Below are 284,915 nucleotides of genomic sequence, written 5' to 3' on the forward strand. Positions count from 1 at the left end.
ATTGCCAGTAACAACAGAAGTGATGTATGTCGCCTCATTTTTAGCAATATGACACGTTCCTTGTGTGATATTTTGCCCCTATGATACAGTGAGTTAAATGTAAACAGATATAATCACACGGCGTGGTTGTTTGACACGTATAACCAGAACCTGATGGTGTAACCTTCTTTCCGTGGTCTTTCCTGAGACTCGTGAATTTGTAGGTTCTCATACTGAACTGCAACTGAAATGATTAATAATAATAATAATAATAATAATATTGCACTGGAAATGCACGTGCTATATAGTTAAAGGTTTTATTTTTTTTATTTTCTGACACTGTTATATCCACAGTCTAAACAATATGAAGAACTGGCTTTGTGAAAAATGCAGCGATGATACAGCTGGATAACCTCAAAGCTCGGGTTTAGGAGACAGACATTAGACACACACACACACTCACACTCACACACACACACTCACACACATTAATTTACCCGAAACATGAGCGTTTGCTTTCGTCACAGCACCACAGTTAATATTTAACGGTTCTTCTTGTGGTTTAGAGTTAGGGTTGTGTGCGGCTGGACTGCTCACAGACACAGAGCCCAGTTCTTTACCGGGCTCTTCCCATCCTTATTGGCCACCTTTTATACATAATCTTTCGCACTAATAGCCTTCCGAAACATTCGTGTGTTTCTTTCGCCACGTTTGCTAATACAGCTACGGGTTTTGCTCCGAGCGTAACCCGAACCCTTTTCTCCCTGCCAATACAGTATTTTCTGTGCACTTTTACCCGAAATTCCGTTATGTTTGCACGAACTACCACGGAACCAAGAGTCCCGCGTTTTTTTTACAGGGTACTCGGTAGTAAAGTGTTTAGGGACAAGGACTTGTAGCCCGAAGATCGTGGGTTCAGATCCCAGCAGAGGCCGTACTGTTGCACCCTTGAAGGGGCCTTCACGAGAATGACTGCGAGGAAACGAAAGAGGCTTCGGGTAAATACGTCGGCCGGACAACGAAGTAAGGAATCCTCACGAAACACGGAGCTGCTGTTGAGATCATCGGCGTCACCGCGGACCCGAGCGTATCTAATTATCCAGAGCGGGACGATTCGAGTCCCTTTGTCTTCTATCTCCCATTCCATCGATGTACCGTTTGCTGCGGTTAAGTCATCTGAAGCAGAGAGAAAACTGAAGGGCATTTTGAGTCTGTTTGATTTGCACACGGATCCCGACGAAGCCCATTTACCGTAAACCAAGAAGGGGCCGACTTCACAGCTGCCGGAGTCTGAACGATGAACTGTTCTGTCGCGCTGTATTCCTTCGAGGCTTTTGTTTTGCGAACCTATATAAAGCTGCTCAGAAGTTATGAAAATGTTCACGTTATTTTTTTGTACCTACATTTGATATCTGTAATTATTGCAAGTGAGTATTTTTTGTATAAGTGGAATATAATTGATCCTCTCGGTTAACGGCAACCGGTGGGGAAAACGTGGTGTCGGTGAGCATTCTGTAAGATGTGACAGTTGCTTTGGGTCAGTACCTTTGCTAAGCCACTTAAGATACTAATAAATACAAATGTTTTGTCATCCGCACGCCGCATGAGTCGGGTTTAAGTGACGCGCGTAAAGCGAGCAGCTGATATTTATACTTTTTTGGTTCCAGTGCAGTGATGTGACTTTCCATTCAATGTTTAACGTGGGTCTGAGATAGAATAATTTTCAAGCAACAGAAATGTTTAAGGAAATGCGACTGACATGAGGTGTCTCAGCGAGTAGTGCTGCAGCCTCACAGCATCTGGGATGTTTGGGGGGGGGCATAGGTTCGAATCTGGTTCAGTCTGTGTGGAGTTTGCATGATCTCCTTGTATCTCCGTGTGTTTCAAGTGGATTGCGACTCCAAGTCTACCAAAGTGCGCGTGGCTACGCATAACAATGGACTGGCATCCCTTCCAAGGTGTTCCTTCAGCAGCCTTGTATCCTGGGCTGCAGACCATCCTGACCCTGGAGCGGTAAGCAGTTACAGGTAGAGACTGACAGTAATATATCATTTCCCTCCAAATGTGAATCCCAACAGCGGACAGACTTAGCACAGAACTTCATGATGGCCAGCATGTCACCAAACCATCACCGCTACCCTGCAGCCCTGAGACACAGTGAAAACGGTACATTCTTACCATACAGCACATAGTGTCATATTAATCACACGCGACACAAATTAAATAATCACATACGAGAAAATTAGTCTGCATGAGACACTAACACATTACCACTTTCTGGGTAATGAGTGAGGCTGCAGCTCTTCCACATGAGCTCTGCATTGCATCGGCTTTGAGGAGCTGCCGAGTGTGTTGTTGAATATGTACAACCTGTTTACTGGTTTGTTTTTCTTCCCTTTGTCGACCTAAATAGCGAAACAATTGTGCAGCTCGCTTTTAATAGGCTTGACGGAATTAAGCAGAAATGGAACAACAGCCAGAAGTTCACGTTCAAATTTCATACATCTGCGTTTGTCAGAAAAACAGAAATAGTCCCAAGGAGCCAAATTTTTCCACTTCTGAAGGAAATAATATTTAGCTTCCACTGTAGTACCCTTGGCCAAGGTACTAACCCTAATTTTCGCCAGTAAAAATTACTCAGCTGTGTAAATGAGTAAATCGTTAAGTAGCTTAACATACAAACCCATCCATCCATCATCAACAACTGCTTGTCCTGAGCGGGGTCACGGCAGAAGAGGGAGGGGACACACGCAGGGACCCCGAACAGGGCTCGAACCCCAGACCTGTCGCACCACCACGCCCCCTAACATACAAACCTCATCATCCAAATTGCTTTGGATGAAAGCATGAGCTCAATGATAATAAATATAATGTCCCCATTTATTTAAATTGAATATGAATTTGATTGCATGTAATTAATACACATGTGCTACTTGAGAAGTACACCATTTATCCAGTGTAACTTTCTGAGTAGGAAGTGGAGGTCAGAGAACTATTAGCGAACTAGATGTGTAACTGATTTCATGCGATCTGGAAGGGAACCGGTAATAATCGGTGCAGCAAAGACCGCCAAGGATTTACTCAAAATTGTTGGGGGCAAAATGAGACTTTCGGAAAAATTCGAGTAACGTCGCTGGTGTGAAATACACGTATGCGCTTCACTCGCGGTCACAGTTAACAGGTTAACACAAAACAGACCCCAAGCGCAGAGTACAGGGCGAGTCTGGTTTGGTTGTGAACATGAGTTACTCTCCGGCAGAACATATTTGGCTTCATTCCCATGAGGGGGGCTGTGGGGGAGGGGTTGAGTCAGTCAGGCTATCTCATCGGACCGCAGCTCGTCCCTTCTAGGGGCATGTTAGGTTCCTGCAAGTTGCCAGTTTACTGATGTTGAGAGATGCCGTTTTCCCCACAGCTCTCCTGCACGATGCCATATGACTTGCCACGTGACAACTAGGCGCTGGGCCGACAGGAATGCGTCTGTGGAGCGCGCGATCTGTCCTCGCTGCGCTCGAGCACAGCCAAGCATGTGCTGCAGATGGCCAAGAACAAGACAAGTGGCACAGCCGTAGAGGGGTGATAACTGTGGCAACATAATACAAAATAACAAGCAAATGCACATGTATTTAAATTTAATATGAGCAATCGAATTGTTTCTTGTATATTACTTTGCAGAGGGGCCCATTGTTTCCTCACCCGATTTTAAGATTACTGGTTCTGATTACTGGTCTGAGTGAGTTACTGGTAACACCACCCACACTGCTCCCCCCTCATTCCTGCTTTGTCCTTGGAGAACTTTTCATCAAGTCCAGGGTTCAACAACTCACAAATGTATTTGAAAACTCAAGCACTCAAGCTGGCCACTGACCCCAACTCACGTGGCACCATGGAGAAGAGTGAGACCACATCTCTCACTGGTTTCCAACCTGCACCAGACTGACAGCCCTTGCCAGGTATCTAGGCGCTCCAGCACTGGCCAGGTGAGACACCCTTTTCCTGGGGAGAGCATGATGCTTGATGTTCTCTGCAGCACCATGGTTGCATCATTGCAACTGAGCACAGAATATACATTTCAAAAAACTTAGAGATCAGTGGACTCTACTGGAAAAGGTGACATGAAGTCTTGCAATCTTGCTACCTCAAAGCTGTTAAGAAATGCTGTGTGGCTCAGCATTTGCCAGTTTTAATGAATGGTATTTATATAAAAGGGAGGCTTCAGTCTTCTAGCCTGATGCAGGTAGAATCTTGGAATTATACAAGTACAGGTTCAGCCATTCATTTCTGCAACATGCTGAAAATAAAAGGTACCGTTTGGCTAAGCTATTGCTATAAAGTCTCTGATGAAAGCAAAGACTAGAACAAGTGACCAGTTCACGACTTGGCAAATACTACATAATGACCACACAGAATCAAGAATAAAGATGCTAATACCCTAAAGCTAAGACCCTAATACTCAAGGGCCTAAGATTATAGTATAATCTTTGACTCATTTTTAACATGTACATGCAACACAACAATTTTAGGCTGTTCAGATGGTCAAAGTAAGCAACTTTTTCCATCCTAATGTGGAGATAAAAATTAAGGAAGCCATGTGCATGTTTTTAAAGTAGGTCAACAGTGTAAGGTACAAGAAAATTTTCACAGAAAATCTGCCCTTAATTCCTATACAATATCACAAGTGCTACACAAAGTACAATTATGTTGAGCAAACAACACATTTCAGCCTTAACAGTTTAGCTAAATCAACCCCTAAACATTTTATCCACATGGAGAACACAGAATATTGATAAAATGTTACGTTATTAATTTGTTCTTTTTTTTTTTTGCAAATATAAGCCTTTGTATTCTGATACTCCAGTTTGTTTACATAAATAGGCCTCCTCATACTAGATAACACTAAGTCATACAATAAGTATCACTCTATTCCAGGTCAATTACATCGCTTACCAAGATGGGTACACAACCCCGCTCCACCCCCCTATTCCCTTTCTTTAAGGGAAGTTGCATGTCATTGCATATTTCATGCATTTTAAATTGTGTACTGAACTATGGATACATTAAATGTTTTTAGGTCAATACAACACAATACAACACAATACACAATGCCCTGGAAAATTCTAACTTTTAATGACTAGCCTCAGATAAAATACTCACATGAAATTAGGCTAAGAGACAAATTTTATTTTGAAGGCTTATGAAATATATCCTTATACAAACAGTTTGAATAAGGCGTTAGTTGGTACTTGCAATTTCAAATGGATGGTACTGGGGGTTCTGACAAAATTTCAAAAATGGTATAGGTGCATTTGTTTGCACTTTACTTCAGTTAAGGTGGTTGATGTTTTCAATTTGTCACAAGATACAAAGGAAAGTGCCTTTTTTTTTTTCTTACAAACAACAACTGCACAGTAAGTCTTAAGAGCCATTACTTTTTTCTTTTCATCATTTGCCAGTGTGTAATTTAAACGTTTTTGCTGTATAGCTAACTCTGAACATGCTCCAGTATATAGTCTCCTCTGTCTCTCGCAACAATTACAAAGTGTACCTTACTTGTAAGCACCACTGCACTGAGAGGGAAATGATGCCAATGCCAAGAATGCTTCTTTTTCCAGGGATTAATATTGCCATGGAACAATCTCACATTCATAGAAGCATGAAAAGTATGTGACTGTTTGGGCCCAAGAGGACTCTCTACAGGCAACAAAAAAAAAAAAAAAGCTTTTTTTAAAAAAAAAAAAAAAAAAAAACAAAAAAAAAACCCAAACCCTCAACTTCCTATAGATGCTTTCCAAAAATGAACATAATATGATCAGTGTGGGAGAAAACTCACTAAATGTAGCAGTGCTTTTTAGAACCAATATGGAGTTATGGCTGCTTTGATACTGTATGCAACAAATCAAATTAAAGGTTTTGAGCAGAAGTCACATCTGATCTAAATAACACATCTTCCCACTGAAGTGTAAGTGTTCAGTTTGTGATTCAGGGAAGCAGACAGTAAGCAGGGCCGAGGGGTGAGACCTGCAGAACCCCGTGAACTCTCACAGGAGAGGCAAGTGGTAGGGATTCTTCACATATTGGTGCTCATTCGTGTTTGGCTGTTGGCAGGTGTGAGTTCCCCTTGGCTACCTTCTCTTGGTGGAGACTATAAAAAAGAAAAAAGCAAAGCATTTTAAAATTTGTCCATACAAGTCACACTGTACAGAAAAGTGATCATACAAAGCACGCCATTCTGAAGCAAAAAAAAAAAATCAGGCTCAACAAAAGTAAAAGGCAACTGCGCTGCTGTTTTTAACCATGCAGGGCCATCATAATGATGCAACATTCTATGAAAGCACAGGTATTGTACAAAATTTAAATTTCACATTAGATTTGTCCTTAACCAATGTAAATTTCTTAATTACAGCATCTATAATAAGCAGGCAATCTAACAAAAAGAAAGCTATCTGGGAAATTACACCCTTGCCCCGTTTAGAAGATTTCCATTTAAAACAATGCAATTTGTACTTTGATACCTTAAAGTATGAGCTGCTCATTCCTCACCATCTCCTGCCTGGAGTACTCATGTAATGACGTCCAATTCTTCCCTAAACAAGAGACTAGCTGCGTATTCTATATTCTGTGTATTCTGTATTGTAAGCAGCTGATTTACGGAAAACACTCAATACTTTTGGTTTTGTTAATGGCTGTGGCGAAATTTCCTCACAAATCGTATTTGGGAAATAGTTCAATGTTAGGTTATAATCCAGATGAGGTACTTAAATTGAGAGAACTACCTTCTTAGTCGTGTTAGGACAACCAGTGCTAAGTGCTGAAACATGTTTTTCCTCATTTATATATCTAATGAAAATTTAGTATATCTGCATGAAAATTGATGTAATTTTTTTAGGCTCAAACCAAACTAAAATTTTCCATTCCTGTTTAATGGTAAATTAAGCCTTAATTCACATAAATTGAATTTATGAGCAGATGAAAGAAGTGCATTACGTTTATAAATTGGGGTAAGGGTGTACACTGACACAAAAACCGAGTCACAACAAAAGAAATTTAGAGGAAAGGGGCTATAAAATAAGATGTCTGTATGCGCAGGTCCAGCACCAATTCTCATACTGAAAACTACCATTGTCTGCATTATAGACAGAAAAACCTATTCTGGTTCCACACTTGCGCTTACAGACAACTTGTATCTACAGAGAAAGTGCAGGTGAGAACAAGGCACAGAGCAAAGCAAGTCAATCAGTGCAAAGAGACATTACCCTGAGGACCCGGTTACCTTGACGTGTATCTGGTTACGCAGCACGGCAGCCCTTAGAATCATAGCTTTTGCTCGTCGCTGGAACTCTTTGCCCATCTGCAGAGACTTTTCAAACGTTGTGCTCCTCTGGTCTACATCCCTGGCATAGAGGATCTACAGTAGAAAAGGCCACATATTAGTAAATGTTCAACCTCCCGATCTCAGATGGAAATGCACACACCACGCAACCACGCAGAAGGACAATGGGAAGGGCTGACGAAGAGGCCATGCCTTGCTGTGCGAGTCAATCCGGGCATTGATCAGTCCCTCGAGAATTAGCTGTGTCAGTTCGTCTTCCAGAGCTGCCACTGAGGTGTTAAAGGCCAGTGCCATCTTGTTCATATCTGCCGACACGTAAGGGCTGAAATACTAATGGCAGAAGGGAAAAAAGGGGATAAAAAGACAGATTGAAGAACAGAATAAAATGCTTTAAAACCTAAAATGTACAGACTCAAAAAAATAGCTTAGTATACTATTAGGCTAGCCAGCAGCAAAATAAGGTAGCCAGCTCCCAAGCCTCACAACCAGATGTACAGCTACAAAGAACAAGAGGGAAGAAAGCATATTGTACCTGTATGAGAGCTCTGTTCCTGATCTGCATGTACAGTGTCCTCACATGGGGGGCCAAATACATATCTAGTAGGAGATTATCCTGAAAAAGATCCAGTGATGCATTTACTTGAATTCTGTGGCTGAGGAAGAAGCATTACACACAACATGCACTGTTTCAACAACACTAACAGCAGCATCATGCTAACAGAAGTATAATGATTCGCAGTGTTATGAACAGCACATGAAACTCGAATGCACATAAACAGTACTAGAGTGTGGGTCTACCTTGAACAAGTTTATGTGATGAAGTTAGCAATAATTCGTCTCGAACAGGATTATGTGCAGATAAAGTATTTTTTATTAGTCATTTTAAACCTGTTTAATTTTAATGTAGTTCGACACAAAATGATTAAAATAAAAATTCTTACGGTATCTTTGTTATATGTACGATAGTCACGATTACCAAACCTAACCAACGGACATCAAGCTTTTAAGGAGAGTAATTCACTATGATTTTTCGTTAGAGTTTTCAGCAGACTGTGTCCCAATTGTGTTTATAAAGTAAGAAGCCAGCATAGTACGTACTGTCAAGCCCTTAAACATTTCACAACAATGATAATGTGTAAAAAAGGACAGAAATGCACTACATGGAAAAATAATGTAACTATATGTTCAAGACAGGCATTACCATACTGACAGCCGAATTTCTCTCAAATCCCTAAAAAAAGCTTACATATGTGCACACGCAAAGAACACAGGCCTAAATTTGAACAGAAAAGGAATCTCTCTTCACAACAGGTAGCAGAATAAGAAACGTTTTACGACAAACCCTGCAACATGATTTGCAGAATTGCAGGCACTGTTCTGAAGCCAACATAAGGAAGCTGAAGCAAGTGTAACAGACACTATGCAGCTTGTGCATTTGAGGGGGCAAAAATGATGCTTCATCCGCATTTGACAAAAAATGACACTTTGAAAGAACGCTGAAACAACAGGATCTTTGATCCAGTTGAAATTTGATAGGTTAATACAGGAGAAGTTACATCGCCACAGCAAGATGAGTCACCTTATGTCATTGACAGTATTGACAGGAAGGTTATGACATACACAAGCTTAAAGGTATAACATGTCATGTTTAGCGATGCCCTGCGTCCCAAAAGATCAAAGTCCAAAGTTTTTCAGTTCATTTGTCCAAACCGTTCACAAGGGGGAAAAAAGGAAAAAAAAAAAAAGAAATCAGGAAAAGAGGTGCGATATGTGACCAATGTCAAACAATAAGACGGCTGGCCATTTCGAACACAAAAGCTCAGGTTGAGTCTCGCAGACCGACAATTCTACGGTCATTGTAAGTTTCAGGAAAACAAGTGATGAAAAACATGAGGCTCAAATAATGTGTGCCAAAATGGTTTTACCTAATTGAAAACTAAGCCACTAATTTAAGAATTATTCATCTTGTTACTGTGGTTGCCTGAAAAAGTATAGCACAATAATCCAATCTCACAGAGAGGTGCAACAGCTTTAGGGATTGCATTCTTAATATTGAACAAAACAATAGCGACAAAATTGAGCAGAACAATTCCCGCCTCGTTTTCAACCACTTTTATAAAGCATCAAATAAATACGAGTTAAAAGCTCACACTCCTGAAATATAGCAGAGCAAACTAAAGAATAAGCAATAATGAGCTAGCCCTTCCACCCACCTTCATTTCATCCAGCATCTTGAGACAGGATGCGTACTTTGACTCGTAGAACTTAAAGATGATGTCGCGCACCTGAGGCTCCAGTTCTAGGAATAGTTTGAAGGAGCTGAGACAGACCAGGACATCAGAGGTTAACCGAGGGCAGGGTTCCCAGTCTGGATGTTTAATGTTCAGCTGCTACAAAGAACTGTGTCTGTAGTTTATGGCAGTGGACTGACCTGCTGGAGATGACATTCCTCTGCAGCTCCTGCCGGTCAAAAGCAGCCAATGCGCACATTCCACCATACACCGCTACGTTACTGGGCGAAAGGAGCTGCAAGGGATAACACCATTTTCATTAGGACCACAGAGAAGTGTGCATGCTACAGTGTGCAAGGTCAAACCTACTAATATTGTCCTGCCACTGTGAAAAACTGCATTTTGAGCATGGCTATTTACTCCACTCAGAAATGTCAACCAAGCAAATGAAAATTTAAAAAAAAAAAAAAAAAAAAAGTCTCTGATCTCCATAAAATCGACTATGTTTCTCACTTGCCAAAGTCTCTCAGAAAACACCTGTCCCAAGGAAGATGTAAAAAGAACAACAAGAAAGGAGTTTGGGTTGCATGGTGGGCCCCTCACCTCAGGGAAGTCACAGTGGTCAAATGAAGCTTGGAGGAAGCACTTTGCTGCCTGTTTGTACTTTCGAGAGGCAAGCTCAGCCAGTCCTGGATCAGGAGAGGTGGGAACGACAATCAGGAAGCTGCAAGGATGACCAACTACAACACCTGACAAACCTCTGCCAAAAGACCACTCTCAACAAAATCCATCGCTAAACTCCACCACCACACGCAAATAGACAACCCCATCCCATCCAGCTCGGTGGAAATTACCTGCAGCACATTTTAGTTTTGTGAGGACTGCTTGGTTTTGACTGTCTCTTTCTCCTCGTTGCTGAATTTAATGAAAAGAGGTTGTTAAGTGAATATTACCTATAACCATTACTGAAGAAAGTTAACTGAAACAAGCTATGCGACATGACCATACCTCTGCTATCTCTGGAGTGGATTCAGCCTTGTTGACATAACTAAGTACATGGGACCAGTTCTGGAGGTAAACGCTAACCTACACACACAAAAAAGTATTCAAACATACTTCAGGGTGTAGCATTACATCTAAAATTCAATCATAAGCCATAAATCAACAGTTAACAGCTTTTTAAAAGAGTGCTTATCCAAGAAACGGAAACTCTTAGGAAAATGGAATTTTAAAGTAACAGTGTGTTTAAATAATAAGAATTATTTTAAGCACAGCCACTTGTTTGTCATTATACATAAGTAATCTGTGCCACAAACTTAGCTAATTTAGTTACAGGGAATTTTAAAATATTTTAATTATACACAACTTAAGCAAAAATTCTAAAAAGCACCACAATGACATGGATAACTGCTTACCCATGCCTAAGATCAGCACAGCACGGCAAAAAGTTGGTGGAGGGTTTGTGACAGTACCTTGATTACATTAAGACACATGTTGATTACATGCTTGGCGCTAGTGCAGTAGTCTCTGGCACGGGAGTAACACTTCAAGGCATTGCTGAGGTCACCGCAGTCTAAGTAATGATCTCCAAGGTCATCGTGACCCCTCCTAAAGAAAATACAACAGCAATACTGTCAATTCCCAATTTATTCCATTCTCATATCACATAAAGGCTTACAAAATGAAAATTAAAGGTGTTCTCACTCTGTCAAGATAAAAACAGGTGCACCACAGAAGAAAATAATGTTCCACAAATCATAAGGGGCAGGCCAAATGAAGGCATAGCTGCCAGATGATCATACCCACACAACATCCATATGTCATCACTAATCAGTCACTGCCCCTCATTTGACTCTGCAACATAACGAAGAGCACAAACACACCCACATGTACCACACACCTGATGCTCTCCTTAATGGAGTTTCCCTTGTAGTTCTTCAGGTCTGTGTCCAGTTTCTCCAGTTTGAGGAGAGCTTTTTTCCTAGTCGACTCAGCCCATGCTGTGTCGAGGGCAGGTAACTCTGCCCCCCCCTCCGCAGCTGCGTCCGGCGCACCCTGGGCATCCCTGTGCATGGATTATGCAAGTCTGGTTAACAGCGTTACTGCCCAACAAGTTCAAAGTCAAACTCGACTCCAAATTCCAATTCAGCTAACTTCTCACGGACTGCTTCTAAAGTACAAATGATTAACAACTTGTGATTTACATTTAAACAACAGTGAGAACAGTGTTATGTGCTGCATGGTAAATAAAGACTGCAACAGGTCACACAACAGATCGCTTAGAGCTCAGATTCGGTACCTTGTAGCTTCTGTCAATTTACGGTGGATCTCCTCATAGACGTCAACATTGAAGGTTCTTTGGACAAAGGACAGGGCCATCTTGAGTGCTTCAATGCGGAGCTGGGGGCAGTGGTCTGCGATGAACTGCAGGCGCTCAATCCTCATCAGCCCACTGTAGCTGGAGGCATACTGTTCCAGATCCTGCAGCAGACAACATGTTCAACATGATAGCTCTCCAATACGCTCTTATGTTACCTTCAGCACATCTGTAGCATGGCCAGTTACATGTGCTTTGACTGCAATGAGAAAAAACTATTCTGGTTTCAATGGTGCAAGAAACTATTCTTATCAAGAACATTTTATCCAATGCCTAAATAAATACAGTAAACTGCCACAGTGCCTTTGCAGAATTTTTCCTTCTCTGTGACTATTTTTAGGAAATGTAAAATATTTTGTTTTTATTGTATATGAACATCCTGCACTGATAAGTGAGAAATTAAAATCCTACTGTGGCACAATTAAAATTGCTTGCCCTTTCGAACAATGAATATCAAATGTTATGAAGATGCTTTTAATTGTAAAAAATGAAACACCAGACCACCAAAGCTAATGGTGTTTTGCTTTCTGAATACTAAACTGAGATGAATCATTGGAGAATGTAAGCTAATAATATATACGGTATGAAAATATCTCTAAGTGCAACAGGCAACACAGTGACCTGGATTTGTAACCGTATTGTTCATTCAGCCCTGCTGTTGTGCCCTTGAGGAAGAGGGTTCTTACTCTGACTTAAGAAACATCTCCAACTCTACCCTTTAAATAAGTAAAAACTAAGAATGCAAGCTGTGCAAGTTCCACTGTATGCAAGTGTCTCCTATACATTTCTTCATAAAGTTGCTATTTAGCAAATTTTGGGAAGTCATTCAGATGCTTCTGAGCAGTTTACATGCAAAACTGCAACAGGTACTACATCCAGTCTGATCATAACAAACCTTATGATTATGTGATACATGATATACATAAGATACCGCATACCAATGTTGGATTTTCCACAACATAGTTGGTTTCGGGTGCATTCTGTTGATCTTCTTGAGGGTCTGCATCTATTTGCATAGGCTCTACAGCCCCCTTAAAAGAAAAAGCATGCATAGGTAAATGACAAAGTTCACGGCAAATAATTACTTTGTTGTATTAATTACTTTAATTATAATTAGAAATCACGACTACGAAATCAACTTGTAATGCATGAAAACACCCTGTTCTTATTTGAACCTCTATAAAATGCAGCTTTTGCTGTGCTTAATGCTTTACTTGAGCTCTATGGATAAGCAGAGGAATAGGTCAAAGCTACTGGTGTTAGCGAAGGCCTGTCCCTTAGGATGAAACTGAGAAGGATGCAAAGCACGAAGGATTTCTGTCATTTCTACCTCCTTCACCGCTGACAAATAGCTCTTTCGTAACAGGCAAGTGAGGCAGACAGGAACAACCAAACCGGTGAAAACTCGCGCCAGTCTCCCACGAGCGCTCTCTAAATGACTGTCCAACAAAATCGATGGGAAATCAGGCTTAGCGGAAGGCACCAATTTATCCAACATTTTATATGACAGCTGTGACAATATTGCATCTCAATACATAATACAAGCAATTCCCACCTACCACAAAACCAGTGTTCTTCCTTTGGCTGCTACACTCTGTGCCTCTTCTCTCTATAGACACTAAAATTTCATCTCTCAGTCTCTGTCATGGCTGAAAGGCTGTGAAGGACCTTCCACTCCACATGAGATCTGCTCCCAGTCCCTCAACCTTCCAGGGCCTCTTAACACACCTTGGAAACATTTATGGCCCTGTTCGTATAATGCATTAACATAACTGTAAGCTTAAGGCCAGATGTTGGTACGCGGTAAATTAAACAAATTCCCACATTCCGTGTGGGGAGGATTTAAAAAAAAAAAATACGCATCAATGGTAGTTTTAGTTTTAGGGACAGCTAGTGGCATAGTGTTTAGAGCCGCTGCCTTTGGAGCCAAAGGTCGCAGGTTCAAATCCCACCTCCAGTTGTAGTACCCTTGAGCAAGGTACTTACCCTCAGTTGCTCCATTAACAATTACCCAGGGTTAGGTAAGTAATTCTGGGTAGATTAACATTGTAAATCGCTTTGGAGAAAAGCATCAGTTAAATGAATAAATGTGAATATAAAAAGCTATGCTAGAAGACCTCACCATAAAGACTTATGAGAGCTTGTGTGTCAAAGTAGCATCCATGTGAAACAGTTATTTCAGTACTGAGACAAAACTGGTGTGTATATCTCCCATCTCAGTAAGGAATATTATTGTATATTGTTACACTCAGTTGAAATACTTCAAGTGCACTGGTCAAAAATGAGCAAAAAACAAGGTTTTGCGAATGTACACCATTCCAGTGGCTGCTACCACAGCTACATCATGACGGAAACCGTGTCTGTGGTACATTTTAGCACGTTTTCAGAGAGATGCACACAACTAACCAGACGCCATCCTCAAGAAGAATGCAACTACATGCTGGTTTACATATGTAGAGTATAAAAGTAAATGTTTATTTTTTTATAGCACAGCCACTGACTTGCTCAAGACTGTCACCCTTCCCTACGGTCCTACGGGTCACCTGCGCTCCATCGTCACCTGTCTCCTTTCCCCAAACACACAGAGGCATCGCCCAGCCTCTCCAAGCTCCCAAGCTGTGGAATGAATTTCCATCACCACCACCACCACCATCATCATCATCCTCCTCCTCCTCCAACATCATGTCCGCTATCAGACGCCTGGCCTTCCACCAGCTCCACTCTTCACTCATCATTTTGGAACTCCTGAAATCTCGGCTCTTCCTTCATACTCATCTTCTTCTCCACACATCATCACTGTGCTCTTAACCTCTGAAAATTAACAGTCTGACTGCAGTGAACACAATTTGTTGACTCCTTTCTTCGTTCTTTCTTCCAAATAACGGCCACAGCTGCGTGTCCACCTCAGCTGTACGTTACATGATTTGTGTTGCTGCAACTAATATTTCAGCCTGAATTTAATCACCTCTTTCAACTACTCTCTCGCGACCTTAGCACTCCTTTGCTTGACATGAACGTAAGATCATAACAGTCGCCTTGGACAAGGAGTCAAGTGAATAATAATAAAAGAAGCACGCGCCGCAGCTTACAAATGTTGCCCGACAACGTTCAGTAAACTAACAGAGAGAGAGATCAATTCCCCGCAGTGAGCGCTTCCGCTTCGCTTGCCCTCCACAACGGATGGCGGTAGTGACATTTATTTTGTCCAGCAGCTCAAACTGACACGGACACCCGCGGCACATCATCGGTGACACATCCCCCTCCGACGCCACTCCTGCAACTAGTAACAGGACAAACAAAAACCCCCTCGTCGTGTTTTCGGGACTCATTTTCGACACGCAACGGCCCAATGCAGCTAAAAAGGGCCCGCGAGGAAGGCGCTCGAGCTGCAACTCTGCCGAAAGTTGAAGAGCCGCTCCGCGTTTCTCTGCCGTCGGGGTACGCGCGGCCGACGGGGCTGCTGCTCTGCTCTCTCAACGCAACGGCGGCCCGGCAACTCCGCTCACACGGGGACAAAGCAGCACCGGGACTGCCTCCCTCCGACAAGTGTCTGCCGACGTACCTGTCACAAAGACGCGTTTTCTTTGTGTGGATTGTTAGTTTACCTGAAAGTTGAAGACCTGCACTGGCAGAGGCATCTCCTCCTTTCCGTCTGTGCAGAAACTGGGCTCCCGAACACATCCGGGGCACAGGGGCACGCACAGCTACGGGAGCGCGCACGTCTGTAGCAACGTGCGTCATGGCGCCGCTGCGGAATCCGCAGAGCGCCGCTAATATTGGCGTGTCGTTCCGCTGTGCATTTCTGTGACAGCGTTCAAATTCACGTTCTGTAAATTTTTCTCGATTTTGATGACAGTAAAATGATATACACATGCACTCAGATATCGAATAAGACTACAACGATAATGACATATTTTGTGGTTGTAGACTAGTAACGTATTTATTTCTAAACATTACTTTACCCAAATGAAAACCATATGATTAATGCAAACGTTTTAATAATGTATTAGAAAAAGGGTGAAGGGTGTGGTTGGGTAAAGGTTTTCCGATTAATTTGCAGTTTTTCACGCCAATTTCCTCTGCAGCTTTGTCCATTTTTTGTTAATTGGGTTAACGTGACATTAAAAAACGTAATTTATTCATATTCATATATTTCGGCACGCTGTGTGCGGATCTGTCAGGTGTAAGTGTTTTTTTATAACATCTACACACAGACAACGTTTTGAGTGACGTACTTTGCTAACGATGGGAGATATATACCAATACTCATTTTTCAGAAACAAAAAATGGCTCGAATACCAATTCAAATTGCGTGCCAAAGCATCACCCGCTTGCAACTGCGAACAGTAAGCGGTGGTTTAATTTGTTCCAAAAGAGTGGAGACGGTGTAAAAGAAGCAACGAGAAGGTGAACAAGCTGTACATGATGATCCCACACCTTCTACATCCACCAGTTGCGAGCCCTTCGCTGAAGTGCTGCCTCTTCATCACCCTCCACCTCCACTTCCACCTGTGACAGCTGATGCTCTGCTCTTTTCTACACTTAAACGTAGAAAAATACAACATATTGTCTTTAAACTTCTTTTAAGTGTGCTTATATTTCTCACTGCGATGATTGCATTGGGTATTAGTGAACTTTGTGTGATGTGGAGGGGGGGGGAGCTGCAAGTCATCAACACTCTAGCTCTGCGCTACACGGTTCAGACAGTTAGTCCAGTGCCACCATTTTCCCCTGTACACATTACACCATTAGCTGCATATAAAGCCCCATGCAAGCTCCACACCATATCTGACTGACGAAGCTGTCCAGTGAGGACCAAGACTCTTGATCCCAGTTAAGTTCCTATGTCAGAGAGCAAAGGTATTCTGCTTGCGCAGATATAAATTGACCAGAATGAACATACATTAATAAGAATATTGCGATACGGTCTAGTATTTCTATATCTACACCAGCCGAAACACAATGGAGTTGTGAATTGCATAGTGGCGAGAGAGCCCCCTAGCGGCCACAAGTGGCCGAGCAGTCAACATGGTATTGCGCTAAAATGCAGACATCGAGGTTTTCAGAACTGAGAATACACACACACACACACACACACACACACACACATTTTCGGAACCGCTTGTCCCATTCGGAGTCGCGGGGAACCGGAGCCTACCCGGCAACGCAGGGCGTAGGGCCGGAGGGGGAGGGGACACACCCAGGACGGGACGCCAGTCCGTCACAAGGCACCCCAAGCGGGACTCGAACCCCAGACCCACTGGAGAGCAGGACCCGGTCCAACCCACCGCGCCCCCCCATGAACTGAGAATAAAACAATTGAATTATGGAGAAACATAATACAGGCAGGCAACGCATTTACTAGCAATGCAAAGATAATTATATTTTGTGACGCAGCGATTTTAATAAGTATGTGTTAAAGTTTCTTGGGAATTGTAAATTGATGGTATTCTTTATGCACAGAGGCGGTTCATTGAACACAAACACAGACAGAACCTTATCTGACTAGTTACCACCACTGCGTAAACTGGTGCAGTTCAGACAACTTTTATTTCTAAATGAAATAACCGTACACTTGCTTGGCACAGAAAACAGTGAACTATTAGGTATCTTTCATTATGAGTGTACTTTTTAAGAAAGGTAATGTTTGGTTTATGATCATGTAATGCAGCATAATTCAGTATCGCTATCCCACTGTTATTTGTACCGTTTAGTCGCACGTTCAGTGTTCTAAATGTGATCACAACAGGAGAAAGAGGGGTTTACGGCCACTTACCAATTGGAACTAATGGGAACTAGCATTTATGTCATAAGTTGTCATAATAAGGATTGTTTCTGAATAATCAGAGTCATCCACTACACGACAGGTCGGTTCGGAGCTCCTCCTTTTTTAGTTTATCTCTCCCCGCCCCTTGCATTTATATTACAGATGCTTTTTTCAAAGCGACTTCCAATGATCTCTCTGTAGTGTTATCAGCTCACACACCTTATTCACCGCGGTGACTTACACTGCTAGATACGCTACTTACACTGGGTCACTCATCCATACACCAGTGGAACACACTCTCTGTCACTCACACACTTTTGGGGAACCTGAACAGCATGTCTTTAGTGTTGGAGGAAATCCACGCAGACACGGGGAGAACATGCAACCTCCACACAGACACGTCCACTCGCACCACCCAGCAGCGCTACTTGCTGTGCCACAGTGCCGCCCCTTTTTTCTTTTTTTTTAAAAAAATGATGTATTGTGTAGGTAGGGGGCGCGGTGGCGCAGTGGCGCAGCGGGTTTGGCCGGTCCTGCTTTCTGGCAGGGCTGGGGTTCGAGCCCTGCTTCGGGTTCCTTGTGGCGGACTGGCGTCGCAGCGTCCCGTCCTCGGTGTGTGTCCCCTGTACCCCATGTTGCCGGGCTAGGCTCCGGTCCGCCGCGACCCCGCTCGAGACGAGCGGTCTCAGCCAGTATGTGTTGTGTAATGACAGAGAGGTCGTCGTAGTTATATAGGATTAGAAGTGGGTAACCATTAAATTCGAGCAACGGTGAATTTAGCAGTGAAAACGTTTTCTAATTCAATAGAAAGCGACTGTCCGCAGTGCATGACGACATCTGATCTGTATGAGAGACATGTCCGTTTTAATGATACAGATATACAAATATTGCGTAATCACGCGTTAATCCGCTGTGTGACACCGAAGCGGGGCTCCGCCCTTCTCTTTCAGTTTCGCGTAGTGCGACCACACCTAGGCAGGCACGCGTATTTAGGGTTTTTTTTTTTCTTTTTTCTTTTAAAGATGATCAAACAAGTGCGAATGGATTGCAGTGCGCGGCAGCGCGGCAGGTAGAGGGCGCTGACTTTCAAAGCGCGCCGTTCTGCCGACGGACCACAAACACAGGGTTAACCGTACAAAGCCCGTGTGTGCGATCTGGAGAGCGGCGCAGGGGATGAGCGGAGACGCGGTGTGATCCGGTCGTCCTCCGCAGGAGCGCCCTGTCCTCATGCAGCCCTGCAGCGCGCCGTGACTCACAGGCTGCCACCGGCACTCGGCCATGACCGGGGTGCGAGCGCTGCTCTCCGATCAATGGACCCACAGCCACGCCGAGTACGAACAAAAGGAAAAGAAGGATGGCACTGGGATCACGACCGGTGAGCTCGGATCTTGAGTGGCGAGACAGATCCAGCCACCCCACGATCCGCAGTGAGATCCACGGCTGATCTCGCCCTCTCTCCTAGTCGCACTCAGTGTTTAGGCGATTTGAAGAGGCAATAAACGAACACGATCTTTTTTTTTCCCTTTTACCTGCAAAGTAGGCTTATCGTGATAGATGTGAGGTGATTTGCTGGTCGCCTTCGTGGATCGCGACGTGAAGCGTAGCTCTGGGGATCAATAAAAATCAGCTCAAACGTCACACTACTCGCGTTGCTGCCGCGATCGCGGCGGTAAAAGGGACTCGCTGTTGACTTGTGAGTACTGCGATTAAGATTTTACTGTAAAGTTTTCTGTTAGTGACGTCTACCGAGACAGTGAGTTCAGTCCTGACTTGTGTGCACTGATGCCAGGAGCCTCTGGAAGTCGGGGGGGGGGAGTGTGTGTGTGAGGATGAGCCGAGGAGACTCGTGTTTGAAAGGGAACCCACACACACGGCAGGGGTGGTGGAATAAACGCGTGAGATCCGCGCACCTTCTTCGCGCTCGTGGGTCCGTGTGTGTGAAGGTCGCACCGGCGTGTCCGCGCGCTTCCACACAGAGCTCGCGCTCTCACCGGTGCCTCTGTCTCTGTTGTTCCTCCAGCTGTTATCACCCGCAAAGCCATCCCGTTCCTTAACCCTTCGTTTGCGATGTCCTTTCTTTCTTATTCGTATCTGGCCATTTCACCGCGAAGGTGACTTCATTGTTAAGAAAAAGTTAAAGTAGTTTCTGACACTTTATTTTATTACGTGAAAGGTGCCTCAATGTTCACTGCGTTCACATTTTTTTTTTTCTGGAGCCTAATGGGGGAGAAAAAGAAATTAATTGTCCCTGTAACAAGGCGGAAAATGGCAAATATTATTTGAAAAAGCGGTTGTGTTTTCAGCCCAAATTACCAGCGTGCTGCAATCTTTCCGCGTACAGAGAAAACAAGAGGTTCTCAATAGATTGAAACGAAAATAATGTTTCCTGAAACTTCCAGGTTCACGAAAGCCGCTCTGTGACCATTACGCGGTTGAGGAAGCCGCGTTTTGAGCTGACATGTACATGCCATCTGTTACTGGTTTAAATATGGTCGCTATTCTGAAAATAGAAAGCAGGAAATTGCTCGCATATTGAAGGTTCAGTTCCTTATTAAGGGCGACATTCGAGCTCACTGGCAAAATTGTGGCGCGTTTGCACTAAGAAAACGGATTCGGTCCCCCGGAAATGAGAGGCGCAGCTATTGGGTTATTACGGTTTCAGAGCCGCTTGACCCCGTGGAAAATAACAATAACTGGCACTGATGTAGTTTGCGTGGAATCATATCTTCTGCCCCCATGAGTTAGTGTGAGAGGCTAAAAACTGTTCATTTTCATCTGTTTCAGATAGCAGTGTAAAGACTTGGTACATTGTGGGAATTAAAAAAAAAAAAAAAAAAAAAAAAAAATCCATAACTTCAGTTCAAACTGATATACTAGTGGTTCTGCATCCATCAACTAATTGGAAAGTAGTGGGATTATGCTATATGTTGTGAGTAATGCTTCACTGTTTTCAGTCGTTTACCCAATGCTTTCCTCCAAAGCTACTTAACAATTTACCTATTTATACAGCCGGGTCACAGCTGGGACTGTGTCACTTCAGGATAAGTAGTAAAGGACAGGGATTCAAACCCTGGTCCTTTGACTCTAACACTTTTATCTTTTTTTCCATGTTTATTTGTGCAGGACCCTCTGTGGTGTGAGGAGGATGGACTGCAGTGGGCGATATGAGGCAGGCCCTGGTGGAGGTAGAGGCTGTTAAGAAGAATGCACTTCTCCCGCATCGGCATCAGCAAGCTCTGCTTCCTGCTGTCCCTGGCCTTCTGTGCATTCCTGCTGCTGCTCATCCCTAGCTTGCAGCCAACTCGCTGGCGAAGCAAGCTCCCGCAGCCGCAGCCCCAGCCCCGCTCCCGGACAATTGGTGGGCGAGGAGGGGCATCTGGACGGCGGCAGTACCACTCGGTCGTTCTCCACCTTCCCCTCAGGAATCCAAGGATGGGGAACACCACTGGTGTGCTGGCTGATGGAACCCAGACTGCCAAGGGCGCAGCTGCCCCTGCCTCATCTTTAGCTGTTGGAGGTGCAGTTACCACTGGGAAACACAACACCCCTCTCCCCCTGAACATAGGAGCTCCTCAAGCAGGTTTGCCTGGGTCTCCTCCCAGGGAACAGCTGGAGTTGACAGACATTTTTATTGCAGTGAAAACCACAAAGAAATACCACAAGTCTCGGCTAGAGCTGCTCTTCCAGACCTGGATCTCCCAAGCAAAGGAGCAGGTAGGGACCCAGAAAAAAAACCTTTCTTTCAGCACCAGCCACCTTTTGTAACCAGTCAGCTGTGTTTATATACAGTAATATTTATGTTTGGCAGGGTATTTTTACTGGAGCAATTGACCTTAAGAGTCTTTGACAAGGGTGTTATGATGTGGCCTTTTGTAGGGATTTGTACCGGCAACCTATGTCTCTATTAATGACCCCTTACCACTGGGGCTAAAGTAAATTTGGACAACATTATTTAAATTGTGTAATGGTACATAAATTATTTTGGTGTAAAATATTGCATTATAGGGGGGTGCGGTGGCGCAGTGGGTTGGACCACAGTCCTCCTCTCCGGTGGGTCTGGGGTTCGAGTCCCGCTTGGGGTGCCTTGCGACGGTCTGGCGTCCCGTCCTGGGTGTGTCCCCTCCCCCTCCGGCCTTACGCCCTGTGTTACCGGGTTGGCTCCGGTTCCCTGTGACCCCGTATGGGACAAGCGGTTCTGAAAATGTGTGTGTGAGAGATATTGCATTATTTTCTGGCTTCCAGTTGTTCCAGCTGTGTCTTTGAATAAGCTGTGCTTTGAAAAAGTTTCTGCTGGACTGATGTGGCTCTGACATGCCGCTAACATCTGCTGACAATTGTTTGCCATGTAGCTGGTTTTCTAATTTGTGCGTTTTAAACATCTGCTGTTCAATGTTTCCTGCTGAGTAAATGTAATGGATAATAACACATGCGAAGACTGATTTACTGTTCAGTCATCATTTTCCACTGTTGAAAAAGGCCAAGTGTGGGTTGGAGTGCTCATTCTTTCTGTCATTCCAGCCAAGCACATGGTTTCCTGTGGCATGTAGTGTACTAAACTGCGTCAAAAGTGGTGGATTTGGAAATTCGTTTGGAACACATTGCAGCCATGGGATTTGCTAATTCTATGAATGCAAACAGTGCTTGCCCAGTTTTTTTGCGTGTATGGACAGTTTTGTAGAAATTCTTAAATTGTTGTTCTGCTGAACTTAATGTTGTGATGAATTTCCAGAATGAGGTTTAGTGATTCTTTTTTTTTTTTTTTCTTTTCTTTATAAAGTGTTGTCAACTCCTTTCAATTCTTATTGTGTGCAGTGTGTGAAAGATGAAATGGAAACCTGGTACCTCTCTTGCCTACTGAGTGGGTTGGGGTAGTGAGGCTGTTCCCCTGGGTGGCGTGGGGAAGTGTTTATAAAAGGAACTAGAAGTGGAAGTGCAGGGGCCGGACGCGTGGCAGCTGCTGGCTGAGTGAAGTGTCGCGGGGTCCAAACGTCTCTCAGGAGGAAGTTCTCTGCAACATGAGCCCTGGAGGCCCATGTGCTACTGAAATGAGTGAAGGCTCCTATTTGCCCAGTCTTTGTCTCCTTTGGGGCCATTGATCTGCTGGTGTGCAAAGAGCTTCATGATCTTTTTTCTATGTTTTCAAAGTTTGCACTGGAGCTTAAATGTATGTAAGGTTTATCATGGATAATAATATAGCCTCATCTAGGAGCAGCTTGCAGAACTTGTGTAGCATGTGAAAACCATAGGAGCTGTGGATGCTGTGCTATAATTTAGTAAGACTAATCCAGTGCATGGGCTTAGTTTTTGGTATCGCTTTTCTATTCTGGTTTTGGCTGGGACACCATGTTCATAGTCGGTTTTGAGAACTTGCAAGGCAAGAACTAAGTGGAAACAGCTTTTCACCTCTAACTGATGTGCAACTTTTATATATGTACACTGTGATTCCCCCTCCCCCCCCCATCTGCAAAATGACTCATTCTTATCAAGTACATTTGTTTTGAGAGACCTTGGCATGGGTAGGGGAGATCATTTGTTAATGGGAGGCCTATATTGTATGTCATCTGTACGTAGCCTTATTTCCAGATCGTATGAAGGCCTTCTGAGAAGGCAGAAGGTTAAATGCCTTAAAATTCAAGTCTGTGAAGCCTAGAGCAAGACTTTACCTCTGGGATATGACAAGGTGACATTTGCTGTGCTGCTACTGAGAGCCTTCTCCCAAAGTGAATAAAGTGTTGTCCCCGTAAAGGACAAACATGCCCTGAAAGAACTGAAAGCCTATGCTTGCTATACAGATTTCTTAAAAAATACAAATGCTATATATACATTTTCTTTTTCATCTGGGGATTGTACCTTTGGTTTGAGAAAATGCCAGTTAAAATAGCAAATACACATGGAACAGTAAAAAGACAGACATTTTCTTGTTTCATTTCAGCTGCAAAAAATGTTTTAAGAATTTGCCCATAATACTGCTATTGCCAATATAAAGAAGATTTTTTTTTTTTTTACATAAAATAGGAGGATAGGAACTGACTTGTTTCAGGCCATGCTACGCAAGAGTGGACCGGAGATAAATCTCTGAAGTGGTAATGACACACTGGCTTTTTTCCTAAACAGCCTTAAACAAAGGAACAAAACGCTCCCTAACGTAAGTTGCACGCGTCCACATTCCTCACGGAGGGTGTCTTGCCTGAAGGATTTATGCTTGCCTGGTGTCCTGAATGCCGCGGTTGTGTTTGATCTAGGAGTGGAGATCTTTGTCAGAAGCCTTTGATCGCCTCCTCCAGGCTGCTAGCACGTGGCCTGTTCTACTGTGCACTAAGAAGGCAGGGCAGACACCAAAATCAGGTTTTTTGACATAGGAGCGGTTACGGTTTTTACTTGTAAACTTCATCTGATGGAGGTATTTCATGGTAATTTTGGTCTTTGAAATCCACCAGTGGGGCAAAAGGTCTCATTGATACCCTTTGTGCCGTAAAGGAAGCCTACATCTTGCTGAGGCCAGAAATAATGTTAAAATCGTTACCCTACCGGAATCCTCCTGTCTTTAAATGAAAGCTAATGCCTAAGACTTGCTTGCTTTCCCCCCCTTCCTTCTCTAGACCTTCATATTCACAGATGGCGAAGACAAGGAATTGAGAAGAAAAGCAGGTATTTTGGCAGTCTGTACTACAGTAAAGAAAGTGGACTGTTTTAAATAATGGCTGTAAAATCTGGAGAAAATAAACTCTTTTCATGATTCACAATGAAATCTATGCTTGTACACTTATGTTTAAACTTCTTGGTTCTTGGATATACTGTTTCCCTCAACCTGGCTCCCTTTTTCCCTGTGGGCATAGGAGAAAACATGATCAACACCAACTGCTCAGCAACACACACTCGACAGGCACTATGCTGCAAGATGTCTGTGGAATATGACAAGTTCATCGAGTCTCAGAAAAAGTTGAGTGTAAAGGCTCCAGCAGGGTGGCGGCAGCTGTGTTACTGTGGTTCTTGGACAGAAGTGATGCGGGCAGACTTTTTACCCCCATGCAAAGTAGCAAAAGCAGCGAAGGGTTGTTAATTTAGATCCTTAGTTATGCATTTTCTAGTTATCCAATAAATCTCCTAGTCTTATTTTGAGTGGCTTTGTTGTTCTTTAGTTAACTTATCTTACTAAAAACTAAATCCATACCAATTACTATAGGGTGCAATTCAGGAGCTATCCTGAGTGTTTTGCTGACAAAACTTTGTCAAATGTCCAGGTTTTTGACCAGCTTACTATGCTGGCATTAGTGTCTGAACTTATTGATGGAGTTTTCGGCTCCGTGTTGGGATTCTGCTTCATACTCTGGCTGTGTCACAGGTGGTTCTGCCATATGGATGACGACAACTACGTGATCCTGCCCAGCTTGCTGAAGCTGCTGTCCTCCTACTCACACACACAGGATGTCTACCTGGGCCGGCCCAGCCTAGACCACCCCATTGAGGCAGCTGAGCGAGTAAAGGGTGATGGATCGGTGAGTCTCATGGACCATTCTGCCAATTCCTCTCTAAGTTCTTTTGCTCTGCCAATGACATGTCCTCTCCAACATGTTACTGAATGTATGCTTCCGTGTGTAAGTATGTGAAACTTCAGTTATATTTATAAGGTGAATTTCCACATTGCAAAGATTTAATTACCTTTATTGTCAAAGGTAAAAATATTAGTATTCCTGATGCACATTTTTACTGGAATATCACCAAATTCCATTAAAGTGGATACAGTTCATTCACTAGTTAACGTGAATATAATATGGCAGTTTCCCTTGACTAATTGACTGGTGATACTGGGTGGCTTTTTACCTGCACTCACTCATCTCTTTTGTCGCTATTGTGTACCACACACACATTGTCTGAAACTGCTTGTCCCAAGCGGGGTCGTGGTGAACCGGAGCCTAACCTGGAAACACAGGGCGTAAGACTGGAGGGGGAGGGGACACACCCAGGATGGGACGCCAGTCCGTTGCAAGGCACCCCAAGTGGGACTCAAACCCTAGACCCGCCTGAGAGCAAGACCCGGTTAAATCCGCTGCGCCATCACGCCCCCCCCCCCCCTTGATGAGTAGAATCAAACTTGTCTTGCTCAAAACAGAAACACTAACCAAAAAGCAAAAACATTGCTGTGCTTTAAAAATGTTTTCCAGTACAGTAGTGTAGATATAGGGGGTGCGGTGGCGCGGTGGGTTGGACCACGGTCCTGCTCTCCGGTGGGTCTGGGGTTCAAGTCCCGCTTGGGGTGCCTTGTGACGGACTGGCGTCCTGTTCTGGGTGTGTCCCCTCCCCCTCCGGCCTTACGCCCTGTGTTTACCGGGTAGGCTCCGGTTCTCTGTGACCCCGTATGGGACAAGCGGTTCTGAAAATGTATGTATGTATGTATAGTGTAGATATCTGAATGCAACACTCAATTTGAGATGTTTGCAGTAAGAGAAATTATTTAATGTTGAAACGCCAACTTTTCCTCCTACCACTAACTGAAATGCACGTGACTAAAATTTGGCTTTATAACTAATTTTATGCCACTATAAGAATTAGAGGTAGCATGAGATGTATCTCCTGATATGGACACTCACTGGTGTCTCTTGATTTGTCTGGCCTGTGTAGGTGTCTGTAAAGTTCTGGTTTGCCACTGGTGGGGCAGGGTTTTGCATCAGCCGAGGGCTAGCGCTGAAGATGAGTCCTTGGGCAAGGTGAGTTTGGGTCTGTTCTGTTAGGCGTTCACTCTAAAAGGTCCCCACTGCTCCATCATATATCAAATCTGTGCTGAACCTTACTGATATTTGCTGCATGCATCTTGAGCAATTTCATTCTTGATAAGTGGTTTAAAATGACAAACCACTGTGTTTTCAATTTGTTGCATTTGCTTTGTTGCAGCCTTGGAAATTTCATTAGTACAGCAGAGAAGATACGTCTGCCCGATGACTGCACCGTGGGATACATCATTGAGGCACTGCTCGAGGTCTCCATGACACACTCCCTACTATTCCATTCCCACCTGGAAAACCTACGAAGGCTCCCTAGTGACAGTGTGCTCAGACAGGTCAGTCACACTGAGGAAACACCCACGCTTTACCCTAAACACAAGCACCTAATTGTGCAACTTGGGTGATGCTGGAGAAAGCGATGAGGGAATGAGTCACATGAACTTCTAAGATACAATACTGGAAGCAAAACAAATATCCTGTCTTTAAATATGTACAGTTCCATTAGAGTATTAGTTCCTTAAGTTCTCATAACCAATGGCATGCAGTTATCACAAAGTAAATATCCTCATTCTATGACTTGAGTGGCAATCTTGAAAAAAGCAGCACTTCAGTCAGCGATTAGCATTTCCCCAGTATGATTTTTTTTTTTTTTTTTTCCTTTTCTATGTAATTCTGTGCTCTGTTTGCATTATTTTGTTGACATTTTTATTCAAAGCAACTGAGAAGTTTGGATAGTACATTTACTTTTTCATTTAGCTGATGCTTTTCTTCAAAGCAACGTACAGCATTAAGGTATTTACATTTATTTACCCATTTATACAGTTGCGTAATTTTTACTGGAACAATTGGGAGAAAGTATCTGCCTCAGGGGTACTACAAAAGGAGGTGAGATTTGAACTTGGAACGTTTAGATTTAAAAGGAGAAGCTGTGCTACTGTTACCTTGGAGCAATTCAGGTTAATACCTTGATTAAGAGTACTGCAGCAGAAATTGGGGTTTGAACCCAGGGCCTTAAGTTGCAAGGCAATTGCTCTAACCACTGTACTGCTTGCTGCCCATAACCAAGAAAGGGGGGGAAAAAAGACTATAGCTCTTGAAGCAGAAATCCACAACCAGTCCTCTTGAGTAGGATATGTTGAAGAATTTCTCATTGCTCTGTAGTCTCTTTTCCTCACTCTGAAAGTTACTTTCCTCACTAAAGTAACAGATGCTACACAAAGCTGGTTCTTCATGATGGACAGTGCATAGTATACACAAAGGTGCTAGGAGCACATCCTGATTAATGATGAGTGCTGGGGTAGCCTTTTGTCAGGTCTTAAGGGTTGAAAATCTGGGCAATGATATTTCAGATGTTCCCAACTTGACAAGAGTATTTTTCCTCCATACTTCTGCTACCCTAAGACAGCTATGTGTTGATCAAGGGGGAAAAAAAAAAAATCATAATATGATTAATGGTAGAAAATGGATTTGCAGCACAAATCAGTTTATTCTGAGGGAATTTGTTTAGTTCTAGAACACAGGTATATTCTGCATCAATCTTTAACCTTTGTGCCACCTGGACCTGAGCATTGCTCATTTCAGGTGAAGTGCAACGTAAACTTTAGACCTGTTCCATGATCTGGTTAATCTGGGAATGGTTAATAATTGTTATATAAATGCAGAAACATTCATTTCCTAGAAAAATTTGCTGCATATGTTTCAGTTGGAAATAGCCTTAAACCTTGAGGTACAATACTCAGTTGACAACTGGATGAAGTATACATCATAAGATTACACCCTTGAGTGTTAACAGGGTACATTCTCTGTCTTAGCCTACATCTGTTGAATTTTCGAAGAATTTTCTAGCTTGTAGAATATGGACAAAGTCATCAAATTTGTGGGTGTATTCAAGTCAGCCATGGAATGTCTTAATGGTGTGCCAACCTCAAATTAGAGGTTGTGTCAAAAAAATATGTCTGGAAAACTTTCTGCAAGGAGATATCAAGCATTTTCTGAGAAACCTTAGTTAGTGAACTATCTTAAAAATGCTTCATAGTGGTTTTGTGAAGGGATTATTAAATGCTAGTATTAGTTTACTTTAAACAATTATATGGGCAAACGGGAGGTTCTTGTTGAAGAAAGGATGCCTGATGGCATAAAAACTTGTTTGCTTTCTAGGTGACCCTCAGCTATGGTGGATATGAGAACGGGAGGAATGTGGTCAGTATTGGTGGGGCCTTTTCCCTGGCAGAGGACCCTTCTCGGTAAGCAGGCACACTTGCTCCAACCAGCTGGGAAATTGCAGCAGCTTAAAGGAGCTCTGCTTTGGTGTGTTCATGTGATCAGTAGGATGGACTCAAAACGGGGGGCGGGAGAGGTGCATATCAGTAAACCTGCATGTTGAAATTCTGGTTTGATTATTGTAGATGTTGGTTTGTTCCTTGAACACTTCTGTACTTTCTCCAGGTTTAAAACGGTCCACTGCCACCTGTATCCACAAACTGGCTGGTGCCCTGCCAAAAAACATCCCTGAATTCCACAGCAGAGCTCTAAACTGGGTCCTTTGAGTTGCACAACCTCCACTCTTATCCCTGGAAGCAGTGTTGGGGGTATTGCCTGCGAACAACCTTCTTCCCATTTCTGTGAGGGTGTTCTGCATTTGCTGTGACCCCTTTATTAGCCAGACTAATGGTGAACAAATTGTGTCCCACATGTCCCTGTTTTTAATGTACTATGTATTGTTTACATTTACATTTCTTCGTTTAGCAGATGCTTTTCTCCAAAGCGACATGCATCTCAGAGAAATACAATTTGTGTGAGTGTATTTAGAGCTTCTGCCAAGCAAAGTGACTGAGAAGAAAGAAGAGTGGAGAGGAAAGTGAGGTGGCTAGATGAGATGCAATATACCTAATATATTTTTTGAGTCGGTACTTTTAGTGGAATTTTCTGTTACTGAATTTCCATTAGGAGGAAGAAAGAATATTAGGTCTTTCTTTTCTGAACAGACTGAATATGACGTATGCAATTCATGCAGTATGCCGCCTTCAAAACGGTTTTCATTCTTCCATTTATTAGGCTGTTGTAGAAAATGTTATGAATAAGTGGCTTTCTACTTTACAGAAACTTTTGAAGAGGTTTTTAAAAAATAAAGTTCTGATAAATTATGCAGCAAGATATTAGAAATCAGGGGAATTTCAAACAAAAATGTAGTATGTGCACATAAGCTTTTCTATGAATTGCAAGCCATCATATGAAAGCAGGATGTATTCCTTTTCGTCAAAGTGAGTCAGAATATTCTTCTGAAAATTTTGTGTTGATCTTGACGCACCAAAAACCCACAGGTACTGGAATTTCACTGCAGGCCAGTGAAAGGAAGATTAATATCTTTAATTCAATATTGTCAGTGAATAAAGCATCTAGCAAAACCATGCCCTTGTTTCTTTAGTACAATTGTTGGATGAACTTTGGAGTTTGGGTGTTTCAAAAAGAAGTTGATTGGTTTGGAGTACTTAAACATTAATTTCACCTACTGCAGAATGATTTGGGGAGCTTAATGAATTTTCAGTTTTTTTTTTTTCCTGCTCAATAGGGTAAAACTGTTAAATGCAATGTGTGAGCTTCTCAAATTATTTTTCCTCACATAGCCCATGTGAGGAAACTTACATTACACAACTCTACCATACAGCACAATCTCACAGATCTTCCTTCATGGTAGTCTGTAGGTGTGTGTAATGGATTTTTTTTTTTTTTAAGTTATTAAAAAGTGATGTTTTTTTAAGGAATGCCTTTTCCTCAAGTTTGGACTACTGACATACAAAGTATGTTGGTATAAACTGTGCCTTGAATTTACACACACACACACACACACACACACACACACACACACTATGAAACCCCTTGTCCCAAGTGGGGTCACGGCGAACCGGAGCCTAACCCGGCAACACAGGGCATAAGGCTGGAGGGAAAGGGGACACACCCAGGACGGGACGCCAGTCCATCGCAAGGCACCCCAGCAGGACTCGACCCCAGACTCACCAGAGAGCAGGACCCAGCCAAACCCACCGCGCAGGTTGGCAAAAAATATCTAGATGTTACAATATTGTTTAAACATTTATTTAGCTGATGCAAGTAACGTGCAGTGTTAAGCCACTTAATTTAAGTTATTTACCTACTTATAAGTATTTCTAAGTACCTTTGAAGTGCACATGAACGCTACCTTTATTGGAGCAAGCAGGACATATAATTTTGAGTGCTTTTCGGTAATTTACATTTAAATAAATTCAGATGGATGATCTTTATGTGTTTAATTCCCACATTACACCTGTTTTGGTGTCGTGTCTGAAGCGAATATCTGCGTGTACAGAATTACGTCATTTTCTCAGGTCATGTAGCATTATTCGTAGCGTAGTTTTCTCTTTTTATGCTGTAAAATGTGTGCAGGTTCTCGACTCTCGTCTCGTGTGTGCCGAAGCAGTTTCCCCTGCATCGTGGTACCGGAGTCCCGTGTGTGCGTGTAAAAATAACCTCGTTTGGATTTGCGGTCTCATCGAAACCGCTTCTTGACGTGTCTAGTGTCTGTCCTGTCCTACGAACTGAAAGACAATGTGGTTTAAAAATGATATAAAACTTTACCGCGAAGAGCAGACGATGAAATATGGCGGCAACGCGGGGAAGTTTCTCGCGCAGAGTGTTGGACTTCGCCTCGTGACTCGTGACTCGCGTTTCGCGTCTCGCCATTTCCCACAGAGACACGACGTGAACTTCGTCTTCTCCAGTGGAAGCAGGACGAGCCGCGAACATTTACTGCTCCGCCTCACTGACTGACTCGTGTGACGCCATTACTGAAACGGTGGCGCTCAACGTCGTTCCCTTTGTTACTGAAAGGAAATATAAGGTCTCGCAGGTTTAATTTGGAGGCGTTGGCGGTGGAAGTAATGAATTAATAATTGTTCATGTCGTCTTGTGTTTTTGTTTGTTTTTAGCGGATATTCACGATGGAAATCGCGTTTTCGGGCCAACGAGCAGTGGTGACGGGCGCAGGAAAAGGTAAACAAAAAAAAAAAAAGAAAAGTATCACCGTAACACCGAGTGTCACAGAAACACGGTAACACCGAACGATACACAGGTTACGCTCACTATGACAAAAACACTGGAACACAGAGAGGTGCAGGAATGCAAAGGGACAGAAACACAAAGGCACAGAGACTCTGTGTAAGAGTAACACTGAGGCACAAGACACAAACTCAGAGGTATAGTAACAGAAGTACATTAACACAGAGAAGTATAAAAAAACACCAGTACAGTTTTTAAAGGTTTACTTCACTGTCATTCCGCACTTATACAGATGTACAAGGCAGAATGAGAAACCCCTGGTACTGAAACCCCTGGTATTGAGGTTCCCCCCTTGGCCACCACGGTACAACAATACACCCAGCAGACGGTGTGACATGGACAGGACAGCAGAACTGGAAGAGGTGATCAGTTAGCACACACAAACACATGGTCTGAAACCGCTTGTCCCAAGCTGGGTCGCGGCAGGCCAGAGCCTAACCCGGCAACACAGGGCGTAAGGTTGGAGGGGGAGGGGACACACCCAGGACAGGATGCCAGTCCATCACAAGGCACCCAAAACGCACGCGCGCGCACGCACACACATTTTCTGAAACAGCTTAAGCGGGGTCGTGGCGAACCGGAGCCCAACCCGGCAACACAGGGCGTAAGGCTGGAGGAGAAAAGGGCGTACGCACCCAGGACGGGACGCCAGTTTGTCGCAAGGCACTCCGAGCAGGACTCGATAATCAGTTAGCAGTTGGTGTAAAACAAGACTGAGGTACTATGGGTATATATACGTATAAGAATAGGGTCGCAATAGATAAATATATAAGTATTTAATAAATATACTGTATGGCTGTTTACACGAGATTGGGTAAAGATGGGCAAACAGGCATTATAATTATACAGTTCCAGGGTACAGGTTTAGTGGGCGTCTGAAGACAAGGGCCAACAGCAGTGCAGGACATATGCAGTGCAAACAGTTTAAATGCTAAAGGGTCATTACGAGACATCGGAAAGATGGTGTTATTAGTGCGGTTTTGGCTGAGTGTTCAGGCACTAGTGATACTTGTGTTGGAAAAGTTTCCTGGAGAAGCCGCTGAATTCTACCGTGCTGCCAAAGGCACGAAAAAGGCAAATGTACAGAAACTCAAGTGATGCAGAAACACAGAAGTACAGGAGCACAACAGCACACAGCTGCACTTCCCATAAACAGCATTAACACTGCAATTACAGCATCTGGTCTGAACATCCGCACAATATTTTCAAGTGTTCAGTATTTTTCACTTTTCCCAGAGTCCACTGTACAGCCATCAGAGAAACCGCAGTGTTTCCTGCTACTGCATGAAATCCCCTATATGGACACTTGTATGAGGATCAAAGGCAGCTCAAGAAGATCACTGTGTCTTGTTCAGAATTTCACAGTATAAGTAACACAAGTGCATGGTTTATTATAATCATCTTGACAGGTTATCTGTCCGACACCACAAATATACGTGTGGAGTGAACGAACGACATTGGTATGTTGTGTTGTTGTAGGGATCGGCAGGGCTACTGCGCTGGCACTAGCCCAGGGTGGAGCTGAGGTCATTGCTGTCACACGCACCCAGGCTGACCTAGACAGCCTCATCCTCGAGGTATTTAGCCAACAAGGCTGCCTTCTCTTCTGTGCACATTCTGGGTCTCCAAATTCCCTGTTTTGATACATGGGATCATAGCCCTATTGTAACTGTTGAGTGAGGCTCTGCTGCTGTTTTATGTCATGCCTTTTCTCCTATAATCCTCTGCCCTTTGCTGAAGAGAGACACTTGAATGCCATGAGCATGTTTCCTAGTGTCCCTCTATCAAGCCAGTGTGTGTGGACTTGTCGGACTGGGAAGCCACTGATGCGGCCCTGAAGGATGTTGGCCCAGTGGATCTGTTGGTAAACAACGCGGGTTTCGGAATGCTGCAGCCCTTCCTTGAAGTCACGTCTGACCATTTTGATAAGTAACCACTCATTCTTTTCTACTCCTTAGTTCTGTTATTGTGAGATATGTGCAGTTGAATGTTAAGCATATTAGAAAGGAATTTGTTTCCTTCTTAGTGTTTTAATTCAGTCGTTTCTGTCTGACAAGCAACAACACTGGTACCTTATTTTAGAAATTTTCAAAAAGAAATTTTTGCAGTTTATTTTTTCATCTTTAATTGGCATTACTTATCTGTTTCATATAATTTCTTTTGCATAGAGGAAGCAACAGTTTTTTTTTTTTTTTTCAACAAGCAGATGTAAAATGTATTAGGTATAAGGTATAAAGGAATGAATGCAATGAATTCAGAATTAGAATGGGTTTTTAGTGCTGTGGAGTTTAATTTAACTCGTGGTGAGTGCTTGTGTGCCCTTAATGGTAAGGGAGGGTTTCGAAGTGGTTTACCATTGCTGCCTTCTGCATATGTCTTTGGGACTGCCTTAATTCATCTCACTTTTTTGTGAGTTGTCTGGTAATCCTGAGTGCTGGTGATAACAAGATGGGGAATTCTGCACAATTTTATGATCATTTGGTCAACAGTCAGGACTGAAAATTAGTCTGTAGGGGCAACATTTTTATTTTCATTAATTTTTAAAAAATACTTTTAATCAGGGGGCGCGGTGGCGCAGTGGGCTGGACCGGGTCCTGCTCTCTGGTGGGTCTAGGGTTTGAGTCCTGCTTGGGGTGCCTTGCGGTGGACTGGCGTCCCGTCCTGGGTGTGTCCCCTCCCCCTCCGGCTTTACACCCTGTGTTGCCGGGTAGGCTCCGGTTCCCCGTGACCCCGTATGGAACATGCGGTTCAGAAAATGTGTGTGTGTGTGTGTGTGTGTGTGTACTTTTAATCACTTGAATTTAATACACACACACACACACACATTTTCAGAACCGCTTGTCCCATACGGGGTCACGGGGAACCGGAGCCTAACCCGGCAACTCAGGGCGTAAGGCCGGAGGGGGAGGGGACACACCCAGGACGGGACGCCAGTCCGTCGCAAGGCACCCCAAGCGGGACTCGAACCCCAGACCCACTGGAGAGCAGGACCGTGGTCCAACCCACTGCGCCACCGCACCCCCCTGAATTTAATACAAATATTAAAATTTTTGCACACCAATATGTTTTATTTTATAGCTATATCCAAAATTTTTACAGAACCCAACTTGTAAATTAAGCAAAAACTATATTATTAAGCTTTTATCAAGTGTGACTTTGTGATAAAAGGGAGTGGATTTACAAAAAAGAACAGACTTCTGGTCCCATTTGTTTTTGTAAGTGGTATTCTCTGGCATAATCTGACCTACAGCAGTTTGTCACAAGACATTTTCATAGTCATCTCCCGATCAGACACATCATTCCAAACTGTGAGATGAGAATATATATATATATATATATATATATATATATGTATATATTTATTATTTCCTTTGTCACTACTATGAAAATCAAATTCAGTGATAACATCTCATGTTACATGAGTGCATAGCTAGTGTTGTGGTTAGAGGTGCCACTTTCCACTCAACAGACACAGGTTTGAATCCTGCCTCCTGCTATATACTGTATTACCTTTGAGCAGTTCACTCACCCTGAATTGCAGCAGTGACACACATCAGTTCCTTTTGACATTATTTCAGGTGTTTCAGCATCAATGTGAAGGCAGCCCTCCATGTTGCTCAGGTAAAAACCATATAGGAAATTGTGCTTATTGTTTATGGATGGGAAACATAGAGCAAGCAACACTGTGCGGCTCCTTGTTTGATGGTATTGTAGATTGTGGCTCAGGGGATGAAGGCCCGAGGGACCGGTGGCTCCATTGTTAATGTCTCCAGCCAGGCCTCGCAGCGCGCGCTAAAGGACCATGCAGTTTACTGTGAGTGAATCGCTGTGGGCTGAACACAGGTGCACATCACAGAGCCTGAGCTATAGCCAGCAGAGGTGAATCACCAGTCATTGCTTTTTTGTGGTCATTTGACAGACCACATGAAATAACATACGTGAACCTGACCCAGAGTTATTGAAACCCATTCCGCAGTTTGTGCCATTGAAGCAGGCTGTTACCAGAACCTGGGTAGAGAACCACCAGCTTAACAATCATGTGTGTTTTCCATGAAGGTGCCAGCAAGGGAGCCCTAGACATGCTGACTAAAGTGATGGCCCTGGAACTTGCTCCCTATCAGGTGTGACACCAGTATTTTTTTTGGTGGATAAACTATGTGTGGAATGCAGCAGGCGGAAAACTTCTGACCAGTATACATATATGTACATGCAGTCTGTAGTGTGCTAAAGCCTAGAATATACTTACATTACTTGCATACTGCAGTACGTGCATGTACTTAGAACAGCTGTGTCCGACGTGATACAAAGTCTGACAGCTGCACCGTGTTCCTGCACCCAGATCCGGGTGAACTCCATCAATCCCACGGTGGTGATGACCAAAATGGGACGAATGGGCTGGAGTGATCCTGTGAAATCTAAGGAAATGATATCACATATACCGCTAGGAAAATTTGCAGGTTTGCATTTTTTAAAAAATAAATTGGTCTTAGACTTAATTGTGCAAGGAGTTGTTGGTTATGCTCATATGGTCAACTCCCTGCAATGTAGGGTGATCAAGAAAACGTGTTAAATACAGCTTACAGAATTACATTGTGCTCTACCTGTAAAGTATAATCTCAGTGTAAAACTTGTGCTTCACTTATTCTTAGAAATAACTATAATAATGAAGTCCTTTTACTAGGGTTAGTTTTTGTTAGTCAGCCAGCTAATGATGTTAAGCAAACTTGAACATTGCTAACTCTTGTAGATTAGCTAACTAAAGAAATAAATGGTTAAAACCATGCTCAGAGTTAACTGTAAACCCAGTTTGTGAATTTCTCTGCACTGATACCCCTGTAATGAATACAATTCTGTGAAGCTGTGCTCAGTATGTTGAGGTCCAGGGTGTGCTGGGAATGTTTTTGGGGTTGGAACACACAATCAGACTTTTTGAAGGACTTCTAAGGATCTGGTTTAGTAAGGGTTTAGTACTAAGGTTCAGTATGGGTTTGTCAATGATGTGCCACCTGTCCTGTTTTGCAGAGGTGGATGATGTGGTGAACTCTATCCTGTTCCTGCTCAGTGACAAGAGTGCCATGACTAATGGAGTTATTTTACCTGTGGATGGTGGGTTCCTGGCTTGCTGAGGCCAGCCTGGATATGAAGCAGTAGAGGCAATGGTTGACAACTAAACTATTAAATCACAGTTCTTTTTTCAATCATTAGTTGAAATCAGCCATTATGCAGCACTTACCATAGTTTAAGGCCCAGATCAAGTAAATATACAGTTGAGCCTTGAACAACATGAGTTTAAACTGTGTAAGTCCGCTTAAGACACAGATTTTTTTCCCCAATATTGTATTATGAATGACTAATACTGTATGCCATAAAAATTTTATAACAATTCATTCATTAGTGTATAGTCTGCTTCAAGGTAGCCTAATCATATATCGATTACACTAGGCTACAGTAAAGCAATCATTGCTGCTGCTTCTTCATTATCAATGCATAACTAGTTATATCTGTAAATATGAATTTCTTTTCACATTCTTTTTTGATGTCTAGTGTAATTCAAAACACTAGATGTTATATGTATCATATCAGACTATTGATGTAGTACTGACATCATATAACTAGACAATGTAAACTTACAGTAGATACAGTACTGTAAATGCATTTTCTATTTTTTCTCTCACTTTATTGTAAGAATACATATACAAAATGTGTTGACTGTTACTGGTAAGGCTTCCGGTCAATAGTAGCCTGTTTAAGTTTTTGGAGAGTCAAAAGTTATATGTGGATTTTTGACTGTGCAGGGGGTCGGCGTCCCAATCCCCACCTTGTTCAAGGGTCAACTGTACTTGTCCCCCCCAAAAAGCTAAATTTAGCAAACAAATGTAGAGAAACAGTATCTGTATACTTGCTCAGAGATGCTGAGGACTGTAAAAATGACAAAAACTTCACATTAGTTATAAGTTCATATTTACTATACAAAATGGAAATTTCTCACAATACTCTTTGACGGTAAAAGTAATACAAAATAAAGAAACATGGAGCACATTTTGAATGAAATACATCTCTCTTCAGAAACTGATAATTTCAGACAAACAATAGGTTCTATCAAGAGATTCCAAGCAGTACCCATGCATTTTTTTGAAGCATTAAGAGGAGACATGTCAGAGTCACTCCCTGACCATGCTCAAAAACACCTTTCACTACCTAGATGCAGTTGCCATGCCAACAGAGCCCACTATCCAGTGTTCTGACAAAGCTGCAATGTCATCCCAGTGCTCGCCAGCAGAGGGAGACCATTTCAATTCACTTCTAAAGATGACGGGTTCATCAGTCCAGATATGCATTTAGGTAGTATCTCACTAAATTAATGTACAACTTCATACAAAGCAAAGCTTGACAAGGCTTGAGTGTCCTCATTTTCATTTCAGTCTTCAAAATAAAGATACACCTTTAGAACAAAACTTTAATGCACACGTAGGTTAATGATTTTAATGAAGTAATTTCTTAAGCGTGTTTTTGCACATTTTTCCCCTCTGCCAAGTTATTTCCAAACTCATGAATTATGATGCAGTAATGTAAGGACCTTACAGTGGTTACTGAAACCCCCACATGCAGACACACATCCACACAACACGCACACAGAATCTAAGCAAAGATTTAAAGGAGGGAAATTTAGGTCTGGCAACTAATGCAAGATCCTAAAATGTCACATTATGCAGCTGAATTATGTTGTCTGTGACATGCTAGTCCCTCATAAAACTAAACTACAATAGTACAGTTCCAGCCAATTATATCTGACAGGTGATATCAAAAATCAGCTTAGCTAAGAGTTGACATCAGCAGAGTGCATGTCTTTCTAGCCTAAAGGGTAGTTTACAAGTTGTGGATTCAAGCATCTTGTTAAAGGCAATGGATGCATATCAACTGTGACACCAATTTACAACAAAGTCAGCAACTTAATGGAATCCTTACACTGTGGAGCACCACTTTAAACAAGTTACAAACTATGGAAACCAACAAAACAGGCTCAAGTACTCTGTGACCATTAAAGAATAATTGAGAATTCAGCTAAAACATTTGCATGAGCAAAGATGGCCTCTTCTTGCCTAGAAGGAACTGATGTGGGGGGGTCCCCTGTATACACAGGGCCTTGAGCTGTCTTGATGTATGAGTTAAGAAGCTTATTATGCCTGGAAAGATGGAAGAGCTTCAACACGCACGGTCAAGCGATCCAACTTAACTGAAAGACGTGTTCAAGCCCCATGGAAGCTTTTCATAACTGTACACTATCACATCTTTCAAACAATGTATAAAAATGAAAAGCTACAAGACAGGCATGTCCACACTGCAACAGTACCACTAAATGAACTCCAGAAACAGCTTGTCAAATTAAAGCAAATGAGGACTGCAAGGATTGAAAGGTTTTGTTCTTTTTACTTGTCTGCATCTGCTCCTCCCCTCAAAAGTATGACAAAGGCTTTCCTATGAAGGTAACTATATATATATACACACACACACCGAATAGTGATTTTTCTTTTATAGAACATCCAGGTTCTGCCAGTCTCCTCTCCTGTAACGGTGCCTTTCATTAATGTCTCAAAACAGTTAAGGCAAAATTCTTCAGTTCCTTGACGGTTCTCGAAACACGGTGGCTTACATTTACACCCAAATGCCCTTCCCTCCCTAGCACTCTAACCACATTCCAACCCTTTGCTTCGATGTATGAAGTAACCTTGTGAACAGAGTGGGATTTACCCTCAAAGAAAAACTGATTACTGTTATGTTGCAGTAACTGAAGTAGTAGCTGAAGTGTCCCCCACCCCTACGAGAAACACTGGCCCCTGCAGCTCCAGGGGCCCCTCAGAAAACGGTGCACTTCTTGCCACGCTTTTTGACGGGAGGAGGGCAGAGCACTGCGCGGATGGCCTCATCGAACACCGTCTTTAGGCCACGCTGGGTCAAGGCTGAGCACTCCAGGTACTTCACTGCCCCTAGGAGGATTACAAAAAGGTTGAAAAGATTACATCTGCTCCAATGGTAGATACATGTAGAAGTTTAAATGGTACTCTTGTTTAAACCGACAGGAGTTTAATACACTGTTGTGGACATCCTTCCTACACCCAAAAAAAGACCAATTATGATGAAGGGTAAAACTCGCAGGGACCCAAAGTACAACAACAGAAAAGGGAGGAGAAAAAAAAGGGCATTAAAAAGAAAAAAAAAAAAAAAAAAAATTTTAAATGTGACATCTACTTTACCACTACACTAGCACAATAGGGACCAGAGGTGTGTTTCTGAGTTCATCATTTCTTCATAAGTCCAGTCACTTTTACCACCAAGTCATCAGTAAAAGATGTCCCTCCTATTATTCACAGGTGAGGTTCTATATAAACCTCAGGTAAAGCCACAGTAAATACATACTAACACACATCTATCCATTCATTATCAGTATCTGCATGTCCGATGAAAGGCCACGGTGGTTCACTTCTTGGAAACACAGAAGATGAGGCAGGGTACATCCTGGATGGAATGCCAACCTACTGTAGCATAACACTGTTTCACTTTAGACTACATTAAAATTCATTTAAAGGTACTGAACAAATATATTACCCATGCAACCTCCTGTACAATAGAGAAAACAAACAAATTCAAACATGTTGGATGTTCTGGAACGTTCATCTTGTTGTTGAGCACTCAAAAACAGAAGCTGTAAACAAGGTGGAAGCGAGCTGAACTCAGGCGGTTCTACATAATCCTCTTCGGGTGTGTTTTACTGCCCACGAATGGCTGGGTAACTCCGAGTGAGAAGGTTCAGAAAACTAAAGGAAATACAACTATAAATCTTTGCATCTTGTAACTTAAATGTTACAAGTAACAAACATCCAGTGTGGTACTTTTTGTATTTTGCTTACTTATGAAAGTTTTGAATGAGTAATAGTCAACACATTATTTTGTTAAACAAGACAAAAAGTCAAATTACAACACACATCAGCTGGTGATCAGTCTACGCACTGAAATTCCAGCAGGCAGCACAGTGCTTAGTTGAAAGCCAATACAGTCCACCGGAAGGACCCAGGTTCGAATGCTACCTCCCGCCACACTTTGGAGAAAAGCATCAGCTAAATGAATGAACTACTGAATTAAAAAAAGCTTATTCTTAATTACATTTTTGTGTGCGTGTGTACGTACACACAGCTGTGCAAAAGTCTTAGGCACTTGTTGATGTTTCGCAAAGATATTTTACATGGTTATTTAATGTCTTCTGCGTTAGTGTCAATGGGAAAGAGCATATTTTAGATTTCCAAGCATTCCTTTTGCAAAAAGTTACAGTAAAGGTTTTGTATGTCGTTTAACACACACACACACACACACACACACACACACACACACACACACACACACACAGGATGTGGACACATTGACATGGCAAGCTGGAGTCTAACCCAGCAACACAGCGTGCAAGGCTGGACGGGAGGGGACACACCCCGGACGGGACGCCAGTCCATCGCAAGGCACCCCAAGCAGGACTCGAACACCAGACCCACCAGAGAGCGGGACCCACTTGGGACAAGCGGTTGTTGACGATGGATGGTTACTAAGCTTTGTAGGAAGTTTGTTAATTAAGAGCATTATTTTTGGAAGCATTCTCACTTTACTACTGTGAGTAACACACACACACACACACACACTATATAAAGTCATTTCACAAATTCCAGCAGCACACACACAATTATAACAACATTTAGGACTGTAAGATGAGGTACAGTTTTTCATAGGTATTGCACAGAAGAAGCTGGAAGAGCAGGGCCACCTTTACTCAGCTATTTACAATCCCAGAATGCATTGCCCAACGGTTGCTAAGGAAACCGGTGCCGGACTGCAAGCCTTTAGTCAGTCGACTTAAAAAGGCGAGGGGAGGCAGAAATGGCGCTGCGCAACAATGCAGGACGGTATCAAACACGCCAGAGTCACTTTAGCTCAGCAAAACGGCAACCGCCGGTTGCCAAACGTTTGCCGCGTCTGAAGCTTGCGGCTGCTCCGAAACGGCACTCGGCGTTTCACGCGCGGCGCACGCAGGCGCACGGAGCGGCGCACAAAGGCCCCTTTGACGCCAGCTGAGGGGTCACTCAATGGCTGTCCACTTTCTTCCCCTGACGTCTTTCACTGGCTCTGCTGGGCCCACCGCTGACGGGACCCCACAATGTCCCTCTGTCCCCCTCCCCCAACGGTACGACCGGGAGACGCCGAGGCCCGAGCACAGCTAACATTCTTACATGGTGGGACACAGAGGGCAGAGCAAAAAGGCTAATGGTGCCTTTTGTAGCCTTTCTGTCCACATCAGGTGTCCAGAGAATGACATACTGACAGTCCCCTCAATGCTCTCCCTTCCTGTGTTCACATTTATTCGGCAGATGCTTTTCTCCAAAGCAACTTCCAATGAACTCTATGCGGTGTTATGAGCCCACACACCTTATTCATCAAGGTGACTTACACTGCTGGATACACTACTTATACTGGGTCACTCATCCAAACATCAGTGAAACACACTCTCTCTGTCACTCACACATTGTGGGGAACCTGAACAGCATGTCTTTGGACTGCGGGAGGAAACCAGAGCACCCGGAGGAAATCCACGCAGACACAGGGAGAACATGCGAACATATCTCCCTCGCACTCAGCCATTCATTTTTGTCCACTCTGGAGGACGTACTGTACGTTTTTAAGTGCACCTGCCAAGCTGTACGTGCTATATTGGAGAATGTTAATACATGTCACAGAAGGACATGCCGTGCCTCTAAATGACACCGCGTTTAGGGTTCCGTACAATTTCCGAGAAAGTACAGAAATTTAAAAAAAAAAAAAAAAGTTGCACTGGGTCTCGGAATGATACGCACTTAATGCAGAATAATTAAGAGCGTCCAAAATTACAGTAACCAAAGCCACAGTCAGCTGTATGACGGGTGCGATCTGTAACGCTTCCACTTCCACAGACCCTCCCCTCACTCGCTCGCTCACCTATCTCCCGGGCCATGGCCAGACCCTGGGGGTACGTAATGGGGGCCAGCTTCTTGTCCCGGAGGCGCTCAATAGTGTCCTTGTCATCCCTCAGGTCCAGCTTGGTGCCCACCAGGATGATGGGGGTGTTGGGGCAATGGTGCCGTACCTCTGGGTACCACTGTATGGGGGGGGGGGTCACAGCCAGCGGTCAGCACAACCACAAACGTGAATGCTTCACCACTGTAACTTAAGACAAAAAAAAATAAATTGACAGGTTCACACCTCTGGACCTGCTGTTGGACCCTTCAGAAGGGCAATTTAATGGGATCGTGATCGATATCCGGCGGTAAGGTTTGGAAGGACCCAAGTATGAATAAACCCACTAAAGGAAGAGTAGGAAAGGCCAAAGAAAGGCCAACGCGGCTCACACTGACCTTTGCTCTGACGTTCTCGAAGGAAGCCGGACTCACCAGGGAGAAGCATATCAAGAACACATCCTGGGGGGGGGGGGGGGGGGTCACAGGAAAAGACGGTTAAAACGAAACCCAACGCAACCACCGGCGAAGAGAGACGACACAAAGGGTTCGCTGAGGATGCAGGGGGTCCCTGTGAGCTACGGCAGTCTACCCCCACCCCCCAGTCCCCACATTCTCCCTCGTTTCCCAGAGCCGTTTTAAGCAGGGGAGGGGGCCCAGTCAGGCACACGCGCTCCTCAACGGTACATCCGATTGAACCGGCGGCAAGAGCGAAAACCGAATACCCACCCGGACGACGGCGGAAACGTGGACCTTGGCATTTATTTACTCTGCGCCCTCGGCGAGGTCCATCGTCATCTCTTTCCGGCTAACGAAGCGAGCGCCCAAAATCAACGTCGGTGACTCAGCTACTACAGTAAAAGAACGACTCCCTAAAAACGTTACATTCATCAATAAATATTTTAGAGCTGTGCCAAAACAGGCTTTTCGCCCAAGTATTATTAGTACTTCTCTGATGCTGGGCCCCTTTGCTATGCGAAGAGTTGGCGGAGAGATTCCTGTGCCAGAGCTGAGGGAAAAGGCGCTGCTCAAATGCGCGCGTCATTGGTATGCGCGGCAGGTGAGCGAGGAGGGGGCGAGGGGCAGTACCCGGCACGGCGAACCCGCGAGCGGTCGACCCGACTAGAGCCGCCACTCACGGGACAATGGAGGCCCGGCGGAGCTTCCGCGACCGAACGAGAGAGAACGGGCTTCCGGCTCCGCGGCAAAAGAGGCACGCAGAGCCGTCCGCTTTTCCAGCCGGGCTGCTGCCGCCGACGTGCGGGAAAAGCGAAATGAACCGGGACCGCTCGCAGGGTCACGAAGGAGGCGTGCAGGAAAATGGTTTGTTGTGTGGCTGAGAGGTCGGGGGGTACCGTCTGTGGGTAGGAGAGGGGTCTGAGGCGGTCGTAGTCCTCCTGTCCCGCTGTGTCCCACAGCCCCAGGTTGACGGGTTTACCGTCCACCATCACGTTGGCCGAGTAGTTATCGAACCTGGAACACACAGTTTCCATGCACCCACACGGAAGAGATTGCATCACACACACACACGCACACAACCTGTACAAATGTACCTTTCAAGATCTTGCAGGAGAACTTGTACATCTTGGAAATGACAACTTATTTTACTCAAAGTTTCAGGCATCAGTATGACATCACTTGTGTGTGCGTGTTGCCTGGCGTCCCTCCGGAAGGGCCGGCTCCACGCAGCCAGTACTCACACGGTGGGGATGTACTCTCCGGGGAAGGCATTGGTGGTGTAGCTGATGAGCAAGCAGGTCTTACCCACAGCACTGGAAGACAGGGGAGGGACAGAGGGACAAAGGGAGAATTACCGCAGCGTACAGGGTGAATTACCACGGAGCAGAGCGCCAAGGGACCCGCTAACCACGGCAAGAAGCGGCAAACGGCTCAGTTGATTCTGCCAGCTGCCACGGATGTAGAAGTCTAAAGGGCACCTCGACGCCGCCTTATCCGTCAGGCGTCCTTTTACGGTCGCCACCGAGCACCCGGGTCTCCGGTCAGCTAAACCCTGGCGCTCCGTACGCGACGCAAACTGTGGCGAGTCGCGGCAGACCTGCCGCCGGACTATCGATGGGTATATCGGGAGCACCGTCGCTCCACAACGACCATTTTCCCCACTTTTATATAACGAAGCATGGACTCATCTAAACATCTTTCAGCACACGTCAACCGCAGTTGACCACACTAGATACCGTACATCCATCCATTATCTGCAACTGCTTTTCCAACACTGATCACTTACTGCCGGTCAGCGTGGCACTGGACTCCTGCTCGCGCCGCAGGCTGCGCGCTCTAAAAGTGTGCGTTCAAGACCCGCCTCTGTCTACTGCTGCACGGACCACCGGATGAGCAGAAACGGAGCACAGCAGATGGAAGAGTCGAACGAAGGAAGGAAGCGAAGAGACACCTTGGGCGCAACCGGTTTCTCACGCTGCGGGTCCCGTCCAGTAACGCGCACAGGTCAGCATCAGTTGCTTTGCTAAACGTCTCCCTGGCACCGCAGCGCAATAACAGCTGATGATGTTGGCATCCAAAGAGTCAAAAAGGTCTTCTTTGACAGTCACCATGGTCTGGAGCCTATCCTGAAAGCATAGTGAGAGACGGGGTACAAGCTGGACCTTGCGCCAGTCCATAACAAGGTGGTCTCAGTCAGTCTTTCTCACTCACACACACACACACACACGTCTGCATTTCACCTGAAACACGTCTTGGAAGTGCGACATCACAGTAAACAAAAGAACTAGAACACGTCCCAGGCAGGCCGTCATTTATTTACCACAGTAAACACAACGGATTCTACTTCCTTGTTTCTGCTCTTCACGGGCACCTCCGTTTTTCCCCAACTAGGTCTCGAAGTACAACTTTTCCCTCCGCCGTGAGGTCTTCTCGATTGCCACACCTCAGCACGGCGAAGGATGGAGATGGCAACGATTCCACCCTATTCAGCAGATCGCGGCGTGGCCGAGCCAACGGAGTGCATTTTGAGCAAAAATCGGACCTAGCGACACACATCCCTGTGGCTACTAACCGACTCAATCTAACACGCGACCGCTTGTCCGATTCAGGGTCGTAGTGGCCTGGAGCCTATCCCAGAAGCCTAGCGCACCGGCCTAGACAGGGTACACCTCGGACGGGATGCCGCACGCACTCGTTCGCGTCCATTCAAAACACACGTCTAGTCCAAGACTGGTCATCACAGCTTCAAACGACAAGACCGACGCCTACGAGCGAAGACCCAACCCTAACCCTGCCCTGCCCTACCCTTCACTGCTCGCACAAAGTACAGTCTAGAGGAAGCACGGTTTTTGTTTTTTTTTGGTCTCCTCCATTTACAGACCTTCTACACACCGCTCATTAAGACACCTGGGACTGTTCGTCCTCTGCTTGGTTGCGTCACTCTCAGCAATTGCCTAACGTATCTAATTACAAATATATTTATGCTGTGAACGATACCCAAACTGTGGAAAACACCTATGTACTGTGCACTGTAACAGGCCACGGACAAATGCATCAGATAAATAATAATAGTGGTAGTGAGCGATGACTGGTGGTCATTAAGGCTGAAACGACTTTGGGGGGGAGCAAACTTGCAAATTTGCTGAACCTGTAATTAATGCACCAGCTTTACAGAATTTAACTTGTGACCACAAGGGGACGGGTTGCGCACGCATGTTTTACACTGTATTACTTAATGCACTACCGTCCCTTAATGCGATCTAAACGTAGATGCTGAACGGAAGACCTTTAAGGAGAGCACGGGCTTTGAACACCAAGACCGACGGCTTTAACCAAGTGGCCATATGCACTTCAGTCCTTGCATGCGGTCGCAAGCTTCCCCTTCGTTCCCGGATCCAAGTCAGGGAGTATTTCCATACTCTGTCCCGCCGCTGCACGGAGGATGAGTCCACTGGGTGGACGACCGCGATAACTCTTCCCGGGCTCTGCCGTCCTCTGGTTTTTAGCAGTCTCAGCATGAAGAGATAAGCCAGCTTCATTTTTGTTGTTGCTAGAAAAGTAATTCCATCGCAGTGCGGTTGATTTACAGCCCTGGAGCTGTGACAGGGCCAGAGCTTTATCTGCAGGGAAACCCAAAAGTCGAAAGATAAAAAGGAGCAGCGGAAAAGACGGCGTCTGCAGAAGAGGAGACCAGGCTAGCAGCGCCCACCACTCTCTCCATTTACACCGTTTTACACCACTGATTCTCATTAAGCAATATGTGAAATTACTCATTTTTGCCCAGTGTTCTGCTTCAGCGAAGACCCCACAATAAGGCTCCTGGAGGCCCCGCATGGAGCGGCTCACTACGTACACTGAGGCTGGGAGACAAAAATCACAGCGCATCACTTGTGAAGCCCTACAAATTATGAATGAATTTAGTAGCGTTACACTGATTTTACTACATTTCACCGTGGTGCAAAGTCCTGCGCTGCCGACATCCGGTGTCTCCTCTGAGAACAAGCCCATACTGAGCCAGATGATTGGTTTCCCCTGTCTGGCTGGAGCCTGAGGACGCCTGTTTCTCTGCGCCCCTCTCCAAATGTGACAGTCACTGTCCTACATACACTTTGCTGGGGGCACATTCACCCCCCAGCATGTGCGCGCACACACACACACACACACACACACACACACACACACACACCTACCCCACCCCGCCATTACATGGTCCGATCTGTCGTGGCACGGGGAACTGGGTAATGTGAAGTGACAGGTCCATGAGAGGGGTGCGCAAATTCCCGCACCATCCCAGAGAGGGACAAGAGGTCAGTTGGAACGCACCCCCCCCTGCCCCCCATCCCATCTCCATGAGGGAGGAGAAGTCAGGCAGCCTCACTGGACTCAGCGCTTTATGAGGAGGTAAGAGAAGATCGTCAGCATCCTCATCCAGGCAGCGGGCTGTGAAAACTGGCTTTATGCTGAACACCCTTCACTGGGGAGGGCGGGGGTGGGGGAGGCCTCCACCAGTCATGTGATTAGAAGACACCTCAGCGGTTAACTCCTTGCAGCCCACACGTCTTCCTTCACGCCCACAACCATCTTCCCCGACAAAAATTTCGGCACATCGCAGGCCCACGGCAAAAGGCACGATTTTTGAAACTCGGAGCACGAAAGTTCAGACGCGGCCGCGCTTTAGTAACATTGACGGAAGCATAGAGATCCGACTCGAAGGCAATTCCAGGGACCGCATGCATCACGCAGCTATGTGTTGCTATAACAACTCCGGACGGCAACATTAGCCCCATAAATCAAACGCAAGCAAATGTGAAAAAAAGCGCTCAGCGTTTAACGTTCTTGGATATGGATGCAGTTTAACCATCTGATCTGATAAATGAGATCATTTCCCAGCCAAAGTCACAGGGAAGAGGGTTCTAAAGGCTCCCAACAGGAGCGGCCATCCGCAGCCCATGTGTAGCACCCCACATCTGGCACATCTGGGCATTCCTTTAAGATAACAGCACGCAGAGGTCAGGGCACGGGGAGAAAGCGGCAGCCAAACACGCCCCGAAAACGCGTTCGAGGTGCGAGATACATCTGTAGGAGTCCCAGCGCCGCACAGAAATAGAGTACACAATGTATGCAAGGCTGCAGCGCGCATTACGATGACATGTGGCATTTTTTTTTGCAACATTTCAAATTAACTGTGGAAGAGGACATGTCTAAAACAGGATGGCATTACAGCGCGGCATAAATGCAAAGGATGGATGAGGGGACAGATGCTGAAGGCGCTCACCAGCCATACAGGTGGAAGGGAGACACTGTCTGACCACAGAAACACCAGACTTCACACATGAGCGCCGCTTTCCCTGGACTTCACTGACAACCAACAGCAGATCTGAGGATTGAGGTTTATGGCTTCCTGAGATCAGCAAGGAGGAGGAGAAGGAGCCATGCATTAAAAAAGGCGAAACCCGGACGGTCTCCACCGGTGCAGGAGCCTGTTTATAATAAATCCTTATCAATTATGTAATATGGCTCAGAAATGGTGAGAGTGGAGCAACTCACACCCCAGCACCTCCGCTCTTCGAGCGCCGATGTTTTATTATTATTATTCCTATTAATAATAAATGTCTTATTCAATATCTTAACATCTTAGTAGCGCAGATGGACATTCACATTGTGATTGTCACATTTCCGACGTGGGGGAAAAACCAAATCGGCGGAGAACTCCTTTTTGCTGCTCCCAGTTACACCCAGTCAGTGCCGCCAATATGGGAGCAGAGACAAAATGTGATTTCAAAGCTCCGCGCTCGCCTTTTATCCTGCCGCTACACGCTATGAGCATCATAACGATCATGATGATGTGATGCTGAAGATGAGGGATCCGGAGCGCGCGCACCCGCACCCGCACCAGCGCTCACCAGCGGAGCGGCCGGCCGGCTCATGACATGACGGGTCATACTGGTGCCTTAACCACGACCACGACCACGAGACGCGCCCACCCCTGCGACGGCAAGCTGTTCACCGGAGCGATGCAGGGGGTTCGAGATCCTTTCACCACCAGGCATGTGGACCCATTGTTAGCGCACGCGCTGCCTCGGCGCCGCCGCAAACTAGAGAGAAACGCTGCTGTTCGGGAGCGACGACCGGACCGCAGAAGCCCCGATTCCCCCCCCCGCAGAGCCCCAGCCCTTCCCGCAACAATCGCGCTGGCCGGGGTCGCGAACGCCCCGCCGCGCGCCGCATCGCCCCGGGGAGACGGACGTCTCCGCTCCGCCGCCGCCGCCGCCGCCCATCATGCCGCGCTCTCTCTTACCCGTCGCCGACCACGACGCATTTAATGGCCTGCATTTGCGGAGGGTGGTTCTCTGGCAGCAGACGGAGCGCGGAGGACGCGGCTGGAAGGGAGAGCCGTGCGTTTCAGGGCTCTGTGTGTCTGTGTGTGAGAGCGGGGGGCGACGAGGAGGAGGAGATGGAGGAGAGGCTGTGCAGTCCGCGCTCACACCGCAGCGCAGGGATCGGAACCGCCGGAAAAGCACGAGCGCATTTAAAGGGCCAGGAGACCAAGGCACGAGACACGGGCGAGATGGGGATGAGGATGGGGGCGGGGATGGGGGCGGGGATGAGGGAGGTGGTTAAGGGTCAGAGCGGTAGGGCCACAGCCTTAGCCCTAACGGAACAAACTCACTTTCAGGCCTCATAGCAGCAGCACTGGCTCAACCGATCAAGAGCAGACAAAGCGACAAAACTTTTCACCTCCACAAAATTTATTCTTTCAAAACGTGATGAGAGTACAAAAGAGCACATCTTGCTGGTATGAAACAAAAATACGTGTTTAACACGACTTTGGCTGAAAAATGTCACATGAATTCATATTAAGTACCACTTCACAAATATATATGTATAAAAATACATTACAAAAGCCTTCCCAGAATGGTTTTTTGTCCACTGAAGAGTAAAGACTAAAATAGGGAAATCACACTTTGAACTCTTTAACCAACAGCTCTCAATGCTCCTGCTTCCAACACAGTCATGAGTTGTACAGCATCTGTACACTTTATTCAAGATTCAGATACCGGTCGACATTTACAAACACATTTTTACGTTTCACCACAGTAACATTTAGCACCTTCAGAAAAAACTGTTTGCTGAATAGTTTTTTTTTCTGCATGAAAACACAACAGCATTAAGACTGCATTTCATTTATGGAGAAGTGCTGCGCTGGCGTGTGCTTCTCGGTGTGTCGGCGTCTCTTGCTGGCGTGTGGACTCCGGCGATGGTGAACTGGGAGCCCGCTCTCCAACTTGCGAGAAGTTCCCTGTGTCTGCGTCACTTCTTGGGGCTGTAGTGGCCGATGGGGGAGCCCTGAACGTACGTGAGGATGGCATTCTGCAGAAAGCTGGCCCTCTGCGCCTCGTCCTCGCGCATCCGCTGCATCTCAGACTCGCGAAGGCGCAGCCTCTCCAGCAGGGAGGCAACCTCACTCTCCTTGTCCAGCATGGCCTCCCGGTGGTTACTGCTTAACGCTGTCGTGCCATTGGCCGCACAAGAGCAAACGAGTCCGTTACCTCATTCCACACTTTCAAAGCCTTAAGAAACACTATAGACTTTGCGCTGAAGACTGTGGTCAATGAAATGATAATAAAAACGTCAGACCTGTTGCATGGTGAGTTTATATTAAACATACCTCACACCAAGGTGTTTCATTCCACAACAGTATTTCCTAACACTTTCAAAACTTCCTTGTCTTGGAAATACAGTCGGTCCTCGTGTTAATGTATGAGTTACAAATTTTTCACTTTACAAGCAGTGAATTTTTTAATATTCATGGTTCCAGAGCAAACGTCACCTGTGTTTCCCCACCCGGTTGTCAGTTGACAGTTAAATGTACCCAAACAGAACAGGAGAGTGAGTCCAGATGAACTGATTTGTGAGTGCTGGTACATGGAGTGCTCCAGTAAATAAAAAATGAAGACTACTACTCAGCTGTATAGACAGACTTTCATTGTAAATTGCTCAGTACACAAGCCTTACATTGTAAGCTGCTTTGGAGACAAGCATCAGCTAGATGAATAAATGTAAATGTAATAAAAGAGCTGAAGAACATTAGCAATAAACCTGTGGACAGAGGATGTCTCACCTTTCATCTCTCTCTCCAGAGCAGCAATCTTTTCCTTCAAGCTCCCCTGGGCTGTCTTCTCTGCCTGAAGATGGCCAATCTGCTCCTGGAGCTCCACTCGCACACGGCTCACCTCGGCCACCTTTTCCTGCTCCTTCCCGATCACCTCCTAGACCCCATCGCAGCGTTCGACAACTGCTTGCTCATGCGTATCTACCATGTGGTATATACTCCATGACTGCAACAATGACGACAGCAACAGATACCTGCTGCAGCTCCTCAATCCTGCGCCGTAGTCCATCCATCTCCAGGCTCTGCTGGCTGTTCTTAGCCTGTAGCTCAGAGATGGTCTGCTTCTGCTGGCAGCAATGAGCCTGGGACTCGTCCCGCGACTGCCTGGCTGCCCGCAGTTTCTCCTCCAGGCTGCTCATGCGGTGCTGCTGTAGGGCCAGAACAGAGTCCAAATGAGGATCCAGGGCCCTGCACTGAGGGACCCTGTAGAAGAACCTACCTCAAGTCACCATCACAGCAATACTTCTGTATTACATCTCATTATACGGTTAAGGTATGCTTCCGAAACCCACATAATCAAAATAAACAAACAAACATACAACTAAAGGGAATTTCAAAACAACAGGCATCATTCAGCTCTGAAGTGGTCCAGGATTCTCATTCGGGCAGCTATGATATTTATGTGGTTGTCACACAAACTAACCCACTGTGGGTAGCAACACTTTACTGTGAAGTACTAGATATGTCAGCTTCCTGGTGGACTAAAATAAACACTGATATATGCCATGAAACCATACAGAGAGATGTGGTGCTACACTATCGTTGGCAAGCAGCTTCCTGTGTAAGATCACTGCAGCCTTCAACAAGGGTGAGATCAGCTCAGAGGCCATAAACTGTTCACAGACTGCTACATCCAGCTAATGCTGGACCTACCAGCCCTCACATTCTGCAGCGTATGTGCTCTCGAACCTGGGGTTCAGCATACCTCCTCCAGGCGCACCTGGGCGCGCACCTTTCCCAGCTCCTCCTCAGCCTGCGCTCTCTCTGCCACACCAGCAGCCTTCACCCGGCTCAGCTCCTGGAGGGACGGAATGCGCATGCGGCTCAAGGGTCCGTAACGGCACACAAGCATGCCTCTGATTACACGTTGTATAATATATACTGGGCTATTTTGACTGTGAGGGGGAAGGAAAGCAGACTGAGTAAATTACAAAGGCTGTACAAATGCAGATGGGAGCATCTGATAGGAATCAAGGCATGGCTTGTGTGTGCAAAGCAGAGCTCAAAGAGTCCCTCACATCCTCCAGCTGAATACGAAGCCCCTCCAGCTTGAGAATGCGCTCCTGCAGCGTTCGCTCCGTCTCCTCCAGGTGACGATTTACATGGTCCACCTAATATTGTGCCCGCATGACAGTGAAGGCAAAGACAACATCCATTGCAAGAATTATTTAAAGTCTCAACCAGTACTCCGCAGTGCTATGACTGCAATGTAACTATGCATCATCTCTAATAACATTGCTTGTATTAAATGGTTGGGGGGGATGCGGTGGCACAATGGGTTTGGCCTGTGCCTGTTCCATAGCGGGTCTGGGGTTCAAGTCCTGCTTGGGGTGCCTTGCAACGGATTGGCGTTCCGTTCTGGGTGTGTCCCTTCCCACTTTGACCTTGCTTCCTGTGTTGCCTGGTTAGGCTCTGGTTTGCCACGACCCCACTTGGAACAAGTGGTTTTGGCCAGTGTGTGTGTGTGTTAGATGGCATGTTATTATTCCTACTAAGAAGAGCAGCAATTTTATAATTTAGCTGACTTTTTTTTTCTCCAAAGTGCCTCACAATATGAGGTTTGTACACTAAGCTACTGAACAATAACTTATACTGATGGAAAATTTTTGGGGAGCACAGTGGCGCAGTGGGTTGGACCAGGTCCTGCTCTCCGGTGGATCTGGGATTCAAGTCCCACTTGGGGTGCCTTGCGACGGACTGGCGTCCCATCCTGGTTGCGTCCCCTCCCCCTCCAGCCTCATGCCCTGTGTTGCTGGACTAGGCTCCGGCTCCCCGTGACGCCGTATGGGACAAGCGGTGTGTGTGTGGAAAATTTTTACTATAAGTGCCTTGACCAAGGGTGTTATAGCAGGAGGTGAGATTCAAACCCAGGTCTTTTGATTGTAAGGCAAGGGCTCCAAAAACTAAACTATAGTACCTGTTGTACCCTTTAAATAACAATAATAGAACAGGAGTACCAGGCATCTGGGATCATGTTGGTGTGGTGAATATAATATGTGGGCGAGCTCAACATAGTATGTACAGCCTTCACTGGCGTCTAGCCACACTGTGCATCTCAAGTTTGGGCGTCCGACTGGTGTAAAAGCTGAGCTTTAACCTTGCACTTCCACTTGGATTGTGTTGCATTTTTTGTTATTGATTTTTGGGTTGAGGGCATGGAAGTACTTCTGGAGGACAGGAACAGGTGAAATAAATAGAACTGAAAAATTCTACAAGGATTTAAAGAAAAAAAGATTGAACTGGTATTAGCGAATCACGCAATACAGTAATTTACTGCAGTATATTATTTGACACTTGTTTTATCTCTGTTTAGCAAGGAGGCAATCATGATCTTGAATAATGTTTCACTGGGATGAAATTACAGAATATGGAACCAAAAATGGAAAAAAAATTTGTCATTCTACCCGAGCTGTGATTTTTTTTTCCCGAGAACATTTGATTATTAATCATTTTCTGTTTTTCTCACCTCCTTCTGACGCAGATTGTCCATGTCATCCAGAGCCTGTTTGGATCGCTTTTTCTCCATGTCCAAACGCTCTGGGGAGAGGAATGATGTTGAATACTAAAATTCAGTCTTTGTAAGAAGGAAAAACAAGAACATGGCATACCATAAAGTAGTACACAGAAACTTGAGATTTTTATGAACACAGAACGAACTGTACTTTTGCTTAAACAGAGAAGCACACACACACACAGTTTGAAATCACTTGTCCCATATGGGGCGGCAGGGAGCCAGAGCCTAACCTGACAACACAGGGCTAAGGAGTGGAAGGGGAGGGGACACACTCAGGATGGGACACCAGTCCATCGCAAGGCACCCCAAGCAGGACTCAAACCCCATACCCAGTGAAAAGCAGGACCCAGTCCAACCCACCGTGCCCCCCAAGCAGAGAAGCATTATAATAAATTTCACACCTGTAACGGTACTAATTCTTTTATTGTTTAGGACAAACACAGAATAGGCTACCCAGAAGAGCAACTATTAACTGTTTCATATACTAAAATTATACTAAAGGTACAACATATCAGCGTTGAATTTTTCTGTTGTAAAAAAGGTTAAATGATATTGCAAATATTCTATCCATGGACTGAAACTGTAAATATGGAAATTTATCATCAAAAAGCTTCGACAGACTTTTGTACATAATACTCCAAACACCTTACTACAGAATAACAACACCGCAAATTACATAATGAGTTTTAGTCGAACAAGCCTTGTGATCTTGGCAAACATTTATTAAGTGTCTTCTGCTGGCACAAACATCTGCATTAACCGATTTCTTCACAGACGTCTCCAAGCACCACATGGACCCAGTGTACATTAACACCACTAAGCAAATCCGAGATGCTTCCTAAGCCGCCGCAGTACTGAAAATTTCAACAAAAGACCACAAAAACTCTGGGCTTATGAGTGTTCTGCCAGAACAAGAGTCAGTACTGCTAAACAGTACTGTTTTCTAAAAAATCTATGTTTTTCCTTAGCAGTGACAATGTTTTAGACTGCCTAAGAGCAGCATCTTTCTCTTTTCATATATAACCTCCCTACAAACATTCTTACAAATATTTAGAAGACACAGGGAAGAAAAGAAAAATAAGTGTACCACTCTTTTTGAGAACCATTCTTATTCCACACATAATAGTGGTTCCTGAACCTTTGCCTTTGCTTACCGCAGTATACAGTATATGGTGCTTTTGCTGCAAGGAGCACAGAAGAGTTACAGCCCTTTCTTCACTGGAGTGAATGAAATGGCAAATTATTCTATAGAACTGCATTCAACAATCATGTGAAATTGTGAGGTAGATGATTGCAGTGTGACAGGAGAAAAAAGAGAGGAAGAAATGGGCTTTTCGTTCTGTGAAGGAAATTATCAAGTGAGCATGAAGCAGTAAGCTCTCATAGCACCTGCTCCAGCCTGCGTTGGTGACACCACACACTGCTATGCGAAAAGCAACAGGACTGGGAGGGCACACTGTTTTGCAGCAGCACCGAAACAGAGATATGACATCCAGTGGAAGGTGTTTTGTAGAGGGAAGCAGCCCTCCTAAAGGTGGGCAGAGGGTACACGGTTATACAGTAATAGCAGTACAAAGCCCATTTTGTCAGTAACTGTGCTTTAAAGAGATGATATCAAGTTGACTAAACAATTTAAATAAGTTTCAACTGAACATGTTTGCTATGGTGTTAGTATTACTCCATCCATCCATCCATCAATCCATCCATCCATCCATCCCCTCCTTGACATGTTACAGAGCTTATCAAAGACTTTTAATTTTCATAATTAAATTCTCAATCTTAAAATGAATGATACAGGGTTTCTCATTTCAGTTTAGATAGCTGCTACAACTCAACTCAGTCTTTCTTAGCCTTTCAGCAGCTGAGAGACTGATCAATTCAAATGAGGTTCAAAACCAGTTTTGCTTTTTTTTAAAAATTATTTTTCACCGCACTTTTGGGAAACCAAAAATAAATAAAACACCTGTATTTCTAAGAGTCCTCACAATTTCACATGATTTAAAACACGTACTGACACCTCTGCTAACTTTTTGGTTTTAATGTCATTGCAACTGCGAGATTCAGTCAATTAAAGGTTAAATGAACAAAAATTTTAAGCCCTTAGCAGCAACAAAACCCAGAAGACTCAAGGTTTACATGAAGATCAATCCTGAAAACCACTGCAATAGACATGTAGAGTCTGAAAGCCTGTGGTTTGTGCAATGGAAGCTAAAATGAATGAAACAGACACATATGTGTATACATCAAGAAGAGGACAAACACACTAACCCAATGTATGAATATGCCCAGAATAACCCATGCATCTTACATTTACCCATGTGACTTACAATGTTAAGGTACTCAGTTATTTACCCCTTTACACAGCTGGGTAATTATACTGGTGCACTTTCAGGATAAACACATTCCTCAAAGGTACTAGAGCTAGGATTCAAACCCATGACCTTTGGGTCCCATGGCAGTGGCTCTAACTGCTGTGCTACCAGCTGTCCATCTGTGTACCCCTCTGACAGCAGGAGGCTGCACTTATATACCCAGATGATCATCCTGCTGCAGAGATCAGTTGCCAGCCCTTCAACTTAATGTATTTTATAGACAAAATGTCTCATTAGAAAATTACCAGGGATTGCAAACATCTAGGAGACAATGTGAATAAAACAAAGATGTCAAAACTTGGTGATATTTATCTCTGCAGCAAGTTTCGAATAAAGCAACAATTAAGACATTTATTCTGGCAACAGAAACGCAGCAAGAGTTCAACTACTGTTTCAGTGATTAAATTTCGTAAACCAGTCCTCAGAATAGCCCTGAATAGTACCTCAGTGCTTCTGGACCTTGGTATGCAAAATTGGTATGCTGTGTGAACATGTCAAACTGTCTTACTGATGAGAATTGTGAGGAAAAAAAGTGAGTAAGAAAATGTTAAATAGCATAAAAAAACCAAGATATGAAATGTAATATGACATGGTTTTGTAAGTTGAGTTTGTATGAAGATTGAAAACTGAGCAATGGACCTGAAACTGCAGTGTGAACCATGACTGCACTGGAAATGACAGCCTTGTACTTCTCAGCGTGACTGCGTGTATCCCGGGCCATTTATGCATGCTCCATTTTCAACATGGACGGGGATGAGCACCCCCTTACCTTCCGCCTGTGACAAGCGCAGTTTGAGCTCTGCTGTCGTGTTGGTCAGCTCTTTCTTCAGCTCAAAGATCTGATCCTGCTGAGCCTTGCACCTCCGCTCTGCATCTTCAACCTGGGAGACACACAGAGAGATGACAACGGGTCGAGAAGGGGCGCACACACACACCAGACAGCAGCAGACATGAGCGGAACAGAGCAACAGCACAGCACATGGAGACAAGGGCAAATAAAAAAGAGAACAAGTCAGAAAGCTGGTAACCGTGAGATGGACAAATGATTTACTATGATAATATTTTGGTTGGGCATCACAGGGGATGGTAGCTGGTGTGGTGTGTACAGAACTACATAAAATATAGTACCAGCCAAAAGCTCGAGTACCGTCCAAATCGCTTGTCCCACACAGGGTCGCGGGGAGCCAGAGCCTAACCTGGCAACACAGGGCGTAAGGCCAGAGGGTGAGGGGACGCCAGTCCGTCGCAAGGCACCCCAAGCAGGACTCGAACCCCAAACCCACCGAAAAGCAGGACCAGGACCAACCCACTGCGCCACCGCACCCCCTTTTCAAAAGCTCCAGTACACTTGCTAGAAACTACTGTTTGGTGACAAGGGGGTGCGGTGGCGCAGTGGGTTGGACCACAGTCCTGCTCTCCGGTGGGTCTGGGGTTCGAGTCCCCCTTGGGGTGCCTTGCGACGGACTGGCGTCCCGTCCTGGGTGTGTCCCCTCCCCCTCCAGCCTTACGCCCTGAGTTGCCGGGTTAGGCTCCGGTTCCCCGTGACCCCGTATGGGACAAGCGGTTCTGAAAATGTGTGTGTGTGTGTGTGTGTGTGTGTGTGTGTGTGTGTGTGTGTGTGTGTGTGTGTGTGTGTGTGTGTGTGTGTGTGTGTGTGTGTGTGTGTGTGTGTGTGTACTGTTTGGTGATCGGTTAACAAGTTTAAGTAGGAAACCTGTTCTACGGCAATTCCCAGAGATATAAGACATTTGCAGATCGCTGACTAATTGGCCAGATGATTGGTCCTGTATGTAGTAAGAAAAATAAACAATGGAATAATCATTCTCATATTAATAATACCTTATTCTTCAATTGTAGGTTCTGTTCAGTCAAACTATTCACCTCCCTCAGCAGTTTGCCTTCCCTCATCACGCTCTCCTGCAAAACAGCCGTCTTATAAAATCGTGTTATTTTTCCGGTACCATTCAACAACCTCCACAAGCTGCTCTCGTACCTCCTGTTCTTTCGCTATTTCGCGGGCCTGGCGGTCCAGGAGCTCTGCTTTTTCCGCGTTGGCCTGGCTCAGGAGCTTGCCCAGGGAGTGCACCTTCTGCTCGGAGAGCGCCAGGGCAGCCTCCGTCATCTGCAGCCTGCCCAGGGAGAACACAGACCCACCACTTCACTCGCTATCGAGCAACTCTTTAAGCATCTCCTCCGTTACTCAACATCATGGTATTTCACTGTTCTTAACTCTTCTCTGTTTGTAATAGCATATCTTTCATTGAAGGTATCGCTCTCATCTTGTTTATCATGTTCTTCTGTTTAAAAATTGTGTAGTCAGAGTGCTGGGTTCATTTTTATAGCTGAAAACACAATGTTTCATCCTGGATTGTCATCATTTTATCGTGGTGCGGGTGCGGTGGCGCAGTGGGTTGGACCAGGTCCTGCTCTCCAGTGGGTCTGTTAAATGAATAAATGTAAGTTGCCTTGAACAAGAGCACAAGATAAGGAAGGAACAATAAAAAAGGGGCATCACTTATATCATGATGCTTTTTGCCTTTACTATGACATGAACCCAGTCTGTTCAAGCTGTTCAAAGTAACCCTTGTTATTCTGTCACTTAGCTGACACTTGTACCTGAAGGGCCACAATTTTACCCATTTATAGAGCTCAGTATTATACTGAATAAATCCGGGTAATTCAGCTGGACGTCTCCTGAGACTCTGGTCAACAAGCAGCACCCTCCATGGTATAAGTCTGTTGGATACATGCCGTTAAAGATTACCGAAAGTGTTGGTTTGGAGCCCAGGTTTCCAAGACTTGACTAACATATACAAGATAAATATTCAAGACAGAAAAGCACATCACCTTCTGTATGGTCTTAAAGCACAACCTTGTCTTGAATAAGCAGGTAGCCCAGTACTTCATGCTGCTGCCTTCCATTTAAAGGACCTGAGTTCAAATCCCATTTTCCAGGCTAGTACCCTTTGTGCAAACTTCTTAATTTAGATTATTCCAGTACAAATTTCTCAGCAATCTTTAACACTATGAGTCACGCAGAAGAAAATCGTAAGCTAAATAAATAAAAGTAAATGCAAGCTGGAGCCTGATTTGTCCTGAAAATGTCCTGAAAATTGACCCCAGGCCTGGAGTGGTGCACTAATTAGAACCTCTGTGCTGCACCAAACAGGTGGTGACTGGGGCAGGACCTCTATAAGCTCACACCTCCCAGGTGTGGGGAGCTGCTGGAGTCCTCGGCACCACAGTGCAACCCAATCCCTGTGAGGCATGACCTCCACACGTGCTCTGGAAGAATGAGGCTCTTTGTAAGGCCCCTATTAATATCCCTGGCCTGCACTGGCCTGTGTCCCGGGCCCCCTGCCTTCCATCCCAGTCTGGGCTGAGGGGTGGCGACAGCTGTCTCACTCACTACACAGCTGTGGAAATTACCCAAATGGTGGGGAAATAGTACAGCCGTCCTCCACTTTAGACACACACATCATTATAAACTGACCATGCAACAAGGAACTCAAACGTGATTGTGGACAACCAGGAACTGGTGGATTGGCCTGATTCACACGGCTGTTGCACGGACTCAGCACCACCACCAGATTGCCTTTATATAAGATACTTACTACTATTATTATTATTTTTATTTTTTATAGAGTGCTCTTCTCACGCAGTGACACAGAGCGCTTTAACACAGGGATACAGCAAGAAAAAACTAATACAAACAAAGAGGACAGACAATGGGAAAAACTATTCTGCAAAGCTACTCTAAGCACAAATAAGAACTGTTATTACTATTACCTTAGCGGAATTTCAACCAGATCTTGTCTTTTCTAAGGAACTGGAGGATAAGTCTCAAGACTCAGATTTAAATCCTGGAATATCTTCACTGCATAAAAGTCTCACTGACCAACAAGCTTTTATGAGCTCTCTCCAAGTGGTTCAGTGCATTTAATCTTCTACCAGGTAATAAATAAAATGCCCCCCCACACACACACACACACACACACACACACACACACACACACACACACACACACACAGAGTGAAACCACTTGCCCCAAACAGGGTTGCGGTGAGCCAGAGCCTAACCCGGCAATACAGGGCACAGGGCTGGAGGGGGAGGGGACACACCCAGGACAGGACACCAGTCCATGACAAGGCACCCCAAGTGAGATTCAAACCCCAGACCCACCAGAGAGAAGGCCCTGGCCAAACCCATTGCACCACCGCGCCCCCCGCATGCAAGAAATTAAAAAGAATACAAAACCTATTTTGAACAGAGGAGTAAGTAATTAGTAGTTTTCTATGACAAACACTTCTTCTCCCAAGTTGGCAGCCTAAGCAGCGGTTTGCAGCTGGCAGGGAGCGTGACAGCCTTCTGCCCACCACAGCCCTGACCTGCATTTTCCAAGACAAGGTTCCCTGGGGGGGTGAGTCCTGATTTACAGTGCTAATACCTGGGTATTATCAGCCAGAGCCTACAGAGACAAGCAGTGGCACAAAATGGGTCATGCAGGGTAAAAATAACTTCACTTTTTTAAAAAAAAAAAAAAAAAAAAAAAAAAAAAAAACTAACTTGCTTTCCTAGAACTTTAAACAAATGTATATTTTCTCCAGCTTTTAATGATTAATTTATTTAAATATTACTTCTCTTTCACATCTATAAAAATAAAAAATGGCAAATAGTGCTTTGTGAGGAATACCTCATTAACAAGTAATTTTATTAAAGGAAAATTGTACTTAGACATAAAACCCTACTCTGAAATCCTATTCCCAGTCATAACCCACATAACTAAAGTTATATTAAGTGTCGTGGGGGGCACAGGTGGCGCAGTGGGTTGGACCGGGTCCTGCTTTCCGGTGGGTCTGGGGTTCGAGTCCCGCTTGGGGTGCCTTGCAGCGGACTGGCGTCCCGTCCTTGGTGTGTCCCCTCCCCCTCCGGCCTTACGCCCTGTGTTGCCGGGTAGGCTCCGGTTCCCCGCAACCCCATATAGGACAAGCGGTTCAGAAAATGTGTGTGTGTATTAAGTGTCATAAAAAAATAGTGAATTTCTTTTGCTAGATAAAAAACTGAAGGCTTAGGTTATCCCCCAGCAGTTTTATCTAAAATGTTCAGAGACATAATTTTCAATTTTGAAAATGTGTAATTTTTGTGAAGTTCTTAATAATCTTTTAATATTTTTATTTTTGGGCTTCCATCACCCAAAGGTGAATCTGAAACATACTTACTTGGCTGTGAGAGAATTCACTGCCGATTTCCTCTCGTTCAGAGCTTCCTGAAGCTGCCCAACGCGTACAGAGGATGTCCTATGGACAGAGGGGAGGAATAACTCAAAAGAAACAAAAAAAACAGGATGACAAATGGCAACCAGAGTTCACTGAAAATACATATATATTTGTAAATATAACGCAAGACTGGTGCATAGAAAAACAGTACGAATGCAGCATTTATAAAATGTTGCATTACTTAGTTACTGAGTGGTTACGGAGTCTGTTATTTTTCGCCACAGTGGCCTTGAGTTACTGTCCAGAAGAGCTCTGAATGAACTGCACGTTTAGTTTTCACTCAGTCACACTGACCTGTTGCTTCTCCCCAACTCCTCCCTTTGCTTGTCAATGGTCTCCATCAGTGCCAAGAACTGTAAGGACGCATAAAACGAGAGCTAGACTCACAGGGACGTCCCAGCGCACTTGAGCGGACGCCACTGCCCACCTGCACAAACACAGCGCCGCTGCGTGATCGGCACTGCCCACCTGGCGGCCCTTCTCCTCCTTCAGGTTCTGGATCTCCTTGCTGAGCACCTGGCTTCGGCTGCGGCTCTCCCTCAGGGTGGACTGCCGGTCCATGTTGTGCTCCACGGCCTGCTCTGTCATCAGCAGAAAGAACGGCTATGTCAAGCCTCAGAAAATCCCCACGAATACAAGACGCGGAATAGACCTTGTGAACAAAATGCTGGCAGCTCAAACCCAGGATGCTCAGCTGTTGTACCCCTAAGTTACATTTTTACTCTGATTAGCTTCAGGGAAATATCTAGGAGTGTATTATAAGCTTCATGACTCACTCTGTATGAAAACCCCACTTTGTACGCAGGGAAGGAATAAAAGACAGTGGTATAATGGAGATTCCTCACAGCAGACTGATAGGGGACAGTGAGCGAGGGCTGTCCCCTAGCCTACCAAGGGCTTTGAGCGTGTCACTGGGGATGTTATTCCCGGTCATCTCCAGCTGCACCAGGGCATGGTTCTTCTGCAGTGCCTCCAAAATTGCACGGCCTCCCAGCAGTCCTATGTTGTTCCACCTCAAATCTGTCCCCCAAAAAGACATATGCACATGGAATATGGAATATAAAATATGCACACCCATGTCTCTTTTCTTCATTTGGTTTTTTGCAATGTTTTGGTGACATTATTTCAACTGATACAGTCTGCTGCCATGGATGTTTCCAACAACTATCTGAGCAATAACGTACTTATTACTGCACTTCATTCTTGATTACATCAAATTTCTTAAAGCATTTCTGTCTCCCTATTAATATTAACTGTAATCTAAAAGTAACGAATGCAAAACATAATTAATATTAATAAATGCTGAATGTTTAAATATCAGCATGGTTTATGTGGAAAACCTGCCGTAATGAAAGCGATCATATGAGACGAGATTAAAACTTATATTTGACGTTTCTAAATAAATCTTGAGATACTGCAGTAACGAGGAAGTCACACAGCGAAGACGAAAGAGGAAGAAAATAATAATCTGAAGTAGCACTGCATGAGTCTCTACTGATCTTGAGACACTCCCCAACTCCTCTGATATGACTGTGCGGTGGACACGCACACTAGTGACACACTGTGCGCAGACCCACCGAGCTCTTGCAGGGCGCTGTTCCTCTTCAAAGCCAGTGCAAGCTCCGTCGCCCCCTGATGGTTGATCTGGTTGTTGCGCAGGTCCAGCTGGGCGAGGCAGCTGTTGGAGGCCAGACCCTCGCAGAAAATGGAGAAAGCCTCATCCCACACGCCCAGGGCATTCCACTCTAGGGTCAGTCTGCAACGGTGCATCAGTCAGCACTGCGCAAGCCAGCTGGTAGCATAGTGGTGAGCACTGCTCCCTTTGGATCCAAAGGTCGAAGGTTTAATCCCCACCTTTGGCTGTTGTACCCTTGAGGAATGTACTTTCCCTAAACTGCTCCAGTGAAAATTACCCAGCTGTATAAATGGGTAAATAACTGTAGGTAGATTAACACTGTCATTTACTTTGGAGAAGAGTGTCAGCTAAATGAAGAACTGTAAAAGACTATAAATAATCCTCTTCTTGGACAGCTAGTAAAATTGACTGCACCACACCCAAGCACTGGTAGACTTGCAACAGGAGGTCTCCACTGTTGTAAATAAAAACATCTCACCGGCGCAAAGTCTTGTTATGCACTAACATCTTCCCCACTGCTTCGGCTCCAGTTCCTCTAATGTTGTTGCCCTTAACGAAAAATAAGGAAAGAATGCGTTCATTCGGAAAGTGAATCCAATCCCCCTCCCACTTAGCTGTACTCTGACAAGCTATTTCTCCGCACTTGTCAATCTTGCACTTACTTTAAGGTCAAGAATTTTAATGGTTGCGTTGGAACAGAGGCCGCTAAGCAGAAGTTTGGTACCTGCAGTGTGACAACGAAAGAGACAATGACATGGTGAGGTGCTGGAGAATGCAAAGAAACACAGCGTATATTTACCACCACGTTCATATAATGGAAAACCTCAGTACAGGAGCAGGGCAGCGCTGTGGTTATGGAAATGACCCCGTAACAAAATATGCTGGATCAAGTGCTAGAAAGTGGCCTGCTGTAGTGCCCTTGAACAATGGACTGCAATTTGCACCAGAAAACATCCAACTGAACAAATGCATAAAAAGGAGGTGTCAGATGAGTGACGACTTTGAGCGGTAGGTTTTCACCATGTGAGATCCACAGAGATTGCTGCAAAGGATCAAGAAAAACAGAGCTGCATGCTGGTCCACACACCTTCCTCACTGAGCATGCAGTCACTGAGGACCACCTCCGTGAAAAGCGTGTCCTTCTGTAGGACCCTGCCAAGCACCGCACATGTGTCCACGGAGAGGCTGTGCCCAGCCAGATCCAGTCGAGAGCCGCCCGCGGTGCCACGCATCTCCTGGAGCTGAGTCAGCACCGACTCCTGTGGCTCCACACCCACCTCCTTGCAGAAGCGCAGGTAGGTGCGTTTGAACTCGTCCATCTTCCCCTGGATTGCCCCTTCACTCCTCGCAGTCACTGCCTTGCAGGCCTGGGGTTCTACACAGGAAAGAGTGAACACTGTAAAAACAAGACAAAGAGGAATACAAGCTAGACATCACAACAAGAGTGAGAACCATTAGGAGCCACGATGATACCGAAGCAAGGAGCTGTGCAGGATCACAGAGAGTGCTCAACAGATGACACTGGAACCTCTGAAGGTGCTCTTTATCTTCCATAAATGCACCAATCAAGGGTCTTCCTCACAACCAGCTGCCCGTTCCGTGTCATCGGAAGATCAGCGCGGCGCAACTTTAAAGAGACGGGCCAATTGCCTTCTCTCAAATCACTGCTAAGGACCCCTGGAGGACTATAATTTACATTTGCTTTAATTTAATGAATTCATGAAAACAGTGATGTAAAGTGCGGGAATCATCCACCGTTTGCTGCTCAGAAAGATGGAAAAGGCAGTAAGCTAAATTTTATTCTTAGTAAGTTTCACAGGGAATAATGTCTAAGCAGTTTCAATGTTTTGGGTTAGACATTTCTGATGCAGAGCACACACACACACTTTCTGAACTGCTTGTCCCATATGGGATTATAGGGAACCGGAGTCAACCTGGCAACACAGGGCATAAGGCTGAAGGGACGGACACGGACACACGACTGGACGCCAGTCCATCACAAGGCACCCCAAGTGGGAATCGAACCCCAGACCCACTAGAGAACAGGACCCGGTCCAACCCACTGCACCACCCCACCCCCCTTGATGTAGAGTCCATTTATTCAAATGTGTAACAGGAAAGTGAAATATGTATGAGCTACTCTTCCGCTGATTACAAAAAAGAATAATAAACCCAACTTGGGTTTTGGAAAAATATGACCCACACCCAAGCTAACAGCACTCGACATTTATTAATTTAATTGATGCTTTTCTCCAAAGAAACTTACACCTGTTTATACAGCAGATAATTTTACTGGAGCAATTTAGAGTAAGTACCTTGCTCATGGTTTCTACAGTGAAGGTAGGATTTGAACCTACAACCTTTAGGTCCAAAGGTAGAAGCACTAACCACTGCACTACCAGCTGTCCTATTGTTTCCATACTAGTTTAGAAAAAAGTCCAAAAAAGTGCTGCCATAATTTATCATAATAATCTTCCATTACTAGGTGAAACACAGTCGATTACAATGCTTTCCACACACACACACACACACACACACACACACACACACACACACACACACTGCTCTCTCTTTGAAACCCCGTGCCTGAAAATTTAATCGGAAAAATTAAAGACTTCACGCCACTAGAAAGTGACATTAAAAATTAATGAATGAAGCAGCAGCCAGATGTGCATCGGAGCACAGCGAGTAAAACAGAGTTAGTTAAGGCAACCGAAAGAGTTTCCTGTGCAAAAAAGTTCACTAAATTTACTGGGCTCTGATTTGGAGCGGGGGTGCGGTGGCGCAGTGGCGCAGTGGGTTAGACCGCAGTCCTACTCTCCGGTGGGTCTGGGGTTCGAGTCCCGCTTGGGGTGCCTTGTGACGGACTGGCGTCCCGTCCTGGGTGCGTCCCCTTCCCTCTCCGGCCTTACGCCCTGTGTTACCGGGTAGGCTCCGGTTCCCTGTGACCCCGTATGGGACAAGCGGTTCTGAAAGTGTGTGTGTGTGTGTGTGTGTGTGTGTGTGTGTGTGTAATTTGGAGCGGCGGGATCGTTTACACTCAGACACGTACTGTGCTGTCCTGCGGAAAAGAAGAGAACAGAACCGATGAGTTACCACGCCACGGCTCAACTGCACAGACAAAAAATCGAGCTCTTCTTCTTTAAACCCCGATCATGCTAGAGCGATATGTGTGTAAGCATCAGGGCTAAGGGTCTCCACCGTCCGCGAGTGCGAGCGCGTGGCCCGGCGCGTGAGGCTCAGCGATCGAGCACCGCTCGAGTCCGTTCCTGCTGCAGCAGTGGCTGCGATCGAGGCACCCCGAACTCACACAGTAGTAAGGACATGCTGCACGAACTGAGTAAACTCACCGTAAAGCTGCGCGCTAATAATAACGATACAACACTGTTTCTGACAGATTTATCTCACACAAAAGCCATCGCATCGAGCTAAAACTGTCTCCCGTCGTCGATCATTCAAATCTGAGGCAGCGACCTAACTCGTTCCTACTCGCTAAGCTACAACGAAAGTTTAAAGAACAAACTTGGCCGCGTATGAGGGATAACAGTGCTGACAGAGACATACCCCCGCGTCACACATTTTTCCCAGGAAAGGAGCCACTGACACCCCCGCTAATTCGAAGAGGTCTATTGACAGCCGTTTCCCAAATAAACAGCCCGACCGTTTCTGCGAGGTAACCAGGAAGAGCAGTGGACGTCGGGATGGACGAAAAGGCTTTCGGGAAATGTAGTTCTCAAAACACTGCCGTTGTCATTTCTGGAGCGCTGTGCGAATACTGGTTGCATAGCTGCCGTTTAGATTAAACTGTAAATCTTGCATTACTATACAAAAAGTTGCTTGTTAAGCATTTTATCTGTGCTGGTTATTCTACTGCTGTTAATGTAATGTAAAAAAAACAGGATGCAGCACTGTGCAAAGACACGAAGTGCAAGGCACTGATTTATTTCACTGTTCACAGCTCAGTCCCGAGAGAAATTGGTCAGATTAAACGCTGTTCTTTCCATGAGAACTAGAGCGTCAAAGTGTACAGCAGTCACTACAACAAACAGCAACTCTGTGTCTGATAAAGTGTACAAAGAAAATCAAAAGAGGGGATGTGGTGGTGCAGCAGATTTGGTCTCTGCCTGCTCTCTGGTGAGTCTGGGATTTGAGTCCCGCTTGGGGTGCCATGTGATGGATTGGTGTTCCGTCCTGGGTGTGTCCCCTCCCCTTCTTTACACTGTCAATGTTTGGCTGATATTTGTTCTACCATTTTCATATACTGGAGAGCCTACACACTCATACATTCAGTTATTCAGCTGAAATTAGTTTAATATTTATTTGTATAGTGCATTCCCCAGCAGGTTGCCTTAGAGCACTTAACAAAGAATATTGTACATAGCATGGAGACACAAGACATGAGCAGCAAAATTAAGAAAAGATGATACTCAATATGGGACAAGCGGTTCAGAACATGTGTGTGTGTGTGTGTGTGATACTCAATACATTTTATATTTAGATTTTGGAGTTCACAGTACTTCTTTAAGATAAAGGGAAGTTATGTTTTGCAGCATGGGGGTGGGTGTGTGCAAACACTGAGAGGAACATGCAAATCCCACCCAGCCTGAGCAGGGGTCAAACCTCATACCCACCAAGAAGCTCAGGAGCTGTCATCAGGTTCACCAGAGGTTGTTTTACACAACAGTAAAATGACAAACTGCTTAAAAAACAGTGACCTTAACAGAGCACTGAAATTTAAGAGAAAATATATTTCGTTATTACATGGAGAAGACTGCCTTCAGTTGTTACTGAATTTAATCAAGGTGATTTTAATTATTTAAATTTATGAAAAAGAACGGGCTCACCAGAGTGTGTAAATGATTCATAAGATGAATGAACTCGTGTGTGTGTGTGTGTATGAAATCACTCGCTGACAGTGAATCATTTTGTCAGGGTACTTCTAAATTTTAAAATCAGCTGCTTGATAAATTTTGATTTTTGTAATCTTTGCATAGAGAAACCATAAATCTAAGTTCTGTGAATCTTTATTCGTCCTTGTATTAGCAACAACAGACAGGTACAACAAAGGTGGAAATACAAAAGTAAATTGTAACGACCCGCATTACCGTGAGTTTGGGCAGGAAAACAGGTCTATTCTAAGTACATAGTTGTATTGTGGGAAAATTGTGAATAAAGTGTTCAACCACTGGGGGCACTAACGGGCAAAATAATGGGGTGACTGTTTAATGGCAGGAGGCAAAAAAGCTCAGGGATGCTAAGCAGGCTGGGAAGGCTGACTTGATATGCAGGTCCTTGAGAAAACAGGGTCGTCAGAACAAGAGCATTATTTTGTGATGTTCTAATAAAACATTTACTATGAGTGTTGTGTGTGTCCTCCTTTGCCCCATCTGAACCCAGAGTACTGTGCCACAAAATTTTTTGCACTAACATATCCCACTACCATGGCTGCAGGTATCTCCTTAATATAATACACATAGTCCTGCAACTGTACCGAAAGAGCCTGACAAGACACTAAGCATACCAACGGTTAATGATAAAGTGACCTGAGGCTGTCCTCCACAACACAGCAAATGAGCCTCTCTGCCGTTAAACAATTCCAGATCCATCGTTGCTTGACTCCCAGGCTCTTCCATAATAGGCAGCTAGCAACAGCCAGAGGCAGACAGCGAGCGTTGGGGCAGCAGGTGGGTCAGAAGGAGCACTTTGATGGAGGTGAAGAATTTTTTGTGGAAACGGTTCAAAAATCCTACCTGAAGAAACCTGTTATGTTTCAAAAATCTGGTTGTTGACTGACAGTGCTACTCTTTATTTCAGTTTTCAGTATGCTGGGGTAAGAGCTTTATAAAATTTGCTTGCGTGAATAGTGCTTCATTTTTAGTCATATTGCACTATAGACAGATGTAATGATGAAACTGATAACTTGTCTTTCTTCTTAGATGTAATTGTTATAAAAACTGAGTTTTTCTGTCCTTTTTTCAAGCCAGTGACTTTGCCTTAGGACAAAAAAGCTTGGATTTGCAGATAAGTCATTGCAAACATTTACGGTGTGAGTATAGTCATGGTCATGGTGACAAGTGGGTGATTGATGTGCTGCCTGAGACCTGGACTTTCTTGTCACAGAACAAGAGCTCTGCTTAAAGAACACACATTTCTCAGAAACAAAGGACAACAAAGGCCTTATTTAAACCAGGGAACCAAAGGGAGAGGGAAGAGCAGTACTTTCAGCAGAGCTGTCTTCATGCTGTCAGCTGTTTAATGTTTAGCAGAAGCGGGTTGAAATCAGGAGCCTGCACTCAAAGAGAGCCTGGTTCAGCAACCAGAACCAGCCAATGGCCGTAGTGATTTTAAATCAAAACTGGTACCAACGGACGATTTAAGTTGTTCCACCTATTGGAGACTCAGGATAGTGGAGCAGGAGAGGAGAAGGGCACCAGTTTGCCAAATTTGAGCCAGCATGTGTGACGTGAGGAAATGCAAGGACAGCTCATGGAACGCTTATGAGAGGGAACCTCCTAGTTTCATCACACGGTGAGTCCTCCTGCAATATTACGTTCACTTATGAAGTATACTGTCACTTACATACATATCTTCACCTAATGCACATCATGTGTGCTGCTTTGGCTTTGTGATCTGCTTATGTCTGTGTAAAAGCCATAATGCTGGGACCAAACAATTTGTGTTACATTGTGCACATGCATCTTTTTATATGTTGTCAACATTAAATAGAATATTTTGCACCATGAACAACAATGAGAAAAATTCTAGTCATGATCTCTGAAGGCTCAGATAAATGCTAATTTAAGAAAAATGTAATAAACAAGAATGAGTGAAGGGAGATCTGTACCACACGACCAGGCAAATGTTACTCTCATCAGGAGCAGAATTTGGCATTCAGAAGACATTCCTTGGGTTCTTCTTTTGGCAAGCTGAGCTGCTTAAAGAGTAGCCCTGAAATGTTACTTCAAGGGTTATTTCTATTACAGCACTGGTAGTCAAGCTGAATGGATGGATTTCATTACACATATATGCAAATGACAAGTTGTATCTAAGAGAGACATTTGCATATAAAATAGCAGAGAGGTCACCTTTGCCATTAGTTGCCAACGGAAACACTAACAGTTTACAGCTCTTCGAGTGGAAAGAGGAAGCATTACAACTTGATTGTCCTCACGGCGATTAAACTGACTGCTCATCAACGCCTTGATGACCCAGAGACCGCAGCAAGGCTGCCGTGTGGGGTCTGGGTGGCTGGAGGATGGTTGTTCTGTGGTTACCCGGGGCAACAGAAACACACAAAGACATCTTCGCTGGAGTGCTGAGCTCTGCACTGGTTGACTGGGCAACAGCGCGGGCCTGTCATTCCGGCTGTGTTCCCGAAACTGGAAAAACTGAGAAATATGCCTTTGCCCATATTTTTTCAGTTTTACCTCTGTAAATCACAGTCATTCAGCTTTCAGCAGAAGGTCAACAGAAAACTTGCATGTATTTTGTGGCTATGCGTGCGTGTGTGTGTGTGTGGTTCCAACCCTCAGCTAACGCACAATAAATTCCTGACAGCTTAAAAATGCTGACATTGTTGCAAGTCCCACCACATGGGAGCACTGTGTTTCTGTCTGTCTTTTATGGAGAAAATGTGCGTGAGGTTACGCTGTAGTTAAACCTGAATCACCTCAAATATGTTCTCTAAGGCGTGCAGGAATGTTTCTCTTTTATTCTTAGCCCGTGACCTCTGCCTCGGATCTTGCTTTTTATAACTTCATATTGATTTCATCTTGCTGACAGTGCACTGCTGAAATTCTGAAATCACGGTTTACGCAACTGATATTAAAATAAGGCGGACAGTTGTGCTTCTTCTGTTTCTGGCCGTTTGGTTTGAGGTTTTGGAAGGGCCAGCAAGTCCACCTCTGTCTGTAATGTGAGGGAAGTGGATGAACATCCATACTAAAGCTTGGTCTGTGTCCAGTCACAATCAGGGGCAGAATGTCCACCTGGAGGATGAGCTGCATTTGGAACACCTTTTGCTGCTGCGGGAAGCCTTCGACAATCACGCGCCCTCAGCCGTGGCGTCCGGACCGGCGGGAGGGGTAGAAGAACTGGTCCGCAGAGTTCGGAGGCCTGGCAGGGGATTTACGAGACAGGAGGGCAGGATGAACTCGGAGGAGTTTCAGGCAGCCCTGAGGGCTCTGCTCGGCTCCGAGCGCTGGGACAGCCAGACGGAACAACTCTTCAACAAGGTAACTTCGGCGAAACATCTGGAAGGTGTCCTAGGCCTTGAGAGAAAAGCTGCTGAGTAACATGGAGCCAAGTTTCCATTTGACAGGTGGATGCATCATGCAATGGCTACGTGGACTGGGACAAGCTGTGCTCCTACTTGCTGCTGCAGCACAGGGAGAAAGAGTTCGCGGCCCGGCCCCGAGACTCGGTTCTGAGCTCCCAGCCGCTGGTCCGACACTGCGTTCACAACAAGGTTCTGCTCCCCTTTCACCACCCGGCCCTTGTCCAATCTCAGTGCGGATCTCTTTGCGTGTGTTCTTCAACCCACCTCCCGTTATGGTTACGTTCCCCATGTTGCCTAACAGCAAGAGACCACGACACGTGTCCTAGCAGTGACCCACCCTCTGCCCCTGCGCTTCTTCAGTGTTAGTAAGCAAGGCACAATGACCATCTGGGACAGCAACCTGGACATTCTCAGAACTCACGAGGTGACAGCACCGACACCGATTCCAGACTTTTTATCCGTCCTAACTAGTTTTGATGAATGAACCCCAAGTGCCGTGTCTTTTCGCCAAAGGTCCCAGGGGACTCCAGCGAGAGCCATGGAGACAGGAGGAAGTTCAGGAAGTGGACAACTGATGCTGTCTACATGCCCAATGTCCACAAGATTGCGGTTACCACAACCAGCAGGGACATCCACTTCTTTGATGTCTCAACATCCAAGTGCTTTGAGGAGTTCCACCTGTTTGGTACAAGCCAAATATCAGGAACATTTAATGTTTAAAGAAATTACGCTTTAATTGCAATCTTTCCACGTGTAACTTTTATTATGCTTACGATTTCTTGTGTTTTGTCACAGGGATAAAAAATGTGCCAACCTCACTTTGCTACTGGTATGACGATAAGGTAAAAGTACTTTTTCATCCTGCTGATGACAAAGAATGCTACTGGCTCACCCCCATGTTTAACGCTATTTTTCTCTAGCATGTTTCATAACGCAGAAAGGTACTGTGTATGGTTTTGTCTGCTTAGACAACCCTGTTGTAACTCAGTCTCCAGGACACCGTTCTGTGCTGCTATGGGGGGACGACAGTGGCGGTGTTAGCCTGTTGTGGTTCCTCCACCCTCAAAAAGGCATGTTTGAGACCACCTTCAGCAACAATAATCGTCCACAGAAAATCTTCATGCATGTGAGTCACAGACAGCCCTTCTCAGAGGTGTATAACTTAAATACACTGAAACCTTTCATAGTAACAGACTTGTCTGGTGATTTCTTTTTCCAAAGAAGACCAATAGTAAAATTGCCCTTTTGCTGATGTTTTGCTTTTTGGTTAATATGGTTGTGTTCTCTTTGGAATAGGATATTTGCAATCACAGTCGACTAGTTTCCTATCAGATGGCACATAGGATTCACGAGGATCCGGTCAACAGGGTTATCTGCGATCCCCAGGCTGACCTGCTCATTACTTCATCGACAAGTGCCACCACCTCGGTGGTCATTACGGACATATCCTTCAAGAAGAAATGCTATATCTGGAAAATCAACAAGGTAACATTGGTTGTTTTGTGTTCTTTAAATGCACACACACACTGTCTAAACCGCTTGTCCCATTTGAGGTCACAGGGAGCCAGAGCCTAACCTGGCAACACAGGGCATAGAGCTGAAGGGGGAGGGGACACACCCAGAACAAGACGCCAGTCTGTCGCAAGGCACCCCAAGCGGGACTTGAACCCCGGACCCACCAGAGAGCAGGACCCAGTCCAACCCACTGTACCACTGCACCCCCTGTTACTTGAATGTTTCATTAATATCATGCCTGTTGATTGCACTCAATCTGTATTACATTATGGTTCAAGCAATGGTTGCAATTTTAATGTCACTGTGCTTGCTGCTGGCACTATACACACCACTTGACTAATTGCCGATTTAGGCCTGTTTATTTGTTTATAGAGAGATTTGCACATACTAGCACACACTGATGGTTACAATTTGTCTATTTTTGACAACCTTAAAATAAGTAACAGGATTAGAACTATGATTACAGAAGAGTATTTTGAGATATCAAACTCAAACATACACAATCGGACTATGTATGTTTACACAGCATTCTAAATGAAAAGTCAGCAATAGGATCACAGTGAACTTGACCCAGGTCAATTTCAAGGTCGATGATGCAGTAATCAGGAGTTTCCTGAAATAGTAGAGTAAAATGAAGTTGATAAGGTGAGTAAGTGACTTCAGAATAGAGAACAGACCCCATGCAACAACGAAAACACCTTTCGTACACTTAGTAAATTGAAAAAGATCACTCAAAGTATACCTTATACCTTAATTAGGCCTTACACATTGAAAAAAGAAGTGCAATAAGAACTATTACTTTAATTATAATGTTATTATGCTGTGAGCAAAGGTAGGCCTAATAACTAGTTTTGTATGGAACGCACACTTTAACTTAGGGTTAGGAACACTTTTAGTGCTATTTTGGGTTTCTCTGTGGTTTCTGTGGCACATTCCTGGCTCCAGTTAAGCACTTTCAGATAAGTAATTGCAACTGTAAATTTTAGAAGAAAATAGCACTTCAGCAATCTTCAGATAGTAGAATGAATATTTAGACTTTTTTTAAAAAACAAGATTGAAAAAAGTAGTACTAACCCTATAATGCCAAAAAGAAATTTAGTATTAAAACTGTACTAAAATAATCATCTTATTTAGTACCTGTAGGGAAATTTATTAGGTGATAAAATTCTAACATGGGATGATCTGAAATGTGACTCATTTTACAGGTAAGCAACCTTCTATACATCCACAAAGAGACACAGTGACTTTTTTAGTGTTGGATATTTACTTGGCTGGCCCAGATAAATTCACTGTCATAACATTCCTTTGTTTTTCAAGAGGGAAATGCTGCTGGCAGACAGATAATTTCAAGGCAGAGAAATATTTCCAAGAAGAATAAATCAACCCCAAGTTACACGGGCTATTCAGAATATTCCCTACCATGACAATGATTTAGTTACCAGGCTCAACAGAGTCTGTCTGAGAATTAAAGAATCTGTGGAATCATGATACTGAAAGAATGATGGCCCAAAAAGTACCAGATGTGTGAGAACTGAATGTAAGTAGCTGAGGCTTCATCCTGGTTCATGCTAAGTACTAATTAGCCCACATTCCATAAATTTTTGAAAAAATGAGAGATGCAACAGTACAAAATGCCGCACAGTCATTGTAGAAATAATCATACCCCAATAAGAAATCCAAGACTGCTGACCATCTGAAACTACAGGAATGCATACACTTTCCTTACACTGTGTATAATGATCATTGACTGTAGCATTTTACCTTTAATCATTAGACTGCTAAAATACCTCTGGCTCCTTGTAGGAGGAATGGACAGATGTGTGGTGCATCCTGTCCACTGCATCAGGGTTGCCTGAAAGAAGGACACCTGATTGCCAGTATAATTCTAAAGCCCAAGTGAATGCTAGTATTACATGGGATATTGTATCAAGAGATTTGGCTAATGAACAAATATCCTCTCAAAACAGAATATTTATGGGTTCTAGCAACAAGGAAGCCTGGTAGCTTACACCCTTTTATTCCGGGAAGACACTTTTAGGTACAGTACTGTGCAAAAGTTTTAGGAACTTGGGGAAAAAAGCAGTAAAGTGAGAATGCTTCCAAAAATAATGCTCTTAATTAATAAACTTCCTCCAAAGTTTAGTAACTATCCATCATCAACAACTGCTTGTCCTGAGCAGGGTCGCAGCAGGCTTGGCTGGGTCCCGCTCTCTGGTGGGTCTGGGGTTCAAGTCCTGATTGGAGTGCCTTGCGATGGACTGGCGTCCTGTCCTGGGTGTGTCCCCTCCCCCTCCAGCCTTGCACCCTGTGTTGCTGGGTCCAACCCACTGCACCACCGCGCCCCCCTACAACCAGAGCTTTGAACCATTTAATGAAAACCTTTAGAATGATCTTTGGCATGCTTGACAAAATGACTCACAACAAATAAGAGTAGAATACACTGAAACAAACTTGAACCACTGCATAGTTTGTAATATGGGGCCTTTCCTCAAACCTGTGGAATCTACAAATTAGAACTGATGAAAGCTGATGAAAGCTCATCTGAACCACAAAGACAGCAGCTAAGAACTACTTGACGTTGGGCCCCTCACATTGCAACACCACATATGGAGAGTATAATCAGCTCTGCAAAAGCCCTGTGACCACTAACCCTCCTATTCTCCAAGTATGGTATCAACACCATAATGAGACTCCTAAACTCACAACCTCAAACATTCATCATTCTCTGGTCATTATCAAGCAATATCCTCTTCAGTGCCTGTATTTTTTATTGTATGGAAGCATATTTCTTGTGCAGATAAGAGATTCCAATTGACCTCATTTAAATGGGTTTTGCCCATATTCTCAACACCATACTGTTATGAAGATACCAATGAGACTACGTCAATCTTTCCTGTCCCTGGCTCTACATCCTCAGATGTGATGCTGGAAGGCTTTTCTCAAGAGCAGGTGTGTGAGTCACGCTGGCAGTTGCAGTTGTCAGAGTTTTCATATCAGCATACAAAAGGCTAATTTGTAATTTAGGACAGTCCTTGGGAATGGGTTCTGTTATGACAAGCACCCAGCTCAGCAACGGAGGAAACAACAAAAGGGAAAATCACCCAGATCCACACTGCTGTGCTCAGGGGAAGTTCAAGCATTCAAGTGGAATCAAGACAGCCAAGGACTGAGTCAAGGACAATGCTGCACTTGGGTGCGATGGCACAAGGTCTAGCTCACATGGAATGTGTCAAGGATAACCAGAAGAGTAACGTTATGTCAAGGTGTTGAAAAAACCTTTGGTTTCTATTGCAGTCAAATTTGCAGTCTTTGAGAGTATCCAGTTCTTGTTTCGGTGCAATAGAAATAGTACTTGAGCTTTGTGAACGAGACTATCAATGCTAGCTTTCAGATGAGAGATTTCTCTATTTTAAGACTTAAAAGGAGACAGGAGCGAATGTCAACCAGATCATTTGATTGGCTGCTGAAATTTTCAGAAATGCAAAAAACTGCTTTGCCATCATTATTGTACAACCAATGTTTCCTTATGTTTGGTTCTTGCCTAGGGTGTCACATGCTTTGACTTCTGCAAACCCCTGAATCTGTTAGTGACGGCAGGCATGGACCCAGCTGTGAGGCTGTGGAACCAATATGTGACCAGCCGCCCAATGGCGACCTTGCATGGACACTGTACCACAGTTCTGGATGTGGTCATCTACAAGGCAATGGGACAAATTTTCAGCTATTCAAAGGATGCTGTAAGTTGCTCTATAACTGTTGCTAAAATAAATTGTCAGCGTAGTAATACTAAAAAAATCACAGTAACAACAACAATAATTTGGTGCCCTGCTCTCTAGACCTTCAGGAATCTATAGACTTCTATCTTAAATTATTTAGTAGTGAGAAGAAACATTTCTGAGCCCCTCTAGCGGTGCCTGCCAAAGCAACAGAACAGATGTATTCAGTCCCTCGGACCAAGCGACCCGAAAAAGACAACCTAATTAATTACAGCAGTCTGTGGAAGCATTGTGCGACTGAAGCCGTGCCAGATTGCACCCTGACTCTTTGTGTGCCCACTTGGGCCAGAGGCTAGACAACTGTTTGGCACAAACTCTACCGAGATTTCCACAGGAAATCAAACCCAGAACAATCTGATTGCATTTAAATGAACGTTCTTAGCTTGCTAAATCGTCTTTCTGTGTTCGTGTCTGCGTTCATGCGTTCTCGTAATTATATGTGAGATTTACATTTACATTTATTTATTTAGCAGATGCTTTTCTCCGAAGCGCCTTCCAATGAGCTCTATATAGTGCTATGAGCCCACACACCTTAATCACCAAGGTGACTTACACTGCTAGATACACTACTTACAATGGGTAAAAAAAGATTTAAATCAGAGGGAGAGTGAAATTGTAATTGTAATTACACATCTAATCACACATGCTTACAATGTGTAAGGAGAACGAGACAGATCCCTGACGGTGGTGTGAGTTGTCTTTCCCGTGGCAGGTGCTGAAGGTGTGGGACGTCCCGTCGCAGAGCTGTCTAAGGAGCCTGCTGCTGAAGTTCCCCTGCGTGCAGGCAGGGCGCCCCCTGGAGCATGGCAACTTCCCCTTCCTGCTGCTTTCAGCTGTACCCCACATGCTGCTTGTGTCTTGTCGCGACTACCTGGGCTTACTGCACCTGGACCGTGGAGACTCTGGGAGGGCAGGCTGCCTGACTCACAGTGCCCCCATCTCCAGCGCGCTTTACAACCCCATTCTGAAGCAGGTGAGCGCTATCTGGTCCGCGAGCGTTCGCCAAGCCAGCCAGGGTTAAGCTGCCTATGTCTGTAACGTAACATATCAGTCCCTCTCATAGGTGGCAACGGGATGCGATGACTCCACAGTCTGTCTGTGGGATGTGGAGACAGGAGCCAAGTGTCTGCAGCTGAGCAACGTCCATGGGAAGGAGGAGATCACCTGCATGACCTTTGACTTGTCGTACCGCCGGCTCATCACTGGGGCACGCAATGGCACCATCAAGGCACAATAATGTTATATAATATCGCGTTTATTTGCAAAAGAATGATTAGTACCGCTGTTCTCTGAAAACATAGCTTGGAACACTGGCAAAGTAAGATGGAAATTGTAATTTAAGAGACGTATCCTCAATGTTTTCAAAACATTTTCATAAAGCAACGGCTCCACTGGACTTTGTTTTTGCAGGTGTGGAACGTTATAAATGGGCAGAATCTTCACAAGCTCGAGGCCATCGCTGAGGCCGAGGTCACTGGGGTCATCTGTCTCCCTGACAACAAACTGCTGGCGGTGGGCTGGAGCCAACAGATAACTCAGTATAATATCACAGACCCTAACGTGCGAATCCTTACATATTATTTATGACATTTACTGAAAAGTGCTGGAATGACTTTTTTTGCAGTAATACTTCTATTCGGTAAAAGCTAAAAACCTTTTAATACCAAAAAAACATTGAAGGCTTTAAAATTTCCATATTATCCTGTGAAAAAGGTACTTTTCACCTAATTCACTCCTGAAACTTTTACATTTCCTTTGCCATTAAAAGTTTTTTATAGTGAGGTGACAGCACTGCTCTTCCACAGCAGAGCACAAAGCAATAGTACCTTTTTAATACACACGGTCCCTGTTATATAGTGCCAGAAAAGTTGTTTTGCAGATACAACACTCCTTATTCAAGACACATCTTGCTATCAAACAGTTATTCCCACAAAGACATGGTAGGCCTGCAGAGGGATACATTTTAACTGAAACTGAAAGTTGCAGCAACATGGGTGTTTTCATATTTTCACTTACAAATTATAGCTTTTTATGATTATAGAATGTGTTTTTGAAACAATTCTTCTACTGACATACAAACTAGCGGATGTGATTCCCACCCACCGAGAGACGAGAGTCCCATTCAGAGTGGCAGTGCACCCTTAATATTGGTTGTACTCAAGTATAGAACAACTTCCAAATTATCCGCACCCACTTTCCAAAAACAGGGAAATTTGGTGGGGTGTTACACGTACTGCTCCTGTGTTCAGTTGCTGACGCTACAATACGTACAGCATCCAAAAAATTTTACCCAAATACAGTAAGTGATAGTTATTATGTGAGTAAAATAACAAAGGATGGAAAAAGATCAAATACATTAACGATTAGATAAGGAGGGTTATGAGATGTAGTCCATGAAGCATTTCTTACTGCCCACGGATCCTGCGTCGTCCACCTTCATGGAGCATCGGTTTGCTCTTTGTTACTAGTGTCTTGCTTTGTGTGTCAAATCATATTGCACAGCCTAGGTTTTTTATATTTCTTCCATTCGTTAATTCCAATTTAAACTAACAGAATCTAAGCCTAATCTAAACTGTAAAAGTTTAACAGGCACTTTAAAATTGTTTAATTAGATCAGCATTAATCATATTTCCTATTGTTTCTCACGGAGAAGATTATCCCTGCTATACATTGTTTACCTGCAAACTGCACTTTCTCAGTCTGTATTAGCATCATATAGCAGGGACCTCCTGTACCAGCATCAAAGTAAGACATGCCTGGGAGTGTCTAACTCTTCTGTTTGCCATTTAGGTTGTTTACATTCAGGCTGACCTGTCATGGAAATCCGGCCAGGTGCACAAGGAAGACATCCTGGCTGCGGATCTTTGCTCAGCCAGAGGCCTGCTGGCCACAGCCAGCTTTGATGGGGAGATCATTATCTGGACCTTGGAAACTCAGAGACCCCTACTTCACATACACAGAGCCTCTAACATCAGGTTTACATTTATTCATTTAGCTGACATTTTTCTCCCAAGCAACTTACGGTGCTGAGGTTACAATTATTTACCCATGTATACAGCTGGGTAATTTTACTGAAGCGATTTAGAGTAAGTACCTTTCTCAAGGGTACTACAGCTGGATGTGAGGCTCAGACCTGCAACCTTTGGATCCAAAGGCAGTAGCAGTAGCTCTAATCACTGCGCTACCAGCTGTCCCTATGGAGAAGAAGGTGGCTTTATATTCTCCAAGCTACTGGAGGCTTTTCTGATAGTTGCATGATATTCACAGAAAAAAGGCAATGCCTAGAAGTGTCAAGACTGAACAAGTTTTACTGAACCTGAGAAATACAAAATGTTCTTATAAAATCCTTTTCCTTGCTTATCTACTTGTACAACGACCCAGATGGATGACATTCTTACATTGCGACAGGTAATGCTTTCAGTTACAAAGCAGAATGAATGCCATGAGTTGCTGCCACTTAATTCTAACGTACATTACTATAATTATCTTATACTGCATGGAAATCTGTTTTGATAAATTCGCAGTTTGAAGCTACGTAGACGTTATGGCAACTTGGGCGTTGGAAATAACCCAGTGAAAGGACGTATGTGACGTGTCCTCTCAGGCCTGTTTCACTGAGACCGCACACGGGCCTGACAGACATTTGACTTGTGCAACATTTTGGCTTTTTAAATGCAGCCTGGAAAAATTAGTACAAAGTTGTTTACATGTTGCACAAGAAGGCTGATGGCCTAAGGAACGTCCAGATGGTGATACAGGGTTCGGTTACAGCTCTTTGGCTATGGTGTGTAGTTCAGGAAACTGGCTGAGTGCTTCCTCTATAGTAACAGTACCGTCTTTCTCACTTACAGGGCACGTTCTGGTCAGGTGAAAGGCACTGGCGGTGACATGGGGGCTAAATCAGCCTACTCCTGGCCTAATGCCTGGCATCGAAACAAGCGCTGCTCTGAGGAGGGGTAAGACAGTGTGGATGCAGGCCCTGATAAAGCTGCCTGCTGCATTGCTATGACAGTCCCCTGTGTGTTTCCAGGGTGCAGCCCCCAGTGGACAAGCTGCTGTTCCTGCAGCAAAGAGCGCGCGGGGGCCAGTGGAGGACAGGGGCGCTCCTTGTCAGCTCGGAGGCCGGCCACCTCTGCTGGTGGAGCATTGTTGGTCCCGAGCACAAGCATGGTAATCAACTGTCCAGCCTCTTTGCGGCTTCTCTGCCTCCACACAGTGCGTCTAAGCCAGTTGCAGGCGATGTGGGATTTCAGTGATTTATAGCTGGATGTGTCAAGCACTTAGAACCCTTGTTGCAAAACCGCAGCTGTGTTCAGGCTTGTGGCATTCTGTGGCACCATGGAAGTCAGAAGATGAAATCCCGACATGTCCACCGTAGAACTGATGTCTGACTCTTCTGATGCAGGATGCTTCTATGCCCCCCAGACGGCTGATGAATGTGTGCTGGGGCTGAACTCTGACCAGGACAATAGGCTATTGGTGTCTGGTGATACCGCAGGCTCCATCCAAGTGTGGGACATCTCGCAGTTCGGACTTGGGGCTGAGAAGCAGGTGAGCAAATGGTAATGGTTGGGTGAGGTAGGACTTCTGAGCAATTACCTTTAATAGTGATACCAGGATCTCCAAGTGCACCACTTTTCATATACATTTACACATGCAGGAAAAATGAAACTTAGCCAAGTATCACTTTCCCACTGGTGTCTGTGGCCAACCAGACAATGAAGCTTATGAAGCCTGCCGTTGGGTTTTCAGACTGTTGTTACATGCCAGGGTCATAGGAGGGGTTTGGACTTCCTTCAGTGCTCAGTTGCGCAAGACTGCCTTACTGACGTCAAAGGAAAGGCCTGCCCACTGTCACCCCAGTACATCTGGTATACAGAATCGTTTTGTTAACTGTTGCTGAAGTCCCGAAAATAGACCTTGATAACCCTAGGCTGGAGTAAAGCTGCAGCTCCGGAGGCTAACCCTGTGTATTTCCTCTGTTTCCTCAGCAGTCCTCTACAGACCAACCCCCGCTCTTGCACTGCTGGAGGGCTCACGACAGCACACTGGTCAGCGTGGAGCTCCTGACCTTCAATGACCAACTTTTCCTTTTAAGTGCCTCAACAGATCAGACAGCTCGTCTGTGGTGCTGGGATGGCCAATATGTGGGCTTCTTTGGGCAGGATCAGAAATGGAACCTCCACGATCCCACAACCTACCAGCTCTTGAGGTACCGTCTTCCACTGCACGAATTCTGGCCTTCAGGGAAAGATGACTTCTCTTACTTGTCTCTTTTATAACCAGAATACCTGTAGACGTCAAACTTTACTTGCAGTGTTGAGGCAATATTATAATATTTGTACATTGGCACTGTAATTTCTCTCTTATTTGTCCCACATACTTGTACATTCCAGCTTTAGACTATGTACTACATACTGCTGAATAATTTACTGGAGAAATTCAAGGATACAACAAGAGAGTTTCCTCTGGAATTTGAACCAGCAAACTTCAGGCCTGAAGGGCCAAATATTAAATGAACTGAAATACGACTTTAAGGTAGCACCACAACATTCAGATGCAAAGCATTTCGTTCATGGAGGACGCTGCATGTCATGTGCCAGAGTGAGCTCAAAGATCAATGAACAGGACTGGGCCATATTGGACCTCATACCATGGGCGTAACAGACATTGTCACTTGTTGTGTTGGGACTGCCTTATGGGTTGTTGAATCAAAGATGTGTGCAGTGTTGCTTGTGGTTCATCTTCTGCACTAATTGAGGATAAGTTAGACCAGATGGAGTAGGGATGTCGGTGGGGTTGCCCTTGCCAGCAGTGCTTGTCCTTGAAAGAATGTGTCCCACCCAACAGGAAGGCACTCCACAGCTATGACTCCTGCAAGCCATGCGTGTGTCCTCCTATTCTGTGAGCCCACTAAAGTGACCTTCAACACTAATACAAACTGTGTAGATGTGGGCATCTGTGCAAATTGCGCAGATGTGGTACCCTCTGCTGTGGCAGTGTTAACAACCATTTCCCGAATCATTTCTGGATATGCATTGTTCAAGTAGATTGAATGCAAAATTTTTATAGTTTTTTTTTACTTTGCAACCTGTGGTTGGGCAGTATGACATGGATTTAATAAGGGCGGTGCCATCAGAAAGTTGGTCCTTTTCCATTGCTGCTGATGTAATGGTTCAAGGCAGCAGTAATAACAAGGGTGCTGCCTTTAATAAAGGAATGCCCCTGAGCTCCACCCTCTGAAAGCTCAAGAATATGGAAGATAGTAACGAAGACCGTCTGTGCATGTGTTTGAACTGCCTTCCCTTCGTTTCTGTTGTACCCCTACAGAGACCCCTGGGGTAATTGTAAGGTTGCAGTGGAGGAGGTTGGGAGCGGAAGCAGGCAGTCGTACGGCTGTGAGGACCAGGGGCCAGGAAAGGCAGCCGCTACTGGGGAGAGTCATGGTGAGTGGGCTATTCCATGGTGCTTAGGTACAGTTCCACTTTACCAGCCCACTGACACCCTCACAGCACTGGGGAGTAGTGTGATTGACACAGAATGCCATACTGGCCCTTCCCCTGCATTGCTGACCCAGCTAGCTATACCGGGATACACTCCATTACACCTCACTGTCTCCAAGGCAAGGCTGCACAATTCAGTAATAACAAAGGGGTTACTCAAATTTCTCCTTTCTACAACAAAGGTTATACTATCCACTCCAGAGAAATTTCTGGAAACCAAAGAGCACTACATAGTTGTTTTACTCTAAAGTAACATAATACTTTACTTATTTATTTTTTAATTAAAAACAAACCATCAGCAAAGAGAATGAACAGGAATTAAAGGATCTCTGCGTTACTGTCCAAGCAACGAGGTCTATGACGATATGAAGAAACACAGGGCTGGCTGCCCCCATCCCATGCGTTGATTACAGCGCAGGAATGTTAGGTCAGTCCGAAATAAGGTAATAATAAAACCGTTTGGCTTCTTTTGGACAGGGACAATGGCGCTTTTGAAACACTCTGGCACAGCTCCTTAGCCAGGTTGACATTTTCTTTATTATTTTTCAAAAAACCCGACATCTGTGTGCAATAGAGACTGAACCAAACGGACTGCTGGAACGCAAGTCCAACTAAATGTCTCCATCAGCCTGGACTCAGTATGCCTGACAGCTGGGTGAGAGGGGTTGTGGGGTTGTGGGGCTGAGCTGGGAACCCCCTCCAGGCTGGTCCAAGACAGCTCCTGCTCACCGGCGCGCAGGCCAGCCAGTCTGCACTTCTGAGGACATGGCGGCCACTAGCTCTCCTGTTTGCGGGCCCTGCGCTCATTCGCGCTTCTTGTAAACCGTGCCGACGTGCTGGTGGCTCTGACTCAGACCTGCTGTTGGAGTGTGTTCATATATTTAGCATCAGTTCCTTTGTTCGTGTGGGTGCTGGGCAGGCTTTGCCAATAAATGATGTAATGAAAAATTAAAAACTAACTTTATGGCGCGCGGTTTCTTCAAGGAACATGTGCCAAACAGAAACAGAAAATTCTGGGGGATCGTAACTCTGCGCTTGCTTTTGGGCCAGTTCTCCCTTTGTTTACCGAAACACTTTTTAATGATATTTTATCTCGCTCGGTTACCTCAGGACAAAAAAAAAAAAAAAAACTATACATTTAAATGACAGCAACTAATGACACGGTTGACTGTAGGCTACGCTGCATTGCATCACAGCCTCTGACAGAAGTGATAAAACCACGAGCGCTGTAACAGAAAAGTGGATTATTATTCTAGTGGTTGAAGCCCGTGTGTGTGCGGCCCCCTTCACGGATGCCTGATTCGCCAACTGGGCCAAAACAAGCCATCGGCTGTGATTCCCTGGAAGCCTGCAGGTGCAGGGTTCCTCGTGCGGTCTAGATGCTGTGTGGAACGAATGTGATGTCTGCATGCGCTCGCTGCTCTACCTGTCCCTTGGCTCTCCTCAGATAAAAATGTCTGGCACATACAGTTTGTGCTCACAGGCTATGCTCCACATTCATCACATGACCAATATCCAAAGCTATGGCCATATTTTCAGACAGATTAAATACTTTTGGAGGAGACTTCCATGGTGGGATAACTCAATGCCCTTTCTTGGAATGTAAACCTACAGTTTTTTTGCAGTTCCTGAACCACCACACCACCAAATGGTCCACTTCTCACGTTGCAGGAAACTAAAACACTGGGATCTTCTCTTTACCTGTAGGTTCTAGAACACAAACGTCATCTCCACCGAAGCATGGGATGATTCTGGAAGGCTCCATCAACCCACAGGGTGATTCTCATCAGACAGCAAACAAAACGGTCTGGTCCTTAGAAGAGAAGTACACCGAGTTCTCATTTTCTCATCTCCACATGGTGGTCCATAGATATTCCGTACACACGAAAAGACATTGGATGAAGCCCGCTTTTTTCTTTGACTCACAGTCAGTTTTCTTTTCTCATGTTCATTATATATTTTCCAGGCTGCACTGAGGCCGCAGGTGTCACAGGACCTGCAGAAGAGGAGAGCTGCTCGGCAGGAGCGCCGCTTAGCTTTTCGGAGCATAGATGCTAGCAAGATGTCTCGTGTCAGTGGTGTCTGCACACCGTTCCAGGCCCTAGCCATGCAGGTGAGGCCATTTTACCTCCTGGTGAATTTCAGCCCGACCTTGGCCTCTTTCACCTCTGATTTGCTCTGTCTTGCTGTCCGTCAACTCACAGCTTAAATGTACTACTTACTGTACGTGGAAGAAGAGATGATGTAAACATCTCTCATCTTCATACCTCTTTCAGCAGAGGCATATTTGGCATTCTGAAGACACAGTATTTACTGTTTATTTCTGTTTATTACTTAACCAAACTCATAATTTGGCAACAGCTTAAAGCATGCATGCAATTAGCAATAGGTAGCGTTAAATGATGCTTAATTGTGATACTTCAAGTATCACTTGCTGTGACATTTTAGCAAAAACAATCCATAGAAATATGAAAAACACTAATTACTGTCATAGATGTGCAGTACATAATTAGGTGGAGTTTAATGTGCATAAATACACTCTATCCGTTAAATAAGTTAAAATGACTATGAACATAAAGTCACCTTAGAGGTCAATGGAATTATGATGGGATGCTTGTTGTGGATCTTAAAAACACCATTCATCCTGTAGATAAAAGATAAATCTGGAAAAGGGATAGATCTCAATGCTTGGGACTCCGAGGCAAGGATGAAGAAGTAGAAATGTTTCCAGTGAGTAAATCACTACAGGAATGGCTGTCAGAGATTTCAGAGGTGTTTACTCTGCCACTATCAGCCCCCAGCAGCTTTGATCATGAACTGAAAGACTCGGGCCTTCAGGAGAAACTGAGCATGGAGATGGTTATTGTCATCACAATATTTGTGTTGCATACCATGCCAGCTGTCAACACGGCCCACATGGTTAAAAAAAAATGGGCTAGGGTTGAAGTCATTTAAAAGCTCTATGGTGTATGTGAAAAGTAAGCGTATGTACCTGTGAGGGCACAGCCAGAGGGGGATCTGTGCTCAACTGCTGTAGCATGAAACCCTGAGGGTGACAGTAAAACACACAAGGAACACCCACATGCAGCCCCTGGAAAAACCCCTGGAGTCCCTGTTCGCCTGGTTGAGACTACAAGCTTGATTACTTTCATCTGATTTTTCCTAATTAGCTGTGAACATGCACAAATTCCTTCGTTCGTTCGTTCGTTCGGTCGTTCATTCATTCATTCTCAGTAACTGATTATACTAGTACAGGGTCACGGTGAGACAATGAGAAGTAGAATTAAAAACAATGTGGATTCTATTAATCTTGCCAAAGTATGGAAAAGCGATGGAAGGGTGGCTTGTTTTATGGTTGTTAAAATTAATTCATAAATGTCAGCGACAGCAGAATTGAAGAGCTAAATTTGACTGTAGCCCTTCATTTCCCACCAGGAGTGCAAAGAGTTTCAGCTGCCCAGGGATTTACCCATGAGCACCTGGATGCTGAGGCAGGGCTTGAGGAGCATCCTAGAAACAGGTCTGGGGTCTTCACCTCAGTCAACATGCAGCTCCAGCACTGAACGGGCAGAGGACGTGGTGTGAGCCCACGCACTGAGAACGACTAGCCTCCACCATCCCATATCCTCCCGGGGCACTGTAGCCTAACGGAAGGAACGTAGCACATCGGTGCGGACACACTAGTTGAGACAGTCCAGGAGTCCGGTTGACTGAACTTTCAGTTAAGCGGTCAGCTACTGGCAAGATATACAGTCATGTATCCCTTTCTGTTATTACGACTACTGCCATTACCGATTATTGTGCCATAAAAAATATTACTGTTTATTGTGCCATAAATATTCCCGTCATTCACCAAACAAGGTAACATACTAATTTTGACGGCAATTCAGGCTAAAACTCACAGGAGCAGATCAAACAAATTCAGCAATAAAGAGTACGAGTTACTTTCAGGAATAATAAACAAAATTAAATTTTTTACAGCTCTTCAGTGTCGGTTAAACTTTTTCTACTCCTCTTGAGTGTTAAACAAAAATAGAAAAGATTACTTATTTCCAGTGTCCAGGAACAGGTGTAATAACATGTTAAATTAAAGAAATACAACTTTGACATTTGTGTCTTTAACTGATGATATATAAGTTTTCAGTCGGAAGTGTAAATTTGTTAACCACTGCGCCATCTGCAGCTTTGTCTGCGCCTAAAAACAAACAAACAAAAAAAAAAATCCCAGACAGTGATGTCTGCAATGACCAGCTGCTTCCTACCCACACTACGCCGAAGCCTCCTCTGCCCGGGTCGCCCTGTGGGCTTCGGTGTCAACACATGCCAATTAAAAGTGTCTGATCTCACAGCCTGCCAGCTATTTAAAACAGGGGCCGCAGTTCGTCGTCGGCTGGGATAGCTCCGGAAACGACTGGGTGGCCTCACTGCGCTGAGAAAGTTCAAGTGAGCAAAGAACAGGTCAAATGGCTTGATGGAGTGATTCTCAAGCTTGTTCCAGATAGGATGGAAAACAAAAACTAGAATTGTTTTTAAAATCAACATTTTTGCATAACCAATTACATTTCTGTTTATATGTAATGTATAGTGTATGATGTGTATGCACATAGGGGGGTGCGGTGGTGCAACAGGTTTGACCCGATCCTGTTCTCTGGTGGGTCTGGGGTTCGAGTCCTGCTTGGGGTGCCCTGCGACGGACTGCTGGTCTGGGTGTGTCCCTCCCCCCTCCGGCCTTGAGCCCTGTATTGCTGGGTTAGGCTCTGGTTCACCGCGACCCTGCTTGGGACAAGCAGCTTCAGACAGTGTGTGTGTGTGTGTGTATATACATATATGATAATGATTGTGTACCATCTATCTAGTAGTACCAGTTCAATACTCTATGTGGAAGGCAGTGCAAGTATATGCAAAACCCTCCTCTGATACTGTTACCAGCTTGCCTATAATGGCCTTGGAAATGTAATGTTTCTCAAAATACAGCCATAAAATAAAAAAGTTGTATATTGCACTTAGCTCCTTTTTTACAAGCAGCGATTGCATGGAAAACATAAATGCTTCAACATTCTATCATATAAAAACTTTCATTTGAAGTGATCTTACTTTTTGGCTTTTTGTAGCACGGCTTTCGAAGGTGTCATGTATTTTTTGTAGGTGGAACTGTCAGACATTTCCCTCCGATAAACCAATTTCAAGGGAATCTCTCAGTTATACTGAATTTGGGAAATCCCTTAGAGCCCCTTAACACACGCTGTGATTTCTCCGAACTTGTTTCTCATGACATCATGCGATGAAAACAGATTTAAATTACGAAGGACACACCCAGAAAAAAAACTCTTCTTGGAGTGGCCCGAGAAGCACATTTCTGTGCGATTGTGAGTTCCGACCATTCATACCATTACAGCCGATATTGATAAGAGCTAAAATTTTTAAAGGGAAAACTTGATAGCTGCACACAGTTAGAATGGCAAGGATATATCTGATTGATTTTCTTGCTTTTCTCCTGCCTTTACTCTACCGCCTATTTTACAGAGAGCGCTGTTGTGGCTGTTCATTTTAAGACGTTATTACACTTTAAATAACTCAGTGGTTATGTGGAGCAGACAAAGGCCTTAAGAGGAACACTTAACACCAGAGTTAGGGTTTGTCAGGTTAACTGCAAAACAAGAGCGTCTTCTCACACCACAGAATTATTTATTTGCGAGATACGCCAGACACGCTCTGCACGGACAAGGATAATATCGTGTTTAAATTTGTTTTGTCTTTTTTTCTGAGAAGCACAGTGCTCTTCTAAAGGACTTGGAAAATCAACGACCTCTGGACTTAAACAAAGACAAACTCCGGCATTCAATTATTAATCTCAGTAACACCGAATGACTGCTCACTGGGAGTGAAAAATAAGATATTCCATGTTAGAAATTCTCACTGTGGGAAGGAAGCTTCTCATGACATTGTGTTATTTGGCGCGGATCCATATGAGCCTAAAACACCCAAAACTGCAGTGATGTTTCAGAAGAAAAAGTATCAGCCAGAAAATGCAACCGATGGAAACAGCCTGGGGGTAAAGTCCAGACACATAAACAGAGACCCAAATAAGGCAGAGTTAATACTTTTACCAGCAGCAGACATTAGACTGTAACCTCCCATTTTAACACGCTGTAATGTTAATGTTGAGTAAAATTAAGGCTTTTTATGTAACGTGGAGACACACTAAAAATAGCCATGATCCAGTTAGGCATTTCTGGAAAATTCAGTTCCTCTGCATTTAAGCCACCTTTCATGCACACCTTAAAGATGTCTTGGATTAACCACAAGCCTGGGAAGTCAAAGTCAAACCCCTGAAACAATAAGACCTCAACACATGCTTTTGTTCAGCACGCCCAAACAAAACGATAAACGTTCCAAAATACCATAGTAACACCACAGAGGGAGGCTGGGAAAAGCCTTGCCCATTTCTCATCTGCTGTCTAGAAACATTCACAACCCATTTACGTAGGGAGGGTTCACAACCCAAAAAAGACAAAAGGAAGCTGTAATGTACACCAGGAAATGAGAAGTGTGATATTTAAAAAAGAAGAAGAGCCTGCTCAGGGGTGAAAGTGCTGGTGGGCCGGCGCGCTCTCACTGGCTGCCTGCGTGTCTGGGGGCCGTGTCTACAGGGAAGTGGGAAGGTGCGTGTGGAGCGCTGCCTGGGAGTGGGGGGGCCTCGGTCTGCCGGCACAGCAGCGCCGTGCGCCAGAGCAGGAGGAATGTGAGCAGGGGAGAGGCGGCCGCACGGCACTCAGCCTCGACCATGTGGATGAGGAGGGACAGGCTGCTGGTGGCCGTCACCTTGACAGCTGTCTTCACCGCCGACGTTTACTTTGTGCTGCTGCCCAAGTTGCGGGAGAAGTACTCCGGGGAGGGTCAAGGGTGCCCTTGTTCTGAGTTGTGGGCTGGCAATGCCAGCCAGGGTGACTGGCGCGCATCCCCCTGGCTGTCCAACTCCTCCGCCGCAGCTACCGATACAGGGGAGGGACAGGGGGCCACGTCCACCCCCAGAAAGCCAGAGGGCAAGGAATGGGCGTCCAAGCTGCAATGGCTTTTTACCCATCCGCTCTACAACTTCCGCAACCCAGATCTGGGAGCAGAGGGGAACCTGCTCCAGCCAGACGAGCTGATGAGTTACTACCGGAGGAAAGTGTCCCGCTGGGAAAGGTAAGCACACTTCTTCCACAGCGTGCTCCTTCCACAGCACATCATGCCACATTTGTCACCACAACTTGCTGTGATGCTGCAAGCAGCTGCAAGAAACACAGGCTGCACATCCGTACCGAACGTGTCATAGAATCTCTGGCGCCTTTAAATAAAACTATTCTGATATTTTTGGACGATTGTTACAGTCAACTGAAACTGGCTAATCACATGTGTGGAGAATTATTTGATACTGGGAAACAAAGTTGAAAACTCTTACAAGATTCCCAGGCATCAGCGCTTCTGGAATTGATTGGTGAGTGTATTTTGCCAGTGTACACACACCTTGTTGTGGCCTGTGGCTGCGGTGGGCAGAGTCACTGGCACAAAGGATGTGGTTGCGAACTTCCATGGTCCACAGATTCGCATTGGCAAACACACTTCATCTTTCCTGTCGAAAAAACCAGAAATGGTCACTTATATGGAAGAATTCTGGAACTGTTTCTCATTCACTTTCAAATGGGGTTCATTTTATCCATATTATGTCATACATGTTGTTATGGAAAAAACAATCTAATGTGACTTTTAAAGCAGGTTTTTGAGGTAATGATAATTGTAGGAAGGATTACATGAAATTAATCGGTTGTGAAATGCATCTTTTTTTTTCCATTTCAATGGCACATATTGATCTGGAAACTTAATCAGGTACCTGTTTAAGAGGGAGCAAACAAATTACAGACTGCTCTGATCTGGCTATAAATCTCTATAAGCTATAAAAAGATTCTAGCTTTTTGTTGTGTCTCAAATGTGGGACTTTTTAACAGTGGTGGAAGAGTTACTATATAATCTACTATAGTTATGCCACTGAGTGTGTTTGGCATCCACAGATCCCTGGCCATAAGCGCACATCGCGGGAGCCCAGGGAGATTAAACTTTTACTGCTATAATAGAGAGAATTATATATTTTATACGTATTTATATATTTATTTTTTTCCACACGTATCTAAATTTGCACTTGTAATTGATGCCCCTGGGCAAGAGTGTTGCAGAATGTTGCAACAGCTTATTAAACTTAAAAAAAATATCAGGATTTGCAGGCTGAAAAGCTCCTCAAGCCTTGCTGCTGTCATAATCACGTAGAAGGTTTGCTCAAGCTGTGGAGATCATGTAAATATGCATTGTGTGTTGTTGGGACATCACTGTGGGAATGTTTGATGGGCATTCTTCAGATCCCACTACAGGCTACTCCTCTGGACCACTGAGATCCCCCTGCATGTCCATTCTCATCTAGTCTTGCCCACCAAGGACTACGTAAATTAGGCCACATTGCACAATGTACTTCTGGTCTGTGGCTTGTGGTAGAAAGCGCTGATTACCAGGCCTGGGTGATGATTAAGTACTGTGATGAGTGCTGAGGATCACCTCATGCAGACCTCCACCCTGCTAAACCAGCAGGGACAAGGGAAATGACAGCTGTGGCCCACTGGCAAATCAACAAACACTGGTTCACATGTGCTGATTTGGTTGTTTATGTAACATGGTGAAATGTCCCTACCCTGCTATAGAAGTGGTAGGATATCAAGGAAGAGAAAACAAAGCTTCCTCTGCAGTGTCCTGTGGATAAGGCTTCATGTTTTGATTTATACGTGGGCTTTCTGCTTGGAATGCTGCCATTCAAAATGTTTTCCTCCAAAAAAATACAAGTTTGTGTGAAAATGCTTTTTTATTTATTTGCTCATTCAAGCATACAAAACCGTATGTAGGAACATTTTGAGAAATGATCCTTGTTGGGCTGCAGTGGTAGTTTAAGCGTGGGGATATCTCTGAGACACAATGCTGCTGTCTTTGTGTTTCATGTGCACGTCTAGGACTCTGTGAATTGAGCCACTTCATAGGGAGCAGTGCAGAGTGCCTACTCATGCTGGAACACCCAGCTATTTGATGACTCACGTTCTTTAGAACATAGTTGGTTGTCTTGATGAGCTGGTTGCAGCATAAGTGCAGCTTTGTGGCTCAGACCCCTGTCTGTGGTATGACATACAGGTTATGCATGTTAGACTGCCTTGTGTTATTTGCACATCTGTTACATCTCTGTCATAAGTAATTTCACAATTTAGGCTGAACCAAGACCAAAAGGAATGACGCAGACCCAGGTGAAAGCTCTGAAACATTTCAAATGGGAAATCTTGAGTCTTGCGTCTCTGCTCATTCAGGCAACAGAAATACTACAATGAAGCTGCAGCGGCCGCCAATATCTCTTTACCTGATCGTGAGGGTACCTTCAACACTGAGGCCAGCTGGCTCAAGTTCCATCTGGGAATCAATCGGTTTGCTCTCTATGCCAGAGATGACCCCAGTATTGACCAGCTTCTCCAGGATATGAAGAACCAAAAGGTCATTAGTGCAGGTATGATCCCAGAGTAGTGGTAATAAAATCGGTGTGTACTTTCAATTCAATTCAATTCAATTCAATTCAATTCAATTTATTTTATAGAGCACTCTTCTCACACAGTGATTCATGAGTTGAAATAAATCAATAGGTCTAAGTCCAGCTGAGGTGCTGTGAATCATAGGAACATGCATCATTAGGTGATAAGAAAAGGTAAGTGATAACAAAACATGCAAATATACATGAGCAGGGTTTGCCAGGTGGAAACACATATACAATTATAAGAATTAAGAAAAAGGCTGGTAAAATGAAATGACAAAATGCAGGAGAAGGAAGCCAAGTAAAGGAGCACATGTGGAAATATGGAATCTTCAGCAATATGATGGTAATTTCCTCAGTGAAACTACAGTCATGACTTTAAAAATGCTGGATTGCTTCCAGCAGTCTAGAAGTTGTTTGCACATTTCTGAAAATCATGAAAATCACAACATAAGCCAGTATACAATTAACACTACAACAGAAGTGGACTCAAAACAGAGCCTTGGGGAACACCCCTAGAGAAAGTATTAGTCTCCATGAAACCTAACTGTATAAGAGTGCTGTTAGAACAAAGAACCTCAGAATTGGGACATCATATAATGGGAAGGATCAAGTAATTGTGAAAGATCTTTTAAACAATACCGAGGCAGTATGACAACTCACGAAAGTGTTTTCAAACAGAAATTGCAGTTAAGAAATATTAACTCTAGAAACTTGAGGGGTCAAGGTATGGTTTGTTTTCATATGGTGAGCTCAAGAGAGTAGCAAAATGATTCAGTAGAAAAAAACAAAAGAAGATAAAAAGAAAGGTAAGCATGCATAACATTTTAAAGACAGGTGATGAATGTGAACAGTTGGAAAGGTTCATGAATTAGGGATAATGAAAGGTAGAAATACAAAATCTGAACAGGTAAGCCAGTCAGAGTTGAAACGTGGTGGGAATCAAGATTACTATATTCAGAGAAAATATGGCACAAATTAATACTATAAAACCAGAGGCTTTAACAGATGGTGGAGACTGAGAGTAAGTGGACTGAAGGAACACTTTGTTGTCAAAATCCACCTTTCTCTTTGGATGAATATTTACATACATACTGTAGATATACATCTCGGTAACAATTAAATAAATATCTTCTCTACCATACAGACTACACACAAGATGAAAAAGCACTCAAAGGAACATGTGACTGCACACAAGGTGAGTTTGTTCTCTAAAACAAGAAGGTTACTACTAAATAGAAATACGAGTAAATAGATTTTGTTTATTTTAATGCGCTTTTAGCATCAGAAATTGTTTTAAATAGTTCTGCTTATTTCTCAGTCTTGGCAGCCTTGCTGAAATGCCCTGACCTTTTGGTGATATGGTTAAGATTGCTGCCTTTAGTACTACAGATCAGGGAAATCTGTTTCCTCTAGCGGCTCTTTGCCTGGAATTTTTTCTTGCTAGATCTTTGGCCAATGCAAGGACCAGAAGAGCTCTACAGGGCTGAGAAATGTTTCAGTGATCCTTAAATCTAACCATGAGGGCCTACTTCTGTTGACATTGGTTGTTTTTACTATGGGAGAGTACAGCTGAATTCCCCACACTAGTGTCCCCATGAGGTGTCAAAATATACAAGACATCAAGCACTTCATCAGCAACGTACAGCTGCTTGCAGTTGTTATCTGCTTCCAATCCCACCCACCCACACCCTCAGCAGGGTTGCAGTGAGCCAGAACCTAACCCAGCAATAGAGGGCGCAAGGCAGGAGGGGACACAACCAGGACGGGACACCAGTCCGTTGGAGGGCACCCCAAGCAGGGCTTGAACCCCAAACCCCCCAGAGAGCAGGCATAGGCTAAACCCACTGCACCACCATACCCCCAATCTCATTCATGGACAATTTAATTATTTCTTTTGAGGTTTCTTGTGTGTCATCATAAACTTACACCCTAAGTAAATGCAAATCACACATTAACTTTCAAAATGAAAAAAAACAGTGCAACAAGCATGTAGCTACACACTGTACTTTGTAACTTTTTTCATCTTTGTGGGCAGGAGAGTGGGTAATCCGCCCTGCTAACACATCCAGCTTCCTCTGGGACGCAATAACCTCTCTGTCGACCTAAAATACCAATAATACAGCACTCACAAGCCCCAATCAGACATAACCAAGTGTCCATGAACACGTTCCAGGATCTGAAGCTCCACCACCGCGTTTGCTCAAAACAAAGAGTGTGTTCCAAACCACAGCTACATTAAACGCTGCCAAGGTTTAAAAAACACTCACTTTTTTTCTCTCCTATTTCTTTTCAGTTTTGAGAATTCACACAAATCCAGACTTCCCCCAACATAACAAACAACATGCATTATGATTCCTGAGTTGTTTGTGTTTTCTATTGTATATTCCGTATTTGAAAGGCAGAGATTGTGATGCATTGATATGATAAACACGGCATGACCGACATAAAACACCCTGAAGGCAATGGTTATATAGTTAAAAGAATAGTTCTAGACAAAGTAAGACTGATACCAGCCACAGAATTAATTGCATTTTACCAAACTAGTTTTCTAAAGAAAAATCTCTGCAATTAAAGCTGTTTTTGAAGAGACTCAGAGAAGGGAAGAACATTAAACAAATTAAAGGATGGTGGAAATGGGACTGACAAAAGATAAGAGCCAAACTGGTGCTTCCATCTCAGTTTTTGGACGTATTTGCAGGGAAAACTTCTAACAAATAAGATGTAAATATAATCTCCTTGATGACTAAAAGTGCCTTTTATAAATGGACAGGGCTCATTTGACAGTGTAGATGTAATTAATTGTTTAATGGATTTTTTTCCTCCCCAAAGCAAGGAAAAAAAACATAATTATATTTCCTAATTTTCTCTAAGAAAACAAAATAAGTAAAAACACATAAAACCATTAGTTAAATGTGCATGGCTTTGGGTAGCATCTTCTACCTTACTCTTTAGTGGTGAAGCCCAGTGGACATCACCTGAAGCTTGCTTTGAAGCTGCAGGATTTTGGAAAAGCCATGTTCAAACCCATGAGGTGAGTCTTTCTTCTCAGGTAAAAACGTACTTGTTTCACAAGAGAACATTTCATAAATGACATTGAGTAAGAATTCATGTCAATGCCATTCATGACGTTGCTTTCTTTCTCAACCTTGTACCATCAGGCAAGCAAGAGACCAGGAAACTCCAGAGGACTGCTTTTACTTTGTCGATCTGCAAAGACACAATGCCGAAATAGCAGCTTTTCACTTGGATAGGTAAGCATTGTTGATTGTCTGGGATTGTCTTTACAGCGTACAGCATCACACCGTTGTTTTGACAAGCTTAGTCGAAAATATACTCTGTTGGGGTACAGAACAAGTTTTCCACATGTACCACTGCAGTTGGTTCTCCATGCTAGGACAGTGATGGAATCTGACCCAGTTCACATATGGTCAGTACCTCCTTGAATAACACACACAGTCTGAAGCGGCTTGCCCCAAGCAGGATCATGGCAAACCAGAGCCTAACCTGGCAACGCAGGGCACAAGGCTGGAGGGGACACACCCAGGACAGGACACCAGTCCATCACAAAGCACCCGAAGCAGGCCTCGAACCCCAGACCCACCGAGTGGGACCCAGTCAAACCCGTTGTACCACCACACCCTTGGATAACAGCTTTGGATAATTTATCTTCCAGACACATACAGCCAATGGAGAAGTGACAATGGGTGACCGTACCATCCAGTCCTGCTTTGAATAATAATTTTATAGTGCAAATATTCAACCTTCTTGCTCACTAAGACTCATTAAGAACAATATTAATAAAAAACATCTAAAGGGTATAATCTTATGAAACTGTCATTCAACCTTGTTAGTCTTACACTGTTTACTTAATAGGTTCTTGGAAAATGTAAAGTGGTTTGTGTGACAAACTCAGCTGTTTTTTGCTGTCAATCATCCTTATTGCACTTCTGTGAAGAAACACTGGATCTGAAAAAGTCATAATCTGTATTTCAGTATTCGACCTGTTGGATCGGGTGGGATTTGTTTAAGTCTGATCCGTAGTCTGTCGCAATTTAAACTAGACCAAGCATGTTGCAGATTTACCATAGTGCTGGTAAAAGGAAAACAATGAAAAGGCCCAAACACACAAAAATGCAGCCTTTTAAATTGCCCGCCATGACACGAAGGTAATTCAAAGTTTTATTGGAAACTTTTTTACAGGTTTAAAACACATTTAGAATGTCTTTTCTATAAATAGCAAGCCTGTTTTTCATTTTGAACCAAACCGGGAAAAGCGGTTAGATTTTGTGGACAGGCCTCAGTATCCTTACTGCTGACACTGAGCCGAATGTCTCTAAACCCAGAGGTTAGTAGAATCTACTCTAATTGCCAGGTGAGTTCTGCCAACATTCCAGCAACGTTCATTAAAGCCTCGTAAGATTATTGTTATTAAGACAGGCGTGCGGCTTGATAAGCCTGCAGCAGATGGAGTGCTGGCAGCATGCATGAGCTTGAAAACATGGCCTCAAGGGGCACGAGGGTACAAAGTAGTATAACACAGCAAAATAAACTGAGAGAGATGTTTTTTTGCCGTGCCTTTCTTTAACTTGAAGCAAAAATCCAGTACACTGCACACTGAGTCGGATACTGGCATGGTTCCATTGCCGAACATATTGGTGTAAGTTGTATTTATAGGTAGACCTTTCTGACCAAAGCTGTTGTTTCTAACCCAGCGAGATAATATAGGGAAGGGTGACTCCATCAGACTTCTGATAAGAGTGCGTTAAATTGTAGTCTGTATTAAGTATGAAATGCAGCGAATAAACGCTGAAGAATACGCTGCGTGTCTATCTGATACCTCCCTAAATTCTCGGTACGTTCTCAGTTAAGTGTCGAAATTCTTAGTAACCGTACGGCTGTTGACTCACCTGCGAAACCTCATTTGAGGTTTGTGCCTCAAAGTTGCAAAATGTTTTAGTTTGCATAGCTAAGACATGACAGGGCTGAATTTTGCAACTGATCGGCTCCACTTAAAAAACATGTCAGCGTCTGAAATGTGTTTGCGCGCAGTTCACAGTCAGGGGACAGTGGGCTACGGGGTCCTTTTTCTTTCCATGACAGAACAATGGGAAAGCTGCCAGGGAGGCCTAAAAGGTTTCCGCAATGACATTCGTGGTTGCAAAAATTATATCTGCGGGGAAAGACGGGTGTCATCCTCTTACCGAGTATGTAATTAACTGTGCTTAACAGAAGTCGTGGATAGAGGCGTCCGCCAAGCATATAATAAGGAAAAAAACAGGCCTTGCGATACAGCGCGGACAATTTGGACGGAAGGAAACGCTAGAGGAGCCGCGCAGCACTCGACGAGGCGCGAAATGACTGCGTTAGCTGCATGACTGCCGTTTAAAATGAGCCGTTCTAATAGAAACGTAACAGACATTTTCGGAGACATAACTGAGGAAATAAAGCAAGGGACCAACTTGAGTGCCTCAGATCTTGATGTATCCCACTGTGTCCCCGGTGCCTATGGAGGACACTGACACTGTGTACAAAATCCCCTCTGACAGGATACTAGACTTCCGCAGAGTCCCCCCTGTGGCTGGGAAGCTGGTCAATGTCACCGAGGAGATCCTATACACGACGCACAATGAAGAGCTGAGGAGTGTCTTCTTCACCTCTCCGGGTGAGAGTCTGCGCTGCAGCCCAGAGGCAGCAGGGGGGATGGAAACACACCTCAGTACACAGCTGACACGGGCACGCAGTATGCGCTTGCAGAAGTACAGAGAGTGGACACGAAGCAAGGTCCAAGCCGTGTGCAAAAATCCGATGCGGTCGGCTGAGCACGGCAGGAGCGACCATTGGTTTCCGAGGGAGAAATGCCGAACTGGCAGGTCACTTGACCATGAGCCTTGGTGCAATTTCAACAGAAGAGATCAGCACTCTTTAGACAAGGGCGACTGGAGAATGTGAAGCTGGGGAAAGAGGGTGAGGGTTGGGGAAAGTTCTACCTCACCAGACAGTGGTGCTTTAGAGAATAGAGAGACGGATATGAGTGCGATGTCATGACAGGTGGTACATGCCACGTGATGAACGGAAGATACGGCACGAAGTCTGTGCAACGCTAACAAGCCGCACTCATTTCTTCTTCGGCCTACAGCGGGCAACAGATGCTTCTTCGCCAAGTGCTTGTACGTGTGCAAGACGGAATATGCCGTGTGCGGGAACCCGGACACGCTAGAGGGCTCAATGTCGGCCTACCTACCCGGCCTGAGCATCGCTCCACGCATCTCCATCCCCAGCCCCTGGATCCGCTCGTATACCTTCGCCGGGAAGGAAGAGTAAGACGGCCGCTCACACTGACCACCAAATTACAGCGCGGCTCCAGCTGCAACACAGATGCCATTCAGACATGAGCCTTCTTTTGTATGTCTACACTTCTACATTCTCCAAGCATTCATGCCAGTTCTCTTTAGTCGTCTGTATTCATTTTAAGTGATGCACTCAGAATTTAAACATTTTTAAATGTTTGCGTTTGTCATCTGGATGAGCTACTTTCTTACCATAATGTAATAATCTCTTTTACAGATGGGAAGTTAATCCATTCTACTGTGACTCAATTAAGCAGCTTTATCCCTACAACTCAGGGAACAGACTGCTTAATATCATAGATATGGCCATATTTGACTTCCTCACAGGTAAACAAAATTCTAAAATCCTTCTTCACTAAATATGCAAAGAGAAAATTACACATCTTCCTACTTCTGAGAAATGCTTGGTATGCTGCTCATTCTTGCAAGTCGTATTGAGTACGATACTCACGATCATTCCCTGGAATACAGCAAATGCAAACCTAGTGCTACATTTCTTTTCCTTTCTCAGGAAATATGGACCGACACCACTATGAGATCTTCACCAAGTTTGGAGATGATGGCTTTCTTCTTCACCTTGACAATGCCAGAGGGTGTGTAGCTTACAGAGATACAATATTGTTATAGAAGCCTTTATTTCACCTATATACCCATCTACTAAGACCTTCTTTGATTTTGCCCTGTCTTGCAGGTTTGGAAGACACTCCCATGATGAGATGTCAATTCTGGCACCGTTGACACAATGCTGCATGTAAGTGGTGGACATGATCAATTCACGCTCAGTGCCTCAGTGGCTGCTGTCTCCTGCCTCCAACACAACACATGGCCACTTGGCCTAGACAACCAGAGGTATATGGTTTCACACAATTAGAGGTCTGCATAATAGTTTCAAAGAACTCTGCAATATCACTAATATTAACTGAAAATGAGAAGCTCAACTGGAACATTATGAAACTGGCAACAAAATCCACAGTAGAAGTCTGAGCAATTAGGATACACATTATAATTTTACATAAGCACGTGATGACACGTTAGATCTATTGGAATGCTCTTCAAAATACTGACAAAGTCCATAATATGTGTTTATATTTCATGCTGGGCCAGAATTAAGAAGTCTACCCTCCTGAGGCTCAAGCTGCTGTCCCAGGAGGACTACCAGCTGAGTGAAGTGATGAGAGAGTCCCTGAGGCATGACGCCTTGCATCCTGTGCTCACCGAACCCCACCTGCGTGCCCTAGACCGGCGGCTCCAGCATGTCTTGCGTGCCGTGCGCAGGTGTATCAGGAGGCTGGGAGAGGCACAGGTGGTAATGGTGGACTTTGTGGAGTCCCGCAGAGCGACAGCTCAGGCCAACACAACGAGGTAGCACTAGGACCTGGTGGGAAGAGCACAGGGAATGGCCTTGAGCATCTGGCAGCGGAAGAAGAGGACAAGCACTGGATAATTTAATAAGATGTTTACCCCTAACAACCCCTTAAGATGGCCCACAACACAGTCTAATGAGATGGTTACTTTTTATCTACATAACAATTAAAGAAATAAAAACACACTTTATATGTGTTGAGGTTTCTTTCAGCTTCTATACTAATGGTTGAGATGAATGTTTACAAAGTCTTATGATATCAGCAGAGAATTACCCATAAAAATAGCTGTTAAGGATAAAAATGCCTTTTTGCAAACTAAGGTAAAATATTGGGCCGCAGTCATTCGACAACAATTCCCTCTCCACCTTAACATGAATGTTGTTAAAATATAACTAAAACCAAAATATGAAAGAAAATATGAGACCAAAACTGAAGAATCTGAACAAACAACATGGTATATACTGTATAAGTCAATGGTATTTGTACCTTTTCTACATGAGCGCTGTTGATCAAGATATGATACCACACAGAAAAAAATTTAGTGAAGGCTGCTGCATCTCAGGGGGTGTGGTGGTGTAGCAGGTCTGGCTGGGTCCTGCACTCCAGTCGGTCTGGGGTTCGAGTCCTGCTTGGGGAGCCTTGCGATGGACTGGCATCCTGTCCTCGGTGCGTCCCCTCCCCCTCCAGCCTTGCACCCTGGTTTGCCGGGTTAGGCTCCGGCTGGCCGTGACCCTGCTTGGGTCAAGCGGTTTCAGACAGCATGTGCATGTGCTGCATCTCAGTGTTGTAAAATTTCTAAATTAAAACTGCTGGAGATGTTTGTGCACCTTAAATGAATGATTTGGTGACTAAAGTACTTCATGGTGATCACCTCTTTGGAGGCTGTGTGAGCCATTGACCATAATAGGCTCTAGTTTTCTCCTCATCCTCACTTCTGGCACTGCCTGCACAGAACAGTACAGTTGCCCCAGTGATTTCTACACAATTGCACCTATGTCTCAATTACTTCATTTAACAGATGCTTTTCTCCAAAGCAACCTCCAATGAACTCTATGTAGTGTTACTAGCGCACACACCTTATTCACCAAGGTGATTTACACTGCTAGATACACTACTTACACTGGGTCACTCATCCTTACATCAGTGGAACACACTCTCTCTCTCTGTCACTCACACTATGGGGGAATCTGAACAGCATGTCTTTGGACTGTGGGAGGAAACCAGAGCACCTGGAGGAAAGCCATGCAGGCACATGGAGAACATGCAAACTCCACACAGGCCGAGCTGGGACTGAACCCATGTCCTCTCGCACGAGGCAGGCGTGGTGAGACAGCAGTGCTACTCGGCTATTTATTTAATCTAGAATGAACCTACTTATGAGAGAGAGAGAGAGAAAGCGCTGTGTTGTTTTCGTTACTGAGCCCCACACAGTTCTGTTTCTGTTGTGACTTTCAGTGCATTCTGTCAAGTACTGCTGCTGAGACACACTGAGGTACAGTAAAGTACATGTTCCCAGAGTTCTGTGTCTCGAGTCTTTTTGTTAGTAACGCTGCTACAGCGTGCGCTGGAGGTGTGATGTGATGCCATCCATCCCAAGTGAACGACTGCTGATTTCCATGCTGTTCCGAGGCCCGGAAGGGCCCAGTCGCTCACTCCGAACGTAAATTAGCGCACAGGTGAATATGGCTTTAGTAACTCACAATAGCTACGAATAGCACTTTCCCATTCTGCTAGTCAATGTCTCTCTTATGATGTACAAAAGCGACCTGCAGCAGGTGCCATAAATCCCATTCGGCCTGCTGTACGAAGAGAGTTTATTAAAAAAAAAAAAAAAAAAAAATCAGGTTTTATGGCTTTGCCTTGCCTTGGCACATGTTTTCTCTTACTATTACGAAAACACAGCCAAATGGTTCTGAGGGACACGAGTCCTGGGGGGGGGGGGGTGGGAGGGGATTACCGAAAAAATTAAGATAAATAAGAAAATAAGAACAATACTGAACCTTTTAATTCCCAGCTCTTTGTATTAAGTAGTCTCAACGCTCAATTTTTAAGCCATCAAACTGAGCCATAAACAGGGCTGCCCATGTCACGTGTTTTATAATGTGTTTTCCATGTAATTCTGGTGACAAGATACTTTTTTTTTTTAAACTAAATACAAATAGTGATATAATTAAACCCAAGCTCATGCATATAAATCGCCAATAAAAGACTTAAATGCCCAGTAACTACTGCATATTAAAAGTTTTCCAGTGGTAACTTAAAGTCATATTATTTAAAGTCTCTGATATTTCATTAATGTCAAGCTTTTGTGCCGACAGCCGGCATCGTACTTCAAAGCACCAGGAAAGACATTGACACCCGTCGTTGTGCTTTACCATTGAACACACTGAGCTATACTGCCATCTAGTGCCCGGGGACTATTGCTACAGCGCTGCCTTCCTCGGTTGCTCGGTGACGTACATCCGGGATCTTGACCGGAGCGAGCAGTGCTCGAGGGGCTCACGAGAGCGCACGGGTCGTGACCCATGTAGCAAATACCTCACATTACCATCAAGCTTACCCGTTACCCGTAGCAGCCAGCAAGATGCTCAGAATATATAAACAACACACTTTCGAAGCAAATAAGTGTTTTCAACAAATTTACATTTATTCTAAAACATAAAACTTTTGACATAGTGAGTAAAAAGCACAACATGAAGACAAGTAAGGCCACAGCGCTCTAATTACCGTGTGGATATTTTAGCGGGAAATCCAAAATGGCCACATCATACACATTTAGCCCTTCAAAACAAACACACAAACACCGCAATGGGTAGATTTTTGAATCAAATTTCTTTATTGCTCGACCTGCCATTAGGACAATCTATACCAAAAGGATTTGTCTTTTTTTTTTTTTTTTTTTTGTTTTTTAAGCACATAACAGTAAATCAAACCTTACAGTAGTTTGATAACAACAGAAACAAAATGGTCCTCTGATGACTGACAGCTCTTACAACTGCAGGCTGCACACACCTGCTACGTTTGGGCTAACAGGAGCTTCTACACCCTGGTTATTTAAGCTAAGGCAAACTATGTCAAGTTACGTTTTTTTTTTTGTTGTTGTTTTTGTAAATACATACGTACGTACATACATACAGTACATCCATACATACACACTCTCCAGAAACTGATTTGACTGATAAAGCTATTAAGTGTGAGTCATGTTGGAAAAAGAAAGAAAGAAAGAAAGAAAGAAAGAAAGAAAGAAACTTACCGCCTCTTGATAATTTCTTTAAATGAAACAAAAACAGAGCAAAAAGCCAGCGATGAGAAAGAAAGGAAGTAATGTAGTCCTAAAACAAAACATTCATCGGAAAGCCAATTATTTGTGTTCTGTTCTTGACACATCAAATTTTGCTGGGATTCTGGGACAACCATTTTTGGAAATTTATCCAGCATAAAAGCTCCCTACTGTTTGCCACACTCTGGCCTGGCCTCCTCATATTTTGTTGTTACTAATACACATCTTGAACACAAAAACATTGGATGGTTTTGTCATCTAATGCACAGGCCACAATTAAGAATTTACCATGAGGCATTTCATAGATGGGCCTGAAGCTGCATTTGCATGTGGTATTAAGAGTACCATCTAATCTCAACTTCGCTCAGGTCAAACTTCCAAGCAATTTCATGGATTTTGACAAATGCTGGATTGAACATACTAACAAGCAACAAATTTAACCTTACCATTTAATAAATGTAGAAAATGGCAGTCAGCTTTTTAAAAATTTATTTCCTGGTAAGAAATAAATCAGTTTTATGCAAGAATAATGTAACATGCATGTAACAAATTCAAATTTAATTGACTTAACTATGAACTTTTATTTAAGGATTTTCTTCTCTAATTAGAATGAAAATAAACCACTTGATTCTTAATTCTAGGCACGTGTTGTGATGTTGCTTGAGAGAAAATATTCTGAACACCTTCCGGTTTAATAAATTTAATAAAATCAGTCAATCATGAATAAATATATATATAAAATATAATATTGACCCATGACACTTTTACATGATACAACTACATACTGTTATTTTGTTTGTTAACAACAGAACAAACATTGTTTAAGTCATGGCACTGGGCACCTAAAATAGACTTCATGGAAAAATAAGCATTTACAAAAAAAGTCTGAACTTTACACTACTGCTCAGAGCCTGCGCTCAATCCCAACTACGGTCCTAAACTAATTCACGCTATACATAATAATAATAATAATAATAATAATAATAAGAGTAAAGGATAGTCTATGATTACATATACGTTATAGAACAGTGGAATATGTCATTTGGTGCATACTGAGAAACGTAGCAAGTCGTAAATACTGAAATACACTTAAGACCCAATTAAGGATTCCTCTTTTCAGGTGTCAACGAGACAAAAATGAATAATGGTGTGACATGTTTCAAAGGTGGTTTGCGCTTCTATTTTGACAACGGTCAAACAGAACCAAGGCAAATGTTCAGCCAATTTTTTCTCAAAAAGTACAGATTTTAGAATAGATTTTAGAACAGTATGTTGAGACGTAAATTGCTCAGCTGTAGCTAGCCTTTATGTCACGAACAGAACATCTTCTGTAGGCTAGTAGACAAAGGTTTTAGTGCCCATTTCAAGAGTGAAATACACTGCGCCTTTCAGTCAGATCCTGGCTACGCTTTGAACCACCATAGTATTTGGCACTAGCTTGGTACTTGTGTTGATTATGACCATTATAGTCTACACTCAGTTAAAGGGATAAGTAACTCCCAAAAAAACAAGTTTCAAAACAGTGTTTAAAATTTACTTATTCATAAAAATAAATGAGGTGATGAATCTGAAACTGAGCACAGTACATTTAAATTAAGTTTCAATGAATTCATTGTCTTGCAAAGCCACCATTTTGAAGAAACCAGTCATAATTCTTTTCATCTCCAAAGAGTTTTGTAAGTATAATTTTCCTATAAGTAAATATTTTAAAAATCCAAGAAATAATCTCCAAAACCTTTATTTTGTTCAGAATTAAAAAACAGCCATACATTCTATAAATGTAATGCAGTGAGTCTTTACAAAATGGTGGCTGCACAGAAGAGGTAATAACTATAGAATAAACACAAAGCTTTTATATGATTTCAGTACAAACTGAAGCTAAAAAACAAATAATGTTGAGAACCCCATTCATCCGCTTTGGGGAATTGGCAGCAAAACAAGGTGACATGCTAGAGATAAAGACAAAAGATCACAATGAGGTGGAAGGGGATGTTTTAACATGCATTTTGTTTTCATGAGCAAAAACATTCGCCTTCCCAACATCAAAATATTAGATACTATGCAGTGATGAAATAAGTCCTTAGAAGTACTTTATACTGTATTTAAATGTAAATGGAAAGAATAAAAATGGGGCATTTAACAACTATCATTTGTGCAACATAAGGAAGGGGGGGGGGGGGGGGGGATCAAAACAGGTTGCCATGGTCAAAATAGCGCATTTAACTTCTAGTACCCCTGAAATGAACTAATTCAAAACAAACTATAGCAGCTGACTTTAAACATATGCCAAATTTCAAAATACTCAACAGCAATACAAATTTAATTTTTAAGGTTTTTTTTTTTTAGCCTAGACACACTGAACAAAATCTGTAAAATATTTGCTTTTCTCCTATTCCTAATAGTTCTAGTATAGCTTCATACAGTAATAAGAACCCTTCAAATATGAGAATGCGATGCAGCTTTTTCTGAAACATCGCATTGTTCTTTTCCATAAAGACAACTATTCATTCTGTCACATATAAAGCATATGGAGCAGACATATGTACTAGGCATCAAACCTTGCACTGGGCACACAGAGAAACAGACAGACAAAGCAGTTATGCTGGTGGATAGCTGGGTATCGAAAAACATGGACATTTAAAAAAAAGAACAAAAGAAAAAGCAAAAAAACCCACAAATGGTAACGTGAAGCCGATTGTATTGGTGGACCCTGCGTGAAGGGAAATGAGCTGGTATATCTTTCAGACAGAAAGTGACACAAAGCTGTTATACTGTTGTATGTTGCGCTTCAGAATATCTGAACAAGGGCCCAGGACACGCTCGAACCGAGGCCGGTCCAGCTTGACGCACTTCAAAGGGCCGCGAGCCACCACGGTGGCAGCACGAGGGCGGTTCATTAACAGGGCTATTTCACCTGTGGGCCCAAAAAAGGCAAACAAGCAGCAGACAAAGAGCATTTAGTGGTTTGTCAAATAACACCTATTTACACTTTCAAACGTGTAGTGCAAAATGTTTCACGTGCTTCATTATAGAAGCACATACTAATGTGAACAGAAATATTCAAATAGGAGAGGAAATCCTCACCAAAATAATCTGAGGGCCCCAATCGTCCAACTTCCACAAATTCCTCATTCTCTGACCTGCGCTGTAACACAGCTGCACAGCCCTGTGAAAACATGAAAAGCTTTCAGCCTCTCTCTAGATAACAAGAACCTGCTAAACTTCATGCACTGTATTTTATATGAAAGTATGTGAATATACAATTTTAGAATTTCAGCAGCAACCTTAAAAAATATTCTCCATCTAGATCAAGATCTTACTCAAAAACTCATTTGAAAATGTTTCTAGCCACTGTAAAATAAAGAAATTGATAAGCCTAGGTCCCAAGATTGTGTTTATATACAAATTATCCTGTGCATGTCTCTTTACATAAGCTACCAGAGCAGGAACCATTCAACTGTGCAAATGTGCCCATAAAATTGCTCTAACAAAAGTACCTCAAGGATGATGAAAAATTCATCTCCCGGCTCTCCCTGGACCACAATTTTTTGACCATCCTCAAACTGCACAGGTTCCAAGGCATCGGCCACAGTCAAACGTTCCCATTTGTCCAGGGACTCTGCAGATATAGCCCATTTAGCCACATTGATACATACAGCACATTTACATTAAACTGGTGAATTACACAAAAAAAAAAAATAATCCAAAAGTGAGACCATACTACAAGGAATTATTTTTAACTTGTGTGGATTTATATGCAAAAAAGCCACGCAGTCCAGTAATTAGTTCCACAAAAGGGGAAGAAAAATAAAACAGTTCTCATTGGTGATTTACAGCATGGACTTGTCACCTGAAAGTTGCCAATTCAGGTTTTAAAATGGGTACCATTTTAACATTTTGGTTAAAAAATTTGACATGAATCGCACTAATAAACCTCTGCAGTGGTATAACTTAGTTGTCTGAACAATTACACAACAACAAGAAGAATGGGCAATATAAATGGTCAAGGTACAATGAATGAGAATTGCAAAACAGTCCCTGGTTTTTATTATTTACTCTTTCCTCTTAAGTGACTTACAATGACATTTATAGAGCTGGGTAACTTTAGAGCAACTCATGGTAAGTACTTTGTTAAAAGATAATACAGCAGCAGTGGAAATACCACTTGGGTACTTCAAATAAAAGGCAAATTTTTAAATTTAAATTTAAAAAAAAAAGTGGCTTAGGAACACCTTACCTAAAATGGATACTTTGCTAAGAAATTCTTCATACATCTTCCTCTTTCTTAAAGTGCTTCCCTGGAACACAAATTAAGTGTTTATATGGAGTCCAAGAGACCTTACACATAGTCAGAGGCAAAAGTATGACTACTTCAAATCCTGAGTAATCCTCATATACTAAGGTTATATATTTTCAACCTGAAAGTAGAAATTTACAAGAACAAACAGTAATCACCATCAGTATTCTCCTGTAGCTGTCTCTGTCGATACCCCAGAGCTTCACATTGGTCTTTGCTCTCACAGTTGCTGCTCTTGGGGTGCCATAGATCAACGCCAGCTCTCCGAAGCTTCCTCCCTCTCCAATACTGGTCACCCACTCATTGTTCACATAGACCTTCCAGGAACAAACTCAAACATTAGTATCAAACTTACTTCAATTGCGTATACAACAAATCGGAAAAGCTACAGTTAAGATACCAAAAATGCACTGACGTGGTGACGATGTAACATGGCAACTGAAGGAGTGTAAGAGCTTTAATCAGAATTTAAAAAAATTTGAAAAAATAACTTACATCCATTTCACCTTGGTCAATAACATAGAAGTTATCACCCTCATCACCTGTGAAATAAAAACTTTGTAAAAATTCATGTTTTGCTTTGAAATTTTGTAGTAAACCTTGTGTTCTGGAATAAATTTTTCTAATAAAATGTATTCTAACCTTGCAGAATAACAGTCTCTCCCGCAATATAAGTTACAGGGAACATAGCATCGAAGATATCACTGTAAAACAATAACAACATGTTAATGCTGTTTGAATAATGATATGAAACACGATTAGAAGTAATTAAAAATGACAAATTACCTTCTCTCATTGTCATCAAGATGTGAAAACAGCACATTCTTTTCAATTGCTTTAGCCAGGGCAGCCATTGTTTTGTAGTCTTTAGGAATAACCTACAATGAAAAAGTACCTACATAAAATAGTATTGCTAGTAATCACATATTAATCATTCAAGTTCACTTTTTAAAACTAATTTCTTGCAACCTGGTTTTCAGTTGCATAAGCATTCACTGATGATTTTGACTCAAGATTAAGAAATATAATGCTTGTGTACAAAATTTTGTTGCAGAGCTAGATGCTCGTAATTGAGACAAAGACAGTAAAGGATAGAGAAAACAATGTTAGTGGTGATGACATTTTGAAAACGTTACAACATCTTTCAGTAAGCATCAAATTTTCTGTGTTTACAGTTCTGTGAGCTGTTTTCACAAAAGAGAAATGGCTAGAGATCAACATCCCAAAAATGCTAGGTAGGTTAAGTACAAAAAAAACAATAATCCCAGGAACAGCACACCTGACTGTACTATTAATTTTGTTGCACAAACCCATCATAATCGCATTAGAAGATATCAGCAGTTAGCCGCCAACAACAAAATACGTATACCAAATCGTGCATCTGTAACATTTCTGTGCCTAACTGCAGCATTAAGTGCTTGCTCAGTGGAGCGTATGATGACGCACGGCAATGACGTCAAAGCATACGCAGATGACGATTCACCTCTTGAATAGAGAAGTAGGCTGTGCAAAACATCTAGGAGGTTTCAGACAAACCTCATTTCTATGAATGTCGCTGCACAGTATCTGGTTCAAACAAGTCTACTGCCTCATCTGCTGGGGCAAATATGATGTATGGTGGTTTTAAAACATGACTGTAAATAAGGTTTTAGAGTTTTAACTTGCCAGCTTAACACTGATTACTATCTAGCTCTCTCTTTTTTATCTAAATTGAGAAACAAAAAAAAAAAAAAAAAAAAAAAAAAAAAAAGGTGACACAGGCTCTTTCCTTGTACAAGGAACTTCGGACCACAAAACAGAAAGGAATACAAATGTTACGTATGTCACTTCATTTAGCAGACACTTCCTTCCAAAGCGACTTCCAATGAAATGTAGTGTTATCAGCCAACACACTTATTCACCAAGCTGACTTACACCGCTAGATAACTACTTACAATGGGTCATTCATCCGTACGTCAGTGAAACACACACTCTGTGCCACTCACACCATGTATGACTTGTCACCAATCGACCAGAAGACCACATCTTTGGACTGATACCCTGAAAATTACATTTTACAGAAAATATAGTTTTGCAACGGGGGCGCGGTGGCGCAGTGGGTTGGACCGGGTCCTGCTCTCTGGTGGGTCTGGGGTTCGAGTCCCGCTTGGGGTGCCTTGCGGCGGATTGGCGTCCCGTCCTGGGTGTGTCCTCTCCCCCTCTGGCCTTACGCCCTGTGTTGCCGGGTAGGCTCCGGCTCCCCGTGACCCCGTATGGGACAAGCGGTTCAGAAAATGTGTGTGTGTGTGTGTGTGTGTAGTTTTGCATAGGACTGAACATAAAACGTCACATATATTAATTTTTCCATTTCACATTCCTTCTTGTCAACACTGAAGTTGGAATGAGTAAAACACTTTGGATTGCCAAAGTGAAATTCTGAATATTTCAGTAGTGTACTGTAAAAAACTACCAAATCCAATACATGCCTGCAAAACCTTTCAACACTCAGTGCTTCGCATTTCAGTTCTCACTGCTTTTTGTGGCGTGCGGCTCAGCAGAAAGCTCTGAGGAACAGTAGTGTGCGTGTGTCTGTTCCTCACCTTTCTAACGTAGGAGGCAGCGTCTTCTTCAGTGTAAACCTCTGCACTGATAGCCCCCCGTCGCCGTCTCCCCTTCACCACAGGGTTCATGGGAGGGGAGACCTCTTCTTCCCGGGAGTCTGAGCGAGAGCTTGACTTCTGCTGGTTAAGGATCTGTTTGGCCTCCTCCTGCCAGGAAAAGACCAACTAGTTCATTTATTTGGATTTCGTTGGAACTGGACAGCTGCATGGATGAATCTGGAAGCTAAAAGTAACATCAGCATGCATTTATCAACGAAGAATGAAAAATTTGCCAACTATCGAAGGAGAATAGTAAGCAATTTTTTTTTTTTTTTTTTCTTTTTTTAGTACTGTGGCATTGTTTAATGTTTGAAATACATGATACTGTTTAGTTTATAATCTGACCTTCTCAAGCCTTTCAAAGTACTCGCGCAGGAAGGCCATGGGTCGGTCAGGTCGCGAAGTGCACAGCTGCACGATGCAGTCCTTCAGCAGCTGCTGGATATTGTGCTTCTGCACATAGAGCTCACACTCCCGCAGGCTCCTCTCCTCCTCACTGCTCGTGCTACCGGACGCCATGGTAACCTGCTGATCAGACCTGGACCACAGGGAAAATGGTGACTTTTCAGATATGACAACATTTGTCCAAAAGCAGAAGGGAGGAAAAAGACAAGGGCAAATTACATGGAAAAATCCACAGAAAAACCTGTACACCTGCATGTTCTCTCTAGAGAATGGCAGTGAACACAAAATTATTGACCTGTAGTGTTTAGAAAAAAAAATGCTTCAAGGGAGGTTATTTCTTCATCTTCTAAAATAGAATGAAATACCTGTAATAGGAATGGTAAACTTGTGGTATTCAGCAACAAAATAATATTCCCAAAAATGTGATGTCACCACATAAAATTACCAAAAACTATAGATTTTACTTCTTGCAATCAACATTTCTGAATTATGCTCCCTCAGATAATTAACTGAACTGAGTAAGTCTAAATATCTAGGTTGTAAGGGACTTTTGGTCACTATACTTACGATTACTAACATAATTACACATGATAAAAAGTATTAAAATTTCTTGTAACAAATCAAACCTGTGGCAGAAACATGTGAAAGAGGATGTTTAACATTTATCATACAATATTAGGCCATACTGCATAAACCTAGACTTATGTATCTATTATAAAAATATTATCCATTATATAGCATGTTAATGTAGCTAATGCCTATACACTGAAACATTAAAAAGCAGAGTGCAGGAAACACCAAAAATAAAAGGCATAAACATTCAATTTTAGGAAAAAATTGATTTTCAAGTAAGTGTGTAATTAGTACTGAAAAGACAATGACTTTTTACTGAACTGACTACCAAATTTAATAACCTATTTTAATGACTTGTCTTTGTAAAATAGATGTCCACTTAAGACTGGCTATGTTTTTAATACTTTGAGTAGGAGCAAAAAAAAAAAAAAAAACAGCTGAAGAAAAAGAGTAAAGCTCTAGAAGCATTTAGGGTTAAATAAAATAATTCCACTTACTGAATATAACAAATCAGCCAGCAAAAGAACGAGTTAACACACACCTTTATTCTGACATTCAAATAATACAATCACCCTAACCATATCGCTTATCAGTTTCTCATGAATTCTTGACTATGTAAAAAATGTTCTACAGCACAGGAAAAAACTCGCTGGGAACGGAATATACTGGGAAATTACCACATACTTCTGTAGTGCATATTCCTGTATCAGTAACCATGAGGAAGCAGATGAAAAATAAATTTATCAGTTTTTCCTGTTGTAACATTTAACTGCATGAAGGTAATTGCTGTGATATGAACACTAGCATGACCCTGTCATTGTACCATAATACCGCTACAACATTGTCATTTAACAGTTCAAAAACAGTTAATTCAGCTTCCCATTCATAGAAGCAGGCAAAGAAATTTGTTCATGATAAGAATATAGGTGCATTGGAGGGACTCAGTTGTCTAAGTTTGACTGGAAGTGCAATCAGAAAAAGTGCAATGGGTTCCTATTATATTTTCAAAAAATAAAATTAGGTACGCACTATTATCTCTCTGTGTACCGTTATACTCTTAACTAATGCTAACTCGGTCATAGCTAATAAATGTTTCACAATAATTAATAATGAATTGTAAAATGTTTTCTTGCAATCAAATTTGGGAGACTGCATAATGCCACATTGCGTGTCACCAGTTGTAATATCTGACAGAGGATGCGCCCAGGTTTACAACCTGTTACCATGGAAACGTTTAATAAAACTTAAGCACAAGCTTTGTCCAGTTACACCATAAACAGCAAATATTTGACACAGCTTAGTTTACCTAGAATGGAAATGTAAGCAAATGCCACAAAAACACGTCACATACTTACACCCACTTTTAACAGGCTAACTTTATTGGCTCAGTTTTATTCAGTGAACCCAACTCACCAGACTTTAGGTCATTGTAACACTTGGATGCAGACAATCTAAGAACTATCAAAAGAGAAATTTCTCACACAAAAAAAAAAAAAAAAAAAAAAAAAAAAACAACTTCTTCAGAATACCTAAACAAACACAAAATAGAAAAAATTAAAAGTAACATCAAATTTCTGAAACGATCAGCACCTACACAAGGTTCAGCCCAATAGTCACAGACACAACGCATTCAAGTAATAAATGTTGTCAGTTACAAAATGACCAAAGCATGTGAAATACAGTGTATGAAGGAAACAGGCCAACAAGAGAGAACATCATCTAAACTGATGCTTTTATACTTAATAGGTAATACAGTATGACACTTAACATATGGAAGCATTTTTCCAAAGCTGATATTTATTCTTATATATTTAAATCAAGTCAAGAGTTAATATAATATCAGTTTTACCCAAAAACAAAATGCATAAACAAATACGCAAATAGGAACCTACATTATTAGGCCACAGTGCATTACTCTTTTAAACTGTATTGTTACAGTAAGCAGACACATTTCAAATGATTATTTGGAGTTATTTACATAACTCAATTCCTAATTTCAAAGCAAATTATAGCTAGAACGGTCTATCATTACTTTCAAGGTAAAACAATGCAAAAGCCAAATTTACTGAAAAAACAAAAACCATGAATATTACCAACCACTGCAATATTTTACCTTTAACACTTTTTTCCTAAACGCCCATAATAAACACAAAAAGGGGTTTTCCTACCTACATACTACTTGCATTTGACCAAATAGGATATTTTGCATGGGAGAAGAAACAGTACTTTTTAAAATGATAAACGGCGAAACTGTGCAAAATGGTCCAGATCAAATGAAACAAAGTGTACTCTGAAAGACAACTTTACATGCACAAGTGTGAAAACAAGGACAAAAATGTCCTGCGGGTTCGCACACGTTCATCACCACAAGTTATATCACCTTCGCATAGCAAAAAAAAAAAATCTGGATTACTGTCAGTATTATCCACTTCTATATGGAATCAGGTCAATACTAATCTGCACAAGGTGATCAGCTTAGACTGTTTAAATTTAATGTACGGTGCATTTATGCTCCAAAAACAAACAGATCTAGTAGTGTCTCTGCCAGTTCCACTAGTCTAACCAACCGACAACACCCCTCACTCGCACACACTGCCTGACTGAGAAAAATGGCCCCTTAAATTGACATGCGAGTTGAAAGGCACTAGTGCTGCGACACCTGACTGTTACATCCGCCTGCTGCTTTACGATTTCAGACAGACAGCGCGCGTGCTGCTGCATAGACGGAGGCTCGCGCTGCGGTTTCATAGACAAACAACTGACAGAAACGACATGATGATGATCCAACTGGCCAACTAACTAGCTAAACACGGTGACGTGCTTTACCGCCACTACTAAAAACAAAAACCGATTCGGCGCTTTGTCGAGTAAACCAAGGCAACAAATTAAAGATAAATGTAACGAAATAACACCGAAATAGATAGAATAAGATATGAACAACTTTCAGAGTCAAACAAACATATCAGGGCCGCAGAACCCTCTGTGACGCCATCTTGAAAACATATCACAACAAACGAAAGGTGTACGCTAATGTTAAACAGCAAGGGACGGGTGCACGATCCGCAAAATCCTTATTTTTAAGAAAAATGACTATTAATAAAAACACATTTCTTACCTTAGCGGCTCGAGCGCTGTTTGGATTATTTTAGTCTTCCTAACAATTTTCCTGTAGACACCAGTCAAACTCCGCGATTCTCTTTTTCCAGTCCTTGGATGGCTGCCCCACCGGAAATGAGTCGGGACCAATCAGAAGCAACCGTTGACGTCAACCTGCCTCGTTTTGACACGAGAGCTGCAACCCTTGACAACCTTAAAGGACAAGTTTGAGGGAAGTCGTGACGTCAAGAAAAAAGCCGATGCTTCGACGTACTGCTTCTCCACAGCCTGATACTCGTATCACAAACCAATAAAACATCCTTTGCCGAATGCAGTCACCCTTGAACTTCCCTTAACTCCACTGCCAATTTTTTAATCTTGTTGTTTTTACAATTTCACCCATATCTGGACAACTGTGGTGAGATATAATGTTAAAAATGATATAATTATATAAAGTGTTTAATACATCATTAAACATATACATAATTTATTTAGTATTTATTCAATATTTTATATAATTATATTTACATTTTTCAAAGTACAGTAAGATCATGAACATAGGCAGGCTGCTATTTTGAATATACAGGACAATTTTACATTTTTCAACTACTGTAGATTATAAAGGCAATGTAAAATATAAATTACATACATATCTTAAAAAGTCGCTTAAATTTTAAATATTAAATGAAACTATTCCATGAAACTGTGTTTTTTTTGGTGGTTCAGCAAGTAGTGCTGGCACCTCACAGTGCATGGGCTTTTTGGATTTGAATTGTAATCTAGCTGTCTGAGTGGAGTTTGCATGCTCTTCCTGTGTCTGTGTCATACTACAATCCAAACACATGCAATTCAGGTGTACTGGACACTAAATTTCCTGAAGAGTGTGACTGACTGACTGACTGACTGACTGACTGAAGGAACAAATCTGAACGCTATAATAGATTGGCATCCTGTCCACTGTGCACCCTTTTTAGCTTTGCACCCAGTGATTCCGGGATTGGCTCCAGACTGCCATGACCTTGACCAGGACCAACGATTAACAACAGTGAGTGAGTGAGTGAGATTTTTTTGGTATTACTGAAAAAACCTTGACTGCAGTTCTACACAACTTGTTGAAAACTTCCCTAAAAAAAGATTTCTTTCATCAGCAGCACACATGAAGTATTTATTGCACACATTTTGTGAGGCACCATCATCATCAGTGATATAACCTGGCATTACAGAGACTTTCATGTCTTTCAACATCATTGCCCAAGTGACTCAACTAGGGCTGATCAGACCACAACTTGCATCAAAATTGCACTACATTGAATCCATAGCTCACTTGATATCCATTCTGCAGCCCTATGGTCTTCCTTCTCCTGCTGCCTGTGATACCCATCATATTATAAGCCCTAAAGAAAAATTTCCTTGCAAACCACCTGTACTGTATGTCAGTGGAAACATACATTGCTCTCTAGCCTTTTGACTCACACTGCTTCACCAGTTATTCATATTTCCATCTTTTTTAAATCACTACCTTTCAAAAAAAAACTTTTGAAACATCAGGCTTTGACAGTTCTCCAATGTAGAGAACTAAATTAATATCAGTAATGATAACTTAATTTGCAGCTCCTTGTATATCTAAGATTCATGGCAGTAGCCCAGGCCACATTTCCCAACATGAGGCCACACCTGTGGAGAAAATCATTATGAGGAAAAGAGTACCAGGTGTGGCCACTGAAGCCCAGTTTAAAAGACAGTGAAAAAGCACACCAATGGAAAACAGTTTTTAAAGTCCTTTGGGCATCATTGGGGGGGGTATTGAAATCCCATTTTGACTATTTAATTAATGGGATGAGTTGAGATTCTTTTGTGTTATGGAGTTCTGGATTCCTAGACTCCCCATACTAGATATACTCATATGTGTTACACATGGCTTTTTCAAATTACAACATAGTATAACTGTTCAGGGGTCAGCTGAAAGCATAATGGTTAATGCTGCTGCCTTTGCATCTGAAGGTCACTGGTTTTAATCCCACCCCCTACTATAGTAACCTTGAGGTACTTACACTGAATGGCTCCAGTAAAATAAGAGAGTAAACAGGCCTAGCATGGCAAGTTACTTTGGAGAAAAGTGTCAGCTAAATGAGTAAATGTTAACAAATCCTGACTGGGATTTTGCAGGATGAAGAACAAAATGGACCATGTTTGTTATTCATTTCAATGTCACATACTATATGTACTCACAGATACTATAGATTGTATCTTAATGTATATAACTAAATGACTAAGCATGGTCCTTTTGCATACGTTGCATCCGCTGAAACTGGACTTTGCCATGATGACTATCACTTATCTTTTTAGTTCTGAACCTGCAAGATATTCAACAATACGCCGAAATGCAGAGAAACAGCAAAGAACTCGAAAGTTCAATTCGTTTGAGCACCATTTTAGACGATCGATTAAAATTAACCGGTCTCGCTCACGGACTTGAAGTAGCAGTGAGTCAGTTAGTTTCTGAAGTGATGATTTAAAAATTATGTGTTAAATCATGAGGCGTAAACTACAGGTGGCGAGACGCGGGTAAATGAACTTGGCCAAGAACTTGGATGGAAAAGCTCTGTGTGTGTGAAGCACTGAAGGGCGTGATACACGAATCCAAGTGTGAAGGACAGATAGGACCATTGCCCACAGTTACACTCATCATGCTTAATAAAATGTGTCCGGCGTTACAAACACCAGAAAAGATGTTTCTTTGTTAAAACAAAAAAATAAGAACAATTTCGGGGTCACACGCCTCGAACACCGCGAACCGTCCAGAGGTACCGGTCGCGTAACAGTTTACACGTAAATACTTCCAAGGCGTTGTTTGTTGACTGGACCTGCACGAAGGCTTCAACCAATCCGAAAAGGCCCTGCTGGAAAAGGCGGAGCCCTCTGAACTCATTTGTATGAACCAATCAGACGATACTTTCGCGCAGTGACCAATGGAGACCGTGTCGGACAACGGCAGCTGCACCCCCTAACAGCCAACCGGAACGGGGCGTCCGAATGACGCAACAACAAGTCAGCTGTTTTTTGTTTTGCTTCATCTTTTTCTTCACTGTGTAAGTTAGCCAGCTGGCAGTTGGCTGACTGTATTCCTGTTTTAGGGTGAAAAAGGAAAAAAAAAAGAAGAAAAAAAAAAAAAAACCATCCGGTACATTCTGGAGATAACCGATAGGTACGGATAAATGAAGGGGGTATGTACGAAAATAACTGTCTGACTTGCTGCTCAGTCACTGCTGTGTCTGGTAGGAACGCTCCCAGAATCGCTTGCTGCCGATCCCGGGCCTCGATCCGGCGCGGAGGAGCGGCGGTAGCTGGAGCCTTGGATGGAGACCAGAGACGGGAGAGACGGGAGAGACGGGAGGGACGGTCCCGGCGGACCGGATGGCTTGATCTGCGCCTCCTTCAACCAAGACACCACGTAAGCGTCCGGCCACAGCCTTGCGGACAGGAGCGATGTGACACTTCTCTTTGCAAATCGCACTCTCTCTGCATAACGCGGGGGGCGTGGGGAGGAACAATTAGAAATTATGATTTAACTTAAAAAAAAAAAAAAAAAAAAAAAGAGTAATTTTGTGTTGTTTTCTCATTTCTTTACACTAGCCTAGAATTAAAAATCACAAAGAGACATACCAAGTAAACCACAGTTTCTTGATTTTTTTTTTTTTTTTACATTCATTGCTCACAAGTTCCCGCAGCAGTAAGTTACACACAGTATTTATTAACGTGCCAGTGTGTTAAACGCGCTGCTCATGAAATCATAATCACGCAGTTGATTCAGGTCTTTATCAGGATTATACCTTCTCATTCACACTTTCAGCGCACAGCCTGCTGCCACAGTAAGTATTTGACAGTGTCGCGGCAAAATATTCTCAGGGATGTTGAAAGCGACTGTTGTTATTGTTCCTCGTGTGTGGTCCTTGTTACTGTAGCAAATCATGATCCCGATTGTTCTTTATCCGCAGCAGCCTGGTGTCAGGTTGACAGGCGGAGGTTCACTGCTGACCTAGTTCGCAGTTCTCACTCAAGGGTCTTTGTGCCTATTGGCAAAATTGTTTAAAAATAGTTTCTCAGTCTCAGATGCACTAATGCCTGGAAGTTTGTTTTGCGTGTTGAATTACCATCAATCTCCGCAGCGATTAGAGCCAAATGAAATGTCTCAAGTGCTAGGTGACACTTTGTTCTTTTGCGCATTGGGAATTATGATTAAACCTTATTTTATTTTATTTTTTCCCCCCAAGCATAGCTCTAATTTTATTCTCTCGCTTTACTTGTTCTGTTTATTATGGATGATTGTGAACAGAGTCTTCCTCACTAAAACAGCAAAAATCAGTTGAACTGGAGGAGGTTAAAAAAAAAAAAAATGTTAAACACCAACCACATTAATTACCTTTTACTCTGGCTGTTCCTGAATCTTAGTTTTTAAAGTAAGGAGTTAATCATCATTTACATTTATTTATTTAGCAGATGCTTTTCTCCAAAGCAACCTCCAGTGAACTCTATGTAGTGTTATGAGCCCACACACCTTATTCAACCAAGGTGACTTACACTGCTAGATACACTACTTACACTGGGTCACTCATCCTTACATCAGTGGAACACACACACACTCTCTGTCACTCACACTATGGGGGAATCTGAACAGCATGCCTTTGGAGTGCGGGAGGAAACCAGAGCACCCAGAGGAAACCCACACAGACACGGGGAGAACATGCAGACTCGACACAGACCGAGTGGGGATCAAGCCCATGTCTTGTCACACCACCTAGGCGCTGTGAGACAGAAGCGCTACTCACTGTGCCACCACGCTGCCCCACTTAATCACTTAAGAGTGATGTAAATGACTCAAAAACAAGGACTTGTAACCTGAAGGTCATTGGTTAAAGTCCCACTGTTAAGTATTGATTACAGAGTGAGTCAAAAGTCTAGAACTGCTAAAACATTTTTAAAATGCCTGATGTTGGATTGATCTAACTGTTATTAACCAACCCTGGCTGGCATAAAAAAAACCACCATTTAGTGGCTGAATTGTGTAGAAACACCAGTGGATTTTCCATACAGTATTTATCTTCAAAAATATTGGCACAGTGTCACACTGGGTAGCATGGGTGCCTCACAGATCCTGAGCTGTGGTGTTGGAACAGCATTCAAATTTGGCTGTGGGTATCGTGCCACGTGCAAGAAAGCAGTGGTAAAGGCCTTCTGTTCCATCCTCTACCTTGAAAACCACACAAGTGGTCGTGAAGAATTGACTTCAACTCGTTCAAGTCCCTACTGTGAACGTACAGTGTCTTCCCAAAGTTTTTGTAATGTTCAGCCTGTCAGAAAATATACACGATTTTACCCGGGTTCATGAATAATCACACTTGTAAACTCATGTTAGAATTGTCTGTGTTCATCGTGGGCTGTCTGTCAGAGAATAAGCATCTGTTCAACACCACTCTGCCACTGCACTTACGAGAAGGCAATGCAAAAAGCGCAGAATTTATTTTCTGGGTTCTCTTCCTGGGTGTGTCTCTCAGCAGCTGTCTGAGTCATAGACCATCCTTGTGGTCAAACAGATTTTTTTTTTTTTTTTCCAACAAATTATGTCACTCTAATGTAACATGACAATGTCCACCTGTTTTGCCCTCAGAGCCTTTTGTTTAAAGTATGATTTACTATGTTTTAAAAGATGCCATTGACTATTTGATGTGAAATGAAGACGATGCAGGTGATTGTCTCTGCTCTTACAGAACGAACCTGTTGTCTTGGATATAGAGAATTTTGACAGTTTTGGGCAGAAGGATTTGAGTCCTCCTACTGTGGTTCAGACTTAGCGCAGATTTCCTGTCTCAGGTCATTGGCCGTTGGAACCAAGACTGGATACAAACTCTTCTCTGTGACTTCCGTTGATCGGCTGGACTGCATCCATGAAAGCGGTGGGCATGTCCTCTTTTCTTTTGAGAAGTTCTGATTTCAGCCTCTTTTTCACATTGCATTTGTCACAGCGTGGTTAAGCCAATGTGTTCATGTCAACATGAAGCAAAAGGGCACAATGCAGAGAGGAAACACCAACGCCTACATGTTGGTGGCCTTCTTGATGCTGCTGCATGTTGCACTGATCCTGAGCTGAAGAACTGTAGCTGTTGGTGTCATAGAACCCAGCAGTGGGACTTGCGGCCCTGTCTATTGATTTGGCTTCTGCTGCAATCCCTAGGCCCCTGCTGTGTGGTATTCTGATATTTGATATCCCATGCATTTTGTATGCAAGTACACATTAAACAGCTCTTATTTGAGCCACCGTGGCTTGATAAGAGTACAGAACTATGAAAATAATTAACGGCCTCTGATTCAGATTCTCTTGCCTTTGCTGAATGTGTGGCGCGGCACCCCTCTGTGTTACTGTGATATAATTTGCGTCTGTATGGGGACCGCTTGGTCCCACTCCATTCGCCAAGGTCCCCATGCTCACAGCTTGCTGGTCTCCCACACTGGTCAGCAGAAACCCCTGACGTGTACATTGTGGAGCGCCTGTTCTCCAGCAGCCTGGTGGTGGTGGTCAGCCTGGCCCTTCCTCGCCGTATGAACGTCTACCATTTTAAAAAGGGAACAGAGATCTGCAACTACAGCTACTCCAACAACATCCTGGCTGTCCGTCTCAACCGCCAGGTAGGCGCTCAGTCTTGGCTCCCAGCTGGCACCGAGACTCGTGTGCTCAGATGACTCTCCGTTTGTTTTTACAAAAACTTTACGGGAAACTTCCTTTTCTACCTGTCACTGAAACATTGAGCGTAGACATTTGAGCCAAACATATACAAATTTCTTTATTTTTAATATATGTAATTATTCATTTAGATGTGATTTACATCATGAGAGAGTGTGTTCAGTAATTTATAGCTGTCCTTTATATGCTTTATGAATTCAGTTCCTATGTGAGAAACATCTGTTTCCTTGACCAGCATATGAAACACTGCATTGTGCTGTTTACTCATGTTGATATTCAAATACTTTGGTCACAAGTAAAGTAACACTCACTCTTGAGTTTATTTTTTTTTCTGTACCCAACTTTCCAGGACCATAACAACTTCAGCTTCGGGCAGCCTCTATCATATAATAGTGTATAACGCTGTTTTGCGCTATGAACTGCTCATCAAGATCATCTCTTCAATCAGGCTGACTCACAATAGGTGGCGTACTATAAATGAATGAACTTCATACTGTCCAGTATGTTTGGTTTTTACACTTTCTTCAAACAGGGTGGAATGTTACTAACTGTGCTTCGTAGCTCGTGGGCTGTGGGTTCGAATCTGGCTCGGCCCGTGTGGCGTTTGCATGTTCTCCCTGTGTTTACTTCGGTTTCCTCCCGCAGTGTAAAGACGTGCATTTCAGTTGAACCGAACACTCTAATTTGTCCTTTGTGTATATCTCTGAGTGAGTAGGTGTTTGTGGTTATCTTGTCTCGCACCTTGCGCTTTTGGGATGGTCTGCAGGCCACTGTGACCTTGCACTGAACAGTTACTGATAATGATAGATAAATGAACTTCATTTAAATATGCAGCAGGATGGCACACATCATCTGAAACCGCTTGTCCCATTCGGGGTCGCGGGGAGCCGGAGCCTAACCCGGCAACGCAGGGCGTAAGGCCGGAGGGGGAGGGGACACACCCGGGACGGGACGCCAGTCTGTCGCAAGGCACCCTTAGTGGGACTTGAACCCCAAACCCACCGGAGAGCAGAACCCGGTCCAACCCACTGCGCCACCGTGCCCCCCCTCCAGCAGGATAGCAGTATGTTTAAAATATCTAAGGAGGTAAAATTATAACTTTACCCAGAGTCGAATAAGAATACAATATCACAGTATTGGGCATCTTAATGGTGCATGTTTACAGTTTCTAAAGTTGTCTCGACATCACGCATGCAGGGCTCACTCTACGCTTGAGGGAAGCAGAGGCATGTTCCCAGGTTCTTAACTGATGATGTAGATGAAACAAGCAAGTTATCTAGTTTGATACGGAGTTCCTGAGGCGTGGATGGACCAGATGGGAGGTGAAGGATCTTGATTTCGGAGCAGTTGCGTTGTAGACAGAGATCAGTCGTCCGAGCGGAGGTGTCCAGGAGGCAGGGGACAAATGCAAAAGCTGGGTTTTTTTGGCAGTGAGTCTGAGAGGCGGTGACAGAGCCGAAGGAAGAGGTGTAGATGGAGAAGAGTAGGAGGCCCTGCGGAACACCAGTTGAGAGAGGCGGGGGGATACGTATGTGAACGGAGAATGGGCCGTGGAGCAACGGTTGGGGTGCGATGCGGACACGCGACTTTGCGGTTTTAAGCCGTTCGGCCGAATTTAGAACCTTATTGAGAATACCTCTGTCGCGCGACTTCCGCGCAAGCGATTCGCCTTCTTATGCCGTCGAGTGCGGTTAAGGAGGTGACTGTGAAGCAGAAGACCAGCCACCCAGTCCAGCCAGGTGCTAGTGTCTGGAATCAGCTCCTCCGAATCAACTCGCTGGTTTGGTGTTTCGCTGCAGAGGCTGATTGTTTGTCTGGAGGAATCCATTTACATACATAACATCAAGGACATGAAGCTGCTGAAGACTCTTCTCAACACACCTTCCAACCCCACAGGTAAAAGACCTGCTCCTCGAGCTGCAGCTCGTACCTGAGCTTGTCGCGCACGCACGTCCCCCCACCTTTGAAAACCACAGTCCTCTCACTACCGGCGCTGTCCCTCTGTTCCAGGCCTCTGCGCTCTCTCCAACAACCATTCCAACTCGTACTTAGCCTACCCCGGCAGCGCCACTATTGGGGAGATAATCGTGTATGACGCAAACAGCCCGGTGAGGGTCACGCCGACTGTTGAAAATGAGCATAGCATTTAATTTGTGGAAGTGGTCAAGATGTGTTGACTTTCTGCCGCACACAGAGCACCGTGACCACGATCCCTGCCCACGACAGCCCCTTGGCAGCAGTCACCTTCAACGCTTCGGGCACCAAGCTGGCCAGCGCCTCGGAGAGGGTAAGCTCGGCCCTCGATGTTCTCGCCGCGTGCCTGCGCCAGCATTCCAGGATTCCATTCCGTTGACCACATCGCATCACAGTCAGTGTCCCTCTGTGTCCAGAATTTTGCACGTTAGCCACTTGTCCACCCACTTGGGAGCGACTTGGATTAGCTGCCTGGTTCCGTCTCGCTCCCGGTCTGCGTATGCTGAGTGTGGTCTCCTCATCTCCAGGGCACCGTGATCAGAGTGTTCAGTATTCCGGAGGGAACGAGGCTATTCGAGTTCCGCCGGGGGATGAAAAGGTGAGACCCCACACTGATACGCTGCGATGCTAAAGCAGAGAGGAGGACAGAGAGCGAGGGAGAGAGGAATGGGCACAAGCATTTAGTCATCAGTAGGGAAACGCTGTGAGTCAGAAATGGACCTCGGAGGGCGTTACACTCCTGATGCGTTACCATCTGTTCCGATGTGCTGCCAACAACATGTTTCCTTTGAGGATCTAGAAGTTGGAAAATGAAATGCAGAATTTGATTCATAACTGACTGACCAGCTGCTATTTCAGCTCTGCTGACCTCTGACCTCCCTGCAGGTACGTCAGCATCAGCTCGCTGTCCTTCAGCGCTGATGCCCAGTTCCTCTGTGCCTCCAGCAACACGGAGACAGTGCACATATTCAAGCTCGAGCAGCACAGCCCCAGGTATGTCTCCACGCACCTGTACTCTGCACAGCACAGTTCTTTAGCATCCGCGCACAGAGCCGTCAATACGAGCATCCTTCTTGTAGGTCACCTGTAATATTCGTGATGATGGTTGGTTACACAGCCACAGGGGGGCAGCAGTCCCTTGAATTTTTGAACGTAAATGTATTTCAGCAGAGAACTGTTGGTCTAGCACAACGTAGCTGTTGTACCAACATTCAGAGTAATTGAGTAAATAGAAAATGCTGCTGCGAAATGCCTTGTGATTACAATTAGAGGTTGTTAAGGCTATAGACATTTTTCACTTCTTACTTCGCTCCGAACGCAAACAGGCCTTCCGCCCCAGTCCTCTCTTGTCCTCGCAAAGCCACGACCTTTTGTCTGCAGCTTTGTGTCGTCTGCTTGCAGTCAAGAAGAGGAGTCTCCCACCTGGTCCGCCTATGTGGGGAAGATGTTCTCGGCCGCTAGCAACTACCTCCCCGCGCAGGTGTCCGACATGATGAACCAGGACCGCGCCTTTGCCACAGTGCGGCTCAACATTTTCGGGTTGAAGAACGTCTGTGCCCTGGCCACGTGCGTACCGGAAGTCAGCCCTCACTGAGCCCTAGTAGCAGGACTTTAGCAGTCCCCAAACTGACTGCATAAGGGGATTGGTGCATACCATGCACCGTGGTAAAATGAGTAGGCCTGTGTTCTTTGTTAGCTAAAGATCAAAACTAAGAGCATAAGGTTTTTTTTTAAAAATTCTCCTTATTTGTTAAATATTTTAGGTGCATATAGGCACCAAATGAATGTGAACATGGACTCCTAAGTAAATGAAACGGCCTTGAAAAAAGGTCAGATGTGGGCTTCCTCTCCGCCTAGTCTAAAGGAGGTTTCTGCTTTGTCTCTTTCAGGATCCAGAAGTTGCCACGCCTCTTGGTGGCCTCCTCTGATGGGTATCTCTATATATACAATGTGGATCCCCAGGACGGGGGGGAATGTGTGCTGGTCAAAAAACACAGGTGGGGTTTTTGTTCACCACTGTCCTGGATTGTGTGGCTGCACCCCAATTCCAGCTCTAGCCTGCAGTTCCAACCCCCCCAAGCTTCAGCTCTTTCCACTCCAAGCTCTGTCTTGTCTTACCACCTGAAGCCTTCCCTCAACTCAGTTTATATTTGAGTTCTGTGGTTTTCCACCTGTTCACCCTGCGTGCTTCACCTCACCACATATCTTTGCCCATCCTCTTCTCCACCTGCAGGCTGTTTGATTCTAATGATGAGCTCAAGGAATCTGTGAATGAGTCGGAGAACAAAGAGGCTTCGCCACCTAGTCAGTCTTATGCTGCCACAGTAGCCATCCCCACGGTAGCGCCTTCCTCTACAGCCCTTACTGGTAAGGACTGGCCCATTCATTCCTAACAGGAAAAACTGCTGAAAAGCTCATGTAAACCAGATGGACATGCAAATGTGTGCTTTTTGGGAAAGGATCAAATATGTAGTGTAATTCATAACTGTCTGTAAGAGTTTCCATAGAGGTTAAAGGCATGAACATGTAACTTGATGGCTGTGGACCTGAGTCCCTGGAATGGGTCCTACTGTGGTACTCTTTGAGAAAGGTGTTTACATTCAATTTCTGCAGCGAAGTATCTAGCTGGATGAATAGGTACAATTGTATGTCGGTTTGGATAAAGTTGTGACTGAAGCATCACGTTATTGTACAATGGTTTAAGTCCAGCATGGTATTTTTATGTGTTTGTGTTCCTTTCACAACACCATCAACCCCACCACACAGGATACTCAGAAGATGGCGGCATGAGGAAGGGGGAGGTGATCCCAGAGCACGAATTTGCTGCAGGACCCGTGTGTCTGGATGATGAGAATGAGTTCCCTCCTGTGAGCATTCAGAATAATTGAATGAATATTTGAGTCTGTTTTGATCCAGTGGCAAGCCAAAAGCTCCCCCCCTTACACATGGCCTCTGACCCCCCCCAAGCAGACCAGTAATGCCCTGGGGCAAGCCAGGGGTCAGGTCTGTTTGGGGAAAAAATGTCGAAAGTTAATTGGACATTAATTATGAATAGATTTCAATGTAGAAAAGAAAAGCTCTTCACATTGCCATATGTCGCAATATCCCACATAGTTGTGATATACAAAAGCTAATAGTGGACGAGTGTGCAGTGTGTACAAAGAGATTAAAAAAAACCCACATCCAAGGTCTAGTGTATTATTATAAAGGTATAAGTGTCATACAGATTCCACAATCATGTAGTAACTGCATATGATGATTTTTCTGGCTTTACAAAAAGGCTAAGCTGTTTTTTTTTTTTTTTTTTTTTTTTTTTTTTTGGATCCATTCGGCATATTAAGCAGTAAAAGATTTTTCAGGCAAAAAAAAATGCTTTTTAATGTAGATTTTATACCAAAAGTCAGCAAAATCTCTTCTGTGGTATACAGAGACCAAAACAAATTAATTTTGCAAACTAATTAGTGCCATGGCAAATATAAAATTCTTTGTACTAGTAAAAATAGATACGTGGTTTAGGAAGGAACCTTTTTATTTTTTTGTCAGGATGTAGTAGTCAAACTTTAAGGGAAAACCCAAAAAAGTCTGACCTGGTTTTTTTTTCTTTTACACCCCTACATTTGCTTAAGTGTGTTGTGAAGGAACATTTCCTAGGGAAAGTTACAATAAGTATTTTCTAAATTAACTGAGTCAGTAGAGGTCAAATCTTACCAGGACTTTCTTTTGAAAAATGAGTTTAAGAAAGAAACATAAATGGAAAGGGAAAAACAACTTCCAAGTTACTGTTCACTTTGTGTAAACGTCTGACCATAAGCCCATGTGTCGTTTTGGAGGATATCCCACCTCGTTATTATGCAGTGCTGAAAAAAAATATTGGGGCATTTCAAAGTGTTTTAACGCTTCTATTGAAAATCATTTGTAGTATAATTCTTCCATTGTAATACATTTTAACCAGTTCTGTGTAAGAATGTTGACCACCACATTGACTTGGACATTTTACTTTGTAAAATATTTACAGTACATATATATATAAATTCCTTTGGAATAGTGAAAAGTCTGGCCATTTGTGCATATATATATACACGTAAGTAACCGATAATGTTGAGAAGGGATAGTGAATCCCTTTGACTTAAACTGACATTATGCTTATATCTGTCCTTCTCAATGAAGGAATTTGCCAAAAAAGGTGAGATTGGCCAGAACCCCAATGTGTTCTTTGTCAGTGTCACTAGTTTTATAACCAGTGCTCTGGATTTTTCTCCTTTTTTTAGTAATTCAGTCAAGTATATGTAAAAAAAAAAAAAAGCTGTTCATGTGAAATATTACAGTTAATAATTGTTAATAGTAATATTATAAACATTTCCATCAAAACACTATCATGGTGTTGTAACTATAGCTACAATTATGACCTGTGACCTCAATTGTTTTTCCCTTCAGCTCCACTAGGGGAGCTGTTGTCATTCATCGTTCCTGTCCCTGTTTGTATCAGACCTGCATTAATTAATTTTCTTGTGATTAACTTCTATATACATTTTTTGTGTGAATGGTAGGAGGGATTAGTAAACATTTAATAAGTCCTAAAAATCTTAACAGAATTCATGGAGTTTTCTCTTTGAAGGAATAACTTTACGCATGACTAGTTGATGTGTTTTAATGCAGATCCAGCAGTGATTTACATTGATGGGTATAAGCTATAAAACCGATATTTCTCTGTCATTATCTAGCTTGTGATCATAAGTGAATTGGGCTGATGATTGCTCCAGTGCTGCAGACTAACACAGAGATAGAGAGTAAGCCAGAAAGGTTACTGGAGAGTGTAGTGTTTGGTGGTGGTGGGTTTGGGTGTTTGGCTTTTTAACAGTCTGTGAGACATGAAGGACTGATCTGAACAACAATCACTGTACCGTGCCTGTAGTTACACTGTAAACATACACATTTGTCAAGAATGATTCGTATAGGCCTTTCATAAGCCCAAATTTAAAAATAAAGCATCTCGTCTTTCAGTTTTGTGAAAAAGTTACCAATAAAGTATCAAATTGTAAATATTACCACAAAAATAGGTTCCCCCCCCCCCCCCCCGCAAATCAACGTCACGGTGGTTCTGTTTAGAAAAGAAGGAATGAAAGCTCACTGCATCACTACTGCTCTTGCCACGTTTTTGCCAGGGTTTGTGGGAATTGGCAACAGTTCAAGCTGTTTGAAAAGCCTTTTGTCAGCTTTAGAAAGTACATGTATATAATAAAATGTATAATGTAGTTTGGGAACCAATGGCTCTCCCAGCATGAGGCTTTGATACACAGGAGATGTCGGGGCACGGGGCACCTCCATTGACGGTGTCCATCAGACGGTGTCCCTTTAGTGGTAGCTCAGCTCAGCTCGGCACTCTCTTGTCAAGGGCAGTATGGGAGGTGGTGGGCCTGCAGGTCCTGTCGGTACAGAAGCAGCAGCAGCAGCAGCAGCATGAAGCACGCGTTTGACCTGTACGCTCTGACGTGTTTATAACACACCCTCCCACTGGGACTTCAGGAGCAGTAAAGCTGTGTTTTGGTTTTGGTAGATAAATTGGTGCCGCGACGGGACTCGGAGCGGCAAAGGGAGACGGACGTGAGGTTAGAGCTCGGGTGGCGGCCCACGGGGAGGAGGCTATGGCTGAAGCTGGAGGCCAGCAGAAACAAACTCACTGTAGGGTGCTACACTTCTTCTGACTAACGCAGAAGCAGGAAAGAACAAAGGAAAAAAATCCTTCAGGGCCAGGACTGTGTTAGCAAATGCCTGAAGGGTGTGTTATATGAATGGGTGCATGACTGAACAGAAATATAACCATGTGTAATAGTTTACATGACCAATAAGATTATAATGAAATATTATGGTATTTAATCTTAATGAAGTGTAACCATTTTTATTATTTTTCTTTTTTTTTTTTTTTTTTATTTTGGATACATGTTTACGTATCACCCTCTGTGTACCATGTTGGTCAGGTTGTTTTGTATGTGCCTATAATATCATTTGTAACTGTGGAAAGAGTTTTGCCAGGTGCACTAAACTTTAAAAAAAAAAAAAAAAAAAAGGCAAATAAGTGGAATCACAATAGAAATAAAATTATGCAACTTGCCTGTTAGTCAAATGTTTTTTACTTTTTCAGACTGACCTGAGATTAACAGAATGAACAGATTTTTTTTCTTCTATAAGGTTATCCAAAGAATGTGGTCACAGGTCTTTACTTTGGACTAGAGCTTTCTTATAATTGCAGCTGGTAAAACCTCAAGTAAATGAAAAAGCTAAAACCTGTCCTCTGATATAATATGAAATCTCAGGACTAATCTCATTTCTACTGTTTATAAAAAAGAAAGGAAAAATCCACTGAAAATGTTTTCCACTCTCCCAGTGAGCTGTGACGTCTTATAATTCCTGTGTCTTTAAGCAGGAAGAAAACCCGCACCTGAGTGCCAAAACACTGCTTATTTTCACCCTGCCAAATAAACGTAGGAGGCCAGATGATTAAGATTAGTTTGGCATTGCACAAACACCATGCTTTGTTTTACATAGAATTACCCATGGGTAATGATTTTTATGCAAACAAAGAGAGCTCAATTTTCAACTAACACTGGGTCACTCATCCATACATCAGTGAAACACACTTGCTCTGTCACTCACACACTATGGGTGAACCTGAACACCATGTCTTTGGACTGTGGCAGACATGGGGAGAACATGCAAACCCCACAGAGACTGAACAGGGATTGAACCCATGTCTTGTTACACCACCCAGGCACTGTGAGACAGCAGAGCTCCTCGCTGTGCCACCATGCCGCCCATGTACAAGTCCATATACAAGAAGCTAGAGCTAAGAAATAAATGGGCTGTCCACTTGTAAGCTTTTCCAAAGGCAGCGAGCTTTTATTTCTGAAATAATAAAAGAGATCATGCGGCATGTGAATGTATCTTGTGTAGGTGTGAAATAATTGCACCTTGCCTGACATGGAGTGGTGACTTTTACCTTAATACAGAATGGCTTACTACAGGGAACAGACCCTGGTCCAAGCCTCGCTGCCAGGCCCCACTCGTACTTTACTACCGCCAAGCAGATCTCCCTGGCACTGCGTTCACGAGTCAGACGAGCCTCTCTATCACTGGTTTCTTTAATCAATCAGCTGAGATGGATGAATCTGCCTCAAGCTGCTGCAATTACAGCAAAAGCCCTGAAAACCCCTGGTTTGCTCTGGGTTTATTTTACACGTTCATTCTATTCTTTCAGGAAGGTAGTCAATTCTGAAAACTTCAACATAAAACAAGCAGCATGATTAAAGAAATTACTTAATAAAACAATTAACTGAGGTTTGAGGTGTACTTTTGTGAAATCATGCATGTTAACTCAGTCCCAGCTTATAAAAACTGAACCATATATGGACCTGCTTGGTAACTCCAGCAAACAGCAGTCTTGCTACAAGGGCCCTATATTCAGATTCTCTCCTGCTGAAACAGAAGAAGCCGAATGGATACGGATGTGCTACAGATCATCCATCACGTGGCAGGATGTTTACTGCTGAGTGTGGAAGACGACTGTCTGGTCCGGGTGCGACAGCGGCAGTTAATGTGACTTGAGTTGCAGCAGGGTACTGCTGAAGGGTCCACAGAGTAGTCGGCGTGGGACACATGGTCTGATGCAATGTCCTTCATCACTGCCTCCCTCTCCTGCTCTATCTGCTCCAGGGCAGACTGGTACTCCGCTGTACTGCTGTCCAGTGGTGAGCCCTCCCCCTCATCCTGGGACAAGTCAAAAATGAGCGGGGGATCGTGAAGCTCTTGCCGACCTCTTCCTCCGCCACAAGCTTCAGCGGCTCCTACAAATATTAATTTCATTCATATTCATTACTTTCTTCTCAGACAACAATAACAAAGAAACTTTGAAAGAAACTTTAGACTCAAGTGGCAGTCTGGCAAAGTGTCTGAACTTTGAGTTTGGATGTGGGTTTGAATATGGCTAACTATCCATGTTCTCAGTGTGTTTTTATGTTTCCTCCAGCTGCTCCAGTTTCCTCCCACAGTCATGCGTTCCAGGTGAACTGGTGACTCTACGTTGCCTGCCCTTCGTATGCGTATGTATGAATAAACGTGTGACAGCCCTGTGACGGACTGATATCCCATTCAGGGTGCACCCTGCCTCACTTCCTATGTTTGCAGGACAGGCTCTGGAACAGTGGAACACTGCATTAGGACAAGCAGTTAATGACAATGAATGGGTGGTTCAGACTAAAAGGTGCTGTAGATAATCTGTCTCAAGTGCCGTAAGTCACAGCAACCAGTTTCCTCCCGTATGAACAAGACTGGTTCAGCAGAAAGAAGGTGGAATTCAGACAAATAAACATTACTTACAGTTTCAAATTCCAGATGATATACTGCTTGTTCTGCCCTTATGCCCAATACCTAACATCTATTGCTCCAGGTACTATAGTAAAAAGCATACAAGTTAAACCAGCACCTTCACAAAACTGTTCCAGAGTTCCAGAGCATTCTCCCTGCAGAATGTACCAGAGAAAGTCATGCTCCCCAAATAGCTGAAACAAGCAAAGTAATGATTCACGAGCAAGGTTAATGATAAAGATGAACCTTGGTTTAATCATTTTATGATGATATTAGGTAGGAATTTAGAGCAGGTTACACATACAATTAATGCTGTAACTGTGACAGTGACATGTAACCTGCATCCATAGACCATCTCCTTACCGGTAACATAGAAGGCTTTGTATTGGCCCAACCTGACTGCCTGCAAGTCCCCAAACTGTCCAGCCGCTCCGCTGTTAGGGTGGAGCACACTCTGCACACAGGGGACAAACGAGGCCAGAAAATAACTGTGACCAACACATCTCAGTATTCGCAAAGTGTAAGCAAACAGCACAGCTGTAAGACACTTATGTTGAGAATGAGCAAAATCGCACCCTAAAACAAGATAATTCAGGCTAACTCTGGATAAAAGAAAATCAAGGGTAACACCAGACTTGTCTTTATGTGAACTCGGATAATCCAAAGCCGTACAAGAAGTAGCCACCCTGAAACTCTGAAATGTTTCGATGGAAAATAACTGTCACAATGATCGAGGTTTCATTTCTTCAGTTTCTGCAGCTAGTCTGTAAATATAAAAGGACCTCCTGTGCACTTTGTGAGACAGGCTTGCAGAAAATTCACTTCCAAAAAATAACAGGAGAGAAGAGAGCTGCAACTGTATGTTTTCTCAGAACATACATGAAGCCATTTTCCTCAGTTCCACGATAGCAGTAACCAGGGTGTGTGTACCTTCATCTAAGCCGTACCTTACGCCCTGTCTCTGAGCCGTGGAGTAGAGTATCGGTTGCATCAATGCCATCGTAGCGTCTGTTTGATGGTGCCTCTACCTCTGCCAGGGACAGGACTGTGGGGAAGATGTCTAAACCACTAACAGAAAGAACAGACAGGGCTGAAATTTTAATTTAGTGAATATAAAAACCAGGTTTGTTCCAGTGCTTGTCGTCCTCGTTGCTCTGTTGTTTGCTACCTAAGCAGGGCCTTGCTGGTCATGTTGGCTGCTATTTTCCCTGGCCAGTATGCCACAGTGGGAACACGCTGGCCTCCTTCCCAAGTGGTTGTTTTGGCAGAAGCCCCACCTGTGGAAGATAAAAGCAGTAGAAAAATGTAGAAAAAGTGAAACCCAACTGACTATGGACAAAAGGGCCCTTGGTGGAACTGTTCAGCATCCAGTACCTCAACTGGTTCCATTTCATTATCTACAAGCTCAGCGCTGCCTACACACCACATACACTAATTTAAGACTATTCTGTGCCACATGTGTATCAACACATCTCAATCGTTCATCGTGGCTTCTACCTGATGGCTCCTTTATGACTTTCTCAGTCATGTGCATAATGTCTGAAGGGTAGCTAAGCCTCAAATCCGTTGTTTAACCTGCACCACTCCCCACAAAAGCTGACTTTCAGAGAAACAAAAAAAAAAGTAACTAAAAACATAAACTGTTTTACGGTTCTACACCAGTTCTATTAATTTATAGCAAATCAGTGAGTCGGAAGAAAAACGGAATTACCCCGGTTTGTCTGCCATCTCCCCAAGAAAGGGCCCACATTCCCAGCAAACTGGCATTTCTGGTTCCAGGGGCCATTATCACCTGGAAGAAAATAAAAAGGTAAAAAAATGAATTAAGTGAACTCTTGAGAATTTCTTCCCTTCCTTGGCCCAGAAAGTAAGTGCTGCTGACTCCTGTACCTTTGTACCCAGGTTTGTCAAAGCCCCATTATGCAAACTGGCATGTGCATGCCTTGAATTTCACATTTTGGGGATTTACAAAGATCTGTAAAACTGTTCACTACAAGAATACTTGTCATTAAATGCATTTTGTAACTTTTATTCTAGTAGTAATTTACATTTCACCCTCCACCTGTTCTTATAGAAACAATAAGCTTATCAGGACTTTTTAACCTGGAGTCCACAGACACTTTAACGGTCCATGAATGAACTCCAGGAGTAACACTCGCTACATGGGTAAAAGTTAAGATTAAAATGCTACTACACTATCATTATTATGAAATGACTATGTGAGGGTAATCAAATTTCAGTGTAATAAAATGAATGGGATATAGTTTCTGAAGTTATTTACCTAGGAGGTGCTACTTCGCTTTCCTAGGATTATTAAAGGTGTCCATGGCTTTGAAAAGGTTAAGAACCTCTATCTAAGAGAAACTAAAGTTAATTTTACGGCTTGCAATGCACAATGAGAGACACTTAAGGCTCACCCGTGAACCAGATTAGTGTGTTTTCCTTATTGATCTCATCAGAGGCGTTCTTTATTGCCCCCACCACAGCATCCATTTCCCTCAGGCTGCTGTGATATACACTGTGTGCGTCCCCTTCCGTATGCAGGGCAGGAGAGAGGGGGACATGCATGTGAGAGAGGGCCACATAGAGCAGAAAGGGCTGCCCCCTTTGCCTGTGGAAGGCAGAGAACGTCAGACCACCTGCCTGAGCTTTAACTCATTGAAGACGCTGTCTGAAAGTACATGAGAACAGAAAAACAAGTGAAGAACCCCACATACAAGTACCCACAACATGAGGCTTGTTTAAAAAAATTCTAAACAAAAGGTATTATTAAATAGCAGGGCTGTCTGAAACACATTACTTTGCATTGTTTCCTTTTATACAAATGATCCAGGTATTATACAGGTGCAAGTATAGCCCAAGATGCAGACAAAAAGCACTGCGGAAGATCTGTTTTCTGGCTCAGAGAGAACTGATGGCAGATCAAAGTTTATTTTCTGTGTCCTCTCATGTTGCAGCTGCATTGACAGTTGGACTGAAAGCATGACAATGCTTCTGCTGCATTCAGATTTAAAATTTTAGGTCACAAAACTTTCACAAATAGTACACACACACACACACACACACACACTGTCCGAGACTACTTGTCCCAAGCAGGGTCGTGGCGAACCGGAGCCTATCCCAGCAACACAGGGCGCAAGGCTGGAGGGGAAGGGGACACACCCAGGTCGGGTCACAAATAGTAGACTGGCATGAAACAATAGTAATTCAAACTAATTAAATTAGCTAATATGGGGGGGGGGGGGGGGGGGGGTGGCGGCACAGCGTGTCGGTGCCCACTGCGTGGCAGCTCTGGGGTTTGAGCCCTGCTTAGGGTGCCTTGTGATGGACTGGTGTCCCGTCCTGGGTGTGGCCGCTCCCCTCTCAGCCTTGCGCCCTGTGTTGCTGGGTTCGGCTCCAGTTCGCTGGGACCCCGCTTGGGACAAGCAGTTGTTGACAATGGATGGATGGAAATTAACTAATTTAGTTCATTTAAATCAAATGACTAAGAAATCACAAGACAAAAATCTACATTGCTATCTAAATTTTATAGTTGCAAACATTATAAATACCATCCTTAGATAAGTAAGAGTTATGTTTAAGCAAAATGTTGCACATCTTGTTAAGACAGTACCTTGATCTGTGAAGGATCCTGACAGCTGTCGTTGTGTACATCTCAGCTAGGGTCCACAGGTCAAGAGGCTGCTCTATAATGGTCAGGTTCTCAAACAGAGGCAAGGCCACCTTGGAGTAACATCCTCTCTTCTCTCTGGAGAGACATTTCAGTTTTGGTTGCAAATTTACATCTTGAAATCCTAATTCAGCTCTCATTGTAAACTCTTTATATGGACAACTGGCTTGTATTGATTCTATAGCTCTGTAACTGAATGAAAAGGAAAAACTGAAATTTTTGTATCACAGTGCCAGAGGAAATACATGATATCATTTTAGGAACAGAAGACCGTGCCATGGCGTGCCCAAGCGTGCTGAGCCAAATGCTCTGCAGGATTCCGAATAACAACCCATATAACCGAACGAGCCCCACCTGTACACAGCGATACCAGAAGAACATGGTGGGCAGAGTGGGAAGTCGAATCCAGGTGCGTCTGTGCAACCCATATCGTTGCTGTAGGGAATTCCCAGGTAGTAGTCAAAACCTGGGGAATATAGTCATGTCTCGGTGTCTGAGTCTCCACAGCTTTATCAGTCAGCAACTCTAGCTATAATATCCAGCCAATAAGAACCTAATTGGGCTTAAACTGAACTGGGCTTAAACATAAACCTGCACAACTAGTTATAGTCACACTAAAGTATTTCAAGCATACTGCCCAACTGTTACTGAAATATTTCATTCGCTTATTATCTAACACAGTTTATTGTGGGGGGTGCGGTGGCGCAGGGGGTTTGAGCGGGTCCTGCTCTCCTGTGGATCTGGGGTTCGAGTCCCGCTTGAGGTGCCTTGCGACGGACTGGCGTCCTGTCCTGGGTGTGACCCCTCCCCCTCCAGTCTTACGCCCTGTGCTGCTGGGTTAGGCCCCGGCTCCCCGTGACCCCGCATACGACAAGCGGTTTCAGATGGTGTGTGTGTGTGTGTGTGTGTTTATCATGTGATATAAAATATTACCTCTGTGACTTGGATGATAAGGCCCATAGTGTCCCAGATGCCATTTCCCTTAAGAAACAGAAAGCAATAATTTCCTAACAAAAAGATGTGTATATGTTTAATCATATAGTAAATTTAAGTTTTGCTTTGATGAATAAAACATTAACCTATATATATTTTCATCTTACAAAGACACTGCGAGATTATTTAACTGCAACATTTCAGACAAATGCACAGCTTTGTAGTTAACTGCTTAACAGCCAGTTACATACATCATGGTCCACACTCATCATTATTATCCCACTATAGGTTAAGGTCTGTCTCACCAACCATGGCTGTGTAGTACCCCGCCCCCTGGAGCACTTCAGCCAAGGTGCTTTCATTGAGGGGCAGTCCACCGATGGACCCCACAGCAAAGTTGTGCGTTACGCCTGTGCGTAGACCGTGCCGGCCCGTGAGGATTGCTGCGCGGGAGGGTGAGCAGGTCGAGGCAGGAGAGTGGAAGTCTGTGAACCTAGGGGGAGCAAAGTGTGTGTGAGAGCTTGCGTACTCAATACAGCACAGGGTCCCTTTGTATTCCATGGTCGTACCTTATTCCTTGCTGGGCCATCAGGTCCAAGTTGGGCGTGTGGCTTGTCCTCCCTGGCAAGTTAATCCCTAAATCACCCCAGCCAATATCATCAGCCAGAATAATAATGAAGTTTGGCCTTGTTTGTTTTTTCTCATCTCCACTTCCACATCGATTTGTGACATAGTACACAAGTCCGGAGATGAGGGCAATGGACAGCAGTATCTGTGTAAAGCCCGCTGTCATTCTCCACCGACAGGTTTGGGGCAATTAAACTTGGTGGTCTTCTCAATAAACTGAAGTGACAGCCAGGCAAGAAGGCTGGACTGTACTTTTATAAAATGTTTCAATAACCTTCTCAGCATTCAAGATGATGCATTATATGGGGGAGGTGAAACAAAATGGTACTTCTATCAGCTGCTTCTGATTAAGATCTTTGGACAAAATATTGATATTTTTGGCTGCAGAAAGAAAGAAAAATATATCATTATTTAACAATTCACCATTAAAATGAGAATAAGAACATTGCAGCAGGTTCAGAGGCAGTTTATTAAATAAACTTTAAAAGGGCTTATCTTTAAAAAGCTGCTATAAACCAGCAGTGGTCCTGCAGTAAACATCATATTCTGTTTCAGTATCTATCACTGAGTTACTTTACTTGCTTTGTACACACAGTAAACTTGACTTGTTTATCATCAGCTCCAATGAGCTCAAAAACTTTGTCACTTTGCAATTCAATATTAATATTTCTCCACATCCTTAAAAATTAAAGGCATTCTTTTACCTTGGCTATTAAATCCTAATGGAATTTATTTTAATATAAGAGGAATTTTAAGTTTTTTTTAAATGTTCCACCACCCACAGGACAGATGGGAGCTCTGCTTGAAGCCTTGGTCCTGTGTGTCAGTGAGTGTCAGCTTTGAAGGTTTGTTTGCAATACACATTCACCAATCCCATCTAGCTGTTCAGCTCAACACCCTCCTGCAAAGCAAACAACTGATGTACTTTTGCACTCCTTACTCCAAAGGACTGATTTCCTGAGGCACACCGCTGCAAATGACATTTCATCAGCTACTCAATCCATTAAGGTAGGAATTACGTTTGTTACTTGTCCAACGTGTATATGTTTTTGAACATACCATTATTACACTCAATTTTTTACAGAAATATTACAGCAGAGAATTTAAAGTACTTTGCTTGAACTTAAAGGAGCAATTTACTATGTTTTTCTTGTTTAATAATCAGAACTTTTCTCATGATGCATCTAAGTGTAATTTTAATCTTATTCATTACCGGATGCGAGTATGCGGTGAATTCAGGCCCAGCGGTTCTTTCACCCAAACTGTCATCAAGTTGGAGTGTGCATGTAACAATCTAAGAGCTTAGAATAATTTTCACTGATACTAACTACACAGTAATTCTGCAAGTCAACAGCTCAGATAATTATTAACATGAAAACAAGAACTACTACAGACTAAGACACCTTTCACACCCTAGCAGGCAGAAAACAACTGTGAAAGGTTCGACGGAACACAGGATTCTTATTTACACTGCCAGCCCCTCTGGAATTACTATACTGACAGCTTGAATCTACATTTGTAACGACAAGCAGCTATTTCTTAAATGTGTTTTAACAAGAACAGTTTATGGTACCCAAACATCTGTTTCGAAACCCAGCAAAATATTTTAGAGAGAATGCTATTTATAGCTAAGCCTACATACATGTAATTATAGTGGGTAATTACAAACTGAAGCACTAGTTAAATCTGTGAATAAATAAATGAAAAGCATAGATCAGCTGCACACCTCTGTTGTTAATGGACATGATTGCAGATACAGCGAACCACAGTCTTATCAATATGAAATAAAACGGACCAAAAAGCAAGGTGAAAAATTACAAAGGGGCAAATCATACGGAAAATTGACCGCCAGGTGAGATTCTTTAAATTAATGTCTCCACCTGAAGAGTGCTGCTTCACCTTCTGTGACCTTGTCCTGTGTTAAAAGATAAACAAACTGTAAAGGGGAAGTGAGAGTACTAGTAGTAGTAAATAACTGCACTGAAAACAGCAGCAATTCGTTTCCAACCCATACAGCAGCGGTAGTATATATATAATATATATAGCCTGTACAGTATTATAGCTTCGAGAGAAGCGCGATCAGTGACAGTAACCAACAGTAAGAGCAGCAGTATGAGCACTAGAATGCAACGGAAATAGTGCGGCAGTGAAGTGACAGCAGAACTGAACTGCACCTCAGCTCAGTGAACGCGGCGAAAAATGCGCGGCCTGCAAAGTTATCCAGTTAAGGAGCTTCCCAAGTCATAAAACATCTCACTATTCTCCTGAACAACGACAAAAAGTGCAGCAACGGCATTGCTACCATACTTCCAACGCATTATTAGTCCCAAAAGGAAAGCCGACCTGTTTCACGGAAACTCCTTCCCTCGCTTCCTTGGACGTGCGCGTTCCCGACGGCGTGCTACGTCACTGTGTAACTGTCACCGCCGTTCCTGCCAACTCACGGATCGCACATGAATTACTTCAGCGCTTACACGTCCCCTAGACTGTCACCCGGCGATAAAAAGAAAAGCCTTCTCAATTAATTCTCCTCAGTATTGTGCCATCGTTGTTGTAAAGCAGCGTAAATTACCACATTAGTTGAATAAATGCCTTATTGGGGGTCTTAAAACAACAATATGTATTTTGATATCCGACACCACTGAATTATTAACTTTTGTCTGTAAAAACAAAATGCTGCTTTACTTACTACAAATGATGCTCTTTGGATGTTGAGTTACGCTTAAAGCAGAAATAGAATCAGCCAGTTCAACGCTAGAGTCACTAATCATATAACACGAAGACAGCAGTTGTACAGTATAATTACAGCGCAAATGTAAGGCGTCATTGCGCGAGGTTTCCCAACATTGCGGAGCAACTGTGTGTCCGCGCACACGTGAACTACGTCTAACAGTGCACTGTCTAGCACAGGAGGGTCCTCTTACACGGGCGCGCTCCCGCGCTGGAATACCGGCTTGAGCCGGTATGAAGTTATGAAGGAAACCTGGTGTTGAAAATATCGCACCCCACACGGTCGCGTGAAGGAAGCCTGACGAGACGCACATCAAGGGAGGCAGTTAATAGTAAACTATGACATTTTTAAAATGATTTCTTGCATGTTATGCCTTTTTTTATTAGGGAGTTATTTTGGAGGAAACAGTTAATTTTTTTTAACCCCTGCTAGCGGCTTAGTTAGCTTACATGTTAACGTAAGCGTGATTTTGTGCGCTTAAAAAATACCCCGAGTCTCTAAATAAAAGAGGGGGGCTTCTTGCCGTTCTCCTTGACTAGTCAGAGGTCTGGTAAGTTACTCGACAATTGAATCCGATCTCGCGTGCGCGCCCGTGTGTATGTGTGTGTGTGTGTCACAAGACAAGTCCGGTTTCTCCTGTCAAACTGCAGAATAATGAACACTTTGCGTCATTCATTGCATTCAAACTGCATCCCCCCCAAAACCTACACAGAGAATATCGATGCACTAGATGAGACGCGCTAACGCTGTTTCCACACCCTTTCTGTGGGAAGCTGCGCTAACTGCAGGCTCGCGGCTGGCGCGTCCTCGTGCTACTGGCGCGTGGCGACTGTCGGGGCGGCGCTGGCTGGCCGCCGCGCGGGACGGCGGATGAATCCGAGCTCGGCGGGACGGACCATTGAAAGCATTTTAAAAAAAAAATCATCTCTTTTCACTGCCGCGTGTCGCCAGGAGAGCTCGCACACGCGGGAAGCGCTCTGCCGCGCTCGCTCCTGCCGCCCCGCTGCATTATTATGCACTTAAAACGTGCTGCATTTTTCCATGAAAATTTAATAATAATTTAATAATTCGTCATCATAATTAAATTTTCGTGGAAAAAATGCAGCACGTTTCACGTGAAGACGAATAACGCAGAAACACGGGCGTTTTATTAGCCATGGGTCTTATGTCCGAGGCCCGCGTGTACGTACACTACACTGCACCGCACCGCACCGCACCGCCTGCCAGTCTGCATCCATTTATAATATAATATACGGGACATCGCCGAGGAAGCGCCGTTATTCGCTGCTGAAGAAATAAATGCTCCCCACCTGAGGCTCTCTACTCTTGGAACTGAATCTCAAATGTATTTACTGTCACGTCGTTGTTTCAATAGCATCTCGTTCAAATACGCCGGAGTACGGAGAGAAAAATAACACATGGGAATTAAAGGCACGTGCTGTGTACACCGGATTATATTATATGCGCTGTATATTTTGAGAGAATGGCCAATTTGCAGTGAAGCTCTGAAAAGCCCCTTGATTAATTTCAATCGTGTAATTGTTTTGAAGAAATGCTTTAATTACGCATATTCTGTAATAATTGTAACTTAACATTAAGTCGCTTTTGGAAAGGGTTAGCTAAATGAATAAATGTAAGTGCCACACTGTTCGTACTGCTACATACGCGGCACGGCTCTTTCTTGGATTATTTTTGCTGAGATGCTACCTGTAATTGTACAAGTACTGCTCCACTTTTATCGTTATGTAACAGAACCTTTCTGCTTATGCAATATGTGTGCGGATCGCGCAGAGCTGCGACGCTCCTATGCGCAAAGTTTACATGACCCCCTGCTGGCTGCCCGACTTTGTTCTTTTTACAAGAATGAAACAATGTTTCGGCTCTTACCGCTTGTCACTACTGTACATCGCATTTATTCATTTATCTGAAGCTTTCCTCCAAACTGACTTACAGTTATTCATTTTACTGGAGCGATTTTAGGGTAAGTACCTTGCTCACCTCCAGCTTTAGTATCCTTGAACAAGCAAGGTGCTTACCCTGGATTGCTCCAGTAACATTACCCAGCTGTATAAATGGCTAAATTGTGGAGGACAGCATCAGCTAAATGAATAAATGTCAATGTACTACAGCTAGAAGTAGAATTAGAACCTGCAACCTGTAGTAGGCACAAAGGCAGCTGCGCCAACCACTACACTACCATTGTAAGTAGTGTATCTAGTAGTGTAAGTCACCTTGGTGAATAAGGTGTGTGGGCTGGTAACACTACAGAGTATCCATTGTAAGTTGCTTTGGAGAAAAAGTGTCTCCTAAGTGAATAAATGTAAGATGAGGAAAGTTGCCCTTGGCATATGGGAATAATATGTGGTCATATGCCAGATGGGATACCTGGTGGTGTAGTGGTTAGAGCTGCTCCTTTTGGACACAAAGGTCACGGATTCAAATCTTACCTCTGGATCCTAAATTACTCCAGTAAAATTGTCCAGCTAATTGTAAAATAGCTTAACATTGTGACTTGCTTTGGAATAAAGCATCAGCTATGAATACATGTAATGAATGAGTCAGCAGCTGGGATTCGGTAGGAGTTTATCAGAGACAACATATTTTTATTTTCAGCTACGTTAAACTAGTACAATTTTAATGCAGATCAAAGTTAGAAGTTTTATCGAGTACCATATTTCTTCATTAGCTTTCACTCATTCATTCACAATTGAGAACCTCTTGTCCTAGGCAGGATCATGGTGGTCCGGAGCCTATCCTTGAAGCTTAGGGCACTGGGAAGGGAGGGGTACACCATGGACAGCATACAAATGTATAGCAGGGCAGCCAAACAGACATTATGGTAATATTTGGCTAGCTAATATTTCAAGTATAAATCACCATCTAACAAAATGCATTTGCTAAAACCTGTAGTTGTGGTCCTCCAGGAATAGGCTTCACAACACCTACTTTAGAACCTCAACAAAGTCAAACTAAGCAGTGTGTCTTGATGACATGAAGGAGCACGGAAGCGCTCTGCTAATTTGGGAAGATCATGTTCCCTCCACATACTTGGGAGGACTATGGGGTATCTTTTGCAGCATGTTCTATTTTCTGTACAATTATGTAATTTCCCATATTTATCACATCAAAGATTTTTAAAATGTGAACATAAATAGTAATTCAGTAAAAAAATAGAAATTTTCCTGAGCAATGTTTTGAACTAAACAAAGTAATGTTTATTTAAAATTGATTTAATTTATATATTTATTTAATGTAAATTTGCAAGTCCATGTTATATATAAATGTAAATATTAAATGTATGATTTTTTTCAAGCTATATTGATGAGCATAGTTTCTTTTTAGACAGTGCTGTGAAAAAACTGACTAAACAGGGAGATAACAGGCTGAAAAAACTTGACAAAATGTCCTCTACCAAAACTGAGAGCATTACTTTCTTAGTAAGAATATGAAGTTCTCATGAAATATAATAAAATTTTGAGATGCAGCTGAAAATGAATGTGTCTCTCATTCAGTTCCTTACATGCTATTCCAACACTGTTCTATTATTTTCATAAATATTTTTGTTTATGAAGACAGCCTGGATAATTACACAACCATTTCCTACAGGTGCTAGAATGATTTCGAAGCACCTCTTCTTGCTCAAGTCTGTTGTTTATATCCTGTACATGTACATGAGCATTTTTTCTTGTCGCAGGGCTAAAAACACAGTTTATAATGTATCTTATCTCACCTGAATGCCTTTACTTGTAACACTGGGACTGAAAAATGTCTTTTTTTTCTCACCTTATTTCTCATCAGCACCTACGTCAGCAATGATTGGGTGGGTTTCGAAGGTGAAGGGCTATGTGGGGCCCAATGTGTACTCAGAGGTGCCTGACGGAGGCTGGGGTTGGGTGGTGGCAGCGACTTTCTTCCTCGTGGAAGCTTACTCTTACGGCATCATCAAGAGCTTCGGCATCTTCCTTCAGGACTTCATGAGCCAATTTGAAGAGAGCAATAGCCGCGTGTCTTGGATCATCTCCATCTGCATCTTCATTATGACCTTCACGGGTGAGGAAAGGGCTTCTACTGCCAACTAATTCAGTCAGCTGTTCTTGTCATTTTGGAGGAGCCTTTATTATTAAATTGGACATTAATTGGATGAAAAAAATGCTCTGGGTGATCATTCAGTCAGTTCTAAAAACCCAAATCAGCCCAAATACAGTGTCAAGAAAGCCTTTGAAATTCCACTGGGGCTGCTGACATGGCAGATGGGGACGGCTTCTGGCTGTGAGCAGCTGAGAATTCAACCTCATCCATTCTGGAGCACTTGTGTCATGTTGTTGTTAATCTGATCTGCTTTTTTCCTTTTGTTTAGTTACGCTCTCGCCCAGAACACTGACGAAATCTCTCAGTAGGAGAAAGGACTGTCTTTGGAGTAAAAAGTGTCCTTAGATGATGAATTACATTTTTTCTACAGAAGATGTGGGCTTCAGTATGATGTGATAAAATAAATTCTTATTAAAGAGTCTAATTTACCATTACTTACAGTCAGTGTATTTAATCCGTACTGTTGTATCACTGTATATAACCTTTTAATTCTAGTATTTTATAGCCTGTAGTTGAAAAAATTGGTTGGTTTTCTCATTACATTTAATTGTCATTTATAAGGCTTCAGCACTTGGAACTAACCCTCAGAAGTGGTGGCTATGAGTACTTGTGACATGCTGTGGTCGCAGGTGGCCTTTTGCTTTAGGTTTGATTATCCTGCATGTATGTACATCATTAGGTCAGTGAGTTAACAGTGTTGAGCAAGATCCTTTTTGTGTCCCTGCAGTACGTCCCATGCCTCAGTTCCCCAAACACAGCAGATGTTGTCCTGCACTGTCCACAGTGCCTCTGTGATTCATACAGGCTCTCTCTGTAGCCCCCCTGTCCTCTGTGATGAGCACCAGGTTTGGTTATCAGCCTGTTGTCATGCTGGGGGGCTTCCTGGTCTCTCTGGGCACCATCACCACTGCCTTCACCAGCTCGATCAACGAGATGTACGTCACCATCGGGGTCGTCTCAGGTGAGGGTTCAGAGTAAGACAGTTTTGAACGACCGTCTGAATGTTGAAAAAGTTGTAGGAAAGTGTGGAAACATGATCGTGTCAGAGGCCAATAAGAGATGTAACTGATGTCATGTTGATATTAACCATTAATCACCGGTAGTGTCCAGTCTCATCGTATCGATTTCTTCAATGTATTCTAAGTGTTGTTAAAAATATATGTATTCATGGTTTGGATGAATCAGCAACAAACCCATTTATGTTTAAAATAAAAATGGTTATTACACACATCGTTATAGCAAAACCACTGACAACACTCGTAGCAATGACATTTTCTGACTGGAGAGCACATGTGCACTGACTGGGTGGTCTGTTGGCAGCCACTCTTGTCGTTTAGGGCATTTTAAAGCCCTGCTGTGATTTTGGACCAGGCATGTGTGGACCTTTGAACCAGGAGTCCTGCTTGTGCCTTGGGCTGAATATGTGCTTAATTAACTAACTAATTTGTGAAAATCTTTATTTGTGTCAGCAGCATGACATTAATACCTCACTGCAGCACTTCCCTCAGCATGTGCAGAAATCAACATGGCACGTCTTCGACGTGATTGCTTCTGACAGCCCTTCGCAGTAGTTATTTCACTTCCGCCCATATCTCTCGCTTCAGTTTACCTCTTTATATACACATTTTCCTAGCTGACTTTGCCAGCGTTTTTCAGGGTTACCTCGTGATGACTCCGACAGTAAACCGGGGAAAATTGATTGCCATTGGAACACGAGGCTGTCTTTCTTCCCGTCTGGTTTTCTGCAGACCAGTGGCTGACAAGCTCTTGTGTGTTTTAGGCCTGGGCTACTGCCTCACCTTCCTGCCCACAGTCACCATCCTTTCACACTACTTCAACAAGCGGCGCTCCCTCGTCACGGCTGTTGCGTCAACCGGAGAGTCCCTCTCAGTGTTCGCCTTCGCCCCAGGTAACCGACCCGGCACAGAGCGCGCACACCTGCTGCTGCTGCTGCACTCCCTCTGCAAAGTGGGGACGCAGGCACGCACACATCATGTTGAGATGTGCCGGTCACATGTGGAGTCAGAGAAAAGTAGTCTTCATTCATGCGGTACACTTAGGCATGCTCGTAGTTTGCGTATGGACACGCTCTCATGCTTAAAATTTCTTGACAACTCGTGGCTTCGTTTCTTGTGACTCCGAGCATGAATAATAAATGCCCCGGCCTTTAAAGGAACATCCACAAAGTGAGAAAGCAGCTGGTAGAGTTAGTTTTCACTCTATTGTTCTTCCCCTGCAACCTGCAGCCTTCACGGCTCTGAAGGATCGCATCGGTTGGCGATATTGTCTCATTGTGATCGGGGTCCTTCAAGGAACCATCATCGTCTGCGGGGTCCTACTTCGGCCCATCATCATTCTGCCCGCTTGTGCGGAGGAGAAAGGCACCAGGGGGGCGCACGCTCAACAGCTTGAGGCCACGTTCATGCTGGAGAATGAACAAGCGGGGACCTGTGTCCTCTCAGAAGACTCAGGGGTCACCCCTGTGGCCTCCTCACCAAGTAAACTGGCTGAGCGGCAGAGGGCGGAGGAGTCCATGGCTGCAGAGAGGAAGGCCTTAATGCAGGAGCGGAAGGGAGCACCTCCTCTAATGGCCACCAAGCACGTAAAGGAGGAGCTGGCACCTGCTACGGGCCGGGCGAAGCTCCTGGACTTCTCAGTGTTGAAGGACAGCGGCTTCATCTGCTACTCACTGTTTGGTCTCTTTGCCACCCTGGGCTTCTTTGCGCCGCAGCTGTACGTCATCGAGCTGAGCGTGAGCAGGGGCATCGACAGGGACAAGGCGGCTTTCATGCTTTCTGCCATGGCCGTCTCCGAGTTATGCGGCCGCCTGTCCATTGGCTGGATACTCAACAAGAGGCCGATTCGCAAAATCTACATCCTGCTCATGTGTGTGCTGCTGCTCTCTGTGGTGCTGGTGGTGTTCACCTTCATCACCAGCATCTGGGGGCTGGCCGCGTGCTGCGTGTTCTACGGCTTCCTGCTCGGCACCGTGACTTCCACGCACATCCCCATGCTAGCGGAGGATGACGTGGTGGGTGTTGACAGGATGTCGACTGCGGCGGGTGTCTACGTCTTCATCCAGAGCTTCGCGGGGCTGGCCGGACCTCCCTTAGGAGGTAAGTGCCCTTTCTCCTTGAACTGTTTTTCGTAACTGATACTTTATGTGACTTTGGTATTCATTTCTTCTCAAGGATATATATATATATCTATTTGGTGTGTCCCTCATGACAGGGATTATGACATCACATGTCTTAAGATATTCGAGTTTTCTTTAATACATTATCTGTGTGGGAAAGAGTCCACCAGCCCGCTCTTTTTTGATGGATGGGTGTTTTTGTTGTTTTTCAGGTTTTCTAGTGGACATTACTAAAGATTATGGCTCTGCGTTTTATTCTTGTGCTGTCGGTATGGGCTTGGGGGGCCTGTTCCTCGGCCTTGTGCGTCCTGTCAAGGCCGGATTCTGCTGCGCAAAGTCAAGCGGTCAACAGCAGGAATATCCCATGGAGCTGTGCAAGGAGAACTCTTCTCAGGGCAAACAAACACTTGAGGACTTCCTGGAAATCAGTGTTGCCTCGGAGAGGAGTCCTGCCCAACAGCAACCAGAGGGCAGCGCTGTTTCATAACCAGGCGTGAAAGGAAAGCGCAACCTGCCAACACGTCACCACAAGGACAAAGCTGGCAACAAAATCCGACCACATGAAAGAAAAAGTAAAATGCCTTCAGAAAGTACTAAGCCCCCAACCTTCTTTCACTTTTTGCGGTTTTTTTTTTGTTGCACCTTTTTGCTTTTATTCAGAGGGAAGCATAGTGGCAAATCATGTTGTGCTGGTGCCTCACAACTTATGAGCTGCAGGTTCGGATGTGAGTTTGAATGTGGCTCAGTCTTTGAGGAGACTGCATATTTTCCCCGTGTTCATGTGGGTTTGCTCTGGTTTCCACTCGCAGTCCAAAGGTGACTTTGAGAATGTAACCTGCCTTTTGTGTGTGTTACTTCGGTAAACATTGTAACCCTAGCTATTCAACATAATTTTTCCAAATGAAAAAGACAAGTCTCATTTACAGACATAATCTCCTGCTGTACTTTGTAGGTAGGCCTTGGACAGCAGGTATGTACATCTGTATGGACTTACCTACATTTTGGACCTTTTCACCACTTTGCACAAATTTGTCATTTATTCATTTAGCAAACTCTTCTCCCCAAAGCAATTGACAATGTGAGTGTTGATGAACTTAAGTTAGAGTGATTTACTAGAAATCAGAATGGTTTACCCATTTATATAACTGGGTAATTTTTTTATTACAGCAATTCCAGCTAAGAACCTTTATCAAAGGTTCTTACAGCAGCAGGCAGTACTGAAGCCTGGATTTTCAGTTGCAACAGGACAGCTCTAACCACTACACCACCGAGTTACGCAGAGAGCTTCAGTGGACCACAGTGTTCTGGTGGCACCAAGGATTTTTAACAGGATTCACATCTGTTCAGTAACTGCGCTTTTCCAGACTCGTAAAATTCTTGGTTCCAAAGTCTTCCTTTTATGATTCATGTGTTTGAGGGCACTTTCCTTTTGGAAAATTAATTTTTGCCCTGAACAGATCTCTTGCTCACTGAATTTAGGAGTCTTGTATGGTTCTCTATTGTATTTATAAAATGAACAGCCCCATAGCAGGTGTAACCACCATTGTGCTGAATGCGGATGATGCGCTGTGTTGGATTTACACCGAACAGTGCTGTGGTCCAAGAATCGGTAACTTTTGTTCTCTGTGCGTGCAGCTGAACGCAGGTGCACTGCGAATGGACACGCTGGGACATCGGTTATGTCTTAGTTACAAACTGAAAAAAATTAAATACAGCTGGCCCTGTTTAGGCTGTTAATACAGCTAGGTTGAATAGAACACAGGTAAAGCAATTTTCCTGGTTTTATTAATTTAATGTAATACTAATCACATTTAAATGTTTTATTTCTTTTTGAAATCGTAGGTAATTGTTCTTACTGAACAGGAAAATAATCTCGCTGACATATAGTTTGACCTTACTACACTGCAAAAAGTGACACAATCCAAAGGGGCTGAATACTTTCCGAAGGCACTGTACATGAGTAGTAAGTATGAACAGGGTATGTTTGTCACACAGCCATCTAATGGCTGAAGGCCTGGAACATCCACGTGATAAAAAAAAAAAGAAGAGTCTGTATACTTTTTTGCACTATCCGACCAGAGATCCTTTTTACACTGTACTGAAAGGCAATTCCTTTAAAAATAGCGTCATTTTACCAGTGGGAGGAAGTTGAAGTTGTTGGGGTTTCTCGGCAGGCCGCTCTATCAGTACCTACCACAAAGAAATCCATCCTTGGCACTTTCCCAGTGGCTCACGGTAAGAGATGTGCTGCTCCTTTCATCAGCGCCCGCTCTCCTGCACGGTGCCATGTGACTTGCTGTAAAAGCAGAGTGGTGGAGCTGTGATTCAGAGCTCCCACTGCCCTGTTTACTAGCCCACTGTAGTCAGCTGAGCGCAAATGAAAAATGGCAATTTTTTTTTACTGTGTCATTAAAAAGAATGCTGGATGTTAAAAAGTAGAAAAAAATGTAAAAAATAAGTGCAAACTGTACACTTTTTAAAATCACTATTCAAAATTAGGATGAGTCACAATTCAGTTGAAGCGCACGCTGCATGCAGAATGAAGTGCCATGTGCTAGTTTCTTAAGACAATGGAGAATTGACACACAGTATATTTCATATATCAACTGGTCCATTTTGAGATCAGCACCCAAAGGTGGTCTTTTAGATACTGCTGGTAGTGCTGTAATCTTATAAGTGCTTTAAATGCCAAATGCTTTTTTTCCTCATCACTGATTATTTCATTCATACTTTTTACTAAGGTATTTGGACCAACCTCAACCTCTTCTTCGGTCCCTGACTTGTTCCACATTGCTTACAACGTCAGCATTTGCCTTTGTTTCATAAGCTAAATGTTTCACTGTGCTCCATCTGTTGTCTTCCACAAGCAATATATTTTTCAAAATCAGCACACCCTTACACATCAGTAGATATATTGGTTAAGATTATTGAATCACCTGATAATTTTGGGAAATGGATCTGATCAGTTGATGTACTTTTGAGCAGAGGATCTACTGTATAGTGAAGTCTACTGTGAATGTCTGGCCTTTAGAGCCACAACTCTAATGCTGCAATTGAACTGTACTGTAGTATTACTTCCAAACAAGAAACTGAAGTCTTCCAAATGTGGATCAATAACTTAGACTGTCTCACATTAGACATTATGTTGCTATGCCTGGATTTTATTACTGCCACTTTTAAACAGCTATGCACCCAAACTAAATCATGCCAAAGTCACACACTTTTTTCAATAATAGTACATAAACACTGAAACCAAAAAGCTTTTTTTGGGTAGAACATCTGCCAGCAAATAACAGTGCACTTGAATCTACTACTGTTGGATGTTGATTTTATTCTGGCATGAAACATTGTGAAAACGGATGTCTGCAGCCCTTTATTAATTCCATTGGTAGGGAAGACAATGCAGACTGCAATGAACAGAAACAGTGACATTATTCTTGGTGTTATCACCCATTTTATGTACTTGAATTGTTTTGTTAAACTGGGGACAGACACAGGTTAATGTTTTCCAAATGTGTACAAGCAAGTGGAACTGTGTGGGGTCACTTTGTCCATTTGCTGCCTCTGCTCTTTTTTTTGTGCAGGTCTTCCCTTGTAATGTTACAGCACTCAAGTTGCTGAGTAAGGATCCTTACACAATGTTTCCATTTGCTTCCAGATTTAAACTTTACCCCTTCATGCATCTGAATATTTATTTATTTAAGAAGTTCACATTAAAGTCCATTCTGTGTGGTAAAACAGGAGCTTCCCATCTAGGATTTTACCTTGTCATCATAAGTTATCTTAACCAATATATCACACAATTTATTGCTGCCTACTGTAACATAATTGAGAATTAGTAAAATTACTTGAAATTTCTAATTGTAGCTTTAAATATGCTTACACTGGATTTTTGTAAACATTTTCTTATGTTACATAGAATGTTTTATTAAATTTTTGTTACACCGCTTGTTGTGCCTGGAAAAATTTTGTAATATTAATAAAGAAAATTTAAGCTACTAGATCTCAATATATTTCCCAACATAAAAAGAAACGATTTATATTGTCTCTAATAAAAACAAATATCTTTATAGCAGACATGATATACATTCTGTACAGGCCCACTGCCATACTTTACACTACTGCACGCACACATTACTGTAGTTATCTATTATATATTCTTATATTATTGTATATCTAGTATATATTTACTGTACATTAAAGTAAACTAAATAAATTCACAATGAACTTGCATCCAACGGAAAAATATAATGGATGGCAAACTAAAATATTTCATCGTCCAGTAGAGACAGGCACCTCTGGAGCCACTGCCAGGAACTCTGGAAAGCCTGTGTAGGCTTGGCTGAGTCACCCATGGGGACAGCAGCCCCGTGCTGGGCTGCATCCAGCTCCATCCACTGCAGCAAAGCCTGCAGAGGCAATATGTGTCAGCGTAACCAAACTGAGCGCCACTTTTCTCTGTGTCCGAGTACACACTCACTTTCTCTGTACAACCATTCACATTTTATTTAATAAGCTTATCCAGAGCTGCTTATATTACTAATTTTGATTGCAATCTACTAACTTTGACAAAATGAAATACACTTGGGGTTTCAGTAAGTACTACTTTGCTCTTTAAATACTGAGTAGTGATAGAAAAATAGAGAAACTTTATTAATTCCAAAGGAAATTGGAGGAGGCTACAGCAGCACACATACAACATGCTGAAAGAAGACACTGGAGTAAATACATATGAAATTAAGATAAATCTGCAAAACACATCTGCATTATAATTCTGATAACTGTAGAACAGTGTAAAGAGCGGAGTTGTTAATCTGAAATGGGTAACTGACTATGCATTTAGTATGTATGATGACATCTTGGTCCACTGCTGTGGGGCAGCTGTAAAAAATAAGCAAGCTCTGGACAAGGAAACTGGAAGGGTAGGACCCACTGACTACTGCAGCTCACGAGCAAAGTATCCAGGGTGGGACTACAAGGTTTAACGCTGTGCTTAGCATAGTCCAATCCAGTCCAATATTTAATGTCATATACATAAATATCTTCATAATTCGAGATGTCTTTGAGGTGAGAAAAACAATGGCTGCTGTGGGTTTTTCCCCCCCAGTATCTAGTAAGTCATGTTCTGACTGACAACAGCAGACCACTGCAGGTACAGATCATAAGCTATGATATCAAAAAGTTACTGCAGAGACTGTATCTTAGTTGCCATGTAAGAGTTCAGCTGGTGCTTACCTTGTACCTTTCTGCAATCCTGAAGCCGAGAACAGAGTGCAACTTCCGCAAACAAATAGGACAGAGGTCAAGTGGCCGGCGGTCCGACTCTTCTAGATGATTGGAGCCCTGCATTACACACTGCAGCCACTGGCAATGTTTAATGCCGAAGATGTGGCCAATCTCATGGGTCAGAGTCTGCCAGGAGAGAACAGGAACAACAATTTTACAAGAATGCTCTTTGCATAATCAGTAACTCCGAATCATCAACAGTCACAGTCACCAATTCAGACAACATATGGCAGAAATATTCTATATGACCTATAGTAATAACAGCAAAAATAATCAAGAAAATGAGCACCAGGTAGCCTAGAGGTCAACTGCATGAGCTTCTGGCATGAATGCTGCCAGTTGTTCTCAGGAACTCCTTTTGACTGACCTTGCAGGACCTAAGCAGCAATGTGCTGGTGATGGGAGGTGTGTAATAACCTGTGAACACGGAATAATCATTTGGTTTCAAGACTTTCCCTTTCTGCAGGCGTCCTTTGTAGCTCCTACTATAGAAGTTGTCATCATATCGGGCAAAACTGAAAACTCCCACCCCTACAAAAGAGGAAACAAGTACAGCTGTCGTATTTAAACATTATTTCAACTAAATCTTCACGCAAAAAGTAATAAATGAAAAGAAAAATCTCTGGTATGTGGATTCATGGTACAGCATATCAGTGGTGTCACCCTCTTGTGGACAACCTGCTAAACTGCACAGCAAATCCTATCATCAAGATTATGTTTACATTTATTTATGCAGCAGATTTTCACATTATTTATGCTTTTATTCTTATCCTACCCCCAACAACCATTTTGATGCCTTCTTTTCAGGCTTCCCTGCAGTAGTTTACCTTCAGTGAGTGATGCCTGACCAAATACAAAGTTCCATGAGTCTTTGGGATACAGGTCAATCATTGTGATCCCCACAATACAAAAGGCATCCTTTGGTTTCCTTTTCTTCAAAAAATGCAATAAATCGCCTGTGAATACAAAATAAGTATTGCAGCTGTAATATGAACATATTTGCCAAAGTGAACATACTGAATGCAGAGCAGAGTATTACACATTACTAAAGAGTGTAAACAACCTAAATCCCTGGGCCTGCAAGGTAAAGCACAAAAGCTCAGCTACTTTAGCTAATTCAGTAGTCATACAGTGCTCTGTACATGATGCAATGTGTACTACTCATCTCTTGACCTTCTTAAGTAAGCTGAGTAATTATACTGATCATCCCAAATGACCCACATAAAATATACTATTTTATCTAGTTGGTATAATTATATAAAAAATATCCTGTTTCCCCAAAACTCTGTAAACTCATTCTTGAGGTAGTATGCAATACTGAAAAATGACCACAATGTTCCATCACATCACAAAAGTGTATTGTGACAATGTGTAAAACATCTATCACAATAGTGCTCAAACAGCATTAAAGTATGAATGAAGAATGGCAAAAAAACTGTTTTAATATATCAGTTTAAAACACACAGGATTCACTTGAAAGGGAATGTTATTATGAATGACTGTGTGACTTCAGTTACTACTAATTTATTGCTAATCATACAATTAACAGTACAGAACAGAGTGGTTACAAGTAACTATAGCAATTACACTATGAGAACAGTCTCATTAGTTAGAATAATGAATAATTATTATTCTAATAATTAATTTGCAGCCTTTGCATTATTCATTATTTACTTATCTGGTTTCCTCCCACAGTCCACAGACCTGTAGTTGAGGTTGATTAGTGACCCTAAATTGCCCATAGTCGGAATGGGCAAGTGACTGTGCGTACATGTGCCTACCCTGTGAAGGACTTGTATCCCACACATGGTGTACCCCCTGAGCCTTGCACCCAATGCTTATGTGATAGGCTCTGGTTCACCATGACCCAGATCAGGACAAGTGGTTACTGAAATTGGATAGACAATTATTTAATCCAACAGTTTTCTCCAAAGGAACTTTCAGTTAAGTTACTGACAATGATTTACACATCGATATCATTGGTTACTCTATACTGCTCCAGTAAAAATTAATAGGAATAATTACGGTAAATATATTAGAACAGCCTAAATAGGTAGTATTCTAATAATATTTACATTTATTTATTTAGCTGACACTCCTTTCCAAAGGAACTTACAATTTTAAGTTCTTTAAATAATTTACTCATTTACACTGCTGTTTGATTTTTACTGGGTAAATCTAAGGTAAAGATGTTTCTCAAGGGTACTACAGTAGGAGATGGCTGCAACTGGCAAATCTGAAGTGCCTTTAAGAGAATCTTCTTAAAATGCTTTACAATAAGAAATATGGTGTATAACTAAACGTGAAGGCATTTACAATAAATGTCAGCATTTGAAAAATTACAACAATGAAAGAATGACAGAATCTATCCATTTATCATCATTATAATTTGTCCAATATAGTAACAGAGGTCTGAAGCTTCACCCAGAAGCACAGGACATGAGGCAGGGTACACCCTGGAAGCGACAGCACTCAACACAGCAATCACACACATTTACTCACACAACGCTGGCAGTTTGCAGTCACCAAGTCACCCAAAACACATGTCTATGGACTGCGGGAGGAAACCTGAGCACCATTAGGAAACAATGCAAATACGGGGAGAAACAATCAGTCTGGTTCAGTCTGTATGCAAACTCCATGCTGCATGAGTCAGACTCAAAGTCTTAGTTAAACCCATAACTCAGGAGCTGTGAGGCACCCACTGCACCCCTATATTGGCCAAAACAAAACAACAAAATATAAAGAAAAAATAATAAAAAGCTAAATGAGAGTGAAACAGGATAAAAGGGAGTGTGCAACTCTTGTTATGTGTAAATGATTTTGAATAAATCAGGCATAAGCCTAGGTTTAAAGGTATTCTGAGCAGTTATATTCTGGGCTTCTTCTGAATTAGATTTTTTTTGTGTTTAAAACAATTTAGGCAGGAATTTTATGTTTGGTTAAAAATTGATGAAATTTTTGTGGTTTAGGAATGAATTGTTTATTTTTTTGCATTTAAATTGATTGAGAATTTCAGGATCAAATGAGACAGAATATGCAAAGAAAATGGGTTTTTCAAGCAATGAATTAAAATCCTAAGCAAATGTCAAGGCTGCATCTTAATTTCCCCCTGAATGTGCCAGCCAATAAGTTTAATAAACAACAAGAAACAAAGCACAATGTCAAAAGCAAACACATTAGAAGCATTGTCCTGCAGGCAATAAATAAGCCTTTGTGTGAAACAAACACATCAATCAGGTGGATAAAGAACAACTGTCAGTGTGCCAGCAATGTATGGAGATGGCCACCAACCAGCATGTATCTGCAGGTTGTGTGAGATGCTGTTGATCCTGAAGGTGCAGCCAGTGTCAGCCACCATCAGTGGGTCCAGGAGCTTCACTGGCAGGCCAAAGTAGAAGGCCTCGCAGTACTCACGCAGCCACTCCACATACTGGCCTTCAACACCCTCGGTATCCCCAAAAGAGCCTGCAGGCACACAGGAGCACTGACAGCACAACAATATTTGTTCCATCTGGTCTACCCTACTTAGATTGTCATCTAGCTGACACTTTTCTCCACAGCAACATACAATGTTATGCTGCTTACAATTAGTAACCCATTTGTACAGCTGGGCAATTTTACTGGAACAATTTAGGGTAAGTACCCTGCTCAAGGGTACCGCAGCTAGAGGTAGGATTTGAACCTGAGACCTCTGGGTCCAAAGGTAGCAATTGTAACAGCTAGTCTACCAGCTGCCCCTACTTAATAATTTAGTTATAACAAGGGAAAAGAAGAGGTGCTCTACCCTGTTCTTGGAGAATGCATTACAAACACATATCTATTACTACCTGATTTACTCTGGAAACAAGGAGAGAACCAGGGTTCAGGTTCTATAACCTAAAAGAAAGGAACTGAGAACTAAGCACAGGCTCAATATCATTGCTGTAACTTTGCTCTATTTACATTGTAATATATTTCTACTGTACTTATTCATTTGTCATGTGCTTTTCTCCAAAGTAATACTTAAAAAACAAATGTGCAAATTTTGGGACAGTAACTTTACATTGTAGCTAGGAGGCAGACAGGGACCCACCAATGGTCTGGATATAAACGGTATTCCGGCCTTTAATGGGGGTGCTGCGGTAGGGGTTGCTGTAGAAGCTCTGAAAGTCCTGAGGTGCCTCTGGGTGCGACGTGATCCAGTCAGAGTCTGAGTGCAGAGTGATGGCAAAGAAGAGCGGGCTGTCAGGTTGTAGGCCCTCCTCCAACAGACGCCGTTCCTCTCGGCTGAACTTGGTGTAACGCTCGGCCAGGTCAGGGCGGTTGGACACCAGCGCGGTCCGCAGCCTCTCCACCGAGTGCTGGATCACCTGCATCTGTTTGTTTGTAGACTGTTACCATGAGTGGGACTGACCTCTTGTACCAAACCAACACAGCATACACTTTACCTCTGCTTTGTGACTTAGCAAACGAATATTACGCTGCTGCCTTGAAGTTCCATTTCTTATGAAAAACTTCATTGTCGAGTGTCAAGGCAGATGACCTTTAAAAATCAGTGCTCATCAGTCCTAAGCAGTTTAAAAAAAAAAAAAAAAACAGAATTGCAGTACGGGAACAAATTAATTCAACTTGCTTCCACAGTGTTTACAACTGGAGCAATAACTGTCTGATGCATATTTTACATTCTTACAGTGTCAGCCAGCCAGCAAACAAAATTGAACAGGAGGTTGTGGAGATTTTTTTCCCCAAAAAAATTCTAAGTAAGCTCTAGTTTACATAGCTCAAAAATAAAAATGTTACAAAGTCTTAATACTTTTATTTATTATAGCTATATACATGAGGTTTTTACACAACCTAAGTGGCAAATAAAAGGAGGGACGTCTGTATTAAGCTTTTACTAACACTGAATTAGTAGTAAGACTGACTTTGGATTTAAGAACAGATTAAATTACAAACTCCCATTTCGTAAACTGTGGGAGCCCAAAGCACACAAATACAAACTGATATTTTAATATTGCTCAGTCCAAAATGTACAATTTTTACATGTAAAACATGCCTTATACAAGACTTTTGCCATCCATCACCCTGAAGATTAATGAAGTGTGCATCTATCTATCCATCTATCTATCTATCAGTTCACACAGCGCAGTTCCCACCGCCCTACTTCAGCACTCAGGAGTCGAGTGTGTGTGAACGACACCGGCCTTCACACCGCTATCTTTCCAATGTCCCTGACCTGACAGGGTATTCTGGCCTGTCTATAATAATTTATGTACACACTTTATAATATAGTATACACACACGATATGTGTGTGTGTATGTGTGAGAACACATAGTTACGTACTATAATTTACCACACGACACGACGACGACTACTCCTAAATACCTCGTCTTAGTTACCCGGCCCGTGCCGAGAGCTGCCATCTACTCAACAGCTAGAAGCGCGCCGAAGCGTTGCTGCTGCCAGGTGAGGGGCCATGGCGGTTCTGGGCGGATCAAACCAAACCAAACCGGACAGGACCGGACCGGCCCCGTTCCGTTCGCGGGAAACGTACCGTCCGCGCGATCGCTCACTGGAGCCTTTCAGCCGAGGCTCGGCCCGAGCGCACACGCATCCCACTGCGAGCCGGATTTGCCCTAACCACGACACACTTAATAATTCCACCGAACACTAAAACATTTTTTATTGCTTATCTAGTTCAAGTCTTCTGACCGAGTCTTCGCTGAAGTGCAGAAAGGAAAATAATAAATTCAACATTTGTTTACGGCGAGATTCCTTTTCCTTAGATGCGCGCTAACGGCGAAATGCGACTGCGCATCTGCAGTGAGTGAGTTAGGGAGCGTCTCTCAATGACAGAGCGGGTGACACGACGCGCTTCTCGGCCACTGGCACCGCGTACGGTCCCTTACAGGGCTAGTTTCATCATGCAGTCGCTACAGTTGTACCCTGATTTTACATGCAGTTCATCTAAAATAGTATCTTCTGAACTATCCCACCTAGCCTTAATTCAATCGTCCTCTTTCGCGTGATACAGTCAATAAGTTGTAAGACTGTCCGCAGGATGGCGTTGTGTTACATGTGCCGTTAGATTGCATTGTATTGCATTGATACCCATGATACTGACGTTTTCCAGATAACTGAAAGGGCATGCAAGTGTTACCTTGGTAGTGTAACGGAAATTGTAATGGTTCTGCAGTTGTAGCAAAATATTTACTAAGGATTAAATGAATATGCTGCGTAGAAAGTAGATAAAACGTTAAAAAGATGCTATTTAGCACAATGCATATATAAATTAAAATGTTATCTAGTCAGCAGCCCTGACCAGAATAAGAAGTTGCTGAAAATGGATGTTAGGTAAGAGCTATACTGTATTTTTAAAAGCACATCTGTTACCGAGTTAATGGCAGTCATTAAAATTCTTTAGGACATCTATAATTTTTTTTTTTTTTACTGTCAGTCTCTCACTTGAACATGCATGACAATTGTTCCTAACTTGTATTTTGAACAAAGAACCAAGCAATGAAACCTCTTTTTACATTTTCAGTCTCAACATTATCAGTTCCATTATCCATATACATCCTGAATCTCAGCATAGTGAAATATACATGTATGTATTAGATGTGTAAGCATGAGATGTCAACATGGTTTTGTTTAAAATCTTCAGTAGATTATAAAACATAGAATCCAGTATTCTAAGAAACTTAGATTGCTTGTCTTTCATTTTTGTTGCTTATTTTTGCTTGATGTTAAAGTACCCCATGACTACTGTGGCAGAACATAGTTAAGGCTATGGGAAAGGCACCAGAGCCTTACAGAAGAAAATGTTAAGACGCAAGACAGCAAAGATGCTCCTCAGGGGGAGGGCATGGAGGGTAACTTCTGAAAGGCCACTGCTTGCTCACTATGGGTGCTCAGTTGTTTTGTGTTTTAGCTTATCTGGACTACCACTGGTAGAATAACAAGGTCTGATGAACAGGATGGGAAACGACCTGTGCTGCTGACTCTAATCAAAATTTATTCTAGTGCATCTACGAGCCATCCGAATGCAGAAATGATGGAATCTGCATTCCAAATTGGGAGATTTGCCAGAGATGAAACCCTGTGGGGCACACCACTAAGGACGGACACACACACACACACACACACACAGCAGTAGGACAACACATCGCAGCTGCAGTGTAGAGTGCTTTGACTTCAGTAGCTGTCAGGTAGGCTTTGCAGATATGTCAAGGGCCATAAAGAAATAGTCACCATGCACATCTAAACAGAGTGTTTTTTATTGAAAGATTTGAAAGGAGCATTGACAGCAGAGTAGTTCAGCAAATTTACAAGAAAGGTGATCACCACCGGTGTTCAGAATTAGTGAAAAACTGGCTTCAAAGATAAGGCAACTCACGTAGAATATGAGTAGAACACCCTTATACCATGGCAGTATTCAACCAAAATCTTCCATACACATTTTTGTAACCCCCCCTCTTTACTGGACATATTTGAAAAGGCATGTCTAGAAAGAGACACCGTTTTAAGTAGAAAAAATTCAGCGCTGCATCAAAACAGGGCTAACAGTGCACACACGGAGAGTGACCATGACTCTTCAGATACAAATAAAAGGCAAATCTTAGACTTCAGAAACCTGGTTATTGGCACATCCATCATTACAAAGTGAAGTTTTCATTTAATATGAAGACCATAAGTAGTACCTATTTAAGGTAAAAGTCTACATACACAAATAAGCCAAAACAAGGTGTGTAACAGACAAATCACCTGAATAAACTGTACTTGCATTTTCTTGTCATGGTATCACAGGAGTCATACTTTCAAAGGGTTGACAGATCGAAGGAGGTTTTCACAGAAGGGGATTTAGGAAGGAAAAACCAAGAGTCCTTTGATACAGTGATAAAACAGTTTTTTAAATTGGAACCATTTACAATCCAACCTGCATATTTTTTTTTAAATGCAATGCATTAGCGAGACAAATGTTTATACACACAGTTACGTCTGTGGATAACTTTTTCTTTAATCTTACTAACCCCATGAGACTGACAGTCAGTAATCACACGACTTCATAACAGAAGGCTCCTATTTGTTTATAACACAGTGTTAGAAGTCTGAATATAAAATAAGAAAGCATCCTATCAGTCAATACAACGAAGGGGATCCACAGGCACTAGGTCTATTGGCAGGAGTGTCCATCAGAAGCACTGTTGGTTTTGGCTTTCATTGAGTTTCAAGCATTGGACATACAAGCACATATTACAAGCCCTTAACCACTCAATCAACAACACTGTACAGTCAGTCAGGCAACTGCCTAGACAAACAACACAATTCAAATCATTTCAATAAATCAACCGATACGGTACCCCGACTGGAAAGCCGGATTAAAAAACCAAATTCATTGACAGACAAAAATGGGAACAAGATGTCTGAGTATAACAGGAGAATAACAACAGGAACTTCCTGCAACTGTTGGGAAACAGATATATCTCTTTCTCTTGTTAAACCACAAGCAAAGTTTAAAACCACTGTATGGGTAAAAGGGGCTCATATAACATCTCTATATTTAGGAAATCAGACAGTGCAGCATTTTAACCAATTTTAGCCAAGTTCTGTGTCTGACTAACTTTCAACAGGCTGCCTAAAAAAGCTTTTTATCCAGTGTCTGTCCCATCTAGACTTCAAAAAACATCATTCAAAAGCATGGATTATCATGCAACATACAAACTTATGAATACATCTAAAAATGGTGTTAAGTAATTTTCAGCAGTGACAACATTTTATGAATTTCTTTAATGAGTACATCTGCAGGGAGGATAAGTTTAACTGTCAAACAACAAATGCTAGGGACCTGGGTTTGAGTATCAGCCACAATAGATTCCCAGGTGAATACCCAGCTGTAAAGGGGGGTGAAACGGCTGTAATGCTCTCCCCAATGTTGCTCGCAGTTATACCTACAGTCAGCTGGGGCTGAGGTGGAAATGGAAGAATAAAACTCCCATCCAAGCATATTGGAAGGGAAAAAAGGAAAAATTCTGTAGTGAAATGCTGAACAAGAGGCTTGTCAGTACACAATTTGAGGTGCTTTTCAGTATTGTCAGACTTTCAACAATTAAAGCAAGTTTTCTAATACCAAGGACATCAGAGGAACAACCAGATTCTGAAATGAGCAGGAGCACATAGTTTAGCTGTGCAGTCAAAAGGGAGTTTATTTTCCCTTACAAATCACAAGATGATTTAATTACAGCACTGGCTAGACAGTAAGATATGCAAGCATCTAAACCGAAAAACTGAGCAAGAATGCATATCTAGTAGAATGTATCCTGACGTGGACTTAAAACTGCATACTAGGTAATTATTATAAGGGGTGACAACCGATTCAAGTTAAAGTAACTGAAATTAACAGCTGAATATAGTATTAATGTTTGGGAAAAATGTATATATTACCAGAGGTTACACAAGTGTTGGTTACATTATCTTTTAGTAGAAAAGGTTGATTGCATTTGATTAGGCACAGAAACAAAACCATTAAAGACATTTGTACAACTATCTATAAATCTCTTTACAAGGTCCATAGAGCAACTTCTATCCCTTTTGTATACAATGGAAACAAGCAGAGAAATGTAACTGATTAGCAAATAGTGGTGTTTTGTGCAAGGATAGTATTGTTAAAACTGACCACACAGAACATTGGTCTGGGTTTACAGCTAAGTTCAGTCAAGGAATAAAACTTACTTCTCTTCCCTGACAGGTAAATAAATGAGTATAAAAGGTAATATATGTCAGAATCAAAGAAAATGAAAACCAGAAAAAGTTAACCAGCCAGTAATACAGACTTTATACCACTGATGGACAGATCCTGTTAATCAATATTACTAAACTTCAGAGAGAAGTTTTGTTAAGAACTAACATTTTTATACAAAATGTGGTCTACATGTAGCCCTGAGATTAATCCAAATACTGTAGCCCTTCTATAATTTTCCACAGTACACATTACAAAGTGGTCTGTGTTTGTAAGGGTACACCCTAATATACTGTGAGCCTTGTGTTTTTCTGTCATACCCATGTCCATCAGAAGTAACAAATTAAAAAGGCAGTAAAGTGTAAACCACTGAAGTATAATTTAAACACATAACGAAGTAGAAAGAACCTGAAATATAAACTATGCAAAGGACTAAGTAGAAGGCTAGACAGGTATTGAGTCAGTGGCTCAGAATGAGGTTCCTATTAAAAATGTCTGAAGGCATTGTTTCAGCTCTTGCTAAACAGTAATAGAGGCTCAGTAAGACCATTAAGGATCATTCTGATGACACGACTTTGTTAGTTATTTTTAGAATGGACTTCTCACAGCATCAACAGTGCTGTTATTCCAGTAGAGGAGGGAAGCACAGCAATATATAAAAAGTAAACAAAAAATTTAAGGCAAGTTATTTCCCAAATTCTTTCTGGCACGGATGATATTTTAATGTTCTGTTCACAATCTTGTTCGTCTCTAACTTTTGGCCCTACTGTTGAAAACCATTCACTTTTGCTGACTCAACCCCTAAAATTCCCTCTATCATCAAAATGGTTAATAATTAAATGGATTAGAAGTTAAAGTCCTTGAGAGTATACATCACTGAAGCATCAGCTGCTTGAGGTTGTCATGTAAGATGGTGTCCTTGACATCGCGGAAAACCAGCCGAATGTTCTCTGTGTTAATGGCTGTGGTGAAGTGGTGGTAAAGGGGCTTCTGTTGCTGATCCCGGCGCTTGTTGCGGAAACACTCCACCAGGAATTTCTGCACATCTGCCAGGTTGTGAGGGTCCCCTTCAAACTCGGAGAAATAGTCTTTGACGGACACGATTTTGACTTTCTCCTCCAGCAAGTCTGTCTTGTTCAGGAAGAGGATGATTGAGACGTTGCTGAAGACACGGTTGTTGACAATGGTCTCAAAGATGTTGAGGGACTCCATGAGGCGGTTGGTTTGCCGGTCCTCCATCAGCACCTGGTCAAACTCGCTAGATGACACGAGGAAGAGGATGGAGGTGACACTGTCAAAGCACTCAAACCACCGCCGACGCTCAGACCTTTGGCCACCAACATCAACCATCTTGAAGGGCACGTTCTTGATTTCAAAGTCATACTCATGGATACCCTTTGTGGGCTTGCGTGCCAAGAGGATGTCCTGCTGTGTGGGCAAATAGTCCTGAGGACAAAAGATTGATAGGATAGTGAATGTTAGTATATATATTCCAGAAATTTGTATCTTACAGAAATTATGGAAAGGGTGTAGTATTGTGAAGTACAAAACAAAGTGAATTAAATTTCTCATCAGTAGCAGTACCATCAACTGGACCATGGGGCATCAAGGCTCTTTGGAAGTTAATTTCTGAATCCTTGAGAAGAGCATTTTGGTGCATTTTCTCCTCTGTACATATTCAGAATACCACTCAATAAATGTTCTTGATGGATCCTACTCTGGAGAGCTGAGCAGAGGTGAACTGTTCATACACTACAAACCTTTGGTTTCTTCTTGAGAAACTGGGTCAAACCCCACCCCCAATAAATGCTCATGCTGACAATATATTATGAATACTGTCTGGTGGTGTATACTTGAAAGGTGTATGCATAAAAACTAAAAGCAAATACCTTTGTATGTCAATGGGTCATGTTCTCTTTAGGGTCATGCTTTGTGAATAATGTGGGACAGAGATGCTACACGCTGTCCTCAATATGTTTACTATGTCTTATAATCAGCCATGTGATTGTTTAAAACCTGTAAATTAGCATCCCTTTTTGTTTATGGCAACATACAGGTATAAAGATAGGATATACTTTGAGGAGTCAATTTGTGACAATTTATTTGGTGAAAATTAAATGTAAAAGCTTTTAGAGTGAGACCAAATTACAAGATGGCAATCACATCTTAGGATAATGAAATGCATTGCCTCAAAAAAATGGCCATTTCCATTCTTAGTTCTGATGTGTGCAAAACCTTTAAAAACCACTAACCATTAACAGGGGAGCATCTGACCTTTTTAACCAAGTGATCCAGACATGAAATGAAGAGCATAAAATGAAACAAATGTGACTGGAAATGCCAGTTAAAGTGTATGCTTCCCTTGTTTAACATGTTTAATTTGTTCTTGAGGATCTGATAAAATAAATCCTTGTAAAAACAGTTTCAATGGGAAAAACAGATGTGTTCCTGCACTGCAAAAGGTTCACTTGTATGATCAGAACTTCTGCACTAGCTTGAATGCAGCTCCAGGTCTGCATAGTCTGAATGTTCTCCACATGCCTATACTGTAAACTACTTTCCATACTCTCCATTTGAAAGAAAACCACACAAGTGATCACTGAGTCAAATCCAATTACACAGCACTTACCTCAACCGTGAAAGGCCCCTTAAAGTCTTGTTTTCCACAATCAACTCATCGATTCATATAGGACACTATAATAATTCAATACAACAAAGGCACAGCATGCGACCCCTTGAGACACTGCCACCTGAAAGCTAGAGTATTATACAATGACGGGATTAAAAAAAATGTAGAAAATGACAAAACAACTAAGATCTGACATAGTTACTGATGCTGCTAGCTAATGTAAGTCATATGTTTCATTTGCGTGTTAATTTTTCCTTTTATGTATCACTGTTCAATTGGCCACACGGAGTAGCCTATTTGGTTGGTGTATTGCGGCAGGAATGATCCAATAATGTTTAACTGTTCAGTTACCAGTACAACTAAAGGCCCAGATTGCAGCAGGTAACGTTCCTGCTAAAAGCAGGAGCCATTCTGGCTCTGATTATATGGCAGGGTAACTTCTAGAACCATGCAACCCTGACCTTATGTCCTAAAGAAAAACTCAGCATTTACAAAGATGTAATGTTTTAGATTTAATTTATGCAGTAATTACATTTTGCAAATTTAATGCAGAGGACTGCAGCTCTCAGGGACTAGAGTTGCCAACCCCGACTTCAAAATCTGTCCCTGTGTAACTGGATGTGTAGTCAGATGTGAAAGGCCATGGAGTGTCCATGAATCTCCTATTGATGTGCGATAATTACATGGACCTCACAGTAAGGGAGAGACCAATCTGTGCAGGAAGGAAGGACTTCCTGCAGAATCCAAGGGCTGACTTAAAATGCTAGACAAGTTTTGACAAGTCTGATACAGGCACTCATCACAATCAGGTCAATGGGTAAAACTGCTTGTTTATTTTATGACTTATCAGTGATCAGAGCCTTTCTACCAAATTAACAAATGCATACAGACATTTTTTACAAAAGGAAAGATCAGATCCAAGCGAAGCTGCTTAATCAGCAAATTGAGCAACATGTGATATTCTAAGCACCTCAGCACTCTTTCTCCGTTCATTCTTGTAAGAACTGAGTTCCCTGAATACCAAAGAGAGGAGCTGAGGGCTGCTTCAGAAGATAGCCTTAACCAGCAGAGGGACTAAAGTCACTGGGCTGCCAGCCAAATTCCCAATCCAAAGAATGGCCTATAGGTCTTACACAGTGCACAGCAAATACGCACAAAAAACACTCTTGGTGGCTGTGGGGAACAAGTTGCTGCTTGCCCCACTGGTGCAGACGTGCTGGTCTTAAGTCAGTTTACATCTTAATGGGAGTGGTGAACGACAGAGACCAGAGCTCTGTCCTCAAAAGCAATGGTATAAGAAGAGAGGTTTACAGCTCCTTCAAGTTCACAAAGGTCATTAACTGTCAAGAGATTAATGAGCCTGCAATAAAGTTAGCTTGTTTACTGACCAAGTTCTGTTGTGTTTAACAGCTATGCAAACTGTTCAGCACAAAAGTAAATGAATCAGTTGTGCATGGAAATGTACTGCTTTTCTCCTGTTCTGCTGCTTTATTTTCAGAAACCTTCTTTGATATCCTGTCTCCTTGTAAAAACAATTGGCCTCATTATAATAAAAAAAAAAAAAAAAAAAAAAAAAAAAAAACACACACACTTGCCACTCCCATTAAGACAATAAAAATAACCTAAAAGGCACAGAAAGGACTAAGCAGTGGTGAGGAGTGGTCACTTATGCATTCTGCCTGTAGTTTGCAGTGCTTCCTGTTTATCGGTGGCAGAGTTACGCAACACTCTGGGCTGTGTGTGTGTGTGTGTGTGCGTGCGTGTGTATGTGTGCGTGTGCGGTGAGGTACTTTGCAGAGCAGCTCTGCTTTGTGGCCCAGAGGGGCCAGTGGCCAGCTAGAGGACTGGCTTCCTCCAGGAGCCTCCCCAGAGAGTCTCCTAGGCCGCAGCAGACGACCCAGCCCACTTCCTCTTGCTCAACACGGACCTCTCATCAGATTGCATGATTGCTCCAGGCCTCCGAGGACGGCGGGCAAGGCAATCGAGGGAGAGAAGGGAGGATGCCATTTTCTGACTTGTTCCGTTTCAGTGCTCCCTTCTGACTGGCTATGGACCATCATTCTGTTACAAACTAAGGTGAAATAACGTATATCCTATGAAAATAACAACCGTTTTTAATTCATCTTTCATATTCTGAGTAACAAAAGCCAGAAGGCTTTAGCATGACTTATCACGTTATTTTTCATTGTGATATTTTACTTGAATAATATATTGCAGCTTACAAATAAAATATAGATACCTCAGCTTGAGAGGGTACACAGACAAACTTTATTAAACCAAAAAAAAAAAAAAAAAAAAAGAAAAGAATATTTGAAACGTGCCATCAGAAAACACACATACACACACACTGTCTGAAACCGCTTGTCCTGAACAGGGTAGCGGCGAGCCAGAACTCAACCCAGCAACACAGGGCGCAAGGCTGGAGGGGACACACCCAGGACAGGACGGCAGTCCGTTGCAAGGCACCCCAAGCGGGACTTGAACCCCAGACCCACCAGTAAGCAGGCACGAGCCAAACCCCCTGCGCCACCACAGCCCCCATTCCATCAGAAAAGCTAACCCTTAAAAGTAATGGTCAGTAATGCTTTATTTAGTGGAAAAATAATTATTTTTGCTAGTTTAACATGTACAAAATACTGAGTAACAGAAAGTATGTTCTGTGTAATTCATAAAAACATTTGAAATTATGTGGACAAGTGTTAAGTAAGGATTGCGCTGAATACACATTCCACAAAACAGCCTCTCAGTTACCGCTGCTCTGTCAGGACCTAACATGCCACTGCGGAATTAGAAAAATTGGAGTATATGAATAGAGGACTATTGTGCAGAAGACAGCCAACATAAACCATAAGTCTTCATTCACAGGCAATAAAGGACTTGTAGGCTGATTTTCAAGTCGTTTCCACTAAGAAAATTTTAAATGTTTAACAAAGAAGACTGATAAACTTACTGTTATTACTACTGATCAATTAATAAAGATGTAATTTCATGTGAGGTCTTAGTCTTACAAGCTACCTACCCTACAGCATATTTAGAAGAAAATTTAACTTGTGCATTCAAAACACATTGTGCACTGGAGATGATACGATACCTACAGACTGAACTGTATTATAGCATAACAATATCTTTAAGTAACCCCACTGATTACTGTGCTGTATGTCCATGAACACACAGAGTGGAAATGAACTGAACATCAGTTATGAGTGGGTGATCACACTTATGTCACAATTGGTAAGGACTGATAGGTTCCATTGGTCCCCAGTGATTAAAGGTCAGGATTATTTCCTCCCTGGACTCTTTGCTGAAGGGACATATTTTCCGACAATGCCACATACACAACAGTGCAGTCACATCCTGGAACAACACACTTTTAAACTATTTTGAGAAATGAAGAAAAAAAAAAAAAAAAAAAAAAAAAAAACAAAAAACTAGTGGAAGAACTGACACCTGCTGTCTTCCACTACCTCAAAGTGTATTGTACAAATGTACTGTATAAATGCACCACGATAGAAGTAATAGAAGTCAAACTTTTTTGCTTGCCACATTCCTTAAATCTATTTGCTTACGTCAAAATACCGTAAACTCTGTATATTTTATCAAATCAAGACAATCAGCAAGCACATGCGAAAGGCGACTAAACTTTATAAAAATCTCTGCAGGCATTTATCAGCTGTAACTGACAATAGTTAACCACAAACTTCACACAGTTAGGACTGGCACAGCATTTATCAAACTGTGCTGAGTTATTAACCACAACAGAGAATGCATGGCTAAGATAAACTTCAGCATAAGCTGGTTTAACACTCTAGTCAGTGAGCACTAGTCTACAACATTTTCTTGCACATTCTGACAAACATTATGTGCTGAATGTTTGATGAAAACAAACTTACCGGCTCTCCTAGTTTATCCACGTTGTCAAGAAAATATTTCACAGACTCACCCTGCAAAGTACAAAGAAAATGAACGTTACAAACATTGCAGCTTAATAAAAAAATGGCTTACATTAAATCCATATCCTAACATTCCTGTCTGAATTCATATGAAGGTATTTATGCCAGCAAGTGCCATTGTCTAAAGAAGTTCTGCTGTTGTACAGCTGGAACCCTTATTCAAAATGGCTGAAAATTACTTACTCATCTTACAGCAAAGCATTCTGACATGAATAATACAAAGGAAATACTTTGATCAAAGGTACTACTGTAGTGGGGGGACAGGGATGTAGACTTCATGGTGGTCTTCATACTAGAATCTAATGTCCCTAATAGCAATACTATCGTTTGCCTAAAAGATGCTACCTATGGAAAAATAGAACCGATAAACACCACAGGTTTCTCAGACTCTTTGTAACTACTCAATTATTAAATTCTATTTAAAACTGTAATTAAAAAAAACAAAGATTTTGCAAACTCCCTTTACTTCCATGCCATGAGAACGGCGATTGCCTAACCACAGCTCTGGTGCCACGTTTAAACAGCAGCAGCAGGGAAAGCCCTATCTGTCATCAAATTGTGGTCAAAAAACATTGGTTCACTACTTTCTTACAAACAGTGGACAAAGACTGATGTTATGTACACTTACACTATACCGTCTACTGTAGCTCAACACTTAGCCGTTCTCGGAAAATTACAAGGAAAAACATGTTGCCATGCTCCGCAAATCATACACAAAATGACAGACTACACACTAGCTTATGAAAGCAGTACAGCTATGACTGAGTGAATACGCAGCATGACAAGGCTTTTATACTTAATCACATGATCTCTAACAGCAAAAAAATCTAAACCATTTTGAGTCTTTTTGCCATTGTTCTGTGTTTGTTAGAGTTATTAAAGGACAGTTTAATACACAAAGACCCACACTTTGCAAGTAAGGTCATAACAGCTCTGTGAAGGGAGAAAAAACCTCACATATTCAAAGATTATATGTATCATTGTCAGCAAGAGGCATGAGCTGAAACCACTGCAATCATTCAGAAATAAAAAAAAATTTAAACACTGCAAGAGGCAGTACTGAGCAAAAGGAAGTACTGACTACAGTAAACATTTCAAGTTTGTTTCCATCAAAGTGCGCATCATGGTCATGGATATAGAAGATTTCTGAGCCTTGGGCAAGACCATCCCATTCTGACAGTCCATGCTTCTCAGGAGAAAAATGCAGCTTGATTCTGATAGCTTCTTCCCTGTTCAAATGCCGCTACAAAGTGCAGATCTATTAGCAAAGCCCTCACTGGCAACAGCCCTGCCTTAACACCCCAGCTGTTCCGGTGTTCTTACTAGTTGAACCACACATAGCTGTAAAAACACATCATGGCACTGAGTGTGCAAATCATTTAATAGCAAGATAAACATGCCTTAAGTTAAACACTGCAAATATCTTAATGTTTTTTTCCAACATGCTCAGTGAACATGTTCCCCCACACAAAAAAAAAAAAAAAAAAAAAAAACTAAAGAAAATCTGGAGCAACTCAGGTCATACAGGGTGCAGTTCTGCCTTGGTTTTGGGACTGATGTTACAGCACAAAAGCAGCTTCGGCAGAGCCAGACATTGAAATGAAACGGAGCACAGAAAGGACAAGCTGCTCAGGAAGCAGCAACACAAGAAACAAAACAATCTGTGAGCCACCATCTAAATGTTCCATGACTTCACTGGCAGCAAGCAGACGTCAAACATGCTAGTCATTAATTATCAGATTTTTATTTTTTCCCCCCCCCTGCCTAAAATGTGACTTCCTGTTTAGCACACTGATGTATGCACGCGAACATGGTGCAGACAATGAAGCAACCACATTGTAGGCTAGTTCTCATAGGCGCGAGAACATGCTTCCGTCCTTCTGGAAAGCTCTGCAAAACCAGAACAGCTCAAGGGCACAACTCAGCAGTGTGTCGTTATGGGAACTTTGCAGCAAGGCTAATAAGTCATTATCACAACTTGAACAGAGCTCACAAGCTCTGTCAGACAGTAAGCGTACAGAAATTTCACACAAGGCGTTGAGTACAAATGCAGAGGTTTCAAAGAAATGACAACTTAAACCTAACAAAAAAGTAAGACTACATTGTCTGAATACTGAGATTCCATCGTTCATGGTCTTCTGCATGCCTGTCTCCCCATAACTCACACACTACTTATCTACAGTAGTGTAACCCCTCCTAGAAAACAGCAAGAGAACACCGTTTTACTTGACACAAGCAACTATGGTATGAAAATTTACCAAATTTAGCTAAACATCTCTTACAAGTGTATCAGATTTCAAAGCAGCAAACATACTTGTATGAAAAAATACCCCCTGAAAACCATGTGATGTTCTGGAATTATGATGTACTCAAGACTGCTGTACAGGAGCTAGTTTCGGATTAAAAATAACTTACCCTTGCATGTGAATGTGATATCTTACCAGTAATTACAGCTCATTCTCAAAATTAACTACTATGTAATGTGTCTTCACACGCTACAACTACAGCTCTCCAGGAAATAGATCAATAATAGACACTGAATAACCAGATACTGTACTAATGTGAAGACAAACATCAACCCAAGTCTAGCCCAGGACGGTAAGGAGTAATCTTAGAGTTAACCAAGATCAGTTTAATGGTTTTTCCTAGTTAAGAAGAGAAACCTAGGGGGTTTCTTCTTGCATCATCTTGTTTCTTTGTGATTTCAATTTAATGATTCCAGTTGCAGCAAAAAAGAAAAAAAAATTCATAAACTTTTTCAGGCAACCAAAGCCAATGATATGCATCTCTGTTAAAATTTAATTTATGAGAGTCAAAATAAAGCAGGAGTTCACAACTATAGCTATTTTAAAAGAAAGGGAAAACTATGTATGATAACTCAAAAGGCTTTGCCCAGTATTTTTTTTTAAGATTTTTTTTTTTTTTAATGAGTACAACTAAAATTCCCACTGTGGCATTCTGATTCATAATTAGAAGCATTTTCACTTCCTCCAAAAGGTGCTACACCACGTGTCAGTGTGCAAGGCTGTCTGCTCTTGCTGAGGCCCCAGTACCCACCATACTCCACTCCCTGGTGTCTGCACGCAAAGCTAAGCCTTATCACACATCTTTGTACACAATTGGAGCTTAAGGGAGTCTCTTGCAGAGTTCTTTTTACTCAAAACCATGAATTTACACAACCAAATGTAACACTGACACATTTCCAACAGTAGCTGCAAATTAAAACCTGAAGACATACTTGAAACATTATGCACTAAACCAGTGCAATTCAGGTAGTGGAGAGCTGCATCTGGTACATTTTCAAGCTCTTTTTTTTGCAGTGCTAAGAGTTCACAAAGGGAACTAATTTAGTCAAGACAATAAGTTAAACCGGGTGGTTTACTGCCGTGCTGGAAGGAAAATGTGGACACTCATCTAAGACCAACTGAATAGTCTGGCTTAGCACTGATATAAAGGTGGAAAGGAATCTAAGCACTATGCAGAAGACATGGTGCTGGTCACTGTGAAGTGAGCCATATGTATACTTATGACAAGCATTCCCAGCAGCAGCCTTTGTGTTCAACCTGGGTAGATGACCATGGCATCTCAGTAACTCTCATCATGGGTCATGACTGCAGCAAGTCTCTTAAGACGAAAGCTCGGGCCCTCAGCCATTTAGAGCCTCTGACAGAAGATCTTCCCATGTTATCGCAGAATGTAGACAGGCTTCGTAGAAGATTATGCTGACACAATGTTTGCACTGTAGTTAAAGAGCTGACAATGCAAAAGCACCAGAAACCAAAAAACCTAGTTTTAAACGACTGTTAATACTGCCGGAAGTGCAGTAATACACGGTAGTTGACGCTAGTGGACCATCAGCAGTTTCCTGTTTGTTTCCTGTCATGTTTGTGAAGTGGCAGTGCAAGAATGACTGTCAACTTCTCCCTCCTTCACAATGTTCAGTCAACTGTTCTCTTCATTGAGTGAGTACAGTAACAGTTTACAGTCAATTGCCTTTTTTAAAATGTCTGCACTTTTTAAAACAAATTTCTTCATTGAACAATCATTGGTACCTTCTGGATATAAGGAAAATAATTCATTTCCAAAACGTATTGGCGAGAAAAACCGAAATTACCTCAATACATGCTTTATTCATGAAATGATTCACATATCTGTATCTAGATCTCTGGGTTGATGTAATACATATCAGAATACAGTATAGAAGTGTAACTCGCTTTAGAGAAAAGCATCTGGTAACTGAATAAATGTAAATGACAAATGTTTTATATCATGCTGAAATCATGGGGTCATAGTTATACATGTGTTCTACAGTGTTTTAATGATCTCTGGGGAAAAGTGGTTAGAGGTTTTCGTGTGGGCTAGAAATACATTATTAATTAAAAGTGTTAACTGCAGGTCAACATTCTACTCTAGATCACACCTCTTCCCCGGATCCTGATAATCCTGGTGTAAAACGGAGCCATGGATAATTACCCATGTGCAAGTCTGAAATTTCAACCTTTCACCACAAGCACCTCTTGTATGAGAAGATGACAGGAACCCCAGATGCAGAAGGCACCACAGAAACAGGAAACAACTACTGAGCAAGACGTTTGTGAAAGTTTCACCCAGGGGTGACAAAAACATACTACAGGCTCTAATGAAAGCACCCTGTATCTCTGGATCTTTATCCTCAATGCACACTGGAACACCCAGGACGTCCTCAGAAGACAGCTTAAATACAGGCCTAGACAACTAATGACAGCACCACAGTTTCTGGTCTAACTCAGCAAGCACCCCAGTGTATCACATCAATGACAGCATAAGAATAAACATGAAAACGGTTATATAGCAATTTAGGGGGTTTACATCAGGGCCCTAGTGTTGGTGGGCTACACAGTGCTATTTCAATAGCTGAGAAATTAAGTACTGTGTCAGCACCAGCAAATGAGTGATGTTTAATAATTGGGATGTATCAAAGCGCTGTACGTACACTGGTGCTCCACAGCAGACTGAGTGCCTTGTGCTGTTCAGACAGAACGATGTGGTACTTGGTACTGCAGCATAGTTGCTCAGTGCAGCAATTAAGCAACGGGCATGCTGTTTGCCTGCCGGGTGGGGCTGAGTGCTTAAGGAAAAAAAAAAAAACATTATGCCATTTCACTTCTTTCTCCATTTGGATACTAATTTTTAAACTACATAAAATTTTGTTTTGTCATTCTGGTTCATTAGAGGATACAAGAGAAAAGTTTTCATGTTGGAGTCTGAACATTAAGTATCTGTACAGGCAAAAAATTGTACAAATAGCGCGTTCTCTGATCAGACTTGTCAGATTGGGACGAACCGCTTAGGGTCATGCCAGATCTTGTCAGTAACAGTATGCTGTCCTTAGGAATCAGACATTCCCAATGTATCTGTGTTGGGACAAAACGTATCAAATAAGTGAGCATGTAGCCTTTGTAAAGGAGATTATCACTTTTTACTTTTTGGAAAATACACAGATGGACTAGAGAGGAGGGGGTCTGCAGTTCTGCTTATTAAGTCCCGGGAGACAAAGCATTGAAATGAAACCGTTTACATCCCAAAGCTTGCTTTCTTCTTGCACTGCTCTTACTCATACATGTTTTCATTTTTCATTTCCTCAGTGGGGTGGGTCTGGGGTTCGAGTCCTGCTTGGGGTGCCTTGCGGCGGACTAGTGTGTCGTCCGGGGTGTGTCCCCTCCCCCCTTGTGCCCTGTGTTGTAGGGTTAGGCTCCAGTTCGCCACGACCCCACTCGGGACAATCAGTTGTGGACATTGTGTGTGTGAGATTTCCTCAATGGTTTACATTTCACCTCATTTAATTTCAAATATTAAATCTACTGCAACTAAATAACGCATGATATGAAGAAACAGTACAAAATGTAATAAAATGTAATGTCAGTTGTGATTGTAATTAAACATTTAATTTTAATATGTGGTTTATTTTGATATATGATTGTAGATTATTTGGAACATATCTAAAGCAAGATGAAGAACTGAAAGCATTTAAGAGAAGTCAATCCATCGCATGTGATCAATTCTGGTTCTGTGATGTCATCAAGATCATCAACTGTGAGAGACTGCATAGTTTTGCAATTTTTCAGGCCATAAAAAAGTAAAACGGAACAACAGTCAGAACAATATACTCTGCAAAGCCATTTTCACAACAGGCTGTCAACAAAAAATACCAATGGGAAAACGCTAAAGCATGCCCAAATTCATTTAATAAGAGAAATCAGCTTCTTGTGTAGAAAATTACTGACCTAGAAGCTGACCGCACAGTTTATCTGTGTAATGCACTGCAACCCAATTCAGGTATACAGATACAACCTTTATTCAGCCATTACTCTGGTATTGTAGGGGGTGCGGTGGCGCGGTGGGTTGGTCTGGGTCCTGCTCTTCGGTGGGTCTGGGGTTCAAGTCCCGCTTTGGGTGCCTTGCGGCGGACTGGTGTCCCATCCTGGGTGTGTCCCCTCCCCCTCCAGCCTTACGCCCTGTGTGCCGGGTTAGGCTCCGATTCGGCGTGCCCCGTATGAGGTGAATGGTTCGGAGGGACTCTGGTATTGTACTGCTCATTTGCATATCTTATAATATTTAAAAAAAAAAAAAATTGGTGGGAGGGTATCGGGATTTGTATATCCTGTGTCTTATGCACCTACTCGAATGATGAACCTCGGTGCAGCAAGTGGTAGGGAACAATCTAGGTTTGCTTGAGACTCATGTCTGCAGCTATGTCTCCTCTCAATGTAATGCATAAATTGTACTTTTGCTGAGATGCACGTCGCTTTGGACAAAAGCATCTGCTAAATGAATAAATGTAAATATTAGGCTAAATAGTGGAAATACAGGAAAATTTCAGTACAAAGCCTAACAGAAATAAAACTAACTGGTCTGTAAAACCCGAGAGGTTTATATGCAAAAAGTACAAGTGGCCTGCATGCCTCTTACTCACCAGCTGGAACTCCCGTCGTCTGTCGTAGGCATTCTGGATTCCACTGTCATTCCAAAGTGCCCGGATGGAAGAAAGGTACTGCAAGAAGACCTTTGTCTCCACTGTGCCCTTTGCCATCATGGAGGAGCGTGTATCAAAGGCCATCATAGTTTCCCCATGCATCTGGTTGGAAGGGTCCCCCCAAGGGATGTGCAGTTTCTCTCTGGCATCTACCAGGACTCTAACCCCTGTAGAGAAAATACCATGAAAATACACTGAGTATGCCAATTTATTTCAGAGCAAACTAAAATACATCAGTGACTACAGTTTTGGTATAAATTCTCCAAATACACATTACTGAAAGTTCAAAGCTTAAAATATAAATCTTGCTAACAAGTCTTCTAAGTCTTTTTTGTTCTTATTTCATATTTATTCATTAAGCTGACACTTTTCTCCAAAGCAACTTACAATGTTAAGCTACCTGCAATTAGGGTAACCACCTTGGTCGAAGGTACTACAGAGGGAGAGGGGACTGAAACAACAACCCATACAGGGCAGCCAGGAGAACAGCGGTTACAGCTACTGCCTTTGGATCCAAAGGTCGCAGGTTTGACCTCCACCTCTGGCTATAGTACCCTTCAGCAAGATACTTACCCTAAATTGCTCCAGTAAAATTACCCAGCTGTATAAATGAGTGAATAATTGTAACTTTAACAGCAAGTTACTTGAGAGAAAAGCATCAGCTAAATGAATAAATGTAAACATCCAAAGGCAGAAGCTCTATTCATGAAGTGATAAATCTAATCCCTGCTGCCCTATTTTATACAAATGTGGGATAAAGTAGCATTTTCAGCTTCTGTTCTATACATGAAGTACACACAGAAGGCTAGAGTACAACCTCTACACTATAAATAATCACTTAAGAGTATGCTACAAATCATTTTCGATAATACTGGAAGTAAAGACAACATTTCAAATGTGGTTTCTGTCAGTTTACAACATTTAGTGATTGGCCTGTAGTGGTGACTGTGTGTTGGTTATAACATCAGTTCATGGGTTTCACAAAAATATTACCAAACTACTTATCTAAATTTAGGAAAGTCTGTCCTAAAAATTTCTCTAGGCAAACTGCTTCCCATCAGTGAAAAAGTGAGGTGCGTGTACAAGTTCCACAAGACTGATTTTGATATTGAAAGAAAAACTCAAGGACATTTAATTTCTTCAGCACCATGTGACTACTCATGGACTGGGGGGAAGAAAAAAAATAAAAATAAAAATCACATTAAATACTGGATGTGTCAGTACTTTCTACTGCAGGAAACAACTGCCATTCCATGCAAACATTCACAGAAAGAGGACAACTCAACAGATGAGACCACACTGCAACCCTCCCTGGAAGGATCAATGCTTACTGCAGCAAAGGACCACATACAGATCTGAAATATTGAGTAACTGATATTGCAAAACTGTTTCTCTTGTTGATTCTCCAACAAGTCTGAGGTGGCATGGTGGCACAGTAGTGTTGCTGTCTCACAGTGCCTGGGGAGAGGGAGGGAGGGATGTGGGCTTGATCCCTACTCAGTCTGTGTGGTGTTTGTTTATTCGCGCATCTGCGTGGGTTTCCACTAGGTATTCTGGTTTCCTCTCACAGTCTACAGACATGATGTTCAGATAGAAAGGTGACTCTAAAAGTCACTCATGGTGTATGAGTGACAGTCTATTTCACTAGTATATGGATGAGTGACTCGTAAGTAGCATATCTAGCACTGTAAGTCACCTTGGTGAATAAGTTCGTAACACGGGTGTAGAACAATGAACACAGACCTCCACATACACTGTACTTGGCCACTCAGTTTTAAATCAAGGTTGATACTATTAATTAGGGCTTAAGCAACATTGGTGTACACTTGCACTATGGAAAATAATGGGGAGGGTACACTGGGCAGCAGGTACTGCTGCTGCCTGACAGTGTCTGGGCGGTGTGAGAGAATGTCTGTTCAATCCCCACTCAGTCTATGTGAAGGTTCATGGTCCCTCCATCTCTGTGTGGGTTTCTACCAGGTGCTCCTCTTTCCTTCCAAAGACATGTAGTTCAGTTAAATTGATTCCTATAAATTGCTGCTAGTTGTGGATGTATGTGTTTTGCAATGCTGTGATGGAGTGGCATTCCATCTAGGGCATAACCCCCCAGCCTTGAGCCCAACGCTTCAGGGATAGGCTCTAACTCACCAAAATCCTGCTCAGGATAAGCTGTTATTGGAATTGGATGGATGGATGGATGGATGGATAGCTATGACTTAAACTGGATTTTTAACTAATTTAGCACACACACACACTAGGGCTGGAAAGATTAACCAAGTAACTTAATATTTATTCATATTTTCTTCTCGAGGGCTAGCTCGATATACATTTCATTATCATTATGCACATTGCTATGGAACTGCAAACAGAGTAGCACCTGTATGAATTTGTACTGGGTCACAAGCTGACGCCATCAGTCAACGTGTTAGGGTTAAGAAATGCAGGACTTCTCTTCTAGGCATGTACTCCTATTATCACCACTCCAAACTCCAGCACAATTTACAATTACTTTACATTTATTCGTATAGTTAATGCTTTTCTCCAAAGTGACTTACAACATGCTCAAGGGTACTACAGCTGAAGGTGGGATTCAAAACGGCAACCTTTTGGGTCCAAAAGCAGCAGCTGTAACCACTGTGCTACCAGCTGTCAGTTGGTGGCACTGATACACATTGAGTTCATTTGTGTTTTTTTCTCTTGTTTTTCTAACCTTTTTGGATATTGTTTCCTGCCTCCAACAAATATCTAAGAAAACACACTTTACTCTTCACTGAAACCACATGCTCCTGTAAGACTTACATTATTCATAAGATGAGCTTAAATTTCATATCTACAAGTTATGATCTAGGTTGCACTAATTTGTACTCAAAATACAGTTTGGAACATTAAATATGCAAAGCAATGCTCATTCATTTGTTCATTTATACACACACACATTTTCAGAACCGCTTGTCCCATACGGGGTCACGGAGAACCGGAGCCTACCCGGCAACACAGGGCGTAAGGCCAGAGGGGGAGGGGTGTTCATTTATATATTTATTTTAATTTTTACCCGTGTTCTAGTTTTGGTTGTATCTTGGAAAATATATTTTTGCTTACTTATTGAATTTTAGTAAATATGTTTTCTTTTAAAATCCAAGTATAATTAATATAGCCCTTAATGGATAAACAAGTTTAGCTTGCGCTTTATATTTCTGTTTCATTTAAATATGCTACTTTAAAAAGGTTGATTTTTATAAAATTTTATAAAACAAGGTTTGTGTCTGAGAGCTTTCTCCCTCTCCTGTTTAATGAAACTTTAAGGTTCCTAAGATAAACGTTTCCTTATTCGATTACTCAACTATTAGGATAATCAATACTCGATTATTAAACATAACAGTTGCAGCACTAGTACACACAACAGAAAGATGTGTATTTTGCAATATATCCATCTACTAATATATTAAAGAACCTCTGATATAAGGATTGTGGTGTCAAATCCACTGCAGTCTGCAAATGGCAAGAATTTCAGAACACTTGATCTGTCCATTTAGCTAACAAGCTAACACCTCTTCCTTATATTGAAGTTGTTGCTCTTTCTGCATGTCCAAACAGCATCAAAGGTATTACGGAAGATTCAAAAGATACTTTTCAGAGTTCCAGATGCACTGTAAGACACACAACTGTGATTACTAATAATTTCAGTAACTACTACATATTAGCAGGTTCAGACTGAACCAAATGCAGTTGTGCTTAAGTCAGCAGGTATTTAACATAAAGAGATTAGAGGTTGCGCTGCCTGCATAGCATTCGTTTTTGCTACCTCAGAGTAAGTAACCTGTCAGACTTGTTTATGGGCCTCACCAGACAACAGCTACAATTCTGACATACAGTCAGGCAGGAACAAAGAGTAAAGAGGCCCTTCAGAGGCGGGTCATATTGCACAAGAAAATGCAGCATTGTGACTGAACTGAGATGTTATGTTAAAGGGAAAATACAAGATGACTCTTCGGTTGTGCTTCACAGAACAATAAATAACCAGAAAGAAAAATATGACATGAACAGAAAGGGTATACTGTGTATTTCTCCTGGGGCCCTATGATCAGCCTAAACAAATAACACATTTCTGCATCTGACGGACAACAATTTTTTTCTTCCCTAAATATACTAATAAAACTGCATTTTTGAAACCTGTGTACTAACCTGACTGACAACAGAATTGAAAGTAAAGGTAGTTCCACCCATATCAATTTTTGTTAGTACCATGAAAGAACTGTTTCAACTTGCTAAATGCACAACATGAATATATTCCAAACTTTATGAGGAAGCGTCACATTACTCATTACTCCTTCATGATGATCCTTAGCCACAGAGAATGGGAAAGGTAAGTATATAAGACTGTTAAATGATATCATTAACGTTAGATATCACATTAATGGACATATATTGTATGTGATGGTTCATGTATCTTATAATATGAAAAAAAATTTTGGTAGGAAGGTATCAGGATTCATCTATCCTGTGTTTTATGCACCTACTTGAGCGATGAACATCGGTGCATCAAGTGGAAGGTAAACTAGGTTTACTTAAGAGTCACATGTCTGCAGCCATGTCTCTTTCTCTTAATGTAATGCACAAATTGTACTTTTGCTGAGATGTATGTCGCTTTGGACAAAAGCATCTGCTAAATGAATAAATGTAATGTAAATATATATTACACATCAGGGCTTATAGTTTTAGCATGGTAAAATCTTTATCAAAGTCTAAGAAAGATTCATGGCAAACTCCAGACTAAAAATCCAACCTGTTTCCCATTAAAATACAGAAACAGATTTAATATCATAAATATCTGTGAGCCAAATTATCGATATGACTCCATCCAGGACATATACCTGGCTCACGTCCTATGCTTCTTGTACACTATGGACCTCCACAAACCTGCAGTAGACATGTTGTTCTTGATGAATGAAAGAAAATGTAACATTAAAAGACAAGCTAGAAGTAACACTGTTACAAATATTACAAAATATGTTGGTATCATGAATGATAATACTATCAATGCATTATGCTTGTCATGGATAGAAATACCTTTTATCTTGGTATTTTAATTTTTAGATAGCATATTTTTCATTGAGAAATCTATTTCTCCATAATAGTGGCTAATTTGACCCCATCAGAACAAGACTTTGCCTAATAAGGCAATTTCACAGATTAACTAAAAAAAAAAATTAAAAAAAAATCACTTCTCCCATGACATTGCTGTTGTTGCTCACTAGTCCTTAATGCTGATCCATAGTCAAAGAGAATGGAAAAGTTAGGTTTATAGGACTGTTCAATGATCTATTAATGTCAGACATTGCAATAATGGCTGTACAGGCATGAACAAGAACATACTATGCTGAAACATTCCCTTCTAGGCTACAATAAAGGAACAAAGAGCAAGAAGGGAAACACTTCTGATGCTCAAGTCTCAACTGCAACTGCCAGGTGTCTGTCGACTTACAGTAAGTCGGGGGGGGGCAAGGCACTGACGTGATCAACCTCAAGAAGAAAACAGCTGGGTCAGCTTGGTGACAATAAAGCAAAAGTGAAACCTCTCTGATCATTTTGTCCTAAGGAGATCGTAAGTCAGCCTGTGGTTATTCCAGACCAGCTCATTAAGACCAGGTCATATTTTGCAGGCATTTCTCATATTTAAAAAATTAAGACAAAGCTTTCCCTTCAAATCATGTGCAAGATCTAAGAAACTACACTACTTCTGACTGCAGTTCCTGAGAGTACAGTCAGAAAATATCACAAAAATCTATATACAGAAATGCTAACTCCCTGCACATGCAATAATACAGAACCAAAAGACAGATTCCAAGCAAACGTGAAAGGCGTAGCTGGTCTTATACTGACACAGAACTATATTTACACTGAATGCATGAATACATTTCAGTGTGCTAATACAATAACAACAGGTTAAAAGTGGTATTTCAATTCAAGACAAGTGTGGTGAGGCCATTTTTCAGGACTATCAACACTTAAGTTAGAATCACAAAATGTAAAACTACTTTAATTACAGCTTTAAGGCAATCAAGACAGTACTTGAGTCATTTACAGTAAATCAATTTTATATTTAAATTCAACCATACTAAAACTGCTCTCTGAGGAAAAAATGAACACATGTCTGTCTTCATTGGTAAATACTAGTTTATTATTCACTGTTAAAGCAACAAACACTACAAGACCAACTTGCTGCTTTTTTACAAAACAACTTTTATGTTTTAACCCATTCAATACAAAAAGCCATATTTGTTTGTAAACACTGCAACGTACCATAAGCAAACATATGAAATGAAACAGGCTTTCCTCACTATCCACTACTGATGACAGTCTACACATTTTTTCGAAATTCAAACCACAACAGCCAGTTCCAAACATAAGGAAACCTCCAACAACACTGGAGCTGACATACACACAGGTTGCAAGTTATATGATAACTGGATAAATAACTTCCATAAGTAAATGCTTCTTTTGGTTTAAAAAATGCATATCAAAGGTCAAAGAAGCAAACAATGGGCAAAGTGCCTTTGCATCACTGGACTGAATCCTCAATGTTCATCAGTTCAGACCTGTGCTTGGAAAGATATGTGAAACAGGAGAGAAGCAATTAGATGATTGATGTATAAGGACTATTTCTAGAAAACTGCCACCTAAACGGCTTAAAAGGGTGGCATCTGGCAACATAATGGTTAGTGTTGCGTCCTTTGGGTTCATAGGCTGCAGGTTCAAATCCAACCTACAACTGCAGTGCCCCTGAGCACCTACAACAGTTGCAACTTGAGCATTTTACCCTAAATTGCTCCCATAGAATTCAGTGAGTTGTGTATATGGGTCCATTGACTTACATAAATGGGTAAATAATTTTAAGGAGCTTAACATTCAAAGCTGCTTTACAGAAAAGTATCCACTAATTGAATAAATGTACATTTAAAATGATGACTCCATGGCAACATATACATGTAAAACTCTTGTTACATTTAGCTGATGCTTTTTTTCCCCCCAAACCAACTTACAATCTTAAGCTACTTACAATTATTTACCCATTTATATATACAGCTGGGTAATTTTTACTAGAGAAATTCACATTAAGTGCCTTGGTCAAAGGTACTACTGCTAAAGGTGAGACTTGAACCTGAGCCATTTAGGACTAAAGGCAACAGCTCTAACCATTACGCTACCAGTTGCCCCTCTTAAAATGTTCTTGCATTTAAATTACATATTGCTGGCCACAACATTAAAACACTTGTTTATCAACTTACATGCATGCACTGTGCCTAGCAAGACACTAAGCTCAAGCAGCTGCAATATGAATAAATAACTGGGTCAACAACCTACTCTCTCAACTGCTACAGGCAACAAAGACAGAACAATTTCTCTCTGAGCAGAGAGCATCCTCACCCAAAGTTTTGAGTACTTGAACACAGAAAAACAGAACAGATTGTATACTTAAGGCAAGTCAGTTCCTGATTGGCTTGCCAAGCTAGTGGAAAAACAAAGGCAACAGTCAGTGCACTACACCTTTCCCCATTTAAACCCCTAGACTTGGCATTTCAACCCTAACAAATATTTATACACAAGATCAACTGGGGGACATCATCAAAAGATGAAAGGAGAGAAATAAAGTCTGCCTATAATTAAAAAAAAGAGTATCAAAAAAATTTAAATATTATGCACAGACCTTATATGCATTACTAAATATCTCTTTTTCAAAAAATGCACTCTAATACTTTTGAAACAAAAACTTCAGTCTTCTGGGACTACAATATAAGAAACTGCAAATGTAATAATGTTCGGTGTGATATCTAGGGTGTACCTTTCCTTACTTCCTAGGACAGGTCACTGCAAAATATACTAAACAAAGTGTTATAGACTATTAGTTAAATAGATGTATGAATGCATAAGAGTTGAAACACCCCGACAAGGTAGAGGAGAGCCACGCATTAACCTTCCAGGTGTGAATACTTTCAAGGCCTCAAAATACTTAACAGTTGGTGGGGGACCAAACTCTTCACCCACAGATTGCTTTCAGCCACTTTGAAAAACCCTTTAACAGTATTGTGCATTTTAACAACATACACCAATGGAAAATTTCAATAAAAACTAAGGATAATGCCAATAAACAGAATTTAAAGTGAAAACTATCAGAAGTTTTATTTATTACTCTTGTACTTTCAGAAAGTTCTGTTAGGAGCTGAATGTTGCTGAAGGGAAACTGAACAATGTCAAACCATTATATTACTGTTTAAAATTGCTGAATGGAAGAATGGTGTAAAAGCCTTTTTCGTGTACCAACTGTACATGTAGCTAGCCAGTTTAATGTATGACATCAGACAAACTGACTGCACTTTAAGAATGACATGTCTGCATCTATATATGCTGGTGAAATGCACTTTTGTATTCTCTAAGTTCTATGTCCATTTGCAGGAAAGCCACTAAAAAATGAATAAATGGAAATGAAAGTCAGTAAGCAGCGTCACTCAGGGGTCCTCATTCTCATATTGCTAGTATATCTTCGCACACAGTGCTTCTCTTTACTCTGCATCAACGCGTGGCTGCACCGGAAATTCTCCTGACACCCAAACGACACTGAGGTGACTGCTGCTGCACCACCAGCGTCAATGAACACAGACAATAACACACTTGGAAGGAGTACCTGATGCAACACAGCATGTCTGTGCCTACCCACTGTGGTAAACTGCTTAGACAAACTGATCTGACTCTTGCTTTTGGACTACATGGGCTAGACTAGATGTCACCAGTGTTTTACATCAGATCATAATCTACAGAGGTGTGACTCCAGTGGAACCCATCCTGCAGCGCACTGAGGGTGTAGTTCAGCAGATCTGCACACCAATGTTCTCAATACATGATTTACAAAGATGTTCTAATTCAGGCGGCTCTTAACGCGTGAGGTCCATGGACTCCAAAGAAGTCAGTGGATTGGGCTGTGAAGACCACGGTTGCCGTGAAAATACTAACTCAATGTTAAAAATACAATTAAAATGTTGCTATGTTATGACTATGATAATTGTATGCGACTGTAATCAGGCTTCAGTGCTATGAACTGAATGCAATTTTTTTTCTAAATTTATCAATGGACATTTTTCTAGGTGTCCTTAGCTTTCACCAGAAGGGTACATGGCCTAGGGGGGCGTGGTAGCACAGCGGGTTTGGCCGGGGCCTGCCCTCTGGTGGGTATGGGGTTCGAGTCCCCTTTGGGGTGCCTTGCAGCGGACTGGTGTCCCATCCTGGGTGTGTCCCCTCCAGCCTTGTGCCCTGTGTGGCCGGGTTAGGCTCCGGTTCGCCGCGACCCCACTCAGGACAAACTGTTTCAGACAACGTGTGTGTGGGTACATGGCCTACAAAAGGTTAAGAGCCCTTTGTTCTAATTGCACCATTTACCAGTCATTGCGTAGAACTTGGGGGGTGCAGTGGGTTTGGCTGGGCTCTGCTCTCTGGTGGGTCTGGGGTTCAAGTCCCGCTTGGGGCGGACTGGTGTCCTCTCCAGTCCCATGCCCTGTGCTGCCAGGTTAGGCTCCAGCTTGCTGCAACTCTGCTTGGGACAAACGGCTTCAGCCAGCGCGTGTGTGTGTGTGTGGATCTCGACTATGGCAGTATGCAGCAGAGTTACAGCTAAACCACATTTGAGAAATTAGCTGAAATTAGTTTTTTCCACAGACCTTTCAATAAATTCTTCAATATATGTGCAGACTGGACGAAGTACATGACTAAAGTCAGAGAGTGAAATATGACATCCCCAAAAAGATAATTCAATTACCTTCAATCACCAGCCATTTTTCAATACCAAAAAACTAGCAGGGTGTACCCTGCCTCGTATCTTATACTTCTGGGATAGGGTAGGGACCAATGCAACCCTGTGCTGGAAAAGCAGTTATGGGACAGAGAGATGGAAAGTAAAAGGTTGTATCTCAGTAGTTTATAAATGAGGGCAAAATGCCTACCCTGATTACAGCTGATGTTTTCAATTATTTAGGAGTTGACACAGTTCATCAATGCCTAGTTCTAGAAAACTTACAAGCGTAATGTAACACGCACTTAAGACTGATGGACTCTGACTGTAAATCAGTTATACTCAGCGTAATGTATGGGACAGCACAGGTCCGACAGGAAGGCGTCACGTCAAATAGAGCAAAGCATGGTTTGTGTTGTGGTGTGAAAAGTGAGGAGGCACCAAGCAGGCTTAGCAGCTCACCAGACCGTTACTAATGTGTCATAATGTCTTCCCTTGAGGAACTCTGCTTGCCCACTTAAACGCAACGTCTCATTCGGTGCTCCTATGCTATGGCAGGTACTTACACGTCTCGTTAAACGGCAAATTTACTTAACGTCAAGCCACCAAAAAACAGTTTAATCACAGGCACTCGTAAAAATCACTATGACAGTATGTGTGTGGGGCACCTTGTCTCGGTACACACCATTCGATTGTTAAACCGGTCAAGGACAAAACACGACTCGAACGAAACTTAAAAAAAAAAAAAAAAAAAAAAAAAAGAAAGAACAGAACACCCTTCAGTTCAGTTTGACATTTCATCTATTTTTAATTTAAATGTGCTAAACGCGTCCAAAAACGTCGGCCATGGGGAGCCTCCATCCCTCACTCACTCACTCACTGCTACTGACTTCACGCTGCCGGTGAAACTGGTTAAAGGCGCGAAGCCCCTCGGCTCGAGCGCGAGCTCACTATACTAACACAGCGGGGCCCGGCGCGTCCGCGAGCCACTTCCACCACGAGCGAGCTGCTGGACAGTACTGCCGGCAGTTCGCTTTTGCAGCTGACGACGTCTACGAAACGCATTTGTTAAGGCTTCGTTCGTGCAGATTTCATTTGTATAAGACACCAAGACAAGGAGATTCCTTTATACATTTAATATGAGATCCCACAACACACGCTTCAGTCCTACTCTGTGAGTCTGTGCTGCCCGACCCGTCCACAACATGGGCGTTTCTGCTGGGGAGAAGTGGGGGATGATGCTAGGACACGCACGAGTTTCTTCCAACAAGTCCACCGTAGAAACAACCTGAAGGCCAAAATAACTTGTTAGGGACACAGATCAACAAAACGACCCGTTTTTCGATCTCACCTTTGATCACATTGCTGTATATAGTAGCCCGGAACTCCTCTTTGGCCCGCTGGTCGAAGTCCTGCCCGTGAATAATACGCATTTGTTTGAGGAAAGTGGACTTGCCGCTCTCGCCGGCGCCCAGCAATAAAATCTTGACGAGCCGTTTCACGTAGGTTTTGTCCCGGGATATACATTTGTCGATCTCCTTAGACTTCCTCAGTTGTTCCGCCTCGTGGCTGCTAAGCAGACAATTCGGGAAACATACAGTTAGAACGGCCCGGGCTGGCAGGAAGTCCGCCATCTTTGAACCAACTTCATCGACGCAGAAGGGAGTGATTCAGCGCGCGCCCGAGCGCGAGACGGATGGGCGGGGACACTGGAAGCGCGAACGCGGCGTCGAGGACGCGCGAGCGCAGAGTGTTGTGGGTTGTGCTTGGCTGGTCTGAGCAGAATACGGAATAACGTGGTTCAGAGCCACAGTACTAGTAATCACGCTATACTAGAGCTAATACTCTAACTGAACAGTATGGTCTGTTAGTGGCTTGTGGAAGATTTTTGTTAAAACTTCAATATTTACAGAGTGAAACACAGTGTCGGAAACCATTTGTCCCATGCAGGGTTGCGGCGAGCCAGAGCCTAACCCGGCAACACAGGGCGCAAGGCCGGAGGGGGGGGGACGGGACGGGGAGACACACCCAGGACAGGGGGCCAGTCTGTTGCAAGGCACCCCAGACCCAACAGACAGCAGGCACAGACCAAACTCACTGCACCACTGTGCCACTGCACCGCCCCCCCCCCCCCCAGAATCAAATACCGAAACATAAAATACTACACATTAACATGTGATTAATGAGATTACTGTGCAGGATGCGTAACGTGTGCTGCTTACACCATCACTGGGCGGCGCATGTCCTCTGCAGTGAAACACTATTCCTGCAAAGAAGACACTGCTTTGTGGTCGTGTTCTTCCCACAAAGCGACATTTCTTCCTTGCTAGAGGGATTTGTCATGGGGCCACAGAGCTCCAATTCAGAGTCATGTACAATCCTGAAGAAACTCTGCCTTTTAATGAAATCAGTGCCTGTATCTAGAGAATCATGCTGAAGGCCATAATCCCTGAACCCTCATTCACTTTCTCTTGCTAACTGCTTATCCTAAGGCAGTGTGGCAGCGGTTTGGATCCTATCCTGGAAGCACAGGGGGCTAAGATGGACACGGTATGCCAAGGACAGAACACCAAACAGCAAGTTGTAGAGCGTAAAACAACGCTTGGAAAGTGATGAGCAGGTACACCAATTATTGGCTCTTTAGGTCTGCCAGGAAAAAATTTTTTCAGACAGCGCATAATGATCTTACAGTGGGACGCCCTGGCCAGGATAAAACTTTTTACTGCTTGCTGATTTCATTGGTCAAAGAATTCACACATCCACTGCTGGTGTGTGGAGCACTCTGATTTCAGAAGGTGAACCCGCCGGCCCTTCCATGAGTGCTGCTGCAGCCCTTCCCACTAATGGAAGTCCCGTTTATCCATAGCAGAATGGACCTTGTTGGATCTCTAGAGCAGGATGCACAAAGACCTTGTTTTGTACTGGTAATTGTTGACTATATGACCTGGTATCTTGAAATGGTACTCTTGCACATCTCAGCAAAACAATCACTGATGCACTGTTTCACATTTTCATTGACCAGGTTCTCCTTTTATATGTCTCATGTTTTGAATGAGCTATTTCCTGGGTCCTCCTGTTACGAACGTTCATCGTTACACATTTTCAAAGACACAGCCATTTTTTCAGCTTATTTTTTCATTGCATTTTCATGCATTGTCTGTTTTCAACAACGTATTTGCCGTAGAGCAAATGCAACCTGCCATTATTTGCCGCTAGTTTAGGCAAAAAATAATAGCTTCAGTGGACTAGTTTTGGTCTTGACATTGGTACTCCTTAGACATATCCACAAAAGTTCATCTGTCACCACACCACAATGCCCAGGAGGACTGGGCAACCACTAGTACTTGGACCCCAAAGATTTATTTTTCACTCTTTTGGTGTCATTGAGAGTTTTTTCATCTTCCTCTCCACTATTGCCACTTGGCTTACTCTGTTGTTAATTATGTGTAATTTTGTATAGTTTTCAGTAACCTTGTTCAATACTACAACCTTCTTCAGTGCTCTGTGTCATTCCCCATAAAAAGAGACCTCAACAAAATAAACTGAATTGAACTTCATTAAATTGGCAGTGAAATGCACCCAAACAGAATATGAATGTGGAACTGGATTAATTCAGTTCCTTTTACTGAATAAAAGTCTGTGCAAAAAACATTTTTATTTTAAGTCATTTCAAATAAGTTTTAATCGTGATATAGCTCAAAGTGCCAACTATGTTTATATGTTGAGGACCCAGTGTACAAGTTTTTAAAAGGTTAATGCCATCAGAATCAGTGTGCATCATCCTCCAACCTATGGGCTGACAGAATGGATTAGCAATATTCTAAAGAATATGATTTGTAAGTTTGTTATAGATGTCGTGCATAATTGGGATGGAATACTGGACTCCTTCTTGTTTGCTGTGTGGAGGGGTCACAAAGCCTGCATGAGGTTTTCCCATCTGAGTTGCAACATGGGTACTGGCCTAGGGGTATTACTGATGTCTTCAGGCAAAGCTGGGTGGAGGGCTTCAGCTTCAGTAAAACTGAATTATAATGTATCCTTGACTTTATGAGCAGAACTGTCTCCACTATGGCAGATTGCAATGGAGCATTAGCTCCAGACTGAAGAATGTCTGGTCCTTACAATACAGTACATTAAGCAAACGCAATTAAGGCAGTCTGAGTTGGGAGAGAAAGCCTATGTTTTGCTACCAACATCACACCCTGAATTGCTTGTTAAACGGCAATGGTCCTTTGTGGCCACACAGCAAGTTGGAGATGTTGAGTATGGTATTATTTGCATAGCAAATAATAATACCACCCAAAAAATGTTAAAAAAAGACTGGTTTCAGACAATGCTGATCTCCGGTCCAGAGGCACAAAAATTCTCCCAGTCTTCTACAGTCCCTGTTGATAGCTGGAAACACACACACACACATACTGTCTGAAACTGCTTGTCCCAGGCAGGGTCGCGGTGAACAGGAGCCTAACCCGGCCACACAGGGCGTAAGGCTGGAGGGGGAGGGGACACACCCAGGATGGGATGCCAGTCCGTCGCAGGGCACCCAGGCGGGACGCGAACCCCAGACCCATCAGAGAGCAGAACCCACTCAAATCTGCCACACCACCACACCCCATTGCTGGAAATAACCAGGTCAAAAGGAGAATGCACAGAAGTTGTAGGCAGAATTTACAGATGTCATTTGGTCCTTCTGGAACCAAGCCGTCTCACAGAACATCATACACAGACCAAGCCTGACACAGCTATTTGAAGTTGTCCTTGTTGTTTTCCTCTTTCCTGAAAAAGTAGTAAAGGAGGCACACACACATTTCAGAACCGCTTGTCCCATACGGGGTCACGGGGAACCGGAGCCTACCCGGTAACACAGGGCGTAAGGCTGGAGGGGGAGGGGACACACCCAGGACGGGACGCCAGTCCGTCGCAAGGCGACCCAAGCGGGACTTGAACCCCAGACCCACCGGAGAGCAGGACTGTGGTCCAACCCACTGTGCCACCGCACCCCTAGTAAAGGAGGCAATTGATAAAATGATGGATATGGGAGTAAGAGAAGAAAGCACAAAGTGAATGAAGTTGACCTATAGCACTTAAATGGACAGCTTAGTGTCTTTATGAATTTATTACATTGAAGTAAATGCAATCACAAAGTTTTACACATTTCCAGTGCCCCAGGTGGAAAAGTTTTTGCACCTTCTTCTACTGCTTGCTTTCATTTGACCTTGGACTCAACAAAGAGCTCCTGGCAAATTCCCTTGTGTCCAAGAGCCCAAAAGAGCTTCCTCTCCTTGACTTCTTCTCGTTTACAGGAGTTTGCCAGTCTTGTATTTGGACTTCATGGGGCCCTGCCACATTTCATTGGCTTAAGGAAAAGGTCCCCTGTCTGCACTGTGGCCTGTGACACTGTGTGCTTAGGTGACATCAGTGTCCATCGCAATGACTGGAAAAGGCATTTGACATATCCTGACTCTGCTGAGGCAGGCCAGGCTCACAAAAAACCAGTGGAAGAGTGAGGTTTTGCCTTTTGGGTTCCTCTTGAGGGGCAGGTGTACTCCCATCTCTGTCTGTCCAATGCCCAAGACCAAAATATTGTAAAGGTGAGATCTTTTCGGGAGCGGGCTAACTATAACAGGTGGTTACTTCAAAATGTTTTAAGCTCTTCATCAAAAAAGGGGCCCTGGGTCCAGTCAAAAGGAAGGAGCAGTGTCAGACTACCTTAGAGTCTATTAAAGAAACCTTCTACAATGAAGCTGTCCTAGTGTTTCTTGTCTCCTGTTTGTGCTACAGACAGATGTCCCAAACAGGGTTTTAAGGGTCTTTCTATCTTGGAGATGGGCAGGGCATTGCTGCCCTGTTTTGTACAGCTGAACGCTGTCAGTGAGGAAATAATTGTGCCATTGAGAAGGAAGGTTTGACTGTTCGTGTGCAGCCTGCACCTTCTAATACTACATTTACATCTATTTAGCAGATGCTTTTCTCCAAAGCAGCTACCAATAGATACTATGTAGTGTTATCAGTCACACACACACATACATTGACTGAAACATCTTATCCCAAGTGGGGTCATGGCAAGCTGGAGCCTAACCCAGCAACACAGGGTTCAAGGCTGGATGGGGAGGGGACACACTCAGGACAGGACACCAGTCCATCACAAGGCACCCCAAGCAGGACTCAAACCCCAGACCCACCAGAGAGCAGGCACAGGCCAAACCCACTGCAACCACCAACATGTTATCAGTCCACACAGCTTATTCACCATGGTGATGTACACTGCTAGATACACAGCTTACAAGAGGTCACTCCTCCATACATCAGTAGAACACACACTCTCTGTGTCACTCACACACTATGGGTGAACCTGAACAGCATGTCTTTGGACTGTGGGAGGAAAGCAGAGCACCCAGAGGAAACCCACACAGACGCAGGGAGAACCCTCATGACGCCACACAGACTGAGTGGGGAATCAAACCCACATCCTCTCGCAACCCCCAGGTACTGTGAGACAGCAGCGCTGCTCACTGTGCCACTGTGCCGTACTACTTCCTGCAATGGGAGTGGAGCCTGCAGTCCAACCAACCCCCTCACCGCTGCTTGCCCACTATGATAGACACCACTGCCCACGTCACCCGTTAATAGTGTTGCAGTCTAATGAATTTCATGTGGTCCACCAATCAGGGGTTTTGTTGGTTATGCTCAATTTCCTCACCTATTGGGATGAGCTGGAACCAGGTTCAGAGGGTAATCCTGGTCAGTTTCTGTGGTGGAAGAATGTGACACATGAGGGAGAGGGAATGGAATAACACTGACAGCTTGTCCTGTGTTTGCGCAGATAAAGCCTGCAATTAAATTCAAGAAACCTGAGTCCAAACACCATCCTGGCAGAAAAAGTGACAAAAAGATATTTTATTATTCATATCAAATAGCTGGTACAACTGAAGACATCACGGTCTCAACTTTTACATTTACATTATTTTAGCAGATGCTTTTCTCCAAAGCAACTTACAATGGATACTATGTAGTGTTACCAGCCCACGCACCTTATTCACCAAGGTGACTTACACTGCTAGATACACTACTTACAACTTTTGCTACTATCAGCTACATAACTGAGTTCAATGATGTAAAATTCAGACACTCTTAAGACATGCTGTAAAATGCAAGCAACACACTTACATTAGAACTTATTTTTGATTACTGATTAACTGAACATGATTTTATATTACAATGAGAACACACTGATTGCAGTTAGAAGAGACAGTGAAAGGGCACCTTGTAAAATTCAATGGTAAAACTTTATCAGAATGTTAATTTCTAATTCAAATAGATCTTTTTTTTCACAGGCAGTAATTAGTCTGTCAGTAACTGATATGAAGAGGTTCTTTTGGAAACTACACAAGGTATCTGGGTAGGTGCCGAGAGATACAGTATGCTGCCTGATTGAGGGTCAACAAACCTTGCAGAATAAAATTTCTGTCAAAACCTAGACCATAAACTGGGATTCAGTTGGCTTTTCTGTAAATGGGACAGCTGATAGTGCAGTGGTTTGGACCCAAAAGATCACAGGTTCAGATCTCTCCTCTGGCTGTAGTACCCTGGAGCAAGGTACTTACCAAATAACTCCAGTAAAAATTACCCAGCTGCATGAGTGGGTAAATAAAAAGTAGTATAATATATTTAAATAAAATAAAAATAGTAAGTAGCTGAACACTGTAAGTCATCTTGGATGAAAGCATCACCTAAATGAATAAAAAGCAAATGCATTGCTCACATGTGATTAATACTGCGCAGATGTTTCAGTGTGGTTACTTCCTGCACATCTCATGTGCTGCAGATATAAAAATATGTTTCCGTGATTCCGTTCGTCCTGGAAATAATGTGAACAAGATAATGAAATAACGCAAAAAAAAAAAAATCTTACACAGTGTTTGATATGATTTAAAAAGGTGCATTGCTTAACATTTATTTGAAATGGGGTTCTGTTGCAGCTGTATCGAAACTCGTGACCGGTGATATCATGATATAGCGGGTTTGGCCGGGTCCTGCTCTCTGGTGGGTCTGCGGTTCGAGCCCTGCTTACGGTGCCTTGCGATGGACTGACTTCCCGTCCTGGGTGTGCCCCTTCCCCCTCCAGCCTTGCGCCCTGTTTTGCCGGATTAGGCTCCGGTTCGCCGCGACCCCGTTTGGAAGAAGCGGTTTCAGGCAATATGTGTATATTGTCGTATATGCATATGACGATAATCTGAGGGGCAGATTTCGCGGAATACTGAAACTGCCTGCCCAGTGCCACCGTTCGTTTTTCATTGGTGATTCTACAGCGCCGCCCTTCGAGCAGACGGCGGAATTGCCGCATCACTTGGCTTCTGCGGGATGCGGCGGGTTCACTCGGAGAACAACAGGAGGGACGCGCCGTGATTGGCCGAGGTGCCCATCTTTCCTTCGCACCGTAGGCTCTTGTGTGGGGATAAGGGGCGTGTGACACGGGCAGGCGTCGTCCCTCGGCTTTGCCTGCACGCTGCGCGGGCTTCTAAGTCATTCGGCGCGGCTCGTTCGATCGTTCGTGTTCCCACGAAACAAGCCACAAGGAGGAGAAGCGAGCGGCCGGCCAAGCGTTACACTCACTCAGCATGACGATCAGAAATGTTCGCGATCACGGGCAGCGGTATCGACCGCGGATGGCCTGTTTGAGAAAGGTATGTATGTATGTTCACGAATGGCTGTAGTCTAGACTAGTCAGTGTACCGCCGCGCTCGCCGGTGCCGGTCCCGGTGGGAAAAGAAAGAGTCGTGCTTAGCATCATCAGCGCGACCAGCCGGCTCTCGCTCGCTCGCTCGCTCGGTGTCGTCGTTCCTCTCGTGTTTTTTACGGTCGTGGTTTGCGCGTGAATGTCGCCGGTTCCAGTTAGTAACGGCGCATCACGGCGTGTGTCTTCTCTTACACTTCACTTCTCGTGCTGTGACATTTGAGCGGTTTAAATCGCACATACACACATTCTCTATAGCTCTTACGTACATGCAGCAGAATTCATTTACAGAGCCAGCATCCCTTTCCTCACTTTCTTGTAAACATTTACATTTGCTGAATACACACAGCAGTAGCGCTCTGTTTTCAAGCCGGCACTAGTGCATTCATTATTATTATTATTATTATTATTATTATACTGCGAATATTGTTCCGCCGTATCTGAATTGAGCTGGAAATACCCTAGACTAGAAATAGCACGGCAACCAGGAAAAACGACACAAATCATGCATATATCATATGAATGTTTGCTAAATTGTCACGGCCGTGCTCTTAGATAAGGTGAATGTGATTAAGAAGAAACAAAGTTGATATTTTTTTTCTAGTTATACAGAAAAAAAACCCCGTTTTTTTTAGAATAAATCAGTTTTTTTTCTCCGACTGTGTTTTCTGTCAGTACTAATGCCCAGCACTCCCACAGGGCAGTAACACACAGACACTGGTCTGGTGTGTTTCCAGTGAAGCAACATGCCCGCGCTGTCATTTTCCGGTGTTGCTGAGGGGTCCAGTGTTAGATGTGCGGGAAAAAAAGATAACTTGCACGGAAATGAATCATTTTGCTGCCGCTGTCCGGAGTTGAGCGCCATAGTTTGCGCTCATCCAGCCATCTGCCTTCAGAGCTTCTTGCGGCAGCGCTTCAGGCGCACTTAACTTGGAGAGGCTCGCAAATCAGTGCCTTGCAGTCTTCAAAGAGGCTGCAATTCCCACTGACAGGTACAAAGTGACGTGCAAAGGACAAGCCGATGTCCCCCACTGAGAGCCCACTTCTATTGTAGCTCTGGGTTCCGATGAGGCGAGAGAGACGCACGGACAGCGTTCATCGCGAACGTTTATTGGAACACAAGGAAATAATTCTCTCCGTCCGAGAACCTTTTTTTCTCAAGGACCTACCCCTGAGGCCAGCCTTCCCAGCCTGCTTAGCGCCCCTCGGGCTTTCCTTCTTTTTTTTTCTCACCCGCTTATGGTCCCTGTAAATTCCCACAGCGGTTGAACACAATTCCATTTTACCCACAATTCAACTATTTACAATAAACTCATTTTGCCGCTCAAACTCCCACAGTTTTACCACTCAAGAATTTGTTGATTGTAATGGAAATTGTGCTTCTTAGAAATACCATGACAGCTAGCTAGATTGCTTGTCTGTGCTACTTCTGTCTGGAACAATTCGGCTCTTTCTGGTTTGTCCTGGTTTTCTTGTGATTTGGATTCATTCTGATCCGTAAAAAGAAAAAAAAATCTAAATTTTCTCTCATGTGTGAGAAATTCTGAAGACAGTTCCGTGCAGTTGTGAGGGTTCTAAAATGAAGACAATTCCTAAAACAAGGATATCTTTTTTATCCTTTAGTCACAGTCATTACAGTATGAATTCTAGTATGACAGTATGAATTACAGTATATAATTCAGTACAGATTTCCAGGAATCTAGATACTTAGTACTCCCTAATTACATTACATTTATTTATTTATCTGACACTTTTCCCCAAGGCAACTTACAATGCTAATCTACCTACAGTTATTTAGCCATTTATACAGCCAGGTAGTTTTACTTGAGTAATTTAAGGTAATTATTTTGTTCAATGGTACAACAGCTAGAGGTGAAATTTGAACCTGTAACCATTTGGGTCCAAACCTTTGGGGCCAAAAGCAGCAACTAACCACTACCCTACTAGCTATCCCCAATAGTTCAACTTGTAATTGTGGACTCAAGGAATGTTCAGGAAGCCTAGTCACTGCCAGCAAGGCATTGTATTTATTTTGGAGAGCTGACTGATTGTTCCTTACTTGCTACAGTGGGGAAGAAGGTGTGAATCATTCATCATCAGTCTGTTGCAGGTTTCCACCCTTGGAACTGAAGATTACATTAACCACTGGTCACTGTTGTGAGCTTTCACAGTGCTTTAATTACCTTTTTGTTTTATTAATCAATCTATACCAGTGACAACAACACCAGCTGTAATTGTAATTGTCAATTAGACTGTTGCATTTCTGAAAATATCATTATTACACATCCTTAAAGTGACAACTTTTGATGCATTATTCCAAGCCCCAGTAATAATTTGTACATGTTGCATCTTAATTTGAATTACATATCCATGTAATTCCAAGCTTATATTTTACACTACACCAAATACTGTTCTAATACAGAGAATGGGAGAGAAACACTGCGTAGCCTCAGATGCGTCTTTGACAAGAATGGGGTAGCGATATCTGGAGTATATGAAGTTATCATCTTGACATAAGACTGGATAACTGGCTCCATTGTTATCCAAAACACAATAATAACACAATATATAAATTACTTATCAAGAATTCCCCCTGAGAAGTGTACAAGAACAAAGTAAAGCAAAAACTCTGGATTCATTAGGCAGAATTATGGCATTTTGCTTGTAAATCATGAACATCTAGATGATTGTCTGCAGTCATAATAGTGTCTGACATCCTTCCTTCTTTCCTCCTGCAGATGGAAGCCCTGGTACTGGAGATGCAGGACCCAAAAGATGGTGTGAAGTCCCAGACCCAGAGGCTGGTCATTACTACAATCCCACATGCCATCACGGGTGAGGCATATTCCTCAGTAATGGGAATTTTCCTTAAATGTATATTTGGGATTAACAGTCACATATTTTTATTGTTTACAGAGTCCAAAATGTCCAAAGGCTGAGTAGGTAAAATGTATTAAATTAATTTAGAAATATACATATAACTATTAAGCTCTTTCTTAATTGTGATCAAACATAACAGAGATATATAGTATGTTTTACATTGTCTGTGTTGTTTAACTTGCTGTGAAAAAGCGTTACAATCTGGAGTTAGGAACAACAATTTTTAATTCCCTGTTAAAATAGATATAAGAATAGATGACATTCTATATGTGTCCATTTTCTCAGGAGTTTTCTGGCTCAAATACAGGTGCTCATAAGGAGAATCCAGACAACACATAAGCCTAAAACACTGCGGCTCCCTTTGTGTAGGTACCGGTATGTGGAAGAATCCATTGCCATGACAACCTCTGTGCAGCTGGCTGCAGTAACTCACTCCTCTTGGCTGATGTGGTCACTAGACAAAGAGACTGAACAACTTGTGCTCACGTGTAAAGTATGCTGAGCAATGCAATAGGATGCAACTGGTTGACATTGCATATAGACTTTCTGCGACAGTTGAAAAATTTTGGTATTTCAACTGAGGAGCCAATGACTTGACATACATAGCCTTATGGGTTCACCTTTTCCCTTAACCCCTTACAAATGTACACTTGTTAATAATGACATTTGCAAAAAGTACTTCACATGTGTCATAGGTATGCTTGAAGAGGATTGGTCCAAGGTAAACAAAAACTTATTGTATTTATTGCATGTTGGCAGCACTTTAATGTTATATTAATCCTGTTATAATAAACATACTAATATAGGGGAATGTCTCTGAACAGCTAAGTTTTAAAAGCTTTCACCTGTTTGCTCACATAGATCATTAGTCCTGTCCCTCATTTCCCTGCACCTTTTTTTTTTTTTAAAAAAAAAGCCCTTAGCAGGTCCTACCTCGCTAATGGTCTGTCTCAGGTACCACATGTGATTTTCCCAGGCCTTGGTGGACGTCACACCTCCACCTCCATATGCCTTCCTCTTTACCTCCACCAATAATCTGTAGTTTAGTGATGGAGGCAATTTCATTCTTCTAATGCAGTGTATTTCCACAAATAGAGGAGGCTGCTTCACAGGAAGTACTGACATTGTAGTGCTGCAATAATGTTATGGTGTTTTGTATCATTGTTCTCCTTAAATTGGACCTTGCTTTGTTGCATCCCTCAGGTGAAGACATTGTAGCATGGATTGCCAATCGGTTTAAGATAGATGCTCAGGGTAAGGAACTACTGTCGTTTGATTGGATGTTCATGGTGAATAAGTGATCAATCAGTGTCTTGCATAATACTGTACTTTAGTGAACAAGATCTCTTGATAATACACATTAGCTTTTTCCGCATGATAATTGAAAAGTGTAAAAACCCTTTGCTATCACCAGATAATACTGCCAGTCTGCAGGTGAAGCCCTAAACAGGGTGAGAGAATAGTACTCTGGATAATACAATGATATTTCTGCACATTTTAAGCTTTTGTTCTGGCCGTATTTCACTTGAAAGACATCACCCCATCAGGGTGGAATGATATAATACTCCCTTTGCCTTTTTCTGGGTCTCTCCTGTCTAGAGGCCCGAACCTTGGGTACCATGATGGTAGCATTTGGCTACATCTACCCCCTACAGGACCACAAGAAACTCATTATCAAGCCTGATGCCTCCCTGTACCGTTTTCAGGTAAACCTTGAGAACATCATCAACAGAGACTCTCCCCTTTTTTGTTGTGAATGCAAAGTTTTTACCAAATGTAATATGCTGGTGTTGTCGCATAGTGTTTCATTTATATTCTGATGCTAGCTAATGACCCAGATGTCTAAAAATGGGGATCAGCACTATGGATTAGATCATACAGTTCTGCAAACACCAGAAGAAATAAACACAGGTTATGTTTTGGGCTTCTTTTTTATTTAATAATTCCATACTTAAGTTATTATTACTAGATTTATGTAACATCCATTAAAAATGGCCCTTCAGCCTGAACATACAGTATTTTACAACACTTGTTTCACAGTGTTTTGAGAATTTTAACAAAAATACTAGTTGGATACAGTTGTTCTTTTTTTAAGCACATCTACCTATTTCATTGAAATGAAAACTGTACATTTAACACATTCAAAGCTCATATTCCTTCACATTGTCCACCATTGGTTGTGGTGAGTGTTAGATTACAAATGGTACATATTACAAAACTTTGGTCTTTGTTTTTAGGGTGGAAAAATGGACAACTATAGAATGTGTTGATTGTAATGGAAATTGTGCTTCGTTGGAACTACCATGACAGTTAGTTAGATTGTTTGTCTCTGCTACTTCTGTCTGGAACAATACAGCCACTTTCTGGTTTGTGCTGATTTTCTTGTGATTTTCATTATCTAAATTTTCTGTGATGTGTGAAAAACTCTGGAGACAGTTCCATAGATAGGTGCAGTTGTGAGGGTTCCAAGATGAAGACAGTCCCTAAAAAAGGATATCTAGTGAACATGTAATATCTTCATATCCTATTCCTTAGACCCCGTACTTCTGGCCTGCTCAGCAGTGGCCAGCAGAGGATACAGACTATGGTGAGTTCCTTCTGGTCATTTCTTTTTTTGGATATAACATCTATTCATTTAGCTCATGCTTTTCTCCAAAGCAGCTTATATGTTAACATACCTATTTGTACAGTTGGGTAATTTTACTGGAGCAACTCAGGGTAAGTACCTTGCTCAAGAGTAATATAGCCAGAGGCAGAGCTTAGACCTGTAACCTTTAAGGACAAAGGCAGCAACTCCAACCACTATACTACCAGCTGTCCCAATAGTGGTTGTGTTAGTTGGGGCAGCAGTCAGCATAGTGGTTACAGGTACTGCTTTGCAAAAGACACAGGTTCAAATCCTGCAGTACACTTGAGTAAGCTGCTTCCCCAGAATTACTCCAGTAAAAATTATTGAACTTTTTCAATGGATAAACCCTTGTAATTTGGTTTGTACTGAAATGTAACATTGAAAAAAGCATTGACTTTGGAAAGCGATGTTGGCTAAGTGTTTGCTAAATGAATAAATACTAGGTTGGCAAGTAATTTGTTTGGGGTGCTGCCTTTGGACCCAAAGGTCACAAGTTCAAATCCTACCTCCAGTTGTAGCATCCTGGAGCAAGGTACTTACCTTAAATTGCTCCAGTAAAATTACCTGGCTGTATACAGTAAATGGATAAATAATTGTAGGTATGTTGTTTGGTGACAAGCAACAGCTCAATAAATTATGTCAAAGTAACTTTTTTGAAGATCATAATTAACAGTTGTAGCTCACACCTTAAAATATATTTTTTGATATTAATAAAAATATTATTTTACATTCCTGAAGCAATCTACTTAGCAAAGAGAAACATTCGGAAGAAAGGGGTGCTGGAGCTGTACGAGCAAGTAAGTTTTGGCAACTTTCAAATGCCAGCTGGCAGCATAAGCTCAGGTTTGAATTCCTGCCCCTTTTATAGCAAACTTCCACCTTTCTTCCATCAGGAGCATTACAGCAACCTTCACAAATGGATAAACCACAAGTGGGACTTTATAGTGATGCAGGCTAAGGAGCAGTACAGGTCAGTGCTGTTCCTCTGCATGTTGGGGTGACAGATTTTTATGTATACCTGACAGTGCATGCATTTCACTGACTGCTCCTTTTGTGGATAGGGCAGGGAAGGAGAGGAAGAAGCCAGACCGTGTGGTGTTCGATTGTCAGGAACGTGCATATTGGGTTGTACACCGGCCACCAGTGAGTAAGAGCCATTGTCCGGACAAGGGAGGGCCTACCGGGTCGTTGCCAATAAATACTCAGCCCACTATTGTAGTTTTATTATCTCATAGTTATTTCAGCACATAAGGAATTTTCTGTCAGCAGAGAATACAGTCAGTTCACCAGAGATGAAGGCAGACAGGAACAAGAGTTAGGTGAAAGTATGTTTTTTTAAGCTAAATACTAAATAAGCATAAGTTGATAAAGCAAGCCATAAAAAAGCTAAGACTCAAGAAGCAATAACCAATTGAATATGAAAGGAAACATAGAAGTTGGTTATGTTCTCAGCTGCACAGAAACACAGTCTCTGTCTCTGTGTTTAACAAAGCGCTTTGCTTCCTAGTTTTACATCCTGTCATTCACAGTCTGTCACACTGGTCTTGTGACCCTTAGAGGAAGGTTGTATCCCAACAAAAAGTGCCCTTTTCTCTTTCATGCAAACACTACAGACTGTTGCTGTGTTTTGCCATAGCTCATTATATGATGTGCCTTAAAAATATTTTAGTAATAACAAATAACCTATTCACTTGTAGACTCGTAATAAAGATTGTGCAAACATAATTACAAAAATTATTGAAAGATTTTTGTGCTGAAATATAACCGTTGTTTCTGCTATATTACAAGCTGCAAAAAAAAAAAAAAACGCAATTTAGGTATGCAAAAAATTAAAAATTAGTTGGCTATCATAGAGAATTGCTCTAAGGGAAAAATGTAAATTTAATAGTATATTACCAAGTAAGTAGGATGTGAGACTACACCTGTAATAATTTTTTTAAAATAAAGTTTATGTGGAAGTTTGTACTGTAAATGAATTATGCAATTTTTACATACAGAGCTTCCTCATTTCATTAATTGTTGATGTTTCTGAAATCCAGTGTGAAGATGAGTGGCCTGTTGTGACGCAGCTGAGCAGTTCATCCTGCCTGTTTTTCCATGTCACGCATTATGTTTTTTTTTTTTTTTTTTAAACATTTTGTCATTGTATAAGTAGGAAAGACTTCTGTAGCCTGGCAATATACAGAGCGGTTTCTGAATCAACACTTGCGACGGAATTTTGCCGAGGAATATTTAACAAACTGTAAAGGTGCTCATGAATGTTGCAGGCAATAAAAACACTGAGATCTCTAATTACCATATCGGTGTGTAAAACTGTAGCCTTGTACAAGAAAATGAGACAACCTCAGCTGATTCGATAAGGATAGTGTGTTTAACAAACAAGAAATAGGAATTTGTATAAAACACGACCTATATAAAGATTTTTCCCTAAAGGTAAATTAAAGCTGTGATGTCCGGCAGTAAAAAAGTCTACTTAGAAGAGGCAAATGTGTATAGTTATAAGACAAGAGGTGCCTGATTGACATATTATCTCTGAAGCCTGTTTTCTGCTACATCTAAGAGTGCAAAGGGTTTAACCTTTTCAATAATTCAGTAGCCGCTGGGGCAGGATATAGTGAATTCATGAACTGGGTCATAATGATCTGGTCATTTTTGCTCAAAGACCAATAATGGTTGGTATGCAATAATCTTTCATTGTTGTGTTTTGACATTGAAACATTGAAATGGTCAGGCTCTTCAATGCCTTAAGTTCGTACATTTATAAATGCATTCTACAGTGACTGTGTCTGCATCTCTCTGCACCACTGGTCTCCAGGGAACTCATGCTCAAATTTCCAAATGTCAGCCAACCAGCCCAAGATCAAGTCTTTGATGGTTATTTTCAGTCAGCAAAGGAAGTTTGAAATATTTTCTGTGAGAAAATCAATTAAAATATCAGCCTTGCATCTCTGAGAAATGACTGCTGCATATGTAAACAGAGAAACGAGTGAAGAAATGCTGTTTGTGAAGAAATTAGATTTAGCGGGGATAAAACTGCCGTGACAAACAACAGGAACACTGCTTGGTGCGCCTTTTTAAGTGAATGGCTGACATTTATTTTGGCTTATTTACAGCCGGGGACAATCAGTGCTATGGACTACGGTCTGGATCGCCTCATTAACCCTAATGTTGAGGAGGTAACAGAGGTGGGTGCCTTTGTGTAACAATGTAGATGAGCCATGCCTGTGTAAATCATGTTAGTCTTCACTTGGCAACAAATTCATTTTATTGCGATTTTTGGTGAAAAGTTCCTTCCGCTGGACTTTGCTCGGTTTTGCCACTCAGTGAAAACATTTCTTGCACATGGTCTGCAGAGTCATCGCAGAGTTGCTGATTGTCAAGATGTATGATCCTATAGAACTTATGGTAATACCCCAGCGTTAACTGGCAAGAGCTGATGCTGATTCCAAGTGCAGAATACATGGCTTATATCCAAGGTCTTCCCTTGAATTTGAGCATAAGCCAGTCATGGCACAGAGTTTCAGCATAAGGCCTTGCAGCAACACTACAATGTCCTGATTTCTGAAGCCCTACAAGGCTGATCACCTTACCTATGAATTTGAGGTTAAAACAAACAAAATAGTATGATTGCAACTAGACGATGTCATAAGGTAAACTACAACATCACATAAGCTGTAAATAAGAAAAGGCTCACTTTTGGACGGGAGGATGGAAGAGTCTGGTACCCATTGAGTGTTATTGTACAGAGAGCAGGTGGACTGTAAGGTCTTGATATGGAGGCTTTGTACATGTCAGCATGATGTGTACTCAGTGTTATTATTACCTGTAGGTCATGTATCTGTCCTTCCTGCCAATCTGCTTACTGCTATTAAGAGGATTCCATGTCTGATAGCTTTCCCCAAAGAATATCCCAGGCACAGTGCTAAGGAATAGAATATTAATAGTCGCTCCAATGTACACATTTTCCTGTAGCAGCAAGGTGGTGCTCCACTATTCTTCAGTATGAGTGATTACAGCATTGCTCCCACACTTTCTTCCCAGTAGCCTTGGGTTTTAATTTTAGTAACAAATTCAAAAGTGCAAAAGCTCTCCTGTAGGATTTTTAATATGCAGTCTTTTGCCCACATATACAGCTTTTACTTTGTCACTTCCCCATGTTGTCACTCCAAAGCAGGGCGGTTGATTCCTCCTAATTCAGAAAGGAGCTCATCCGATTGTACAGCCCCGCTTATGCAGCCTCCCAGAAAGGACAGGTCTCTGCTCATTTTCCACACAGAGCTTTGCACCCATTTCTGTGTGACATTACAGTAGATGCATTGTTTAGTTTGTGACTGTAAATCTGTGAATTCAGATCCCGAGTCTTGGAACCCTCAGGCGACATATGTAACTGGAAGTGTTGCAGACTGAAAAATCATTCATCCCTTCATTTGTCAGAAAAACTATATGCTTTGCCAGTAGTCATAATTTGTACTGAATAACACATTGCTTTACCAGTGACTAAGTGCTAATCTTATGGAAACTCCAGAATCAAAGCAGCTGGAGTCTCCACTCTACAGTCAAATGCACATGTGAACAGATGGGTTTGTGATGTTTGTCACTACAAGAGAAGGAACGTTAAGCCCATTCATTTCATGAAGAAGCTTAAGGATACGTGGAGTACCATAGACACTGTATAGCAAGAAGTTTAATTTGCTTCAGGTGCTTTCAATCCTTAGAACAGAGCTTCACAGATGGAGTTTTGTAGTATTATTTCCCCGGTTAGCCAACATCTTTATTCAAGTCAGTTTACAGTTTCTCAACAGTTGCTCTTTATTCTGAAAAAAAAACACATATAAGCATAAATATAGAAATATTTATGTTCCGGGGGCACGGTGGTGCAGTGGGTTGGACCGGGTCCTGCTCTCTGGTGGGTCTGGGGTTTGAGTCCCACTTGGGGTGCCTTGCGGCAGACTGGTGTCCTGTCCTGAGTGTGTCCCCTCCCCCTCTGGCCTTATGCCCTGAGTTACTGGGTTTGGCTCCGATCCCCCGTGACCCAGTATGGGACAAGCGGTTCAGAAAGTGTGTGTGTGTGTGTGTGTATTTATGTTCCTAGAGAATCCAGGTCATGCACCTGGTTCAAAAGTGTAAAAGCAGGTCCTCCTACTAGGACTTGAACAAGTGAATGTCACAATTCATGTGTTTATTCTTAGCCATTCTTGACCATATAATACTGAACTGCAACACACAAACACTTATATGTACTTCCTTACCCTTTTTTACATGGTTTTTAGTTGGACTCTGGTTGCCTGTGGGTGGATGACAGTCTGTTAAGGTTTTCCAGGGCCCTCTCATATTGTGGCAACTGATCCCTAAGGAGTCTTATCAGCGCTCAGAAACCAAGCTCTCTCTGAGCTAAAGTTTATATTTATTCGTGGGTCTCTAGGTCAACAGCATTTTTGAAAACCTCTCATCTTATGTCTTTGCAGTGTTATTTATGGCAGCAATGAATTAACTCTTCCATGGAGGTGTTAGTCTGTTTATTGCAGTTCATTTATTGCTGACATAGTTTCTGAATTCACTTCAAAGTAACAATCATATTTCAATCATATCATGGGCATTGGCGGCATCGGTGAATTTGGATTTTACATTTCGTCGGTATTGTGATGTACATGTTCGAGTCATAATGCTGTTATTTATACGTACTTTCATGCCTTCTTTTGTCTTTTCTTTCCATGCAGATTAAGTTCCATCTCTGTCTGCTTCAGTTCTTCATCTGTAATTGCAGAGTTACTGGACAATAAAGACAGAAAAATGCATATGTACATACAGTAGTAATAGAAGTGGATATTGTTTGAGTGTCAGAATAGTTTGTCTGAGTAGTGTGTGTCTGAATTGTGTGATCAGTGGGAATATTTGAAAACATCAATGCACTAAATACAAGGAACAGCAAATGTTTTGCAGTCATAAATATCCTTGGATATTTATTAGGTCTTAAATAAAATACTATACATACACATAATTTCAGTCCCAAGTGATACCGAAATACAAACTTCTACAAACTGCTGAAATTGTGGATCTACCTACATGTATGCTTTTCCTTGTGTCTGGCATCTCTCTTAGGTGTTGTTTAGTAAGTCTTTGTCCACATATTAGATATTGTATTTAGTTTACAGTCAGCACCTACGGTACTACAAGGCAGAAATGATCTCTTATGTTTCCTATTTGTTTCTATTTCAGAAAAAAACTATAGACTATTACAGGAGAATGGTGAGTAACTTGTGAATTGAGTTGTAAAATTAAACTTTCCTTCGGGATCAATTTGATGGTCTCAGGAAGTACATTCAACCCCCACAAGACAGAGTTCCAGAGTCCCGGTGGCCTAATGCCTGGACACTAGTAATAAGTATCTTCATATAATCATAACAAGAACACTTCTTGACTACTGCAACATGTATTTCCTTATCCAGCAATGCCAGTTAGCCTAACAAAAGTAAAAATCCATGTAATTAAATGCACTGAGAACTGTCTCAGCTGACTCCAATAACAATTATTTTATTTTCCTTAACAGATTATTTTCACACAGCAGTCCATTATGAGATCGCGCGTCAAGTCATCGGTGTCCATTGGAGCGTATGTTTTTTTTCAAAGCGCTAGCCAAGGATGCTATTTAACTGCTTGATTGTTCAGAGTACCATCACACTTGTTATAATAGATGTAGTTACATTGTATGCTCTGGAACGTACACTGAAATCATAGTGCAGTGCGAAACTTAACCATATGTGCACATTAGAACAACTTGAACATTTCCTTGTGTAACACTTCTGGAGCTAAGGCGGAATTTGTAATTCTTCATCCCGCAGCATTGTCAAGTATATGACAACGTACAATAATCATGACCCATTCCTGGCCCCGTGCCTTCCTAGCAACCCCTGGTTAACTGATGACACCACATATTGGGAACTCAACCTTCCCAAGTAAGCCTCGGGTTCCAAACCGTCTTTTAAATCACTTTATTATTATTATAATAAATGATGCTAGCATTGAGAACTATTGTACCGCTTAGACTTTTTAGACGTCTGCTCATGTGTTTTGCTTGAAATAGATAATGATTAAATGTTAAGGTTGATGTACTGCTTGTCTTTGCACTTTGCAGTGTGGAGACTCCCACCAAAATGAGAGTGGAACGGTGGACTTTCGGCTTCCAGGAGCTGCTCAACGACCCCCGAGGTCGGGCTGATTTCCGCCTCTTCTTGAAGAAGGAGTTCAGCGGTAAGTGACAAAGCCTAGGCTGTGGTCTTCAAGTGTCTAATATGGTTTGGTGGAGTTGCGCAAAAAGTGTAGCTGCTGGCATTGCGTTTTGCGGTCTTAGTGTTTCATTTTCTTAATTGCATCAAGGCGAAAACTTGGCCTTCTGGGAAACTTGTGAAGACTTAAAGTGGGGAGCTGCAGCCACCATGAAGGAGAAAGCCCAGCAGATATACAAGTTAGCATATGTTTCCTTCCACTTGAGTTGGGTTTGTGTTTGAGTGTTGCTGTGACGTGACATGTATACATTTATCCTGTGTGAGCTCAGGACCTTCCTGGCACCTGGAGCACCACGTTGGATCAACATTGATGGTAAAACCATGGAGATCACTGTGAAGGGACTAGTCCACCCTCATCGCTACGTTCTGGATGCTGCCCAAACCCACATATACATGCTTATGAAGAAGGTAGAGTCTTTGTGCCATCTGTTGGTACCACGCAGTCTTTCCCTCCATTTCGCTGTCATCCTAATGGCCTTGTTTTTGTCTCAGGATTCATTTGGACGATACATGAAATCTGCTGTTTCCAAGGAGACGCAGAAAAAGGCCATTTGCCCTGAGGCACATAATTTCAGGTAAATCCTTACAGACCTGCTGTGGAGATTAAAATTATTCTGGGGTGTTGTGAGGTGTGTTTAGTGTGCAGTAGTCACTGTCCTGTGGTCTGTGTTACTTGGCATCACTTGTGGTCCAGCAGTCTTTGTCAGTGTGCAGTGCTCATGGTCCCTTTTTCATGCATCTCCTGTAGTGAAGCGCAGCTGGAACAGAATGCCAAGAAGCGCAAGCCCAGCCTGAGCCCCATCATCCTGCGCCAGCGGGAGGAGGAGGAGAAGGCGCGTCTCGCTGCCAGTGGACCCGTGGACATCACGCAGGTCATGAGCAAGCTGGAGAAGCGCAACATGCTCAGAGAAGGGCAGAAGAAATAGGCTCATAGCAACAGGGAGGAGGACGGGAGGGCAGGCAGCTGTACAGAAAATACGCTTGTTTTTTATTTTTTAAAACTTATTTAATTTTTACTGACTTGAATTTATGATAACAATGTAAATTCCGTATGAACTTTATTGCCATATTGACACGGTTATGTTAAAATAAATGAAAAGCTTCGTTTAAAATAACATCACTCAGTTTCTTTAACCCCTTGTACAAATCTTGGTTGTGGCAATTCAGAGCCTATCCTAGAAGCACAGGGTGCAGGGCTAAATGGGGTACACCCTGGATGGGATGCCATACCATTGCAGTTTGAAGTAACATCAGAATTTAAAATGCGAATTACTGTTGTATCAAGTATAATCGTTGTTAACGTGTTACTGTTTCACAAAAATAGCATTTTCTTACCCTACATGGTGCCCACTGTGTGGCAGGTCTAGGGTTCGAGTCCTGCTTAGGGTGCACTGCGATGGACTGGGGTCTTGTCCATGGTGTATCCTCTCCCCTTTTGGCCTTGCGCTCTGTGTTTCTGGGATAGGCTCCGGCTCACCGTGACCCAACTTGGGACGAGCGGCTGTTGACATTGATTGCTTGGTTGGTACGTACATGGTACAAGTCTTGAGTAGTTAGTGTAAAATGGTATACATGAAAAGGTACATGTGTTGCAAGCTGCTGTCCTCCTCTTCCTGGTGCATATGTGACACAAAACACAGATCAAATAGCACTATGGGGATTTTTACTGCAAGGGTTTATTATTAGATATAAACCGTATTAATATCACATGAATACATGGTTTCTTACCTGTTTTTAGAAAAATGCAATCAGTTTTCCTGTTAATATAAGTAAACTGGTGCAGGTAAATATAATAAGTTTTTTTTGTAAATTTCCTGTATTAATCTATTTAGTTATATCACAGTGACAGTATTATTGTTGTGTGTGAAGTATTTGTTATTTTTTAATCTTCGCCCGTGTGTTTCGTAGTGTTTTCTGCTCTGCGTATCGCACTTTGTGAATTTGTCATTGAACCCGTCGTCTCCTGAACACCTGTTCTGTCAGCATGATCAGTTCTGTCTGTGCTGTGTACGTTGTCTCCTCTGTGCTTTATTGTTTTTTTTTTTTTTTTTCCTTGGTTGTCATCCAGTAAATAAAGTCTGCATTATGTTAGGCATTATCATTTCTGACCGGTGTTTCTGTTCCCTTTTTTGTGTGTTGTCTATGGTTCATACATAACATCCACATTTCAGTAAGTTCGGCATCTCATCAGTTTCATATAATGCCATTTCAACTTTTTTTACTCCTTGTATCATGCCCATTTCCTCCCATTTACTTTGTTAAAATACAGATACTATATTGCACAGTATGATGCGTAACTGTCTGTTAACCGATGCCAAATATGAAATGGTGATAAAAGAAATGTAATAACAGTGAAAGCAAAAGTACAAGTTCATTATCAAATAACTTTTTGCATTTTTCATCCGTTACAACACAGCACTACTTTTTTTCTGCCATTGAAAAGTTTTGTCGTGAACTGCGAGGATGACGAGGTCAAAGAACTGCACACCATATAGGGGAAATTTATTCTAGATAAAAAATCTTTTAAATATATATGAAGGCCACCCAGGGAGCGCAGGTGGCGCAGTGGGTTGGACCGGGTCCTGCTCTCTGGTGGGTCTGGGGTTCGAGTCCCGCTTGGGGTGCCTTGCGGCGGACTGGTGTCCCGTCCTGGGTGTGTCCCCTCCCCCTCCGGCCTTACGCCCTGTGTTGCCGGGTAGGCTCCGGTTCCCCGCAACCCCATATGGGACAAGCGGTTCAGAAAATGTGTGTGTGTGTGTGTGTGAAGGCCACCCAGTTTGCCAATGGTACCAATTCTGAAGTATAAAATCAGTAAAACTGAATTAATTCCTACAATTTTTATACAAACTTGTAATTAACAGCCTTTTAAAAATGGTTACCTAGTTTAATCATAGGCAATAACTCAGTTACTCAAAATACAATATCTGTGCCAGCTTGGGGGGGTCGGGGGGGGGGAGGGGGGGTGAAACAAGGCACACACTTCTTTTCTGAGTGGAGACTGCTCAGGTGGTGTAGCAGGTGGAGGGTCCAGTCCATCAGGATCCACCCACAGGTCTGTAAGTGCCCAAGACAACACAGGCCAGTTTGTACGCCAACAACATTTTGCTGGAATGTCAAACGGTCGTCACTAGAATATGCTTGTTTAAAGAATGAGATGAAATTTCAATGAAGTTGAAATGAAGTTTCTGCGTCGATATTCAGAACGTGTGGGTAAGAGCACTAGGTTACAAAGTAATAGCTGACAAAGCTGAGAGCAGTTGACTGATGCTGTGTCTCTGCTGGTGGATGGTGCTGACCCGGTGCTCCTCCTGCAGCTCTGCAAGTTCACGGCGCCCGTGCCCCACCTGTCGGTGTACACAGGCATCTGCGAGGCCCCGCCGTGCCACAGCCGGGAGCTGCTGCCACCTTCACCCGGGATCCCAACCCTTCCCAACAGTGCAGTTTGCCCCTCACCTATCAGCGTGGCCATCGACAGCACCCCCGCCTCCGAGCGGAAGTTCGAAGGCCAAGGCAGCTCTGCCCCCACCTCGAGCTCCGGCCGGATTCCCTGCGTCGCTGGGGCCGCGGGGACAGAGGAGACCCAGCTGAACACACAGAAGTCACGAGTTGCGCTCTCTCTCGGCCGTCTCCTGAAACGGGGCTGCAACAGCTCCTCCGTGTTTGCCAGCCTCTCACCCAAGTGCCCCGCTACGCTGGGTGGTCGGGTTCAGCCGCTGAGCCATAGCCCTGCCCCTCAGCCGCAGCCCAAGAGGATTGCCAAGTGAGTGTCTTCCCAGGGAGGGGGGTGCGGTGGTGGGGTGGCGCGGTGGGTTGGACCGGGTCCTGCTCTCGGGTAAGTCTGGGGTTCGAGTCCTGCTTGGGGTGCCTTGTGATGGCCTGGTGTCCTGTCCTGGGTGTGTCCCCTCCAGCCTTATGCCCTGTGTTGCCAGGTTAGGTTCTGGCTCCCTGCAACCCCTAATGAGACAAGTGGTTCAGAAATGTGTCTTCCCAGGGGTCCCATCATTAGCTTTGGGCTTAGGTTTTACTGCTACAGCCATCAAGGTAAAATAGTCCAGTTTTACCCTCAGAACCAACAGGATGCGCTACAGGACATGAATCCCAGTGTCATTCACACACACACACATCATCTGAAACCACTTGTCCCATACGGGGTCGTGGGGAGCCGGACCCTAACCCGGCAACACAGGGTGAAAGGCTGGAGGGGGGAGGGGACACAACCAGGACAGGACGCCAGTAAGGCACGCCAAGCGGGACTCGAACCCCAGACCCGCTGGAGAGCAGGACCCTATCCAACCCACTGTGCCACCGCACCCCGCTCCCAATGTTATTTATTACATGACATGAAATTTTACACTTGTGCAACATATTTTTTGATTAAATGATGAACAAATATATAAATCGTAGGCACTGCTCAGCATGGATTTCCCAGACTAAAGTTTTACAGAGTTCAAGGACTGCCAATGTTTGTCCTCCTTCCAGCTTTTTCCAGATAAAAGTAGACATCCCCCCCGAATGTCGCATCTATCCCATCGAGTCTGAGGATGAGGACGATGAGTGTCCCGGTGGAGGTAGAGGTGCAGTGAAGGAGATTATCTGTCCTTGGGAAAGCATCACCAAACACGACCAGGCAGGATGAGTCCAAAAACTCACCAGCAGAGGACACTGTAAGGTAGGAGGAAAGACTGAGCAAACTCTTGTTTTAATTCCTACCTTTATCCCCTGCTAAGGACACAGCATTAAAGAGACTGAAGTGATGACTGAGCAAAAACTCTCCAAGAGTTTTTTTTTTGACATATCTGAACTCATACAGGCTACAGACACGTTTAATATTATAAAGATAACTTGTCTTTGCAGTAATGCTGTTATATTTAAAGTAGTGCCTCATATAAGCCTGTCAAATAAAATGTTACAGTTTGACAAACATACCGAAAGTGTAAGCTGTGAACCATTTTGGTATGACTCCTAATTGTTGAATGTTTCTTACTTGGATTTAGCAGTAAATATTGTTTGTAAAAAAATAGAACTGTAACTGCATTCCCCGAATTGAAAGACTCGGTTATTCTTTTGCTATTCAGTGTTGTAACTGACATTTTGTATTTGGCTTATTTACTGTTTTTATATGGGTCTATAATGTTGACACATTTAATATCATAAATGGGTAAAGTAATATTTTTATTAATTGCATTTAAGTTATTACAAGAAAACATACAAAGGGATCTGTCTACATGTATCGATTTTTCAATGTTCATTGACTGAAGAATGTGAACAAAGTATAATATTGTGCATACAAGTGTATATTTCATTTGTGCAAGTGCCTCAATAAATACTGAAAGTATGCTGTATCGGGAATTCTATAAAATTACTTTTAATTTAGTGTTTCTTGGACACCATTCCGCATCAGAATTTTGGAAACCTACATAGTTATGATTAGCTCCTGTGGGAAATGTCTAAAAGTATTACAGTAATTTAAAGCTTTTTAACACAATGTTATACATGCATGCATGTCATCTGTATTTTTTTAACTAATTTTTAACACCGATATTGGTCTATGGCATTATATGTTCTTGGCAGCTTTTTTGAAAGCTAGTTCAATATTTCAGAATTAATAGCCTTTATATCCAGTCATGAAACATAAATTGCTTAATTATTTGAACATTCTGTCTGAAAAATAAAATAAAATCCTATATTTGTACGGTTTCCAGATTCCACGTCTGCCAAAAGCTACCACAGGGCTTTTGCTCTTGAATATACCGGCTCCTTCTGTTACAAACCTTTGAGTTGCTCATTTTCAAATATTTCATATATCAAAGTTTATTTACCTTTAATTCTATTTTATTAATTTTTTAATTTATTTATTCTTGTTGTTCCTATTTCTTTGCTTTCTGGTGCTCATTCTATTCCAAGCTGTAAGTTGTGCCTATTGATCCTATTGATGAGTCAGGAAGTTAGTGTTTAAATTGGAGGATGACGTAAGGATTGCCTGGGTTTTTATTTTCATGCAGTTTGTCAGTCCTCTTCAAACTCTCCACGTCTTTGGTAGCTTTGTTGTTATACGGAAATGCTTTTTATTTTTTTATCTATTTTGTAAGTTTAATGTTAAGTGATATTTCACATCTCATTGCAAACGTACAAGCTTTGCTATAAATTTCACAGCTAAGCTTACTGCATTTATATTGCTTTTGTCTATATCTTTGTTAGCACATTTGGACCCATGATGAGAAAAATGTAATAAGGAAGGCTATTTACGTTTATTGTGTTATGCTATTCCGGTGCGGACTGCTGTTATAAATTTGTAGTACATGGCCAGGTTTTCCTAATTCAACATCTTTATGTGAATGCACATAAAGGCTTTTAAAGGCTGCTTAATTTTAATGAAGGTCTGATGGTGGGAACTCCCGGGTCTATTATAGAAAGTGCAGTGATCTAGTCTAAGTAAGATCTATTCTGCTGGGGATCTGCTTGTCCATCTCTAACCTGTGAGTCACCTTCATCCTTCATCCTCTTTAGTATGACCTTGCTAAAAACTTTTCCAGGCACTGACAGTAGTGTGTTATCTTTGTAGCTGGAACAGTTGCTGAGGTCAGTTTTCTTGGGAATTGTGGCAGATAGGAGTTCAGACAAATACGCTTGTTATAGAGCAACACGCCAGCTGCAAATGTGACAGTCAAGAGACTCTGAAAATGAGAGCTGGGAAGAAAAGAGAGGGGCCTTGAGAGTTTGAGTCATTGGTCTTTCTTTTATGTTCTGACTTTCGTCTCTAATAGCCAGAACCCATAGGCAAGGCTGCTCATGCCTTTCGTGCTATTGCTGAAATTTTGAGTTTGCTGTTGTTTCTGTGTTTAACTCTGAGTTTTGTGTTTATTTGATGGATCTATATGAAAAAAATACATATATTTGTTTTGTTTGGTAAATTTAGATCCAGTGGGATAACTTTTCTGTTATTGTTTAATTTTTTAGCAGCCAAATAGAGCTAGGTCGCAACAACATACACATAATGAATATACTAAGAAAATGCAGATACATGCAAGTTCATAATGCAATTCAAAGGCAAAGGGTTACGGTAGTTAACAAGGAGGCTTGCTTGTAATTCTGCACTGAGGTGCTCAGTGCACGTATTTGTCAGTTTCTCACCATTTTTGGTCATCATTCCAGCCATTGCAAAAAGGATGCTGACATCTTTCTTGTGGAATGACTCCAGGATGTTCTGTAATAGTAACTCTGTAATAGTAGAACAAGTCTTTGTCTCCTTCCTTGATGCCATTGGCTGGAAAGTAATATTGGATGATATTCATTTTGACCTTCTTTCTCCTGCTTCTAAATGATGCTAAGATTATTCCTGGATCATGTGCACCCCATTCAATCAGTGCTTTCTGTGCTTTGTTTGATAACATGAGATACTTTCTTTGTGTATGAACTGCATCATCATGTTCATGTCCTGAATACATGTTCTCACACATAGTCCTCAAATTAATTGTCTTAGTTGACAGAAGCTCTCCGATTCATGCACACCTGCAACCAAAGAGGGGGATTTGCTTCAGCACCAGGAACAGCTCCCCATTGCCAGTTGTATCAGCACTAGGAGCTGTCCAGTTCATACAGACCTGCAGCCAGTTCCATCCTCACCCTGTGGAATAAGGGTATCCAAGGGAAACAATGAAGGTCAAATAGGACTTGGGATGAGCTCCAGTGAGCATTGTGTCTGTTCCCTCGTGGACAAATGTCAGCTGGAACACCCACAACAACAGCAGCGGCAGCAATAGCAATAGGATAAAGGAGAGGACTGCCTCTACTCTCATTGCTACTTCTGCTGCTACTCTGGGTAAACTGGGCCCAAATGGAAGAGCACAGAATTTAGTGCAGCTAAGGTGTGAGGCATCTGTGGGACTAAAAGTGCCTGAGGTCATGTTTTTAATACTTTTCCACTTTGAGGATGATTTTGTCAATGTGGTGTTCCTGTGCCGCCAATTCCACATTTTGTCTTGTGGTGTTCCACTGCTGAACTTTTCACTCCACTGGGTTTGGGGACATTAAATGATAGACCTTGTAGCTTACAAATTACTAAATACAGTATCATTCTATTGCATCTCCAGGTTGGCTTCTCTCATTAAGAAAAAAACTTTCCTTTTGTCTTATCCAGTCACACAAATGTCCTATTATTCTGGGTTAACTGATGGTTCCCGGAACCATCTCCTCGATAGATATCAGTCTGGTTTCAAAGTTGGTCACTCCATGGAGACAATGCTTCTGGTGGTGTCTGATATTCTTCAGTCGGCTGGAGCTGCTTCCCTCTCCTCAGTCCTCATCCTCCTCGATCTGAGTGCAGCATTCGACACTGTCAACCGCTGGATTCTACTCTCCTCTCTTAGTCAGCTTGGGGTCAAAGGAGCGGCACTAACAATGGTTTGAGTCCTACCTATCTGACAAATCCTATCGAGTGGTCTGGCAGAGCTCCCGTTCTTCTCTTCTGCCTCTCTCAACCGTTGTCCCGCAGGGCTCGGTACTGGGTCCTCTTCTCTTCTTGATCTACACCTCCCATGGATTCAAATACACTGCTATGCTGATGATACCCAGCTCTTCCTCTCCTTTCCATCTGGAGCATCAGACATTTCTGCACACATTGCTGCCTGCCTGTCAGAGATCTCTGCATGGATGTCTGATCACCACCTCAACTCAACCTCTCCAAAACAGAGATTCTTTACCTTCCATCTGGCCTGTCCTCCTGTCACAATCTATCAATCAACCTGGACAACTCACTCATTTTGCCTACCTGCTTGGCTAAGAGTCTGGGTGTGATGATTGTCTCAAGTCTATCTTTCTCTCAGCACATCGAAGCCACAACCCGGACCTGCAGATACATCCTGCATAATATTCACAGGATCCGACCTTACCTCACAACAGATTCTGCCCAACTACTTGTCCAGGCCATGGTGACATCTCATCTGGACTACTGCAACTCTCTCATGTGGATTTCCGCTACTGCCATCAAACCTCTACAGCTGATACAGAATGCTGGTGCATGAGTTGTCTTTGACTTGTTAAAGCTTTCCTATGCATCTCCTCTACTTGTTTCTCTGCACTGGCTTCCTATAGCTACCTGTTCTGGGTGTATCCCCCCTGCTCCAGCCTTGTGCCCTGCATTGCTGGGTTGGGCTCTAGCTCACAGCAACCCTGCTTGGGGAAAGCGGTTTCAGTGTGTGTGTGGGTATATGTTTTCCTTTCTGGAGAAGTGGAGAGCTCTTTTCATGTGGTCCTGCATGTCAAATGTCATGTTTGTTGATGGGGCAGCAGTCCTAAATTGACTATATGGTTCTGAATTCCATTACAACTGAACAACCCCTATCCCCTTTCACTTGTACCAGCAGTGCTAGAGCAGGTAAGTGGTGAGACTTGGAGCTGTGCAATGAATGCAACCTTCTCTGCATCAGAGCAAAAACTGCTATTAGTAGTATTTGGGGCTATTAAAAAATTTGATTTCTCTAAGAGTTAGGGTAAGAAATTTTTTCATTTAGGATGCTTTTCTCCAAAGCCCCTTACAATGAGTTTATAACTACAGTATTTACACAGCTGGGTAATTATACTGAAGCAATTTAAGGTAAGAACCTTGCTCAACAGTACTACAGCCAGAGGTTGGGACCAAACCTGCAATCTTTGGGTCTAAAGACAGTAGCTCTAAGTACTATGCTACCCACCGTCCCAAAAAATTTATGTGGCAGTGTGGGGATTTGAACCTACACTACTGAGAAGACGAGAGCCTAAAGCCAGCCCCACTCGGCCACACTACCATTGTTCTGCAAGAAGTTTGGTGTAAAAACATCAACCTTCCATCAGGAAATCCATGTTAACGTGAAGGAAACATACAAACTTTGCACAGACTGAGCCAGATTTAAATCTATGCCTCAAAGTACATTCCACTGCGCTTCCTGCTATAACACTGTAATGCTCATGATTAGTGTCATATGTAATAATTGTATGGTGATTGTTCTTGACAACGGTCTCGATAACACACACATACATACATACATACAATGGGATATTTGATGTCTGATATTTAATGTTATTTTTTTTGACACTCTTACCAAATTACTGATTATATGATATATTTGTGCCTTTGTGATGCACCTCTCACTTTTCCTGCAACTTTGACAATAATCATTGCAATGTACCCCTTTGATTTGAGGACCAGCACACTGCCAACGTGGCCACTTAATAGTGATAATACATGGTAATAATTACTACTTACATCCACACACTGAGTTTCAAGTAGCCCAAATGAGTTGCAGACATTACTTCTATGAGTAGTCCTCATGAAATAAGAAGCATGGATGAAGTGGATAGTTTATAAAGTGGCGGTCTCTTTGCTACAGTTAATTATTTGTGTTTACCTTACAGTCAAGTGTTCAATACAGCTTGCTGCCTTACTATAATATTCTACACTCTGTTCTTTTTCTGGTTGGTTCTAACTAGGTTTCAGTAAAATAGAGTAAAAGACTTATTACAAATAGCTTTATGGTAGTTACAAACAGAAAATCATTTTTTTTAAAACAAAATAAAAAATGCACTGTTGAAATTGATAGCAAGTGATAGCAAGTGGCAGTAATTCTGCAAAGTTTTTTTAAATTGTTATGACAATGCAAGCTGTCTAATTAATAGATGGAACCTATGGAGGTTAACCAACAGAAAGAGCAGATGTGCCAGCAAGAATCCACAGGTGTCTGAAAATACAGAGAAGACTTGGTTCTCTCATGGCCATATGGCTTGTAGTTTTGGGCAATGTTAAGGATTACTTGCTGTCCTACACAGACTGTTAATGATGGAGATTGGGTTTTGCATGAGGAACATATGTGTTCCACACACATTGTCAGAAGCTGCTTGTTCCAAGATGAGCCGGAGCCTAACCGGGCAACACAGGGCACAAGGGACACACAGCACAGGACGCTAGTCTGCTGCAGGGCACCCCAAGCAGGACTTGAACCCCAGGCCCCCCAGAGAGCAGAGCCCAGCCAAGCCTGCTGTGTCACCACACCCCCTGCTCTATGTGGTCCAGTTTTCTTTATTAGAAACACATTTTTACTTGCTCTATTTAGTCTCCTTTTTAAAAAAAATTGCAACGTTCTATTGCCTATCTAAACGAAGGATATTCCTGGTAACTATTTTCATTTTGGTAAATAAGCCACTTAAATTAATCAAAGATGTTAAGTTTAAATCTATGATACTTGAATATTTTGATACTTCTACATTTGTTCTTTTAAATGATGACTTTCTTCAGAGCCACTTCCAGTGCTATGTTTTTAAAATAATTTACCCATTTATACAGCTAGGCAAATTTTACTGCAGTGATTTGGGCTAAATATCTTACCCCCAAATGTTACACTAGGAGGCTGGCTTCAAACCTAGGTCCTCCGATGTGAAAGAGAATAGGTCTAACCATTACGGCAGCTTCTGCCCCATCTTGCTGGTGAGCACTTTTCCATTTTACTACAGCGATTTGAGTTTGGGCCCACAAAAGGCCCAAACTTGTTGACACCTGACCATGACTCATCATCCACTCGCAACCCACCCAATGTGGAAATCCCACTGCTTCATGCTGACTTAACTTGGCCTTAATTCTGTTTAATTTCAGCCCATAGCTACTTGGTTTATCTATTGGCGAGCATGGAATAAAACCTGCAAAACTAGGTTATAAATAAGTAATTTATTATATAAATTATATAGCTGCTAGACACTGTACATAAACATGATTTATTATTTTATTTTTAGCTTTATTTTTGGCCCACAAAATAATAAGTGTCTGGCATTGTATTCTGAGAACTTAAAACTGCAAGTTGCAGCTTAATTTATTTAATGAGCAGTTCAGATGAACACCTTTCTCAACAGAACTACAGCAAGAGGTGGAATTCAGACTTGCGTTCTTTCAGTGCAAAGCAGGGGCTCTAACCAGTACACACTCTGCTGTCCTCTATGGACGAACGGACGGATGGATGGATGGGGACACACGCAGACACCCGCACACACTAGTACAAAGTTGCAGAGTGTGTGTGGATAGTGCAGAGGGATAATGTGCAGCAAGAGCTGGTTTTAATTGAATAAGGCTATTTTTAGAGCAGAATAACAATGGTTCAGAAAAAAAAAAAAACACACACACACACATTAGAGTGTTCCTTCCTATATGCAAATTCTTTGTGATATTATTAGATATACAGCATACATCCCCTGCAATGATGATATGTTGGTTAGTGTATCAGTGAAACATGACAGCTTACCATCTTCAAAGTACACTTTATGATCAAAACATCGATTACTAACATAACTTAGAACTTTGTGTGATAGTATTTTATTTCACTTCAAACAATCCATCTCACTGTAGGTGTTCATTATTATTAAATCTTTTTTTCCCTGCTGGTTTAACTTTACACTTTTTAACAGCCATTATCGAGGTCATCATAATTTCACGTTTTGATCCTTATCCTGGCCTTGTGAAACATTTTGCCAGCTGCTGGACACCAAGCAGATTGTGGCCTTGCCCACTGTGGCATATCCCAAACAAAACCAACTAGTGACCTCCAGACAGCTATAGAGTTTCTGTGCCAGTAAACAGAACAGAGATCGATCCCTCATGGGAAGGTCTGACATTAAAAATGAAAGAAATTCTATTGACTTTGCTTGTAGCAGCATGTGTTCTTCGATCACGCATCGGGACATTCGCAAGCCTGAAATGTTACTACCTGGCAGCTACACATGAATGAGACTTGTTTGTGTTTCCATACTAATATTTAACATGAACAAATGAAAATCATTGTACTGCTAGTCCCAAAACCTAGAGGCTTGATCGTACCGCCCTGTTACGCTTGTGGGGTGTCTGGTCTCCCCTCTGGGTAAACTGTTGCGACACGAATGTGAAAGCGTGAAACCACATTACTGCTCGCTGAAGGTTTCCAGCTGCAGACTTGTATTTTTCAACTTGTGGGCAGCGCTGCTGACTCACGGTGCCTGTGTCTCTGTGGAGTTGCACATTCTCTCCCAGTGTCTTTGTGGGCTTCCTCACTGTGCTCTGGTTTCCTCCCATAGTCCAAAGACTTTTCAGGTTCATTGGTGACTCTGAATTGCCCATAATATGTGACTGTATGTGGTATGGACTGATATCCTGTCCAGGTTGCCAAGTGCCCTGTGCAGCTGGGATAGGCTTCAGACCACTGCAGCCTTGATTTGGACAAGGGGCTAGTGATAGTGAATAGAGGTTTAGCAATACATGTCTTTCAATTTACTTGTGGGTTAGGTGCTGTAAAATCCACAGATCAAGCTATAATAAATTTTTTTCTACAAGGCAATTGTTTTTATTAATGTTCCCAACAATAAAATTCCTTTCAAATTACTAAAAATACATGCTATTTCCACAACCTCTTAATCAATGTTGGTTTTTCAGTGTCTAACAACGTTCAGATTTATCATTCATACAATCAAAAGCTAAATAACAGATGTCCCTTTATTTAATTAAATTAGCGTCTATAAAAAGTTTCAGATAAAGATGAAAAAAAAACTTCATACATTATATACAGTTGACTTACATTATAATGCTTTGAATAACTTGAAATTAAAATGTATCTCGACAACTTCCTATTTCAAGCTGATTGTTGATTGACTCATCCCATGAACTAATGCAGCGTTTTTCATCTTGTTATCAATCATGGACAGCCACAAAAGCCAAACATGAGCTATAAACACTGTGGAAGGGAGGTGAATCAAGGCGGTCCTACACTCCTATAACGTTTCGTTTTGCATTACTGCCAGCTGGCAGCAAGGAGCAAAAACCCGAGTTGCTTTCACTGCCTAATAGACATTTTAGAAAACAGTTAAGTAAAGAATAATGGAATTTAAAAATTAATGAATAACTTGTAAATATGTCTGTATTGTGAGAAACTTGTAAAGGAAAACAGTTTATGAGTAAATATGTTCTTGTAATCATTTTGCTACTTGCGATGTTTTTCTTGTAGTGTGTCAGTGAATTTTAGTTGCCACTTGCAATTCTGTTTTTCCCACTAAGAAGGATTGGCAATTAGATGTCCATATAGCAATCCGCCATTTAAAGAGGTGATTTCACAGAACAAATTAGGCCCATTAAGTGGGGAAAACCTGTAATTGGAATGGAATTCATGATGTGACTGCACACAGGCCAGAGGCTTTTGATTGACTTTGTTTGCTAAGGTACCTTACATGAGTTTATGTCTGCTGTGTCTCATTGGCCAGGAATACTGGCTGTGTTCTAACACAGTGGAAGCTGCAACTGGCTTTTCACTGAATCTCTTTTCAACCTCTATTTTTTCCGTCTTATAAATGCGGTTAATTAGAGTAAGAGTAAATATAAATGTTTTTTTTTTATTGCAAGGGTGGGTATATACAGTATGATGGATATACTGTATATGCACAATTCTATCCAGGTGACATCTAAAAACTTCCAATTTTGCAAAGCAAAATTTTAATGTTTGTTAAGGTTTTGACAGTTTGTTAATGTTTTACTCAGGTAAAGTTCATATTACACAAGAAAAGTGATCTCTGACAGTAATAACAATGAAGTGCTGGGGTGACTACCATTATCCTGACAGATTTTTTTCTTGCTGCCATTCTATTTCCTTTAAATCTTTACATAAATGCCATGACATTCAATTTTTATTTTACAACGTGAATGTGTACAGAAATTTACTCATACTTGTAAGATTAAACAAGAGAAGTACCAAAGTTTTTAAATGACTGGTAACTATTACTACTACCAATGTTTGTTATGGGTTTATACCTCCAACAGAACAGAAAATGAAAGATACAATAAAAAAGACAGATGGTGACACAGAGTGATGCAAATTGTTGCCCTCCCTATATCTAAAGAAGGACCTGGAAGTGGTCACTGTTCCCTCTATGTGACAGGTTCGGAGAGAACTGTCCATGAGAATAAGCCTTAATATAATAATGTCAGAATTAAAAATTAAGTTTAATTTTAATGCCATTTAATCCAAAAGTTGCTGCTATGGCTTGATTCACAGTCACAGGAATTCATGCACCTTTTAGAGATATAGCATTAACCTATTTAATATAACAATGTTGAAACAAATTGTCCGCCATAGACAAAAACAGAAGTGCTGGTCTCAACTGAAAATCCCCAGGAAACAATTTCTGTGATGACGGGAGTGTGAAATTGATGACCCAAGGCAGACTTTATGGGCAATAGTGGTTGAGACAGATAATTAGGTGTTCTCAGCTTCATGCACCAGAACTCCTGCACTTGGCACGTATTTGTCCTACCATTCATCTGTAGGAAGGAAAAAAGGAAAATACATTTCCTTGCCTAAAACTGATAACCTGCAAAGTCAAGGTCAAGTAGGTTTGACACAGAACCATGGAGCCTGTCGGGTTACTATTTGAAGAACGAAGCAGGTAACATGGTGGCTGAAGGCACAGCTGTAATCTGAATGTTGCTCGCTCAGGTTTCCAGAACATCAGATTCTGCTGTGTACCTCAGTTGGACAGGTTGCTGCAAATAAATAGAATTACCGCAATAAAATCGGCCAGGAAAAATATTCTAATAAAAAAAGTTTAGGATGCGGCCAAACAATGAGGGGTGTTATCCAGGTGCTGCAATTTAAACATACCCACGGCTGAAGAGGCCTTCCTACGGTGAGAGAGCAGCCATGTTAATGACCACGAGTCACAGTTTTCTCCTTCTTTTTCGCTCCAGTTTTAGTCCGTCAGTTGCATCAGATGTGTTCACCCCTGCCAGGAAGCAGAGGGCATGTGCTTCTCCATTTCACGCCCCCCCGCAGTCGAAATTCTTCTTCACACTTTTTTTTAGTCACATGGCACCATGCAGGACAGATAAATCCTAAGACCGACAACATGAAGGTGCCTAACAGTCAAATGAAGGCAAAATATCATGGCTAATTTAATATCCATACCATGATGACACAATGTCACTTAGTTCCAATGTAGAAGCTTAAGTTCACACCATGGTCTGAAATACAATGTCCAGCCTGTGGTCAGGAAAAGCACTTGAGCTGCCTGTGCTTTGAATGAGAGAACGTGCAAGGCGATTCAAAATACGGTGGATGTTTTTAGGAGTTGATGTTGAAAATCACTTTGAAGGCTAATGGCAAAAGTCAAGCAAAGCTCGAATGATCAGGTATGAAAAATTGTTTTGCCTTTACCCCGGAGGTTCTGTAAAATGTCAGTCCTTTAGGAATGTAGTACAAGAGTGGTTACGGAAGAAGGATCGGTGCCTGAGAGGAAGAGTAGGGCACCGCAGGAGCAAGGGATTGTTTCCAATCCAAAAAGACTCTCAATAAGATGCTGAGGAACATCAGGATCAGAACCAAGTCTGCAGTTATACAAGAGAGCAAGGGAGCAAACTGTTCCTTTGTGAAAGCAGGTAGGTATTGCAGAAAGCAGTTTGTAAAAGCCGTTGGAGGAACCTTCAGCGCCGACATCATCACTCAAGTAATTAGAGCATTTAAATCGGTGTGAAACGGAAGGAATGTACACTCGAGGTGACGCAGAGTCGCAGCAGTACGTTTGGCAATGATGTCTTATCCGCTGTCCGGGGAGGAAGGTGGTCAAAGTAAGAGAGCATGGGCACCGGGCAGCCAAAGGAACAGCGCAGTTAAGGGTGAGCGGTGGCGGGGAGGAGGATGGTGTGAAGAGCACAAAATGGGAAGAAGATAAGGGTGAGCTCAAAGATCAAGAGTGGCAATGCATGATCTAGTCTGAAGGGGTGAAGTAATATAGGAATGCTTTGTCAAATTATCCTCTGGCAGGGAGACACACAGCCAACGGGATGTGGGAAACTCACACAGGAGGCTAAGCTGCCCAGTCAAAGCATGCATGCATTTGGACTCAGTGGCTGGTGTTCCAGGCTCATGGAAAGAAGAATCCCATTTTCAGTTTGAACAAGGTGCTAAACCCAATTTTGATAAACTCTCCACCAGAAGTTGTCCACATGTGAAGCTGCACAAAGAAGAGCTTTTTTTTTTTTTTCCTTTTTTACTGAGAAAACACAGTAACGTAACAGAATGAGTTCCAAAAGGCAAAATTAATTTAAAATTCACTAAAAATACTGAAAACGTTAAATATATTCCTTCTAAACATAAATCTGTGCCCTTTGAAGGTGTTATCAGATAAAAGCAAGGCTGTCCGCTTCTTTGTAACTGTCATTGCCACTGGTATTTGACTGTAGTTCATCGACTGATATATGATATTCTTAAAATTATTTTCATTTCATCACGGCTTTGAGACTGGACGCATGGAGAAGGATCAGCAGCAGGAAGAACACAAAAGCAAAAAATGAAAGAAGAGGTTGTTTCCAGTCTGGCGAGATCTAGATCCAAGTGCAATTTCTTATATATTTCTTGACTTAAATATATAGTTGTCATTATGATGATTGTTACTGAAACAATTTTCATTTCATTAAATGTATCGTTAAGTAACTTTCAGTCCCGCGAGGAGTGGGGAATTAGAAGTCTTGAAAAATCCAAGGGTTTTACCCAACTTAAGAGTTTAAGTTTCAAGTTTATTGTCCTAGATACAGTACCATGTATATGTATCATGAAAATCTTCCTGAATGCTTCTCCACAGACTGTGGGCAAGGACAATGGAAATACTGCACAAGCAAAACACTGACAAACAAAACAGTGTCAATGACAGTAAATAACAATAGCAGCAATGACAGCAATAACAATAAATAATGGCAACAGTAGTAACAATAATGGCAACAGTCAAAGAACTCAGAACAACAGAATGAGAATGCTTAAAGTGACAGTGTAATTTACCAATGTGCTTGGGCGGAGCAGTCCAACTCCAGTTACTAAAGGTGGCACATTGGTGAGTGTTGTATGGTCTTACAGCAGTGGGGTAAAAGCCGTTCCTGTACCTAGCTGTGCGGGTTCGAATAGACTTAAGCCGTTTTGCAGATGGCAGGGAAGAGAAAAGAGCCCGTGCGGTTGTGATTATGATCTCTTATGATGCGCATCGTCTTTCTGAGGCAGCGTGTGGTGTAGGTGTCCTCGACTGCTGGTAGCTGTGTGCCGATGATTTCCTGAGCTGTTCTGACCACCCTCTGTAGGGCTTTTTTGTCCTGTATAGAGCACCTGCCACTCCAGCATGTAATACACCCTGTGAGGACGGACTCCACAGCACACCTGTAGAAAGTGGTGAGGACTGTAGTGGACATCCTGGCTTTCTTCTGACGCCTGAGGAAGCGGAGGCATTGATGGGCCTTTTTGATGGTCGATGCTGCGTGCTCAGTCCATGTGAATTTGGCAGTGAGCATTCTGTTCTTGGAAAATCTACTTTTCTGTGCATCGCAGCTGGTGCATATGCCATGCGTTCCCTTCAGCTAATGCCGGGGGGGTATTTGCAGATCATCACTCTATAGGCAAGGGGGATGTGGTGGGGCAGCGGGTTTGGCCTGTGTCTGCTCTCTTGTGGGTCTAGGGTTCAGGTCCTGCTTGGACTGGTGTCCCATCCTGGGTGTGTCCCTTCCCCCTCCAGCCTTGTGCCTCGTGTTGCTGGGTTAGGCTTGCAACAAGCTGTGTGTGTGTGTGTGTGTGTGTGTGTGTGTGTGTGTGTGTGTGTGTGTGTGTGTGTGGGTGCAGGTGCTCTATAGGCACAAGACATTAGAGTCGCAGTCTGAATGTCTTACCATGTCATCACTGGCCTCTAGGGGGCAGTAGGGCATTGAGAGTCCAGATTAAATTTAGTTTTCAAATGGTCTGGTGTGAAACAGGTCAGCTGCACATAAATTAACATCCTAGTCTGTGTTAACTTTCTGTTACATTTAAGACGATGTCCTACTTGGATGGAAGCGATCCGTGGACAGAAAAAAGGTCACACAGGACAGTTGCAGTGGAGGGTGGTGATGCACATTTATGTGCTTAGGATATGGTTTGAAAAGTGACGGTGGGCTAGGATCACAGCACCAGCACATGGAATGTGGTGGAATGGAGATCTTTCAGGTGATGTTAAATGTAGCTGCTATCACAATATTGAAGGATAATGCCAAATAGGGCAGTGATGCACAGCTGCAGGCCCTGCTGCCTTCCTGTCAGGTTGACGGGTGACGGTGAAAGGGAGAGGGGTGTGAATGGCAGGCGTGGAACCACTCTTGGCTATTTTTACTGTAGTCCCCTCAAAAAATGCAAGAGACGCTATTTAAAGATCACGCGAGCTCGGCAGCGGGAACAGATTATTAAGCCTTGCGAAGGCTCTCAAATCATTACCTTCCGCTGCATAATGTGCTGCTCCAGCTGCGTTCGAGAACTGCCTTGAAATGACGATCGTGTTGAAATCTAGACAGGAGTAAAAATGGATCCATTTCAACTGAAGTTTACCGGAATGTTGCAAACAGCTTAAATTTGTCTATAAAATTGTATTCATCCAAAAAGAAAAAAAAACTGTGAGATGTATTGTTTCTGCTGTGCCACTGTGCTGAATATGAGGCAAACTCTTACCTATTTTACAGGAAGAAAGGCTGGCGTTTTAAAAGCCCGTAGACTGAGGTGGAACGATAAGGTACGGTGATGACGAGAAAGGTGAGAGACAGCCGTTCAGGATGCTTGAATCAAAACAATGTTTTTGATTCCTAAAGTTACACCTCCCCTAGCTGATTCATTCTGCCTTCGGTCTCAGAGTATTAGTATTATTAACAGAACCTGAAGAAAGAATGATCTGAAAAATGCCACCCAGACTTTACAAGATAAAATGCCATTCTCAGATTTTTAAAAAAAATTTGTTATTTTTATGTTTTTAAGGGGGGTGCGGTGTGCAGCGGGTTTGGCGGGGTCCTACTCTCTGGGGGGTCTGGGGTTCGAGTCCCGCTTGGGGTGCCTTGCGATGGACTGGCGTCCCGTCCTGGGTGTCTCCCCTCCCCTCCACCCTTGTGCCCTGTGTTGCCGAGTTAGGCTCTGGCTCGCCGCGACCCCGCTTGGGACAAGCAGTTTCAGACAATGTGTGTGTGTGTGTTTCTACACTAGTGCTCTTTTTGTACTTGCCGTGCGTTACCTGTCAGAGAAAGCAACCTAGAACGAGGGAATACAGCTTGCCCTGAAGGAATTACAGACTACCCACGAGTCCAGTGCTCCCTGCCCCTACCAAGGTGCTTAACATGTGTGACTTATTCACAAAGCAGTACAGTCACATCTCATTTTTTTATGGCTCCTCTACTGGGCCCCCATCCACCACCAACACATAATTAACTGTTTGCATGTATATTGATACCATGTTTTTTTTGTTTCAGTAGTCAGGGCAGCGGAAATAATCAGCAACAATAGTGGGAGATAATTTTTTACCTGTCCCACTGAAGATACGAAGGGTCTCCACAAAGGTCCCCAATGTGCCATTCTCAAAAGTTCAACCATAGAATTAAACCTCCAGGAAAATGGGAACTTTTGCCAAGCAGGGCTAGACCTGAAACAAAGGAATCTATTTTTTTTAAATTACATTGTTGTAGGCAAAAAATAACACTCGCTGGACTTTACCAAACACGTTTTCACATTTTACAACACTATTACATTTCAAACAACATGTGTAGAAAAAAAGGCCCTTCATAATTGTGGAGAGAAATGTGAGTAGAGTGCTCCATAAAAATTTATTGAATTCAATGGAACTGAAATGATGTTTACATACCTGCAGGAGAGATCTATATCAATTAGTGTCCATTGATGATGTGCAATTACAGTCTTATCCACACTAGACACTGTTTCTTTTTCGGGGTTTGTTTTATTGGTTTATACAGCAACCACAATAGGTACTGATCAACATCTAAGTGATGACCTGTATGACTGAATACAGGTAATACGTTACAAGTCTTCGGATGTCTTCAGGGAAGGAGCATAATGTAGACACAATCAGTGCTTGCTCAGTGCATTCACTGACTGTTTTAAATAAATAAATGATCAGCTCAAAAGCATCACTTTTAACCACAACAGATGAAGTAAACGAATATCTGAAGACATCTTGCTTCACAGAACATTTAGAGTTAAAATATGAAATAAATGTATTTGAATCAGAGGGGGTGCGGTGGCGCAGTGGGTTGGACCACAGTCCTCCTCTCCGGTGGGTCTGGGGTTTGAGTCCCGCTTGAGGTGCCTTGCGATGGACTGGCATCCCGTCCTGGGTGTGTCCCCTCCCCCTCCGGCCTTATGCCCTGTGTTGCCGGGTAGGCTCTGGTTCCCCGTGACCCCGTATGGGACAAGCGGTTCAGAAAATGTGTGTGTGTGTGTGTGTGTGTGTATTTGAATCAAGGTTATTCACACACACCATCTGAAACCATTTGTCCCATGTGGGGGTCACAGGGAGCCAGAGCCTAACCCAGGGTGAAAGGCTGGAGGGGGAGGGAACACATGCAGGATGGGGCACCAGCCCATCATAAGGCATCCCAAGCAGGACTTGAACCCCAAACCAACTGGAGAGTAGGACTAGGTCCAACCCACTGCGCCACCGCACCCCCTGTCCTAGGTTTTTTTATTTAAGAAGAATTTTTCCATAAAATGTTCAAATGGAATGGTTCAATTGCAGCTGGCTTTTCTTCAGCAGAACGCAGTGCATTAACTTCAAATAACTTGATACTGGGTGCAATTGTGCTACAAACTAAGAGAATGGTGGTTGTCAACAGCCTCATTCTGGGAAGAGCGACAGAAGGTGACTAAATGTGATCAACGTACGGTGAATGGAATTTACGTTAAAGAAACTGAAGAACTGCTACCTTTTCATCTTTTATTTACAAGTTTACACTTCCCGCCCTCACAACACACTACATGCAAGCACATATGCAAAAGTGTGACCATACAGAATCAATATTTTATGGTTTGGGGTAATATCACCTGTAGATTGTAACCGTCAGTCTCAGGGACACAGAATATGACAAGCATTGCTAAGTTGAGACAAGTTGTTCAGGACGAAAAGACTACCGGGTGTTGGATATCCAAAGGTTACCAGCGGTATGCACTTCTAGATGTGGTCAGCTGTCAGGTGTGCTGCACTATAACTCTCTCGGTGACAAATGGCCATTGTCTGACACGGGGAAATGTGGGTCCTGCCCTCGATGCTCACTGAAATGTGCAGAGAGGCATTGTGGGTAGCTGATTATGAGACAACAGGAAGCACCAGAATGAGAGCTGACAGTGGAAGGGATTGCTGTATATTGTTCAGCAGGTATATCCAAAAACAAGAATCATTCAGATTTAGTGATTGTGTAGCCTTGAAGCATGGAAATAATTAGGCAGCAAGAGAAGCAACCTCATTGCATATGTTTTCCGTTGCATTACTGCTCAGATGATTAACAGACGTGGAAAATAATTCTCATTACTCAAAATTATACTGTTTTATAAGTGTGGGGATGCAGTGGCACAGTGGGTTGGACTGGATCCTGCTCTCTGGTGGGTCTGGGGTTTGAGTCCTGCTTGAGATGCCTTGCGACAGACTGGCGTCCTGTCCTGGGTGTGTCCCCTCCCCCTCCGGCCTTATGCCCTGTGTTGCCGGCTTAGGGTCTGGCTCCCTGTGACCCTGTATGGGGCAAGTGGTTTCAGGGGATGTGTGTGTGTTTCATAAGTGCTTTCAACCTCTGCATGAATTCTTTAGGATTTGGGTAAATCTTTATTTACAAAAGAAACATATGAAGGCTTCATGACCGGAGCTGTGTTAAAATTTATTCAAAATACTTACTTTTTGTGTATATGAGCAGCTTCATAAAAGCAGTGAACAGTCCCAAAAGGGCCCAGAATGAATTGAACGTGTGTGTTTTAGAAGAGTTTCTGAATTAGTGATGTTGAGGTTGGAATATTGATTACACAGCCAACACATGTGAGCTCCTAGGATACTGTGAGCACAATGCATACACACACACACACACACACACACACACACACACACACACACACACACACACACACACACACACACACACACACGCTGTGATTTGTACATTCGTACCAGAGTCAGGTATTCTAGTATTTACCACTCCAATACAACTTGGCCCTCACTACAACTCTGTTTGCAAAGCAGCGTTATCATTTCCTGCAAGTCACATCTAAATATTTGCCATTGTACACCTGTCTACATTTCACTCTGCACTACAAAAAGCTGTTTCATCACTTGTTCTATTTTTGAAAATGTCATAGTTTTATTTATGGAAAAGTTAAAAAGACCCAAGTGATGAAAAAAGTCACTCAAACAGTTATACAGTTTCCCTTTGAAGACACATTCTGGTCTGTGAGGCCACAGGCTATTTAAATAAGATGGTTTCAGTCAATTTTGTTGTGGAAAAAGAAAAACATGAATGTGATATTTTGAAAAATACATTTTAAGAAAAAAAGCATGATGTCAGTGTATGGAAACTGGTGTGCAGAGTATGGCAATTTCAAGACACGTAGAGTTAGGAAGAACAAAAATAATGAAAATGTACTAAATAAAAGAATGTCTGAAATTTTTCCCCTTGGTGAGAAAAGTAAACCAGGTTTCTTCTGAGCTTGATGGAAGTGTTGGGATAAAAATGTGTTTGTGTCAGTTCTTGCTTAAGCTGTTGAACCTACATACTGGAACCAAAACCACACCAAAGCAAGTGGCTGTTTGCGAGTGTGAAAATATCAGTGTTACACCACTACAACAGGTCTGAAGACACTTAATCCTAACCAGCTATGTGTGGATGCAGAAAAAGTAACTGACGGGGCCAATACTGAGAAGTGAGACGTGTGTAATTTTATTGCACCTCTGCTGCCTTATTTATAGTAATAAGCACACTTCTGGTTAATTCCTTAAAAATCACTGCAGAAAGCTGCTTTGGGTATTTGGATTCCTGAGGGTTCCAACTGACAGACATACAGAGGGGAGAGAGAAGAAAAGGAGAGCAACAGCATGAAATGGAGAGAGAGAGAGCATGAGAGGGAGTTAGAGAGAGGGAGAGAGAGAGAGAAGATGAGAGAGAGAGAGAGAGAGAGAGAGAGGTGGTGGCGAGGAGTGGAGGTGATTTAGAGAACAGGATCCTGCCCAGGCAGGCAGAACTGCTCCAGATGGAGAGCTCTTGCTTAAACCTGTTGATGTGACACAACCTGTGGTTGAAGCTCAACAAGGAGCGGAGGTGCGCTGGACCAGAGGCAGAGGGACAGACCCGGGGGAATGGTGCCACAAGAGCGTTGGCCACGACGGACACTCGCTCTCTGCTCTACGGGAACGGAACCGTGCATGGACCACGCTCGCTCACAGAAGAAACACGCGGCTGTGAAGAGAGCGAGGGACCAACTGTGGTAGGAGTGAGTGCAATAAGCAAAGGGGAGAGAGGCGGAAACGAGGGGAGAAGAGAAAGGAAGGCAGGGAGGGTTAGCTCATGGAGAGAGGGAGAGAGTCACAAGATAAATCCTTACAACATAGTGATTATAGCTCACAAGTCCTCCTGTGACAGGGCCTGCAGGTCCCAGGATTACAGTTCACCAGTATAACAAGGTGTAGTGAGGGATTTAACTGAACGGAGAAGAAGTCTGCAGCAGCAGGCAAGGAGACCGAGAGCAAAAGGCGGGGAGATCCGCCCTAAAGCTCGCGACAAGGCCACCCGCGTCTCCCGGTGCCGACCTGCCGCTGCCTACTGCCTCAACCATCTGTCCACCTGCTCCGCCAGCCCCATCAGCTGCATCTGGGGAAGATCACCTGATGAAATGTGAGGAATCTGCAACGCTTGGAGGAGTGGAGTTTGCCCAAAATGCAGTGCGAATGTTAAGCAAAGAAGGCAAGGCTGCGAAGCCACCGCACGGGAGCCTTGTCTCGAAAACTTCACGCCTGGACTGCGAGAGAACGAAAAGCAGCCCAGCGACATTACAAGTGGGGTAAAAGTATCGGGGTGACCGGCGAAACCTTTCCGTCAAATGGCTCAGCCTTACGTTCTTTTCTTTTGTTTTTTTTTTTTTTTAACGCCAGCTGGTCCAGCATTGCTTACTTTCCTTCTCGTTCTTCACATCTCTGCCCTCCTGGTCCAAACAACGTGAGTGAGTAGAGCGCAGGAAGAAACACGCTTACAGATTGGGTGGCTGATTGGTGGTGAAGGGCTGCTTTGCACCTCACAAGGAGTGGCATTCCAGCAGACATTCACACACACACACGCACACACGCACACACTCGTTCTCTCTCCATTTCTCTCCCTCCCATTACACACATACAGGCTATCTGCTTGCCACAACTCAGCTTAGCTCCCCACCTGCGTCTGTCTCGCGCCTCCTCCCGGGAGGATGTCGCAACTTTAATTCTCCAGCCGCCTCTCGACCCTTGACAAGCCCAGGATAATCAATGGAGGGCACTTCTTGACTTTCCCTCCGTCCCGTGGCTTCCCCCACCTCATCTACCTCTCGATCTGCCCACCTCTCACCTGTGCCCCTTCACTGGAGTGTCCCAGCCCACCGCCCGGCACAGATGATGCGACTTTCTACCGAAGTGCCAGGAACCATGTCACAGCTGTCGCTGTGTCTGCCGTCGCCGACAACAAAGTAGCATCGAACAAGTGCCGGGAAGCGAGGAAGAGGAGCTGAAGGAGGGGAGGAGGGAAAGTGGGGGGGGGAAGAGACAAGCGCCGTGGAAGCAACAAGCAGAGAATGAGTCGCCGGCTTCCGGAACCGGACACATATTGCCTGTGCAGGTAATGAATTGCCTTTCCCACTTTCTACGCCCACTCCTCCTCCCTCATGGTCTGAAGTATGGGCGCTTCCCCTGTGAGAGCCTCACCAATGCTTTTTCCCCCCATTTACAACTCCCAGTGGGGAAACGGCTCTTTATTAAATTGTTCCGGTGTCTCTCCTAACTCCCTGTTGAACGTGCTCATGTTTGCATGGCCGCCGTAGCGCTTTGCATCAGGAGAAGTGGTGTTACGCTTGATGCCTGACACCGCGAGTACACGTAACACTTGTCTAACAGGTGCATTTTTAAAAAAGTCATGCTTTGGATAGAGGGGCAGTGTGAAAAGAACAGGTGGAATTTTTAGGAATAAGCCACAGAAAGCACCCTTTCATTTTGTTCTTGTGGGCGGGCGAGCGCGTCTGAAATAGCATTTACTTTTGGCAACATGCTGCCTTCACAGAAGTAGATGCTGTTCGTGCCTTTTTTAAGATGTCTTCATTTAAAAGGAGGTCTCTTATAGGAATTGCGTCCAGTCCCGGTGCCTCCTTGAGTCTGCAGCTGCATGTTCTCAGGACTCCTATGGGAGGATGAAGGCGTGAGAAGGGCAGGCTCTTGCCGACATGTACGGGTGGCTCCTTTTCACAGAGGGCTGGCTATTCAGCCATATGGAGTGTCAAGATACGAGAAAGCGCCAAAAGAAGGGTACCAACTATGATTGCAAAGGCGATAGCGTTGTCACCACAGGGCACCACCAAAGTTTGGTAGAAGCTGCAACAGTCAGTCATTTCTCGAGCCAGTTTGATGGGCAGCATGCTACCTCTTCATCGTGGCTAGTTTTTCTGAGTATCAAAATCTTTATGTCCGACTTCACTTGAGTCCGAACTCATCCCTATATTCACCACCATGTATTTGCAACTGTAACCCTCTATGGATTGGCCTAGTTCAAAAGTCTATAAAACATATTTTGTATGTTTTCCTACTTGGTGGTGTAATTGTTATAGAACTGGAGTTTTGATCAAAGATGAACTGATTTAAATACTAATGGGGCACTTCTTTTGTATGGTTGATGAAAACACACTTCCCATTAAATGCCGGTAAGTGTCCAGCTGCTTTAAACATGAAGCAGCTCATGAAACCTGCACTGCATGCTTAACTCCATTCTTATTATTTTTTGTGCTCTTCCCAACATATTACCTTTTGGTTTGCATAATCAGTCTTCAGCCTTTCAGTCTTTCATTCTTTGGCCAGGGTGTGTTCAGCGTAATGCAGCGATGGCAGCAAATACACAAGAAGAGAGGGAGCGCTTTGCGGACCACCATCACCGAGGGTCAGAAAGAGTTAAATTTGAACCGTGTGACGGCCCAGTCTGTCAGTGCCACCTCTCTGTGTGACAGGGAAACAGATGCATCGATCCCAGTCTGCTGGCTCCCATCTCCCACAACCGGTCCATCACCCAGCAGGATGCATGTGCAGGAGTCCATCCGACCTCTGACAAAAAATAAACCAGCTTCTGTCCTTGTATTTCCCTGTTTCTTCTCCTCATAGGAAACGTTTAAGCGGCAGAGTGACTCGGAGATGCGACAGAGCTGATCTTTACGTTTTTGCATAGCACCCACGAAGAAAGCATAGATGACCATGGGGCTGAAGGCCTAAGATTGACAGCATGGGTCACACAAAGCAGTTTAGCACCTCGTAAGTGGATTTCTAGGGGATAAGTCCAGCTGCAAAGACATTTTGAAACAGATGCTGCAGTAATTCCTATGCAAAGTTATTTAAAATTCATACTGAATTTTAGTGAACGATGGCATTCGATGGGGGAAATTATTCCTATTTTCTGTGCCTGCTGAAAAGAGAACATACACAAAGTGTCAAATGACTTGTCAGTGATTTCCAAGCGGTTCCCAATTTTTTTTTGAAAAAAAAGATGAAATATTGTAACATATGTACTATTACAGACTGAAGGAATAGCCTTGCAGAGTCAAGGTTTCTGATTAGAGTGTTATATATTTCTTCCCGTATCTCACTGGCAATTATACACTTTTGCAGAATATTTTGAACAGGGACAAAAGGATTTAAAGGATGTGGATGGCTGTGCACTCAGGAATTGGGTATATAGACTGAATTTCAAAACACTTCTCTGGGGGACATTTGATCAGACAAGCTAAAATTTCAGGGAAAAATGAAAACCAGACTTGGAGTGACAGGAAAATGTTTCTCACTTTGCCAACAAGGACTTTAGCTAAGTTAGAAAACGTTCATCATGCACAGCGAAAACGGTCTACAACAGTTTTTTAGAACCTGGACTGATGTCCGGAGCTGCGGTCCATGGTTAACTGATTGCTCATTTCATTGCCGAGACATTTTAGTCACGCTTCGGACAAATCAGCTCGGTGAGAAGTCAAAGGTGTGCGGCACATCTTCTTATCCTTATCCAGCAGGGATGGATGAGGAAAACGGGATAAGACCGAACCCAATTCAAGGACAAGCATGCACAGATTCACACACACACACACAAGCAGACACAGACTTGGACCCACGCTCAGAGACATAGAACAAACACACATGTACACTTACGCACAGTCACACGGATACAAAGGAAGCTGTACTGAGACACATTACGATAGATGGGTGGTTTTGACCAGAGAGAATGAACCAAGGTCATGTGGATAGAGAATAGCAGTAAATTCCGCAGACGCCAGACAGGGCTGTAAATTCACACAATCTTTTTCAGTGATTTATGCTCCCCATAAACAAAAGAGGAAAATAGACAAGAATGTCTTAAAGTGCATTTCTTCCTGTGTGAGGGTTGCTTTATGTGTGTATGTGTGTGCTTATGTGTTTGCGTGTGTATGTGGCCTTATTTTGATAGCTAGGCGGCACGGTGGCACAGCCAGTAGCGCTCCTGTCTCACAGCACCTGGGTGGTGTGAGAGAATGTGGTTTGATCCCTGCTCAGTCTGTGTGAAGTTTGCGAGTTCTCCCTGTGTCTGCGTGGATTTCCTCCGGGTGCTCTGGTTTCCTCCCACAGTCCAAACATGCTGTTCAGGTCCCCCCCCCCCCCAATAGTGTGTGAGTATCACAGAGAGGAAGTCAGTTTCACCGATGTATGGATGAGTGACCCATTGTAAGTAGTGTATCCAGCAGTGTAAATCACCTTGGTGAATAAGGTGTGTGGGCTGATAACACTACATAGAGTTCATTGGAAGTCACTTTGGAGAAAAGTGTCCGCTAAATGAATAAATGTAAACTACTGAAGAAAATGTCCTCACAAAGAAAATAAACTTTGGGAAATAGAAGTTGCTGAAATTCCCCCACTAAAAATGTCTGCTTTAAAAAGTCAGGATTTTCTAAAAAAAAAAAGAGCAGAATCACACACACAATGTCTACAGTGACATGTCCCAATGAACCAGAGCCTAACCTGGTAACACAGCACGCAAAGCTGGAGGGGACAAACCTTGGATCAGACACCAGTCCACCACAAGGCACCCAAAGTAGGACTCAAACCCCAGACCCGCCGCAGAGCGGACCCCGGCCAAACCCGCTGCACCACTTGGCCCTCCTGCCAATTTTTACCAGCTTTTCTAATTGTCTTAGTCTAGAAGTAAAATAATTTGCTGAATTAAGTTGGCTTAAGTCTGAAATCCTATCCTCACTGCAATCTGTGTCTATTTATGCATGTATTTGTGTGTGTTTGGACTGGGAGGGAGGACCAGCAAACCGGAAGTCAGTCACACGTTGTGTTTGGTGTCACTCGCTATCGCTGCCTTGCTGTTCTGCTCCCTTCTATATCGTGCTCCATTTGTATTGGGGTAAATCAGTGTGTCCGACACAGTCCTTCTCATAGCAAAGGCAGCCACTGGTCATGGCCCACCTGCTGCTCCAGTGCCCTCTACCACTCGGACTGCTGCGGACCCTTGCGCCCTGAGAAACGGCAGCTGTAAGGCCTTTGACTCAGGAGAACATGAAATTACAGCGTACGTGACTTGCTAAAGACCCGGCTGATTAACGACTGCCCGGTCGCAGCTGCGTTTAACACGTCTAATATTTCACGATCGGAGATCCCATCTCCAGAAAGCGGGGAATCTGGATGACCGATGATAGTGACTGCCGTATGCGAACTGAGCGCTGTTTTTATTCATTTCAATTAAATACCAATGCAATGATTTTCACAAACAAATATTGGTATTTGTGATGTGATTAAGGATTGCTGCAGAGATCAGTGTCCTTTTAGGATTAACTGCGTGCGACAGCCAGGTCCGTGTAACTGACATAAATGAGAGCCGCGAAGGTTGCACCAGGAAACGTCTCGCGTATCACCAGCAACACCGAATAATGGTGAGGAGAAACCATTAGCCAACAGTCGAAAATGTGTGCTTTGCCCCATGCTGGGTAACAGACTGTTTCCTCTCTTGTTTCTGCCCTCTAAATGGCCGAGTCTGCTGGGTTTGGCTGCCACTTTCACCAGGGTTGGTGACATTATGTGGATTTAAGCTGTGCATTCAATAAATGCTTTTAGAGCAGTACTAAAGCCTCATGCTGTTAAAAGTGGTATGAAGGAGACAGTCACAATTTTTTCTGTCAAAACCATAACCAGACAGTGCACCTTTTCAATTTAATCGCAGTGTAACAGGTTAAGCAAAGAGGCACCGTTCAATCAAGAAGTACTGCCGGAAAACTGTAAGGCTGAAAACTTCCAAACAGTGTAGTAGGAGGAAACACATTATATTCAGCATAAGGCCAATTTGTCAATACTTCAATTTATATCTCGGAAAAAAAATTGTTTCAACCAACGGCGGTTTAGGAATTAAATATATGCCACCCAGGTTTTTACCTTCATCAAACCTTCGGTAAGAGGCGACTACCTTTCTTTCCATCCTATGAAAGAATGAATGAATGACAGATTCCAAGATCCACAATGCAGATGTGTAAAGAAAGCAGAATGAGCATTAAATTTACAATAGAAGTAAATTTCTGCTGAACAGATCTAATCTGTGAGAGGATGTGCCACAGGAAGGTGTCTTCCAAAGAAAAACCTGTCGTGCAATAATTGCTGTTTGTGGGAACTCAACGTTCGCAATAGTTCTCCAGATACTATGAAGCAGTGAGGGTTGCAGTTTGTCTCCCTGTCTTTGTTTCAGGAAATATTGTGTGGTTTGTGCTCGGTGAAATTATGCTGTCCACTTTAAAAGCTTCTCTCTCTAAAGGCTTAAGTCTTTAGAGAGGTTAATCTGATTACAATTTTTCTTTTATAATTCTGATAATGATCCTCGCTGTAGTATTGTGTACTATTGTTCTAAAATTGAATTTCTCTTGATTTCTAAGTTCTGGGAAAAAAAAAAAAAAAAACCATTGAATTATTTGCTATTTGCCATGAACATACATTTAGATTATATGATCCTCATTTACAAATTACACAGTGGCCAAGCGGGTAGCACTGGTGCCTGACGGCATATGGGCTATGTGTTTGGATGAGGGTTTGAATCTGGCTCAGTCTGTGTGGGATTTTCACACGTTGTCTCTATGTTTGTGTGGGTTTCCTCCCTGTCCTTTGGTATCATCCCACAGATCAAAGGCCTGTTTCAGGTAAAATAGGGAATCTAAATTACCGATTGCGTGTGGGAGTGACTGCGTTACACTGCTCTGCTGTACACATGAGTGAATGGCTGTAGAATTCGCTGTAGTGTTTCTAGCATTGTAATTCGTCGTGGAGAAAGGTGTCAGCTAAATACTAGCTAATAATCGATGTACTTGATTTGGGGAAAGGTCTCTGCTAAACGAATAAATGTAAATGGACAGTATAGTAGAGAGTTCAATGTAATTCAGTTCATACCATCACAGCTCATTATTAACTAAGTTCACCATGAAAAAAAGACATTAGCATTTCTAATTGTATTATTTTTTAAGCACCGATGTATAATCTTAGAATCTGTAAAAAAATCTGTGGCCATTTATAATTGGGCGAACACAGAATAACATCCCAGACACGTTACTTACTGTGTGAGACACCGAGAGATTTGTGAGCAGCGAAGGAGACTGGGCTCCCTTGGCCGAGCAGTCGAGATGCTGCCATGTTGGCGAAGGGCATCGTTCCACACCCTGGGAAAGGCCTTAGCCTGATCCTCCTCGCTCCAAGTGTGACCAATCAAAATGCTCACGCATACACTGCGTATCAGTCATGCAGCCTGCAAAAAACCTTCAAAAGACGAGCAGCACGTGGGCCTGGAGGCTTCTTTACTCATAAATGCACATTGACAAGCACAATTAGAAACAGCTTATAAATATTTATTTTCCTTTGTGTAAACACAATATGAGCACAAATAAAACACCTGTATTCCATTAAAGACATGGGGAAGATTGTGGTGTTTTCTAATCCACTGCACATAAAGAAAAATCATTCTTTGAGCAATGCTGGGAAAGATGAAACATTTTCTGACATGAAGAACACACACATACGGGAATATTATTACCTTATGTAGATACGTACAGGTTACGGATGGTTCATCCACGAGCTCTCAGACGTGAAGCAGTATTGGAACCCAATGTCCTTCGCTAAATGGTGAAGCAGTCTACAGATACAGTACATTTAGCTGGACTAGTCCAATATTTCCAAGAAAAACTGGGAGGTATTATAATGTGCCCCTCTAAATTTTTCTAGATACAGAAGTTATCTCTGACTTCAGGACGAAAGAGACAGAAATACCAAGATGTCTGTTTGAGGTTAATTGGAAGTACTGTGAGGACAGGACTAAACCGCGATGATGATTTTGTCCAGTTTTGCATATATATATGTATGCTCTCCACTGACAACGTTCTGCAAATCTGTTGCGGATCTCGTCATCATGATGTGAATGACAAGCGCTGTAACATGTTTAAATTGGGTTCAGATAGTGAAGAGGAGATAGATTCACACAATGCAACTGGTATCATTTAAAAGCTAGATGGGAGACTTTTCATTACAAAGTGTCCTTCACAGCAATTTCATTTCTTCTCGCTTAGGGCACCAGACGACTCCTGCATAGATAAGAGTACGGTTCTCCAAAAATTATAATGTACAAACTGAAGGGACACTAAATGACTGACTGCGTTATCTGCTTCTTTTCATCTGTATTCCAATGTCAATTTAATTACACAAAAAATTCCTTTCTCTGTTAAAGTCCTCCAATTTGTACAGTATCAGATGTTCCAGTTGAAGAGGAAATATATATAATCTCCTCAGCGAGATTTAGGTTTGACCTTATTTCACCATTTTTAGCTCTTCAACGTCCCTGAGAACAGGCGACACCACATGCTTCAGCACAGCAGACTCCCAACGTAAATGTTGAATTCTGGATTTTTCCCCAGTATGCAATGCATAGAAAAGACTTTTTTGCGGTGTCTCTTCCTGAGTAAATTGAAATGGGCACATAAAGACACAGGCGGATAATATCTTCATGTGAACAACTGGTGTTTCGTCAAATATGAACTCTCTTGTGAACTCTGTTGGCAGATACCAGAGCACTGCTCTCTGATTTGTTTGTATTATACAACAGCAGCTCAGTTTTTAATCCATTTGTTTGTAGGGTTAGACCTTTGTTGTTTTGTTGTCATTCAGAAGTTACACATGCCTTTTTCATTTATTAGATGGCTGCAGATGCTGCAATTTATTTTAAGATCAAATCAATTCCCCTCTTACCGTGGGTTCGTTTTGGCACATGCTGAGGAGCAGGACCATGACTATTTCATCATAGGCTAAGCTTCAGAACCTTTACCGTGAACTGGCCGTAAGATACAGCGGAGTAGACTACTAGATGACAGTACTTTCTCAATGGTAAGATTTTGTGGTACACTACATAATCGCTGTTTGTTCCCAGGACTCGAGGGAGGTGAAAAAAGAATCACTTATATTTTTATTCTTTAAGCAATGTCATCTGTAGTTACATTCTCAGTACTACCCTGTAACATTGTTCTCACTCTTTTATGGTTGTTTATCACCGTTATGCTTGCATACTTTACCTTTGAAATCACCGTTTGACCCAGTTGCAGAGTTTGTCTCCATGTCAATCATGAGCACAAACGTGTTTTATTATTTATTTATTTAATGCATTTATGGGTAAATAGCAGGACAGCAATGACATTCCAAGACAGAAAGCACTCCTAGCTGTCCAAGCCATTAATTGCAATCGATGGCAAGATGTCCTCTAACTGGCTTATGTTGTAATTCTCCGCTTGAGCCGGTGTACATAACACAGGTTAAAAAAAAAAAAAAAAAAAAAAACAATAAATAAAAAAGCAGACAGAAAGACAGAGGACAGATTTTTAGGAGACAGGGTGTGAGAAATATGAAGCAAAGTAGAAAGATTAATGAGGAGTATAGTGTGCTTTTAGATATAGCAAGTAAAGTAAGAGTGAGTGACATGATGGCTGGACTGTGGGATGGAGTGCACAGCTGAATGACAGAGCACTAATGAGTAATATATCAAGGGTGTATCATTATCAATCACCTGGCCATCCGCTGACTTCCAGCACGTTCTTCTATTTACGGTATTTTACGGTTTGCATGAATACATTCTTCATTTAAAATGGGGTCAAGCAGCAGGTAGCTGCGAACCAAGGGTACATAATTTTAACCAGCTCAAGTCCCAGTAGGGCATCAATAGTTGCACCTTTGGGTACTAAATCAGAATTACTGCAGTAAAACAGCCATTGCTCATAAGTAGAAAGAACGGTAAGAAACTTTGGATGAAATTATTGGCCATGAAAGTATATGATGATGCAGTGTACAGTAGGTATGATAATATATAACCCATATAATTCAAGGCTTGGGTTACCTCATAAGATTATGGCTGTTGGCTGAGCTACATTTCATTGAGGCAATTTCTGTAATAAATATTCTGAATGCACAGCCTATTAGGATGTGTCTGTCTGATTCGTAATGTACTCTAAATATGTTTACGATGATTTTATTGGTAGCTGTCATTATAGAATGAATTTCACTAATTACACTGGGACACTAGGACAATGAATCCACCTTATAACCGTACCACCTGCACATGGTTTTGATCACTGGAATTCTTTCAGTCTTTCGCTCGTTTTCTGTTTCTTGTCTTTGAGAACAGGGAGGCAGTAAACAAAACACACATTTTACTTCTAACACTCTCTGTACCCTGAAACAATACAAAGGCAAACGTGGTTTAAGGGCATGATGTGGTTCTTAAATGACAACGGAGCTATTGTAGGTCTGTCATCCAGGGCCTATTGATTTCAGTGTTATTCTGACATACGAACACAACAGCTCCAGCTGCAAGATCTGAACATTAAAGCATCATTTCATCCCAGGGTTCCTGAGCCACTGCTATAGGTTTTCCATTTTTTTTTCAGCTTTTAAGTGCGCCGAGCCAGGAGACGCTGCTTTCTGCCGTTTGTTGAAATCCTTTTGAGGACGTCCACCTGACAAGAGATCTGAAGGGAATGACAGTGAATGGACTCTGGCTGCTGCATGTGATCTGACAGGCTTTTGCTGGATGCCACCCCCCCTCCCACCACCTCGCGGCAGACCCCAGGTGTCTGCACGCAGGCAGGCACGGTCCAGTGGCCTGACAAGGAGGTGAACTGCGAGCTGCCCGCTGGGTACAGCTGCTCTTTCCCACTAGAGGGTGTTAAATGGCCCCTGGTAGAATGCCTCCTATTTGTGAAAAGCTAAGCCAAGTTTACAACTTGTTAGAGGTATAAAATCAATACTAAGCACTTTCTGTCTTTGCTACGAATGAGCTTGTAGTTTTACTGTAAATTGGGCATTAAGTGAGCTAAAACTTCCTACTGCTGTCAGGAATGGGAAGATTCACTATGTATAAGGCGTGGGAGTGGAGCAAGGCTTATGGCCATAAGGTGTGCTGTGTGGGGGGTAGCCAGTGCGACATGGGGTCAGTCACCTTCTGATGTTAGAACTGGGCGCTAAATCCGACATCTTAGAATCGAAGAGTGATGCTAAACTGCAGATACCTGTTGTAGGAGCCGCTTCCCAAACCCCAGGCCTATTACCTCACGAAAACATCTGTCAAGAAGCAGGGAGGGGTGTCCTGCCGTGCAGATTCAAGAGGTAAATTACATCAACTGAGAGCACGCTCATAAGAATCACGGTGCGTCCTGAACACAGCCAGAAACCCTGCAAGTAGCAGACTACCAGATAATTGCTGTGATTCCCACTATGATGCATAATGCGGTAAACACCCCCCTTGCACATTACACTTATCGTGGTAAAATAAGATATGCAAATCAGATCTCAGTGAGAAAAGGTGACTGCATAACTAAATATTGTATTTCAGAATGCAAGCAACACATCTGCGACAATATTCTGAGAAAACAGTGAGAGTAACATTTGAAGCTACAGTAGGCGTAGCATCGTCATTGGGTTCCACAAAAACAGTTGTTGATCTCAGATGGAAAAACAAATGTCAAGTAAAACAACTTTTGAAAGGTGAATGTTAGAGGTCAAAGTAAAATAATGCATACACTTTTCTCTGCAGTTCTTATGCTGTTTATCTGGAGGTCATTCGCTATAATAATTTCATGTTCAAATGCCACAAGATGGAAAAATGAAAGTAGATTGCCAAAATATAGATTATTCTTTACACTGCACATTTTTCTTTTAATTTCATTTCAAATTAACAGCAAAATAAATATTCTCCGGACTGCTACATGACATGACAGGGAGTGTACAACATTCTCTTAATGTACTCGGAAGAAAAGTTTTTAGATCTTAAGGGATCTATTTGCAGAAGTCACAGTACTGCGTAAGTGTATATATAAATGCTTTCTTTCAGTGTTTAGTTTGATTTTGAAGCAGTGCAAATGGTTGTGGTAATTCACTTTCGGCATTTGGGATTCAAATGATTTTAATTTGTAAGTTAATTATTTTTATCTGGTTTTGGTTCAATATTTTTCATCAAAAACATACACATTGCATAACATTGCCCTTTCAATCTTCTAGTGTAACGAAACTATAGAAATTTACAAATATGGGTTCTCCAGTAGTTCTTTGTAAAAGTTAAAATAATAATAATAATAGTATTAATAACAGTACTGCTGTCTCACAGTGCATGGGTGCTGCGAGAGGACATGGATTCAATCCCTGCTCAATCTGTGTGGAGTTTGCATGTTCTCCCTGTGTCTGCATGGGTTTCCTTTGGGTGCTCTGGTTTCCTCCCACAGTCCAAAGACATGCTGTTCAGGTTCACCCATAGTGTGTGAGTGACAGAGAGAGTGTGTTCCACTGCCGTATCGATGAGTGACCCATTGTAAGTAGTGTATCTAGCACTGTAAGTCACCGCGGTGAAAAAGTGTGTGGGCTGTGCGTGGAAGTCACTTTTGAGAAAAGAGTCTACTAAATAAATAAATGTAAATGTAACATAAATGTATTGCTCAGTACCTTTATGCATGTGTTAATTCCCAAGAACAAGCTAGAAAACAGTGAAATATCACATTAGGGTGGTCTGGAGGCATGCACAACATATTTATCCTCTGGTACAAAAAAGGTTTGGCACTATATCAAAAGTGAGAGGCTTTGCACCTCCAATATGACACTTAGAAAACAGTTTTAACACTTGAGGTTGACTTGAGGGCACATCTGTTAACTAATACACCAGTATGAATGTAACTGGAACAAATAAGAAGAGAACTGCAGTTCTTTGAAATTATTAAATAAGAGGGCTTCATGTAGAAGGGCACATCTCTTCCATCTGCACTCTTAATAACCCTGTGTTTTATTTTGTAGTATCCTTTCTGAAACTGTGGAAACCCGAAGTTAAAGGTCCTTTAGGACTGTGGCCAATCCTGTGCAGTCAGATTTGACATATACTAACCTACGTCTACAACAGCTTCTCCCAAGGGGGGTCCCAGCAAGCCGGCAACACAGGGCGCAAGAGCAAAGGGGTAGGGGACACACCCAGGAGGGGACACCAGTCCATCACAAGGCACCCCAAGCAGGGCTCGAACCCCACACCCACCACACAGCAGGCACTGGCCAAACCTGGCACAACAACGCGACCTCCCAGAATTTGGTCTATCGTGACCACTGAGTTACATTTGCAATTACAGTTATTTAGTTAGCTGGTGGACGGAGAGAGAGAGCACATTCTAGCACACTGTAGCTAAAAGTGAAAACTTACAGATGTTCTGTATTGGGCCCATTCTGAGTTGCACCGCCAAGCTGCTACAGGTGGACAAGCACAGTGCCCTTGCTGAGGTGTAGGTAGAGGTCAGATCCTGTAGGTTTTGCTTTCCAGATCCTTTGACCCTCTTATTGACTAACATCAAAAACTTGATACTTGCAGCCTGAGGAAGCCAGCGGAGAGAGACGAGGAGGGGCGATACATTAAAAATAAATGAATAAGTTGTTAAAGCACTTGCTTTTGGAACATAACCTGTTGAAACCTGAACCATAGTAACTGCCAGGAAGCCTCCATGGTGGCTAAAGGTGCTGGCAAAACTTTCATAAGAGAACTAATTTTCTGGAAACTGTTTTCTAGGACATGCCTCATATTTTGAGGGCAAGTTACAGTATATTTTATTAAATAAAAAGGAGTGTGGTTACTTTTATTTTTATCCCCTCTAGATCTTTTCAGTGTGCAATAAAACTATTACATTTAAAGTGCCGTTTCTTCCTATCTGGCAATGTAATTAATGCTGTAAAAGTAAAAAATCACATTTTTGTTACAATGAACCCACTGAAGGAAAAACGGAAATGACTAGACAGAAGCCTCCCAGGAATGACTGTAATATATTATAATCTTCTCACCCAGATGAACATTCTTTCATTTTCTAAGAAAGAAATAAGTATCAAACAAGACCAATTTAACAACTAAAATTTCATGTGGTGTCATGCAACATAAAAATGTAAATGTAAAAGTAATTTACCATAATGTTCAGTGTTTCATAACCTGCTTGTACATGCATTCCATAGCAAAATTATAACTGTACATATAGTATTGGCACTTATGCTAAAAAAATAGTAGTGAATGACAGTATTCAAGGGCTTTTTTATTCACTAAAACCACTTTCCAATGGATTAAATTGTAAAATCTGGGAAGTATATACTCTTGAATGGAAATTGTTCAGCATCAGCAGCATTTTTAAATGATAAATGCACAAATGTTGTATTTAGTGATGGAGACAATGGAATGTCCTCTCAATACTGTGAGACAGTTGTCCTGTCTTAACTTGGCAGTTTGGAAGCCTAGCTTATAAATAGCTAGTTAACACATGTATATTGACTATTGTTGTAGGTTAGCCAGCTCTGCTAAAGAATAGTAGCTTCAACAAGCTATTTTACAAAATGTCAAGGCAATTGAAGGAATTGTTCTATTAACAAAAATGACAAAACCATCAACTTAGGTTCTTTATGTCGCATGTGGCCCTTTATGTGAAAAAGTATAGCTTTTAGGTGGCATAGTCTGTTTTAGAGATGTGCTGATGCTTTGAGTATCAAAGTCAGATTTGTAACATCTGAAATCATAGTAAAGATAGTCCTTGACTTGCAATGAGGTCCTGAAGACCTTGTTGTAAATTGACTCTGTAGTTGGTTGATAATCTTCTTAAAATGAATTATATAAACCTTAAGGACATGTACAAAACAGCACGCACAAATACTATATTGTATGAGTCTTTTAAAATTTTTTTCACTTCATGTACATAGTATTCATGTTAACACACACACATTGGCCAAAGCTGCTTGTCTCAAACTGGGTTGAGGAAAGCTGGAGCCTAACCTGGCAACACAGGGTGTAAGGTTGGAAGGGGGAAGGGACACACCGAGGGTGGGATGCCAGTTCCTGATAAGTCACCCCAAGTGAGACTCAAACCCCAGACCTGCCAGAGAGCAGGACCCGGCCAAACTCACTGCGCCACCGCATCCCCCATTCATGTTAAAATAATACTAATAGAGATTAATATTAATGTAGCGCACTGTGCTCTAGATTCAGATGGGACATAGAGGGCCACATGAACATCATTCTTTATGAACGTTTATCAGAACACCAGCACACAGAGGTATAGACACGGACCCAAGGAAATAATGCTCTTGGTCTGAGGACCCCTTTTCCTCAAGTACCTGCACCTCAAGCCAGCCTTCCTAGCCTGCTTAGCGACCCCCAGGCTTTCCTCCTCTCCTGGGCAACGAACACTCACAGCCTTATATTCCCTGTGAGCCCCCACAGTGGTTAAACAACTAATTTTACCCACAGATAACAACATTTTACCCACAGTTCTCAACTATTTACAATAAACATATTTTTCTGCTCAAACATAACACCCCTCTTTAACGTGGATCGTTACATTAATACGAACTACAGTATTATAATATTTTAAGGCTACATTATCTTTCACTTTTTCTTTTTTGCAGCACAGAAATACTGATCTAAGTAGGCACTTTAAACAAACAACTTTAAATAAAAAATAACTTGAATGGAATCAGAAAGAAAAAATTCTATAAATAAAGTTTTTTTAAATAAAGCGTAATCACCGATGGAAACGTTGACTGAGTCAAACTAATATGAATGCCTTGCAGTCATTTTATAATTTCAACTAGAGAACTGTTTTGGGACTGTCAAAATAAATGTGCATCTGAATAAAGGAAATAACTGAATCACCCTTAAATTCTGTTCCATTTACTACATTGTTACCAATACTCTGAATTAGCAGAAGTGGCTGGCATTTTGCATTGAAAGTATCATAGCACACCAGTTTGTCATTTAAAAGCTCTGTCACTATAGATATAGACCAGTTGGTATAATTAAGCCTATTAAGATAAATCTTAGTGTAAGTGGTGCCATTATGGAGGCTTTATGATTTACACCTATAACACCTCGCTCAGCCTAAGAGTTCCAGAATAAAGATTACTGAATCCGGAAAACTGAAGTAGACCCATACACCAGTATGTTTGTCATATGTGTAAGATTAAGATTTGGTCTTCAAACTAAAGGCCTCACGCCCCTGAAAATCATGTCTTTGGACTGTGGAGGAAGGTGGAACACCATGGGGAAACCCTTATGAACACAGGAGTAACATGAAAACTCCACACAGACTGAGTTGCATTCAATTCCACATTTGAACCCACAGCCCAGGAACTGTGAAGCCTCAGCACCACTAACTGTGCCACTGTGATGCCTATTTTTCCTATCACAGAAGGAAAAAAACGGAGCAAAGTTAAGAGAAAAAGTCCCATAGACAGATGAAAGTCATAATGATGATATTTTCACTTATTTGTCTGTCTATAGGTCTTGCGGGGAGTAGCTGGATGACATGGGCATTCAACTAGGACAGCTGAGTGCCTCCCTTTGGCCTCTGTTTGTGATCCTGCTCCACGATGCCCCTTGCTACCGGGGTCGGCCTTTCGGACAGGACACAGTCAACGTGGCAGTAGTATTCAGCGGATCCACCTACCAGGTAGAGATCAAAGGACGGTTGAGCCGGGAGAACTTTCTGGATCTGCCTCTTGAGGTAAACCCCATCACAGTGCTGGTGAATGACACAAACCCTCGGGCCCTGCTCACCCGCATCTGTGACACACTGGCAGCCCACCATGTACATGGAGTGGTCTTTGAAGATAACATCGGCTCTGAGGCTGTTGCTCAGATCCTGGATTTCATCTCCACACAGACAGCAGTGCCCATCGTGGGCATCAGTGGAGGATCAGCTGTCGTTCTTCCGCACAAGGTTAGTAGCTCCCTTACCATCTTACAGCTGTTCACATTTACATTTATTCTTTAACACGTGCTTTTCTCCAAAGTAACATACAACTCCAGGTAACAAGCGCATTTCAGTAGCAGACAGAGAGCGGCAGATGCATACATGTGATTCCTGAAATACAGTCAATTATTCCAGTACTGCTGTTTTTTCCACCATGCATTACGAGTAGCTAGATATAGAATTGATGGGGAGTAATTTTTCCTTTTTTTACACATTATATACACAAAGTTTATTGACCACATGAAAGATTAGGAAAGAAGTGGATCCGAAAGTAATATGTTTAGAGACCGTTTTTTTATTGATCCGAAGGATTCAGAAGTTCTGATTGATAGAGGGAGCTCTTTCTACTGCACTGGAGGCAGAAGTGAGAACTTTTAGGTTTTTGATTTTGGACCTCTTACGTGTGGCCAGAGGTGGAGGAGTGTAGTGATCTGGCTGGAGTGTAACAAGTAATCAGGTCCTGCTGGTATCAGGTAATAGATTCGTCGATGGTCATGTAGGCGTAACCAAAGTCTTGAACTTGACACGGGCAGCTACAGGAAGCCAGTGGAGAGAGACGAGGAGTGGAGATGCACTGATGGCGGAGACCAGAAGACTGTACAGGAAGGAGCTGCAGTAGTTCAGGTGGGATATCATCATGGCCTCTACCAGAAGCTCTGTAGAGTGTTTTATGAGATAAGGGTGGATCCTGTGGATAAAATGCAGGATGCATTTACTGCACCGGTTAAGGCTTTAATGTGTTGAGACAAGCAGAGACTTGAGTTGATTGTCACTCTCAGGCTCTTAACTGAAGAAGTGGATGAAATAAGCGAGTTGCCCAGTTTGACAGAGTCTCTGTCAGATGAGTGAACCTGATGGAATGGGAAGGATCTCGGCCTTTGAGAGGTTGAGTTGTCGATCTGTGATCAGTGATCCAAGCAGAGATGCCTGAGAGGCAAGCAGCAATATGAAAGGATTTGTCTGTAGCTGCAGGGTGAAAAGAGAAATAACTGGACATCATCAGCGTAGTAGTGATAGGAGAACCTGTTTTTGTGAATTATGTAAATGGATACAAGCCAGCAGAGTTTTATATAATTATATGGTTTTTCTGTAACGAGTAAAAACTAGTAATGTATTTACTGTGCATATTTGATAAGTAATATATGACTAATATTTTTGATGCTGTTCCCAGCAGGGCTTGGCATTGTAGTGTTTTTTAGATCTGTGTGTTTGTTTTTTTTTCGCTTGATTGGTTAGCCTTTTTCTTCTGTGGTTGAGAGGGGTACCAGTCGAAATGATCGCTGTTTCATCCATCTATACAGCTTTGAAAGGGTTGTTCAAGAGCAACTGGCAGTGACAAGTGTTCGCTAACAGACCAAGCTATACGACAGCAAAGAACAGCATCCGTAATTAGAAAGAGAGGAAGAGCATTACACCTAACACAGCACGAAAAAGAAAGGTGTAAATAAAAACGATAGTGACCGCTGTAACGTGAAGGTAATGAACAATTCTGTAGGTGGTAAAAACAGAGCAAGGTTAATGTGCACATTAAAGTTTGGCTGGTTCTACACTAATCTTAATTGCTCTGAAGTGAGTGTGGGACGGTATTGCTGAAAATGGCTTTCCAGTCTGCATCCATAAAGAGGATATTTAAGAGCTGAAAGTGGACAGCTAACTGATAATCTCTGCTGTTAATATAAGACAAAATCATAATGGCAATGTTTTATAAATGCAGTTATCTGTGCCTGTAGAAATGACATTTTGCTTAAAAACCCGGTGTGCTGAGATCGGAGTAGCCTGCCACTTTTGATTTCTCTCGGTTAATCCCCATCTAGAGAGACTCTGAAATAAGAGTATGCTCTGTGTTGGACCGCCTAAGTAGTAGTGATGGAAGACAGGCCGAGTGCTCTTTGACTCAAAACAGAAACGGCCACGCCAGAATGACAGTCAGCAGTCTCCAGACAGAAAACAATGTACCGTTCTCCATCAAACCTGTTCAGAGCTCTTCAGACAATTTGAAATGTCAGACTGGACATCACGGGCGGTGTATTTTCGTTCGTGATAACATTATGATCGTAAAACTTTCACACTTAGGTAAAGCAACTCCGTTTTTGTGTTGTCGCCAGGTCGTGAGAAATTATGCTGGTTCTGTCATATCGTCATATTTATGTGGACTAGGCATTGTTAATATTTATTTTTCAATTCTGATTTCATTTTGTTAAAATGTCAATAGCTTAATGAAAATATAAAGAGAGTAAAATGGCTAAAAGACGACCCGTCACCCAATCCCAATAAACAACCACAAAACAAACAAGCAAAGTTATAAGGAAAGACACACACATACACACAGAGTCTGAAACCGCTTGTCCCGAGTAGGATCGCGTTGAGCCGGAGCCTAACCCGGCAACACAGGGTGCAAGGCTGGAGGGAGAGGGGACACACCCAGGATGGGACACCAGTCCATCGCAAGGCACCTCAAGCAGGACTCGAACCTCAGACCCACCGCACCCCCCGTTATAAGGAAAGAGTATAATTAAAATGGATGTTTTTAATATATATTGATGTTAGTGCCAATAAATACACACACACATTTTCAGAACTGCTCGTCCCATACGGGGTCGCGGAGCCTACCCGGTAACACAGGGTGTAAGGCAAGAGGGGGAGGGGACACACCTAGGACGGGACGCCAGTTCGTCGCAAGGCACCCCAAGCGAGACTTGAACCCCAGACCCACAGGGCAGCAGGACTGTGGTCCAACCCACTGCGCCACCGCACCTCTGTTGCCAATAAATACATACCTATATAATGATGCACTGCCAGGGTCCAAGAGTCTAGAAAGCCAGTGCAAACACTTCCTTTCAGTTGCACTAAGTGGCCTCACATCTTTACACATTGGGATCTTGCTCCGAAAAACGCAGCTAGTCCATTTGTATGTGGAGGGGTTTTGGTGTGCCTTCGTGGGGTGATGTGACAGAGCCCCTTCAGAGGAGAGCAGGGTGCCGGAACGTGGAGGAGGGGAGACGGGTTCCATGCTGACAGAGATGTGAGCTCCTCAAAGTACTTATTAGCAGCTGCCAGAGGCCCGGCGTGCTGCAGAGTGACAGTCAGCCTCACACTCGTCCCGATTAAGGTTACTGCGCTCCCCTCCCTTGGCGCTGACACACAGGAGAAGAAGAGCTGTTGGAGTGCTTCGTGATCCCTTTAGCAGCTCTAGCTCTGCCGGCAATCTGTGGAAATATATATTTACACTGGTCACAGTAGGGTAAAGAGAGACTCTGTGAAAGGGAGTGTGTGGCAGGACGTTCTCACCTTCTTTGTGTTTAAACGACACACTGATAGCTCATAAGATGGGTGTCTCATGTCTGGGGAAAGTGCTAGGTACGTTCACACCCTTTGAAGGATAAAATTTGAGTGTAAAGACCAATTCGTGGCTTGTGTTTTCCGAACAGTATAAGTTGAAGATATAACAGACAGATCTGTAATCAAAAAACTATTGAACAAAAAAAATATATGTGTAGATAAATCAAAATGTGTCTGGAATAATCTGTATTCATTTTAATACATATCGTTGCAGATATTTTTTGATTTGCCCTAGTGCATGGTTAGGTGTGTGTATAAAAAGCTTTCTACTATTAAATAAAAAGTGTTTTTCGGTAGAATTTCAGAGGTTAACATAGGACAGGTAGTGCTTTACTTTGTATGAACGTTGCATATATTCCTATGAGGCTGATCACATCCATCACTGAGTGATTAAAAATTTGGATCAGTGAAGTACTGAGCACTCTGATTAGCAAAATCACTTCACATGCTTGTTCTCATTGAAACCAGTTTTGATGATGTTTCTAGCTTTCTCTCGTTCTTACAAAAACCATACCGCTCATTGTCATGAGCGCAACAGTGGGAGGGTATTCTTTTCAAATGTCAGGATGGTCAGCTGATAGTAAAGTGGTAGATGCTGCTGCCTTTAGCTTGAAAGGTTGGTGGTTCAACTCTCTTCCCTACTGCTTGACTAAGATATATATATATATATATATACCCTAAACTGCTCCAGCTAAATTACCCAAATGGGTAAATAATTGCAAGTAGCTTAATGTTGTAAGTCACTTTGGAGAAAAGCATGACCTAAATGAATGAAGGTATTACGTGTGACTTGGCAAATAATGCTCTATATCTGGGTTCAAGGTGAAGATCTGGTTAAAACTTATGTTTGAATGAACCTCTGAAATGAGATCAGATCATCTAGACAAAAATCTTCAATAGCTGAGACTGGGGGATTCGCAATTTTATTGCAAAGTGTGTATCCAGTTCATACCCCCTTCTTACAAAAATCGAAATTCATCTACTATTGGCTGTCAATCACAGAGCAAATGTTTTTCAAGGAGGCAGCATAGAAATCAATAACTATAATGACCAGCAAACATGCTTTTGAAAATTACACCTCAAGGGTACATTGGGGCCAATAGATTTAAATTACAATCAAATCCACTATGGAGCTGCAGCTGGGCAGTAAGAAGCAGGTCTAATTCACTTTCATACCTATTATACACTAGCTTTCCCCTGTCTCAGAGAGCTTGCACAGGACGGGTTTACCCTGGGTGGGACTAGTGAAACAGTAGCAAGTGGAAAAAATTAAAAATGCCAGAAAATGCGACTGATTTAAGTAGGCATGTTTACTTTTTTAAGTTGGAGTACTAATTTCGATAAAATATGAACATTTCTTATTGTATATTTTGTATATTGCATTGGCAAAAAATGAGTACAAATATAAATCTGAAGAACAAACCACACTTCACAGTGACATGAAATCACATGGAACAGATCTTACACGATACTGCAAGAAAGAATAAATCTATTAAAGGTTTCAACCATTGCAAGGGAAACCACTGAAAGAACATACACTTGTACCTAAACTTGGAAAAGCTTTTGGGATCAGAATTCTATCTGTGAACTTAAAATTATTCTTAAATTTGTTATCAGTTATTGCACAACATTACAGCCAATTAAGAAAACAGCTTAATCCCAAGATTTATTTACAAGATGAATTCTGTTAAAATATTAAGTAAAGCCATTATGAATCAAATATTGATTGTAAGACTTTTGTTTTTTATATTTTCATCAGCAGCTTAGGCAACGCTGGGTCTTTGTGTTCCTCTGTCCTGGAAGCAGAGGGCGTGATACAGAAAACTCCATGGGTGGGATATGGCACAAGTTTATTTTGCAGTCTTTTATTAACATGAAAGAACATTAACGTTTCCTTTTAAATGACTGGAAATCAAAAATAGGCTATTTTTTCCTTCTACTGACTGTTGCATTCTGTTTTACACACTCAAGACAATGCCATATTACCTCACATGTTACTTCTGTACCTTAGGCACCACAGTAAAAACGAAACGGTGCACAGAGCTGAGAGTGAGCTGGAAAATGTTTTAAAAAGTTTTTCTCCCTAAAATCATGACTATTTTACTTGTCAGGAGGAAGCGACTGATTCTCTAATAAAAAGTTTACTGTAATGAACAAGCAATTAATTACTTTCAGTTTAGCTATCAAAAAAGTGTATTAACAATGTACATCTTTATTAGCTGAGTAGTTTCTGTAAAAGTTTTGGATACCTATAATAAATAAAAACATGCAGAATAATATCTATATGGAAAATCCACGAGATGCTCTCTGTTTCATGCTACTCTCCTCCCAACCTCCTCCTTCCCTCCCCTCGCGTGTCTAAATGTATTTTAATAGGGGTAGAAAACAGAAATACAGGTCATTTTTGCTCAGCAAGTGAAAAATTTAAAAAAAGATAGAGTGGTAAGGAAAATGTAAATAAAAATAAACTAGGAAATGATCATGTCTGAAACTTTGTAATTCTGATGTCTGTAACGCAAGGTACAAGTGTATTGATTGTAATGTTGAATAGAACAGTGAAGAATGCTTGACTGAAGAGATTTTTAGGACTAGCTGTTGATTTTCTAGAGGCTATCAGAAGCTTCTCAGTCCTCTTTCCATTCTAGGATCCAAAGCAAATGTCCCCTGTTTGCCCCAGTCAAACATGTGTGGTTTCTTCCTCGTTTGAGCCCCTTGCCATGAAAGAACCAGTGTGTGCCCTGGTTGCTGAAGACATTTTTCAGTCCTCTTTAGAGCTCTAGCCTATTGGAGCAAAATAGCTCTAACTACTGGCCATTCCACACCTCTAAGATCCTATTTGAGCAGCACAGCCTATAGGCATTCTATGCCATACCGTTAAAATGGAATCCGAGGGAAGTGATTCTGATGTCTTTTGGGGTGAAACGTGCACAGCTAGGACAGTATATGCATGAAAGGGAATATGCTCAGTTCCCATCATGCAAAGCAAATTACTTGAGGGAGTAATTAAGTACGGTTTTAGAACCAGTGTGTGGATCCAAGCAGAGCTGAGATCCCATTCATCGCTTGTATTGAGTTCACACTGTCCTCTTTTGCTGCAGCTAAAATGAAAAGTAATGTCACCGCCACATGCCACAAAGGGGCAGGTTAAAAAAAATAATGCATTTTGAGATTAAAGGTTCTGATGACGTTTGCCTTTTACAGAAGAAACACACATCTTTTGATACAAAACTAAAAGGAGAACACAGCTGTTCTCCCAGCTGAAGATGTTTAGATCCTTTCATGCGCTTTGCTGTACGCAGGCAAAGTAATAGAGGAACCCAAGATTAAATTAATTACAGCGAAATAAAGACCAAAACTAAAGAAGCACTCTGGGTCTCAAATCAGGCTATTTGTGAAAGGTTAGAAAAGTGAATCAGAGATTGAGTAACTCTCACTGTGCAGAGCATTATCCTTTAAAAGTCCGTTGAACAATCAAGGCTCAGCCACAATAAGCAAAGCAGGTCATGTAAGTACGACCTCAGTTACCATTACCTCACTTTTCCCCAACCAGGTAATCATCGGTTTTAATACCGGCTAATGAGAAATACAGCAAATATATGGTAACCACATAGTGCTTTCAGTTTGCATTTCATCTGTGATGACACATTGCAGGGGGTAGGTCATTGACACCATGGGGGTTGAGGAAAGCATCCAGCTCCGGGCTCAAGAATTCTGTGGACCAACCACATTTCAAAAACTGTCGTGTTCATAGCCTGAGATAGCTGGGAAACCCAAATGGGAAAAATGTAAATGGGTTGTGTATAAGAGTGCTGAAAAAAGAAGCATAATATTGTGTTATGCCTAAATTACTTCTATGTTACTCACCTGTTACCTGTGCAAGATTTGCTGTGGAGAGTGATAAAATCATATCACTGAGTGATATTATAATAATAATAAAAATAATAATAATAATAATAATAATAATAATAATAAGAGGGGATGTTTATGTCTGGGTCATTTTTGAGGGAACATTGGATGGTATAGGAAAGGATTTCATAGTAGCTTCTTCAGTATCTGGACCCATGCATTAGAACTGGATTTCCCACAACAAATTTGATTCAGAAAAGGTGGGGTAAGTCTATATGAGTGATACCACTACACAGAGTTCATTGGAAGTCGCTTTGGAGAAAAGCATCTGCTAAATATATAAATGTAAATGTAAATGTAATGTAATACAGATTGGACAGCATAACCATTTTAATGCTTGGAAATGGAAAAAATTAAGTCTCTTTCTATCCCACCAGCACTCTTTTCTCAGATATGTGTCATTAGGCCTTGAATCTTCTATGACGTAAAACAAAGCATGTTTCTGTTATCTGGCTCCAAGCACCAAAAAAGAGAGCTTATATAGCAGTGGCGACCTTCTTGCTTTTTCACTAGACACAATGGATATACTGGCTCAGAGATAAGAAAAAACACAGTGGGATGAAAAATAATACGTTTTCCTGAAATAGTTATAACTTTAAAGTTAAATCAGTAAAGTACTTGCTTTTAGCCAGAATGACACTGTAATACCGTGGAATTCAAATATGGCTATGACTTACCCTTTTATTTAATTTTCAGTTGAAATATTGATCTGAACTCTGGATCAGTGGACCTGAAGGAATAAATCCTGCAGTTCATGCATATTGTCACTTTGTGGCAGTTACAGATTAGGCTCTTACTGCTAATCGGACCACAAATAATGATGTTTCAGGGCCATTTAGCCACTAATTTAATTCCTACTTAGTATCTCCTATTCATCCAAAATAAAAAACAAAGGTACAGGAATACATCGGAAAAATTCAGTGTACAAGTTTTCCCAGCCCTGGTTCTAGTCCTGGCATGCAGTTGTACTGCAAGTGTTTCAGCTCTGTCTTAACCACAACAACCCCAGTACCAAGAGGGAAAAGCAAAGTTAGCCCACTTAGGGAAATAATGAGGTCAATTGAATAACTTCCAGAAACAGGACTGAATACCCCTGGTTTAACATCTGAACAATACCCGTTGGACAGCTCTGGTTAGTTATCTGAAATGCACATTCTACCAATATTGCTCCTATGTATATTACTGTGCAGGAATTTTTAGTTAATTCTACATCCTGGGGTAGTTACCCAATAATTAAAAATGAAATGCTGAGAACTAAATGCCATGTCTTGCTTGCTGAAGAGCAAGAAATTGCACTTGAATCATCCTTACCTAATAAATATATCAAATTATTACACAAAAAGGAAAAACTCATGCAATCTAAATACTTGTTATGGAATACAACAATAACCTGGCATTAATATATATCTTCTCTGCACCTATAAAATATGGTACTGGCAATTTACAAAATTCTGTTACCATGAGTTTAGATACACACACACACACACACACACATTTTCTGAACCGCTCGTCCCATACGGGGTTGCGGGGAACCGGAGCCTACCTGGCAGCACAGGGCGCAAGGCAGGAGGGGGAGGGGACACACCCAGGACGGGACGCCAGTCCGTCGCAAGGCACCCCAAGGGGGACTCGAACCCCAGACCCACTGGAGAGCAGGACCTGGTCCAACCCACTGCTCCAGTGCACCCCCCACTAGTTTAGATATATCTTTATATAAATATATACAAATATATGAATATATACATATATACTGTAAATATATAACTATAAATGTATACATACACTCACTGGTAACTTTATTAGATATGCCTTGCTAGTACCGGGTTGGACCCCCTTTTGCCTACAGAGCTACCTCAATTCTTCGTGGCATAGATTCAACAAGGTGCTGGAAACATTCCTCGGAGATTTTTGTCCATATTGACATGATAGCATCATGCAGTTGCTGCAGATTTGTCGGCTGCACATCCATGATGCGAATCTCCCGTTCCACCACATCCTAAAGGTGCTCTATTGGATTGAGATCTGGTGACTGTGGAGGCCATTTGAGTATAGTGAACTCATTGTCATGTTCAAGAAACCAGTTTGAGATGATTTGAGCTTTGTGACATGGCGCTTTATCCTGCTGGAAGTAGCCATCAGAAAATGGGTACACTGTGGTCATAAAGGGATGGACATGGTCAGCAACAATACTCAGGTAGGCTGTGGCGTTTAAACGATATTCAATTGGTACTAAGGAGCCCAAAGTGTGCCAAGAAAATAACCCCCACAACATTACACCACCACCACCAGCCTGAACCGTTGATACAAAGCAGGATGGATCCATGCTTTCACGTTGTTTAGGCCAAATTCTAACCCTACCATCTGAATGTCGCAGCATAAATCGAGACTCATCAGACCAGGCAATGTTTTTTCCATCTTCTGTTGTCCAATTTTAGTGAGCCTGTGCGAATTGTAGCCTCAGTTTCCTGTTCTTAGCTGACAGGAGTGGCACCCACTGTGGTCTTCTACTGCTGTATCCCATCTGCTTCAAGGTTCGACGTGTTGTGCGTTCAGAGATGTTCTTCTGCATACCTCGGTTGTAATGAGTGGTTATTTTGAGTTACTGTTGCCTTTCTATTAGCTCGAACCAGTCTGGCCATTCTCCTCTGACCTCTGGCATAAACAATTAATTTTTGCCCACAGAACTGCCGCTCACTGGATATTTTCTCTTTTTCTGACCATTCTCTGTAAACCCTCTGAAAATCCCAGTAGATCAGCAGTTTCTGAAATACTCAGACCAGCCCGTCTGGGACCAACAACCATGCCACGTACAAAGTCACTTAAATCACTTTTCTCCCCCATTCTGATGCTCAGTTTGAACTTCAGGAGATTGTCTTGACCATGTCTACATGCCTAAATGCATTGAAATGCTGCCATGTGATTGGCTGTTTAGATATTTGCGTTTACAAGCAGTTGAACAGGTGTACCTAATAAAGTAGCCGGTGAGTGTATGTATACATATATATATATATATAGATGTATGTATATTTTTCTATACATAAAAATATTTAACATTCTTTTAATGTATAATATTCTTTGGAAAATTTGGCATAAAAACTCTATGTTGTATGTAACCGCAGTACGTATGTTATGCGTGTTGTATATGTGACTGTATGTTACGTACAGAAACAAACTGTATGTAACTGTGAGATGTACGTCATTTTGGAGGAAAGCGTCTGCTAAATGAATAAATGTAAATGTAAACGTATAAAAATAAATGAGTCAGTAATTTTTCTGCACAAAACTGTTTAAAATTTAAAACATCACTTCGTTCTCCTTATGGGATGAAACTTGGGGTCCCTGGAGGAAATCCACCCCGACATGGGGAGACAGGGCTCAGCCGGACTGACTCCCACACTGCACATCTCTAAGATGACAGCACTTCCTGCTGAGCAAAATCCCTGTTCACTTCTCCACTCATCAAATCAAATTCAGGACTCGTACTATAAAAGCCTTGACAAGGCAAGACAATTTACAACCACAGTTTTGTACAGCAGGAGCGCTGCTTATAATAACAGATCCATTTATGCTGCAAGGTATTTTATTGGGTTAATTCTATGTAGTTGCAGATCTGTATTAAAACAAGTGAGTAAGCAAGACATTTCATTTGTCCAACTATTTGCAATTACACACACCATGTATTAGAATTAATCTGTACATGGTGGCCTTACCTCACTAAATACAGTGAGACACTGAGCATGAACATTACTGCACACTTCATAATTAAACTAATTAGACTAAACTGTGGAGTGTAGACTGTAAACTTAACTTGTTTGTGTCTATTTTTAAAATACAACATGACACAATTTATGAAAAATCATGTTTAACGTTTCCAACCTGAAAACTGGCTCAGATTTGAACGTATAAAGCTGAGAAATGTGAATAATTATGTTCTGCCCATCTTTGCGTGGGTTTCCTCCAACAGCTCTAGACTGCCACAAACCTGCCTACAACAAACAGCTATTGATTAGATGCCATGTTAGCGAGTAAGATCGTGTATATATAAGCTTGATGGGGTAAATTATATTACATTACATTGCATTTACATTTATCAGACACTTTTGTCCAAAGCGACTTCCAACGAACTCTATGTAGTGTTATCAGCCCACACACCTTATTCACCGTGGTGACTTACACTGCTAGATGCACTATGTACAATAGGTCACTCATCCATACATCAGTGGAACACACTCTCTCCCTCTGTCACTCACACTATGGGGGAATCTGAACAGCATGCCTTTGGAAAATTTAATGATTTTCCAAAATCATGTAAATGTTGTTAAGCCAAATGCAACTCATTACAACCATTCAGAGAGAGGATTCAGAAGCATTTCACAGTTAGCATCTTTCACACGTCTTTGCTAACTCAGAAAGATCACGCAAACAGAACACACCCTAAACCAGATTCAGTCCTATGCCCAAACAAGTAGCCCAGGAGATGTGTGTCACCAGCACGGTGTGCCATGCTGCCATATATGGCACCCAGTAAGACATTGCCAGTAATATTTGCAAAATTGAGTGCATTGTTTTCTTTACAGAAAATCAATTGAAGGAATTGGAGTCTTACTCAGAACATGGCTGTCAGACCTAAATCCTTGAGATATATGCTAGACCATCATTGATCTGTCAAGGTCAGGAGCAGTAAAAAGGAAGACTCAGAAAAAGTTTGAGCTGCTTGATAATGACTTTCCTCTATATTTGCAGAAGGGCAAAGCAACAGATTTAGGCCAGTTTAGTGCTACCAGTGGCAGAGGAGAAAACAATGAATTAGTAACTTTTTCAAGTTCGAATTACATGTCATGATAGTACTGTGGGTGTTTGTGGATTTTGGAACCACCCAGGAGGTTGGCAGGCACCATGTGTGATTTTTTTTTTAACTTTGCCTGGTGGTTTGGTCACTGCTGACTGAATCTCACTTCTGCAAGCTGCTGTTCAAAAGTAATCAAAGCATCCTTTAAATAAACAATGTGAGCTGCATCTGTATCTAACGGTCTTTTTCTGCTGGTAAATGCAGTTTTGTTTCCCTTGAGTTCTATTTCACTTTGGAGAAAAGCATCTGCCAAATAAACATTTGTAAATGTAAATGCTGGAAATGTCTGTGCTGTAGACCTTCCCGTCTCTGAATCTGACAGATAGGTAGCCTCTGTCCTCTCTTTGGTCTTTTCACGATTCTCTACATGCCACCAAATCCACAAATGTTATACACTTCTGGCCCCTATTCCTGACATCTTTTTAGAGCATATTTAGATGATGGATTTACGTGTTTAGGCTAAAACGAGTTTGAAAATATCCCAATTTAAGTTATTTAAAGAATAATTTAAAATTTTCCCATAAAACTTATTTTAATATGATTATTACATTTCTTTGATGCATAAAATGGATATGTCTTTTACATGCATTTAAAGACTGTTTGCCCCTTTAGCAAAAAGGAAAAAAAAAAGGATTAGATGCCTGGTGATCAGGGCAAACTGCAATCTATTACAACTGAGGAGCAGAAGCAATAAAACAGACTGAATCAACTGAACTGCCGTTTGTCGGTATGAACCGGACTACAGTGTCTCACCCTGAAATACACTTCAAGGGTAATAGAAACCAGTGCCCTACATGTACTTTGCTGAATTAAGCTAAATCACTGGATGGATATAATAGTACAATTAAGTTTTTTTGCTGACATCCTGGCTGGAAAATAATTGGACAAAAAAGCAGTGCACGCTCCAGGAGACAAACTGCAATGGGCAAAAATATGTTTGAAATATTTTCTTAATTTAGTTGACCTCTTTTTAGAATTTCCATTTCTTTGCACAAGTTTTACATCTACTGTTTATCTCTTGCAATGTATTTTATCAGGCTGATACAAAAATAATTGACCACAGAGTTATTCTGTCATAATGTGAAGCTGGAAACTGTGGAGTGATATAATCTGACATAGAAGATTTACAGTTTGAGAAAAATTAACATATTTTGTTTGCACTCTGCTAGCACATTTGTAAAGGACTGAATGCTGTGCATGTTATGTGTTTAAATCATTCCTTTCATTAATGGTAGATCAGTGCAGGCTCTCTGCACTCACAGCATCTCATAGGGAATTTCTGGTACCAGCCGTATATCCGTTGTCTATCTGATGAAGTGCATGTGGAAATTGCAGGCCATAAACATTTTTTTTACAATAAACAAAATGTTTTTATTGCGGTTAAACAATAAAAGAAACTTGAATACAGGGTATGCAATAAGCATATATAAAAATGTCAGAAATAATTTAATAATAATGTTGGCGGCTAGGGGGGGAGTGGGGGTGCGGTGACGCAGAAGGTTTGGTCAGGTCCTGCTCTTTGGTGGGTCTGGGGTTTGAGCCCTGCTTGGGGTCCCATGCAGTGGACTGGCATCCCATCCTGGGTGTGTCCCCTTCCCCTCCAGCCCTGTGCCCTGTGTTGCTGGGTTAGGCTCCGGTTTGCCATGACCCTGCTTGGGACAAGTGGTTTCAGCCTGTGTGTGTGTGTGTGTGTGTGTGTGTGTGTGTGTGTGTGTGTGTGTGTGTGTGTGTTAAAAACTAGCAGGGTTGATAAGAAGTAAAGTGAAAATGTTGCATTTGTCTTATTTTCTTATTTTTTTTTTTTAACAGAGATGAATGTTTATTCACGCACGTGTCTTTCTGATTTCATGGGTAGAGCGTTAAATGTTTTCTTGCAAACTTTATGCCACTGTTTTGCCAAATTATCTGTACTTGTGTACCACCCAACATTATTAATCTTCTTGATGTTAAACAGTTCCAGAAAGTTAAACAGTTTTAGAAATTCTGGCATTATGCTTGTGAAATAGAATTTTGAAGTTTTTGTTACCTTGAACTTCTGTCTCACATTCTTTTTATACTTCTTTTTTTCTGATTGTCAAGTTTTTTTCCCTTCTTTGTAGGCCCTTGAAAATTTGTAGGTCCTAGGCACCACATCTACAGTGCCTAACGGGAAATCCGACACTAATCATGTCCTCTTTTGCTTGCTACTGAAATGTCAAATTCATTATATATTTCCTATTATTTTTATTTTGTTCATACCTCAATCAGGCAATGTATGATTACAGATTTAGACAGTTTGTTAGTTCTTTTTGCAAAGAAATTTAGGAAATGTTTGCAATTTTGCAAAGCTTTTCTCAAAGTTACTCTAGCTAGTGCAGGAAGGGAACCAGGGGCCCACAGATGGCAAGGAAACTGGAATAACCTCCCACTGCTGTTTATTAAGCGATCGTGCAGTTATAGCATGTATCAATGGTAAACAATTTTACATCTACATGTGTCTCTAAAAATTTTCTCTTTTCTGGCATACTGAGTGATAACACAGTTCATTTCTATCAGGACAACTAGTGTTGAGTTTGACTTTTCAAAAAAGTTGTTACTTTTCAAACAGATGTGACCTCTGTTTTACCAGCTCTGTATTAAAATGAGGACTAAATGTCACACAAAGCATTTTTATCTCATTGTAGCAAAAATTTATGCGCATCCTTCAGGAAGCAGTCATCACATTACCTTTGTTGGATTATTGTGACTACCTACACATTGTGACCCAAAGTTGCACAGACATCACACGCTAATGCAGTTCTAAAATTGCCAGCGTTTTTACAGCTATCATTCATATTTAATGGCAGCGTTATTCTGCCATGGGGGTTTCAAACTGTCAGACTTTGTGTCACCTGTCCTGCAAAATCATGTCACTTTCCCATCTTCTTCTTTTCTGCAGGGTGATGGCTCGACATTTCTTCAGCTGGGCTCATCCATAGAGCAGCAGATTACTGCCATGTTCAAGGTGATGGAGGAATATGACTGGGGTAACTTTGTGGTGATCACCAGCCTATATCCTGGTTATGAGACCTTTGCGGACTATATCCGCTCTTTCACGGACACCAGCTATTTCCTATGGGAGCTGCAGGATGTACTGACCTTCGAGATGTCAGAGGGGGCCGACGACATCCGCACTCGTCGTACGCTGCAGCAGGTGGATGCCCAGGTGCTGCTGGTATACTGCTCCCATGAGGAGGCAGACTACCTGTTCACTATGGCGACAGAGGCTGGGCTGGTTGGGCCAGGCTACATCTGGATCATCCCCAGTCTGGCTGTGGGGAACCCTGATGTGATGCCCCCAGACAGTTTCCCCGTGGGCCTCATCAGCATTGCTACGGACAGCTGGAAGAAGAGCCTACGTCAGCGTGTGCGGGACGGGGTGGCCATCGTGGTCAATGGTGTGGAGAGCTTCCGAAGACACCAGGGGTTTGTCCCAGAGGGTTACAGCGACTGCCATAGCCCTATCCAACATCCCAACAACAACACCCTGTTCAGGTTAGTCTCCACCGGGCTGGAGACTGCTGTTGCTGAGAAAAAGCAATTTAGTTTTATAAAGCAGTCTTACGTTTTTGCATTTTACATTGTTTTCTCCCAGCTCACTCACTCACTCGCTCACTCAGTCGCTTTCGATAACCGCTTATCCAGTCAGATTTGCAGTGCTACAGAACGAACCCCGGAATCACTGGGCACAAGGCTTGGGGGGGTACACCCTGGAGAGGGTGCCAGTCCATCAGAGTAGCCGCACAGGCACACGCTCATAAACTAAAGGTAATTTAACATTGCCAATGCACGCAAAGTACGTGTCGTTGGACTGTGGGAGGATACTGGAGCACCTGGTGTAAACCCGTGCTGACACAAGCAGAACATACAAGCTCCACACAGACTGAGCTGGATTCATACTTATGCCAGAACAGCCCAGGTGCTCCAAAGTGCTGCCCTTGTTATACCAGTTACCAGCTCCCACCTTGAAACACAACTCCCACACCAACTCATGAGACACGTTTCCTCCATTGTGCACCCTATCAGACAAAAGTTTAAAGGCGCCAAAACAGCTTTTATTACAACGGACAAAAGGAAAGTAGCTGTTGCAGCCTGTAAAAGAGTTATTATATTTACTACCCGAATCTCTTTTTACCAAACTACGTTTAAAACACTGCAGCAAATCGCTTTAGTATATCACCACAGTAAATCAGGATATTATTTAAAATATTATACTGGATAATGAAAGTTTTGTGGGCAGTGGCAATCTGTCTATCAATAGAGTGGCAACAGCGGAAATGCTGATAAGCACCTTATTCCCCTACCCTTGAACAAATCTGAACATTCAGTTGTCAGTGGATGAAGTAATTTCGGTTATCTCAAGCTACCCTCTTAAAAAGGGTGAAAAACCTTGCATTATTTTCACAGCTGAGTCGTTTTTAGTCCTGTAGAGAACCCTATATGCTCTGTCCTCAACTAATGTTCCCATTTGGGAACTCTACTTGTAACTAAATATGTTTGTAAATCCAACCACTGCCTCACAATAAAAGCTTAATAATACAGATGTCCCTCAATTTCTTCATGGGCCAGGTTGTGTAAAAACTTCAGATAAAGCTGTAAAGTATTTTTAAAAATGCTGTCAGGCTTTTATTTATTCAATTTTCATCATGTTGTCTTATGTGGGGTCACAGTTTTCCACAGACAGTATGCCAATCCACTGCAGAACTTTTATTTTATTATCCTTTATTGAGTTAGAAAAATATGCAAAATTTCTCAGCAGCTGGTGGCTTTGTTTGCTTTTTATCTGCACAATAAATAAAAGCATAATGATAGGGAAATAGCAACATTTATTTTTGAGGTACGTTTGTAAAAGTATAAACTATAATAAAGAAGAAATATGAAACACTTGTATTTAAACATTTTTATTACTATTGTTTAAAAAGACTGAACACAAAAATATGCTGTTTCTACAAATTTCTATTTCATCACCATTTATCCCATCAACATATACATCTGTTATCGTACTATTGAAATGCTAGGCAATGCCGACAGCTAGGAACACTAAGCACAAGCTGTGAATGCTGTGGAAGGGAGTGGAATTAATCCACCACCATATTCCTCCTGCAAAGCAGTGTTTTACTTGGGTGTGTTTAACTGCCGACTAAATACATGTGGTGTTTGCTCTGCAACGAATAAATTTTTCAAAAGTCAAGTCAAGAAAGGGAACCCAAACAAAAGTTAACAAAATATAATTAGAAATAAATTTAAAAAATGTTTGCATCTTCAAAAATTCACAGCTCGAACATTTGTAATACAAAGTGTTGCAGGAGCTGAGGACCAAATTAATGCATATTCTCAGGACCCATTCGGAACAACATCTCTGGTATGACAAATGTTAGTAATGCTGGTTACCACTTCCTACCGAGTGGAATCTAAACACCCCCAGACATAGAGTTACTTACAGAACTCATTACTCCACATTGCTGCAAAAATCACGACTGGATCCCTGTCATACTCTGGGCATGCTGGATTCAGGGAGCAACCAGAAATGAGGCAATGCGGAGTGGAGTTATGGACATTTTTTATTTGCAAAACAAACAAACAATACAACACAAATAATAAACAGAACAGGAGCTTTGAGGAACATATTGTGGCATGCAGTGCTCTGGCTTCAGGTGGGGCGAAAAAGGACACACAGGCAGTGTTCATAGCAAACATTTATTAGAACACAGAACTGTTCTGAACATCAGAAATGATGCTTTTGCTCCAAGGACCCCTTTTTCTCGAGGACCTGCACCTCTAGCCAGCCTTCCCAGCCTGCTTAGCGCCCCCCACACTTTCTCTTTTCGCCACTAGCAAACACAGCCACCCCTTTATTTTCCCCAGAAACCTCTGCAGTGGTTGAACACTTTATTCACATCTTACCCATAATTCAACTATTTACAACAGACCCGTTTTTCTGCCCCAACTCTCGGTAACACGGGTCATTACAATATGCATCCACAGCACTCTGAGATCCAAAGTGCAACAAATTCCTGCTCTCGAATAGTTCTTTTAAATACCATACCTGACCTTCATCACTTAATCAGCTGCAGTTGATAGTACTGGAGTTGGGTGTGACTGTGTTCCAGCATGCTGAACTCCTCTTTGTAGTTTTCCTAGACAGCCAGTAAAAATTTGTCAGGATCATCTGCAATTGGTTGTATACACTATATGTGACAGTTATTGTTACTGGCTAAGGCCAGGTAGCTTATGGACTCAAGAGTTAGGAAGTTTGATTGTGCAAGGATCAAAAACATTTTATTGTTGGTCATGCTAAATCTTACTCTCACTTTTTTTGTGATCTCTCACTCAACTGGGGTGTGGCTGGGGAGTTCAACTGGGCACATTATTCAAATGTCTCAAATCAAATGATCAATGTTTGGTGAGTTTTTCTTTGCACAGTCATTTCCAAAATATGGTTATGCCACCTAAATATTATAGTTTTACTTGTGTCTCCACATAAATTCAAGTAGTAATATTATCATGAAAGAACTGAGCTAAGAACAATTCTGTATCTGCATGCAATAAAGTCACAATACAGATGTCTGCCTACATAAGTGAAAATCAGCTGCAATTAAAATAACTCTAAGTTACTGCACAATAGCTGAAGGTATTTAGTTTCACATGTAAGACTATGTTGGAATTCACTGAACTATTTCGGTGACATTTTACAGGCTTTCTCTAAAATTAAATTAAATTATGCATGATAAGCTTTTGAAACAGTGTTTAACATTCAGAATCACTGACTTTTAAATGTTTTAAATATTTGGACTTTGAGGGTAAACTCACCTGCAAAATATCTTCTGTTGAAACAGCAGTTTTTACAGGCAATGTCAGACTCAAATGTTACAAATGCAGTCATCTCTTTGTCCTCCATCAGAGTTTATCCCATTCATTTCTTTTTAAAGTTTCCTTCTATTTAGCAAGCTGGTAAACCCCCAACTGCTTTTCTGTAAAAAAAAAAGAAAAGAAAAAAGAAAATAAGCCTTAGTTTCTTCCAGTCATTCCATCTGCTAATGAGATTACAGAGATTACCAGGTTAAATCATCTTTTCACAAGGGAGCTTCTACCCTCATTACAGAGTGTTTTAATCACATCTTTGGGCTTTGGGTGATTATACTTTCGAGGGACACATGGATAGAACGTAAAAGGCTTTACCATCTGCAGCGTAACTGTGGCAAATGTCCCTCTCACCATCTCATATGCTCCACTCATGGCAGATGTGACCCAGTTGCCAGAGCACAGGGTACTTGTTTTCGAAAAGTATGAACTTAGTGTTTAACTTTGTATTTAAGTCACTTAAGGTCTAAATTGCATTTGCTCTGCCTTTTACTTTTGTGTACTGATCTGAACCCTGGCATAACCTAGGCTACTGAAATGCTTCTTATCCATTTCCCGTTCCAGTTATTTGCACCTATTTACTCAACTTTAAGTCTCCTCGAAGCTAGGCACCCAATCCAACTTTGGTATGGTGAACAGAGGCACATACCTCCTCCAGCATAGATTCTATGGGCCACCTGCTCCCTCCCATTATACAGAATGTACTCTTTTTCATAGAGTGTAACATGCTTGGAGGAGACTAGTATTTGCCCAATGCCACCTGCATCCCTGTAGATGCTTGGATGATTGTAGGTACAGTTGTGAGCAAACCCAACTTTATGTCACTCATGCACTCTTGTAATTTGGTCTACCTGGAACTTATTGCCTAGTGTGGCAAATCTGGATTCCTGCTGTAGGGGACACTTCAGTAGTCTTGAGTTCCTAACTCAAACAATGAATTGTAAATGTGTCATTTTTCACAGACACATGTTGAATGTGACATGGGAACACAGGGACTTGTCCTTCAATGATGACGGCTACCTAACCAATCCCTCCATGGTGATCATAACTCTGGATAGAGAGCGACAGTGGGACAAGGTAAGGTTCAGTAGAAGCATTATTCTTAACTTTCCCCAATGATTATTACCTCTTACTTAATAAACTATACTTATATATTTAGATGTAGGGAATTGACAGACTGTATTTCTGTGGTGATAGTTTTAATCTTCCTTAATTAATAATGTCTTGTCTCTGTCCTCTATGCCTTCATGTTTTTTTATGCAGCCTACTATCATATCAGTGTTGTTAATGAACTTTAATTTGCTTAATTAAGCTCCCTTACCTTAAGCAGACAACTCGTAGTGTAGTGGTTAGAGCTGCCGCTAGTTAAATAATAATATGAATAACTTACACACAAACTGGCTGAAACTGCTTGTTCTAAGCGGGGTTGTGGCAAGCCAGAGCCTAACCCAGCAACACAAGGTGCAAGGCTGGAGGGAGAGGGGACATACCCAGGATGGGACACCAGTCCGTCACAAGGCACCCCAAACGCACCAGAGAGCAGGCACAGGCCAAACATACTGCACCACCACACCCCTCACGTGAACAACTGTAAATTGAACTTTGATTTTCATATAGCAATGGGCTACATAACAGTTTAAATAGAAGAAATTACGAGTGGTTCATAAGCACAAGAACTGGAATTTTTCATTACAATATGTGAAAAAAAAATCACTGAAATGAAGGCAACTAATGTACTTGATACTTTTTGCTTGTCACAGGTGGTTTTAGTATTTTGCACATGTACTTAACAATGCAATTTGTCTGCTCTTATCACTTTTTTTAGCTGTGCATCACACTTTTTTGCAAAAAATATGAGATATGTGGTACCATGCAATTCTTCACTAGGATATGAAATGTCACTGCCCAGTGAAGTTAGAAAATTAACTTTTCCTGAACATTCTCTTCCTAAAAGTTAACATTTGGACTGCTAAATTATATTATATTATGGTATGGTAAAGTCCTGTGATGGAACTTTACAAGCATGCCAGCGGATATTAAAACAGCTCATATGACCATTATGTGGCATCATATGGAATTATGTGCATCATTGTGATCATAAGTATTTAAATACCATGTAAGATCAAACAGGCACAGATACTGATAAAAAAGTGAAAACCTGCAAACACATGGTAAGCAGTCTGTTATTGCCAAAAGTGAGAAATTATCTCTGTGCTACAATTCGCACCTTTGTACTTGCCATTAGTGTGGTGGGAACTGCAGGGTTCTAGCTAAATTTTCCGTGTACAGACAGCCTCTGACTTACGATAGGGTTATATGCCGATAAACCCATCGTAAGTCAAAAATATTGGAAGTTGAAAATGTTTTTAATATGGCTAACCAACCGAACATAATCGCTTCTTATCCTTTAACATGGTTGAGATCGGCAATTGCGAAAGCCCAAGGTCACGTGCGATGGCCATTACGGACTTACTGCCTTCATGCTTGAAAATTATCTTGAGTTTCTCCTCAAGAGTAATTTCCTTCCTCTTCTTCTTCTCACCAGTAGCAGGAGACACAGATGGGCATTTCGTAGACACGATGGATGCACAAAACACAACGTAGATACGGCGGGGGGGTATCCAAAAAAACGCTGTCAACACAGAACACTGTGAGTATGAGTTGATCATAAGGTAGCGACCTCATGGCAGACTGGGAGATGCGAATTGCTGCCGCTGCCCAGCTGCCCAGCATCCCAAGAGAGTATCTACCCGTAGTGTGTGAATGTTTGAGTGAGTATGTATGTGTGTGGCTACACTGCAATGGACTGACATCCCATCCAGGGTGTATCTCAAGAACTTCATGAAAATGAATGGATATGTTTTAAATGTTTTGATAAAATACATATCTATTAATATAATTATGTCCACTCAAGAAGTTGGGTAACATAACTTGTTAATATCACATAAAAAGAAATATAATACAAAATATATATTGCCTATAAAACTACAAAAAGTATGTTTATCTTGATTAAATGTAAACTATACTGTAGCTAATTTTCTCAGCATATTTACATTGATGGTTAAGGACGTTTAAGTTTAGATCTCTTGTCCTGTTTATTTTTAGGCTGAGCATCCTGGGGGGTAAATAGGACTATGTTGTGGTCTGACTTCATACTGAATTTTTCATTTCATGCATTCTGGCAACTGCATACTGTCAAATGTATATTATGACTAAGGGGAGATAGAGGGGATAAATCTTTGCATTTATTTTTAAATCCATCAGAGACATTTCTGAATATATAACATATGTATATTGATGAGTTTTATAAATGTAGCTTATGAGACTTTGAATAATTTGTCTTTGAAATTTGTTTTTTGGACTCTCAACGTAAAAACCTAGTTAATGTTTGTCTTCTTAAGCATCAAAAATATGAAAAACAATAATTAAGAATGTTAATGTGTTTCATGATTTTTGGTTTATAAAATTTTGGCTGTGCAATGGATACTCAAAAATGAACAAAGAAAATATTTTTACTTTCAGAAACAGTACTGCTCACATTTTTACATGATACCTTCTACTTGGGACAAAAATTTTTGCAATCCCGGCCTCATATTCATCACTTGCCTTGTCTTCCTTTATCACCACAACAGACCTTCCCTCCTCCTTCTGTCTGTATATCCTTGTTGTTCACCCACGCAACTGCCGAACTTTGGCCGAGAGGGATGGCCGACTCAATCAAAGTCCTCTCTGGAGCAGTTGCCTCCTCACTCGTGGTCTGCCACTAATTTATTAGTGGGATAAATCATCGTCCTTCTCTTGTCAAACGCTGCTCTCCTGACATTTGATGAACGCAGTTTTTTATGGCATCTTGGGAGCCATCATCTATATCAATCGGCCCCAAGGAAGTCAGGGCAGATTTTCTGAGGGGCAGAAGAGCAGAATGTTAATACTATTAACAGAAAGTGATAGAATCTATGTAGAACTTCTGAAATTGTATTGTGAGAAAGTCATCCCAATGTTCAAGCTAATATTGTGCATAATAATAAGTGGAAAGACACAGGTTTTGAAACAACATTTTGAAAAGACAGGCCATTTCGGGTTAAATGCTTGTTTATGAGTCTCACTGGGCAGTGACATCCATTTAGTTTCCTGACCTGGTTATTTCTGCCATAATTAGCTAATCCAGGAGGAACAACATATCCCCTTACTTGAGATAAAAACAGCTCCTCTGCAATTGGTCTTATTCACAAATCTAATAGACCCACTAGGCTACCTTACAGCTATAAATAATGTCACGGGAATTTTAACAGTGAAGGACAAAGGTATTTCTCTTCTCGTACATTGCTTTGCTTGGACTGACATCCATTGCAATGTTAAGCTTAAAAGAAATATTATTGAAAATGTATATGACGAAATGTCTCACAACAAAGTTGTGTTTTTACCAAGACTTGTGTTTCTGCAGGCATATCCAACACTCAAAATCCATATGCTAAAAAATATATAGACAAATCCATTACGCAATAAATGCCAGCATTTTGTCTTAAACACAACTGAGTTTTTTGATACATTTTCTATCCGTAACTTTAACACACAAACCTATATGGTAGTGATGTATGGTGTATGGTATATACATTTTCCATAGCACAGTATTTGTGTTGGATCTCTTCCTCAGAAGTTCATTAAAATGAGAGAATGGCTCTGGCATGCCTGTTGGCCAAACATTGTGCTAATATAGCAGAGCTGTCTGAAACATCTTGGCACAAAAATCTTCTTCCAGTTTATGCCAAACATGAAGCTGGGGTCTGTCAATCATGACAGTCCCAAGAATAAATAAAGAAACAGAAAAAAGAAATAAGCATTGATCTTTGATCCAGATCCATTTAACGTGACAGTTACCTGAAAGCACAGAAATGCTCTTGCTTTTAAAATTACTGACCCTTTTTTATTTTTAGTTTTTAACTAAAAGCTTTAATGCACAAAATTTCCAAAGAATTAAATAGCTACATATTTTGGTTATTTCTTACCCTTGCATTATTAAAACTATAAATAAACAGAGAAGAAAATGCTCTGTCACTATTCATTTAAATGCAATTTAGCATATTGTAACTTCAAACTGCATTCCATTTCATATATTTAACTATGCACAGAAAATGAATTAAATGTTTAAAATTAATGTCATTAAAGTTGAGAGGGCCAAAACTAAAGGAGAAATAATAAATCCAAAGATTGTTTGAAGAGTTGTAAAAAGTTCTCAACTGAGAAATATTTCTATTTTAGCATAACAGACGAATAAAGTAGCAAGTATAACTCAATTGTCCCTGTAAACTAATGAAATTTTTACAGTGAGTTTCCTGTTCCATACCCAAGAAGTTCATTTAGAAGTTCTGCTCAAAGTTTGTATGGATATAAGCAACTTATACTATGTAATGCAACAGTGAGAGTACCTGCATATCTGTAAAATTGTAACCATTTTTCAAAGACATCTTGTGAATCTTGGCTGTTACTGTTCTGAAGGGAAACCTTACCACGTGATCGAATAATATTAACATGCAGGTTCCTTAAGAGGCTTTTTTTTAGGGAAACTAATGTATATTATGTCTATGGCACTACTACGAACCTTGTGGCCACTCAATGCAGAAGTTGGTCTTTCCTGGCTCCTTAATAAATCTCATTCCGCTAGCCCTTCATGGAGACCCTTGCTTGACTTCATTCTTTGAATTAACAGGACATTGAATGTACCAAGGATTACATGGCAGTGTTCTGTTCTGGCTCAGTTCTGGTGCCATGATTTTGACAGTTTTTTTAAAAAAACTTATATATTTCAGGAGGCTGGAACAGATCCTCTTTGCTGGCGCACTGCTGTTAATATTTACTAACCTGTCTGGCTCTTCTAAGAAAGTGTTGGAGGGTATCGGTTAAAATGTCAATAAGTATCATTAATCATTTTTTATTCCCCTGCAGGTGAAACAACCTATGGCAAGGTGTGCAAAGAGTTGAATCCAAAAATGATGTAGTCTCCACAGGAAGCCATCTGTTGTGGATGTTCCAGGCTTCCCCTCTCCTCTGGAACCCTGCCTATGCTTTACCCAAATGCAATGTTTCATCACTCCTTTCCTGCATGACTCCAGGTGGGGAGCTATGAGATGGGTATCCTCCGGATGCGTTACCCTGTATGGCCACGCTACGGCAGCTTCCTGGAACCCATGTCCGACAACCGGCATCTGACTGTGGCAACTCTAGAGGAGCGGCCCTTCGTAATTGTTGAAAGTGTGGACCCTGACACGGGCACCTGCGTGCGCAACACAGTTCCCTGCCGTCGCCAATCCAATAGGACAGAGATGTAAGTACTCACCCTGTCTGACTACAGGCCTTTTCGGGTGCCGACTACAGGATGTGCGTGTGTCACAACAGAAGGACTTTATAAGATCATTTATCTATTATAATAAGTGTATTATTATTATTGCTTACCTATTTTGTATGTTAGTACTCCTATAATACATTATACAACTGACCAGGTATCTTCCTTAGAAGTGTTTTATACTGTTTTCACAACATTTATTATCTCTTTCAAATATTTCAGAGGTTGCATTGGTTTGTCATGGAGGCCAGGTGGACTAGTTAATTCAAATGACATCTATGTGTTTTCAATAATTTTTCTTTAACTCACCCTCACACTTAAATGTAATTTTTTCAAGGAGAAGTGTTCTGTCAGAGTTTCTATCTTGCTGTGTCATGGACGTGTATTGCTGTAATGTCTGGACACGGATGTAAAGTACAATGACCCCACATGGAGAGTATTTATAAGTATACAGTGTAGAGGTGAAATGATGAACATAGGACAAAGAATCGAACAGACATTTTCATAAAGGTAAAAAGTGAAACACAAATCCGTGAGTAGAGCTTGCATACGGAGGTGTGATGAAATACCGGACTGGAACGCTGGACGTGAACGGGAGAACAAAAGGCAGGAGTAGACAGGACAGGCACTCGAGACTGGAACATAAACACGTATGGAGCAAGACTTGAGAAACGGGTAACTAAAGTTCACTATAGGAGATCGCGATGGACCACTGATTGAGAATCTATGATGGAGCTTCAGTCGTTTGTTCCTTTAATGCTTGACTAATCACCAGATTATGAACAGGTGCACAAGTCTGGGTTAGTGGCACTGAGTGGCCCCTCCTCTGGCTCCTAGGGTTTATTGTCCCAGTGGGTTGTGACATTTGGGGTCATGACTGCTCTAATCTCACAGCTTGTAAAGCTTATACTCTACATATTAAACCAAACTAAAAACCTCTTATTGGAATTTAATTTAAAGCTTCACTGTCTACTGCCAACCTTGTCATTTTCTTAGTCTAGCTGGAATATCAATTATTTAAGCTAATGTTGAGTGCATTGTTAAGTGCAGTCATGCATTGATTGCCATTTAGAACGACGTATGTCTAGCTTGCTGAAATATCTGTTATCCTTGCATGGGAGCAAGCTAGTCATATCCTCAGTCTGTAACTGACCAATATCAAGGGTCATTAGGGTGATGAGGGAAGGGAGCTGTTTTCATATATTTTATTACAGACTAAATCCCAAATCGGTATGATAATATCATCCTTTAAAGGTTTAGGATAAATTTTCTAATTTACTAAAGTATCTACTTGTTTGATGAAGATGTAAGTATCCCAGTCTTTTTTTTTAAATGCCTCTTTAAATTTGCAAAGAAAACTGAACCAAACCAACCCAGCAACCTCTGTCTATGTCTCTCTGATTGTTTTTCACATTATTTCTTACATGCTTGCTTGGCAATGGCTTCCTGCAAGCATAAATTGTTACTCTTATTGACAGCGGGCAAACATTGCATTTCTGTTTATCTTAGAATTATAATACATAACAGTATATTTTCCAGTGGTCCAAATCTGGCCAACACAACCACAGATGGTCCTGGGGGCAAATTAGGTAAGGTAACAGAGTTTGGAGTCTGACACAGTAGCAGCGGATGCTGCTCAACAGGGTGCTTCTCATGCAAACTTCAAAAGGCAGATTCCTGTAGACAAAGTGGAAGTATTTTAGTCAACAGGCCTGTGCAGGTATTGTGCAAATGAGCCTTTTGGGTTGATCCGCAAATGTTCTTATGGGTACATGTATTCACTGCACATGTACACCGTCAGGAATGATTTACATTAAAACTTAAACAATTAAAATACTTGCTATAACTATGCCATTTTTATTTTGTTTCAGCACTTTATTTCTTAAATGTTACATTTATTTTCATAAACATACTGGGCTACACTCAGTATTCCAAGTATTACAATACACCTTTAAAATAAAACAATATAACGAAAGTGTATTAATTCATTTATCATTCGTTATTAATAACCATTTTCCCCATGCAGTTTTGCTGTGGTATGGAGATATTTTGGAGGTATAGGGTATAATGCAGGTGTATACCCTGGACAGGGTGCTCAGCCATCACACATCACATATATATTCGCCTTTACATTAATTAATTTAGCAGACACGTTTCTCCAAAGCGATGTATAACTCTGAGTATACAAAAGTACATTTCCCAGCAAGTAAAAAGTTTTAGGTACAGTCACATGATTGCTGAAGCACTATTAGAGACAGAAAGGCAATCTTTATAGATGGTATGAAATAAATTTATGGAGCTGTTGGGAGATCAGGAGAGAAGTGGGTCCTTCTTGTTTACTGAAAGGATTCAGCAGTTCTGAGGAAGAGAGGAAGCTCATTCCATCACATTAGAGCCATAGCCAAGAGTCTACCGACTTTACATTCTGGATGTTTTGTAAGTGGAAGCAGCAAAGTGCCAGCACTGGAGGATCTTAGAGGTCTAGCTGGGGTAGAGGAAGTACTGCAGCATTGTGGATCAGCTGGAAAATCTTGATGGCATAGGCTGGAAGACCAGGGAGAAGGGATTTGCAGTAGTAAAGGCAGGATATTACAATTACAAATAAGCAGTGTGGGGTGTGTTGAGAGAGACCAGCTGGGAAGTGAAGAATTTCAGTTTTTGAGAGGTTTGATTGTAATCAGTCATCCAAGCGCACAGCCCTGAGAGGCAGATAACTGGTTGTAGGTTGTGTGTTCAAGAGTTTTTGAGAGAAAAGGTAGAAGAAAAACTGGTCTGAACTCTGAACTTAGCTTGGGTCCAGAGAAGGTTTCCTTAACAGCTGTGAGATGTGGGCAGTTTTAAGGGCAGATGGGAAGCAAAGAGTAGGGAATTAAAAATTGAAAAATTGAAAGGGATAATTTGTGAGGAAATGGGCAGTAAGAGAAGAGGATGGGATCAAAGACGTGGGTGGTAGCTCAGTGTAAATGTGAAGAACTGATGTAAAAAATGGAAAGAACTGATGTAAAAGAAGGAATTTTATATAATTTTATCCAGATCAGTTTCCAGTCTGACTTTTCTTTGCCTATTCAGGTTGCCACCGCTTACCCTTGAAGGTTCATTATAGCTGACAAGTTGCTGTTTTCCTGCCATGGGGGAGTCTAAGCATTACAGTGTCCATTCTCAGGTGTTCAAGGAGCATTCAGGAACGCTGCTAGGGAAACCCAGGGAGAATACGGTACCAGGCCAATTAGTGAATTTAAAAATATAGACAGGAGGAGAATAGCAGTAACAAACATATCGAATGATGACAGTAAATCACCATGCCGAAGCGGATGTCTCGGACAGACACCTGTATCAATAACAGTTAAGTACAGATTGCGTGACAATGGTAGCCGTCTCAGGGCAGCTGTGCACTGGCAGTAATGGGCTCTCTGCATAAAATTTTTTGTCATGCCTTTGGGAGAGCATATTTATTAACCACAGCTGTAGTTGGCTTCTCAGTGTCATGCCACTTCCAGCGCCAGACTGCGTTGCACCGGATGTATTGCTTTTCCAATTTCTCCTGATTCCAAAGGACTTGTTGGTCAGGTGTGAGTTTCCTGCCCAGTACTCCCCCCCCTTAAGTGCCTCGATGTGTCCGCCATCCTTCCAAATAACTCCTCCCCAGCGTGCACCGTGACACATTCATCTGCCGGATTTTTAGACTCCTGCACTGAAACGAACGGCACATAATAGTGAGTTTCGACAAAGAAACCGTGTTTCGTGGGAATTTCGTTTGGATGTTGCAACAATTATTTCAAATAATGAGACCTTTCTTTAAAAAATAAAATACGATTTAGGAAATAAGATAACAGTTAAAACTGTGTGAAACTGCAACCATCTTACATCCCAGCGTGATGAAACAATTCAGTGATTAACAACCGAACAAAAGTCGACTGAAACTTCAACTTGTCGTCTTAATGCTGTGCGATGCATTCACAGAGAGTAAGCGAGAAGTGCTATGCTCATAGGAATCTATTTTTGGTCTCCACATGGAAGGATTTACATAGGTGCTAATTTGATTTCTCTTTTTCATCAGCCCAAATTAAAGGGCACAGTGGAGAAAATAACAGTCTTTAACCCCTTTTGAAAGGGATGAATACTTTCACTATAGAACTCGAACACAATACAGTAACGGCAATGTCACACACTCATGCATGTTAAATGACCCCCCTCGCTGCCACACACACACATACACAGAGAGAGAGAGAGAGAGAGAGAGAGAGAGAGAGAGAGAGTCAAACAAGACCACAGAAGGTAGCTGACTGATTAAATCATTGAGTGGCAATTCACAGCCTGCTTTACCACAGTGCTGCGCCCTCCAGCAGCTGGTGAGCTGAGGCAGCAGGGGACCGTCTTGTTTACTTTATGCCTCCGTTGGTTTCGAAGGGAAATGCTTATTTCTCCATACAGTTAATTTGTTCCCCTTTGTTGTGACTCCATACCGTCTCTGCTGTCTCCAGAACCTCCTCCTTCTCCCTGATGCTGAAGGCGCACTTCATTAAGCAGAAGGTCTGGGAGAGGTGAGGGGTGATGCATCATTATTACCCTCTACATTTCTGCCCTGGTGCACGCCTACTCCTGTGTGGGTGCTTAACAGGGCCTGTCTATTTGTTTGGATGCGCCTGAGCATTTCATTGTCAAAGCTTTCAGGTGGGAAGGACAGCATTGTTCTTAAAGTGGCCAAAGCTTATGGCTCCGTGACAGATGCTGAACTGCATGGGGTTTCAGAACAGAGGAGTTTTGCAGCTGTGGCTTCAGTAAGGGATGAAGTTGGGACATAGATCACATATATTTTTCTTAAGTTTACACAAACAGCACTGCTCCACTTTGATGCGGCACCGCGCATTCACTATTTCCCCAGCATTAGGTTCGCCTTAGGTTCTTGCAGTAATCAAAGTAATCTTGTGCGTAGAGTAAGCCTAATGTAGAGATGTTGTACTTTCATGTTACAATGCTGAAAGACCTGGTTTAGGTAAGGACATTCCGAACAAAGGAATTTTAACAGGAAAAGATTCAACATAATGTAACAACCCGCATTACCGGGAGTTTGAGCAGGAAAATGTGTTCATTGTAAATTGTTCGATTATGGGAAAAACGTAAGTGTTCAACCACTGGGGGGACTTATGGGGGATAAAAGGGGTGACCATGTGTGCTAGGAGGAAGAGAGAGAAGCTTGTGGGGTGCTAAGCAGACTAGCTTGAGGTCCATGAGGAAAAGGGGTCTTCAGACCAAGAGCATTGTTTTCTTGTGTGCCGTGTTCTTCTTTGCCCCATCCGAACCCAGAGTACAGTGTGCCGCAATAACTTACACTTTTCTCAGGGTCTACTAACACCACTCTAACAGAATTCGTTTTCCTAACGGGTTTCCATACCATCTGACGCATTCTTTTAATCATACAAATACCCAGTGACAAGTGAGGAAGAGGAGTTAGTGGAATTAGACTGTAACAATGTATCAGCTTTATATGATCATGTTTTTAGATATACTGTATATTTTTCAGTTCAACTGATATTTGTTTGTTTTACCATCTGAGTTTATAGTAAACATCTACAAGTCAACTAATTTGTGCATAAATTTTATATTTAATATTGTTTATAATTATAATATTTAATTTTTTTTTAAATTTCAGTGGTCATAGTAAATTTAACAGTGAGATGACATTGAATAGTCAAAAAATCAAATGAATACACTGAATAAACCAGGCTGAATGAGAACAGTTCAAGACATTAATAAAAATAAAAACCATGGGGATGTTATGTAAATTCTTCTCTGAAGACTGGGATAGGAAACTCATTCCATTTGATGGGTTTTTCAGCCAGCAAGGTACCATTGTGGCACTGGGGAATGACTAAATAATTTAATGCATACAAATTTATTACAATAAACCCACAGGCTTATGTAGCTGTGCAAAATTTGCCTGCAGTTTAGATGAGACTCACCTTTATGGAAGTTCATTATTTGCCTTTAGGAAGGGTGGGACATCCCTCGAACAGGGAGCAATACAGTGATAATCCCCTATCTGCGCTTCCCTATGTTAATGCTATGAAAAACTTACTAGAACTGATCTACTGCATTTCATTTCACCATTCTAGTGTTACTAATTTCTGTATGTATTCTATATATTCGTGAACAGCTATAATTGTATATTTACATACAAATGAAACTGCAATATGTCTGTGTCACCCTGTATTTACATCTGATCTATTGCCACCCTTTAGAGTATTACCCATTCATCCATTTTCAGTAACCGGTTGCCCTGATCAGGGTCGCGGTGGTCCAGAGACTATCATGAAATTACTGCGCACAAGGCTGCAGGGGGATACATCCTGACTGAACACCGGTTTATCAGAGGTCTTTTAGAGTACTGCTATGGAATAAAGGGGTTATTTCTTTGACTTGTAAGGCTTTCATTATTCTTCATCTATTCTTTGACTCTACAGGATTGCAGGTCATTCAGAACCATACACCAAACTTTGTTGCAAGGGCTTCTGCATAGACATCCTTAAGAAACTCTCTCGCACCATAAAGTTTTCTTATGATCTCTATCTGGTCACCAACGGCAAGCATGGAAAGATGGTCCGGGGTGTCTGGAATGGAATGATTGGAGAGGTAAGAGGTTTCCCACAACTTATATTTTTTCACTCTATCTAGATTTGTTCAACCCACCTGATGAAATGCTCAGGTCTTATCAGCTGGAATGTTTGCCTCTCATTGGAAGTGCTAATGAATATGACATTTACACTGTGGCTATATATTCCTTCTTTTAACAGCATGAATGAGTACTACTAATAGAGTTTGTCTTCTTAAAATAGCAGAACTTACAGTGATCCATCAACTTAATTAAAATTAGAGTGAAATAGAGCGTAATAGAATTGCAAAGCTACATCAACAGGTGTGGCGTCTTGTTGCAATCCATAAACAACACGAAATAGAAGCACCATAAACAATGAGTTAATGACCTGGAATAAAAAAGATGGCACTAGAGGTAGGAAGCAGACTGCAATAAAAAGTAAATGACCCCTGTAAATAATGTTTAAAAATAAATAAATAGACTTTACTTGGCAGAGCTTTCCAGTAGCGCTGAGGTGACTACAAGATTTCCAACATTAACTTCTACAAATGTAAAGAAGCAGTTGTGCTCAAAAGAGCAGAGCAGGGCTCTGATGAAAACATGCTGTGACAGGTGTTGTAGCCTAGAGCTCTGGGGCAGTTAATCTACTCACATTGGCATGACATAGTACTCAGTGCTCCCTCTGGACAAAAGGGACCCCTATGCCAACAAATGCCGACCAGTAAGCTTGGATTACTTGTAGAACTTTTCGCTTCAGACAGACGACTGTGTAACAGGGAATTTATAATGCAGGAGTCTGTAGATGAGGTGTACTCACTAATCGTGGTACAGTAATTGATTGATAATCGCAAAGGAAAAAGCTGAAAACGCTGGAGGAGACAGCTTATCTTGTTATCACCAGCTGAGGTTAAACCTCATCTTTCAGCTCCTATTGGCTTTAATCAATTTAAATCATCACTTGTTCATCATTCCACTAAGATAATTTAAACAGTAGTGCTCATGCAGGGAACAGTGATCCAAGAATATTTTTTTGTTTCATTTTCACAATGAGGAAACAGTACTGTATTGAACCAAAGCCGAATAAGGTCAAAAAAAGGTTCATTTTATCAATAAGATTTCATTCTGTGAGGATAGAAATATGTAAGATATGTTTCAGTTTAATCCAAGGGGAGCAAAATATACCCCTGCCTAAAGGGGTTGTGTTCACAAAAGCTGAAATGTTGAAAAGAATTTTCAAAATTATATGTTTAATGGGTTTTTAGCAGTGGTCCTTTTGACACCCTGAGAATGCTGGCTTATGTCATAGCTAACCCTTTTATTAATTTGCTGTGACTTAGCTTTAATGAATTAAACTATTAAAGCCATGTTGATGCAAAGCTTTTGCAGACAGCTAACTGCTCATTCAGTTAATTTACAAGAATATGCGAAGAAAACTGTTAGAGGTGCGCTTGTGCTAGTAAAATGTGTTTTATAATATCGTATATCATATAATGATCGTTACCAAAACCGAATAAGCAAAACTAAAACTGGATTGGAATTTTGTAAAAATTTAATTTTTCGAGGGAAGTACTAGACGAAATGCTGGGCATGCCAAAAAATAAATCATGCACAATGCATACCTCATATAAACCTTATATAAATATCCATTAACTTCCCACATGCACTATTTTTCATAAACCCCCCAGCTCATGCCTCCACCTCTCTTTTGCGAAACAGAGGCTCAACAACCTCACTCAATGACAGGTGCAAGCCCTACGGCAGTCCAAATGTAGAATACAATAAGTACACACCACCCTAATACTTAAAACTCCTGAACTTAATTTTAATTAATGCTTTGTTAAATTAAACATTCTTAGTCCTTATTAACTGTTTGGAATAATGACCACTGTATTCCTCTTAAGGGAGAAGAAACTTTCCACAGTTGCAGGTTCTCCATGAATATCATACATTAGATGAAGCACAAACTGATGATCATAACTGCAGTAATTTTACTGACTGAAAAAAAGGAACGTTGCAGTCATTATTTTGTATGACTACCACAGGCTATGGAACTTGAGATAAAGAAAGACCTCCCGTGTCTCTACCTGCTACCTGCTACTGTCATTTTCTCTCTTTTCTTTTCAGGTGTTTTATAAGAGGGCCGATATGGCCATCGGATCCCTTACTATCAATGAGGAGCGCTCCGAAATTATTGACTTCTCTGTGCCATTTGTGGAGACTGGAATCAGTGTCATGGTGGCTAGGAGTAATGGGACTGTGTCCCCCTCGGCTTTCCTTGGTAAAAATTCTTTCACTACTTTTTTCTGCTGGAGTTTTCATTACCCTTGAGAGCTTGGCCTCCCTTGCTGTAGTGGACATTGTAAAACGAGCACGTGCTTATTGCTGCCCGGCTCCAACATCACTGAGTTGCTGTGTTAATTGAATGTAATTTGTGATTTCCCTCCCCTCTTGTTTCTATTAATTCCTAGACTTTTTTTTACTAGTTATTTCTATAACATTAGTTATAGTTATTTCTATTCCAAACTATTGTCAAAGTCAAGTAGAAGAAGGAGGTAACCATGTAGTCGAGTCCTCTGCAATTACCCATTTCCTTAGCCTGCATTTCTCTCGCTCCCCAGAGCCATATAGCCCTGCAGTGTGGGTCATGATGTTTGTCATGTGCCTCACGGTGGTGGCTGTTACGGTCTTCATCTTTGAATATTTCAGCCCCGTTGGATATAATCGCAGCCTTGTCAGTGCCAAAGGTGAGAGCAGTTTGTCCATTTGTATTTTATTCTCTTAGCATTTAGTTTCTAAACATAAAGTAGAGAAGGACAGGTTGGTGCTCTCTGACCAAAGGTAATCAATCCGTTTCTAGGGAGCTGATGGAACCTGTGCTTCAGCTATATCTAAAAGGTCATTTTCCCAGATTTAATTAATTCTTGTCACTTCACAAATCTGACTTTGATTGATTATTTCTCTTCTCGGTGGTGCCCATAATAGACTAAATAACAAATAGCAGCACTTCAATGACGTGATTTGTTTTCACAACCTATAGTATGTAGATATAGCACATTCTTTTGTAGCTACATATTAATGGAATTTATATATATGTGTAATTTTACATACATATTTCTTTTTTTTGCATTTGATGTTAGAGATAGAAGGTAACTCTTCTGCTGGATCCATTTTGATGCTGATGCTATAAATGATATTTTATTTAACATTTTATAGTCTATTGTTGTCCAGTACTGTCCTTTGTAAATTTTTTCTTTTTGACCTATAGCTTCTCAAAATTTATTAGATCTTCTTTTATAGCTTGATATACAGGCAGTTTTGTATTTATGTAGGTCCCACTGTTTAAAGTAATGGAATAATTTTCCATACAAAGAATATGAAAAGAGAAACTAATACAGTAATGAACACGAATAATTCCTCATTGCAAAAAAATGTGCTAGTAATAAAAAGCTAGTCAATTTTACAAGTACTTGTTGATTAAAGGAAGCTGTTCACACAAAATTCTTATTTCTATTGTCTTATTTTGAGTTTGATACTTTGGTACCTTCTGCTTCCTTTTTTCCTGTCTGTAATTCCTGTCTCAGATGTTTAGTAAACCAATTTAATCTGAGCAGCAGGGTTTGCACAACAGTTCAGTAGAAATCCTACAGAGCCACTTCTTTTGCTTACTCTTTTGTGCTCATACAGCATAAACATACAGCATACAGTACTTCTCGGTGTGTACTGTGCTTATATGGTACAACATTGACATCAGTCCCTTTACCACGCCTGCTTTGTAACTCTACTTTTTCTTTTCCCCACCAGCTCCTGGTGGGCCCACCTTCACCATTGGGAAGTCGGTCTGGCTCCTGTGGGGAATTGTCTTCAACAACTCTGTCCCCATTGAGAACCCCAAAGGCACTACCAGCAAGATCATGGTCCTTGTGTGGGCTTTTTTTGCTGTCATTTTCCTGGCCAGCTACACTGCTAACTTGGCTGCCTTTATGATCCAGGAACAATACATTGACACAGTCTCTGGGCTCAGTGACAAAAAGGTACCATGGCAAAGGCTTTAAATAGGCAGCAAGTTACATCTACTTCTTGCTACATATTCTTAGATCTTATGTTAAATACACTGTATTAGAAGAGAAAGGGAACCAAACTGAGTATCATAGAATTGTTGCAAACAGAAATTTCTATAAATATCATCACACACACATATACAGTATTTGTTTGTATACTGCAGTATCGGGATATTATTTGTTTTTGAAAATGTATGCTTAAAGGCACAAGTTACAAACACATTATACCCAGTATTTCATGAAGGAAAATTAATGACCTGTTCCATGATTGACCCAAATTAACTGAAAATTCACCAAAACATCTACAATTTTTTGGAACCATTATTTTAAGCTCTATCAAGATTAATTTTTCTTGAGCGAGCAGAATACTGATATATTACATATACTATATTAAAATATATCTATTCACTTTCAAGAAGCAAATACCACCCCTTCTTTCCGTTAGCTTAGAAACTCAGCTTTTCAGCACAAATTGCTTTATCTTAAGAAAAATTGTATACTATCAAGATTCTGGGTACTGATTGTATCCAGATAAGTATTTACATAATGTGTTCAGACAAAGGGATCGGTGCATACATGGTAATTTTTAACAGGGAAAATTATAATTAATGC

At 42.3% G+C, this 284,915-nt stretch overlaps 16 protein-coding genes across 37 annotated transcripts in view; 9 read left to right on the forward strand and 7 right to left on the reverse strand.

The window, feature by feature from the left end:
* Positions 1 to 5,708: 5,708 nt before the first annotated feature.
* Positions 5,709 to 15,605, reverse strand: gps1 (G protein pathway suppressor 1). 3 transcript variants are annotated; one of them, XM_018761414.2, is made up of 15 exons: positions 15,523 to 15,605; positions 12,856 to 12,948; positions 11,840 to 12,021; positions 11,441 to 11,605; positions 11,013 to 11,148; positions 10,549 to 10,626; positions 10,395 to 10,455; positions 10,144 to 10,229; positions 9,741 to 9,835; positions 9,523 to 9,628; positions 7,842 to 7,922; positions 7,502 to 7,639; positions 7,250 to 7,384; positions 6,492 to 6,563; positions 6,050 to 6,121 (listed from the first exon to the last, which is right to left on the reverse strand). In XM_018761414.2, the coding sequence occupies exons 1-14, from the start codon at positions 15,553 to 15,555 to the stop codon at positions 6,516 to 6,518; spliced, it is 1,437 nt and encodes a 478-aa protein (XP_018616930.2). In that variant the 5' UTR covers positions 15,556 to 15,605; the 3' UTR covers positions 6,050 to 6,121; positions 6,492 to 6,515. The 3 variants fall into 3 exon arrangements, with proteins under 3 accessions (XP_018616929.1, XP_018616928.1, XP_018616930.2); XM_018761413.2 differs by lacking the exon at positions 6,492 to 6,563 and having other exon boundaries at positions 5,709 to 6,121; XM_018761412.2 differs by lacking the exon at positions 6,492 to 6,563 and having other exon boundaries at positions 5,709 to 6,121; positions 7,233 to 7,384.
* Positions 15,606 to 18,624: 3,019 nt separating this feature from the next.
* On the forward strand, positions 18,625 to 29,811 carry rfng (RFNG O-fucosylpeptide 3-beta-N-acetylglucosaminyltransferase). Of its 3 annotated transcripts, none has more exons than XM_018761352.2 (9): positions 18,625 to 19,111; positions 20,808 to 21,398; positions 24,284 to 24,332; positions 24,521 to 24,623; positions 25,027 to 25,180; positions 26,304 to 26,389; positions 26,574 to 26,739; positions 28,562 to 28,647; positions 28,850 to 29,811. In XM_018761352.2, the coding sequence occupies exons 2-9, from the start codon at positions 20,889 to 20,891 to the stop codon at positions 28,914 to 28,916; spliced, it is 1,221 nt and encodes a 406-aa protein (XP_018616868.1). In that variant the 5' UTR covers positions 18,625 to 19,111; positions 20,808 to 20,888; the 3' UTR covers positions 28,917 to 29,811. The 3 variants fall into 3 exon arrangements, with proteins under 3 accessions (XP_018616868.1, XP_018616866.1, XP_018616867.1); XM_018761350.2 differs by having other exon boundaries at positions 18,625 to 19,059; XM_018761351.2 differs by lacking the exon at positions 18,625 to 19,111 and adding an exon at positions 19,211 to 19,377.
* Positions 29,812 to 30,423: 612 nt separating this feature from the next.
* Positions 30,424 to 37,871, forward strand: dcxr (dicarbonyl/L-xylulose reductase). 4 transcript variants are annotated; one of them, XM_018761929.2, is made up of 9 exons: positions 30,424 to 30,452; positions 31,366 to 31,429; positions 32,975 to 33,072; positions 33,270 to 33,424; positions 35,074 to 35,116; positions 35,210 to 35,309; positions 35,552 to 35,616; positions 35,835 to 35,952; positions 36,518 to 37,871. In XM_018761929.2, exons 2-9 carry the CDS (start codon positions 31,378 to 31,380, stop codon positions 36,619 to 36,621), a joined length of 735 nt encoding a protein of 244 aa, XP_018617445.1. In that variant the 5' UTR covers positions 30,424 to 30,452; positions 31,366 to 31,377; the 3' UTR covers positions 36,622 to 37,871. The 4 variants fall into 4 exon arrangements, with proteins under 4 accessions (XP_018617445.1, XP_018617446.1, XP_018617443.1 ...); XM_018761930.2 differs by lacking the exon at positions 30,424 to 30,452 and adding an exon at positions 30,523 to 30,890; XM_018761927.2 differs by lacking the exon at positions 30,424 to 30,452 and adding an exon at positions 30,898 to 31,277.
* Positions 37,872 to 38,138: 267 nt separating this feature from the next.
* On the reverse strand, positions 38,139 to 49,532 carry LOC108940081 (ras-related C3 botulinum toxin substrate 3). Of its 2 annotated transcripts, none has more exons than XM_029246576.1 (6): positions 49,280 to 49,530; positions 44,223 to 44,294; positions 43,878 to 43,995; positions 42,922 to 42,984; positions 42,506 to 42,665; positions 38,139 to 39,480 (listed from the first exon to the last, which is right to left on the reverse strand). In XM_029246576.1, exons 1-6 carry the CDS (start codon positions 49,312 to 49,314, stop codon positions 39,350 to 39,352), a joined length of 579 nt encoding a protein of 192 aa, XP_029102409.1. In that variant the 5' UTR covers positions 49,315 to 49,530; the 3' UTR covers positions 38,139 to 39,349. The 2 variants fall into 2 exon arrangements, with proteins under 2 accessions (XP_029102409.1, XP_029102410.1); XM_029246577.1 differs by having other exon boundaries at positions 39,334 to 39,480; positions 42,502 to 42,665; positions 49,280 to 49,532.
* A 192-nt stretch (positions 49,533 to 49,724) lies between these two features.
* On the reverse strand, positions 49,725 to 66,845 carry lrrc45 (leucine rich repeat containing 45). 3 transcript variants are annotated; one of them, XM_029246532.1, is made up of 20 exons: positions 66,738 to 66,845; positions 66,226 to 66,234; positions 64,647 to 64,800; positions 64,261 to 64,548; positions 63,836 to 63,897; positions 63,652 to 63,722; positions 63,115 to 63,293; positions 62,429 to 62,557; positions 62,006 to 62,118; positions 61,832 to 61,890; positions 61,481 to 61,558; positions 58,254 to 58,389; positions 58,100 to 58,177; positions 57,030 to 57,141; positions 53,841 to 53,911; positions 52,393 to 52,485; positions 52,080 to 52,172; positions 51,349 to 51,522; positions 51,104 to 51,251; positions 49,725 to 50,489 (listed from the first exon to the last, which is right to left on the reverse strand). In XM_029246532.1, exons 4-20 carry the CDS (start codon positions 64,490 to 64,492, stop codon positions 50,293 to 50,295), a joined length of 2,025 nt encoding a protein of 674 aa, XP_029102365.1. In that variant the 5' UTR covers positions 64,493 to 64,548; positions 64,647 to 64,800; positions 66,226 to 66,234; positions 66,738 to 66,845; the 3' UTR covers positions 49,725 to 50,292. The 3 variants fall into 3 exon arrangements, with proteins under 3 accessions (XP_029102365.1, XP_018616965.2, XP_029102366.1); XM_018761449.2 differs by lacking the exons at positions 64,647 to 64,800; positions 66,226 to 66,234; XM_029246533.1 differs by lacking the exons at positions 61,832 to 61,890; positions 66,226 to 66,234; positions 66,738 to 66,845 and having other exon boundaries at positions 61,965 to 62,118; positions 64,647 to 65,019.
* Positions 66,846 to 69,627: 2,782 nt separating this feature from the next.
* Positions 69,628 to 87,614, forward strand: LOC108939862 (WD repeat-containing protein on Y chromosome). The gene is made up of 20 exons (XM_029246986.1): positions 69,628 to 69,701; positions 71,137 to 71,407; positions 71,494 to 71,640; positions 71,753 to 71,875; positions 71,965 to 72,136; positions 72,247 to 72,293; positions 72,440 to 72,577; positions 72,748 to 72,936; positions 76,512 to 76,703; positions 77,455 to 77,715; positions 77,806 to 77,970; positions 78,153 to 78,302; positions 79,533 to 79,717; positions 80,773 to 80,912; positions 81,148 to 81,293; positions 81,737 to 81,954; positions 83,073 to 83,188; positions 84,953 to 85,050; positions 85,212 to 85,358; positions 86,681 to 87,614. Exons 1-20 carry the CDS (start codon positions 69,628 to 69,630, stop codon positions 86,828 to 86,830), a joined length of 3,129 nt encoding a protein of 1,042 aa, XP_029102819.1. The 3' UTR covers positions 86,831 to 87,614.
* A 2,195-nt stretch (positions 87,615 to 89,809) lies between these two features.
* fam20a (FAM20A golgi associated secretory pathway pseudokinase) lies at positions 89,810 to 100,701 on the forward strand. Its single transcript, XM_018761466.1, has 11 exons — positions 89,810 to 90,433; positions 92,623 to 92,816; positions 93,985 to 94,035; positions 95,793 to 95,871; positions 95,999 to 96,091; positions 98,387 to 98,502; positions 98,977 to 99,157; positions 99,405 to 99,514; positions 99,699 to 99,780; positions 99,879 to 99,938; positions 100,292 to 100,701. The coding sequence occupies exons 1-11, from the start codon at positions 90,030 to 90,032 to the stop codon at positions 100,551 to 100,553; spliced, it is 1,632 nt and encodes a 543-aa protein (XP_018616982.1). The 5' UTR covers positions 89,810 to 90,029; the 3' UTR covers positions 100,554 to 100,701.
* A 5,289-nt stretch (positions 100,702 to 105,990) lies between these two features.
* prkar1ab (protein kinase, cAMP-dependent, regulatory, type I, alpha (tissue specific extinguisher 1) b) lies at positions 105,991 to 114,961 on the reverse strand. Its single transcript, XM_018761378.2, has 11 exons — positions 114,861 to 114,961; positions 111,113 to 111,305; positions 110,708 to 110,875; positions 108,915 to 109,006; positions 108,771 to 108,832; positions 108,624 to 108,670; positions 108,287 to 108,445; positions 108,069 to 108,129; positions 107,329 to 107,450; positions 106,916 to 106,997; positions 105,991 to 106,745 (listed from the first exon to the last, which is right to left on the reverse strand). The coding sequence occupies exons 2-11, from the start codon at positions 111,284 to 111,286 to the stop codon at positions 106,573 to 106,575; spliced, it is 1,140 nt and encodes a 379-aa protein (XP_018616894.1). The 5' UTR covers positions 111,287 to 111,305; positions 114,861 to 114,961; the 3' UTR covers positions 105,991 to 106,572.
* Positions 114,962 to 117,896: 2,935 nt separating this feature from the next.
* Positions 117,897 to 129,467, forward strand: wipi1 (WD repeat domain, phosphoinositide interacting 1). Of its 4 annotated transcripts, none has more exons than XM_018761805.2 (14): positions 117,897 to 118,046; positions 118,102 to 118,292; positions 120,710 to 120,792; positions 121,353 to 121,522; positions 123,377 to 123,473; positions 123,588 to 123,685; positions 123,772 to 123,864; positions 124,079 to 124,149; positions 124,437 to 124,544; positions 124,953 to 125,117; positions 125,441 to 125,548; positions 125,785 to 125,918; positions 126,318 to 126,418; positions 129,106 to 129,467. In XM_018761805.2, the coding sequence occupies exons 2-14, from the start codon at positions 118,198 to 118,200 to the stop codon at positions 129,154 to 129,156; spliced, it is 1,374 nt and encodes a 457-aa protein (XP_018617321.2). In that variant the 5' UTR covers positions 117,897 to 118,046; positions 118,102 to 118,197; the 3' UTR covers positions 129,157 to 129,467. The 4 variants fall into 4 exon arrangements, with proteins under 4 accessions (XP_018617321.2, XP_018617320.2, XP_018617322.2 ...); XM_018761804.2 differs by having other exon boundaries at positions 118,121 to 118,292; XM_018761806.2 differs by having other exon boundaries at positions 118,121 to 118,292; positions 121,356 to 121,522.
* A 957-nt stretch (positions 129,468 to 130,424) lies between these two features.
* arsg (arylsulfatase G) lies at positions 130,425 to 139,949 on the reverse strand. Of its 5 annotated transcripts, XM_018761800.2 has the most exons (13): positions 139,483 to 139,604; positions 139,020 to 139,054; positions 137,082 to 137,520; positions 136,818 to 137,005; positions 136,513 to 136,560; positions 135,934 to 136,045; positions 135,523 to 135,657; positions 134,327 to 134,520; positions 133,621 to 133,701; positions 133,078 to 133,186; positions 132,857 to 132,977; positions 132,273 to 132,363; positions 130,425 to 131,389 (listed from the first exon to the last, which is right to left on the reverse strand). In XM_018761800.2, the coding sequence occupies exons 3-13, from the start codon at positions 137,303 to 137,305 to the stop codon at positions 131,070 to 131,072; spliced, it is 1,623 nt and encodes a 540-aa protein (XP_018617316.2). In that variant the 5' UTR covers positions 137,306 to 137,520; positions 139,020 to 139,054; positions 139,483 to 139,604; the 3' UTR covers positions 130,425 to 131,069. The 5 variants fall into 5 exon arrangements, with proteins under 5 accessions (XP_018617316.2, XP_018617317.2, XP_018617315.2 ...); XM_018761801.2 differs by lacking the exons at positions 139,020 to 139,054; positions 139,483 to 139,604 and adding an exon at positions 139,829 to 139,949; XM_018761799.2 differs by lacking the exon at positions 139,020 to 139,054.
* Positions 137,528 to 147,600, forward strand: LOC108940030 (monocarboxylate transporter 7). Of its 2 annotated transcripts, XM_018761796.2 has the most exons (6): positions 137,528 to 138,147; positions 143,669 to 143,920; positions 144,777 to 144,920; positions 145,740 to 145,868; positions 146,206 to 147,075; positions 147,308 to 147,600. In XM_018761796.2, the coding sequence occupies exons 2-6, from the start codon at positions 143,683 to 143,685 to the stop codon at positions 147,580 to 147,582; spliced, it is 1,656 nt and encodes a 551-aa protein (XP_018617312.1). In that variant the 5' UTR covers positions 137,528 to 138,147; positions 143,669 to 143,682; the 3' UTR covers positions 147,583 to 147,600. The 2 variants fall into 2 exon arrangements, with proteins under 2 accessions (XP_018617312.1, XP_018617313.1); XM_018761797.2 differs by lacking the exon at positions 137,528 to 138,147 and having other exon boundaries at positions 143,839 to 143,920; positions 144,228 to 144,920.
* Positions 147,601 to 149,306: 1,706 nt separating this feature from the next.
* On the reverse strand, positions 149,307 to 157,955 carry amz2 (archaelysin family metallopeptidase 2). 3 transcript variants are annotated; one of them, XM_018761809.1, is made up of 8 exons: positions 157,919 to 157,955; positions 156,457 to 156,739; positions 155,676 to 155,849; positions 153,209 to 153,337; positions 152,749 to 152,912; positions 152,331 to 152,507; positions 151,392 to 151,504; positions 149,308 to 149,391 (listed from the first exon to the last, which is right to left on the reverse strand). In XM_018761809.1, the coding sequence occupies exons 2-8, from the start codon at positions 156,737 to 156,739 to the stop codon at positions 149,355 to 149,357; spliced, it is 1,077 nt and encodes a 358-aa protein (XP_018617325.1). In that variant the 5' UTR covers positions 157,919 to 157,955; the 3' UTR covers positions 149,308 to 149,354. The 3 variants fall into 3 exon arrangements, with proteins under 3 accessions (XP_018617327.1, XP_018617325.1, XP_018617326.1); XM_018761810.1 differs by lacking the exon at positions 157,919 to 157,955 and adding an exon at positions 157,750 to 157,896; XM_018761811.1 differs by lacking the exon at positions 151,392 to 151,504 and having other exon boundaries at positions 149,307 to 149,391.
* A 1,664-nt stretch (positions 157,956 to 159,619) lies between these two features.
* Positions 159,620 to 187,144, reverse strand: gna13a (guanine nucleotide binding protein (G protein), alpha 13a). 2 transcript variants are annotated; one of them, XM_018761942.2, is made up of 5 exons: positions 186,821 to 187,144; positions 175,632 to 175,858; positions 173,652 to 173,786; positions 168,620 to 168,670; positions 159,620 to 163,546 (listed from the first exon to the last, which is right to left on the reverse strand). In XM_018761942.2, exons 1-5 carry the CDS (start codon positions 187,101 to 187,103, stop codon positions 162,974 to 162,976), a joined length of 1,269 nt encoding a protein of 422 aa, XP_018617458.1. In that variant the 5' UTR covers positions 187,104 to 187,144; the 3' UTR covers positions 159,620 to 162,973. The 2 variants fall into 2 exon arrangements, with proteins under 2 accessions (XP_018617458.1, XP_018617459.1); XM_018761943.2 differs by lacking the exon at positions 173,652 to 173,786.
* Positions 187,145 to 193,865: 6,721 nt separating this feature from the next.
* On the forward strand, positions 193,866 to 208,122 carry LOC108939804 (regulator of G-protein signaling 9-like). Its single transcript, XM_018761421.2, has 17 exons — positions 193,866 to 194,153; positions 196,942 to 197,038; positions 198,287 to 198,337; positions 198,683 to 198,789; positions 199,619 to 199,670; positions 200,451 to 200,509; positions 200,606 to 200,682; positions 200,774 to 200,855; positions 202,826 to 202,897; positions 205,929 to 205,958; positions 206,260 to 206,321; positions 206,552 to 206,665; positions 206,845 to 206,960; positions 207,087 to 207,174; positions 207,265 to 207,403; positions 207,488 to 207,570; positions 207,744 to 208,122. The coding sequence occupies exons 1-17, from the start codon at positions 194,088 to 194,090 to the stop codon at positions 207,919 to 207,921; spliced, it is 1,473 nt and encodes a 490-aa protein (XP_018616937.2). The 5' UTR covers positions 193,866 to 194,087; the 3' UTR covers positions 207,922 to 208,122.
* A 2,049-nt stretch (positions 208,123 to 210,171) lies between these two features.
* Positions 210,172 to 212,361, forward strand: LOC108939863 (regulator of G-protein signaling 9-like). The gene is made up of 3 exons (XM_018761517.2): positions 210,172 to 210,201; positions 210,253 to 210,755; positions 211,475 to 212,361. The coding sequence occupies exons 1-3, from the start codon at positions 210,172 to 210,174 to the stop codon at positions 211,629 to 211,631; spliced, it is 690 nt and encodes a 229-aa protein (XP_018617033.2). The 3' UTR covers positions 211,632 to 212,361.
* A 20,207-nt stretch (positions 212,362 to 232,568) lies between these two features.
* The window catches only part of grin2cb (glutamate receptor, ionotropic, N-methyl D-aspartate 2Cb), a 61,620-nt gene continuing 9,273 nt past the window's right edge, over positions 232,569 to 284,915 (forward strand). Inside the window, exons 1-9 of the mRNA XM_018761380.2 lie at positions 232,569 to 232,643; positions 247,869 to 248,307; positions 263,352 to 263,947; positions 268,276 to 268,390; positions 273,424 to 273,635; positions 280,115 to 280,283; positions 282,370 to 282,523; positions 282,864 to 282,989; positions 284,047 to 284,276. Of these exons, the coding sequence (XP_018616896.2) occupies positions 247,894 to 248,307; positions 263,352 to 263,947; positions 268,276 to 268,390; positions 273,424 to 273,635; positions 280,115 to 280,283; positions 282,370 to 282,523; positions 282,864 to 282,989; positions 284,047 to 284,276 (2,016 nt within the window). The 5' untranslated portion in view covers positions 232,569 to 232,643; positions 247,869 to 247,893. The remainder of the gene's footprint in view (positions 232,644 to 247,868; positions 248,308 to 263,351; positions 263,948 to 268,275; positions 268,391 to 273,423; positions 273,636 to 280,114; positions 280,284 to 282,369; positions 282,524 to 282,863; positions 282,990 to 284,046; positions 284,277 to 284,915) is intronic.

This window comes from Scleropages formosus, chromosome 20 (genome assembly GCF_900964775.1).
Source record: "Scleropages formosus chromosome 20, fSclFor1.1, whole genome shotgun sequence".
Classification (NCBI taxonomy): Eukaryota; Metazoa; Chordata; class Actinopteri; order Osteoglossiformes; family Osteoglossidae; genus Scleropages; species Scleropages formosus.

Coding starts and splice junctions, on each gene's coding strand:
- arsg (XM_018761801.2), bottom strand. CDS start 137,305: ATGACAGCGGGCTTTACACAGATACTGCTGTCCATTGCCCTCATCTCC. Junction 137,006..137,081: donor ATGGCCCAGCAAGGAATAAG/GTACGACCATGG, acceptor TGCTCCCCCTAG/GTTCACAGACTTCCACTCTC. Junction 132,978..133,077: donor ACCAGCAAGGCCCTGCTTAG/GTAGCAAACAAC, acceptor TCTTTCTGTTAG/TGGTTTAGACATCTTCCCCA.
- lrrc45 (XM_018761449.2), bottom strand. CDS start 64,492: ATGGACGAGTTCAAACGCACCTACCTGCGCTTCTGCAAGGAGGTGGGT. Junction 57,142..58,099: donor ACCTACAATTGAAGAATAAG/GTATTATTAATA, acceptor TGTGTCTCCCAG/GTTGAAGATGCAGAGCGGAG. Junction 52,173..52,392: donor TTCGTATTCAGCTGGAGGAT/GTGAGGGACTCT, acceptor CCGTCCCTCCAG/GAGCTGAGCCGGGTGAAGGC.
- gna13a (XM_018761942.2), bottom strand. CDS start 187,103: ATGGCGGACTTCCTGCCAGCCCGGGCCGTTCTAACTGTATGTTTCCCG. Junction 175,859..186,820: donor ATACAGCAATGTGATCAAAG/GTGAGATCGAAA, acceptor TTTTCTCTACAG/GGGTTAGAGTCCTGGTAGAT. Junction 168,671..173,651: donor GTCTGCTGTGGAGCACCAGT/GTACGTACAGCG, acceptor TGTACTTTGCAG/GGTGAGTCTGTGAAATATTT.
- LOC108939863 (XM_018761517.2), top strand. CDS start 210,172: ATGAAGTTTCTGCGTCGATATTCAGAACGT. Junction 210,202..210,252: donor TGCGTCGATATTCAGAACGT/GTGGGTAAGAGC, acceptor AGCTGAGAGCAG/TTGACTGATGCTGTGTCTCT. Junction 210,756..211,474: donor CAGCCCAAGAGGATTGCCAA/GTGAGTGTCTTC, acceptor TCCTCCTTCCAG/CTTTTTCCAGATAAAAGTAG.
- LOC108940081 (XM_029246576.1), bottom strand. CDS start 49,314: ATGCAGGCCATTAAATGCGTCGTGGTCGGCGACGG. Junction 43,996..44,222: donor GGAGAGTACATCCCCACCGT/GTGAGTACTGGC, acceptor TGTGTGTTCCAG/GTTCGATAACTACTCGGCCA. Junction 42,985..43,877: donor CCCTCTCCTACCCACAGACG/GTACCCCCCGAC, acceptor CCCCCCCCCCAG/GATGTGTTCTTGATATGCTT.
- wipi1 (XM_018761805.2), top strand. CDS start 118,198: ATGGAGACCAGAGACGGGAGAGACGGGAGAGACGGGAGGGACGGTCCC. Junction 123,686..123,771: donor TGTATGACGCAAACAGCCCG/GTGAGGGTCACG, acceptor TGCCGCACACAG/AGCACCGTGACCACGATCCC. Junction 125,549..125,784: donor GTGCTGGTCAAAAAACACAG/GTGGGGTTTTTG, acceptor CTCCACCTGCAG/GCTGTTTGATTCTAATGATG.
- LOC108939862 (XM_029246986.1), top strand. CDS start 69,628: ATGTGTGACGTGAGGAAATGCAAGGACAGCTCATGGAACGCTTATGAG. Junction 80,913..81,147: donor TGGTCCCGAGCACAAGCATG/GTAATCAACTGT, acceptor CTTCTGATGCAG/GATGCTTCTATGCCCCCCAG. Junction 81,955..83,072: donor ACAACCTACCAGCTCTTGAG/GTACCGTCTTCC, acceptor GTACCCCTACAG/AGACCCCTGGGGTAATTGTA.
- dcxr (XM_018761929.2), top strand. CDS start 31,378: ATGGAAATCGCGTTTTCGGGCCAACGAGCAGTGGTGACGGGCGCAGGA. Junction 31,430..32,974: donor GGTGACGGGCGCAGGAAAAG/GTAAACAAAAAA, acceptor GTGTTGTTGTAG/GGATCGGCAGGGCTACTGCG. Junction 35,953..36,517: donor ACCGCTAGGAAAATTTGCAG/GTTTGCATTTTT, acceptor CCTGTTTTGCAG/AGGTGGATGATGTGGTGAAC.
- rfng (XM_018761352.2), top strand. CDS start 20,889: ATGCACTTCTCCCGCATCGGCATCAGCAAGCTCTGCTTCCTGCTGTCC. Junction 24,624..25,026: donor TTCATCGAGTCTCAGAAAAA/GTTGAGTGTAAA, acceptor GCTGTGTCACAG/GTGGTTCTGCCATATGGATG. Junction 25,181..26,303: donor GAGTAAAGGGTGATGGATCG/GTGAGTCTCATG, acceptor TGGCCTGTGTAG/GTGTCTGTAAAGTTCTGGTT.
- fam20a (XM_018761466.1), top strand. CDS start 90,030: ATGTGGATGAGGAGGGACAGGCTGCTGGTGGCCGTCACCTTGACAGCT. Junction 99,158..99,404: donor ACCTTCGCCGGGAAGGAAGA/GTAAGACGGCCG, acceptor TCTCTTTTACAG/ATGGGAAGTTAATCCATTCT. Junction 99,781..99,878: donor CACCTTGACAATGCCAGAGG/GTGTGTAGCTTA, acceptor CCTGTCTTGCAG/GTTTGGAAGACACTCCCATG.
- prkar1ab (XM_018761378.2), bottom strand. CDS start 111,286: ATGGCGTCCGGTAGCACGAGCAGTGAGGAGGAGAGGAGCCTGCGGGAG. Junction 109,007..110,707: donor CTGCCTCCTACGTTAGAAAG/GTGAGGAACAGA, acceptor TTTTCATTGTAG/GTTATTCCTAAAGACTACAA. Junction 106,998..107,328: donor AATTTTTCATCATCCTTGAG/GTACTTTTGTTA, acceptor ATGTTTTCACAG/GGCTGTGCAGCTGTGTTACA.
- gps1 (XM_018761412.2), bottom strand. CDS start 15,555: ATGCCTCTGCCAGTGCAGGTCTTCAACTTTCAG. Junction 12,949..15,522: donor TGCAGGTCTTCAACTTTCAG/GTAAACTAACAA, acceptor TTTTCTTTTAAG/GGGGCTGTAGAGCCTATGCA. Junction 12,022..12,855: donor TTGTGGAAAATCCAACATTG/GTATGCGGTATC, acceptor TGTCTGCTGCAG/GATCTGGAACAGTATGCCTC.
- LOC108940030 (XM_018761796.2), top strand. CDS start 143,683: ATGATTGGGTGGGTTTCGAAGGTGAAGGGCTATGTGGGGCCCAATGTG. Junction 143,921..144,776: donor CTTCATTATGACCTTCACGG/GTGAGGAAAGGG, acceptor CTCTCTCTGTAG/CCCCCCTGTCCTCTGTGATG. Junction 144,921..145,739: donor CACCATCGGGGTCGTCTCAG/GTGAGGGTTCAG, acceptor TGTGTGTTTTAG/GCCTGGGCTACTGCCTCACC.
- amz2 (XM_018761809.1), bottom strand. CDS start 156,739: ATGCAGGTGATCCAGCACTCGGTGGAGAGGCTGCGGACCGCGCTGGTG. Junction 153,338..155,675: donor CAACCTGCAGATACATGCTG/GTTGGTGGCCAT, acceptor TTGTATTCACAG/GCGATTTATTGCATTTTTTG. Junction 152,913..153,208: donor TCAGGCATCACTCACTGAAG/GTAAACTACTGC, acceptor CCTCTTTTGTAG/GGGTGGGAGTTTTCAGTTTT.
- LOC108939804 (XM_018761421.2), top strand. CDS start 194,088: ATGACGATCAGAAATGTTCGCGATCACGGGCAGCGGTATCGACCGCGG. Junction 194,154..196,941: donor GGATGGCCTGTTTGAGAAAG/GTATGTATGTAT, acceptor TTCCTCCTGCAG/ATGGAAGCCCTGGTACTGGA. Junction 198,790..199,618: donor CCTCCCTGTACCGTTTTCAG/GTAAACCTTGAG, acceptor CCTATTCCTTAG/ACCCCGTACTTCTGGCCTGC.